This window comes from Tubulanus polymorphus, chromosome 2 (genome assembly GCF_964204645.1).
Source record: "Tubulanus polymorphus chromosome 2, tnTubPoly1.2, whole genome shotgun sequence".
In the NCBI taxonomy this organism is placed as follows: domain Eukaryota; kingdom Metazoa; phylum Nemertea; class Palaeonemertea; order Tubulaniformes; family Tubulanidae; genus Tubulanus; species Tubulanus polymorphus.
Window position 1 is genome coordinate 21,875,689 of NC_134026.1, and position 285,729 is coordinate 22,161,417.

General features: G+C 38.9%; 12 protein-coding genes across 29 annotated transcripts; 8 read left to right on the plus strand and 4 right to left on the minus strand.

The window, feature by feature from the left end:
• Nucleotides 1-19,025: 19,025 nt before the first annotated feature.
• Nucleotides 19,026-181,333, minus strand: LOC141900544 (3',5'-cyclic-AMP phosphodiesterase 4C-like). Of its 14 annotated transcripts, none has more exons than XM_074787488.1 (16): nt 181,295-181,333; nt 168,929-169,152; nt 48,935-49,117; nt 28,315-28,416; nt 27,930-28,018; nt 26,690-26,802; nt 26,235-26,328; nt 25,890-26,113; nt 24,941-25,039; nt 24,219-24,383; nt 23,954-24,053; nt 23,664-23,818; nt 23,237-23,359; nt 22,703-22,825; nt 20,678-20,860; nt 19,026-20,264 (listed from the first exon to the last, which is right to left on the minus strand). In XM_074787488.1, the coding sequence occupies exons 2-16, from the start codon at nt 169,075-169,077 to the stop codon at nt 19,857-19,859; spliced, it is 2,310 nt and encodes a 769-aa protein (XP_074643589.1). In that variant the 5' UTR covers nt 169,078-169,152; nt 181,295-181,333; the 3' UTR covers nt 19,026-19,856. The 14 variants fall into 14 exon arrangements, with proteins under 14 accessions (XP_074643589.1, XP_074643588.1, XP_074643592.1 ...); XM_074787487.1 differs by lacking the exon at nt 181,295-181,333 and adding an exon at nt 176,134-176,193; XM_074787491.1 differs by lacking the exons at nt 168,929-169,152; nt 181,295-181,333 and adding an exon at nt 126,911-127,219.
• A 614-nt stretch (nt 181,334-181,947) lies between these two features.
• LOC141899036 (uncharacterized) lies at nt 181,948-187,272 on the plus strand. Its single transcript, XM_074785188.1, has one exon. It carries the CDS (start codon nt 181,948-181,950, stop codon nt 187,270-187,272), a length of 5,325 nt encoding a protein of 1,774 aa, XP_074641289.1.
• A 15,755-nt stretch (nt 187,273-203,027) lies between these two features.
• Nucleotides 203,028-231,072, plus strand: LOC141899037 (regulator of G-protein signaling 17-like). Its single transcript, XM_074785189.1, has 6 exons — nt 203,028-203,150; nt 225,658-225,872; nt 228,731-228,814; nt 229,842-229,903; nt 230,463-230,629; nt 230,818-231,072. Exons 2-6 carry the CDS (start codon nt 225,658-225,660, stop codon nt 231,070-231,072), a joined length of 783 nt encoding a protein of 260 aa, XP_074641290.1. The 5' UTR covers nt 203,028-203,150.
• Nucleotides 231,073-235,920: 4,848 nt separating this feature from the next.
• LOC141900890 (intraflagellar transport protein 52 homolog) lies at nt 235,921-243,094 on the plus strand. 3 transcript variants are annotated; one of them, XM_074787946.1, is made up of 13 exons: nt 235,921-235,951; nt 238,220-238,344; nt 238,729-238,816; nt 239,368-239,497; nt 239,690-239,765; nt 240,056-240,121; nt 240,767-240,893; nt 240,974-241,060; nt 241,251-241,474; nt 241,556-241,643; nt 241,797-241,905; nt 242,002-242,147; nt 242,279-243,094. In XM_074787946.1, the coding sequence occupies exons 1-13, from the start codon at nt 235,934-235,936 to the stop codon at nt 242,312-242,314; spliced, it is 1,320 nt and encodes a 439-aa protein (XP_074644047.1). In that variant the 5' UTR covers nt 235,921-235,933; the 3' UTR covers nt 242,315-243,094. The 3 variants fall into 3 exon arrangements, with proteins under 3 accessions (XP_074644047.1, XP_074644050.1, XP_074644049.1); XM_074787949.1 differs by lacking the exon at nt 235,921-235,951 and adding an exon at nt 236,962-237,106; XM_074787948.1 differs by lacking the exon at nt 235,921-235,951 and adding an exon at nt 237,480-237,690.
• A 429-nt stretch (nt 243,095-243,523) lies between these two features.
• LOC141900889 (FAS-associated factor 1-like) lies at nt 243,524-252,545 on the minus strand. The gene is made up of 17 exons (XM_074787945.1): nt 252,502-252,545; nt 252,145-252,213; nt 251,791-252,058; nt 251,144-251,235; nt 250,974-251,062; nt 250,494-250,692; nt 249,842-249,931; nt 249,621-249,741; nt 249,246-249,309; nt 249,062-249,143; nt 248,655-248,809; nt 246,635-246,771; nt 245,986-246,074; nt 245,799-245,879; nt 245,349-245,459; nt 245,052-245,267; nt 243,524-244,938 (listed from the first exon to the last, which is right to left on the minus strand). Exons 1-17 carry the CDS (start codon nt 252,541-252,543, stop codon nt 244,858-244,860), a joined length of 1,986 nt encoding a protein of 661 aa, XP_074644046.1. The 5' UTR covers nt 252,544-252,545; the 3' UTR covers nt 243,524-244,857.
• A 468-nt stretch (nt 252,546-253,013) lies between these two features.
• LOC141898676 (uncharacterized) lies at nt 253,014-262,978 on the plus strand. The gene is made up of 17 exons (XM_074784711.1): nt 253,014-253,212; nt 253,575-253,774; nt 254,086-254,178; nt 254,278-254,448; nt 254,920-255,019; nt 255,288-257,203; nt 257,526-257,741; nt 257,827-257,905; nt 258,279-258,446; nt 258,651-258,786; nt 259,181-259,249; nt 259,347-260,134; nt 260,582-260,764; nt 260,917-261,038; nt 261,132-261,257; nt 261,398-261,655; nt 261,810-262,978. Exons 1-17 carry the CDS (start codon nt 253,161-253,163, stop codon nt 261,981-261,983), a joined length of 4,851 nt encoding a protein of 1,616 aa, XP_074640812.1. The 5' UTR covers nt 253,014-253,160; the 3' UTR covers nt 261,984-262,978.
• A 168-nt stretch (nt 262,979-263,146) lies between these two features.
• LOC141899038 (3-oxoacyl-[acyl-carrier-protein] synthase, mitochondrial-like) lies at nt 263,147-265,664 on the minus strand. The gene is made up of 5 exons (XM_074785190.1): nt 265,586-265,664; nt 265,107-265,332; nt 264,830-265,030; nt 264,195-264,352; nt 263,147-263,938 (listed from the first exon to the last, which is right to left on the minus strand). Exons 1-5 carry the CDS (start codon nt 265,625-265,627, stop codon nt 263,147-263,149), a joined length of 1,419 nt encoding a protein of 472 aa, XP_074641291.1. The 5' UTR covers nt 265,628-265,664.
• Nucleotides 265,665-265,853: 189 nt separating this feature from the next.
• LOC141899039 (putative ATP-dependent DNA helicase HFM1) lies at nt 265,854-273,619 on the plus strand. The gene is made up of 30 exons (XM_074785191.1): nt 265,854-265,948; nt 266,370-266,653; nt 266,736-266,786; nt 266,930-266,997; nt 267,152-267,284; nt 267,465-267,616; nt 267,765-267,845; nt 267,919-268,083; nt 268,164-268,210; nt 268,306-268,459; nt 268,764-268,896; nt 268,986-269,087; nt 269,282-269,475; nt 269,748-269,794; nt 269,878-270,011; nt 270,218-270,265; nt 270,367-270,450; nt 270,536-270,627; nt 270,697-270,803; nt 270,881-270,928; nt 271,007-271,104; nt 271,206-271,334; nt 271,408-271,497; nt 271,881-271,960; nt 272,058-272,215; nt 272,323-272,426; nt 272,508-272,596; nt 272,740-273,033; nt 273,176-273,401; nt 273,543-273,619. The coding sequence occupies exons 1-30, from the start codon at nt 265,854-265,856 to the stop codon at nt 273,617-273,619; spliced, it is 3,564 nt and encodes a 1,187-aa protein (XP_074641292.1).
• Nucleotides 273,620-273,716: 97 nt separating this feature from the next.
• On the plus strand, nt 273,717-274,508 carry LOC141898677 (uncharacterized). Its single transcript, XM_074784712.1, has 3 exons — nt 273,717-273,808; nt 274,048-274,310; nt 274,403-274,508. The coding sequence occupies exons 1-3, from the start codon at nt 273,779-273,781 to the stop codon at nt 274,470-274,472; spliced, it is 363 nt and encodes a 120-aa protein (XP_074640813.1). The 5' UTR covers nt 273,717-273,778; the 3' UTR covers nt 274,473-274,508.
• A 354-nt stretch (nt 274,509-274,862) lies between these two features.
• On the plus strand, nt 274,863-276,303 carry LOC141900060 (adrenodoxin-like protein 1, mitochondrial). Its single transcript, XM_074786769.1, has 6 exons — nt 274,863-275,013; nt 275,128-275,182; nt 275,283-275,389; nt 275,476-275,563; nt 275,742-275,794; nt 275,878-276,303. Exons 1-6 carry the CDS (start codon nt 274,872-274,874, stop codon nt 275,979-275,981), a joined length of 549 nt encoding a protein of 182 aa, XP_074642870.1. The 5' UTR covers nt 274,863-274,871; the 3' UTR covers nt 275,982-276,303.
• Nucleotides 276,304-276,462: 159 nt separating this feature from the next.
• Nucleotides 276,463-278,789, minus strand: LOC141899927 (ubiquitin-conjugating enzyme E2 U-like). Of its 2 annotated transcripts, XM_074786553.1 has the most exons (10): nt 278,759-278,789; nt 278,600-278,672; nt 278,343-278,427; nt 278,118-278,210; nt 277,941-278,038; nt 277,625-277,751; nt 277,138-277,329; nt 276,947-277,043; nt 276,740-276,861; nt 276,463-276,660 (listed from the first exon to the last, which is right to left on the minus strand). In XM_074786553.1, exons 2-10 carry the CDS (start codon nt 278,663-278,665, stop codon nt 276,542-276,544), a joined length of 999 nt encoding a protein of 332 aa, XP_074642654.1. In that variant the 5' UTR covers nt 278,666-278,672; nt 278,759-278,789; the 3' UTR covers nt 276,463-276,541. The 2 variants fall into 2 exon arrangements, with proteins under 2 accessions (XP_074642654.1, XP_074642652.1); XM_074786551.1 differs by having other exon boundaries at nt 278,567-278,768.
• A 1,065-nt stretch (nt 278,790-279,854) lies between these two features.
• On the plus strand, nt 279,855-283,994 carry LOC141900081 (uncharacterized). Of its 2 annotated transcripts, none has more exons than XM_074786811.1 (3): nt 279,855-280,602; nt 281,231-281,569; nt 283,635-283,994. In XM_074786811.1, the coding sequence occupies exons 2-3, from the start codon at nt 281,303-281,305 to the stop codon at nt 283,953-283,955; spliced, it is 588 nt and encodes a 195-aa protein (XP_074642912.1). In that variant the 5' UTR covers nt 279,855-280,602; nt 281,231-281,302; the 3' UTR covers nt 283,956-283,994. The 2 variants fall into 2 exon arrangements, with proteins under 2 accessions (XP_074642912.1, XP_074642911.1); XM_074786810.1 differs by lacking the exon at nt 279,855-280,602 and adding an exon at nt 280,612-280,756.
• Nucleotides 283,995-285,729: the final 1,735 nt, after the last annotated feature.

Below are 285,729 nucleotides of genomic sequence, written 5' to 3' on the forward strand. Positions count from 1 at the left end.
GATAAAATTCCCAAATTCAATAAATACAAATTTTAAAATAAATTAATACAACATACATTACACACGGGTAATTCATACAGAACAACATAAGCATGTTATTTTAAATGACAATGTCTAATTCAACCCACCCAGACTCAAGACTCTAGGATATCGAGTGACAGCCAAACCCGTGGCCCGGGCCGGCTGGCAAGGCCACACGATATGCTCGAAGTCATGATGAAGCAGACATCAGAAGAGCACGTTTTTCAACCATGGAGGCAATGAAGTTGCAGACCAGCTTAGAGGCATAAGTAAATGAAGTCGGTCGCAAGTTCGCGATCAATTATTGAGAATTTTCAATAAAAAAATTTAAACCACTACTAGAGTCGAAGACCCGCTGTATCATCTACCCAATCGCCAAATCTCATCATTCCCCAAATTTCTTAAAACTTCGATTTCAAATTTGCAATTCCACATTAGCTTAGCCAAGAAATTATACATTTTTTTCGCAGGCGTCAAATAATTTTCTAAAATTAATTTTCTTGTTTATCACAAGAGCGACACGGTGATTTTTTCTTCACACCATCTTCCACCATCTTGTTTGCAGTGCGCATGCTCCGCATTGTGTTGTGTCGATACATCACTGAATCGAGCCTGTCAACCTACAAATAAAAAATCGTTAAATGCCCGGGCACAATTTACGATATACATGTACATCTTTACATGATATACATCTGACTTCGATTGTGACAATCAATATCTGACACAGCTAATTATCGTATCTTTTATTTGTGCACGCGGGTACTATTCCAAATCAAAAATACATTCAATCTCATAATTCGTATCAGCACCTCGGACGTAATTAGGCATTATACGGATTATACGTAATTTGTGTTTCTATGAAATATGTATATTTCGTTGGATTAACGATTTATGTAATTATTCGTATAAACCTACGAATAAAAACTCACAAAAAATTGTTTCCACTGGCCATTGGAATAAACGCCGCTCGCGTGCCATTGCCTTTCTTTGTAGACTCAACGGCAGGACGTCGCGTGGCAATGACTGAGTAAAGCTTGCCAATCACCGAGATTCAGAGGTGCTCTGCAGCACCCAACTTACCTTTCGCGATTCATTGTATGATCATATGCGATCAGGCGTAAAGGTATGCGCCCAGCTTTAAGAGTCATCATTTTTTTCCGGGAACAACATTTTCCTGCATCTGACGCCCACCGCACACCATTGCGATTCATCGTAGTATGATCCCTCATCGATCTGATACTAAATGCAGGTTTGAATGCTGTGCCATCTGAGCCAATTTCATCGCATTAAATCAAATATGTTTGATATTTTTGTATGCGATTTTCCTGGGCGAAAATAATTGCGTCAATGCGCGCGGGCTACGCCTTTATGGATGTTTTGAACGAAAATGCAGCCAATCAGAATTCTATGGTGGCTGATAAGGGCCATAGCGTAAAATTCCTGGTATGTAAATGAGGGCGCCAGAACGCAAGAACGCCAAAACGAAAAAAAACGTCCAATTTTCTCTAAAAGTTCGTTTTGGCGCGCCAAAACAAAGAAAATTCCATTTTGGCGCCCCCGCCAAAAGAACGAAATACGTCGAAATTTCTCTAAAAGTTCGTTTTGGCGCGGTTATTTCCGTTTTGGCGCCCCCGCCAAAACAAGCATTCAACCACAGTAAAATTATTTTTCAATTTGGCGCGTTGATCTTGTGTGTAATTTGCAAAAATTTGCATACATGAAATATTTTACGTATATATAGAATTATTTTACGTGGTTTAAAGTTCGTTTTGGCGGGGGCGCCAAAACGGAATATTCTTTGTTTTGGCGCGCCAAAGAACTCAGAGAAAATTGGACGTTTTTCGTTGTTTTGGCGGGGGCGCCAAAATGAAAGTTCCGAAGTTCCAAAGAAAATTCCGTTTTGGCGCCCCCGCCAAAACGGAATTTTCTTTGTTTTGGCGCCCAAAACGAACTTTTAGAGAAAATTGGACGTTTTTTTTCGTTTTGGCGTTCTGGCGTTCTGGCGCCCTCATTTACATACCAGGAATTTTACGCTATGGCCCTTATCAGCCACCATAGAATTCAGGACGAAACAGTCATTTGGGATCATAGGGGACCCCATAAATGGTTCGTGTCTTGTCGTGTCTTGTCATTTGAGGTGCAATGATTCCAGCCAGGCGGCCAGGGGCCTCGTGTTGCCAAACGATCCTCGGCCGGTGCCGTCGCTCTCTGCAAATTAGTCGTGCCCATTTTTATTTTCTCACGCTGTCGCATGCTTTACATACGAGTTATTCATTTCAAAAACTGGTTTATGCTGTGATACGACGACCTGGGCCATATGACCGCCCGATACAGTACGGCGAATGTACGGGGCGGGTGCAATTCATTCAATATTTGATTATATTTGAAATCAGCCAGGGCTGACAAGGCTCCACTAACTGGGAGAGCCACCGATTATTCATAATATCGACGAGAAATCCTTTCGCGCTTCGAATTTTAACTATGTATTATTGACATCTGTCGGGGTAGCATTCGAGGAACCACATCAAACAAGGAACCGCTAGAGGGTGTCATTTTCAACCTTCACGGCGGCGGCCGCGCACCTAGAGCGGCGCTGCGCTGCGCTACGCTGTCACTTCCTGGTTCCGCTGCGGAATTTAAACATTTAACTAAAAGATCCACAGGGACTTGAAAAAAGGATTTTGACCCCAGTATCCTAGGTACTATATATAAAAAGACAGTACCTAGGATACTGAGGTCAAAATCGTTTTGTGTCAAGTCCGTGTTAAGATCTGCTCTGTCATGTTTTTCACGTCACTTGTCTTATTCAACAAAACTGGCTAATTTTTTGCATGTCCTAATTTACTGCATGTTTAGGTCCTATCATTCAAAATCATCGATATCATCTCCAAAACCAAAGGGACGTTGAACCAGTCCAACGTCTTTGAGAAATAGACACTGGCCCAATGGCAATGCCAATGGTTTTGGTAACTTTTGGAGCCTACCAACTTGCCCCGGTATGGTATGTAGAGTAAATTACTGGGAGTTTTTCGGACGGGATTGTCTAACTTGTTTTGAGGGATGCTCAGATCCAGGGTTTCAACCCCTTTTCTGACCAGCCCTCTTGAAAATCTCACTACAAAAGATTCCACCCTACAAATGATCTCAGCATATGACAAAAGTCTGCAGCTTAGTGGTGTGTCGCGCCTGCCCCACTCAATGTGATTGGACACTTTTCACAACGATAAAATGCCCTTGTCATATAAAGTGAACCCCCACCCCATTTTTTCCAGCCTGGATCTGCCCCTGGGATGCTTATATAGTCACATGTCACATTGCTTGGTTTTCACAAGCATTTCTTACTTACTTGCTGGACAGATAGGAGACCAGGGACCCCCCTAACAGGTAAATGGACTCCTGGTGGCTTTACCTGTGGTCCGATTAGTGCTAAATTTAACAAGCACCTGCAGGGTGTACCCCTTAACGATTAACCAAACCCTCATCACATTTGCCCGATGAGCCTTGGCCCCGGTTCAAGGGACCCCCCTAACAGGTAAATGGACTCCTGGTGGCTTTACCTGTGGTCCGATTAGTGCTAAATTTAACAAGCACCTGCAGGGTGTATCCCTTAACAATTAACCAAACCCTCATCACATTTGCCCGATGAGCCTTGGCCCCGGGCCAAGGGACCCCCCTAACAGGTAAATGGACTCCTGGTGGCTTTACCTGTGGTCTGATTGGTGCTAAATTTAACAAGCACCTGCAGGGTGTACCCCTTAACGATTAACCAAACCCTCATCACATTTGCCCGATGAATGTGTAATGTCTACCAATTAGATGGATTGGCAAAAAGACTCCTTAAGTCCAGTTGAATGAGAGAGAAAATCCACCATTTTGTGAAATTTCTTGAATTTTTACATTGTCACCATGCCTACGAAATGAAGTTATTTTTCTTGTGGGGTCTCAACAACTAAATCAGGGTGGCGTAGGCATGGTAACAATGTTCAAATCCAAGAAATTTCACAAAATGGAGGATTTTCTCTCTCATTCAACTGGACTTAAGGAGTCTTTTTGCCAATCCATCTAATTGGTACAGAACTGGAAATATATCGGATATTCAGTTTTTGTCCGCGATTTTTGGCATTCTGTTAAGACATAAATGAGGTATGTACCCCAAAAAGTAAGCAAAATATCCCAGAAAAACAGGTCTCATCCATTAATAAATAGACATTAGTACATTCAATTCATGCAGCAAAGATTTCCGCATGATTTTGCGCGTTGTTACACAACCTCATTCGTCACGGAACTTTGATCCAGGTAAAACCTCCCTTCTGGATCCCCTAAATTCGAGCACGATGGAAGCATAAAAATCTAGCTTGAAATTAAGGCCTAAGCTCATCCTATCATCATTTTTTGAGTGCATTTTTCGATATTTACAGTTCGATTGGCAGCCATTGCTCCTACTGATGAAAGGAACGCCATCTATTGAATGAGCGATTGACCCGCCATCTACCGGTTCCTCGATTCAAGCGGTTCCCTGAATACTACTCCAACATCCATCGGAGCCCATCGATCTGCTGTATCATTTCCCGGCGTCTCCTCCGCTCGGTTTTCCTGCCGAAATCTCAGAGGAAATCTGAAAACCGTATCTCGGGAGCCGAAATTTAAACAAGAAAACTAACTTGAAAGTTAATTGACGCCTTGAAAAACATCACACATATCGCTTAAATATTGTCGGCAATACAAAAAGAAGGATCAATAAAGTTATTTTAGATTTGAATATATTGACTGGCATCCAGTCTAACCCGCGAATTTCTTTTTCACAATAGAATGGTTGCCGGTCTCTACCTAACTGCGAATGCAGGTGGCGCAGAATTGGACAGGCGACCAGTCTAGCGGCGCTCCAGCCCACGTAATTATTTTAGTTCATAGAAATTCCGCTAGGGTACCGTACGGTGCTGCCACCAAGTCATGTTTTTTTTCGCATGCTCACGTGAGAATCCCCCGATTGCCACAGTTGAGCCAACCGACGTCTTTTGTTATGGAATTGTTGTCATACATCATGAATAATATATTAATAAATGACGATTTTATTAAGAAACCAATCTGTCGGAATAAAACAAAAGACATTTTTACATCGACGAACACGCGGCAGCCCAGCCCGCGTTATCATTTTAGTTTACAGAAATTCCGCTAGGGATGCCATAGAACAAGAGACCGCCGCATGCGTAGACCATATCTTTCGCTAGATTGAATTGCTAGACGTAAACAATAACAACAATAAACCCACGTGGTCTAGCATGGAATGAAAAGAAACGCTACTTGAGAGAAAAAACACATTATTACTTCTCAAATGGCCTTGAATTTTGGTGGGCCTTGAGACTATGAACGGTTAGTCAGTGGTGTACCAGAACACCGTTTCAAGATGGCGGCTATGTAGAGGGCGCCATGGGACAATACAGTGAGAACAGGACATTACCACCGCATACAACACGGGCCGAAAGCATCCGTAGCAATACTGGTATCAGTGGTATCGGGGTATCAGTAGTATCACCGGTCTCGGAGAGGATCGGACAGTATCGCTGGTATCAGTGGTATCGTGGAATCACTAGTATCACCGGTCTCGGAGAGGATCGGACAGTATCACTGGTAACAGTGGTATCGGGGTAGCAGTAGTATCACCGGTCTCCGAGAGGATCGGGCAGTATCACTGGTATCAGTGGTATCGGGGTAGCAGTAGTATCACCGGTCTCGGAGAGGATCGGACAGTATCACTGGTAACAGTGGTATCGGGGTAGCAGTAGTATCACCGGTCTCCAGAAGGATCGGGCAGTATCACTGGTAACAGTGGTATCGGGGTAGCAGTAGTATCACCGGTCTCCGAGAGGATCGGGCAGTATCACTGGTATCAGTGGTATCGGGGTAGCAGTAGTATCACCGGTCTCGGAGAGGATCGGACAGTATCACTGGTAACAGTGGTATCGGGGTAGCAGTAGTATCACCGGTCTCCAGAAGGATCGGGCAGTATCACTGGTAACAGTGGTATCGGGGTAGCAGTAGTATCACCGGTCTCCAGAAGGATCGGGCAGTATCACTGGTATCAGTGGTATCGGGGTAGCAGTAGTATCACCGGTCTCCAGAAGGATCGGGCAGTATCACTGGTATCAGTGGTATCGGGGTAGCAGTAGTATCACCGGTCTCGGAGAGGATCGGGCAGTATCACTGGTAACAGTGGTATCGGGGTAGCAGTAGTATCACCGGTCTCCAGAAGGATCGGGCAGTATCACTGGTATCAGTGGTATCGGGGTAGCAGTAGTATCACCGGTCTCCAGAAGGATCGGGCAGTATCACTGGTATCAGTGGTATCGGGGTAGCAGTAGTATCACCGGTCTCGGAGAGGATCGGGCAGTATCACTGGTAACAGTGGTATCGGGGTAGCAGTAGTATCACCGGTCTCCGAGAGGATCGGACAGTATCACTGGTAACAGTGGTATCGGGGTATCAATAGTATCACCGGTCTCCAGAAGGATCGGGCAGTATCACTGGTAACAGTGGTATCGGGGTAGCAGTAGTATCACCGGTCTCGGAGAGGATCGGGCAGTATCACTGGTAACAGTGGTATCGGGGTAGCAGTAGTATCACCGGTCTCCGAGAGGATCGGGCAGTATCACTGGTATCAGTGGTATCGGGGTAGCAGTAGTATCACCGGTCTCGGAGAGGATCGGACAGTATCACTGGTAACAGTGGTATCGGGGTAGCAGTAGTATCACCGGTCTCCAGAAGGATCGGGCAGTATCACTGGTAACAGTGGTATCGGGGTAGCAGTAGTATCACCGGTCTCCAGAAGGATCGGACAGTATCACTGGTATCAGTGGTATCGGGGTAGCAGTAGTATCACCGGTCTCCGAGAGGATCGGACAGTATCACTGGTAACAGTGGTATCGGGGTATCAATAGTACCACCGGTCTCCAGAAGGATCGAGCAGTAACACTGGTAACAGTGGTATCGGGGTAGCAGTAGTATCACCGGTCTCCAGAAGGATCGGGCAGTATCACTGGTATCAGTGCTATCGGGGTAGCAGTAGTATCACCGGTCTCCAGAAGGATCGGACAGTATCACTGGTAACAGTGGTATCGGGGTAGCAGTAGTATCACCGGTCTCCTGAAGGATCGGACAGTATCACTGGTATCAGTGGTATCGGGGTAGCAGTAGTATCACCGGTCTCGGAGAGGATCGGACAGTATCACTGGTAACAGTGGTATCGGGGTAGCAGTAGTATCATCGGTCTCCTGAAGGATCGGGCAGTATCACTGGTATCAGTGGTATCGGGGTAGCAGTAGTATCACCGGTCTCCAGAAGGATCGGACAGTATCACTGGTAACAGTGGTATCGGGGTAGCAGTAGTATCACCGGTCTCCTGAAGGATCGGGCAGTATCACCGGTATCAGCGGTATTGGGGTAGCAGTAGTATCACCGGTCTCCAGAAGGATCGGGCAGTATCACTGGTAACAGTGGTATCGGGGTAGCAGTAGTATCACCGGTCTCCTGAAGGATCGGACAGTATCACTGGTAACAGTGGTATCGGGGTAGCAGTAGTATCACCGGTCTCGGAGAGGATCGGGCAGTATCACTGGTGTCAGTGGTATCGGGGTAGCAGTAGTATCACCGGTCTCCTGAAGGATCGGACAGTATCACTGGTAACAGTGGTATCGGGGTAGCAGTAGTATCACTGGTCTCCAGAAGGATCGGACAGTATCACTGGTAACAGTGGTATCGGGGTAGCAGTAGTATCACCGGTCTCCTGAAGGATCGGGCAGTATCACTGGTATCAGTGGTATCGGGGTAGCAGTAGTATCACCGGTCTCCAGAAGGATCGGGCAGTATCACTGGTATCAGTGGTATCGGGGTAGCAGTAGTATCACCGGTCTCCAGAAGGATCGGGCAGTATCACTGGTATCAGTGGTATCGGGGTAGCAGTAGTATCACCGGTCTCGGAGAGGATCGGGCAGTATCACTGGTAACAGTGGTATCGGGGTAGCAGTAGTATCACCGGTCTCCAGAAGGATCGGACAGTATCACTGGTAACAGTGGTATCGGGGTAGCAGTAGTATCACCGGTCTCCTGAAGGATCGGGCAGTATCACTGGTATCAGTGGTATCGGGGTAGCAGTAGTATCACCGGTCTCCGAGAGGAACGGACAGTATCACTGGTAACAGTGGTATCGGGGTATCAGTAGTATCACCGGTCTCCAGAAGGATCGAGCAGTAACACTGGTAACAGTGGTATCGGGGTAGCAGTAGTATCACCGGTCTCCAGAAGGATCGGACAGTATCACTGGTAACAGTGGTATCGGGGTAGCCAGCAGTAGTATCACCGGTCTCCGAGAGGATCGGACAGTATCACTGGTAACAGTGGTATCGGGGTAGCAGTAGTATCACCGGTCTCCTGAAGGATCGGACAGTATCACTGGTATCAGTGGTATTGGGGTAGCAGTAGGATCACCGGTCTGGGAGAGGATCGGGCAGTATGCCATGAAGTTATAAGCAATAGTGAACTTTTAATTCTAGATATTTAAGATTCAAGCTAGTGTAGTATATTTGAAATGTGCGATGAACTGTGTTAATTTGTAGTAATGTTTTAATTCAAAGTTTGTATGATCATGATATCCTTAAGATGTTCCACAATAATAAATTAGATATATGTATCATAAATATGAATTAATTGACCTTAAGATTGTATCTACTTACACTACATTCAGAAGGAGGGCGATTTTTACCTACTTTGAGGAATTTGGATTTTAGGGGAATTTAACCCTGAGGATTTTTACCACTAGCCGCTTTATATACCATCGTCGAACTGTCTATTTTACAGATGCACAGCCACTATTTAACCATAAGTGGCAAGAAAATTATAAGTAGAGGGAACTGTCCCAGATTACCGCGAACAGCAGAATTAACAGAACGTTTCTTTACCCTGAGCAGATATTTGCGAAATTTGATGAAAAATTTAAATTGTGGGCAATGTACATCTCTTAACAAATACATAGTAAAATACCCACGATATATACCGTCATACTCTCTATACCGTCAAAATTTTCTTCACCGATGTGGATGGTATATCGGGGGTTGACTGTATTACAAAACAAAATAATTAATTCAAGTGATGAAAATATAATAGTAATAAAACTTGACGAGGACGTATCCAGGAAAATGCAAAATGTGATTTACTTCTTTAAAATGAAATATTACACGCTTCCGCAAATTGTTCGCAAATGTTCTACATTTGAATTATCGATCCTGTAATGGGCTCAAGTAAAATTAAACCACCTGCATATTTTAACGCTCCAAGATCTGGCTATGTGACTACCAAAACTATGTAAGCTATCGATGCAAGCGGTGAAAAACAAAGAAGAAATAAGCCCCGGCCCTTGTTTTAATCCAATGAAAAATTCCGGTTTCATGTAACCGGCATATTTCCATATGAAATAAAAATCAATTAAAATATTCTTCGTTTCAGTAATGATTTGAAAAGTAATGAGTAATGAATACGGTCGAAAGGGGGGTCATCCCTAGATTCCCCAGGTTCTATGTTCCCCGGGCCCTATATTCCCCGGGTTCCATGTTCCCCGGGTCCTATATTCCCCGGGTTCTATATTCTCCCAAAGGAAATAATACAACGAGGGTTCCATATATTCTCCAAATAATAAAAACGTTGACCGGTGTCCATACCTATGCTTTTTAATAATAGTCCATCAATCATGTCATGTATTTGCTAGATACTATAAATTTGATACAGACAAGGTGCTTTTATTTTTTGCAAACGCCAGAACTTAACGAGAGAAATTCGAGATGACAATTAATCGATCGATCAGGTAATTTATTCAGTAGTTACGTCACACTGTAAAAAGGCTTTGAAACTTGCCCGGGAGATTTTTAATTGTGATTCATGTCGTTAATTTTCATTTAATAGAATAAAGATAAAGATAAAGATAAAGATACATGTAGTGCCGATTTTCAACATCAACTAATTGGCAGCCTGACGCGTTATCATGCTCTGAATTCCCGGCGCCGAAATTGAGTGTATGTGGCCATGGGAACAAAGGACCTTTTTATACATTTTCCATAATCTTCCAGGAATATCGGATCCGGGGAATATAGAACCCCTTTTATGTTTAATCTCCCTTGGGGGAACATAGGACCCGAGGAACATAGGTATGGACCCGTCGAAAGCACGACTTGCGTCCAGTCTTGGAATAATAATAAGTATAGCCGCGAGTACTCCAAGTCCAGTAGAACAGCATACAATCATGTGTACACTATGGTAAAAAACTTCTAGGTAGAAATCCCCAAATATTCAAAGTAGGTAAAAATCCCCACTTGGTGATTTTCAAGACCATTTCAAAGCAAAATGATACTCCAATTTTATTAATTTGCGATGAGACTGAAATATGTTTGGACTGTGCAATGAAATCTTTCGTTGTGATAAATTCTTAAGTAAACTCTTAGATTTCAATAAATTGTTAGAATTAATAAGAATAATACACTTTTATTTGTAATACCTTTAAATTCGAACCGGAATATCTTTGACCTGTGAACTCTTGTTAACTTGTGGTATATTTGAGCTGCGCGATGCAATGAATTATGAGCAATAACGAACTTTTAATTCTAGATATTTTAGTTTCAAACTAGTGTAATATATTTGACAAGTGCTAAGAACCCTTTCATTAAGCTGTGTGATAACTTTTGAGTACTAATTTAGTATTAATGAATTTTTGATTTGTAGTATGTTTGAATTCAAGTAGTATATGCAATAGTTTGTATACTCATGATATCCTTATGATGTTCCACAATAATAAATAGGATATGTGTATCATAAATATGAAATACCGGTAAATATGAATTAATTGACCTTAAGATTGTATCTACTTAAACTACATTCAGAAGGAGGGGGATTTTTACCTACTTTGAAGAATTGGGGATTTTTACCAAGGGGATTTTTACTGCACGGTAAAAGACACAGATTATCCGAGGTGATTGTGAAAAACACCAGGGAAAATTGGAAATTTTTGCAAAACTATTAAAGTTTTTCAACTAAAGAATATTACAGTATTTCATTGACTTTTGCTGTGAAATCAAATTTGGGGGGATTTTGGGTTTTTTTTACCTAGGAGGGATTTTTACCTGTTACCAAATTATACTCTTCATCCATATGTGTACAGTTGCGTCCGCCTTACTCAGTGCTGGTCAACTTAGTATGACACTTAAGTTGTTGAATTTTACAAATAGGTATTTTGATGGACCTTCTATTTACACGGGATACGCCCATAATACCTCCGCCCAAAATGCCTCCGTCCAAAATCCCACACCCAGAATCCCTCCACCCAGAATACCCTCATATGTGTCCAAAATACCTCCACCCAGAATTTAAAAAAAAATACTATAATTATATTATTTAGATGTTTAAAGTACCACCAATATTGACTATTATTCATGTATAGGATCATATATAATGTATTACGGTATATATAAACCTACTGAATAATAATTGAATAACAATTAATGACAATGTTCACTTGCAATTAGTTTTGGCTGGGAATATTAATTAGTTTATCTCATGTCTTTAATCTTATGCTAGATTTCTCTGGAAACTATTCAATATTTAGATTATAGAATATTAATTAGTCCTATAATCTAAGAAAACAATGTACTACATTTCGCTTTACACACTGAATTCAGTTCATTTCCATTTAAGTGCAACTATGATCACTGAAATTAACATTATACTTTGTTTTGCTCAATTAACTACTTTTAAACTATAGAACTTTGGTTTATTTGAGTATTGCCTGTAAATTAAAACTTGGGGGGGGGGGACAAAATATTCATTCTAAAAAATTATATTTCTAATAGGTTCAAATTTTTGTCCTTCGGGCATAAACCCATTAGATCTAGGGCCTGGAGGTATTTTGGACACATATGAGGGTATTCTGGGTGGAGGGATTCTGGGTGTGGGATATTTGGGTGGAGGTATTTTGGGCGGAGGTATTATGACCCGGATTCATTTACACAGCCGATAGTCAATTGGTGAAATATTTTCAATACCAATGCTACTAAAGCTGAGTTGTGGTCAATGGTAGTTCATTCAATGTTATAAAAACTGTGATGATCTGATACATTACTGCGTTGTATGCTTTTGATATTTTTGTGTTGTATGACTTCATTGGTGATTATATTTCTCAGGTATCATTTACATTTTACTTTACATTTTATTGTATCATATATTGTACATAATAGCAATGATTTATTCTCCATAGTCTTAATCTGCAATCTTGATATTGGTGCATATGTTTGTTTACAATATACTTAATTAGGCTGTTTAAAATTGAGAAACACTAATTAGTGAGTGACTTGTGACTTAACTAATTTTTTTTAAATAAAGAAGTTTCCAGTTTCTAGGCGCCATTTTGTGGCGGTCCCTCGAGGTCCCCATTGTTGCGATAATTTGCACTCATTTTTAAAACATAAGTTTAGATTGAATATCATATAGTTCTGCAGTCCCTTGCTCGACGAAATTAATTTATACACCATTTTTAAGGAAACGAAATGCAGATATTTGCTGGCGTTTCTTGGAATTTTTGAACGCAACAATTGAGAACACTGACGATGTGACCCCAAGGACCGCATATCTTAACCGCGCGTAAAAGAAATCGCAACATTCATTAATTTCAAAATATCTAAGTATCTCTTAAAGCTATATTTCCAATTTTTACAGAGTTTAAAGAGGGTTATTTGCAGTTTAAGCCTGCGTTGAATATTTTTTTGAATATCTTTCCTGACGACTGATCTGTACCCGCTTGAGTTTGAGATTACCCGATAAAGTTAGATAATTTGATACGCCTTCAACAAATCTTCCAGGGGCCAGTTGCATAGTTATGGCTTAGACTTAAGACCAGTCTAAGACCAACTTAGTTCTATAGCCAATCTAACAACTTGAGACCAGTCTTAAGATTTAAGACCACTTTTGGACTTAAGTCACAAACTGTGCAACTGGCCCCCGATCCTTAGCTGCTATGTACTATTCAAAATCAAAAAACTTAGTACGGAGAGTATTACCAGGCAGTGGATACGGCGCACCAAAAAATGAAACCAAATTTTGCAACTCTGGAAAATAAATACATGTACCACCGATAAAAATTCCACTGTAATACTAGTCAAACCTCGCTACAACGAGATCTTTTATAACGAAATATCGGTTTAATCAAACGTGTCCGGCGCAAAAAAGTCTACTGCTACCCCGATACCACTGTTACCAGTGATACTGCCCGATCCTCTCCCAGACCGGTGATACTACTGCTACCCCAATACCACTGATACCAGTGATACTGCCCGATCCTTCAGGAGACCGGTGATACTACTGCTACCCCGATACCACTGATACCAGTGATACTGTCCGATCCTCTCAGAGACCGATGATACTACTGCTACCCCGATACCACTGATACCAGTGATACTGCCCGATCCTCTCGGAGACCGGTGATACTACTGATACCCCGATACCACTGTTACCAATGATACTGCCCGATCCTCTCCGAGACCGGTGATACTACAGCTACCCCGATACCACTGATACCAGTGATACTGCCCGATCCTTCTGGAGACCGGTGATACTACTGCTACCCCGATACCACTGATACCAGTGATACTGTCCGATCCTCTCAGAGACCGATGATACTACTGCTACCCCGATACCACTGTTACCAGTGATACTGCCCGATCCTCTCCGAGACCGGTGATACTACTGCTACCCCGATACCACTGTTACCAGTGATACTGTCCGATCCTTCAGGAGACCGGTGATACTACTGCTACCCCGATACCACTGTTACCAGTGATACAGCCCGATCCTCTCAGAGACCGATGATACTACTGCTACCCCGATACCACTGTTACCAGTGATACAGCCCGATCCTCTCAGAGACCGATGATACTACTGCTACCCCGATACCACTGTTACCAGTGATACTGTCCGATCCTCTCAGAGACCGATGATACTACTGCTACCCCGATACCACTGTTACCAGTGATACTGTCCGATCCTCTCCGAGACCGGTGATACTACTGCTACCCCGATACCACTGTTACCAGTGTTACTGCCCGATCCTTCTGGAGACCGGTGATACTACTGCTACCCCGATAGCACTGTTACCAGTGTTACTGCTCGATCCTTCTGGAGACCGGTGATACTACTGATACCCCGATACCACTGTTACCAGTGATACTGTCCGATCCTCTCGGAGACCGGTGATACTACTGCTACCCCGATACCACTGTTACCAGTGATACTGTCCGATCCTCTCGGAGACCGGTGATACTACTGCTACCCCGATACCACTGATACCAGTGATACTGCCCGATCCTTCAGGAGACCGGTGATACTACTGCTACCCCGATACCACTGATACCAGTGATACTGTCCGATCCTCTCAGAGACCGATGATACTACTGCTACCCCGATACCACTGTTACCAGTGATACTGCCCGATCCTCTCCGAGACCGGTGATACTACTGATACCCCGATACCACTGATACCAGTGATACTGCCCGATCCTCTCGGAGACCGGTGATACTACTGATACCCCGATACCACTGTTACCAGTGATACTGCCCGATCCTCTCCAAGACCGGTGATACTACTGATACCCCGATACCACTGTTACCAGTGATACTGCCCGATCCTTCCAGAGACCGGTGATACAACTGATACCCCGATACCACTGTTACCAGTGATACTGCCCGATCCTCTCCAAGACCGGTGATACTACTGATACCCCGATACCACTGTTACCAGTGATATTGTCCGATCCTTCTGGAGACCGGTGATACTACTGATACCCCGATACCACTGTTACCAGTGATACTGCCCGATCCTCTCCAAGACCGGTGATACTACTGATACCCCGATACCACTGTTACCAGTGATACTGTCCGATCCTCTCAGAGACCGATGATACTACTGATACCAGTGTTGCTACGGATGCTTTCGGCCCGTGTTGTATGCGGTGGTCCTGTTCTCACTGTATTGTCCCATGGCGCCCTCTACATAGCCGCCATCTTGAAACGGTGTTCTGGTACACCACCGAACAACCCTATGAACCCTGTATTGGATGGCCCAGTAATTGTATACACTTGCGCCTGATGGATGAGATATCAGTAAATTTCACAGTCAACAAGACCGGTAAATAATAGGAATTTTCTGAACAATATGTTAATAGGAATTTTCTGAACAATGTGTAAGTGTTGCATTGCAACAATTATTGTACACGATTAGGTGCTCAATCAGATCCTCTGCTCGCCCCTTAAGGCCTACTGCAGTCTAGATCCTGCATGTCTCGAACATCCTACTACCTTAACCCACACACAATCTATAGCTCGGAGTGCACAGGCCATCATCTGCTCAGCATCCAGGCCCTGAATATTAGTATGTCATGTGAACGTGTAAAAATGGTAGAAGACGAAGAGAGTTCAATCCAGGCTCCTGCTCTATACATGTAGGTCCACTGAGAGAAATGTACATTATGGGTCCATGGCTTACAAAACTGGTGATTCCTCTTTGGGGAAACATTCTTGAAGGTCCTCTTGATGCTGAACATAACATTGGCGAATGAGACCTGGTAATTAAATACTCCTTCCATCCTTGCAACAACCAAGAGAAAAAACTTGAAAACAAATTTAATATCATTATAATGTATTTTTTATAATATGGTCGTCTGATACAACACTGTCGAACCAGTCTCTGAGGTTTGTACACTTGTACACAAGAACAGTAGCGCCACACAATGACCGTGCGGTAACTATAACTATTTCTTAAATTTACAGATTTAAACTAATTCTGTTTTGGTATATCGTTGTGATCATTCACATCAAGTGTCATGTAAGTAGTAAAAATAGGGTAGAAATCTTGCTGAGGGGAAATTAATAGAATTCATTTCGAAAGACATGTACAATTTTGTCATTCAAACATTCATCAAGTAGTCAAGTCGAATCACATAATGATCAATTTCCCCTCGAAGAAGGTTTCTGTCTGAATGGGTAGTATTTCGAGGGCAACTCGGCGTAATAATTCTTAATTTTATCACAATTGCTCGTAGCATTATGGTTTAGAGAGGCAGGGAGATATCCAGGTGAGAAGTCCACCACGGCCCGATTCACAGGAAATATAAAATCATCTGTCTTCGTATTTTCATATCTACAAGAACGCAAACACATGTATGTACCCTATTCAATACAATATATACATGTACATAATAATATTTATAATACCACACTATTGAAATATTTGAACTTAATAATGATAATTATAGTACCTATCACAAGAATTTAGACTTAATGTATTTTGATAATAATAACAATAACTTAAAATCTCGTCAACAATGTACAATTTTAAACGCTATTTAGATACAAATATTATATCTTTGTTCCACTGTGGAGTGTTTGAAATAATATCCCTAAATTGCACGTATCTAAATGAGCTAAGTATTTTACTGCGTTTACAATTTGAAACCTGGAACAAAAATATGACTGATCATACAGTGATCGAGTGCGCTTGTCAGTTTCATTACCAACATCTTTCCTCCTTGTTTCGAGGCAATCACTAGGCACAGCTTGAACGTGATGATACAGTACACCCTCAAATGCAAACAAAAAAGTAACTGATTTTCAACATCATTAACGCCCAGGGGTGGATCCAATGGGAGGATGCACACCCCTCCGCTAAAGATGTCACGTTACCCCGAAATTTCACGGGAAAATGAAAAATATTAAATTAAGGCTAAAAAAAATTGATACCTTGTTTCTCCACTCTGCTGAGCTGAGCTTAAATGTTGACCCGGCCGGCCGCCTATCTACCCTATACATTACTTTTTTTAAAATCGTGATCAATTTTACCATAACAGACCCGGCCGCTATAGAAATGAACTGTTTATAAATTGTATCATATTTTACAAAAATGACCCGGCCGCTGCGGAGAAACAAGGTATCATTTTTGTTTAGCCTAATACCTAAAACAGGGCTGCCAACAAGCTGCTGCAAAGTGCTAACAGTAACAAGGTGAATTTTTTCGGTAACATTTCATTGAGATAAGAAAATGCTCAAATCATCAGTAATCTAAGTTATGAACCTCAGTAAAATCTTTCACATTTCTGTATGGATCAAACAAATCACATCAGCATTTTTTCGGACAAAATATTAACAAAGTACTGAAAATCTGGAACAGTTGGCAGCTCTGCTAAAATGTATTAAATTCATAAGCTTGTTCTCTGTATTTCCAAAAATGATGTTTTCCGATGAACTCTTTTTCGGGGTGCCCTTTCAATTATATGATATGCCCTTTTTAGGGGTGCGCCCCTCCCTGAATCAGACCTTAGATCTGCCCCTGGTGCCTTTCAAATATATTCTGGAGACCTTTCCATGGACTGAAATACTGGTAAGCGACATTACAAAAATAGGTAACAAAAATATATACCGGTACTGAGGCGAGTCAGATAATGCAAACCTGTCTCCATGGTGTGACATTTCAATGCCCAGATTGTGCAAGTAAGCTAATTTTTTTGGCAGAAATTAGATAATCATCTAAAAATACTATTCACAATGATGATAACAATAATGTCGAAAGGGTAATAAAATGTCATGGCTCCCTGGCTTCGTTCAATACTAGCTGCCTTTTCTATGATATACTTGAATACGTTGATATACAATGATTCTTTATCAAAAATTCAGAAGCTTCATCAAATGAATTTTAGATATAATGTAATCAATTATGAAAGTTGAATATTTTTTATATCAGAGTAAAGCTTCAGAAAAGAGTCTATTGAACCTACTTCAGCAAGTCAGTTCCTGAAAGGCAATGCAAATAACATTAATTCAAGCAACTAAATTGAAAAGAAAAATTGGAAAGATTTTGGTTTCGATGAAAATATGCTTTCTTTTATATTATTCCTACTTCCCAGTTTTGGCCGGAAAAAATAATCAGTTATTTAAAGTTTTCACTAAAAGCCTTGTCATAAGATAAACAACTTAAAACATTGATCCAAATTAAACAATCACCTTTCGTTTTGAAAGCAAATTCGATAAAATAGTAACTGACAAACCTGGTATTTGCAACGTAGCAATGCCATCACCGGACAAAAATGGTTGAAGTAATGATTGAAAAACTATTTCAATTTCTCTTTAAAACTTATAAAAGTTTAGGATAGGTCATATTATCACACTATATATTCACTATGAATCAGTGAACGGACAGACTTGTCAAAATCAAAATTGCCACAAAAACTTACTATAAAGACCTGCAGTTATGAGCTTATGAAAATCGCAAAATACTTTCCCAATATCATTGAACATTTCCAAGCAACCAAAAGTATAAACCTCGAATCAATTCTGACTGGGACATATTTCTGCGTATTTTTCTTATCATTGGCCATTTTGATTAGAAGATTGCTAGTTCTTTACCACGAAAAATTTGTTAACTCATGAAATCAATGGAACAAGTAAGTAGATATTGATGTATTAGCAGCATGGCTGGTCTTCATCAGTTCAACAAATGAGGCTTCACATACAAACAAGTGGCAAATGACATATTTAAGAACAAGGCAAACTTGCTGATATAAACAAACAATGCGCATCTAATATACAGAATCAACAGAATTACCGGTATATAGAAGTGAATAAGACATTATTTTACATTCGCTCTGAATAAAATCAACGAAGTCATGAAACACTTTCTGTCATCGATGGTGTATGATAGCCTGTCATGAAAAACCTTATATATTCTATCAATTCGAGCCTACCCATAAAACAATAACCAGCCAACAATTCACAGAACAAAAATTCATATGATGAAATATATATATATATATATATATATATATATATATATATATATATATATATATATATATATATATATATATATATATATATATATATATATATATATATATATATATATATATATATCATAGATGAAGTGTCAGTTGTCATTTATCACAATGATTACTTGATATAATATACAAAGTAAGTATTGCCACTGTAGTATTACTTTATTATCGTATCAGTAGAACAAATTTCGCACAAAAATCACAGAAATAATTTCGTTCCGATGATCGGCCGCGCGAAATCATTTATTACAAAAGCCATGTTTTTTCCATACACACACGTCAGTTTCCCTTTTCAACAGAGAACTAAAACTTATCACCCAGCAGATCACATATAATAATAGTCGTTTCACACTGCGTTCGCGTTATGCCATCCGTTCGTTTTATATTCAAATATTTGATTCACGCTGCGGGCACCATTCGCCCGGTAGAAGTCGAGAGACGGTGACGTCTGAGATCGTACGAGGAATACACATACACGCATCCGAACTCGCGTGCGCACACTAACACACATGATTATTTCATCTTTGGCATTATTGTTGTTGTTGTAGTTATAATCAAACATGTAGAACTATTCCAGACAACTTCGTCAACGCCAATAAATGAGCATTTCAAATTACCGTTCTTTCATGCCATTACACATAAATATTATGCCGATTATGCCAATATCGTGAGCGCGTCTATGCTGCTAAAGATAGACTAATTGTTGCACTTCTTAATGATAAAATTATAGTATCAATAACAATAGGTGATATGGTAACCCGATGTGGATTACGTCATTGACCCAAACTGGCCTGAAGTTCATCCGTTCTACGTATGTGCGTCACGTAAAATTCCGTGTACAAAACATATCTGATATTTTAGACAATCACAATTGGTTTGGGAATCATTTATCATCATTCGCGTACAAATATAGATTTTGAAACGGAATCACTCTTGAGGCTCGACCTCTTCGCGTATTTGAGGGTTCATCAAACGTATTGAATGATGCGATTGGTGACGCATGTCATGTCCAGGACTCGCTAATGAATCCTTGTTGCTGTCGCGTTCTTGTTCTAAAGTTAATTCGAACTCGATTTTCGGGTTTTCCGTGGCATTGACAGGATTCGTTGAGGATGGTTGTTGATTACTGATTAATTCACCTGCCGGCGATTCGCACTCGGGTGTTTTTGCCTCCTGCTCTTCATTTGTAAAACTGTTCGAAGGACTTAATGGAATCATACTCTGATACCAATCACGATTGTCCTCTAATGTGTCCAGAATTTCCTGAGCATCCGGATGCACCAGATCGGCCCACGTTTCCCACAGCGGATGAATTACATAGTCAATAAAACCGACCTGCAACACATAAATCAATAGAAATCATCTTTGAATTGAGAAAAGTTTTCATCCAAACAATTGTTCAGACTATCTCTAGAGTCCAAATCAAATTTCATTAGACCATAGAAAGATATTTTCAAAAATGTGAAAATTCAGCCAAATTAAGAACCTTTATTGACCATTGCAAATATGAGCAAAAGCAGGACAACAATGAACTGATAAAATATTTCATTGCTATAAACCTTCAGGGTTTCATGCTCAGTAATTAAGTTGTAAGGATGGAAAATGGTTTCCATTACTTAATTGTGTTCTCATTATTGTCGGTTAAATATCTGAACATGGGAGTTTTATCCCGAGTGAGGCTACCAGAGATATCGAATAAAACTCAATAAAATGACAGGGCTCTATTTCATATCTATTACTTATATTACCTGAGACTTTTCGACTGTAGCCGTATGCCTATCGCACATTGGGCTGATATCCAGTCCGCGCTCCCGTTCCATGTCACCCTGGCGAAAGAACTCGCTCATGATTCGATCCACCCATTTTCGATACAGGTCTAGTGGTTTTGTTGGATTGCTCAAGTCGGAACAATGTACCATATTTTGCAAGACCTACATCCGTTCGAAAAAATCAAAAAAGTAATCGTCAACATAACATTCAATATTCAAGTAATTTCAGGAATGGACATCAAGATATCTTAAATTCTTTTTCAGTATTGGTAACTGCGTTCTTAAAAATCAAGGTATTATGGCGAGTTGAAAGGAAACAAATATAAAGGCCTTTTGATGATCAATTTTCTATAAGCTATCTTCAATTTGATTGATTTCAATCTTAATATCGACAAATTATTACACAGGCATTGGGCACAGATTGGAGGTATAAGACAGGTGATGCGATGAAAAAACAAGTGAAGTAGGATAAGGTTTATTCTTTTAAATGGAAAACTCGCGTGACGGTTAAGGTTTCATTCCCAAATACAATGTACACAAGAATTGAAGTTCTTTTAAAATCCACTTATTTTGTCAAGAAGATAATGCACAAACACATGACACATTAAATAAATACACTTGATGGCATTGAAACATATGACTACATTTATGAATACATGAAAAATAGCTTTACACTGACACACAAAAGTCTGTCGTTGAAGCACGTGACAAAATGAAGTGCGACCACTTAAAACCAACATTTGTGAAAGATACAAAAATAGAAACTAGAATAAAAAGCATACGTCATAGCCATAGATATCTTTACTGTGGAGTGTTAGGTAGAAACATAGAAAAATGCTGTGGTAAGCAAAAAATAAACATTCAATGATATGTACCAATAAAGAACAAGAGGTCCAGGGACACCATGCCCAGTGGAAAGTAGTCAGAAATCCTCGAAAACCTGACAAATTCGAAATTCAAATCCCCTGGTGAACGTATACAGAAACCAATGACCTCAAAAGTCACCACAATCATGGAACATGTCATGCGCAGAAACCTTGCAATGAAATGTGGTTAACAGAATATAAAACAAGACGAAAAGAGAATTTAATAGTCTGCTGGGGCGTTACCCTAAGTGGGCAAAAAATGATAATATGATTGTTGTCAAAAGCTAATTGTGTTAAATAGCCTTTGTACCCTGAATATCTGTAAGACCTATGCCATCATGTACCATTGAATGAAATGTTATCAGCTATATTATGAGGGTCCTTAAAAGATTTACATCTGAGCTGCATCAATCATAATTCGGGTTGATTTAAAAGAATTGATAAAATTTAGTGGTAGTAATTGTAAATAAAAGTGTTGTAGCCTTTTGAAGACAATTCGCCTATGGTGAGCGCTCCACAAAGTTTAAAAAAATATTTTTTGCAGAAGTTTTTAAAAAGATGAAATAAAAATCCAAATTGGCTCTTAAAGGGTAGAAAAGCCCCTCTTTGTCCTAAATATTCTGCTGGAGGTCCACCAGAACAGCCATCTATGTTTCGGCCCTCTTTCAGCCCTCGCATTGAATCTGCCCTTTTCAAATTAAGCGCCAATTCCAGTTTTCAGGTCCACCCCCTTCAAAGAATCCTAGCTGCGCCCTTGCCTGCCTCCTTCATGACTATCACCTAGCAACCCTGATTTGCAGCTGATTGAATAAGTTACTAATCTGCATAAAATTGATATAATGGCAATCACACCGAATTGATGGTGAAATGTACACTTCGAAAAAGTTGTCGTACTCGCGATAATCAATTTTCGTTAAAAAAAGTGAAGAAATTAACAGTTAAAGCCACGATTGGATGTAAAATATAGCAAGCCACACACTGAATCAATGTAGATATATTTACACATTACGTTAAGCATGTTACATATATTTTGGTTTACACGAAAGTTACGATTTGATTCGATAGCAGACGAGGTTATATTGTAACTTCCACCGTGCAACGAGCCACCATGCGATTTCGACGAATTTGCGGTGAATACCTGTATACGGTCATTATATGTGTCCAATGTAAGTATACCATTGCCCGACACTTTCTTTGTTTCTACCATAGTCTTGAGGTCGGCTAAATGTGTCATATGTTTGGACATATCAGTGGCTAGTACCTATAACCGGTCACACGCGAGAAAACAATAATAATGAGGTTAAGACACATCAGTGTGAGAGAAGACAACAACTCTACAAATACTAGAGACACAAACCAATTTTTCACCAAACAGCCATAAACGTGGACAAAAACAGCATTTAGTTTGATATCGCATCTGAATATTGACTGGTTTGATGATGCATTGGTTTGGTCTTCGCACACCGCACAAAGAATGAAAACCAGTTTTGCGCAATATCTGTGAACAAAAATTGAGTGCTGCCCAATCGGAACATTTTCATCAGATTGCTTTGCCGCGCAAGAGGTTTTCACTCTGATCGACCTGTATCAAAGAGGGGGTGAGTTGAGGTTAGTAGGTCCTTGATACAGGCACAGCAATCACCAATATGATGATCACCCAGCAATACCCCACCTGTATACGGTCCGTGTAATTATCTAATAGAAGAACGCCGGAGCCGGCCACTTTTTTGGTTTCAACCATGGTCTTCAGGTCGGCCAAAAGGGACATATGCTTGGACATATCTGTTGCTAGAACCTATAGTTGTACATACATGGCATACATGATTAAGAATAAGAAAAACAGAAAATACTTCCAAGGAATGGAACAGTTCACAATATTTCAGACATTCAGACATAGAAATTTGATGTCGAACCAAATGATGAATTAAATAAATGATATATTTCCTGGCACAACTGCAAAATAGCAAGGCCATACATAAGTCTTCATTTCTGCAGGGATAACGTAGGATATCATCAATGTAGTACACTATATATCAATTAATTGATCAATTTTCATTCAATTTCAGTTGCAATATCTGTAGCAGCAGCATGAAACTCACCATATCAATGACCATTTTTCTAAGCGTCTGCCTCTGTTTCCGACTTAGATTCAAGAATAAATCGCAGTTGTCTTCAGTCAGCAGTTTGAAAGCCACAGCCAAATGATGATTTTCAAGTACAGATTCATCATTGTACATCAAAGCCAGCTCAGAACCTGCAAAGTAAAATATAATTTATAGAAATAACTGAGAGGGTTAAGCTTTGCCTGAGACTATTTAGGTGCCAACCTAATAATGAAATTTCGAAAGAAAGGTTTGACTTATTTCATCAAGCCAGGATCATTACTTACTTGTGTTTATCAGATACTGATTGGTAACACCTGGATGGTCAACATCATGAATAGCACATGCATATATGGCAGCTAGGATCTCCAGATCCGTAAATACATTCTATTAAAAGAAAACGGAAATACTTCACAACACTGACAAGAGGATGTCTACTGATCTGAAGCCATTTTAGACGACATCAGCGTCTTCAAATGTCAACTAATTCGAGACATTTTTTTCAAATCACGATCTGAAGCAGAATGGAATAAACCTTTTGCAACGACTTACTTCTAAAGCTGGCGAATAAAGTAGTACGTGCGTTGACTGTGTGACGTCTGCAGCGTGGACATTGTTGTGATATGGTACTTCCCTACGGTAATGGTCTTCTAAGTGCATAAGATAAGTGACTAGAGTATTCGCTGGTATCTGGAACGCTTTCATTAAATCCCGTTCCTATGGAGAACAAGCACGAATTAATTCGATTTATGCATCCTCTAGAATTCAAATGATCATGTAGCATTTACCGGCACATAAACACGTACAATGTGTCATTTCTTGGATTTAAAAGTCAATTTCTAGGTATTGTCAGGTGAGATAAAAACATGGTTAAATATTTACATGTAAAGGCATCATCATTAACTATAGCCGCGATCACATGGAGCCGATTTGGCCCAGGTCAAATTGGAACAGATGAGACCCCAGTCAAATATGGCCAGTGCCTAATCAAAGAACGCATTCACGTGTAAATCACTCACTCGATAATAAACAATGCTTAATGTGAAGTGACTTGCAATTCACACACAATGATTTGACCTATGCTGAAATTAGGCTCGGGCCTCGCCCGTTGTTTTTGGTAGCGCAAAAATGTTCGTGTGATCACAGCTATTATATAGCTTCTATCAATATTTCTAACTGATCATCAGTACAATGCCTATTTAGAAATCTGTTATGTTTCATTCAACTCAGGTAATATAATGAAAGCAGATGACGTGCGATGGATATGAATTTACCTGGAAGATTTGATAAGTAATTGCCGTCAAAGGTCGATTGTTCGTCAGCTGCGCAATTTTGAATATATCAACGCCCCAACGGTCTATATCATTAAGCAGCTGAAAAACAAAAGCAATCTGTATGCCAAGTTATTATCACTTCAGTTGATCATTTACTTGATGAAACTAGTTCCAAGGACACCATGCAAACTTAAGAGAAATGCTAAAATGCTAGACAATCTGACAATTTCAACACCCCTCGGTGAGCACATACAGAAACCAGTGAAACTCGCCATAGCATGTCAGGAACTACAAATTTTCAATTGATTGTGGTTACAAAATATGCAGAATAGGTACCGATGTAAATGGGAAACAAAAAACAAAAATTCAACAAAAAACTGGATAACTCCAATTCTCTGTAAAAAGACTCTTTTTACACAGCATTGGGTGATCAGATATCAAGACAATAAGTTTTAACCTGTTTATTGTTTTCTCATAAAACGTTTTATACATCTGCGCATGCAGACTGATGAGACTTCGATGGCCACCAATGTGCAAAAATTGACTGATCAAAAAACCCATCTGATATGTTAAACATCCCATCCAAAAGTATACGTACCACGAATTTCAAAAACATCCAATACCAAAGTATACCCACCACGAATTTCAATGAAAAATGGCGAACCATTGAGAGATATAGAGTTTTGAACTTTCACTTAAATTTGCCTATTGAAACGTCATAGTTATTTATGTTCTTTAAAAGTGGAGGGGGCATTCATTTCATTGGTAACCATGGTATCTACCTAATCCTGCGGGATGCTGTTCATTTTCTAACCTCTCAGCTCATAATCATTTACATGAACTCATTCAAACAGAACTATCTTTGGCCAAAATAATTCTAGGTCCATTTTATCAAAAATCCATGATCAAACTTGTCCTAGGGAATCGATCTAACATTTCGTGCTCTTACCTCAGACAGTTCCTGCTCATGTAACGTATCTACACCGTATTTTGGCACGGCACTACCCGCCAAACTATTTGTATGATGCAACTTGCGTATGCCGGATATTTGGGACATTGGGGTTTTCTTTTCCTTCCTTAGAAGAGGTGGTTTCATCGTGTGACCGTGATCATCAATTGAATCTTCAACCCGTACTGTTGGTAATGTTGGTACATCGACCTCTTGTTGTTTGTCTAAAGAACAAAGGTGTCAAATTCCTCAAGTAATGAAAAGGTCTTGATAGAAGGAACTACAATTTTGCGACCAGTGACAATTTTGCAAAATCTGAGTAGACAGCCTTCATCGAGAACTTACCTAAGAATGTGTTACAGATGTATTCCGATATTTGGTTTCCTGATTTGCTCGATTCGGCAAAATGGCTCAGTTCCCGATTCAACATTCGTTTGAACTAAAAAGAAAATTTCATTTTATCTAGATATACATACAGCAGACTCAGATATTTTTCTATCTTCTTTCGTGACACTATATATGAAATACATGACATCCAACTCGGATATCACTCTCAAGTCTGACACATAATTACGGTCCCAAAAGATCTGACTTGAGCAAAGTCTATCGTCTTAGTTAACATATCATAAGCAAGGTAGGGTTGAACCCTTCCTGTCGCAATTGACATGAGTAATAATGACAAGTACCTGGTAGTAGGAAATTTACTGTCAAATAAATTACAAATTCTAATAATTTGGAAATAAACAAGAAAGGTTTATCATATCATTCAAAGCCGAACAATTTCCCAACACGAACATTACCTTACTAGATGCCATATCACTAACTGAGCGATGCGTCTGTATCGTCTCCAGTTGGTCCAAACACCACTCCAATTCCTCTAATGTCTCATTTGCCAGCTTTCCAAAGCTCTCATCTTTGAGGAAAGGAATAAATACGTCAGTAATTAACAAAATCAAAACTCTGCTTGGAGACCCCAACGGAGATCTATCAGCAAGTGTTAATTGTTATAATTAGGGGACCAGTGTTTGTTCATATTCAAGTTCACTTCATAAACAAGAGTCCCACGGGCACTATGGCCAGCCGTCACATTTGCTTTTCATAAATGATGCAATCTGTGATGATATACGATTTATTTTCTCCACAAAAATTTGTTTATAATTAACAAAATATATGAAATAGTTGATTGACAATCTGTGGGTTATATTTTTCAAACTACACTCCCTGCTCAATAAATTGACACAATAACCATCAGGATCCAGTTCCACAGTTGTGAGTTAGAGTTAAATCTGAGTTAAAGTTAGTTCATTTTCAATGTTTTTAACTCAGGGTCAAATCTTAACTCAGAACTGCGGAACTGGACCCTGGGTTTTTATGAATAGCACAGACGGCACAAAGATGTAGCACAGATGCAATATTTCAATTTTCTATGATAATAGGACACCCACATACCCAAGGTGCTACTATGGCAATTGAGGATTCCACATATGGCAGGCAAGGATCCGCCATGTTCGCTAGTAGATAGTTGGTCGTCCGCATTCAATTCTTCTACATTTCAATTAAAACTGAATGAACTTTTCTCTTAATCAATTTTTTATCAAAACTACCGATACGCAAGTAAAAGAATGAAAGTATTGTGTTGGGTGCTGTGATCAGATATGGATTCGGGAGTAAATAAATCCAGCTTACTGAAAATGAATTTACGCAGTAGAATTATGCAATGAATCGCGAGAGACAAGTAAAACATAAATCCCACAATCACGAGATCGAAAAAGTTTTTAAAATATCGAAACTATGAAAATTTGTTAAGAACCCGAATTTTCAGTTTTACACTCATTCCTTGAAAATGGTTTTTAGGGTAAAACCGAAAATTCCGGTTCTTAATGAATTTCAACAGTTTCGATATTTGAAAATTAACTAATTTTGACAACGGACGACCTACAGCTTGTCACGCCATACCCCATTCCCTTCAAAATGCATAGCACAGAAACCCGTTATCTGCTTTGCGGCTAAATTTCTAATTCCTTATCATTTGTGACATACCTGATAATTTGGTATTAAGGTTTTGTTGGTTGCAGGTTGGACTGTGGTTACTGGCATTTTGACCTGAGACAGTAGACCCTCTACGAGATCTGGAAAGATATTTTTCGATTGAGTTCACTAAGTTATTGAGATGACATCAGCTGAATGTTATTGGTAGGAACACTGGCTTTGAAAGCAGACACCAGCCAATAATGCAAAATATGTATATGTATACTTAAATTATGATTTCTGATTATGAAAAACCTTTCATTTCCTATGGCAGACATTCTCTGCATGAGTGCTAAGTAACTTACATGGGCTTCAATAACATCCAGTTGAGATCATTTACATTTCTAAGCAATCGATTAGTTTGCTGCAATGTCAGTTTATTACTGGTAACACTTACCGACTAGTTGAGACGTTGGTTAGTAAGATATAGTTATTTCGCACACTGCGCAGACTTGCCAATATTTGCGCAAATGGAGTGACTATCAAGTCTTCGGCATGTCTGCAATGAATAAGGGATATGTCATATTCAATTCATATTTCTGGCAAAATTGGGCGAGGTGGGGGAGTGGTGGTGCAGAGAAAAAAGTGTTCATAAAATTAAAAACCATAACCATAGCTAAGTATAGACAGAGAAAACATACTTTGACATAAATGGTTCTAGAAATTCTTCTCACTGAAAATGAATTAGGTTAACATAGCATATGTAAAAAAATTGTTAAAATCCACAAGTCCTAACTGCCAATGTTCAACTCCATAACCGATACATCCCAAACAGCTGGAAAAAGGGAAAAGAATCTTAAAGACTTCGAATTAGATTAGTTAAGCTAATAAAGCTTTGCGTACGTGTGTCCCATCTATTGACTTCCATCCAACAATGGGTTCGCAAAACGTATAAATGCGAAACTCAGTCTAAAATAGGCAGAACAGTGCAACTTACAAAACGCGAAATGCATTGGAATGATTACGACTAGGCACTGCACGATAATACATCATGACAATTTGTACATGGGAATATCAACAAATGTTTCGCTCGGGAATATTTGCTTTTCACCAGACATGTTTTTCGAGGTAATGAAAATCGTCGTCGGTTCAGTATGCAAATCCGTACAAAATGCAAATTCGTGGATCTATCCATGTTCTGAGTACACCTGCCTTACCATGATGCATTAATGGTAACATATATCTTTATATACCTGTCGTGCGAGTGGTGTGGCGTAAACAAGCCAAAGCCGCTTTCGTCGGAATGGGCCAATTTCGACGATATCGATCCGACAATCATGTTTGGCGATGTCGGACTGCGTTGAAATTTCGTCGTCGTCGGCGCCGCCGGTCGATTGATCGATTTCGGCAACGTCGGACGCCTCGTCAAATGCCCGCAATCGGGAGATAACCGCGTCCGAGGACTCCATGCGACTTTGATCCGAGGTTTTTCCAAATCCATATTATCCATGTTGTTTACGGACGGTGGTAAATCTTCTTCGGTGTGATCTCGTTTCTAAATACACTGAGCTCGATTTATAATCCATTCAAACGCTTCACTGATTAATCCTACGCCGAAACCCGTCAACAAATTTATGCCTCAACGCCGAAACTACGTGAAAAATCCATCAAGTCTCTTATCCTTATCAGTAACAGTGTACCTTTCTCGGAATTCTGTTTCCGAAGATGAACGCACGACAACTCGCCGATACCAATTTGCCGATGGCCACGCAAACAAACCATTACCCTCGACCCAACTGTTGCCATCAATGTTGGCACAACAACGCAATTAAGTCAACATAAACAATCGTCTTACAAGTACTGGGTTCGGCAGACGCAAAGGTTCCGATAAGCACGGCAAATACGAGACCCCGAACCACAGTAATCAATTTATTATGCACCGATAAACTGCGATGATGCAATCAATAGACAGCTATGTGTCAGGCCTCATTAGCACATTTCTACGCATCAACTTAATTCGGCGGTATTCGGCAGAAATTTGACGAATTCCCGAGTCGATCAAATACAGCGAAAGCGCCACAAGTATATGAAAATTGGAATCGATGAATTGGTGATAGGCTACTCAGTCAACTGATGTTTCAGTCGTAATCGACTGAGGATTTAACGAAAATTCGACGACGCACTTACATCAATAATCAATTCAATTTCCCTAGGCAAACAATGGCTATACATAAGGTTCCTCAACAGGTTGCTAACCTGTCGTGAAAGCTTCTAAAATAACTCATGGCCATGATTCACACGTAGCTGGTTTGGCCCGGATCAGGCCCGAAAAGGCCCGAGTCAAATTTGGCCCGTGCCTAATAAGAGAGCGTGTTCACACGCAAACAACTCACTCAATACTAAACCATGCTAAAACATGGAACTGAAGTGATTCAGTTTCGGAACCAGCGATGATTTGACCCATGCTAAAATTCAGCTCGGGCCAAAAACACTTGAACAGACTTTTTAACGTTTTAGTTTAACTATGAACGCGGATATCTGGAGTCAGTCATTCTGATATGTAAAGGGCTAAAACCCAGTTTGGGCTGTGAGATCTATATTATTCAGGTAGATATGGTACAATCTCAGTAAGCACGACGATTTATGTGAAAGCACCCATAGCATCCAAAGGAAAAGAGATTAAGAAATTAGAGACATGTAGTCATTTATTTTCTTTTAACAGGAAATTTTACAGGATATATTCAATAAAATGTACATTTATCCGAATGATCTAGGCAAGCGGTACAAAAAAAAACTGTTCCACAAATTGAATACGGATACTTACTTGTGCCAAAATGAATACTTTTGTCGGCCAGATTTGATATCTCTGAGAGCGCTAGTGCTCATCGTTCGCGGCAATACAGGGGGCATGTTATTCATTTTGCTGTCGTTTCCAGCCACATTTAAGCCTGCAAAGATAGAATTATGATACGGATAATTGAGCTGAGCCGATATACTTCTTTGATACGTTTACCCAGAATTATTTCAAACAGTTAACTAATTTCGAAGCACCGCGTTTGACCGATATTCGTTGTTAAATCACGATTGATAGAACACTATATCCATGTTGACGCGATGTAGAGAGAATCCCACAATTATAACGAAAAAGTCTGAAAATGAAACTTCGAGATAATTACCATTCCTGAAGATGACTATTAGTATATAGTCGAAACATTGAAATAAACTACTATCTCGAAGTTTCATTTTCGGACTTTTTCGTTATAATTGTGGGATTCTCTCTACATTCGTTGTTAAAACACGAAGGTTTTGAAGACTGTAAGAGGAAGGAGGCTGACTTTTACGGTTGTAACTTCAAATACATTTCGTACAACTATATACCCTGTTGAAACCAATCTGTCATACAGTTATCTTCATAAGCGGTGTTCACGCGAGGATTTCAGTTTCCTGTTTTTCACCTATAAGGAGCCACTAAAATGTTGCAGTCGCATGATTTGATGCTCACTTTTTACAATATACGGCGATGAACTTAGTTCGCTCACATTTATAGTTGTAACACCAAATTGGCAGTTCAAATTGCAATGGATTTTTCGATGTACTGGTATAGAAGAAAACAATGTTAGCATAGAAATCATCATCTTGAAATTGTGCTCAATATCGGCCTTACTAAAGCGGGCGTACTAAGTGCTGAATCACGTGTGAACGCACCAAACAAGAGTACAGTACTTCAGAAGCCCAGAAGCCCGTGAGATCGTCGCTATATTCATTAGCAAAACCTAAGAGAGCTCTTCATAAAATGTTGATGCCGAAATCTACAGTAACAAAAGATTATCGTAGAGATAGTACGTGTAATCCGGATTACTCTTTGATTGAAGTGAATCCAACGGGAAGAAGAATTCGGGTGCCATAACTTCGCTTCTATATGGCACGCAAAGTATACTTAGGGAATCCGTGTGGTTGATATAAGAAATCAATCAACTTAATTATTGCGAAGTGGGAATGTAGGTTAAGCAGTACGGATGAATACCGAGTGTACACGGCGTACCGCGCATTTAATGTACTGATCGATCTGATCGATTAGTTGGCGGGATACGATGGGTTTGGCAGCAGCACCCGGCAGTAACGGCATCAGACGGAGAGATTTCGACGTACTTTCGCCTCGTCATCATCCTAATTGACTGATACCATGGTAACACGATATAATTCCCCGACATAGGGTATGCGCGATCGGTAAATCGCGGGTCAGAAGAATTCCGAGTCCCGATGACGCGGGACGCATTTCTGAAATTCTGCGATCAACGCGATGGTTCTGAGCTAAACTATGTGGGGACATAATTCATATGAATCTGATCGAAATAGAAGATGTTTCTAGCTTTTTATACAACATCTTTCAAGATTCTGTATGATATTTTCTTTTGCTCGATTGTGCCTCACTTTTCTTCTACACTATGGCCACTTTTTTACCAATGGAATGGCAATACCGATCAGAGATAGGTTCCTTTAGATTTATCTACAGCCATGATGCAGACAGTTCTTTCTCGTCCCCAATATTCATACGACCACCATCATCTTAGAATAATTAGCTACCCGGGATTGAGACGAGCTGTGCTGTTCATCGAGCTAATTGCTCAGGCTATATTGGAAACCAGCGCTGAGCGCAACCGGTAATCGAAATGAGATTTCCTATCTCTTCTAACAAACTCTAATAACAGCGTCGAGGTAAAAATAACCACAAAGAAAATATTCGCCGCATCAAAATAGCCATATCTACCATATGCCTGTCTTATTTAGATATTCGGTTCGACTGCTTCGGGCGATGTGCGGCGTGGTTCTACCCACACCGCGTCGAACTCTTGCCCGGCAACGTTTCTGGTTGACGGTGGTAATGTTCACTGGCGCATGCGAAATGAGATACGTCGTTCATCACGCACGGTGACTTGGCGATCGCCGTCATGGGGGTGTCTCCATGTCTGGCGCGTAGCTATATAATGAACCATAAACCATACCGATGTGCATTAGAGAACCTGCGAAAATTACCTACTCGAAACTGTACTCGCGAAACCCAACTAGGGGCAATTTTTTAAGATCAGAAAGGTAGGGCACACTGCTACAGAACTGTTATGGGACATCAACCCAGAGTCAATTTTGGAAAATCATCGCATATGCCCTCTTAAATGCCTTAAATGCCTCAGGTATAAAAAAATGCTTTTAATCCTCAAAGAATCAGATAATATCTATAAGATTTCATCAGACGAATCTATATTCGGCAAATTCTGGTGTCTTAAAAATGGCAGTTAAAAATTATCACAATCGAGCGAAGTTTCCAATCAGTGAATGTATTTTGTACGTATATATTATTCAAGTTCAGGCGTCATTGCGAAACTGAATATTGATACAGTAGAATCTATAAAAACGTGGTCATGACATTTGCTGAGGTAGCAGTACTTAAATGAATCAATACGATATACGATTGGGTGTATATTAACTATATCCATCTCTATTGTCTATTGTATGTGTCAGTGTATGCGTTACGTTCTACAAATTGTATATCGATAAGGATAGAAAATAAACTACATATATTTTCACCTGATAATAAATATTCGATATATGTATACATGAGCGTATAGAAGTATTTATGTTTCAAAATCCTGATTTTGATTTGAAGAAAACGATTTCAGAAATAGATAATTAGCCGAGGCCTGCCTTCGGAATTCAGACTTCAGTCCGAAACGGAATTGAAATCATCATATAAGATCAATGATATTCAGAAACGAAAATGCAGGCAGGTATGACCAATTGTGGCATCTTTAGTCCGTTTTTTTGCGAGTCATAATTACTTAAATTGGTTGCAGAACACGAATAAGTTACTTTTGAACTAGACTTAATCTACGTATTATGCTGGGGATAGTTCCAGAGCCATTATCTAAGGAAAGGTCATGCATCTAGTCTCAAAAGAACAGGCTCTGAGAATATAAGTAACACTTCCAATCAAACAATTAGATAACTTTTCCGATTGATAATTTTACTTAACCTAATCCCTGCAACTAATTTTCTTACTAGAGCTAGAAACGACTTACTTAACTAAAGAATGAAATAAGTGACCTACCTTTAAACACCAACATTTATGAACTGAACGAAGCGGTCGTTTTGAAATGTGTTCAAAAACGATTGATATCTGTACTTTTCGAATTGTCTATGATAATTATCCTAACTCACTTCATGTATACAGAACATGGAAAAATATTCATAAACGATCGCTACAACGAATGTCATGGCTCGGTGTAAACTGTTATCTGTGACAGCAGCGCGTATCCGGAATCAGCTACACTACACCTGACACAAGACTCAGCGGGAATAAACCGAAGCCTTAGAATTCCTAAAGAGCAGCATCCACTTATTGGGTAATTGCATCGCGTATATGTACGCCCGGTGCAAAATCGTACCTGCTATGTTAACCTCGCATAGGCAGAGGAAAAAATTGAATTTTCGTCGCGAATATGACGAATCGAATCCGATCGCGCCCGTCAATTCAATAAATCATAAATCCAATGAACTTTGGCGTATCTCAAGAAGAGCGGTGAAAGCTAACGCCACCGACGCCACTACGAGAGAAAGAGCCTGACTGTATTTGGTACGTCGTGGCTGTATTTCGACGTATTCTTTTATACTCACTCAGTGAGAGTGAGAGGGATGAGATGAGAAGAGATGCAAGCAGCTGTATCTCTTCTCTTCATCAGATTTATTGCTGCTTCCAACGGAATTCGTTCTCAACACTGCTCATACGACAGACTCATACAACAGACTCAGACAACAGACTCGGGCGCGTATGACAGCAATTTCACAAACATCCACTATATGATGAACATACAGCTATATACGGAAAGCGATAGGAGCCATTAACATCTCATATATTCTGAATATGTATCAAGTGTTCTTTTATCAGCGCTTACGATCGACGTGAGTGCTGCAATAAAATGTCCGGGCTAACTTCAGCACGGCACTCACTGACGCAATTCTCTTCGGATGGCATCTGTCAATAGTTTATGTTGATAATAATTACTGTGCGCGGACGGTGCAGAATGTCTCAACACCGATACTGGCCAATGCTATCTATTCATTTCTAACTTTTTGTCCATCATAAATCAAGACAGCCTTCCGGATATACTGTAAGATAATAACGATGTTTCCGTATCATGGAGTGAACTATTATTGAAACCGCACTATTGTTAAGAATAAAGCAAAAGTCTTCATGGATATTTTTCACGTTAAGTAGACTAAAAAGGAGAATCTCGTAAAGTTCTAAACTAACGTACAAAATTAATCGATCAATTCAGAAAGTTGAGTGCATTCCTTATTTCTAACAGATGTATGAATGTCATTGGCATAAGATCTGAACATGTCTAGACCTATGGTTGCCATAGACGAGCGACTGTCTGATAATGATGAAGTAAAAACCCAAAATACGACGAAAAAACTGATTGAGAATTTGACGTTTCAACCCAATTCGAATTTTTTAGTTTTTAAAATGGCCCATAGAATTAGGTTGAAATATGAAATTCTCCGTTAGTTTTTTCATTATATTGTAGGTGTTTACTTCACTGTCTAGACCTTACTATACCCTAACTTCCCCCGCTCCCCCCCCCCCCCCGATTCGTTGAGATGAAGTTCAAGCCAAATAGCTCAAAGAAATTATTTTTGTGAAATTGGCACATTCCATGACGCACATTTAACAATGTTACATATTTGCCATTACATTGCAGTGAGTCGATGGCGACAATGGTCGATGAAGCGTACTGCGGCAACAACCCTTAGTCCATCTGAAGCCTCATCGCAGCATGATCCAATCATCAGCTGGAGAGGAAGGCTATTTATCCACCTGATGACGCTTCGGAGATCAACATTAATTCCACCATTCTCTCTTTCAGTTGTACTAACTCTAGATGGCAATCCCTAGTAAAGCCAGCCGCATGCTAGGCGATTTCCCGGCGATTTTCAATTTCTTTTTACTCAGGGCTCAATGCTGCATAAGGTCAGAGTTTCAAAATTTCTTACTCTTAAGGGTTTACTCTTACCATGGATCAGTGTCAAGACTCACAAGTAAACAGCATATCTCAAGGGGCCGAAACAACCGAGTAGATGATGACACATCCCCACTTGTTGTTTATCGGTTAGTCGAGAACCTCAAATCAGCCGAGACGTGAATTAAGTGCAATTGAGATTCGGGATGGCATCCAAAGATATTCGTGGCGACGAGGTCATTGCCTGTGTTTTTATACTAATGATATCTGTGATGATTGCGAGGAATAACTGCTAAAGCCGGCTCCTCCATTTTCACGAAGGCGGAGACTTGATTAGCTGGCGGAAATAAGATTAGGAATTAGGGAACATCAATAGACATACGTACGTACATAATTCTCCCCTCACTCTTGTGATAAAACTGATTAATTCATACAGCTTATGCTGAAGAACAGACACTTTCGGTGAGACAGAATTGAACAAGAAATAATTCTCAATAACAAAATTCGATTTTCAGTAAAGGCCGTTTCATAATTCCTGGTAAAAATCAGATAGCAGATGAGTCGAAGAAACTCAAGTGATAATTGTGCCCATGGATATGTGACCATTAAATGACTGATCAATTTGACATGCTTTTCCCCTGATTTTTACCCGAATATTCCCTGACATGCATGGTGATTTCCCTGACTTGATCTGCTAAGAACTCAATCAATTAAGCAAATACATAAGACATAGACAGAAACTGTTTGATTTTATGCGTGATCTTGCAATTTCAATAGATTTCCCTGACTTTTAGCATTTCTATAAAATTCCCTGACTTTTTCAAAGAAATGAATGTTCCTTAAATATTCCCTGATTTCCAGGTAAGTGGCCAGCCTAATAAAAAGTGACTCCATTTTCGAACATTTCACCTGTAAAATAACTATCTAGAAAATACTCAAAACCTTCTTGGCACGCGCCAATAGCAGTTGACAAGTTGATTAATACATCATATATATGTACCTGTACTTCTGATTTTCGAAAAAAATAACGTATAATCCTAAAAGCAATATAGCACCTTTTCCATAGAACTCAGATAATATTTATGTATATATCTCCAAAGAGCTGTCACAGACGAACGGGAAATAACAAATCGCGGCGCGATAAATGAAAACACAAAACCATTTGTTCCGCAAAGGTAACCAATCGAAACCAGATTCTATCGCTGTTAAAACTTCGAAATAAATGAAAAAGAATGTTCTACATGATGGCTTCGGACTTCGTCAGCATCAAAGAGAACGCATTCCACGCCGCGTCAACTTCTAAGAAACCACCCTAAACAAACATATACGAATCACACAGCGGTTTAAATATTACAAGCATTTAATAGGTTTGGGGAGATTAAGCTGTCATAATTCAACGTCTTAATATATCGTAAATATGTTTTAATATCTATACTTATGTTCTTACCAATTAGCACAGCGCCTTACCCCCCCCCCCCCCTCCGAAGAACAGACAAAAATTATCGAAACTTTTAGATTAGGTTTGAATTAACAAAATGGAATTCGCCCAGATTTTTATCGAGACCAATTTAATTAATGATTTTGATCCCCCGCCTGGCGCAATTATGCACTTGAGAAAGTTGTCCTCCAAACTCGTGCCAAAGTCATTTCCGTACGTGAGATTTTATGTCTTATACTTGATTAGGCACTGACGTCACCGAGGGACTTTGTTTTTTTATCAATAAGATAAATATCTAGAGCAGAATTCAAGGACGCGGCTAAAATCAGAGCTGAAGGTGGTACAAATGTGTAAGTTAAGCAATGGTGGAGTTTCCAACAAAAATATTCCGTAGAACAGCAAATAACCTGAATTTTCAGATTTTCTATACTCAATCCATGAAATATATGATATAAACATAAGGAATGTATCTATTTGTATTGTACCTTGCACATAATGCACGTGGGCACAGTGCCTTATAAGTACAGCCCTAGGCTTGCACTGTGTCCCTCATCTTATGCATGTAAAAGAACTATGTGTGTTCCTATATTACATAATAATCTTGTATGACATAATGATGAAATAGATTATATGAATATGAGAATTCTACCAACCGAATAATTCAAATACACTCAGAACAACAAGATACATTCTTATCCCATTTCAAGTAAAATCAGATTCCCAACTCAAGTTATCAATTTCAATTCTGTCAAACTATCGTAATCAAAACATCTAAAACTTAATTTTCGCTTTCAACCTCTTGACTTTCTCAATGCTGAGTAAAACATTTCGTTCGTCATCAAAAAACAGATTCCAATTCAGTAAGTAAAACCTGATTGTAGTAACAAAGGGGTTAAGCGCAATTGCCGATTTGTCCTATCCAAGATTATCTAATTGATTCCTAAGTGATTTTATTATTAACGGACGCAAGCATCAGCCATTATTAATGTCCGATAATTCCGGTGAGTCTGGTTTTAATGCAACTACCGAACTAACTTACCGGTGGTTGGTAACGCAATTATGGGAACGGTTTTCATACGTTTCAATTTCTGCGAAATAGGAATAGGCTTCACGACGGCGGACGGATTCGGATCCATGTTCGTTGAGCGGAGTTCTTCGACGAGCATAATATCCGAACTATATAATTGTACGCGTTTAAATCCGGTTTCGAATTACGAAAACTGCATTGAATTCCTTCGTCAGATAATGATGAAGACGCGGCGCCGAAGCCGATTCCGTACGGTTTTTCAGATGATTTTTAAAGCCGCGTCGTGTCGTTGAATTGATTACCTTTTTCTCGAAACCCGCTCACGTATATCTCGACTAGCCACGTCGAAACGAACGGGGCCCAACAGCCAACCAGCAAACGATCTGTCATTTACTTCATTGAAATGGCCGATATTAATACAGTGTCGTCAATATGAAATAAGATCTATATGTGCATGCAAGAATGCAATTCAATGTTTGTAAGATAGCACTGAACTGTACCGAGCATTCAGTCCATTATGGGTTTGTTATAACATTGTATAATGTGTATATTATCTCATGTCTCAAGTGCTAGAAACCTAGCACCAACTATCCCAGTAATAAAGTAGCGCAATTGCGTCATTGGTCAATGTGGGAGAGCATTGTCAACGTGCTAATTGTATTACATATTTCTGTACATAATAAAATGTTGACTCTTGGCATCCTGTTCTTAGTGTTATCATTCCGAAACTGCTAAAAACTTTGCATTGACTATTAACCCGCTCCCACCCCCCCCCCCCATATGAAAATAGAACAATTGCATAATCAGTCCATGCGGGATAGTATTTACACCATTATTGATATGAAGCTACTAATCGTATTACGTATTTCTGTTCACAGTTTAAGCATTAATTCTTGATACTCTTGTCTCTATTTTAATTTCGAATACATGTGAAAACATCTAGCTTTCTTCGGGTTAAACGTCACACAAAAGATTAAGCGGCTAAACCCCACAAATGCTCAGAATGACAGATATTCTCGCGCAAGTTATGACATCCCTATTACATCTTGGATTTCACTAGGTATAACCTTTCGGTTGTTGAATTTCAATTTCGACTACCGTACATCGACAAGTGAGTATCTGCCAAATGAAACTACATGTACATGTATATATACATATGTACCTGGTTCGGATGTGCATCGTACGATATCCAAATTCTTTCGAATGAGATGTTTAATGTAGCGTCGTGGATCGTGGTCCCAGTCATCGGAGGCCATCGTCGCCGTAGTTATGACCGAGATTACTATGTCGTAGTTCGACACGATTTCGCGTGATCATAATGACGAAAAAACCTGTAAAGCCTTCACTTTCTCTCTCTCTCTCGCCCTCGTGAAGCTACTTTCTGTGTCAACGCACGCATAAACCGGCTCGAGGACTGATAGTACAGTAGGCCAGCGCTACATTATCAAGTACATTGTTAATAAATACGTCATAGTGCTAGTTTTTCATAGATCAATATTATACCAGCTATAGAATCTGTCCTGATAAAGTGAAGTATAGAGCGACCGATATTTATTTCAGCTGACGTCTCTCATTCATTACCAGTAGAACACATGATGATTGGGCGAGACAATCAGCTTAACTGTGTTGTTGTCAGCCCCCACGCAGATATATAAAAAACCAGGGTAGAGGCTTTTCAGTAATGCGAATAATATAATGATGAACGCAATTATGTAGAGTTAAATGATATGAAGTTGAACGATCAGAACATAACTATATGTCGGGCTCTATAGAACATCCTCTGAATTAGTAAAACCTACATAAGGGTTGGAGAATTGGCAATGAAGTTGTGGTCACGAATTCGAACTATTTTCTAGTAAAATGTTTCATACCGAGATGATCTAGAACAATAATGTCTATGCCTTGAAGAATTCTTGCTTCAATCGCGATAAAAGATCAAAATTCACGGCTCGATTAAGCGCCTTATCAGTTTTCCCGAATTAAAAATTAAAGAAGATCAAATAGCGCAAATGCAGCAATTTTTCACGCATGCCTCGCTTCGGCCACATTAACGCTTACAAATTCTCATTACGGCATCATGTCATTCAATCGCGTCTATTCCTCCGATGCCAATTTCGTCAATTATATTTTCAGCTCTAGCTGATGATGAGAACCTTATGGCAGCTCGACGACGACGACAACGGAGGAAAATCTGAGAACGACGACGATGATGACGAAAATGATCAGGCCGACGGCATAGCTGCTGATAAACGCACGCTTATGACGAATCTTTGACTTCAAAGAACGCAGTATTTAACATCTCAGCGTAGCAGATTAATATCAAAACTGTTTTTCGCTGTTGACATTCTGACTCGCACTTCATCACACCATCCCTCCAACATCCCCTCATCGTACTCGATACAATCGCAATGACAATAGTATATATAGAAATGAATATCGAGGAACTCTCTCTACGGGTAGATTTAAAAAAAAAATAACTACAATAAATTGGGAATCCCACACTAATATAACGAGAAAGATGAAATCCAAAAAGTTTCTTTAAAGCTAATGATTTATTGGTTTTGACGTTTTGACAATAAAATAAGAGTAACAATACTGAGCTTACTGAGATGACTAGTTTATAGACAAAATGTCGAATTAATAAATCATAAGCTTAAAGGAAACTTTTCGGACATCATCTTTCTCGTTACATTAGAGCGGGATTCTCAATTTATTGCCAAAACACGGACATACTGTTTCATCAATGGTTATATCTACAAGTTCTTACTAATTAGATATAGCTCAGACCATAATACATTTTTCAGGCAACTTTCAGGCAAACTCCATCTTCTATAGGAAGATTTCCATAGCACAAAAATCTACTTTCTTTCCAACTTAGCTTCTATTGATTATCTTAAAACTTCTTAAATTTGAAGCGAGATCATTAACTTCTTAAAAATGATAGCTGATTCATGGCCGTTCTGCTGGGTTTTTTAGACAGTAATTGCTCGATAGGTGAGCAACCTGAAACTTTTAAACTGAATGCCAGAAACGCTCTTCAGCAAGAAAGGTCGATTGGGAGAATTTTCTGAGAAAGAAGTTGCATGCGCATACTGCTCTCAGGTGGAATCGACACCGGTACAAAGATTAAGAGTAAATCGCAGGGCAGCTATGAAAAACCATTACATAGCAGAAGTAAGCTATTTCCAGCGCGAAACAAAGTTTCAGGGATATAAATGTCACGTTTAAATGAATGGTTGGCAATGCCGCTTCATAATATGTCAATAGTCAGCAAACCGTAACTTGGCCTACTCATTCATCTTCACAACAAATCAAAAGACGTTCATAGAAAAATGAACAGGTATCGGGAACAGTCAGCGGCAACATCAGGTCTGATGCACGAGACTGTTAATTTGAAAACGAAGTCAACTGATATTGAGGACCACCGTGCGTGTATCACACTAACAGGAAGGGAATCATCAACGCGGCAGTTTTCTATTCTCGTTTAGCAGCAGCAGTAGCGAGATATCGATCAGTCAATAAAGTGACTTTCCTGACGATTATAGGCTCGATGAAAGGAACGCAATAAAGAATCAATTTCTGCGGCCGACCAGCGCTCGCGCTCTCGCTCGAGCCCCGATACTCTCGTGGGCGATCTTAATTCAATTGCGTCGACAGTAATGACATCGTAAACATACGAATCACGTTTATGACCGGTGCCACAGTGGATGAAGATGAAAACGCAGCTCGTGCAAGATGCGCCACTAAAGGATCCATTGATAAACAAAGTTATGCAAAATATATTCATTCATCCATCTTCCATCCTATACGCGTTTTCTACTTCTTATATGCGTTTTCTACTTTTTATGTATACAAAACTACCACAAAACTACCTAATGAATGTATCTAGGTTTTATGTACATTACACATCATAAAACCCCTTTTGCCGATTCTCTCCATTTCCAAGCTTTATAGCCCTGGCATCGAAAATCATCACGCGGGCCTGTAACTGATATGCAAGTTATACGCTTTTTAAATGCGGATCTGTTTTCCCATGAAAGGTTGGTGCAGGCTTTACGCCGAAATATGTTCAGCCTCTTTGAACAAAAACAAACATGGACCCGTCTATGGCAGCTGAAATATCAAAGCCAAATAGACACTAATTGGACCATGAAAAAAACAGCCTGAAAAATATCAAAAGTTTGGACAATCAGCGTAATCCGTCTCTTCAGGTATCTATCTTAGTTCAAAGGGCTGTTGCCCATAGATGTTGGTTTGACACTGCCAGAAGATAGTTATATACAGAATCATGAGACAGTGTCAATTTCTATCCTTCATTGAATAATGTCATGAATATTTTGCTGAGATGAAAAACTAGATTCCGTTCAGATGACCTACACAGAGTTCATTCTTATATAACTCAACTATTTGGTAATTTTGATATGATACGTAGTTACATATACCAAATTGCCTAAAATATCTGAAAATGACCTTACTTAAACTTTTCTTTTTAGTGGAACATTTCATTTCAATTTTGTAGAAAGTTCAAACAATTTATGGAAGGTGCTTCAGAGGCGCTCTTTGCAAATAATCAATAGTCTAAGCATGTCATCGACTTTGTAAAAAGCCATTAGAAACCCTCACTCGGCAGAATCCTTGCAAGTTTAACAGGCTTTAACAATTAATGCTCTCTCTAAAGCATGCCATTGTTAAGGGCTATGCGATAATCAATCCCCCTCCGCACTGTGTTACCACAACTCAATATTTTGTGAAAAAGATTGTCTCAAGCACTGATTTGGTTTTTTGAATCGCAACGCGGCCCAGTAAGCGAGGTGAGGGGATTCTACTTATCAGTATGCAAGAAAATCTATAGCGAATAAATATACTAGCGACTTGGAGGAAAAGATTTTTTATAGAATCAACGATATCAAATGTTTCTCGCAAGCGCTGGACAGTTTTGCTTCGATCCCCAGATCTCTGTGCAATGTTCATTCTTTTGTTTTTCGAAGCCCCCTCCTAATCTATTTCTAAAACATCAGAGGTCTGTTCTATCTTTCTGAGTGGAAATTTAACATTTCAAAACACATAATCGAACGTGCTTCGGATTCAACTCGAAGCGAATGCATTTCAACTGGCAGACGGCCAACCACAAACAATTTTCGTTCGTCATATTTCAACTGCATTTTCATCTCTTCCAACAAATTGCGAATTGCGCTTTCTGGCAATTTATACAATACATCATATGACAATACGTCAATTGTGTCATGTATATATATATATATATATATATATATATATATATATATATATATATATATATATATATATATATATATATATATATATATATATATATATATATATATATATACATATATATTTATATATATATAAATAATCAATTGAATCGATAGTTTTTGACAATAGCAGAAACCATCGTTTTGTACGTGCAATAGATGTTTTCTGGGAAAAAATATGTTTCAGACGTGCTTCGAAGAAATGATTACCACCAGATGATATATCGTTGCCTACACTGGCAATATTGGAAAATTCGCTCTACATTTCATCGGCGAAGCCAATGAATTCCCCCCCCCCCCCAAGAATAGAAAGCATTTTGGAGTAATTCGACACCGAGGGTTACCGGGAAAAGGGAAAAGAACGTATGATATGAAAAGCCGATTATTTCCCAGGATCAGAATAAGGATAAAAAAAGTCATTGAACTACCAACAATAATCTAAATAAACCTGATAATATTTCACTGCTTCAGTTTCTCGGGGCTTAAATTTGTGGCTAATGAAGAAACGTGATATATTGACTGGAACGAATTGCTTTCCTTTTTTTTATCAATTTCTGCAGCTTATGACGTCATTAGCAACGTTTTCTCTTAAAACCTAGTCCTTCCTCTTACATCACGATGGATTAAGGCTATCTTAGTAAGTAAAAAAACTTTTCGAGCAGTCGACATCAAAACGTATTAATTATATCTCGTTGATGTACGCGCTGAAGTAGAGTCCCCTACTATTAATTTGATTACGTACATTAATAGCCACTTCGTTAATGCAATTGGCTGCAGACTTGAAAACCCTTCCTCATTCGCAAGGCTCACGTTCAAAGAAACCTTTCGCCCATATTCTATTATTAGTATTCGAATATGATTTCAAAATATGATTCTCGTTTCTTTGAAATACTGCGAAGCAAAATGGACGAGTAGCCTAAAAACGCTTATTTTCTTCGTTATCAAACATCGGGCATCGCCACACACGGTTCGTTGATCTCTCCGCTGATTCTTTCATAAAACATGAATCAGACTGCCGAAACAACCCACGAAAAAAAAAAAAACAAGACAAAAACGAGATGAAAGAAAAACACTTACCTGACATGTGAGACCTCCAGAGAGGACTGAGCTTGTTGCCGCGCGTGATGTCCATCGGGAAGTAGTCATCATCCGTCGTTAATCCGCAATCGTGCACAAAAATACGATCATGACCGCGTGCGTTGTCCACCATCGACGACGACGATCCGTGCATCGTGGCGCAACTACCGACTACACTTCAACAACTCGAATGCAAACTACATTTATACGCTTCGCTTTCAAAGGCGAGCTCTCATCAAAAGTGTGAAAGCACAACACAGCGTGCCAACTACGCCACGCGGTTTGTTCAATCGTTCGTTCGTTCGTTCGTTCGTTCGGGATAGAAACCGCCAGCAACTGCGTAGTCCTCCTCCTCTTCCTCCTCTCTGTAGCATCTATAGCAACGGTAACTACTGATTTGTTTGTATATCGCCAACTACGGCTGGCTTCATGCACACACGTGTTCAAAAATGTGAATGTATTTTGTTTTGAGTGTTAACACGTACTGCCTTTTTCATTTTTGACCTATGATATTTGCCTCCTTCTTCGTACAGTACAGTTAGTACACATTTTTGACATTTCGACAAATGAAAGCGCTTGCTCCGGGCACACAATAAAGAAATACGATCGGATGGTATAACTTTTCTCTAAAACCTTGACGTAGAGTCAATATGTTTTTACTTTGAATTTTCACGAGTAGTGAAAATTCTCCATTGGATATGTTACGATTATACAAGATTTCGGTGAACCCAAACTTTCAGGACTAAAGGTCTTTTATGAATATTCGTTCAATTTGACAAAACAAATAGCATGGTGCATTTTGGATTTTAGATGAAGAACGATGCATCGGTAACTTTCTTATGTCGATCCGGAAAGTTGTAGAATTAACGCTTGGGTGACTAATATAAAGCATGCCAGACGAACGTCGAGTTCATTTTGAGGATGGCCATCACTGCCGACGCCGCCACCATATCCGCAGCGATAATCAACACTCATAAAAGCAGGAGATTATTACCCGTGGAGGGTCTTCATGGCGGTCACAAATTGACAAGTTTCTTCCGCTGGAATAATGACAGCCGGATCGGCTGGAGAAGTATTCGCAAGGCGGCTATTCATGATGAAAGTTGATCGAGTTTTTCGCTCAATTTTTACAGCTTCATTCATATTCATATATTACTCGGGAGGATGGTTCAATCTACATGCAGACATCGCAGGTTTTTTCCCCCAATCAAAAACTGCTTCGTTCGGACTCGCGATTCTTTAGATTTGCGTTACCGTGGGATGATCGTGTGCCTGTGAATGCCGAATTGATCCAAGTCATTAGCGACTATTGTTTAGAGATGAGCTCGTATGTCGAGCGCGCACGAATTCAAGCAATTACGTGTTCTTTTAAAAGACTAGACGAAGACGTCATCATCGCCAGCTATAGCAGCATCATCGACAAGACAGCCACGTTCTTGTTATTTGGGAGTGTGAAGCGTTTCAACTGCTGCATAAATAATTCCGAACATCTCTTCCGAGATGGCTCGTTTTTCCGACTTTCCTCTGTCGCAGCGTCGAAGGCAATCGATTGGCGACTGAGCGCCATCACGTCGTGTATACGCTGTCCCGTTCATATATGATCCCGTTTTCACGCTGTTAAGCCTTTGATGTCAACAGGTTTTGGATTATGCATCTTACGAAGAAACTCACTTCCCTTCCTTGAAAATATACACCGCCAACGTTGCATATTTGCATACCGGTGCAAAAACAATTCCATCAATTATGCAAGTACAAACATCTTTCGAGCGAGAATGTGCCGACAAAAATTCCGTTTACCATTTTAATCTTCCACTTGAGGGAATGCGCTTCCGTGAATTGTTTTTCAAGTCGACACTCCTGACTCCAGTTTTAATCACTTTCCAGCTTTAATCGCTTTTGCAATGCACGAAACTTAATTTGTTAAGCATCGTAAAAATGACTCGACTAAGTGGATTTCATTTTGATTTATGAATTGGTGGCTTGTGGCTGATGTTAGTGACAGAGGCATGGCGAGATCATTTTTTTTTCCATTTTTCAAGAGCAAATCACTTGTTGAATCAAATCCAAATGAAATGAAATGAAGAATCTCTTGGACCAGAAGTAAGAACCTCAATTATAGGGTTAGGTGTTTGAGGGTTAGGATTAGCCCCCCATTGGCTCATATATGACGTATGAGATAAAGATGACCAATGAGAACAAGCAATTTCAAAATCCATCTGACCATTCCCTTACTTTCCAGTCCAAAAAATATATTCTAATAATTGATTGAATGTTGAATGACTGAAAATTATGATAAGTCACAGGAGAGGAGCGGAGCATCCATTCATCATAAAAGCACTATACGGTGGAAATTGGGTCTAGAATAAATATGCTTTTTGTTTTCATGTACATAAACAATGCTAATATGGAATGTTATGAGTGTAGAGAAATGGATGACTCCCCAAAATGATCATCAATCATCGCTATTTGAAGCCCCTCGTGGGACGAAGCGAGCCCCGGCGAAACGTCAAATAACGATTATACTAAATTCTCAAGGGTAAAATCGAAATTTCGTGACCTACAGAAACAAATAACATGCAGTGGTGGATCCTGAGTGTTCGTTCTGCCATATACGGCACATTCAAGAATTCAAGCGACTTAATCATCGTACGTGGCTACCCCTGAAAAAAAACCTGCTTTTATGACAGCGAGGCACTCGGATGTTGGCACTCGGATCCATCCCTGATATACGATGAAAGTAGTTTTATCAGCGTAACAGAAACTCATTACAGACGCGCTCACGTAGTTCAATGAATAGACTGAAGATGGCAGCAGTGAATGAGTAAGCCGCGAGTGATGGATCAATTTAGCCGACACGTTTCCAACGATCGTGATAAAACTTCTCACATCGAGACGCGGACAGTTTCGCGTCGGAATGAGTAAAAAGGCATAAAGCACCATGCATGAAGCAATGTAAAAATTCAAATGAGCGCGAAGTAAGAAATTGCAAGCTTTTTTCCTCCGGATAACGGTCGATGACAAATTCTAATCGTTTAATTCGAACTTCTCATCAGCACCGGTCACATGAATTTGCCCACCGGTAAACCAGATTGCCCAAGCGCTCAAGATGACCGTGTAATATTCAGATTTGCACGGTTGTAGGTGGCATCTCAATTCAACTAATTGACGTGCTGTTCGGGGAGCGGATTCTTATGCGTCAATTAACGATATCTTCATTTCTTTTTTTACGGACGCCCCGTTCTCTCTGGCCAAACGTCTCACGTAAACGTGGCGTTTAGTCATCGCAGAGTTCAAGCAGACCAGTAAACATATTCATTGACGTCAAGACGGATGACCTGACAATTGACGTCATGCGTTTATTTTCGACAAACAGAGCGAAGAAGTCAATAATACACGGAACATGCATATATGTATAAGTTCATTAGGAAGACAGATCTATTTGAATGATTTCAGTAATTTAGCTTCACTAATTATTCCTACCGGTAAATTTGCCAATGGAATATTCTAGAGCGAATGAAACACAGAATGCCGCGACTTTGATATATATCAAGGATGGTAAATCAAGAAGGAGCGAAATACGAACTGGAAATTTCTTATTCTGGTTGACTTATATACATTGCTTCATGATGTGTACTTTTGCAGATTATAAATCAATACTGACGAATTAAACAAGTTTTCAAAAACTCCAAAATTCGAAACGTTTCAAGCGTTTTGAGATCATTTGTCAGCACAGGGGCGGATCTAGGGTTAGATTTAGGGAGGGGTACACACTCAAAATAGGGGCATATCATAAATAATCAAAAGAGCAGTGCGAAAGAAAGCTCATTGGTAAACATCGACGCATCTTTTGGACGGAGAAGAAACTTTTTTCGGTATCAATTTAATAACCATTGGTGAAACATTATTCAGTGTTGTAATGATATATAGAACAAACCCATACTAATTACGTAATTATCCTAATGACTTAAATTGTCTCTTTGTTCTCAATGGCATAAATGTTGAATGAATAAGTAAACCTTTCGGACTAAATCTTCCATGATATTAGAGTGGGTTTTTCTATATATCAATTTAATGTTTTTTCATTTTCCCGTAAAATTTCAGGGCAACTAGATATTTTCTAGGACGGGGTATGCACCCCTGCACCCTACTGTTTGATCTGCCCCTGGGACAACTTATTGCAGGAATCTCGCATCATTTTCAAGCCACTAAAAACTACTGTATCATCACGATAATCATATACTCACAGTTCACTGGTAATGGAGGAGTTTCTGGACATCGACTTCGGAGACAAATCAAAATCGCTGTCGGATCGGTATATGAAAGACTCTCGTCGCTGGGGGAAGTTCTGCGACAGTACAAGTCCCGACGACGGACTCGCGCCATCCAGTGGGCTGCGATGTGGGGACGTTCCATTTTCAACGTCAAAGCTGCAAAAAGAGAATAAATAGATCGGTTCAGATTCATTTTCACATTTCTAGTCGACTGACATTTGTCTCCAATTTTGCTCTAGATGTCTAGATCCGTCTACCCAGACGTAATCAGGCGGATGACGACTGGAACAGACTCCGAGTGAAGAAAAACCTAAGGGCGCCGGCTTTCTCGGAATAACGCACGTCAACAAACCAATCCGTGATCGTCACTGACAGAAATTCATCGGATAGAAAAACGCAGTAGAAATCCCGCGTCGGAATTGAAATTGAAATTTCACGTATTCATGACAGAGAATCCAATCTACTCACCGCGGTCCCGGAATTCGTAATCGCAGTCGCGGCCGAGGCGACCGCGGAGTACGCGACGGCGACTTTATAGTCGGAGACAAAGTTTCGGAATCTCGAAACGATCGTTCGGCGGCCATCGTGCGTGCACGGAGAACAGTCCCGAATCGTGTGCAAATTTGTCAAGCGCACAACAAGAACACGATAATCGAGAGAATTGACACAACTCTTCAAAACTCAGTTAATGTATGACAAAATCAGTCAACTTAGCTCGTACACAACTCAAGACTGGTGTGAAAACAACCTTCCGTACATCGAAATCCACTCGGGAAAAATCAACTTTTAACTTTTATCCTTAGCTTTCAAATAAGGCTACATACTCTGACCTCGAGAGTATATACATACATATCGCAACAACAACGACTTTATCAGCGCTGGTCTTTTGTCATTGGAACTAATTCAAATAGACTTCACCAGTAATAAATAGCTGGGAGATTGTCGTGTCCTATATAGTCGGAGATCCCAGGCAAACTAATTTAGCATGACTGACTAGCTACACTACACCCGACATCATCTGTAGCCAGTTTATTATGCAGCCAGGGGTATATAGCATATTGATTCTGGGGTGTGGGACTCGTGTGTGGTTGGCTCGCCGAACAACAGCGGCTGCCGTGGAAAAAATTATGCACGTTGTGTTGAATATTTTATTGACAACTCGACGTAAAACAATACTTGACACACTCATGAAACATGCGTCGTCCACTTAATAACGTTAACCCTCTTCAAGCTATCATTTGCTCATTTTCAGACAAATGGCTTGTAGACCTTTGCGGACCCATAAGACATATTTAAATTCTAAATTACCTGTTAAGATCAAAGATGAAAATGCATTTAATTTGTGAAGTTGCATTACTAAAATGCTTACCCCCCCCCCAAAAAATGAATGGAAGGAATGGACCCACGACATTTTGATGTGCACCTTTTTGCTGATATTGCATGTTGTCCATACTGCCATTGGCAAAGACAAATAGATATTTCAGAAATAAAAAAAATCTGAGTGATGACAATTTTCTAAGTCAATGGTACTCAAATCTACTAATTATTTTCATATAAACATGATATAAGTTCTACATAATAAGACCTCTTCAACCTCTGGGAGTGTTATTTCATATCGCTGTACGATTAATAATCATAACGCGCAACCCTGAGGTGTCTGACTGTCTGTAAAATGTTCCAATTAATCAATAGAAAAAAAGTTGGGCGTCTTTCGGTACAAAAAAAAGAAAAGAAAAAAAAAACGGTTTGCAAATATCAAGAATAAACCAAAGAGCAGAAAACAAAGATGAGAGAACCTAGTCGGTTGAGTATTGGAAGTTAGAGAGTGAAGATCGCATTCTCCTGTTGCACTTGAGATCTGGAGGCGAAGAGGGAAGGCTAGTCTTTAATCAGTCGAGATCTCAGTTGACATGTCAATAACAGGTTTCCATCGATTTCCTTTAAATGTGAGATAGTCACGCACTCAGAATGAGATAATTGCAAACGGCATCTATAGTGATGACGAAGAATAATGATTCATAAAAATACTACCAGGCACTCAGTAACATGGGTGGGGCAAGTCTATTGCATAGTAGTCATCGACTCAGCAGTTAGTCAGATATCATTTGCACTAATTAATTCCCCGAACCGTAATCCACCTGAGCCTGTGGAGCCCAGTTGCATGCTTCTGACTTAAGTCCAAAAGTGGTCTTGAATCTTAAGACTGGTCTTAAGTTGTTAGATTGGCTTAAGCACTAAGATGGTCTTATACTGGTCTTCAATCTAAATCATGACCGTGCCCCAGTTGCACAGTCATGACTTACGTTCATAAGTGGTCTCAAATATTAAGACGGGTCTGAAGTTGTTAGATAACCTATAAAACTAAGATGGTCTTAGACCCGTCTTAAAATCCAAGTTATGACTGCGCAACTAGTCAAGACTTAAATTCAAAAGCAGTCTCAAATCTTAAGGCTGTCATCTTAGGTTGTCAGTTACTGGTTTCCCTTAGGTAGGAGTCAGTTTTCCTTACGTAGGAGTCGGTGTGAAAGGGTTAAGATTTGCCGGAGACCTTAAAATTTGATATATCATCTGTAACGCTGTTCTAGAGAAGAAACAAATCGATATTCGCTTTCAAAGCTTCCAAGAAAATCAATTACTTCGCCGCTCACGGTGTGCGCTCGAACCAAACTTAATTTTGATTTGTATCTATTTGATTACCTTTCGAATTCCGTCATGAAGATGATGTCAAAGTTTTCATCAAAATACGGATACATCAGACTCGGTCGCGATCAAAACATTGCGTGGGGTAACAGCGGTTCGATTTAGATACACTCAACGACGATTGAGAACGTTTTCAGAAAAGCATCAGACAAACGATAGATATCCAGTTTTAATTCCGGTTGCGAATAAAAATCATTCAAACAAACATTCTATTCCGTGAAAATAACAAAACCGATTTTCGTAGGATCCGATTTTCTGGGCAGAGGTATAAACTTCGCAGTAGATATTCTTAAGCCGTGCTCGGTAGGAATTTCCGTTCGTTTAGTTAAGAATTAACGTCGGATTAACGATATTCTATGAATCAGTCTATAGGCGTGTGTATTAAAAGTTAAACACGCATTACGAAGCTAAGGCGAATATTGTTCGAAATGATTTTACTTGGAATATCATGCTACCGTGACCGGAACGTCCGAACCATGACAGGTACAGTACCTTTAACCGCAGCACTGTTGACACCCGTCATTGAAATACGAAATGAGTGCCCTCTGGAGAAGACCGATATAGATTCCCGAGACTTTCGAATCATGCTCGGAAATGAATTTCGCCGCAAAAGTCAACATCGAATTTCTCAGTACCCATTATCACAAAAATTGAGAGGGGATCGAATTCCATTTTTGAAATACTTCAATTCGAAATTTCTATTTGTTGAAAGTACTTAAATGTGCATTTCCACCACGCGGTGTAGCTAATACAAATACTTCTACATCAGTCGACAAAGAAAGAATTAGAAAAACCGCAGCGCCGAGACTCAGATGTTTTCTGGTATGTAAAAAGACTTTCGACGACATTAAGAGGCACTAAATCATATCGAGTATACAAAGATTCTTCGCCAAAAAGAAAAACAATTGGTATGAAGTAGTGCCGCGTTGAATTTTTCATACTGACTTCACAATGAAGTTGCTTTGATGCTGAGGGAACTTGGCAGTTGGAGTAAACTTGCGATGATAAGAGCTAGAAGGTTGTGTCAGGGTAAACTCAACAACGCTTCCATATTATTTAAGAAAATTTGAGTCAGTCGCCAGTCATTGCAAAGAAATGATAAGCAAACCATCGAAGAGTTAACTGAAGTTTACACTTCTATGGCCAAACAAAACCGATCGAAATGGATTATTGCATTTTGGAGTTAGGGTGTGATGGTTGCCCCTGGTTCTGCATACTTACCTCTCGATTAAACCATCAACTAGGTTCAAATATAGCGTTGATATATATCGCACCATTCTCTAACGGAATATTCAAGTTTACGAGCGCCGTGAGCAAGGTGGTTGCAGACCATTTTAATATTATCACAGCAAGGAGCCTACTGCTTTTTTAGAAAATGTTAGAAAATACCTATTCCTGCCAATACGAAACCTAAGCATTTGATACAAAGCAGAATGGTTTGGCTGCAGTTTTTCTAGTCAGTTTGCACCAGTAACCTTTACAATCAATCTATAAACAGCGGTAGCCGAACAGAAGCATATAACATACGTATACATATACATAACGATGATAAATGCTTTAAGATTTGCAGTAAAAAATAGAGCACGCATTACATAACGCAGCCTGAAGTATACAATGAAATAGGATATAGTAGCAAAGATCAATGGTAGCTGTTTTGATGGCCCTGTAACGAACGAACGGAACGTCTATTTTATCGCATGAAAAAAAGTTCTATCACCAGAACATCGAGAACGCATCATTAAATTCTTGTATACACGATCTAAATACAGTAGAATAGGTAAAATTTGATATAAATAAACACATTCCTGCCGACTGAACTCTGCAAATGGAAGCTAATTAAGTAAAAATGTCTGGAATTATGTTTTCGACCGACCGGTGGGTTAAGAAAGGGGTCATTTACCTCGAAGGTAGATTATCAGACATCAGCAACGGTAAACCTCACAATAAGATTGCCTCATTAGTAGCTACTCTCCGTTGCCTTTCATCAAGTAGCCGGCAATTTGGCACGTAGTAATTTCGTGCGATTTGGATCAGCTGCGGCAACACATACTCTGATGTGAAGCCGCCCTAATCCTGTGACATTTAAGGTCACTTAATGCCTTTATTCGTAACATCATCATTTTCGTAACATCGTTTCCCCGAAAATGTACCTACATACGCGCGTATCCATAAAAACAAGAAAATTACGCATAATTGCCCTATCATTTCAAAATAGACTGATATATGTTTATCGAGGACGCATCGAACCCTCCAGCTCGTAACAAGGTGACATTCCGAAGATTAGCGTCACCCACGAAGCAACGGGTAATACCATCAGTCATACGCAAAATTCGATATTTCTCATAATTATTGTCAACTGACAAATCGAATGAATGATGGATAGCTCGATGTATAATATGCTGGTATAATACAGTTTGTATTTGCACACAGGAGGTAAAGCACGAGATGACTATAATTGGACGCAACATAACCCGCAATTGGGTATATATACCAAAAAGGTATTATTAGAATAAGTAGAATTACCTCTGTAACCTCAGATCCAAGCGCATACTGCCCGTATGCGGGTACCTCTTATGATGCGCCGATAACCAGGAGAATCCCGTCGCCCCGCCGTGGCACCCGAGTTTTTGGGCCGATCCGAGCTCGTGATGAAATCGACCCGATCGCTCGTACGTCGACGACGAGAACGACGGTGCCGACCGCGCGTGGTTCAGATGGCTGTCGACGTCCTCTCGAACCCATTGATGAATCGGTACCGGGTGCATACTGCTATCCGCGATGCCCGTCGTCTGACCGCAGCTTACGGAACGGTGGTAATACACTTTTCCCGGTTGATTCTGCATTATGGCGTCCGCTGCCGCTACGTGACCCGCGTTACCCGGTAAGGCAGTGCCAATTTTGTTGATCGACCTCGATGATTCGAAAACCTCGCTATTATCGTCGGTCCAACTCAATCCCGAGTCGCCGCTTCCCGATGAGATGCGAAACACTACCCGCTCCGACGGCTGTTGTTGAGACGGATTCTCACTCGCGTTGACTTTTGACGAGATCTCTTGTACCGGTCTAGCAGTTCCACTTGGCTGCGATTTCGTCATCGGTTGCGCCGTCTCTGGTTTAGCGGGAACTTGACCTCTCTGCGGATTTCTCGTCGACACTAGTTTTCGCTGAACGCTCGAGTCCATCCGATGACTAGGTTTCGTACCGGGCTGTGTATTCGCAGATTTTTGCGACGTTTCCACGAAGGATCTCGGTTGACTGCTCTGGGGAGTCGTAACCGTCGAAGGTTTTAGCGATAAATCCATCTGACGAAGCCCCGAACCTGGCGCCGTTCCAGCGGATTGCGGTTTCATCTGAATTCTTTTATTAGCCGAATCCAATCCAGTTTTATTAGGTTGATGATACGGTTGTTGCGGTGTAGCCGGCGAATGTTGTCTCATAGCAGCAGTCGCTTCCGAAATTTCAGCCCCCTGACGATTGATGCGTCTGTCATTCTTCTGTAGACATGAAACGGATGGCGGCGGATTCGTCGCCATTCTCACAGCTACAGGCCGCACGGTTTTTCCTCTCCGCTCTAGCGCACTACGCGTATCTTGGCGAATCGAGGAGGAAATGTCGGTTCGCTTTCGGCAAAAATCGACACCATCAACACCTGCCGAACCAGACGACGAAATATGCGTTGTAGTTGTAGTTGTTGCTGCCGCTTTTCTCGAAGTTGAGGATGAACTGATATGCACGGTAGTCGTATGCTGTGAATACTTGTATTTCGACGAACGATGCGTTGATTGTGTGAATCTCGGTAGACCCGACATTATTATTATTACCCAGAGTTATGACCTAGTATCCTGGTTTTTTTCCCGCTGGCAAATAAAAAACATTCAACAGCGATGGGACGATGCCAACAAAACGCGTGGCGTTGACTTCCCGTCAAACGAAGTCACAATCGGTCAAACAATGAACTAAAACAAAGCCGAACCGTAAAAACGTGCCGATCGTGTTTATTCGGCGGTTTCTATCTAAGCAATATTCCGCGCATGCATCGACGGCGTGGATACAAATCGCAACCAAAGCTCGCAAATCCAGCCGGTCGATCGGTTGGTAGTAAACGGTGGCGGCGACGACGACGAGTCGGACGGCAAATAATTCCCGATTCGATTTACGAGATTCATCGGTATACGCCGAACGAGCAATCAACGATTGGTAGATTTTCGCGAACGCGCGATAATGAAACCGCAGACCGACCGCGAGAACATGGTCAGCTAATGACCGAACGATCTCACGTAATGTTGTTAAGCTTCGTCTGCATATTCGAGCCTGTATTCATAGAAATGAATTCGTCTGAACCGGAGAGTGGCAATGGGAATAGAAACTCTCACCGGTATGATATCCTATGCCAACTGAACCTTTCCAGCAAAGTGATGAATTATGCTAATGCATAGAATATATATAAACTGCTTCGACTTTAATTGCGGCTGTATACCATATTGTGGTGTTTACCTTCAATAAAATATGCGCAAACTAGTCTTACCGCCGCACCTATCAGCATTAATATATTCCATATTTGAAATTAATATATTTGATGTTGAAATTAATTTCCAGTACGAAAAGTCTTCAATAAATTCATATCAAGCAAAGTAAATGTTCAAAATAATAATAACAAAATCTAATTGAGGCAAAATCTCACCTTTCTTTTCTTTTGAATTTAAGGTACACCGATTCATATAATGACCTAATCTTTCCTTCAATTTTGATCGCCTTTTTTCCAACTATACACTTTTCTAATCCGTCGCATGGATTAAAAAATCAATTCTTTCGAGCTACCTTCCACGTATACAACAAATGGATAATATAAGGTATGGTACTATAAAAACAAATCGCTATGTTTACCATCAATACCATTTTCTTAATAAAATATACCAGGGAGGGATGATGGTGGCACTTCCACCGGTACTAAGTAAGAAAATTCAAAGGTCAGATATTTCAGGCTGGTACCTAGGAGGATGGTGTGGATGCAAGCACACCTCCCTGCGAGATCCCGAGTTCTGCTTATTTTTGTCAAAGAAAATTATTAGATTACATAAATGTTTCAGTGACTCTGTTATAAGAAATACTATCTTACATTGGCCGGAAATGCATCTAAAATGCTTCAAATTTTCAAAATTGTCTTTCCATACCCCTCGCCCGCTACTATGTCAAATAAGTTTTGTTAAATTCACACCCACCCACAACAAGTTTCAAATAAGGGATATTACCATAAACAGCATAAATGCTGCACAACAGCGAAACCGCTTGTGAATCTTTCGTAGAACCACTCCATAGGCGAGGTGACCAACGTGCCGAGTAACCATCCTAACTGCAATATCATCAGTAGCAACACATTTAGCGTCTAAGCCATAATTTCACAATTGAAAAAATGATTTCATCAAGAATCATCGTTGCCAGTCTTTACATATTGAGCGGCAGAACTGCCTTTCAAACGTTCAATTCACAGACCATTATTCTAATATTCTTACATTTCAAGAACATATGCATGCATATATATAGATATTCAAGCCACAGCCACAAAGGCTTGGAATTGAGAAAATAATTCATTGTAGGCGCAGACGTCAAATTTGAAAGAACGCTAGCTCGTCAAATAATAAAAGTCATTGAAATATTTTCGACGTACTATTTGCGCTAACGCAAGGATTTAATTACCCCATATATCGACAAGTGCCTTTCTTTGAACGTAACAAGTTTATATGCGGGGAAAAAAAAGAAAGCCATGTAAAAACCAAAGGTCATTTAAGGTATATGGAACTGGTTATTATGAACCAGATTGACGAATGTTGGTCGGCGCCAGATCTATGAAAGGACACATACCATCTGAACCCGAACCTTGCAAAACAAACTTTCTCAGGTCATTTCACAATACAATAAAACCCACTATAACAGAATATACCCACTATTTCCTTGAAATGGAAATAGGCCTACTTCCGAAAACTGACTAAAATGGAGAAAAAGATTTCTTCACATAAACTCGCTTTAAAAGTTTCACAATCCTTTGTTAGCTACATCTAAAATTAAACTGCTAAATATCAAAGTTATAAATTGAATCACATTGATGTAAAATGTAAATTGTTTTAAAAACTGGCTTATTCTTACATATTTTTTTCATGTCAACCTGACTATCGATTTTAAAAAAAAGTTCATCTAAACAAACAATTAAGAATGAAATGCTCACCTCACCTGCTCCCCGCCCACCCTCCGAAAGATTAACTTAAACTATAAATTGGCTAATTTTTTATCGATTTTCTTTTTTTGCGACGACAACCACCTCGCTCACCTGTGAGTCGTACGGACGGACGGATGGATGGATCGTAGATGCCGACACAGACGAGTTCGGAAAAACGAAACAAAAAATTCATTTTCGATCGCATTTATACAGCGTATAGAAACCGAAAGCAAGGTGCTGAGGAAAGATAGCGCCGATTAATCGATTTGGAATAAATAAATCCCTTCGGAATTATAGAAAATGTCATTGCGCTAAAAATCCAATATATTCAATGCGGGACAGAAAATCCGCGCTGATATCTAAAAGGTTTATTTGCATTGTACGAAGTCGCCACTTTTATTGACTTTCTTTTACCCTGACGTGCAAGTTGTTTTCCCTAACTTGAATGCGCTAAGAATCCAATCCATTAACACACAGCCAAATACATAAGACAGACGGAAACAGTTTGATTATCTAGCAATCTCAACAAATTTCCCCGACTTTTCCCTAAATCTTGAACTGTTTAACAAAATTTCCAGACCATTCCCTGACTTTCTTTAAGAAAAGAAATTTCCCTGACTTATTGCTATTTTCCCCCCAAAATTTCCTGACTTTCATAAAGAAAAAAATTTCCCTGCCGTTTCCCTGATTTCCAGGTAAGTGGGCACCCTGTTGTACAGTTTAATTACTTAGTTTTTTTGTGAACTAATTTTCAATATTTGAGTGCTTATTGATTTTTCTACGCTTCTCTCCACAGCAACAACAACAACAACAACAACGGAAGATCTGCAGCGGTGGCGGCGATGTCGTCGATAATATATTAACGTTAGACGATGATGATTACGCCGATTTCCGGCGCTGCTTCGCGCCAGATAAGAGCTCCATTAACGCGTAATCGCGCCGTACCACGCGACTGATAATACGTCTATATCGAGACTGATTAATATAAAAAGACTTAGCCCGCCGGGTAATTGTTTCGAAATAAGAGAACGTAAACAAAACCATCGACTTACAATATAAAATCTATTATTGCTTATGATGACGATGATAATGATGATGAACGCTCATCATACATCGACGGTGATTAATCGGGAATGAACGGTCCCTTCGTATTTCTGATGCATCAGGCGAAGTAATATTCGATAACTAATTGCATCGGTAAATATATCGACTGACGAATTTTCGCGTCTGGCAACTCATCCGTTCTCGTAACTCAGCATCGTCGTAAAGAGTTACGCGCGCAGCGTCGCAAACGCGAATATTGGATGCTGTTTACCGCGCTCAATATCTTTCGTTTAATTGCGGCTGCAAATATACCGGCTGGAGAAAATTTAATGTTTGGCAACTCGTCACTGCTCTTATTACCGGCGACACCGTAAAATGTTACACGCACTCCTATAATCTGGAAAATTGGATGGCTCGATGCTCGGTAATAAAGCTCTCGAATTAGGTTGGTTCCTGGTAAGAATACTAGATGGCGACAGTGACCAATACGTTAATTTCATACTCCCTGAATTAGTGTTCCAACACTAGATGGCGAACGTGAGAAAAGTGCATATCTTGAAAATACCTAAGCACAGATTTTAAGTTGATTTTCAAAACGTTTCCACGATCAGAAGAAATTTGATCTTTTCACCTAAATACTAAAATGCCAATTAATTCTATATTCTTCTGATCTGTATTGTTGACTACCTATCTATCTAACTACATTGTATTTATCTATCTAAATAAGAACTAATAAATTAACGACGTCAAAAAGAGCAAAAAATAAAACACATTCTCCTCATTACATGATGTGTTGCGTGTGTTTGTGACTAGTAGTTAGCCAACAAAGTCACTTTTACCGACTGTCAACGATGTTGTCTTTAATGCATCAGTCATTGATTGTCAGGCGAAGTACATTACATGACAAATTGCAGACTCCGTCGGGCAAAAACACGAACCCAACTGCAATACGCGAAATGGGATGGACGTGGATGGGAGTTCATCAATTACGCATAAAAATACTACAGAGAAATACATGCGAGGATCGAGTATCGTCACGTATGTGGCCGACCATCACATCGAAAAAACCATAGATTCGACTTACAGTTTATTACCACTGGTTGCACAGTTCGGACTTCATTACTTACCTAAAAGATAAGAATAAGAACATAGCAATAAGTCACCGGGTTCGACTAGGAAAAAAAGTATTCAACATACGAAGCCATCGCTTGAATACGCAAAATATACAAGGGAATTAGCAGGCGAAACCAAGTCGCGAAGTTGTACAGATACAGAGTTCGCCGCGGCGTCCATCCGTATTAAACAGGGATTCCGAAAATGGAGTTGCTCCCAAATCCAATAAAGCCATACATGACATGCATATACCAAACATGTAATCTCTTCAATTCGAACTTACGGAAATTACTAATAAGGTTAGACTGGCACAGAACGGGGTTTGTCGTAATGCTTAGCCGCATTCATACAACTTCTCAAGAAAATCGAATTACTCTCAAGGCTTATTCCAATATGAAGGGGTATAATCAAACGCGACCAAATATATGATAGGTTGAATTTGAATTGAAATAATTCTCTACATCAAATAATCTAGATTTTGGGAGAAATCAAGATGCTAATGGTCCTCCCCCTGTATCAATATAAAGACTATCCATTGTATTTTGATGGGTTTATTCATCTTATTCAGTTCTTGATTCACTTCATTCCTACTCATTAAAAACTTTGAGGTTCAGGTATTTTTTTGCAGAACAAAAAACATCGAAGGATCTGACAGAGTAATGGTGTCAAGGTCGACGTGAACCTAGATGTCACTGAACTTGATTCTAAGATGCTTCATGGCACGCAGCAGCCGTACATGTCAGGTAGATCAAGTGATCTACACCGGAATGCAAACTGCATATTATTCAGATCATTAGTGACATCACTCAGGTAACACCACTGAGCTATGATACGATATCAAACTTTCACGAAGATGCATCATGAGCTGTGCATGGCTACGTAACAGGAACAAGTTTGCGAGAAATATCTTGCAGATCGCATTGTTGGACTTTCGTCAAATCTGACAGCAGCATTTAAGCTCATCTGCCCTTTTTATTTAAACAATGGGATGGTGTCACTTGATCTACGACCCTGCCAAGATTATCCAAGCTAGACATTACATTGATTTACAGATAAAAATATGAAAGACACACAAAATCATTTATCGAATTTTTCGATGACTAATCAGTCCATGATTCACAAACCAATTTCCGTGATTTTTGTAGATGAATCAATTGATTGGGCAGGACTGATTAACCGCTCAATTATGCAACTGTGATGTTATTGCATAACGTCTATTTTTCTTCGCATAGGAGGAAAAAAATGTTTTGCGTGCAACTTTTGTAGACAAACAAAAAAAAGAATCAATACGAGTCAGAGCAATTATGTATACTGCTTCAGCGCGTCCACTTCTATTTCCCAGGTTACCAATATATATATATATATATATATATATATATATATATATATATATATATATATATATATATATATATGTATACACCACGTACTGTAATCCATTGAATAAACTATAAGATAATGTATGCACTAAGCCTAAGTAATCATTTTAGTCTACCGTAAAGGAAGGAGACGATCTTTATCCGAGCTAAAGAAAGTTAATCCCTGTGAGAGAGACATCGACTAATAGCATCTCGAGTTACAAAACAATATTATCTTCTGAAGCATCCATATCAGTCGTTATTACGGCCAAGTCTCCAGACGATAAACGTTCGTTCGGCGAGGAAGTATTAAAAACCGGTTTCATCATGAGAAATTGATGTTTGACTCAATAAAATGTATATTACACATCACGCATTACACTAAGCTCTATAAATCCGGTGTCGGGGAAATGGCGGTAGACTTTTTTCGTCTTCGCCAACGCAGTAGCCAAACCGTCGGAAATTTTCTCTAAAGGCTCGTTGAAACAAGTCTAGACCAATATCCGATATCGTTATCGCCGGACGGTCGCGGCGAGAGCTAGGTAGATCTTCGGAGTTCGTCGCAAATTACAGCTCTTCCGCTCATTAAGCTTCAAGGCCTCGTTGGACATTTCTTTATGGGAATTTGGCTGATATGCACTGGAAAAAGGAAATTCCGCATCGGAGCATTCAGCCGCGAATGAACTTTCCGTCCTATCGATATCAATCAATATGCACTCAAGATCGTATCCCGTTGTCGATCATGGTCACAGGGTCTTAATGGGATTGATTTGTTATCGGTTGGAAGGGAATTGTACTTTGACCTACGAGATATAAACAGGTGATAATCGATATGCCTTGGCACTGTCATGTTCAATAATCCATTTCAGATCTTTATCCGAGCTAAAGAAAGTTAATCCCTGTGAGAGAGACATCGACTAATAGCATCTCGAGTTACAAAACAATATTATCTTCTGAAGCATCCATATCAGTCGTTATTACGGCCAAGTCTCCAGACGATAAACGTTCGTTCGGCGAGGAAGTATTAAAAACCGGTTTCATCATGAGAAATTGATGTTTGACTCAATAAAATGTATATTACACATCACGCATTACACTAAGCTCTATAAATCCGGTGTCGGGGAAATGGCGGTAGACTTTTTTCGTCTTCGCCAACGCAGTAGCCAAACCGTCGGAAATTTTCTCTAAAGGCTCGTTGAAACAAGTCTAGACCAATATCCGATATCGTTATCGCCGGACGGTCGCGGCGAGAGCTAGGTAGATCTTCGGAGTTCGTCGCAAATTACAGCTCTTCCGCTCATTAAGCTTCAAGGCCTCGGACATTTCTTTATGGGAATTTGGCTGATATGCACTGGAAAAAGGAAATTCCGCATCGGAGCATTCAGCCGCGAATGAACTTTCCGTCCTATCGATATCAATCAATATGCACTCAAGATCGTATCCCGTTGTCGATCATGGTCACAGGGTCTTAATGGGATTGATTTGTTATCGGTTGGAAGGGAATTGTACTTTGACCTACGAGATATAAACAGGTGATAATCGATATGCCTTGGCACTGTCATGTTCAATAATCCATTTCAGACTTGAACTGACGCTGAACTTTCGCCCAACTAATATCTGACTTAAAGGATCAGTAAGAGATATCCCTCTTGGATGCATAGGTTTAGATGGGCTCGCTTATGCTGGATTTCCATTGCCCAGTTTGTCTGTCATCTGGGTAACAACGTATTAACCCTGCCTTATCTCTAGCTTGATGGTGCAGTCGACAGTTTGTAAACTTGTTAGCATAGGCAGCAGTTCTCAAAATCATTACACACAAGGTTTCATGTGTAACAACTTCAGCCATTTAAAATTCTACAAGCAAACAAAGTGGCTTTTGGTATATCGACCACGAACCCTCGAAGAGCATGCAGCGGCCAACATTACTCGGGGTGCTTATTGTTTGCTCTTGATTAACTTCTGTTGGATTAAATGTTGTTACAAGGTTAACGTCAGTAATGGTTGGATCTCTAATCGAAGTTGTTGATAATCACCCAAAGGTAGATGATTAGGGGATTCAAAGAAAAATATTGATACATGAAGTTGTTCGCCCTTTCTCGGCCTGGGTTTATGCCAAATAAGATGGAAAGCATAATTTCTCTTTATGATGTTTAGGTTGAAGAAACGAAGAAAAAAGCAGGTGCTTTGGGGATTGGTTTCTCAGTGACAAACCAGGGTGGCCACTTTTATTTGACTCGCTTTTACCCCGACTATTCCCTGAAATGCGCGTTGTTTTTCCCTGACTCGATCCGCTAAGAATCCACACAATTATCACAGTCTAAGACAGAAACTGATTGATTTTACACGCGATCTAACAATGTCATTAAATTTCCCTGATTTTTTTTTTTCAAAGACGAGAAATTTCCCCGATTTCCAGGCAAGTGGCCGCCCTGCCGTCAATTTGGGTTGGGAGAAGGTTGAAAATAGCAACGAACGAAAAATAGAATTCGATTCCAATCAAGAAGATGTTTCCAGCTATCATACACAGCGCTCGGGGATAGAAACACAAGCGCGTCGCTATTAAAAACCGCAACTTCAAAGACGCGCCATATAATCGAGAGAATCGGATTGATTGTGTGACCACGAAGTTAATATGTTCGTTTTCGTGACGTTTTCTTTCGAACAACCGAAGCGAACCGATCCTCGATCAGAGATCTATGCATACAAATGTGATCTTAATGGATTCTTCGCTTAGTTAGTCACGTGATAATTAACAAGACAAGAGATCCACGCGCGCAACTAGAAGCAAACTGACAAGACAAATTCATTAGATGAAAATGCACGACATTCAAACGATATTGCCTGGAAACATCCGTAACAATGTCAAGTCAAGCATCCGTAACAATATGAAGTCAAGCTAGATGTTCAGTTTGAATCTATGTATATTGAGAATGATCTTATAATTGGATCTACTTGAGACGGTACCTCACTGGCAGCAGCATTGTAGAGATGTTAGTTAAAACCAGGCTAAGCTTAGAACAACGAGATTTTTCAATCCAGAGCTACTAGATTGAACCCTGGTGCCGAGGGGTGACTGTTGATCGCCGGTTGATAGCAACTTGCAATAGGGAAGCGATTTACAGACCAGAATTAACAAAATCAAACAATACCGTTCTAAGGTTAGGACTACTTTCACGAAGGACAGCCATATGGTCTGAACTAGAGCGCGCCGAAAGAATACTTTGATCTATCAGCGCAATTTTGTTGGTCGAAAAAAATTTTTCTATCACCATTGATGGGAGCAACTTCACTGTGAACGAAATGTTTGATATTGTCCCTTGCAATCTAAGGCTGGCGAAGGTTGACTCACAACTGCTGTGATTGTCCATAACCGTGTGCGACAGAGTATGTCACTTGTGAGGGGAGATGGTCAAGGCAAATGGCAGAAAGTAGCTCATTGTGACCATCCTCGCTTGCCAGGGTTTGATTATCATCTGCCGAAGCTCATATCAACACAAACCCTGCTGCAAACCCTTCATTGGTCTATTACATTGCCCAAGATTTCATGGCCGAACTGGTTGCAGCTGAGCAGCCCACCAGTCTACGTATTAAGCCAATCAGATGCGTAGCGATTCTGCCCGAGAAAAACAACGCATCTGATTGGCTTAATACTGGCAAGTGAGGATGCATTGTGACAGGCAGTCCCCAGGTGAATCAGTTCCCTGGTCTTTGTGACGCGAGTGTCAGTATGGTCGCAGAAAATCTTGTTGCAACGAGTCGCTGGGCCGACTCACATCCGCCTAAAAACTATGATCAGTTGCAGTTGCTTGAGCCTACAGATGAAAATTTAGGGGAAACCCATGTTTCTTTCAAAATGTGGAAAATGGATCGAAGAATGGATGATGCTTTAATTAATGATTTGTAAATAATGATTTTTTCATATTGGAAACATTAGCACTTAAATTCGCTTCATTTGTATATGAATAGGCTCAGCGTATGGCTGTGGGCCTAAAAATCAAAAAAGGCTTAAAAGGTGTTGTGCTGTGGCCAAGGGCTTGTACTCAGAAATACATTAGTTTTGTCAGAAATGTACAATATCACCCGAGGCAAAACAGAGATCAGTATACATGTATAAATAAACATTGTTTCATGCTATCAGACTTTCCTATTACAGATAAAATTGAACTCTGCATTCGATATTTAAAAAGGTCTATTTACGTAAGTAATTCAAATTGTACCTTCAGCTTCGCAACATGCCTTGAAAATAGCCCGCAGTAAATACGTGATCAGCGCATCTAACGCATGATAACTGGTGTCATTAGTGTGTTGCGTTATGAAATGACGTCAATTGTTGGCAGAGACGAAGGAAGTCGATGCTGATGAAAACAGGACATGATGTATCAGCAGCCATTGTAGAAGATGGGAGACAATTACGAATTAGCGCCTAATCACCTAAACAATGTTCCAGGCATCGTACCTCCTATTTTGTATGTTGGTTTTACTATCATTATCAGTCACGTATCTCCTAGGGAACATATTTTGCTCCATGGAGTGATTATTTTTCAATTTGTTACACCTTCGTAGTTAGGCGAAAAAGTTCGATACGACATGGATCCGGAGCAATGAAGAAGTAATTTTCATAATGAATTGACTAATTCATCAGTTTATGTACACTTTTTGCAAATAGCTTCCATCTTAGGTCTTGTTTTTGGGCATGTCAAATTACCCCATATCTGCTTGTTATGCGGACCCTTATGTATAGCATATTCCAAGAACTGAGATATTACTATAAGGTTGCCCTCATATATAATATATATATATATATATATATATATATATATATATATATATATATATATATATATATATATATATATATATATATATATATATATATATATATATATATATATATATATATATATATATATATATATATATATTATATATAAGCGAAAGCACATTGATATATATATATTGATCTAAATTTAAAAAATAAATGATAATGATAATAAGGGTTGCCCATTGAGCGATGAAAAATGAAGCTCTTTAAAGCTTATGTGGGGGATATGCGCGAAGAAACTTAATCAGCTATTCCATGTTTTCATATTATAACAAGAGATTAAAATCATGTTTCCTAAATGCCTTCTTACATCGAAAAATACTGAAATCTCGCGCGACATTCTACATTCAACCATAGAGCTGAAACAAACTTTCGCGATAAAACAAAACCCCAAAGCATTGCACATTCTTAAAAACCAGATATGAAAACCTTGATACTTTCTAATATCTTTAACTGGTTTCAAACGCAGCGGAGAAACTTTGTTCTCTAATCTATCAAACCCACGTTATTTCCGGTGCATTCCGTGGGTTGAATGAACATCAATCTCAATCCAAGACCGACACAGTCGAAACCATGCTCTGAATATTAATGATTTTTGTCAATTTACAGCATTATCAGGAACGGGTTTTTCACCAATGATTCAAATGTCATTGTCTTACTAACATTTCGAAATACTTTTTGATAGATTATTACGTGCCAAATTTGGTACGACCAAAAACGTCTGAACAGGCGCGAGCCAAATCTTGCGTTAGAATTGCAACTGGTTCCGGAATTGACTCACTTCGCTTTGATTAAGCATTGTTTAGTATCAAGTGAGTGGTGTATGTGTGAACCCGATCTCTAATTAGGAACAGGCCAAATTTCGCTCGAGCCTGATCCGTGCCAATTTAGCCCAGGCCACATCACCTCTGCGTGATCGCGGCTTCCAACCGTTGTCAAAAGGAAACCTGCCCTATTCAAATAACATTTATCATCCATCATAATGGCTGGTCAAAGAGGATGAGTTGTAAGTGATCGAAATTTCATAAACGATATAACTAATTGACAATCATGTCCAGCTCTGATGAAACCTTTGCCTCTTAAAAAGCCATTGCCCCAAAGACACCATTCCTTCATTCAGCTTATTATCCCCACCCGGCGCACAAGTAAAAGGAACTTCCATTTATAACATTATTGATCCGTACATTCCCACTACAGGATGTTTTGGTTGCTGGGAGAGCGCTGTAGAAAAAGCCGGTATCGATTGTGCGTCTGTCAGTTTGAATACGGATTGATTATGACGAAATGAGTCGACTTTCCTGTCGCGGCAAGTGCGCAGCGGAATGACCGCGCTTATATTCACCCGCCAGTGATTGTAACAAGCAATTTACGATAGTTGTGACGCACCGATGACGCCATTTTCATGTCCCGCGGCGTACGGACGATTCCGGGGCTTAGGTCCGATCTTTTAATAAACTTCATCGCCTAATGATGCTACTTATATTTCTCGATGTTTGCGTATCTGTTTACGTTATTTCCGCGGATTATTTCACCGCACGCGAACATGACACTGACGCCGAATATCCGACGATTTCAAATGACAACCGGGCGACGTAAATACTGCAAATTTAATTAGCAAACCGGAGAAGTAACAGGAAATATGAATACAACATCAATATTTCCACATTCTGTGCAAGGAGCAGCCTTTCATATCACTTCGAAAGATCGTATTTATGAATATACATGTATACTCGAACGTCTCAGGTTTTTGAAGAAAAATCAATGTACAGTTGTCAGATGATTTAATCCGCGTTCGAATCATAGGAAGCCGTATTTGATAAACCAACGAGAATCCGAAATGATCTTGTCAGAAAAATCATCTTCTATGTAATCTGACCATGTCATTTTATCCGTGTTACATGAAAACCTCTTTTGAGAATTGGATGACGCACGAGTCCCTAGAAATAAGTTGGCGATCAAATTGTCTAAGCGGTGTTAGATTAAAAAATTACTTTCAGAATATCATGGCTGGAAAAATAAACCACTAGTCCCTAGGAATAAGACTAGACCCTCACATCCCTGGGAAAATTAATGTTTAAGATACATCAAGTTTTTTTTTGGTAGCATTCGAATATGTTTTCTCCACTTTCGAGAACATCTTACTAAAGTATGTAATGATGTAAAGCGAAGTCATGTTTAGGTTATACAAAATGTAAATTGTTGGAAAATTTTTTTTCTCAAAACAACGCAAAAATCTTTCATCCGCTAGTCATACCTGAGAATATGAAGCGATTTTCACAAAAATTTGTTTATCTCCTTCGAAGAATTTGTTTATTGTTTAATTCTGACAATAACTTGCATGCTTAACTCAATGAAAATGAACATTCTTCATTTGTGTTGTGCCAAAACTGCTGCGTGGAATTCTGCATTGAATGAAGTTCACGAATGGCTGGGTATGAAAGCAATAATTAAAAGCTATGTTCACACAAATTTCATGGGGCACTAAACCAGCATTCACACGAGGATTTCACTATGGTACTGAAATACAGGTCTTAGCAAGCATCCTTATCCGCACCAAAACCAGATCCAGGTATTGAGATGGCCTTGTAGGCCTATATTCTTAAGTGTAGACACAGATGAGGTGCTTAGCGCACAGCATTTTTCAGTTTGCTACACTCGACCATTAGACCACTAGTTTAATCACGCATTTTAAATCACGCAAGTAAATTCAGCAAAAATTTACCAAAATGGCTTCAACCTTGGACTCCTGAATTCAATTTCAAGTGCATTATACAGCAAATGATGAAGAGATTCACCTAACAGTCTGTTACAAGCTTTAGCAAGGAACTTAATAGCAGTTGTAAAACCAAATTGGCGATTCAAACTACCATTAATGAAAGGACAGGAGAGCAGGGCAAGAATGTATTGAAAATACAAGAAAATGAAGGTAGAACAGAAACACCGTCTCGACCCCAGCATCGTATGCAGGCAATTTCTGCACCCTGTAAATGTGTTATTTCCGGAATCTTGTGTGAACACAGTTATTGCTACAGTGGATGATAAACAATGGACGTTCATTTAGAGTGGAAACTTAATAAATACGGTGTTCTTTGAACTGATATTCAAGAGGGTGAAATTCTTCCAACGCAGATTGGAAAGCTGACTGATGACGTCGAAGACAAATTCCATCAGCATAAAGGTGTCCGAAAATGCTAATCCATTTATTCACCATCAGAAGATTTGTCACCTAGGCAAATAAGCAGGAACAGTCGGCTGTGTGTTATTAATACGACACCGGCTTGTCGATTTGTGGACTGATCGTCAAGTGAATTAACTCCGCTACAGAACATGCCACATAACTGAATTACGGCGACGCTCTCGACGTGTTTGTTTTGAAGCGACTGACGAAGTGTTTAAATTGTTTACAAGCCATCACCGATGTTTCGATAACCATTCCGAACGAGATACCCGTGAAATTAGCATCATGCGAAAAAGTAACGTTATTTACCGAACCTTTGAGGTTTCCGTTGCCCCGTCGTTGAAGATTTGCGTTCCCGATTATCAGAAGCCGCCATTTCTATATCCTAACAGCTTCCTTTAAATCGAGCTCATGTGCATGTGCGAATAGTGATATGTCTTTCGAAGATAAAACAAAACAGAAGTTGAGAATGATATCTCAAACACTCTACTGACAGCTCGGAATTTTCGACTATAACATGAAAAGTATCGGAATCAAATTTCTTATGGTATTCAAATACTTCAAGTTTAGCATGCCCTAGGAATGTATGCGGCCAATCGACAAAGAAATCCTGAAACATCAAATTCTTTTTATCGGCTGAATAAGCTATTTAAACAAGTGAAAAGCAACTTAAAAAATGCCAGCAACTTAAAGTTTGAAACTGACCAACCTTATTTCTTTCAGGGTTGGACAGAAGAGATTGATGATGACTCAATAAGCCTTGCCAAATCCTATGAATGAAATATCCGTTACTATAATAAGAGCAAAGGATAATGAAGATGAATGGCCTAGAAATGATTAATTAAAGTAAAATGTCACGACTTGAGCAGATACCTTTAATTTAACATGATCGAGAAGTAACTCATCAGGTTCGTTGTCTACTAGGGCTGACAAACAGCCACTGAACTGTGATGGATGGACTGCAACATTCAAAAATAGATACTATACTGAATGAAGCTACATAATGGCTGTTGACTATCGATATTGGCAATTGTCATCTTCCCAGCCAACCATTCAAAATTGAAAAGTAGGCAAATGAATTATGCGATAAAACTATCTTAGGCTTTGCACAAATGATATTATTTCTATCTGTCATTTTCTTGTTTTTGCATTTTTGCTACTCCTTCGCAATGGGGGACATCTTCGCTTTGACAATATTAACATGCCCGGAGTTGCTTAAATTCAATCAATTAAGATAAATGACACATCTGCAATTCAAATCATGACTGGCAATGGAATAGCAACCTTTTGTCATGCTACACTAGATAATTCAGTTCGAATTGCAATAGCGGGAATATTGCTGCAATAGCACGCGTGAATTTGATTGATTTCTACAAAGAATATCGACGTCTTTTGTCACGTAATCCCATCAAGGTTTCGCACAGGTATATCGTACTGAGCCTTACGCTCCCAGTTCGTCTACAAAAAGCTTACTAGTTATTAGCATCGTCCGTATTGACAGGTCAACAACCGAGCTACATCCTAAAAAGTACAATCTTCATGAAGTTTTGCTGGTTTTCCATGATACGGGTGTCAATGCAAAGGCTGTGGTTGGTGCGAATACGGGTACAGGTATTTTGACTCTACGAAATTGGCATAAACACGGTTATCATCACATGGGTTTGGTTCTCCGCTGCAGCGCAACCGGTTCCCAGTTCCAACATTTTGTTAAATGTCTGTCCTCTCCACGCTGCACCGATATGTATCCACTCTTGACTAGGATATCCTAGTCCTTGCACCGTACAATACTAGGCTGCAAAGGTGGATGTGCACAAAATCGCTGCATGAGCTAGTGGTGAAAATGCAGCCGCACCTGTCCACAAGTTGCGCAGCCGCGTTGTCGGAGCAGATAATGGGAAATACAGTGATCGATTCTGCACCCATCCTACCTCTTATGTCTGCGCCTATCTTGCGGAAAAACGGCTTTAGCTTTTATTTCATGGCGCTCAATAACGTTAACAAGACCTTTTAGTTAGAAACTATGCAATCTTAGGCAAATACGAGATTGATCATCAAAGCAGCCTTGAACGATGATATGATAGCTATTAAATCTCTAAACACCTGCTCACCATATTTATAAGCAGTGCCTTTCCATCAAAGCATCCCTCGTACAAGATTAAGGAGTACAAGATTAAGGAGTTCACAAACGCGACAATCATGCGCAAAATGTTCTCTTAAGATGGACGTGCGAATAAAAACCATCTGTTATATGGCCGCTTAGGCTCATCAGTGTCGCAGGGCTAATATTTCTCGATTTATATTCGCGTTAATACACATTTCTGTCGACTTCCGCCGACGTACTGTAATTCGCGACACCGTCTCATAATGGTTATCGGTGTCTTTGACAATAACGGAAATTGGTGAGCGTCCATCTTCGCGGCAGCTCGATGAACAAGATCAGGTGGAATGCTTCTCCGGTCATTCATCATTCATACGCATACACGCGCCGTCGACATTGATGGTAAAAGCTTACATACAGCTTATGTTGATGTTCAACGTATGTAATCTACAGATGTCAAAGCAGCAAATACGCCGAATAAATAGAAAGGGACATTATTTTCAAGAAAGATGAAGAAGATCACGAAGTCGATGAACGCGTCCAGAAACATTGCATACATGAATGAATACAAGCACTATTTTTGTCATTCTAATCATTGAATGAACTAATATGCTATATATTAATGTAACAAAGTTTCCTTCAATATGACCTTCACCTTATAACTGCATTACTAGTATCCACCAAGGATTCTAGTTTCCATCAGGATATGCTGTGGGTCTCGAATAACAATTCAATGAAAATTTCAAGACTTAATCTTGACTTCATCCTTTCAAATGAATATCATTCCTCAATGTACAAGAACGACATGTTCAGTATCTATTTGAATTGTGACATCTTCTACCGATGCCTGCCCTATAGCCTGTGATAGCCACCATCAAAAGAAATTAAACACAACATCCGAAAAACAACTTCTCACAGACGTCAGCGAAACATTACCATCGGACTTGTTAACTGAATTTGTCCGATTGAACTTTTGTCGATTGCCGAGATCAAAACGACGCTTAACCGACGACAGAAATAGCATTGAAAGATCGAATGACGTATGAAGCTGATTGCCTTCAGAAATATGAGCTTCACAACTGCGATTTTGAACAATTCATACACATTAACTACAATGTTGAACTCCTGACTTAATAAGATAAAACAGAATGTATTCAACAGTTATATAAACTGTTGATTCAATTCGTCGTAGCGATTTCCAGATGATGATGATGATATAAACCTATTTCATAACATGTTTTCAAAGCAAAATAGAAATATCATCTTTTGTTTCATTTGTCATATTGATCAAAATGCTCTACGGAGATAAGCCGACAATACCAAAAATCTTAATCGTAAATCGTTGGGCACGACCAACGGATATTAAAAGATAAGCAGCAGTTGTAAAAGGACAGAGAACCAGCCCCTGGGATGCCCTTAATACCTCACGACCTGTGATATGAATGCATCACCGGTGAAAGGCATAACTCCAAAAAAGCAGCTAATCATCCAACCAAAACCGACAATTCAGATTACGATAAGTCAATAGCAATAAACTGTGCAGCCATTGTGCGTTGACTTGGAAGAAGATTGAGCACCTGTCATTTCAAAGCTCAGGAGATCAAACTTCGATTGTGCCTAATGTGCAGTTGGCAGCATTTCAGCATTTCACTGTTTGATTGTGACATTTGATTGTGAAAACATCGACTTAATCGGCCATATTGGATGTATGTGGACAAAGCGATGAATGCCGAGTTATAAGAAACAGCTATCAAATGCTGCAGCACTTACATGATAATCATTGGATAACCGAGTTACGTCATGTTTGACGACGAGCTAAAAGCATCTAAATTGAATACGGCCACGCCCTTGTAGGGTTTCATTCCGATGAATTCATACAAACAGGGGCAATAATCACCAGGGTCGATCGAAATGACCACACCTGAGGCATCATAGAATAACTAATAAACATTGCGTTTAGATTTGTAAAATAAACATCAACCGATAATAGGGTTATAATGATTCTAGGACCTCCCATCCGCACCACATTTATCCCCATAACTGCACCATTAGATGTTGACATTGCGACGACCTACAGAACCTAGAGGCGCATGATCTTATAGTACACCAATGGCAGTTGCTTATAATATTCTTGTTTTCTCGGTGAAAGGTGTATTCATGTAGAACCTCCGAGGTAGAGCACAGCAGAAAAGAGTGATCTTAGAAATCATGATGAATAAATGCGTCCAAATTATGATATCCTGCTTTATGCCGTGTGAGGAATTACCTGTCTTACCAATGTCTAAACTTTGATTTCCTGAGTCGGGAAAGAGAATTATTACATGAACAATACAGTCTAGATGGACACTTCCTCGGACTTTTGGGGTGAAATTCGAGGTTATCCTAGGATGAAGCTAACAAAATTTCGCTATTCATTCCTACATATTATGCACTGAGTGACTCCATGATTTTTTTCTAAAGACTTTTTCTCTGGCTTCGACGACAACGACGACCACGACGACGATCATTCATCAATATAGATTTCATTACTTCATCTCTGTAACGAGCAGTGGTCTAACTGTTATATTGACTTTTACTGGGAATGCCATTATTTACATCGGCAATGGTTTCAATTCACAAATGAATTCCCACAACAACTCGTGAAAACATTGTTCTACTCCTAACACCGGCATACTGATCTGTGTGGTTCATTGAGTGACACTTTTTGTTGCGGTTGGCAGACATGAGACGTGTTTAGGTGTATTGAATTATGAATGCAAACGGGCCCATTTACAGCATGATTTAAGATTTCCCATCTATAAAAGAAATGCGATCTTAGTCAGGTCATATAGGGTAACAACTAAAATTTGTCAGCAGATTTGATAATGAAAATGAAATTTACATGGAGTGGGGAGAAGTTTGAATTAACTGATCAAGTCAGTGAAACACAGATCAAAAACCTGGATCATTAGCCGCGATTAAACAAGCGATTATAGCCCATCTGTAAACATCTGTTCACAAGGGGGCAAGGCTCGACCAAAAACGTCGGACCAGGTCCAAGCCAAATCATTGTGTGTCAATCGCTAAAAGTGAATCACACACAATGACAGAAGATACCAACCTGGAAATCATGCTACAACAACAGAAATGTCATAAGGAACTGAATTATATTCAAAATGGTCACTCATTAATGAATTCCATATTTCTGTGAACACAAAATCAAATGAGCATTTATCAGACCAGGGAGGTCCACTGGAGGGGGATAATTGTTAAACAATTACTTAGTACCCCCCCCCCTTTCTGGGTCATATTTAGTAATAGATATGTACATAAAAGGGAGAGGATAAGTCTTGGAGGCATTTTCAAGTGAAATGGATTAAAAGCAGAGAGATACCTATCACACAGCATGTCTCGTCACATCGGAGTAACAAATATCCGAGTAAAGAAGACCGTCCCTCGGGATATCGCCTGATGATATATAGACAATCAATTCACAAAGGGCGATACTTCAACTACTCCGAAATTGCAGCATTTGATGATGGCGGTTTTTCACGACAAATTACGATTAGATGAAAATCCCGATAAACGACATCATACTTCATCTTCTGTGACAACGAATCAAAACGTTCTCACGACATTTAAAAATCCCTTGCATGAAATTTCTACAATTTCCTGTTTTGTTGTAGGTTTGCCATCGATACAGCACAATCAACAGTTCAAAACTGGGCAAAATTTCAAAATTGGGCAGACCAGCTCCGCATGAAATTTAAACTTCAATATATATTCAATGAAATCAACACTTCACCTTTGATACCGGACATCATTGCCACGGTAGCCATAGTTTCAGATGCTATGCTGGGTCCGGTTCCACAGTCGTGAGTAACAGTTAACTCCGAGTTAAACTCAGTTCATTTTCAATGAGTTAACTGAGTCAAATCTTAACTCACAGTGGAACTGGATCCTGATGTCTAGCATTTTGGGGCATCTTCACATTTTTTGTTAATTCGCAGAAATAACCGTGCTGTGCATTGCAATTTTGCCCATGGTATATACAGAACTTTGTTCTTTTTTTTATAAAATTGTGAGACAATATATTCAATTCAAGTTCTAAAGTCAAAATATGCAGAGATGGCGAAGTTATATTCCACGAAGTGTAAATTAAGTAATTCAAAATTTGAACAGCAACAGGCGCATATCTCTTGAAATATTGTATCAGGCAATACATTCACTAAAATTTTTGTTCAATACGCATATTCTATATGGATTAACATTTACAGGTCAAAAAGTCAGCGAGAATGAGATTTTCAGCATCTGTTACAAGTGCAATGGGAAACCAAAAGGCCAGTTGATGATTCACCCCCACTACCAGTGTTGATGCACCACCAGGTGGTTCTATTGGCTGTAGCCAATTTAATCGAAATCAATTATGTTTAATTAATAAGTACACCTATCAAATGAATGAATTTTCAACTTTTGGACTCTTTGGATTGAAGGAGGTTGATATTTCATAAAACAATTCTTCAATGTTCTAGATTCCACATCTAGAAGTTAAGTAAAGGTAGTCCAAATACCAGGGAACTACCATCGTTCCAATTTTGGATATGCGAAAATCTGCAGCCGTCGCAATATTTCATCCTGCGATGATGCATCATCCTACGATGATGATGATGATAAGACAAGTAATTAGTAGTTAATCCTTTGATAAAGTACAGATTTTAAATTTTCTGCGCTGCGCAGACGTTTCTTTATAGATGCATAACATCAATGAAAGAAAGCGCGATCGTAAAATGAATTCGCTCAGCGGATAATTACGTGGAAAACGCAAAACTGTTAATAAGCTTGATCTAGATACAAATACTTCAGCAGTAAAAGCCGATAAAGAATGGCGACGCGTCAATCCCGCTCGCCGCAACCTGCCATCATTCCTACTCTGAAGTGCCAGTCTAAAGCCGGGCGTAGGTCGGCCTTGCGACGCGACGCGATCGTCGCGTTGCGTCACAAGTGGCCGCGCAAGTCGGTTGCGACGCGATTGTCAGCGACTGTGTGCGACTAGTTGCTCCCAGTCGCAAGCACGCGTAGATCGGTTGCGACGGTCGCGTCGCATCGCAGAAAGTAGAACATGTGCGACTCATTGCGACTGGCGTCGCTGGCAGTCGCAACCCGTCGCTGGCAGTCGCAAGGTAGCGTAGGTCGGTTGGTCGTTGCGACGCGATCGTCGCTGGCGGTCGCAGTGAGTCGCAAGCCGTCGCAAGGCCGACCTACGCCCGCCTTAAGGAAACTGAATTCGAGTTTCTATACCAAACCTGGAAGATTCGAAAGTGGCTAAAGAAAGGGGTAGTTTAGATTTAATCTCAGAAAGAAGGCGCCAGTTACTATGGCAGAATATAGCTGACAGGTATACATAATCATAAAACCTCCAGATTTATTAAGAGCTTCATTCAATCCACAGGTCGGATCTATTCTAATGCACAGCAACCCCGGAATTGGCTCTCGATGAGTTTTTATATTGTATGCTAAACATCAAGTTCATAATCCAGACAAGGCGAGATTTTCAATCCCGATTTATCCAAATCTTAATCAATAATTTACTTTTCACCGAATGAAGAAATCACTTTTTGAGTATTCAATGTAAATTCAACTAAGTACGATTTCAAAATCATTGATGAAATTTTTTGAATGAAATTCTATGAACTGCATCAATTCCGACATAAATTGTACTTCGGCATTTTTTCGCATTTATCATTTTCTTGAAGAGCCACTTCAGAACCTCGCGATGGCCATCCATCACAATCGACTTCGCTTCAAATTAAACATTTCAGTCGAAATTTCTTTTAGAAAAAAGGTATTGAATTTCAACGTTTGATCGCAACATCGAAAATGTCCTTACACGCGCCGATACGCCGGCATTGCATCGTTACGAAAAGACATCTCGTTTTGATGGATGAGAACCGCAAGTTAAATGAATTATTCGAAGCACATAGGCTGTTGACAATGTCGCTACCTGATGAAGAAGGAGGATCGATAGCGATAAAAAATTAATGCGGACATCCGACTAAACCCGCCGACTGTTCAGCGTCGCAGCAACTCAATCATAAGTCAACTCTGAATTAATCAACACCCCGGCTGCTAGTGGTTCGCTCTAAAATGGATCCTAGTGGCGCAAAGTGCGCGATAAAACCACAAATCTTAATATACTACCGTTGTTACCTGTGCGATCATTTATCGTAACAAAACAGCTTCGTGGGGGTATTTTCTTGATTAGCAACCGCGAATAAACAAGTCAATGCAAATAGGGTACTGTCACAACTGGATTTCTTTGCATATTGCCTGTTCAACAATGGTATGAAAATAGATACAACAAAGTCTTCGTTATCAAAATCTGAATGGTGTAAATGATGGACACATTTCCGCATTCAAATTTTCCCGTGTTACAAGTGACACATAATATATGATCAACCATTGTAGTAATATGATTATTTAATACGATCATTTTCAATCAAATCATTTGGCTTCATGCTTGCACTGTATAGCTATGATTAACAACTGAAAGTCACGGCAATGCCATATGCTAATGCATAGTATCGTTATCATATTCTATAACGCGATTTTCTGAATAGTGGTCAAAATCACCTCTACTAGTGAGCGCCAACTATCGATGTACTTTAGTTTCAAATATCGTAATGCCGGTAATGCCGAAATATATCGCGAATGTATATCGAAAAATGACTTTCTTCAATCTGAGATGTGACCTGTCAACCATTAGTTAACATGAATTATAGAGTTTAGCGAGTACATAGTCTACATAGAAACATTGTAGCAACATTTTAGCCTCAGGCGTCTTAATGATTTATTTTCGAGTCTAAGAAACACAGCGAATTGAATTTATTTGACGGTAAATAATGTCTGATGTAAATAGCTACAATTGCCTTAAGTGGGTTCCGCACGAACGAACATAGCGCCATAATAAGATTTTTCTTGAATAGTCAGTCTCAATTATGGCCACTTCAACCATTCCGTTCTAGGGCGAAAGTGCTGGATAAAACGTCAACCGTGAAAAAGCACAAGATTATCTAACTATACAGACACAAAGAAACCCCGGCTGGAGTCCCTTAAACGCTGGTTTGAAAGTGAAAGTTTATGATAGCTGACCTGTCGAGACAGAGAAAAATAAATGAAAATTCTATAGTTTTTGAGTATACGCATTCAAAAAAGACATGGAGAGGTCAAAAAGTTGTTCTTAAATGGCTTTTTTTATATATATTCACTTACCCACAAATCCAGGAGTGCCGACGTCTGGCCGCACCATCGACGTTGGAGGGAACTGACAGAAAGGACATCATCTCTATACGTTGGTGGTTTACAATAATCTAACGTTCACTATTAGCATGCTAGTCTCTGCAACAACATGTTGCCGATGACCACATTTTCGAACGGATTGAAAACCTACGACGCCAACTGTCACCGAAACTTGCGCATATGGTCAGTGCGGGTCTTTGGGCTGGACAGATTTTGAAAACTATCCTGACATTCGTCCCGAACTTAATCCGTCGTTTCGATTTCCGATGATATTCCGAACATCAATAATGACAACAATCTATGAGTTCACGAATCTCAAAGTAACTCAGCTCTTTGCATTGACACGTATTTACCGTCGACAAATAAAGGCATGTGCGTTTACGTGTATGTGTCGAGCTATTGACCGCTCGCTCTCTAGTCCGGTTGCCTCTCGAAGCACACACACACACACTGCGCGCTCTGCTCACGGTCTATCACTGCGATTGATTTCAACTGCTTCAAAACGTTGCCGGCTGTAACCGTATCGACTAGAAATGCGTTCAATCACAGCCGATCAATCAAACGTAGCGATTGCAGCTCCAAACGCACGCATGCATGCGCGATGCTTATTTCGATGTAAACGCGCGATCCGCCGTCGAAATCAAACTGAAAGTCCATACGTGATTTGTCTACTACGTCATTTGTCTACTATACGTCGTGACTGTGTACTTAACCATAAATAATGATCCTCCTCTTAAAAACTATACACATATACATACGCGAGCATTGCACAAACTTTCTCCCGTTTGCTGTCGCGTGCGCTGGCAAAATATTGATATTACACGAGACGCATGACGCTTCACCGTTTGATCCAATCGAGAAGTCGCTTTAAATGCCACAAAAGAATCGCATTCAAAAGAATCGCATATTTATGGTCTTGAAAGCCTTAAGCCATTTAAAGCTAATTAAAACTCATCGACAATGAATTAGCATTTCGTATTAATCCGTGTAAGTACCGTTCTCAAAATGCTCTGCTAAGCTTCAGGCGAGATCACCTTGGATAGTATTCCTCCTTAGAACCCTGCTACGTAAGCACGATGCATAATTAACACTTGGAAGTAAAGTTATTTTGAGCAATCGCTAATTGAAAACCTCAAATATAACAAATTAACAAATGATAATATTACATTTACAGAGCGGAGAAAATCAGCCAGGCACGGCTAGTTGAGACTGAGTTCAAGAGAATCTGGAATTTACATAACTAAGTAAGTCTAGTTCGAATATCAGCCTCCTCTAATTAGACAGAAGCGCAAATGTATCAATTAACTATGCAAAAATATGCAAATCACTGATGTTCAGTAGTTCATTAGTAGTGCACTAACCCTTGTAACTGAAGATCAGAGCGATTCTGTAAAAATCAAAGCACCAGAAACATTCCCCGTGACCTTATGACTGGATAATCATCAGTCAATAAACATTCAATCGAATTCGAAGAGATATATATTCTACTCGTTGCCGGTAATCGTTTTTGCTTAGATACTCCCATAGGTTTCGCGATTCGCTTTGTTTAGGAGTTGGTTTCATTTTGCAGAATATTTTCTACAAATATGCTGAATCCATTTGTGCAGTAAATTATCATCTTCAAGCACAGACAAATGACCGAGAACCACGACTAGCAACTTGCAATGAATTTGAATGCCGAAATACTCAATATCTAGACCAGTAAATTCCCACAGCGAAATCAAATAAAGTCCCACTCAATAAATCCTATGGGTATATTGGATTTCTCCAGCTCAAATACGCTAAGTAAAACTTGAAGTATTAGACCAATCCATTTCAAATACGCTACAGTAGGTTAGGGCTTTCTAACCATACATATACACATTGTATATAATGCGTTGTCTCAAGTTGTTCACAACAAAGTTGCCCAGGACTTTCACCAATACATTAAATGTGTAAAGCATCAGTATGTAGAGCTGGGTGTGGACTAGTGTGATAGAGAAATCATTTAAACATCACAGTCCGAGTATCAACTATCATAGAGTAAATACTAAATGCTGTTTCTGTCCATAGCAAAGAAAGTGAAAATCAACTGTGTTTGATCATGGTGGAGAATGTCGATTCAAACAAAAATGCCTATTTCACTTTCCTATCAGCTAAATTCTTAAAAAATCCTTTAGTACATTAAAATGCATTGTATTCCAAACATCAAAATCATTATTTGATGTAGTCAGTGGGATCACTGTTTATCATGATATCAAGCATGGTTTCACAAACTTCTTTTCTTGTATGATATTCCAAATTTCACCACACGAATGGCAAAAATCTTCTTTTGGGAAAAAAAGTATCCAGAGCCGAGCTACCGCAGCCATCCGAGACATACAGTTCGAAATCCTCCAGGCGAAATCCATCCCAACCTACAGCACGTACATTATCACGAGAAATGCCAAAAATTCAATTTTCCGTCGCTGAAATGAAATCAATCCATCCGCACAACGTAGCCCCACATTCGCAGTACAGGTTAAGAACTAGGTCAAACAAATCATCGTTATTAATAACTGCTTTGAAATTAAAGCTGGTGACAGACTAGGCCAATTTCCTCGGGGTATCATTCTCTGAATAATTCACCAGGTTGGCACATAAGGGAGATTTCGGTGCACCGAATAGATTCCCTCATCAAATGATCACACGATTCAGTATTTACTTCTTAACCATGTTTTTTTCAGTGGAGGCGATACGCTAGGCGAATTTGGCAATCGCTGAAAAAAAGATTTGGCGATATAATACCTAGTATGCTCAAGTGGATTTGTTTTTTTAGAAAATACGCATCGCATCCCTCGACACACTATGCGAAATTTGGCAAGTCCATTTGCCGATGAAATTTGCCTTGTCTGTCAAGGGGGTTAACTCCGAGTTCCAGCTATTCAATTATTATCATCTGATAATTAAGAATGCCATACCGAAATCGCTGGCATGATTAAAGCTGCAACAGTTCTATGGATGCCGTTAGTTATACTGCTGTTATTTTCTTATACCAATATTACCTTAGCTCAAGCCTGATATTTGACTACGGTGTTTCAAGTAAACTGGGTCTAATGTGTCCTTTAGTCAAAACGATTGTATGATTACATTTAGCTAACAGTTTCCGCCCCCCTGTAAATATTTAGTTAGCCGTACCGATAGAAATCATTAATCGTTACATTATTGACATGCTAAAAATGGACGGAATGGACAGAAATGTCATTTCTATGTAGATGTTGAAGGTCAAATCAAACTGTCATCCGAACAGGGGCAATGCTTCTAGTCAAATTTTACTTTCTTCGTAATGTCTATGAGGCCATAAATGTAAGCAGGAGTGAACTGTTGGTGACCACAAGAATGATATAATGAGTTTATCACCTTCTTCAGATGTATGAACAACTGAATAAATCATGCGGAGGGAGATTGTTGCATCAACTTGACAGCAATAAAGTACATTTGCTTATAGCAGATTATTCCCCACTTGGCCCATTAGGACTTTCTCTAACCAAAATAATATGAATGTATAATTTTTTGCAATACTTAACCCTTCCAGAGCCACACCCGATATTTGCCGGCCAGTCAAACTATCGCCACTCACTCTCATTAGGGAGGTGGGAGTAAACCCAACTCCTTACTCTCATCAAATTGCAGGTTGGAGCCATGACGAAATTCGCTTCACTACACTCCATGAGAAATCTATTGACCGCAGTTTATGGCCACCGTCACACTATCGCTAGTTAGTCTCATTTGGCAGGCTCGAACTGGGAATGGACCTATATTTAGAAAAGATCAAATCAAAGCTGTGTGCGTTCACTCATGTTTCCAAATCAGCTGTAATCACTGGTCCAGCTAGATGACGCAAAACAGTGATTACATAATCTAAGAAAAGGGCCTACTTATACAGAGAAATGTCTGCTCTAAAATTTAGAAAAAAATGTCTCATTCTCTCTATTGATGGCGGGGATTGAATGTTTGTGGAGTCCACTCCAGTTTCGGCCAAGCCTCAATCTTTGTCAACATGATTTTTTCTCAAATCTAATCCATACCACCATACCACAGTTCATCAGGGGAAAAAGTACTCCGGCAAAATATGTGATGCGCTTATACCAGACCGTGACACCGACAGATAAAAACCATGCTCATCCGAGTAGCGATTCATTTTCATAAAAGAAATGACAGCCTCATTAGCGGCGTCGAATCTATGAGAAAGACGGCCTTAATTGTAAATGACTGCTTATAAATCAAACACCATCAGACATCACACAATCTAAAGAAGACTACGCACATATTCCAAAAGCACGAGTACAACAGAACACCTAATCCGTAATCCAATGCCACCAAATTTCTACCTTCTATGAACCAGAATTAATGTTATGCATAACGATTTAATATGATTTATCGAGAAAATAAGCGAAGCCGACATCTCCAACAAATGAACCAATACTAATCACATAAACCTCAGCAGTAAATGTCTTAATCTGTTTCCGATAGTTCGAAAGGTTCCACGGCACGAAAATAAAATGATTCATCCGCAGCGGTTTCTGAAGAAGTAGCCAAATGAGTAATTGTTTGGCATTAAATGATGCTAATAATCCGAAGACGTGGCTGAAAGTGACCATAATTGTTCGGCACAAACGACATTGGGATTCAAAGGGTACGCGCATAGCTCGTAGACACTGTTTGCTGAAATAAAGGGCAAAGGTTCATCGACAATCCGGGCAATTACACGCAACATAGAACATACGGCATTGAGATGAAATAAATGTAGATATGATGAATTATGAGAATTTGCAGTCCATAAAAGACCTAACAAAGAGAGAGAATGAGACACATTTATCAGTCTTTTTGGGGATATCTGTATCTCGGCATGACAGAATTCATCAAAAATGCTGTCGATCAATTCACAAAATTGGCCATATCTTCAGAAACATTGTTGCGCAGAAAAATGATCCAACAAACAGTAGCTGTTTTATGTATATCGAGGCTAATAAAATGAGCGAAGTATAAGCATTTTGCCTGCTGTAATCCTCAAGAGGTTCACAGGGATTATGTAAAATCGGGTTTCCCTGTATTATATGACACCTAGAACTGGAAAGTTAAGCGGTTTAAACGTCTTTCCCATAAGGTGGATGTGACTGTGGTTACTTATTAAGTTATTTTTTGCGATCATGTCTTAACAGTCTAGTAGCACAGCTTTCAAATCAAATCAATCCAAGTTTTGTACTTGTTTTCTACATCTTTACATCGTACCATCACGACTTGACATTTCTACCAACGGTGTATGAAAAAAAGAAAGGTTTCCAGCTAAATGCTCCCACCCCCCCCCCCCCCCCAGGACAATACCAATTCAACTTCCATGTCGCTATCAGGGCTGAAAACCTGCCGTTATAGCTCAAGTCTATAGCAAGGATGGTAGTTAGTAGCTGGAGAAGAGCTCCTCTTGAAATGTCAAGTTTGACAGCCCACTCTAAAGGATGCCAAAGGGTGGACCTCAGCCAATGTGGCTGGTAATGAATTCATAAGTGATATACATGGGTTTCATTGTGTTTTCATGTAAACTTATCGTTTTCAGGTCTAAAAAAGAGAAATCTAAGAGGATAATAGGGAATCTAAGCTATACTGCCAAGGTTGACCTGGGTCTCCTTATCAGCGAACTTACGGTTGCATTTACACTGTTACACTGAAGTGATTTACTGTCACAGAGAAACAACTACCGAGCATTTCAACGATGCTAACGTGGAAGTTGTGGAGAGCATGAGTGAATAATGTCGAGAGCGCCTCCAGAGTCATCGGTTCCAGACAGACGTTCCTGACAGCTACTCTCGCCGATCTATGACATTTACATCTCAAAAACAAAGAACAAGGTATTGGTAAAAAAAAAACAAACCAGCAGACATCAATTTTGCAGCGGTGGTTGGTGCAGAAGATAATTTCAATGTATGGAAACTAATCATTTGGTTGACACCCAATCAGCGAAACAGCTAATATAAACGAAAAAGTACGTTGACATAAAAAAAACGATGCTAGAAATCATGTCGTGATTCAGGAAGGGTGCGCCGTCGTTGCTTCCTGTTTATCAATGAGTCGTATAATCGGCCACGCTGATCAGTAAAGTACGACCGTGCTCTTTCGCGACTTTCATTTCGAAAGCTAACAGAGGCCCCGCGCGTTTAGGGCACTGATTTTTATGTTACCATGGTAATGTCTTTTATCTGCCTGTTTGACCAAATAAACGATCACCTCGACAACGTCGATAATGTGCCGAGATCATTCTTCTCATGGACTCAATTTCCTGAATATAAACCACTTTGTAAGACTCGATAAAAGTGGCGTGGCCAAGATTGTCATGTCATTAAACATCCACATGAGTTCAGGTATTATAACTCTATAACGGAGACTGGCTCAAATACTAGAAATGCTACAAAAATTAACCATAAGATCCATATCAAACTGCAATTACTCCTTGCGGCCTAACCCTCACGCAAATCACTTTCCCCTGGACGGCATGGACCACAAATGTGCAACACATCATTATGAAAATCTGTTTCATTCAGAAGTTGATAAAAAGTTACAAGAAAAGATCCATTAGTCTAGGAGATCTAGTAAAAGATTTTGTCCACAGACGTCAATGGACGACCCTCCCTAAACTTCGTGTGGGAGCAGCGCATAGAAAGACATAGATGTATTCAGATTGATTAATTAAAAACGATTAATTATTTTCAAGAACATCCGCAAAATGTTTAATGAGAATCTGAAGACAATCTAAAAACAATCTTTGCCATCGTGCTGAGCTCATAATTGATCAAACTCAACAAGGGAACCATTAAATTCACACACAAGATGGGGGTGTTCATCACATTAATTATCTATTCATTACTTTCATTGAAGCGCTAGTATCGGCGTATATCTGCTTCATTTAGTCTGTAGTTTTGTGGTTCTTAATGCGCATCCGCAGCCTCTAATTATTTTTCCCAGTGGCGGTGCAAACGTTGCAAACCGAGCCATAGTAGCTGAAACAGTCATTAGCGTACTAACAACACAGTAGCTGGATATTGTGTAGTCCATAATAACACTGCTGGCATCACTAAATGGTACATCCAAGATATACTCTTAACATTCATCCATGTTGCCTAATTACAAATCTTGTCTAATTACAATTAATCACTGCATAAATAAATTCATGCCTTATCTGCTAGATTGATAAGTACAAGGATTGATAAGTACATTCATTTGAGCCTCCTCACCACAAGTCCAAAAAACTTGCCGCTGGCAAATTGGCAAAGTGGTGTACTAATCAGAAGTACAGTAGATTATGCATGTTTTAGCTACTTAGCAACCTGTCTGTGCTTCTCTGTAAAGATCAATTATTGATAAATTAGTTGATGAGTACTAATCCCACATCACAAAAACACAGCGTTACCACTTCTCAATTACAGAGCTTTTTACCAATGAAATGTGAGCAGCTGTTAGTTCTAAATTTTCCTCTCCTTTTGGCAAAACATTCACCCTCTCTCAAGGAGGAGGTTTGAAAGCTGAAACAGCTCAGCTGTAATGAACACAACTAGATTAACGAAAATATAGATGCCACCTAAGAAAATCAACACTACGAAAATAGTTTTTCAAAAAGTTCTCTTTGAAAATTAAGCAATCTAGTAATTCCACATTTGCATGCAAGGAGGTGGTCATATATCACACCAATTTAACTGGGAACAAATTCAACTGCCCAGTAGAAGTATGCCTTGATTTATGGCAGATGGCCAAGATGTAAGTGATCACAAGTGTAAACCAAAAGCTGAGAACAAAATCATAGCCATATTGTGAAATCAAACCCAATTTTTAGAAAATAAAAACTTTCCACGATTTTCTCAAGACTAAATTCAAGACTAATCTCCTCCAGCAATGAGACTGGTTGAACTGAAATAAGACAGAGACTGGTTGAACTGAAATAAGACATCCATAATATGACAATGCAAGATTATCTAAACATGAACAAAAAGTATGAATTTGTTAATATGCATAATGTAGATAAACGAAAATAAAAAAATGCGCAGACAATGTACAATCGAGATGCCATGGGCTGAAATCGGTCTAATAAATTATGCTCGGTAATCAGAGCCTCAAGGTACGGTATATTTTATACTCGTATTTCTAATGATGAAGAATCTCACCAGGGCATAAATCATAATTTAACGAAAATATACTGGGGTAGAAAAAGAAAATTGTGAAACAACACCACACACACGCTTACCGTAATAACGAGTGCGGAAATGTAGACATTGAAGCTGCTAATGATCAGATAAAACTTCACAAGGCGGTGGTATATGATATAAATGAATGACAATATCTCCATTCTTAGAGATAGATTTCATTAGTTATATTAATTTCATAAAAACCATACGAACAGATTCAACCTAATAATTACTAACTTCAAAGGCAGCTGGGAAGAATCCAGACCAATTTTGAAGGACTTGTCACATCCCAAAAGGCAATATTAGGTGCACACCCTCACAAAAATGCTAAAATGCACCAATTATCTTTGTTGACAAAATGAAAAAGGACACTCTCACAAGGCCCCTTGAGCAGATTAAAATGTTCATCTAAAAAGTGCAATCAATATGAATTCAAGGTTGAATCTGACAAATATAGATATTGCAACGGATGCAACGTTCAACCTATTAACATGAATAAGGTAGAGCAGCCAGGATGTTAGGCCAAGTTCTAGAGAAAAGCTCTCCTAGAGGATGCTAAGATGGATATATTCAGCGAAGAAGGATGAATTAGACAGATAAAGACGACTACATTTCCAACAAAAAGAATTTGATATGATTACGCAATGGAATGCTACGTGAAGATATCATGTTCAGATGTGAATAATCAGGCTTTTGAAGCATCCAGTGACAATCACAGCGTATGGTGATGCTGTATGCTCCGCTGGTTTTTAGGTAGGAAATTGCGTCGGGTTTAATCGGTCGAAAATTGGACAAGATCAAGAACTAGACATTTATGGACACATCGGGGCGCCGCATGGAAAATTCAATATCGCTTTCAGTTGGAAAATGTGAATGAATCTAATAAAAACGGTCAGGAATCGGGGAAGAAGGAATTTTCATGTCGGTTTTAGTTCTGAATCAATTTCTTTTTCTGGTGATTTTCTCAGGAGCATGGCAATATGAATATTTGCTCCGTCGAAGCAGGTACAATGACACAGTATAAATGAAAACCAAATTTTGATGCTATAATATCAGCCCCTGAATAAAAACCAGGTTTTGACTTTAACTTGATGGTTATATTATTCCATCGTTTGATTTACACGATAGATTTGAGTTTTTATCATAATACATTACAATATACATGTCCCTTTGCATGTTAAACGATATCAGGAATGTTGAGTTTTTTCATCAGTTGCCAGAAGTTGACTTTCGGATGCGGTCAAGTACATAAAAATTTGGTAACTAATATGTTTCGCTGATAACTTCGAATGATAAGTGCCATTAAAAATCCGTATGAATTTCAGGAATTTTCGATGAATATTCCTCGAACACGATGAACGTAAACACCGCGTACTAATGAATGGATACAAACGCTCAGTTATGATCCTCTTTCATCAGATCGAGAATAGCAGATGATTGGAATTCTTCGAAATAGGTTTTCTATACAAAATAAAGCTAAATGCACGCGCAGCCCTAATTTGGTATAGCTCGCTTATAGAATGATATTTTTTAGGGCACATGTACAAGGTAAAATAATCTCAGCATGTCTTAATTCTACCCAAAATCATGAAACCTTACAAAAATCTGCTCATGGAAACAATTAAACATATGTTAAAAATGTCTCACGAGACTTGAGGCAGAGGGAGAGGCAGAGGGAGAGGGAGAGGGAAAGGGAAAGGGAGAGGGAGAGGGAGAAGGAGAGAGAGTTAATGTTCAAGTCCGAGAAGCTCCCTGGATGTTTATTGTATTATAATGCTCGGAGGGGATGAGGAAATCTGAGACGGGCTTAATCATCGGAATATATCGTATATTCACAATTCATCATCGGAAATGGATACATATCATGTGACATATATCCCCGACGACGACGACGACATCGATACCCGCATTCAGTTGGTTTAGTTCGGTACAGATACGACAGTACGCGTAGCGACGGAAAAGAGTATGCGCACTAACCACTAACCACTAACTGCTCGGCAACATTTGATACATCGCCGAATATATCATCCAAATTCGCACAATGCAATCAGCATATCGCATTTCTACGGTTTCATGCAAAGGAAATGACGCGAATGGAATCGCCGAATCCCGCACGCATACGACTGTAACATTATTTCGAAAACGTATCGAGTTGCCCGTGGTTTGAAACCGCACTGGCCGATGATCCTGGTGACGCTAAAGCAGAACGGATTCAGATAACAACCTATACACTACCGGGTGTATTATAAACGCTTTTACAATATAACCCGCGATTCTCGAGATTGCCACGGAATATAATACGGCATAAATCAGAATTTGTCGTAGATGATCCGGCGATGGCGTTAAGTCAAAATATTGCCTTACATCATGTAATGATGGCGGTCGTTAGCCCGATATCGCCGTGAAAGCCGTCGCATCCCCAGTGGACAGTCGGATCTCCATTTACTAGTCAGCTCATTAATTATCGAAGTCGAGATTATCTTTTTCTCGTACTACTCGAGGCGCATTATTCGCGGGGCGCGCGCACACGCGGAAAGAGAAAATGCGACTACCGGAAGAGATGAGACGAAGACGACACCCGCCGGGATGGATATATTCGATACCCCTGTATTTAAATCCATAATCTCCAGCATCGCGTCAGTTATTGATGGCAACGAAAGCTCATTTTAGAAATATGTGAAATGTAAGCGCATCCATTTTTTCTTTTCATCCAGGGTTACATATTTTTTTCTTTCAAATTTCTGAAACATCGTAATATGAATACCCAGGCCCTTCACCTTTAAACCCTTTCATTGTGTCTACACTGCAGCGCGGTGTATAATTTGCTGATGTAGTTACATCAGCACACCACAATGCGGTGTATTGATTTTATAAGTAGTTTATATCTCTATTGAAAGATGGCAGCACCTCAATTACCAGCATATGTATATGTATTACCAGTGTATATGCACTGAAGTGGTATGCCCATTATTCAACAGAATGGGGTGGAATTTTCAAATTAACTCCAGCACTTTCAGGTATTGATAAGTCAGCAATGAAAGAGTTTTCAGTCCAGATTTCAGTTAAGTTTTTCAACTAAAAGGTGAAATAAACACTTAACACTATCAAGTCGGTCAATACGCCTGACTAACTCAGCGACAAAAAATATGTCTCGAAAATCTGATCAGGAATTCATCACAATGCAGAAAAGTCAATCAGATCGTTTGATTCGTCGAGCTGATCGGAATTGCGGCGTTCACGCCGAGCGAAAATAGGATTCGCGCCGAGCAATAATGGAGCGCTATTATCCGAGCAGATAGAAATAGGAAGTCGACGGTGATAGAATCGCTTCGGGGACCGAATGAATTTTTCGTCTCGATAAATGACGAAAACTGTATTAACCGCGTAAATACATGAACATTTCCGGCCGAGGCAGATGTGACCAGTCGCCAGATATACACGATCAGGTAAAAAGTGCTCCGCGAAATCCTCGGATGTTATGCGAGTGTTTTTAGTCTCTGATGCGCCTCGTCGAACGGTAAATTGCTATATTGTTCTCAAGAGCAGTTGAACGCAGATTCTATTCACCGGCGAATGCAACATGAAGCTTAAGAGACTGCGAAGATGATATAACTAGGAGCCGGGGACATGAAAAAACATCTCTTTGATAAGTTCAAGTTCACGATGACAACGTAAAACAACATGAAAAGAACGAAATGGTAGATGGTTTATAGAAAGTGGCCTGGATCTAGGCCATTTCACAAATCCACAATATGTTCCTATTTACAAGGGTCCAGAAAATCTGCTGTTGTTTCAGTGAGTTTGTTTAATCAGTCAGAATAACATTCATCAACTCTCCAGATTCAGTGGTAAAAAATATTTCATTTTGATTTGTTCTATCCAACTTTATTAAAGCAAGCGGCCTTTATAGCTGGCCTCAATAGCCGTGAGCACACGGACACGATTTGGCCCGGACTAAATTGGCACAGATCAGGTTGGGCCAAATTTGGCCCATTACCATTCATTCACCTGATACTAAACAATGCTCAAACAAAGCGAAGTGGATCATTTCCGGTGCCAGTTGCAGTTCAAACGCAATCATTTGTCTGGTGCTAAAATTTGGCTCGGACCCGGTCCGACGTTTTCGGTCGGGCCAAACAGGCTCGGGCCCATTTGGCACCCATGTGAACAGTTGTTCCCGGCCAAATTTGGCGTGGGCCAAAAATGCTTGTGTGATCGCGGCTAATGATTACGCTGAAATTCGTGCCTTTTTGAACTTTCTCAATGATCGATGATGTTGAGAATTAAGTATATAACCATTCATCACTACTTGTATAAATGAATACGTGAATTATGTATCATGGCCACAGTATGAATTGTGAAGTTGTTATGCCGTGTTTTCAATAATGCATAGTACACTGTCGATAACTTTAAATACTGATTGTTATATGACGATAACAAACATCAACAGTACCTTAGGATGAGGTTGTATTTCTCCTCCAACGGGCCAGAAAAAATACTTAGAACGGGCAATGAAAATGGATAAAAAGTTAGGTTTTTATTACAATTTACAATCGGTTGTTTTTTCTGTTTATCCCCGATTACCGTTGACTAATCCCTGAAAATCTGCCACCCATCAGAATCAGACCCATGAACATTAATAGACACTGACATTGTGTATTAAGTCTTAATTCAAGCAAAAACATTATTGAATTAGGATTGAATTAGGTTTATTTGTGACAGGTTCTAGCGAGATAAGTTAACTAAAATGTTCACGGGAAATTTCATTTATACGAGTACCGCAAAAAAATGCGACCATTATCAATGTCTACTGGGGTTAGTCGATGGCAGAATTGACGGAATCAAACTGTCACTTTTCTGAGCGAGTTACTGAAGCACGCGACTGAATCCAAACAATTTGAAATGATACGGAAAAACCTGCGAAATTACGCGCATATTTTTATCTAGAAAAATCTTAATTTCCTCGAGCGAGTTTTACCTCGAGAAATTTACCGAGAAATTCGTCGATATTACGTCGCAGGGCGAATTCTCATTTCGAGATAATCAGAGCTACTGAGACCGACGTAATCCCCAAAGCGCACCCGTGCAGTTACATCTCATGAACGACTGTAAAAATGGATTAGCTTTTTTAAAAGACAAGGAAGCCAACGAGAAAAAGGTTCTCACGACCAAATGATCGATGGATTTTGATAAGCAATCGATCACCTACGGAGTTATTCATCTTATGCGAATTCACGTGTTGTTTTTTTTTTTGGTTGAAATTATACGTTTCCGATGGTAGAATAAATTCCGATAATCATTAGTAACGGCAAAGAAATATAAGTAGTACTTTGAGGGCGAAAGTAGATATTATAGCTACGCATATCTCTCCAACAAAATTGAGTAAACCATGAACTATTAAATGGTATCTAGGTAGTAATCCCAATCATTAATATCATTTAATGTATCTTATCATTAAGTCCTGGAATGTTTAAATAAGTTTCAGGAATGAAATGTAATCATTGTTGGCCCCGATCTTCTGAAAAAGGAGTTTCAGACTCGTTTTGTCATGTGCAGCACTAAATTCAAAGCGTAATCTGTTTTGATGAACGAGCTGAGAAGTTAAGTTTGTTAGTTTTTCAACTTGGAACAACAGATGGCACGACTGTTCAACACATCAATACTAGAACGGATGTTGATAACCCAACACGGATACGCCATCTATCTGATTCACATTGCATTACACTGTATCCCGTATTTCAGTATCTGCATATTCACACCACTTAAGTTAGACCCTTCCAAATGGGTCCGTACTTGATATGGGACAATTTTGGAACGGACCAAATCAGTGTGCCTGTTCATACTCATGTTGCCGAATTGGCTACTGGTAGTTATCACTGGCCCAGCCAGATTTTAACCCGAAATTTACATCTCAATGATAAATTCATGAATCTATAATGATATATTTATGAATATTTTCTTCCCATTGAAATCAAGCCACAGAGAACGATTTAGAGCGGACTTGGAACCTGTCCTCACACACAGATATAGTCCGTTCCAAAATTTAGAATGGACCTGGATCAATCTTTTATGTCTGCCCAAATTGCAACTGTCTAAAATGGAATGGATTGTGAATGTTTGGTCCATTCCAAATTGGAACAGGCCAAATTTAGACCATTTTGAATAATGTAGTGTGAACGCGCCTTGAAAAAATTGTTCATATAGAAATCTTTCAAGAGAAAAAAGATTTCGTGGGACTTGTGAAGGCAAAGTGATAAGATATATATGACGTAGAAATATATGGATCATGACTAACAATGATCATTTGATAATAAATATCACTAACCTGATTGTGGTGGAAGAAAATTTCATTCCATCAGTGAATGACAACATGAAAGATAAAATCATAAAAAGACATAAGTTTGAGTAAAAATTGCAGAAGCATATAGTGTTATAACATGTATTTGCTCAAAATAATCAGAAGTCAGAGGTACTGTCATCTCAAAATTGGTGATTGATTGCTTCGCCATCTATTGGATTTAACACACATTATAAGGCATCGGAGAAACGAGCAGATAAATCAAAAGCGATCTTTCCTAGGTGCGAAAACAAAAATGTCTTTTCTTTTAGCTTAAGTCAAAGGGTTATCTATTTAAGGAATATTGGAGTACATATTTGTTTGGGTTTAACGAGACTAATATCCATTAATAAAAACTATGATTGATCAATTTATCAGTTTATTCGATAGAAATGTTTACGCTATGAAATTCTATGAATTTATCATTCTCGTTAATCGACGATTTAATGCTACATTGTTAACGAAGAAACGTTCGTCGTCTCGGCATAAACTGGTTCATAAACTATCGGTCATACGGAATCGGCGCTCATCGAATTGCGATGAATCTATCGTCGCCGCTATCCATCCGTGGTTTTCGAATCGAGTGATAATTTCTTCGTCGAATAAACATGTTCGTAAAATGATCATTTCACGCGAGCCTTTTGCACTAATTAATCTGAATCCATAGTTAATTTGAACCCAACTAACTGGAAAAAATCGAATTTCTCGCAAGATTTCGACAATTTATGAAGCTAGCTTGTCAAATTTCACACGGAAATGAATGACATCGGTTTGATATATAATTGCAGTTCGTGAGAGTGAACTGTCACCTTTTATTCCGTCAACTCCATAGATTAGTCAAATGACATCGGTTGTGACTGTACAGAAAAATACAGTAAATTATCCCTCATCTTAGAAAATGAACAATACAAAATTGCCATGATTGGAATCAGAATAAGTTTCCCCGGAGAAATGGATTAAAAGCTTCTATTCTAGCTCTGCATTCGTGAAGATATTTTGGTTTTTTTTTTTCAAATTGCCTTTACACTTAAGAATATGATGTGGTATCGCGTAAATGTGGAAAAGAATTATTACCTATTATCTATAATTAGCGCATTTTCGTAGCTAATTCTTATATTCCATTTTGTATTATTCTTGGTAGCAAATTTAACTGTTTACTTATAATGTCTTAAGCCTACTTATATATTGTGAAATTGTTCTTCTGTTAATAAGGCTACTTATAACAAATAAAAAATGAGGAAAAGTTCAGGACCAGCATAAAAAAACCATTTGACACTACTAGTCTTCTGGAAATATTCAAGGCAACCGAGTGGTTGTAGATAACGAGCATTATCATTCAAAGAGAGCTATCATAAGCCGCGATCACAATGATTCACTAATATTTGGCCCGGACCAGGCCCAAGTTACATTTGGTCTGTGCTTAATGAGAGCTTTGTAATTATGAAGCCAACCCCGATAATTTCGGATTTAGCTGCTTGGAAAGAAGCATCCCAAGCTAGTAATGGCCCTCCAGCACGCTTATCAACTACTTCACCATAAAACAATCATCAAACTCAACATATGACCTACTACTGATCTTAACACCGGCGAAAAATGTGTTTAAATGGGAAAAAAAATTTAAGATATCAATTTCAAGAAATTTGTTTCAATAAAAAAAATCTGAAAAAAAAGAAAATCCAGTCGTTGCAAAGAGTCAATCAATAAGGGAATTCTAGAAAAATTTTCAGCCGACAGATAAGCTATCAATATCAATAAATACGAGCTTTGATAAATTGTCAGCGGTGCTAACAAGACAAACAAAAACTGGTGGATATTTTTGGCAGCTGCTTCATAGAATACATGAAATAAAGCACGCACAAAATACTTATTCATAATGTGGAGAAAATCCCAAAATAATAACGAAAAACAGTCAGAAAAATTTCACTGGAGCTGGTAGTTAATTAAACGAGCAGGACAGTATTCCTGACGATGACTAGAATATGCCGGTAGTCAAAACGTTGAATAAATTACCAGCTCCAGTAAAATTTTCAGGCTGTTTTTCATTATCATTGTGGGATTCTCTCTACATCATCGTCGTAACACGGATATAAGCCGCGATCACACGGAGACGATTTGGTTCGGGCCAAATTGGCACGGATCAGGCTCGGGCCAAATTTGGCCCGGGCCTAATTAGAGAGCGCGTTCACACCCAAACCATTCACTCGATACTACGCAATGCTCAAACAAAGCGAAGTGGATCATTTCCGGTGCCCGTTGCAATTCAAACGCAATCATTTGTCTGGCGCTAAAATTTGTCCCTGGCCTGGTCCGACGTTTTTGGTCAGACCAAATTTGGCCCAGGCCAAAAAAATACTCGTGTGATCACGGCTAGTGTTTCATCAATCGTGATGTTCGTATCATATTTTGCTCGACACGTCAAATACACCCCCGAATGCGATTCATTCATTTATCCGGGAATTAACATTTCAATTCAATCATCAACAATGTTTCGTTTGAATGTTGAATCAGGGAATGTCATCGAATATCAATGTCAGATTTCATTCGAAATGCGCTTCAACAGCGACGATCGCGTCGATGTCATTTTCTTTTCAAAGCAATCGAGTTCATAACGGAGCATCATCCTCCGTTTTAACGTCGCGTAAATTATTTCATTCCGCCGGTACATCCAATTCTAATTTGTACCCCGTTCGAAAAGAATTGTGTCGTTCGTTAAAAGTTTATCGATTTTGTGTCGTCTAGTATTCACCGGCTGTGATTAATATTGTGTAATCCGACGTGAAACATTTTACCGGCGAGAGGAGTCAATCACCGGAGTACGGCGGAAGGCGAGGTCCTCATTCGATAATTGACGATAATTATCAGTTTTAAGTTAAGCGAAACTAAACCCGTGAAAGTACGCAGCATCTATAGAGGGTAATGGTAATTCTCTATTGCAGTAATTGTGTTTTCCCTTGCAGGGCTCAGCATCTTTACTGCAGCACTGTCTAACTTCAGGATTTAGATTTCATGCTTCCATCGCAGGTTTAAGCCGCGATCACCAGTGCATTTTTGGCCCGTGCCAAAAATGCCCGTAACAACTGTTCACACAGGTGCCAAATGGGCCCGAGTCTGTTTGGCTAAATTTGGCCCGACCAAAAAACGTCGGACCAGGCCCGAGCCTAATTTTAGCACCAGACAAATGATTGTGTTTGAATTGTAACTAGCACCGGAAATGATCCACTTCACTTTGTTTGAGCATTGTTGCCCGGGCCAAATCGTCTCCGTGTGATCGCAGCTTTAGACAACAATTGCAAGAATCCAAGAATGGTCTGGAACCACCAAACGAATCTGCTTCAACTTTGGGAGTAATCCACATATCATCAAGACGTCGAAATTTCCTAAGATTCAAACTTTGCAGTTAATTTTACGAAACTTTCTCCACGAGTGTTGCTTTTACGGGTACATCATATTCACTTTTTTTTAGCATTACAAGTTTTTCATCTTTCAGGAAAGAGAGTCGAACAAGACCATCAGTGAACTAATTACTTCGCTGTTGTGGCCCCCAAGGGCAGATTCTACAGTTATAACAAAACTTGTAATGCACAGGATTAACATAGATAGGAAAAAGTATCTATGAAGTCTTACGTAATATGCTTTATTGGCGCTGGGTTTTAAGGCTGGCTTATGTCGACAAGCAACGCTACGCCTACCGACTCCTACCGACGCAACTGAGAGCAACCGCGATCGCAGCCCAGCTTATGTCGACTGCGCTCTGATTCGCAGCAACTGAGGCCGACTGTAGGGATACGAGATCCTCCCAGTTGCTAATTTGATTTATTTTGAATTATTGGGAAACATATTTCTATTAGAAAAGCTATTTCTTTAAGATCTTTATCTTTCTGATTATGTTTTGAATACAATGTGCCAGCGACATCATTAAAAGATGGCCGCTCACACCATAATTCTACCAATTTCGCTTCTAGATCTACGGTCCAGTCATCTGCCGTGCTGAAGGTTTGGTTAACATTTCGAAATACTTGAATTTGAAAGTTTATGACTAATTACGAATGACAATAACTAGCGGTCATAATTTGTACTATGTATATGCGGTCTCTTATTGGCTGGAACCCTTGCGCTCAGTTCCGTCGCGTCGCAGATGAGCTTAAGTCGGTTGCGATCGAAACCAACTGTCTGCCTACCGTAGGGTGGAGTAGAACATGGGAAACTAGCCGGATACGGCTTGCGACGAGTCGGTAGGTGTCGGGTTGCCGTCGCAAGCTGGCTTATGTTGAACCGATAGAGCAGCAACTGGCGGCCTCTCGTAGGCCGCTAGTCAGTGATAAATCCAGTTGCGTCGGTAGGCGTTGCGTTGCTTGTCAACATAAGCCAGCCTTTAGAGTTCCAGAACAATCTTAATGGTTATCTTTGCATTTTTATCATTACATTCGATGTGATTATTTCCCCCAAAGAATCTATCATAGAAACTGCAATAAGATAGTTTTTGCATCCTATGCCTGGAAATCAGATAATTTTATATTTTGAGTATTACTGGGATCAGTCAGAAAAAATACTTGTCTCAGACTTAATTCACAGAAAATAAACTAATTTTAACTGAAGACTAACTGTAACTCACAACTGTTGGACTAGGCCATGAAGTTGACGCGAGCTGCTATCAGCTTACTCGAATATAATACACAAATTTCCACCCTGGCTTAGTTACGGCTAGCATGTAGGGATGTGAAAGATAGTTGAACCTAATTGTCTTTTTATATGCAAGTCATTCATATCGTGACTTACGCATTAGAGCATTAATGTTTGGTAGAAAGGTGATGGAAAGTCAATCGGACAATCGTGTTATGATATGTATGTCTGAGCCAGCACGCAGGATATGAAGCCCACAACACGAGAAAATCATTGTCACAATCACATCTTAAAAAATACAATATAATGGCGGAAACACTCATACAGAAATGGGACACTTTTTGTTATTTTTGAAAGAAAAAGAAAGACATAGATTCTACAAACCTATTTCACTAATCTAAGTATATTCTGTGATAAATCAGAATAATCCTTTCAATTCTCCAGTCATTGTACTGTATTCATACTTTTCGCATTGTCTCTCTCTCTCTTATTTATTTGAAATGATTTTGATTTGATTTGGTGTCCCTTACAAACGCACCTCACCTGCTGGGAACGACATAGGGAGTTTGATTTTTGATACTGGAAATCGAAGTACAGAAATAGTTGGGTGAATTTACAGAATATGTTGGTTAAATTGAAGTACATTATTGGAAATCATTGTTCTGGTTCATGTAAACAAGAAAGAATTCTCTCAATGTAGCCGAAAAGCAGTGATAACAGGTTTTCTGCACACATTGGAAATGATGGGAATCAGAAAAATACATCAAATATGACAAGCTGCCACTACATCAATCTTACTTGACCATGAAATACCAAACTGATTCACAGGGTTTGAACAAGCACTTAAGAATTCTCAATAAAAATTCAATCAAAATTGACTTGGTGACCAGCTTGTTGGAAATAAAACCTATTTTACCTAATTTGTTACTTACTACAGCTAGATTTGAAATAACGATAAAACATCTCAGATCATATATTATCCCTTATATATTTCTTTGGTCATTTTCCATGTGTAGAAAATACTACAAAATCTTTAAGTTTTTTCTTGAGTAGGTATTAATGTGAAAGTCCTTTATATTGTTAGTCCCGCGTGTTGACTAGATTTCCGTATTAACTCCTATTGATATCTATATCCATCAAGATGATGTTATGTGCAAACTGAAGATTTGTCGTCTAATAGTTCAATGCTGAACATAGCGCAGTGCCCTGTCCGGAAACTGTTATGATTAATAAGGACAAGATGATAATGATTAAACATCAGCAATGACTACCACTGCTATAGGTTTGTATGTAATGTAATTATACCGACATTCTTGTCAATGACAGACGCAACCGTTTTATGAGACAGGGAAAGACATAGCCCTAAATGCACGATATAGATATGATATATGATAGGTCTCTACATTCTCACAATGTGGTTTATATTCGGTTGATAGCTATGCAAATTCGTTCTAAAATAAATTTGATGAAAGCTTATTGCAGACCTGGCAACCCATCAATCATGACATCAGGGACAAAAAACGTAAATTTCCAGACACAATTAGGAAAAATGAAGAATAATATAGAAACAATTTTATAAAGGAGCAGTAAAATTGTTTCAGGGACAGCAATAGATTTTCAATAGCATCAAACAAGCACCACCAGGGACAGCGAGGCATTTTCAGGGACTGTGCCTGACAATCAGGGACAGTTGGCATCTCTGTTATTGTAGACAGGGTTTTTTGTATGATCAAACTATAAAAAAGTTCCTTCCATTAGAATTTTTGCCACAAATTGTTTTGTAGATATGTATTGGGACATTCACTTGCAAATTTTCAGACGTATTCCATTTCAACTTACAACCACAACCCATACTGCTTTCAACATTTGTGAATGGCTTTTTTCTATTTCGCTACATTATGGACTGGAGATGATCATCCCTGGACGTGGTAAGATTTGCTTCATTAGACGAGAGCTCATCCCTCGTCAGACATGGGTAAATGCTTTGTGGCCAACTGCGATTAATCATGTAAAATGTATTTAGGATGGACATCAAATCTGCAAAGTGCCTAATCCATATAATTTCCACAACTGGTCTGAAAAGTGGGAGCATTTATGATGTCTGGTACGTAGGAGCCCCCAGAGACCATTGTCTTCAGTAAATAGCCAGATCGTACAGCACGAATATTAGCAACATGGCGCAGGCAGTCGGTTGGTATGCATTCTGGATAATTACTTGTTCAGACATCCCGAATTAACTGTGGGGTTTCGATTATTACAGATGCGTGACAAAGCATCATAAAGCCAAATCACTAAATGAGTGCGTTAAGGTTAGGCATTATATGCAAATGTGAATAAATATCTCATCTGTCCAAAAAACCCTATCACTTTCACCATTAACCTACGAGCAATTTTGATTAAGATTCTTGCCCAATATTTGTCTTAAAACAGGTTTGATGCCACCTGTCCTCATCCGTCTAAGAATTTGCTGCATCTATCCATTGAAATGTGACCACCCATACCAATGGGTTAGCCATTTTTTGTTGGCAGCTATGTTGTCCCCAGTGGTAATTAATGAAGCCTATAAAAACCATTAATCTACTCAACTCTTCCACTCGGTTCGAAAGTCATCGCGATTAATATATCAGCGTGAACCGTAATTGCTACCAGGACAACCGAGAAACAAGACATCCGGCTACGGCGGCGTGCCGACTAACCAGACAACAATGAAATGAAAGGTCAGATATTCACGATTCCATCACACGGCATCACAATGAACATCGCCAACGCCAGATCGAAGAAACTGATCAAATCCCCATCTCATACAACGTGCGGCGCATTTAGCCGGAACATGTCAGATTCACATCATTGGCTCAAGTTACGGAAACCTATGGCTTTACGTTGTTGCCTGTCATGCATTAACATCTATCGAGAATCCAAATTTTTCAACAACACGCGATCGAACATCAAAGCGTTGAATATTCCGTTTTTCTGTTTCGAAAAGATACTGTTTCCTCAGCGAAGAGAGAAACAAACTCGAGTGCATTATCTGTTTTACTGCAGAATGAACATAAAAATGTTACAACCGCAAAATACATGCGTTGCCATCATGGATAATGCCGCATAACATAAAAACTATTGAATGTCGATTTTCATATTGATACGCAGTGTATGAAGCAGTAGTAACTTCAATAGTTGAGCATTGATAATTCAAAGACTGATCAAATACAATTCATTCGAGTCCAATCTATTCCCATGTAGTAAATGCATTTCAATCACTAAATTGATATTTAGAAAAATCTGTGATATTTTTATGAGCGCTTCTGTACAATTTTCAAGCACACTTCTGATGTTCATACTCCGTTCATACTCACAGGCGCCCATGCGTGTGTGTGTTAATAACGCAATAAATTCAATGAGTAGTTAAATATTTTCAGTCAACAAAAACCTCTTCATAAATTTGACCTCTCGCAGGAATTCGCGAAAATTGATTTCCAATTTTTTCAATGAAAAATTTCGGTATCGGCAGCGCATACCAACGAATCTACGTCGATTCGACGATAATTTGATTTGCCACGATCACAAAAGAACCAAAACAGCCACGGCGGTTCGTCCGTGGAGATTTCCGCATAAACTGCTCAAATAAAACCTAATTCTTTATTAGGTTTTCTGCTCATCGGCTTTGAATATCGATCGGCGCTCGCGATGATGTTAACACTCTTCCGCGCGCGTCTCGAAGGTGTCAATTTCAGAGACGACTCTAGCTGCAGCTGCAAAAACTGTTGAAGTCATTAAAAGCCGTGTCGGCACTTATTACTAGTTAGACCGGTCCCAATGGGTCCGTATGGACCAATTTTGGAACAGACCGAATCAACATGTGCTTTCACACACACATTGCTGAATTTGCTACAGATAGTTATGACTGAAGAACAAACGGTTTCATTTTCCATATATATAAATCATGTTGAATAAGTCGAACGTTTTCGGGTTAACATAAACCCCTTCTCAAGACAAGTAACAAATGATGCAAAACTACAGTATGTTAAGATATAAGTTTACAGGAACAGGTCAACAGTGGTGCTGTTCCTGTAAACTTATATCTTAACATACTGTAGTTTTGCATCATTTGTTACTTGTCTCGAGAAGGGGTATATGTTAACCCGAAAACGTTCGACTTATTCAACATGATTTATACATATGGAAAATGAAACTGTTTGTTCTTTTATGGATTTTTATGTATTCAAATCAGAAATTTATATCTAAACGATAGATTTGTGAATCCCTGTCCGTTACTTATTTTCAAAATGTTGTAGGAAATTTTCAAAACAATAAAAAAAATGATTATTCCTCGAGCAACACACGCAATATACAGATATTAAGATAAATAATATTCTGTTAGCCTGTACCTTATAAATCATATGATATCTGAAAACTATATCAATCTGCTTGATGACATATGGTGATGCGCATATCAAAATTGAATTCATACTGCAAACAATTTAGAACGGACCTGCAACCAGTTTCTGTCCACACTAACAGACCAATTTGGAACAGAATTAATGCAAGCATGAACACTTGGTCTGGTCTAAATTGGAACGGGCCAAATTTAGACCGATCTAAATAATGTAGTGTGAAATAAATGCATAAACCTTGCAAATCCATAACGGAATAGAATTAAGTGGAAGCATGAATGTATCAAAATTGCATTCCCAAGTGATTTCCAGTTATTATACTTGCATGTACGAATCGTATCCCCTAAAGATCAGAAACTAATTTACCCCGAAAAGCCACATGCACCTCAATGAAATTATTTTGCGCAGTATGATAGATGATATACAAGCGCGCACAATTAAATGAAATGCCAAGTTTATCGACTACTACAACGTCATTATTCATTTCCAATATGGCCACCGTCGTCGATCGCCGTATTTCTGTTTTTATTGGACTGACACACGCAGGGTTTCAACCGGCTTCTTCGACATTATCGAAAACGCAGATTTTGTGGCGCTTCGAAAACGATATCGCGTTGCACGATACACTGGGTCAAATTCGTATTAATCATTGACGATTTCTCAGAATTCAGGTCACGGGGCTGCCTCGAATTTCGTTTTCTCGTTATCGATTACCGGTATGCAAATTTGACCTTTTCGATCCAACCTGCCTGCGGACAACAGGTACCGGTGATATATTTTACAGATCTAAATCGCGGACATTCTATTCCTAAATAATCGGAATAAGGACTTTGACCGACTGCTATTTATTTCATTCCTATGATGAATAATGATTAACGACTTCATATATCATTTTTTTCGAAAACAACATGAAACAATTTATCAGTAGATAAATCCAATATCATAGGCTCAGAGCGAACGAACGCAGGGAGCTGTTATCTGATGGAAATTGAAAAACACCTGGCCTGAAGTTCATCGTTAATGAGATTGAGATGATGTTATGCCAGCATTGATGCATATGGCATAGTAAAAGTAGAAAACTTAACTGAATCCCTAAAATATTTATCGGTGTATATTGGCTTGCAGTAGGGACAGTTTTCATACTTCATATAATCACTGATTAAAAAATTCTTCTCATGGTCAGACTGTTTATAACATTTCAATTTCAAATGAATGTGTGTATATACATAGAGTATAGGCCCCCCAAGTTGACAGATGACAGATACGCAATATTGAGGACTGCAGCGCTAATTAGCATAAATTAGTGTATTTCCGGTGTTACTACTCAGCCATTTCTATGAAACCTAGAATCTTAAGTCAGTAGCCAGGAACAAACAGGGGTTTTGACCCGGACACAACGGTTCACACTGGTATCAAGTGGGTCAGCGCCCCTTTCAAACAAACCAGGCCCGAGATCAATTTTAGCACGGATCAGATCATTCCATGTGGATGTGAATCACCTCGTTTTCCACAGAATCACTTTCATAGGATAATTAGCCGCGATCACACGGAGACGATTTGGCCCGGGCCAAATTGGCACCGATCAGGCTCGGGCCAAATTTGGCCTGTGCCTAATTAGAGAGCGCATTCACACACAAACCATTCACTCGATAGTCAACAATACTCAGCAAGTGGATCATTTCCGGCGCTAGTTGCAATTCAAATGCAATCATTTGTCTGGTGCTAAAATTAAGCTCGGGCCTGGTCTGACGTTTTTGGTCAGGGCCAAACAGGCTTGGGCCCATTTGGCACCCCTGTGAACAGTTGTTCCGGGCCAAATTTGGCACGGGCCAAATTTGGCCCGGGCCAAAAATGCACGTGTGATCGCGGCTATAGTAACAAGTGAGTGAGTGATTAATACATGAATGCGCTCGGTAATTAAGCACGGGTCAGATTTGGCTTGGGTTTGGTCCGGGCTCGACCAGCGTATTTCTATGGAAAGAAGTGGATAACTATAACAATGATTCAGTTCGTTCAATCAATTTACCGATAGATCTGATAGTCTAGAAAATGGGTCCTTTTGGAGTTGTTTAAAAAATTTTATTAAGTTGTACATTTTAGATTTATAATTTTCAGTGATGTCTGAGTATGTTATCTTCCATTCCAATTTTTGTTCACCAATATTTCAATATCATGACTGAGTTTGTAGAAGTGCTAAACTATACAATTAGGTTAGAAAACCGATGTCATTATTATTAAGATTATAAAAAGATAATACACTCCACTATTTCATATGCTGCATAAAACCACCTGCAATATGAAAAAGATAAATGGGTCTTCATCGGTTTAACCAGTCATTCAGATATCGCCTTATTAGATACTCATCTACAATGTTTAATATTTACTCAATATGAATGAGTTGGAGTTGAACACCACAAACATCATTATATCATTAGGCATTTGTGTAAAAATCATTTGTCAAATTTGTCAAACAACATTAAGCCATCGAATGACGTCGTCTAAACGAAGTATCTCACGGTGTACGCGGACTGGGCTGTTTCGCGATAAACCATTACTTTCATATTCCTGCTTTCAATTTCATCAATTTTCTTCAATGTTTGATTTTCAAGGTTTCATTTCGAGTTTAATCTCCGATGCAGTTTAATCGTTTCGCGTTATGACAACTAATGTACATCAGCGTTCTGACGATAATAACGTGCGAATACAATTTTGAGACAATTAAATTTTGAAACGATTATCGCAAAGAGTGTGCGGCAGGATTAAGCCGTTCCGTGAAATGGTCCAATCAGGCCTACATCATATTTGATACCAATTTTGGGTATTACGACAGGCCAACCAATAACCACTTGTCTCAATTTCAATTTTTTTCCATTTTCATTTCACTCTTTAACCCAAGCTACAATTTATGTGAACCTGACAACTAGTAACAACGTCAAAAAAATATCCTTGACAGGTTTGCAGTTCTTTAATTAACCTTATCTCGCTACTTTATGAGACGCGTAACAATGAGCAAGTCGCCGAAAAAAAATTCATAAGCAAAGTTGAACAATGGCAAAAATAAATGAATGTCCCGAATTAAGATCGGTTTTAATACACCTCTTTTTGAAAACTGTCTGCGTGCGTCAAGATCTGAAAGAGTTGTACTGCAATTTCATTCTTCACAATGTATAGACATATTTATATTCGAATACCATATTATTGCATGCTATTTATACATAATATCAAGTAACGGGTCGACCACTCCAAGCAATAAATTTCACAAGCAATACGTTCTATATTTATAGCACTTTTTTACAAAGAGAGCTCAATTAATCTGATTTTTTTCCACACGTTTACTGTCTACATTATACACCTACCAGACAATATCGTTCATAGTTCGTAAGCCATAAACAGATCTTCGCAATCATCGCGACTAACTTATTGTTGGAAAAGACGTAAGACAGAACATTCTCTAAGTTCTCATTAACGAACTGACAGGACTAAGACATGACATGGCATAAAATAAAGAATATCAGAAGATGCAATTTGTACAGCTCTAATCAAGCGTTAAGGCTCAAATAGTCTTCAAAGTCTTTGTACAGAGCTTTCCCACTGTACGGCAAATATAACATTTGAACTTTGCGAATAAGCCTCTTTTTATGGTCGACGATGACAAGTCTATTGATTTCACCAGTTCTTTATTAGTTATTTACTGGAATGTCCTAAAGCTATGTCGCTCGCGTTGATAATCCAAAGCACTGGATACCATGCTAAAATACCTCAACCAATATGTCCATTAGCCGAATTCTAGGGGGAAAAGCATTTATATGGAAATGGCTATTTCCAGAAATGAGCTATAATTCAACGTTCCAATTCATACATAATATTTGAAATTAATTTGAAATTAGGCCAGCGGAAGACTCAATATGCCAAATGTTGGAAATTGCTCCTTGCATGACCTCAAGATTACTCAATAAAAAATGTTTGAATCACTACAAATAAGCTGAGGATTCAAAACCTATGACGACTAAAAGAGGTCATTCCAAAACATAATGGTGATAAGCTAAAACATCAGTAGACAGACATTATCAAAGCTCATAAAGACCAAGTTTTATTGAATGAAGCTATGAAAATAATTACATTTGATTCGGAAGATATCAACTGAAATCAACAACAAGCGAAGAATTCAATTGCAGTCCCGATGGTATATGATATAACGTCATTCTGTAAATTCAACTAGTAATCATTTGGGATGCCTAATTATTATCAGCAAACTGATCCAAGGCAACAACTACTAGGCATTAAATACTCCTGCTGCGGGTGTATGCTAGAGAAGTACAAGGAAATTACTCTGCGCTGTCTTTGCCATCAACCATATATGTTTTTCGGAGCGAAATTAATTACGAATTCTGCCAGTCTCGGTGGGTATCGGTGCTGCTTAATTATGTAATAAATGGTTTGTGACGGGACTCGCCGAGAAGAATCTGAAGTAATTAGATCGGCTGGCGTGCTGGCGAATTACATCACCCAAGACACAAGTTCCAGAGCAGTAGCAATAAGCGATAAACAATGAACAATCATTCTCAATATAAAGCAGATTATAGAATACTATATGATATGATATACAAGGAAAACGAGTCCAATAGGTTTCCTTAAGTTATTTTTTATTTCGACTATATCCTAATAGTCACTTTCAGGGATCTTTTTTGTATATTATTATTGCACTACGAACAAAAGGTTTCATCAATATTTTCTAATTGATTCCATGTATGAGCAGTATATGCAGACTTAAGAAGTTTTTCCATTGAAAGAAGGAGCCAATCAGTGAGCAGTTTCTGTTGTCAATTTCTTCAACAAACTGAATTCAGTCAGTAAGTGAATCCTTTGATTTTGGCCTCGACATTTTCAGATCTGTTTGTGAATAACATTAATTAACTCGACTGAATTTTGTCCAGCAGTATTAGGTCAAGGTCAATGTAAAACATCAAATTCTCTATTCCAGCAATTAACTTACAAGCAACTGAAAAGAATTTGCAATGACCTAATTATACCACAAGAATCTGATGAAAAAATGAATTAAATTTCATCATTCAGTTTTTTTACAAAGTGCCAAAAAAGATAATCTCTTTGTTATGAATCTCGATAACTGTCATCATCACAAAGAGAAAGTCGTCTCATGAAACAATTACGAGCAATTTGACGGCGTAACAAGAATTCGAAATTGAAAAAGTATCTCAACGTGCGAATAAATCAACGTTTGTCGGCAATAAATTTCTGAGGAAATTACAATCAGATGTACAGCGAATGCTCTTAGTGGGAACGCACCACCTTCCATGGAAACTCAGCGGAAGCCGGAATGAACGGGTACGAGATAATATGTGGCGTTGGAGATCGAGAAATCTATACTGAAAATCACATTATGCTGGACATACATGCTGTCATCATGGGCGACGCACCGGATAGATAGCGGATGAACGATCTTATTGTTTGGCATCTGTCCGATCTACCAGCCTGTCTGAGAGGTGATAATTAAAAATCGATATTACTTTCACATAGGTATATCAATCGAAGTCAGTGAATGAGTTTATTTTTAGTTTTTACCAGTAGCTGAACATAATCATAGATGTCCCCGTTTGGATCATCAATATTGCCTTCACTGATGCGTGGATCATTTCAATCCCTCGATCCAGTACATATTAGACCACTTGAAATAATGCAAAGCAACAAATTGTGATTGACAAGTCAGAAAAAAACAGACTTTTTCCAGGAACCCAAATGGCAAAACAAATGCCAATAAGATGATCAAGACTAATTTAACTTTTTCATATCTAACAACGTATCTAATCTAGCAATGTATATTGAAGATCTTCATTATATATGATTTTACCTTCATGAAACGCGAGATGATAATGTGTGTATCAGTGTGTGTTTTACAACTGAAATGCTACAAAAATGAGGACTATCCACAGAATACAGAAAATCGGATGAGCACCTTAGTGCCCGAGATGATATCGACACTCCACCGGCTGTACATGATAGTTTAATCTTATTTGATCTGAAATTGAATGAAGACTGGCACAATATTTCAGACAGTCTGACAACAGATTTCTTGCATCATAACCAGGCCTGCTATAGTACTGATATATGGCATCAATGAACACAAAATGATAAGAAGCTGCGATCACAGACGGATGATTTGGGCAACCGTGGCTAAAATGAAAAGATGAAGCACGCATGCCCGATAAAGAAGCACTTGAGAGCAGAGCTACATTGGAGATCATTGAAGAAAAATGTAAATTTCAACGATGTTGATCATTTATCAGATGAGCCTTGATTGAGTCTTAATTTGGGGTTGGTAGAAGTTATCTATGAACGACGTCCCCGGTGCTAGGAACAATAAAAAGTGATTTTAAAAAATACAATAGACATCCCGCAAAGCAGACTCAGGTATTCATGAAAGATGTATGGCGAGACCAATGGAATAAATACTGAGCTTAACCGTTGGCCTATGGCAGTGTAAGCTGAAATCAGTGAATAAAATCAGTAGGTTAATATATCTTTCATTCAGTCACCCACTTTTTGGTGATCATTTCACTTCGTCAATTTGCAGGAAATCAATACAAGATTCAGAGGACAGGTCAGATGATATGTGCAAGGGAAACTAATGACTTTCTCAAAGTAATGATTCCCAATGGGCATACATAACGAACACATATACAAAATACATAGCAGGCATAATAGTTGGAGGCATAATACTTTCTATATTGTCTTCAACAGTAGATAGCAAAAATCTAATAGAGCAGATGTGGAAAATTCTGAGGATGATAGAAATTTAATCTGAGCTCAACAACAGTTGACTTCGGCAAGATGTTTATTGAAAGGGAAATTGACTTAAATTCATTTCCATTTCCAGCATTCCCACCAGCATGAGATCCAAACCTGTACAGTGTCAGATCTCCACCATTTATCAATTTCGACTCCACTTAATTTTTGACAATTTCACTCACAAATATAATCACAATCATATCCAATCTTTTCCATTACCCAATTACTCAATTTTACTGCTTCTACCATAACTTGCATGAATAACTTATAGTTCCGATGAAACCATCTCAGACCGACGTCTCAAAACAAAATAGCATGATAATAGGTTCTATTGCAGCAAACCAATAATGTACGCTAATACATCGATGCTTATGATGCATGCAAAGATAAAGAAAAATAGACAACTTTCATGTTTCATTTTTCTGATTTCCCAATACGTGACGAAATGATTGCAACGATATTATAGATCAGCTGCACGTTCCCGAATGATTTGTTGATGAAATTGGATATATTGTAATGCCATGGTGATGGTGGTGGTAAGCGACGTGGACATCACAGCAACGGCGTCGGGCGAAGAAAAAAATGTTGGTTACAAAGCCAACAATTCAATCAGGCATCGCGACATGAAATGCAATTATGCCAAACAATTTCCAAGTTACCATTATCACATAGTACCTTGTCGGTGGCGGGTCACAGTCGTAAATGGACTGATATATCAGTGCCACACTTTCGGTATCTCAATAGTATAATGGGCATGAAGATTTAGTGCCTGGAATTGTTTCCCCTGTGGTCTAAATGACAACTGACAATAGGTCGCCATTTGATATTTGGAACCGTAACCCCAGCAAGAACAGCAGAGAAAAATGCACTTCATCAATCAGGAGAGGCGTTAAAGTTCCAAGGTACCGTCCCATTTGCCAACCACAATTCAGTCATCATCCACTATTGGCAATCAAGATCCATTCCATCAATCCCATTCCATCAAACTTTCATTCTGTCAACTTTCACTCCACCAACCTCAATTCTATCACGTTCGATCTTAAGATTTCCACTTAACCAACCTCCATCACTTTAAAGTTTTATTCTTTCAACCCTCGCTTTTTCCAAAACAATCTATTCTAATGGTGTCTACGATAACAATACTTCCTACATGACAAAAATTTCTATTCTACTCAGCAATGGCATCTTCATTGTGATCAAATTGGTTTCAATTGAGAAAGAAGTTGAGAGATTGAAAAGGAGTTGAGAGATATGGAAGTTGACATTAATGACAGAACTGATAATTGAGGACCTTGTCATTTGATTACGGAGTTGAGATATACATCATCATTACTGTTCATTTAATGGCAATTTCTGTGTATTTGCTAAGAATAAAGAGAAATTACCAATCAGCACGGGGTCAAATCAGTACAAGTTAAAATCATCCTCACAAGAGACGAAATCATTACATGGAGAAAAAATGGTAAAATCTAATGGACAGATTAGCCTCATTGCTCTACCTTAGCAGTAGTGGAAATCACTGATAGACTGACTTCTTTGCAGGAAGAAAACATGTTAAAAGCTTTGTAAAGATGTATAAAGGTTAATTGAGATGTGTAAAGTCGGGCCCGGCAATATTGTCGATTCTCACGCACAAGAGTCTCCGGAACACTTTGCCAGACAATTAGCGACGTTTTCTGTGACTCGAGAACATCCAATCATTGCACGTTTTCCGTGCTCTTTTTATCGCCGCCGCGGCAACTAGAACATAATCTAAGTTTCATCTGTGTCGCTGAACCGTTCGTTTCATTCGGATATAAAATGCCAGTAATATGCGCAGACAAATTACAGGTGCAATAAAAGATTGGTATATGGCAGAAAAATCATTAATCCCATGACATCTCATATAAGTCAACTGTCTCAGCCTAAGTTCCCGAGATGAACCTCGAAACCATCTTCTAAATTGAAGATGTCCCACATTAAGAATTGCTATATTATGGCTCATTTATCAACAACAGTTTTTAGAATCTATGATCATCTTTCCCTATCTCGGCATTTTGTTATCATCTATAAAAACGAAAACGATTAGGAAATCGATCCATGCTACAGAAATAAATTACTAGCTTTCATCGTGGAATTTTGTGTCCGTCGGCTTGAAATTGAAATTTTTTTTCTAAATTCAAATTATCCTATACTTATGCGACGATTTTTCCGCATTTGAAAGAAATAAATCATGTGCGATGACAACATGTATGTTCAGTAATGGTTCATAACCACAGTTGTGACATTCATTTTTAGAAATACACGACACATGTATACACCACTAGGTAATGGCAAAAAGTTATTTACCGACGACCTGACGAGGGATTAGTTTCAAGACCGAGGGTAATCACCGAAGTTGATTTGAAATTCAATGTGGCTTAAGGTTTGTAGACATCAACAAAAGTCAGTTCTTGGTCGTGAGGGTAACTGTAAATTATTGATAAAAACTCTCAAAATGCATTATGGAGCAAACGATGTATGGCAGAGAAAATTAATCCAGATATCTGCTCCATTCAGCATTTGCAGAAAGTCTGCAAAATCCTTTAATTTCAAATCAGAACAACACTTGAATAACAGATCGGAAAATGGTAGTATAGAAGTCTTGATGGTAACATGGCCAGTGCTGTGGAGTACTGAGATAAAATTCTTTGCTTATTTCTACCTTTTCCAATGTCCACAAGGCGCACTGTAACTGTAACTATAAATCAAACAAGACTTGAAACATAACTCAACAACAGATGATGCTGAGATGATATAAATTTCATGATTGTTCTTCCCATGTAGTGGATTGAATTCATGCAAAGAAAAATTCAAAAATCAAATTCGAAACCAGAATCATTGAAATCATGCCTCGAAGCGTGGAAGCAACAAGTTACACCGTATAATCTGGGACAAGCAGAACCTGACGAAGACACAGGGAAAGAGAAGGCTGCACATCCTTCCAGAAGGATGTGTCCGTTTACCTCCTTATGATGATGAAAACAAATGAAAGGAAGAAGTTGACTGATGATTGATAGGGAACTTTTGATAAGAATGCAGTATAATCCCTGACGATCAGAGCTCATCTCCAACAAGATGAATTATACTTATAACAAAAGGTGCTAGCAGATAACTGGCAACGTATAATGATCCGCTATAGATTCGACACCCGATACTGGATTTAGGAGAATGGCAGACAACCGGAATGGCGATAATTTCCTCTGGGATCGGTAAAGAATCCGTCTTTCCGACTAGTCGTATGTATTTTTTTCAGTCTGTCTCGATGTATCTACAAATGAACGACGAAGCAATCGATCTTATATCTTCATACGTGAGACGTACCGAGAGCCGTGTAGAAAATCATCAATCGCGCGCGGGAGTCCATGGCAGCGAAAAACGAATAAATCATTTCCAGTATACACAGTTAAGGTGAAGTTTCCGCGAGAGTAAGATACTTCAGTTCTATCTCCGTAAACACGTTTACCTCGGCGGTGTACTAGCAAAATCTTGTTAATCGCCGCGTTGTATGATGAAATGAATGGAACCATCTTCCGTGGAATGAAAAAGCTTGTCTGTCGCCTCCGCAAAAATGACGTTCTTCTTATTGACTTACATCACGAAGCACGAAACAGTCGGGCTGAACTCCCGAGGAACTTCTTTAGCATCACTTTGTTTCTTGAAGACAATCAGATTGCTATTATGCATCCCTTCAGACGACTGGGCTGATTACCAAACACCAGACTAACCGTTCCGCTGTGGTTTGTTACAACTGCAGAAACTTGAGATATTTCGAACATGATAAAATACCCAACAGACTTCCCCGTTACCCTTTTGCATGATGAAAATAACCGTACCCAAAACTACCAAGATTCATCTTGCAAACATTCGGGCATAATTTCAAAACTTAAGCCTTGTTCGATATTCGTTGACTTATTTCAATGGCTAATCCCATCCCTGCAATAAAGTCTTCTCGAACGTCTTCAGCAGCGGACCGAATAATCAATACCATTTCCGCTTGCAGCCTAAATCAATACGAGTCTATCGTTCTGAAATGGACGGGTGAATTGTGATCGAAATTTACAACATTCGTTATTACGCTTAAACCCCGAGTACACAGCCCTGACACATACAGCTGCCAATAGAAAAAACTCAGATCCATGGTGCCCAGTTGTACTGACAGTTTAAGTGACATAATGGCAAGGAAGATTTTTATATTTTCAGTTGTTTCCATTATTGCTTTTTCAGCTACTTTGGATTTAACCCTAGCTCTATGGACTGATTATCTGTACCGGAAACATATAGTCTAGAAGCACACTCTACCACTAACCGAGGAAACAATCAAAAAGGCCCTTTAATGGATGTTCAGTTAGCATGTGTTAGGGCCCTAGGTATAAAACTTGTCAGAGCTTTCAAATACATTTGTAGTAATGAGAAATGGTGCTCTCTAAAAACTGAGGCCTATTTCACAGAAGTATTTCAGTCATCATAACGCAATGCTAATGACATTTCAAGGAAGTGTTTAGTCGTTTGTGAAAGGGTCCCCGTTCCGCAATCTAGAAAAACCAGTCCCACGTACAACGGTACGGAATAGAGATATTTCCTTTGATATACCGAGTGGTATTTTTTCCATCCTGCACATGAGAAGATAAAAGCGTTTTTCGCTATGAAAATCTAAGTTTCCGTTGAGACTATTGGTACGCACGGCACGTAGCGAATCGTTTCAAATTTCAGCGTCATTACATAGGAGTGTGTCAACAAATGAACGAGACCGAATTAATCTCGGAATATCGAGGCTGTTTTATGTGCGCCGTTAGAGTTCACCGCGGTCATTCAGTCGAGAAAAAATCGGAATCATGATGCCATAAATTGACAGTCCGAAAATAATGTAAAATCAAATTCGTCAAAACTTTCCGTAATTTCAGAGCATCCTTCAAGACTTGTAAAACCTTATGCTAATAACGTAGCTATCTATGAAACATGGAAGTTCAAATTAGTTATTCAAATATTTCTGTATCATATTATTCTGTTCCTTGGAAAGTTGCGATATTTTCACATGAGTATCTAGATTAGACCACTGGGGTCTCATGTGGGTTTAGTACATTTTAGGCCAAAAAAATATATATTCTGTTTCTGGTCAGGCCCATCTGCACAAAATGATGTGGTGATGGGTTTTTTTTTTAAATTGTTCCTACATTTGACTATCGAGTTTGATGGATTAGTCGACAGGAACAAGTCCGAACGGACGTATAGTAGCCGGCCCTTTTAAAATTGACATCGATATCAACATGCTTTTGGATTTTTACCGCTAACCTAATCAGACAATAGCAATGGACTAAACTTCCGCGTTTGACCACATCGGCAACTAGTTGGCGCTAGCGCACGGTGCGCGAATTTCGGAGCCGATTTTTGTTTACGAAAAAAAATTTTGACGCGGGGTTCTAGATCGACACGCGTGCTGACCAGAAACAGAATACATTTCTTGTTTGGCCTTGTTCTCTCATTTTATTCATTTTGATATATCTGTTTAGTGAAGTTCATCTTTTAGCCAGAATTTTATGTCACAGCACTTCGGTTAATTCTTTCGCCGGTACATGCAATCGTTTTAGCATTCTTTAGCAAGCTTGACTAACAAATTGACGTTCACAATTACGGAAAATCCCATGTATCTATATATTGTAAACACACACGATGAATGTATCTCCGACTTTGATTGGTGAATCTCCACAGTGGCTGTATGGTGCAACCTTGGAAAAATTGATACCGAATTGGTTGTTGTTGTAAACGAGTAGCAAAAAATTCCCACTTCCTGAGGACGATAAAACCTGCAGTTTCCCCAATCTACCAAATATGTGACAGGCTTGCTGATGACATTGATTATAAATTGTCCAACTTTTTTCGTGACAATTACCTTTAAAATACTGTTGGTATTGTTTTTTGTCACAGCATTATCCGAATGATAGAGCGATCGTAAATGGCAACGACGTGTGCGGTTAGTTATACTTTTCTTAAAGGCATCTGCACGATTGATTAAGCTGGAGTGACGTATGACAATTTCTTTCGGTTCTGGCTTCAATACAACGACGCCGGCATGACAAGTCTTCTCCCTAGTTGTATCCGGTTTGTCTTAAGCATGTTAAATATTGCCCTTTAATGGAAGCCGCGCTAATGAACTGGTCGCTGCGAAAACGCCGTCAGAGACTGGCAATTTAAGAGGAAACTGTCGCATTGCGTGCTTGCAGACGATTTAAAACTTGCTGGTTAGGAGCAGTGGCAGACTGAGACAACTATACTTACCGTCTGGCGTATAACCCTGTTATAATGAACTTATGGCTGAAAAAGAAACTTGTGGCTTTTATCGGATAAAGCGAAGCAAGGATTTTTAGAAAATCAGATATAACAATCAGGGGCCATTGCTCTAAAGTTGGTGAGAGCATGGACGTCCATGGTTTGAGCTAGCCGGTGGTTAAATTCCATGGTGATAATCGAAATTGCATTGTTAATGTGGTGTTTGTCCACCAGTTAACTCTTACCGACTTTTGAGCAACCTGCCTTGGATTTTTTTTCTCCTTCGAACTTCTTTGTAACGAGGTACCACTTTACTACGGAATGTACAAAAAACCTGCACGAAATTGATGTTAACACACCAGAGAAAAGTTGAATATCTTCGGATAATCTTCTATTCAATCCATCGGTAGGTTGGCGCTATGTTCGAAAAATCGTAAATCAAAAAGATGCTGCTATAGAACGCTAGCTGAAGCCATTAGCATTCCTTCTTGACAGACAAAGAAAGCCGCCTTCGGCAGCGCCGGCGAAGAGCAACAGACACGGTAACCAATAACTTCGACAAGTTGATGGAATAAGAAAACCGCGTTGATGAAAACAAGCCGAAAGTCATGAGTAGGTTAAATAAATGACGCCAGCTCATTGAAATATGACTAGCCTCGATGACAAGACTCATTGCGGTAAACAGATACCACAGATTACAGGATTACGGCGATAGACATGGAATCTTGTTACTAATCAACTGTGACTCTTGCTGACCCAATTAAGAGTTTTTACCTGATCACGGACGGACGAGTTGCGTAATCGTTTTTCGGTCAGCTTGTTTGAGGAAAGAACAGCTGAGTCCAACCAGCGTGATGAGGTAAAATGTCGAACACGGGTAAATCTGATTTTCATGTAACGAATGAGGCCCAATTTTCTATTATATGCTATGTAGACGGGACATCGAAGAGTGCTCCGACAAGCGACATAAACTAATCAAGAGTTATGATTTGACCTGGTCTCCGCTAATATGATATTCACAGCATTACCATGACATTGGTGAGATTGACGTAACCATCTCTGATCCTTTCATCTTCTGATTTTATTCCAATCATTGGCTTGATTTAAGTTGGCTTTATGTCAATGGCTAAATTTTGGTCATAAATGCGTTTGTTCTGCACTATAGCCGCGAGCCATTTTGGCCCCTGCCAAATTGGACCCAGCAACCGTTCACACACACACACAGGTAACAAAGGGGCCAGTACCAAATTTGGCTTGACCAAAAATGTCGGACCAGGTCCCGAACTAAATTTAAGCATGGTCAAATTATTGCATTTGAAATGCGACTTGTTCAGGAAATGACTCTCTTCACTTTGTTTAAGCATTGTTTAGTATCGAGTGAATGATTTATGCGTGAACACCCTCTCTCCAATTAGGCACGGGCCAAATTTGACCCGGTCCTGATCTGTACCAATGTGACCCGGACCAAATCGTCTCCGTGTGATCGCGCTATTGTCTGTAAGTATTAGAGCCTGAAGCACCGATACTTCACTATCAATTCCCCTGATCGATCATCGAAAGCATTATTCAATGATCATCCTGCTGACATTCTACCTCTGAATGACGACCTTTTCGTCTGCGTTAAGGGCAAGATGACAAAATATACCAGATATGCTGTACTTGAAATATGTAGTATATACATATCATAAGGCAGCAATATTTATTCAATAGTCTGGATTAAATATCGATGAATTTTCTTCTACTCATATGTATTTATACGTAAATTCAATTACGCGTAGTTGTATGATGTAACGTAGCCGATATTCGAACCAGTGGCATTTACAGAATTATGACTGGTACGGAACGTTACTAAGATGACAATGACAAATGGCAATGTAGGTTTCGAGAATATTGCTCGGCAAAAATATCCAACAATCGATTTTCACACAATTAATCACGAGTAGAACTGACGAAAAACGATCTTAAATACGGGTTCAGCAACTCGACGGTCACAAGTTTATGAATTAAGCGTAATGTATATCAAAGTAGGACACTACACGATATCATTCTGTATCGATGAAATCTTGGAAGTAAACAGAACATACAGAAATTCCCAACATTTGGTGAAAGATCGATGAGTTTCTTACGCATTCAAGTTAAATCTCAAGAATTCAAAAGTGAAGACAGCTTTCATAGTGGGGAACAGTATAGAATGACAAATGCTGAATTAAACTCCCCCAATCCCCCACGCACCACATTGTTGACGGCCTTCTTATTAACAACATACTCTGGACACAGATGTTTCATTAATATATTTCGATTATTATGACGGATATTCTAAGCAAGAAATTTGCATAATACATCTGTTCTCTTCATCACAACTCTACTGGAAATACCATCCTCAGGGTAATAGAGCATTTTGTGGCTCGGCGGAGCATGCCAGACATGTCGTCACTTAACAAGGGCAGACATAAATTCAACGGCTATCTCGGGCAATGCTGGGGGTTGCTATGTTTAAATTATAACATTCAGTTGTCACAAATTTCAACTGCATAGGCTTGCTTCGCTACATATTGGCGACCAGAATATTTCTGATAGGGTAGCAATACTCCACTTCAATAAGTGAATTCCCTAACTCAGTTATCCAAATTCTGCATTTCCAATTTTTAATCAAAACTATACAAAATTCAATTTTATACATCTTAATGCCTCATATCATAAAAATTGGACCCAGGAGCTTTTAACCGTGAGTTCACAGTTCATTGAAAATGAACGAATCTTTGTTTTCATAAAACTGACTGTTATTGATGCCACCTTGTGGGCGTCCAGTGCCTCATCGCACAGCCATGTTTAATCAGAGTCAACTGTCCATATATGTAGATACATCGCTCAACCTTAGAAACCATTCATCTGCGCGAAGATACTGCCCTGATAAGGCGGAGAACAGTTCGTTTGCACAACGGACCTAATTTACCATTGTCATCGATGTCATCGGAGAATTACCATGTACGCAATTTCAGCGAACAACCAATGCCCGAGCGCGTTCATTCCAAGCGAGTAGAGCTCTGTCTGAACTCGGTTCGGAATTATCTCAGTCCCCCTGCGCCTGATCGATCGTGTACTGGATGAAAACAAGGCTGGATGAATTGAAGACCGAGAACCCGAGAACGAGGACAATGACATGTGATGTGAGAAATGACCAGATAACAAGAGGCATGAAATAGCAGATCAGTGACGTATCATAAGCCACAAGTGGATAACTGGATTCTGAACGGCTCACCGAGCCATTTTCCTTATCATTCGGTAGTGGCCAGTTTTGATAGCAAATGATGAGCAAAAGTATTAAGAATGTAATCTCAGCGTCTACTGCAATAATGACCTGACAATCACGATGCCAACCTCCCTAAGTCCAACTCGTAACCTTCACTGATACCTCACCAACGATATCGGTCACAGTATCATCAATTCTTGGGATTTGAGGGATATTTAATCGGAATTGGTTAAGAGTATACACTCCATTAGTCGTCCACGTGAGTGTAGGCAATTAGCTGGGCAAAGACATTGCTGATTTAGCTAATCATAAGCTGCCGAACTACTAACCTAATAACACTAATGGTTGTGTCGCATCTTACAGTAGGAAATGCAGATAACATAGCAGGTAAGACGTTGATGGGCTATTCCACATGTTTTTTTCTCAATTGCCAATTAACCTTATAATCCCCCGACGTAACCTCAACATAAGTTCTTTCTACCTGAATGCAGACAGGGTCAACAACCAAAACGTACCCATACTAAATAGAAATAATGATAGTAATGAACTTTACAAAAAACTATATAGATGAAAGATAAAGCCATAATTTGCTTCTGTATTATCTCCATTTTTTGCTAACTACTGCAGCCAGACAAGTACTGATTAACTTTATATTAGCTACAAAGCTCCCTCCGCCATCGTACTACGCCACAACCAATTGAATATTTACTTTTCAATCAGTTCGTCTACATCACCCGTGTTCTATTTTTTTAGCGCCAGAAATATGATCGTCAGGAAATAATTGTCACGACCGTGGATACGTTGTTAGGCACGTCACCTCGGGTTATATCAACAGAGCCAGCTATCGCGAATTGGAACATATTGCGCATCGCTGCTACACGCGCCGCCGTTGATATTCTCCACTCGACGACCTTGGAATTAGCGGATACGAAAATCAAAATCCATCGAGACAAACAATCAGTCAATTCGTAGATCACGATCCGACTCTCGTAGCTACACCTTAGGTGTCGTAAACGAAACTATCTAAAACCTCTATTGACCAAACGATCCGATCTATAGCGATGTCAATATTTTCAACAAGAGAATAGCACCAGTACATAGCCGCTGCATAAGACGATAAACAATTCAGTGCTTCTCATAGGGCGCATGCACTCAAAATCTAATAAATCTTCATCCGTTTATTTGCTAATATCATTCATTTATCATCTGATAATTTGCTCATTATCTAATAAGCGAATCTGCAGCTAATCATAGCGGCCCCTTCGACTGATCTCAGTTTAGCAGCAACTTTCTATACGCATTTTATAAGTTGGCTCCAATATAATGAACATCATCCGTGTATTCAGCAAATAAACGCTGTTTAATTTGCCAAGAAAAAAATCTAAAATCTACGATGAAATCGATATTGTTTTTCGGGTATCTTATTTCCAACTGCTTCGTCGTTAATATCAGCGCGCGAGATGGAGCATATACGTTTGATTTATTGGAGAAATCAACCATCTGCTCCGGGAGATAATCTCTCAATAAAGAAAGCGCTACTATCTACAGGAAAATTTATGCGGAACATTTCTGGATAAAAAGGTCAAAGACGGGACCATCTAACATTGATTCTGCTTCTGTTATCTTATTTTTATATATCATGACACAAAGAAACAATAGAACTTGAGATACTAATTTCTGTTCATTTATCACATCTTTCCTATGTTTCATATTTCTCACGTTATCCCCCTAAGTCGAGAAATTTTGGCCTCTTGGCGGACCTGACACCGGACACGATGCCAGTGTTTTACCCGGCACGATTGCATTTAAATTTAAAAGTGCCATTGTAAGTCATTATCTTAAAGACAAGCTGACACCATCGCGTCTATTTTTGTTATCGAGAAACTGTTACACAGTACGGCGTATACGAATAGAACAAAACAAACTATGACGCTCTTGATTGTAAAATGATGAAATCATCCTTCAAATTGACGTAATATCAAAGGCATCATCCGCCCACTGCGGAACACACCTTCAGCCAATCAGTTAATCAAAAATATCATTCTAAGGCTTAAAAAAAGTTGATACCTAGTTTCTCATTTTCTGCTGAGCTTAAAAGTTGACCCCGCTAGCCGCCAATCTACCCTATACATTTCTTTTTTTTAAATCATGATCAAACTAACAATAACAGACCCAGCAGTTATAGAAAAGAACTGATTACAAATCTCATCGCAGTTTACATAAGTGGCCCTGACGTTTAGGAGAAACAAGGTATCATTTTATCAGAGCCTAAGTTTATCTTTAAATCAGACATTAAAATGATACAGACAAGAAAAGTTAACATTAACATTATTAGCATAATGATCGGTTTTATACCTGTTCACAGGAAACCAAAGAGGGAAACACCTAGTAATTATTGCCTTCGGTTAACATACAAATTATGTAGTTCTATAATGCATTAATGAACGTGATAAATGTTCAGGGGAAAATCAAACTAGATTCCTTTATCTTGGAGGTAAAATGATTCACGATAACGGACACCGCCCTGTTTTATATCAAATTCAGGAATTTTCAATATTGAATAGGAATAGCCAAAGGACTGTCTTCAATATGAACAACCCATATCCGAAGATTCAGATCATTTTGCAACTGTGACAACAAGAATGCTTTCACGCTATGTTAGAAATGCGAACATTAGAAAATCGATAAGCTGATCAACACTTTGAAATCGAAAATTTGAAGTGTGTTTTCCCAAACCTTATCTATAAAGGAAGTCATTCAGTTATTTACAATCTACCCTTCATCTCAATCAAAGTCAATAACGAAGTTCAAAATTTATGCATACAAGCAAATTGAGCAATATCAGACTAGAATATGCAATTTCAGAGATCTGAAGTTCGCGATATATAGAATACTTCATAGAATATGTCAATAAAAGTAGGTTTTTGGAATGATAGCTAAACAAGAGCGTCATAAAAATTGGTGGGCTAATCGCCACTGTAAAACGAATGGGCCATCTCTTGCGTGAAGGCTTATTTTTGGCGAAATTTTCATACATATTTTTAAGTCATATGAACTAAAGACCCCTGCCGAGAAAAATCCACAGTCCGCGATCTACGTCTATTTTAGCTCGCAGTGACAGCGTTTAGAAACCCGCCGAGCAGGAAATATCTCTTTCTAGTCGCACAACAAAAATTTCCCATTCGAATTGAAAGAATACTGAGACGACGTGTACTGTGCGCGAGCAAAACCAGGTTGAAGACGTTACTAAAGCATAGGGGGGGTAATTTTTTTAATTTTTTTCTATGTAACGTAACGTATACATAAGAGATACTACTGTTATTGCGGATCAAGTAACATACTTATGAAATCTTTAAAAAACAAATATAAAAGAATCGTGATATAAGATCGGATTACTTAATGTGTGGCATTTATAGTTTTTTCAGGAGTTACGCCTTACGATATTAGAAACTACAATAATTTCTAACTGCTAGTATTCATTCGATACAAGGAGAAAAAGCATGGTGCGTTGTCCTGTGCTTGTAAAACAAAGTGTACGGTAACCCAACCCATGTTCTGACCATTCTAAAGCTAGGGACACACGAGCGTATTTTTTCGCCTGATCGCGACGATTAAATTCGCCAGCGAATTCGCTGACGAAATTATACGCCCGATACGAGCGGGCACACATAGCGACTGGCACTTAGTGAGAGAGGGTTAACAAATCACATGATATCAACAATGCATCCTATTGGTTGATAAAGATGGATCGCTCGATCCGATCGCCAGCGTAAATAATCGGCCAAAAATATCAAACATGTTTGATACGGGCGATTCGCCGGGCGATCGAGTCGGCCGACGAAATCGTCGTCGCCGTGAGTGGCCACACGAGCGAATTTTTCGGGCGATTTATAAATTCGCCGCGATCGGGCAAAAAAATCAATCGTGTGCCCCTACCTTAAGCTACAGTGCCATCCAATGCCATCACCATGCAGTCATAGTCATAGTCAGAATGTCGCAATATTATAATTTTTGCTAAATTTCAAATATTACTTAATTTGGTTCAAAATTTAAAAGTTTTCAAGACCTAGCATCATAGGCTATATAACATAACAGGGCAGACCTAGCATCACAAGGCTGTGTAACATAACAGGACAGACCTGGCATCATAAGGTTGTATAACATAACAAGACAGACCTGGCATCATAAGGTTGTATAACATAACAGGACGGACCTGGCATCATAAGGTTGTATAACATAACAGGACAGACCTGGCATCATAAGGCTGTATAACATAACTGGACAGACCTAGCATCATAAGGCTGTATAACATAACCGGACAGACCTAGCATCATAAGGCTGTGTAACATAACAGCACAGACCTAGCTAGCATCATAAGGCTGTGTAACATAACAGGACAGACCTAGCATCATAAGGCTGTGTAACATAACAGGACAGACATAGCATCATAAGACTGTGTAACATAACCGGACAGACCTAGCATCATAAGGCTGTGTAACATAACAGGAAAGACCTAGCATCATAAGGCTGTATAACATAACAGGAAAGACCTAGCATCATAAGGCTGTATAACATAACAGGACAGACCTAGCATCATAAGGCTGTGTAACATAACAGGAAAGACCTAGCATCATAAGGCTGTGTAACATAACAGGACAGACCTAGCATCATAAGGCTGTATAACTTAACAGGAAAGACCTAGCATCATAAGGCTATGTAACATAAAACAGGACAGACCTAGCATCGTAAGGCTGTATAACATAACAGGACAGACCTAGCATCATAAGGCTGTATAACATAACAGGAAAGACCTAGCATCGTAAGGCTATGTAACATAAAACAGGACAGACCTAGCATCATAAGGCTGTGTAACTTAACAGGACAGCTTATTTTTTGCAGCACTCAAAACCAATTCAGGCCTACTGTTCTTTTTTCAGAGGATTTCGCAAAATTCTTAAATCCTTTATCGATGTTTTGATCAGGATTGCAACAATCAAGAAATAAGATCGCCAGCTGTATATGAACCTTTGAACCGATGACAAAAAATGGCATTTTGCCGCACTGTGGTACTTGGCATAAGCAGGATTGAAGCTTCGGGGCTTCAGTTATCCATCAGCAACATCATAACCGGCATCAGGACACGAGATTAAATCATAGCAGCTATAACAGACCGGATAATCCAATTTGCCAGAAGGGCCATTTATGAACACAGAAACATGAAGTATACCATACCATAGAAAAAATGAGCTCCATACTCTACCATAAGCCAGGGGCAAGGAGATAAGACTCTGAGAGTGGAGTCTTATCGTTTGCTATAATTCAACGGAATCCACAGCCCCGGTTACAGAGTAGGATCGGCCAGGGTTTATCATATTAAAAATGATCGACAAAACACATTCAACTTAGCAGAAGTTTTCATCAAGTCATCAAACTTGAAAATAGCAAAAAAAGCAATACAATAAAAATCAAACCAACACCATATCTATTCATTTGGTTTTCCCTCCATAAGAAAGCATCATTAAGCTGTGAGGTTTTAAGCTTAAAACCCAGTACATACAGAATTTTAAAAATTTCATTAAAAAGAAAATTAGAATCGAAAGACACGACATTTCAAACTCTTGCTAAAGATCATCGTCAGGTGTTGGATGATGGAAACAAGTGTGAAAGCGAAAAGAATTGTCATCTCAATCTAACGCACAACTTTTGAGCTGTTCATATGTTTCTAATTTTCATTTCTAGATCCGTATGGTTTTACGCAGAAAATGCATTGCTGACCATAAGTTGGCAAGAAATGCGCTTGAAAAGCGATTAGTAATGCTCGTATCACTAACGTAACACGGATAATTTGAACTCTTGATTAATTGCGTATTCCACATACTTAATAATAATGGAATTTGAAAGTCGTGCACACAAGTAAACATTGTCACCGATCAGAGATATTCAACTGTAACTGGTGTCTAATCAGCTTAGTATATCAACATAGCTATCTATATCATTAGTTATCTATACGTTATCCGGATTTTCGTCGTCATTTTGTCGATGGTCCATGTAATCTGTATGAATTAATATATCGCGGTTAATATCATATCTCTCTTATCAGACAGGAATACCTACTTTCTCCACGCCCAACAAGATAATGACCGGTTTGGTTATGTCGTAATATACTTTATATACTTTAATATGATCTTTAAACGTCCGATTCATGACGTTACATTTATGATATCTATCTCCAATATGCAACAATAACATATTTTCAAATAATTGAACACAACGCAATGATAACTTTTCAAATCAAAACAAAAAAAAAAAGACAGTATCCAAATTTCAAAAGATCTTGACCTGGATCTGTTAAAAGTAGATGGTCATTGCTCTTTCATGAATTAATTGTTCCAGGTTTCATGGGTCATGAATTCTAGCCGATACAGAATTTCTTGGTTGAAAGTTTTTTTTCTGACCTCTCATCCACAGGTCACAGATATAGAAACATGCTAATATCAAATCCTGAACAGATGCCAAATGGCTTTATAAATGAAAACATTGTCCATTGATTTCCTAATATGGTAATCTAGTCCTGGCAAGATCAATCGCACCATCTACGATATCTCATTTCTCATTGAATCGCGACGAAGGTAATTTATTACGTTTCCGATTCATATTTTGTTTTTCTTTCTAAACTGCTTGGTTATTTTCCGCGTTATTAACCAAATCAGTGGAACAAAAGAAACGAGGGTCTTAAAAAGACATTTCAATGTCATAACCAGTCATGGAAGTTTTGAACAGCCAATTAAGGATAAGTCGAAACCAGCTCAGTTGTATACAGATTAACATAAGGTTCAATTTAAGACAATTGATTTTGTCGGTGACCGCAAGTGTTCGCCACTTCGGGATGCGAGCCTAAAGAGCTCTACAAGACATTCATAAAGAACTAAAGAACCTGTTATTAGCGCTGAATTCCAGACATCCATTGGGAACGAAGGGTAATGTCACCACTAGTAAACAGTGAAATAAGATATATATATATATATATATATATATATATATATATATATATATATATATATATATATATATATATATATATATATATATATATATATATATATATGGCACATAAATATAATGATATAATGCGCTAGCAAAACATGATGATCAGATCGTCAAATTACTAAGCGGTAAATAATAAAGTCCAGAGCGATATTAACCTTTCTATCTATATGAACTAGATAGTATTGATCTGTTGACTTTGATTTAAAGCGATCCCAATTGAATATAACCCGTTTGTGGATTTCATTATTAGCACACCCGCAGCAAACGCAATCAAGTCTGCACTTTGCAACCGGGTGAAAACCTATTACAGTGAATTGAATTGGAATTCATATTGGTTAGAAATGAGAGAGGGTACTTTCTATATATAGTTCACTAAGTTTGGTTGCGAGTTCAATTCGACGTTCAATTTCTGATACAATAGATCCCCTGGTGGACCCAATAATCACTCAAAGACTTTCCAGTTTCCCTGATTATCGACTGACGTATACCACCCAGTAAAACATAGACATTAAGTTCCAAGTAAGTTGAAGACAAATACAGAAACTAACAACGGGGAAACCACGTCAAAACCAAAACTATCACCGATGCAAGATTAGTTTATTTTTCCAAGCACTTAGCCAAAGATCTGCTTTTGTTGACGAGATGCCATTAATTTTCTGTCCCCTAAAGCATGTGATGAATATCCCACCCATCCTAAGGCGAATTTCAGAATATAAGCCTACTTAATATTTGATATTTCATGTCACATTCAATTGGACGATTCTCAATTAATAATGATATTCTCGCGACTTTCAATCATTGAAGTCTGCAAGGTAATATTTTGATGCAAGGGTTTTTGAACCAAGCCAAATTTTTGCCCGGATAATGTACGGCCAACCGTTGACACTGGTGCCAAAATGAGTCCAAGCCTGTTTGACACGCCGGACCAGCCCCTATCAAAATCTAGAGGTGACTCATTACATCACACTTGCCACAGCATCAATTCAGTAGCATTTTAAGTAATGGATTGAGTGAATTACGTGTGAACTGATTAGGCACTGGTCGAATTTGAGTCCGATCGCAGCTAAAATCTAAGCTACCGCACTCAGATGGGGGGGGATGGATATCTACTATTAGACGCTTGTCCAAGTGTAACGCTATTGAAAAAAATAACTAATTACAAGATGCGAAATTCAAACTCAGCTCTCGCACAACTTCAACTTCACACGTATCTATCTATCAGCTTACCGTAAGTTCGCTAAAGTATGTCTACGACTTTGAATACTTCGACTGTGCTGCGCTTTCAAATCGCGAATATCTCCGAATTCGGCCTGCATCTTGAACAAAACCTCACTCCGCTCGACTGCGTCGTTAACAATTTCATTAAACGAATAAAAAAATCCACGAAATCTGATCCGTTCACTCGATCTGCGCTCTCCGTCAAACCGAACGTGACGATTTATCAATACGATGATATGTCGACCGATCGATCGTTATCTAATAAAACTGATAACGGCCATAAATAGATCCGTTCGTTCGATTTTCTAGGGAAACCCGATATTAGCGAGAGTGTCAACAAATCGGGACTTGTGTTTTTTAGCGGTAGGAAGATCTGATAGTTTAGTCCGTTATAGAAATCCGCCTGCCTGGCAGTACGTAGACAAACCGCGACGAATCGACATAACAATAATCCAAATTCGAATCGCGTCGTTCGTGTTAACTTTAGTCGGCGAAAACCTGTTTTTTTTTTTCAGTCCAGTCACTGGGACGACATGGTCAAAAACAAAATCGCGTATTCAATTGCGCGAGAACGTGTGTGCAATCGTACAAATGCAGCTGATCGACACCATACATATACACTGCTAGAAATGTGAGTGTGCTCGAGTTGTGCATGTGTTTATAGCCGTCATTTATTTTCTGCCAGCACTAGTGACATCTGGATGCACATTGAAATACTGACTGTAACAGCCGCAAAATCTAAGTGCGGACAGAATTATCTTGTCTCAACATTTCTTCGTTTGATTCCGTCAGAACACGCGCTGATTAGTCCGAATTTTGAATCAACAGCTCCATTTTTTCAAAGTAGAAAAATTAGCGTGAAAAGGAGCGTAAAAATTCAATAACCTTTCCAACCAGGCGGTTCTAGAAAATATATATATCCGAACTTTTGCTCGGAGCCAGATTCGTTATCAAAATTGTCAAAGGTTTCCATATATACTTTTACTTATTAAAAACATTGAGTATCATAAAAGAAGTGAACTAGAAGTCACAAATCTGAGATTGATTTTTTTCATCGTACCCAGCTATGAATTGCCGACGGCAGATAAATTTCTAACGAAAGCCTATCGATAAAAGTGATGCATATCTATAACGGACTAGGCTAAATAGACATACGGCGTCAAGTCTATTCAGAGGATATTCTCAGCCAGACTTACTTGAAACCCTGACTAGATGGTTCATGGAGCGAGCCTGTTTACTGATACAGCACTACGAGCTTGACAATCATGTAAATGCGTAAATTATATCATACTCGAAGGAAACATCAATTACTAATTAATCATATTAACAAGGCAGTTAACCATTTCATCTCCATTTCTCTCTGATCATAACAACGTAATTCTCATTTATTCATTATCTTTCAATCTCCCGCCCCTACGCACTCCCTACACATGCTCCATCGTGAAAGAAAAAAGAAACAAGTGGAAGTTGGCCTCTCGATGACACTGGTAGCATCTGTTCCTTCTACAAAATATCGGTAACAAACTATCATAGTAACTATACGCTGTTAATTAAGCGGGTGTTTCCTCAAAATAATGAAAATATATATATATATATATATATATTATACATATACATTATACATATATTTTGGCGCAAACAAAAGCCCTAAAGAGCAGGCAAGGCAGAAATTGATTGGCACTTTTATTAATTTATATGCTTCCTTAAACACATCATCCGTCATAATCGGAAATTTCCACCCTAAGGCCATATGTCATCCGTCTAACGTCTGCTGCCTGGGAAGAACACCACAGAAAAATAGTTGTTGTCGTTATCAGGGAGGAAGTAGTCATTGGTGAGGAAGCAGTGAACCGGGAAGGTTGGGCGAAGTAAGTGAGTAAGAGCGGGAACAGTCATCAGGATCAGGGAGAATGGGGGCAGTCATCAAGGAGAATGGGGGCAGTCATCAAGGAGAGTGGGGGGCATTCATCAAGGAGAGTGGGGGCAGTCGTCAAGGAGAAAGGAGTTGTCGAGGAAAGGCAGGCGCTGTCATCACGCCATAATTGGCACAGTGTCGAAACAGCATTTTAGGTCTTCGTCTTTACAGGGATTGCGCCGCTTATATGTGTATATTTTGTCCTAAGATAGGTTTTGTGTCCATAACTAGCGTATTTACACCAAAAAGTTTTATTCACGCATTGATTAAACAAGTTGAAAATAGCTAAGATTTTCTATGTATTTTCGACACCAACAAGAGTCACTCAGATTTCATACATATTACACATAATTATAGAATGGATTAAAAAGTTCTGAAGTTCTCGCTAGAAAAAAACCTCTATGGTTTCCACTGGGTTTTTGTTAGCAAATAGAAAGGGAGCGGTCATCGATTGATAGGGAGGTGGTTGTCAAGGAGCAAAGAGGAGTCAGGAGAGGGGAACAACGATCAAGCAAGAGGGAGCGCATTGGAGCGAGTAGGGAGGTGTGACGCAGTTGTCATTGTCGCGTATTCGGAAAGGGGGAACGAACGGAAACCCATCGGGAAGGCGGTTCTCGCATCTGCAGTAAGAACGATAATGAATACACGCGTTACGGCATTCATCATCGTTAAACGTACGACGCTAATTCGTGATAAATCATTCGAAAACATGAATATTTGATAAATATTCGATATACGAAATAGATATATTACATGGAGTCGCGGTGACAGAATGCTATGATTTATTAGAATAAGATCGCTACTTGTCCCCGCTAGCAATTTCTTCCATTTTTCTAATCTGTCTTATCGGTAATAAATGAACAGAACTGACGTTGACAGCATTTTCATGGCACATATTCCGGACGTGATACACAGTTGAGGTTTCGGGTGAATGTTTTTTTTCAATCCCAACCGACCGATATACAAGACACGATCATACAGAGACGATTTGGCCCGGGATAACTTGGCACGGATCAGGCCCAACCAAATTTGGCCCGTGCCTAATAAGTGAGAGCATCAACAAGCAAACCACTCAATTGATACTAAACAATGCTTAACCCTTTCAGTGCTGACTTATTAATACCCTATAGGGCTGGAGATAATTTGTAAAATTATGTATTATTCCACCCTAGTATGTTGAACGAGGAATACCACTATAGTACGTCTACACCATAGCGCGTTACTGATATTTCACTATGTTTGACAGGTACTGCCATATTTCAAGAGAGATAATTACTAATGACATCAATACACTGCAGTGCAGTGTACTAGCAAAATCCATCACTGATTTATACACCGCACTGCGGTGTAGATGCACTGAAAGCGTTAACTAACGTCTCATGAATAGACTGCTGAATTGAATCAATAATATCACAGTCTTGTAGCTCTAGTGACGTGTTCCTATCCAAAATCTGTCAAATAATAGCTATTTACCACCTGTTCCGATTTCTGAAAACGTCCTACCTGTCATTTTAATGAGCACGCAATGTAAGAAATAGATCATTTTCATTATTATTTATACACATTTCAATGAACGCTTACAACTATTATGAGATAATGAGTGAACTGATCGCTATTTGTCTGTCCACTTAGTAATTAGATGTGTTCTCGGCTACACGATAATTTCCTCCTGATTCCACGTTGTAATTTGAATTGAAGTGAAAATATATTAATTATTAACAATGGAATATTAACTATAAGCTAATATAATGAACATCCTTTATTACTGCGATCACGATCGCCTTTTTCTGGTACAACTGTCCATATGGGTGCCAAATGGGCCCGTGCCTGTTTGGCCCAACCAAAAACGTTGGACCAGGACCAAGGAAAATTTTAGCACCGGACAAACGATTGCGTTTGAATTTGTAACAGGTTCTGGATATGACACATTTCGCTTTGTTTAAATGAAAACTACCTACAATCCAAGTTGCATCCCAAGATTAAGTGAAGTTTGCTGCCTCCCCGTAAACGATGAACCTGTGCACAACGAATAGAACGAGCAGGCTATCATCATAAATCCGCTAGTTCATATCATCGTGAGCTGTTCCATTACGAAATCATTCGTCGTTTCGTGATAGATTTTCCACAAGTGTCAAATACTGATAAAATGCTTGACGCCTAAAATGACAGTGTAATGATGTGTCGACAGCGAAGTCGGGCGGTAAGGCTATTAGGGTGTAGTTGGATGATATGTTAATACTTTCCATACTCGCGTAACAGTAACAACAGACAACACCAGCATCAGTGAGCCTTAGAAATGAAGCATCGTGATCACACGACAATTTTTGACCCGCGCCAAATTTGGTTTAAAAAAAACCTCAGCCTAGGCCCACACCATATTTTAGCCCGGGTACAGTATATTGCGTGTATAGCTGTGATCACACAAGCGTTTTTGGCCCGTGCCTTGTTTGTTCCCACCAAAAACGTTGGACCAGGCCCGAGCCAAATTTTAGCACTAGACAAATGATTGCGTTTGAATTGCAACTGGTACCGGAAATGACCTACTTCGCTTTGTTTGAGCATTGTTTAATATCGAGTGAATGGTTTGTGTGTGAACGCGCTCTCTAATTAGGCATGGGCCAAATTTTGGCTCGGGCCTGATCCATTCCAATTTGGCCCGCGCCAAATCATCTCCGCGTGATCGCGGCTTTAATTGCAACTGGTACTGGAAGTGACTCACTTCGCTTTGTTTAGTATCGAGTGAGTGATTTACATTTGAACTCGTTCTCTTATATGGCCTAATTTGACTGGGGCCTGATCCGGACTAATTTCCCCGGGCTAAATTGTCACCGTTTTATCGCAGCTGACATGAAGGAATCTGAAATCTAGTGAAATTGAGATTTAATCTTCTTGGCTCAAACCACAACCCCATCTTCTGACGTGTCATTTTTAATAGTGCTTACAGCTTAGTGGCCATCATGAAGGTTTAAAGCCGGTATTAATGGGCCATTACCTCCGACAGATTGGATATATACTATGTCATATTGTAGACCACTGTTATTTCACGAATTTTCTTGAATTGATTATTCTTCTTTTTTCGAGCAAGGAATCATCGATCAAGAGTCTCGCTGCAGATATGATTTAAACCGATGATCTCTCTAGACCAAAGAAACTATGACACAGATGCAAATCTGGATCAAATTTGATTACGAGAGTTGAACATTGAAGAATAAACTACGTGGCCTAAAATGCATAACTGTGTAGAAGCACAGGAATCAAATCTTGGAACCTGGAATCAAATCCTCAACTAAATCAGTGGAACTGGATTCTGCAGGTGAAAGCTAAGGCTTAAACTGCATAACCACTGATGATATAGGTACTGGTAATATTCACACTTACCTGCGTATTCAATGAAACGATCATGTAGTTCATATATGAAAAGAGAAAGAAAATAATAAGTTATCAACAAATCAATCAATCAATCAATAAGTCTGAAAGTGATTTGTTTTTCATCGTATTGGACTAAAATGGTTCATTACAAGGCAAATCGAAATGGTTATTATATATGGCAAACAATTTCCGATGAATTCTATGAATTCTCTGCAGTCTGGAATGTCGAGATGTAGGTACGATTCTTCTTCGATACGTGATTAGAAAACTCGCGACGAATTCCATTCCAATTTCATTCGGCGACCGTCAGCGCCGCGGGGCCGTTCGAATCCGTGCTTGATGAGGACGATAAACTACCTTGACAACACTGCGCTCCGTCGTCTTATAACTTAAAGCTCAGTTCGATTTCGCCTGTTGTCGACGGCGCCGAGCATTGATTGCAATTTCACTGCGAAATCTACCACGCGCACACGCAACTGTAACGATCTGGATGGATGGATGGATATCCATTTTGATTTTAGGCGGTTTCTATAGATTCGTACGCGTATTCGTGAATCGCGTGCATGATGATTTGTATTTCGCACTTGGGTTTATATACGGCAGTAATAAATTGAAATCTAATTCAGGTTGAACCTTACACGAATGTAACACACGCAAAACACAGATATTCCTCGACCCCCTCCCACCGCCCCCCGGGTATTTCTTATGCCTTTGAAATCTGAATCACGAGATGACATTCTTCTGAACTATAGCACGCAATATTCATCAAATTTTAATCACGTAGCTTCGATGGCTTGAAACAGTTGCAGATATGATATGTATATGAACCTCGATCACATGAAGACGATTTGGTCCAGATCAGACCTGAGTCAAGTCTGGCCCATGCCTAATTAGAGAGCGCGTTCACTCGTAAACCATTTACTATAATAAACAATGCTCGACAAATGTTCGAATCTTTTGGTTCAGCCAAATTTGGCCCGAGTTAAACAGGCACAGGCCCATTTGGCACCTGTGCGAATGGTATGAGCCTAATCCCCGCATAGGCCATATTTGGCCAAAAATGCTCATGCAAATATTTACAACTGAAACTGTAGGCAGAGTTTTGGTACAGCTTTGTTTGTCAGTCTAAGTAAGTTGTTTACGAAAAAATTTGCATCCTTAATTGGATTTCCAGCTTTTCTGTCAGGACAGCTTATCTGATAAAGATTCAGATGTATATATATATATATAAATGTATATATATCTCAACAATTAAGATTGACAAAGATGAAGGCATCCATCAGCATAAAAAACGTGATCAGTACACTTAAAGGTTAATACTATTTGGAAGGTTGATGCTATTTGGATCGCCGCGCATTTTCGCCTGATCCTCAATACATTTTTTCGTAGAAGCCACACATCCTGTTGAATTTCCGTCGATTGCTTAAAGACTCGGCCATAAACATTAAACACCGCAGCTTCATCGTCGCGCGTTGTTTTTCGACATTTTCCGCACTCGAAAAATCGGCGTAAACATCCCTGACGTCAATCATTACATCACCGCTCCGCGGTATTCTTGAAGACTAAAAGCAAACACAGATGACGGTGAACATAAGAATCTCTCGACTCGGTTTTTTTTACGATTACGATACCAATGGTGCATCGCGACAGTCGCATGTAGCAACGAAACCATCTACTACACACATCATCGTTCGGTAATGAATGTCCGAAAAAGCAGGACACACAGATGACTGTTTTCCCAAAGAAGCAGTACGCACTCGTATGAACCATCATCTCCAAGAGTGTGGCGATGGGAAAATACCGTAGTCGTCTTGACGATTCGAGAAATTATGCCACCGTTCCTATTTCAGCTTCGATGAAGTGTTCAGCAAGCATGGCAAAGCGTAGTTGTTTTTCCATCAGCAGCAAAAAATTTCGAAACCCAAGAACGATTTCAACATGAAGGTTTATGCGATTACTACGAAGGCAATTAGACCACGAAACACAATTTCCTGTCATGGCACGAGTTATTGCTAGAGCATAGCACAAATGTGCGGAAGCCGAGCGACTTAAACTGAGCGACGGGTTTGAAAGGGAAAAGAAGAAGTTTTTTGATTGCTTTTATCATTGCATAAGAAACTTATGGGGGAAAAATTCAGAAATTCTAGTGAAGAAATGGTCAACTAAGGAAGTAGGAATATTTCTAGTAGATTGATCAAAATTGTACATTGCCACAGACAATCTAAAGCTACGCTAGCAATACCTCTCAGCCGAAATATGGAGGCTCTACAAATATGGCAATGGCAGCCAACTTGGATGACCTACATCGGCCAAACACCATATTATATAGGGCTCATCTTCCCTCCATCTATAATCAATATACCAATCTATGAGAAAATGGAAGAACATTGAGACTATATACGGACGGAAACAAAGGTCCATTTTCACACAAAAATATCGCTGTGGCAGCCATCTTGGATGATCATCATAGGTCAAAACCAATATTGCTTATCTTCCTCCCGCTGCAAAGCCCAAATACAAAGTTAAAAGAAGATCAGTTATCAAAACTGAAGACTGTAGGGCGGTAACAAGGTCCATGCATATTTCACGAACTCCGTTCTGGTGGCCACCTTGGATAACCTACATATATAAGTCTACAGCAATACAGTACGTCCTCCTCACATCCATCAAACCTACCAAGTGATAAGAAAACTGAAAGCTGTAGACAGTAGAACAGGCTCTTACTGGACCCCCAGAGGGATGGCCAAAGGTGACGAAAATACCCCGCAAGGCCTATCAGCCTAAGGGTAAAAATGAATTTTTGACATTAGTTTCATAACAATAAAAAAAGGTGACAAATAATACTTCCAGCGCAGAGAAACAAAAAAATGAGTGCATCTTCAATGAGTCAGTCTATCAGCAACGCATAAGGTATAAAGTGGCGAAAATCATCGAAGCCTAGAGTTCAGGCATCTCGATTGCTGTAAAATAACACTAAAACACTTGAACGGGAACCTCCCAACGGAATGTGTATGACAATAATTACGAAGACGCGACCATATTTCATTTATCGTCTAGCGATATCGGTTGTCAACATCGGCCACATCGGAAGCAGTTTCTTGTTGATTTATCATAACAAGGCTGTAATGACTTCTAAGTGCAGTCGGCGAGGCAAGCATCCATTACGAACAGCAATTTGCTCTTAGGACAATAATTCAAGACTGGAGTGGCAAAATCTACAACCACCTGCTTCAGTAAACGGATGAATAGACCCGCTCCGGCTTTCACCTGTAGCTGTACAATAGTTCTAATAAACCTCGTCTACACTAGCGCGTTGTACCCAGGTTTCAACGTACCCGGGTTCAATGAAAACCCGAGTTCGGGGTGAGTAGCGTCTACACTTAACACAGTTACGATTTTAAGAATCAACATCTGTAGTGCAAGTTCAATGTCAATTATGGCACCCGAACCCTGCACTGTATGAACGCGGGTTCACTCTCTACACTAGTAAAAAACGCGGAGTTTTAGGCGAACGCAGGTTCAATGAGTGTACCCTTCTTTTTCAAGAAGATTTTCTAAAACCCGGGTTTTGCGGAAAACCCTGCATTGAACCTGTAGTTCGAGCGTAGTGGAGACGCATAACCCGGGTACAAAATGCTAGTGTAGACGTATCTAAAGTTCGCACAAGTCTCTGCCAACTATCGATTGGAAGAAGCCCCCGATGATACCAGTGGATTTATCCGGCGAGCTCAATACAGACTGTATCACGGTGTCAGCTGAATCTACAAGGTTACACCGGATAAAATACCAGTTGTCGCATAGTTCGACGAGAGATTCATACCGGTCGCGAATACCAACTAGGGTTACGTTAATCGGGGTTTCTTTTTTCAAGCGCATGCCGATGATTCCGTCGCTGTAATTGACGAAAAACGACATAACACGGCACTATTCATCGAAATTCGTGAATAGGGACGATATTCGAAACAACACGCCAGTCTGCAATGCCCAGCGGCAATGTCAGTGACTCTCTCGTCTAATAAGCCGGCAAATATGTATAGATCCTCGCGCAAGGATTCGTCGGCGAGAAATTCACGACCGGCGACTATTTGATCGCACCTGGTCGACAATCACATCAAAGAGCGCGGAGGAAAAAATGACCACAGTCAAAGCAACACATTCGCATATCGAGATGAATAGATCGAATGACCAATTTGATCATCAAGACAAGTAATAAAAGTATGAAATATATTCTTTTATCTCTCGATGATCAAATTCGATACTCATTTTTCTATATCATTATAGATATCTAGGCCTATAGTGATTAAAAATGAGTTGGTAATCTTGGTTTATCTTCATTTTCAATAGGCAATTGGCAGTATATATGCCTATAAGTCGAGTAATGACCCTCACTTGGTTTAAACATATCGTGCCCATTCATATATTCATATGCTCAGATACATATTCACAGTGTCTCTACTTTGCCATTGTTTTGTTCTGCCAGCGATGGAGGGAAATGTCGCTGATTGTTGATATGCCAGCGACATCGGACCCTTCGCCGTCGGTATTCAGGCCCGTTGATTGACGTATCAATACGTGGCCATCAAATTCGACATGTAAGCGAAACCTCAGGAAGCATTCGGACACCGGGGCATATTCATAGCGCTTCTATTTCGCTAGCTCTTTGCAATTGACAAGGGAGTAATGGCCGCACGTGATCAGGGTTTAACATCAGGCAAACATCAATTAGGGCAGTTTTAACATATATAGCGCCGACAATCCGGCTGGCAGCATTTAGGGTTTAACATTCGTATTATCATCGATAACACCAGTAATCTTTTTCTATAGACAAAAAACCTGCTCGTTCATTCGGGAAATGGAGTTTCTGCCGAGAATAATGCATTATCCACAACCACCAGTGACAGACACTACAATTATGACGACGACGACGACGACTACAACATCAGATTCCAGGGTTGCTTCGCTCAGAGGTTCGAAGTTAATCCTCTATATACGGAGAAACTCGCTGCCAATAGCCGAAGGTGCAACATTCATTGACGTATGAAATTCACTGAAGACATCTATACCAAAACAAAAATGAGTTGGTTATCTGGGTTTAGCAACAAATTACAATCAGCAATCGGCGAAATATCAGATCGAGCTATTAGATCGAGCGATGACCCTCTCTCAGCTTTCATTTGAACATGAGAAGTCATGATCGCACCATAGTACCCTGTAGCCGAAATTACAATTCTTAGAATCGAAATCTGAATCAGACAAGACCGTGGCTATCTGTAGGGGATATACTATCAGCGCCAAGTTTCAGAGAAATGGAAATGTGACAATCTGCGATATCAACAAATCAACATGACTGCCAGCCATTCTTGGAATGCAAATGACTTTTGTCTAATCAAGAGGTGACTTGACAGCAATGCCTAATTAGCAGCATCTGACCTGAGGAGATAAAACGGCCAGGGAACGGAGACAACAATTCCAGCTGGATACACATTCAAACGCCTCCCCCAAGTGTCGTTGGAATTCGATACTGTCGATTTCAGTGGCATCAATTCCGAAAATCGATGGCGACAGAAACTACAGATAATGATGTTATCGCAAAAATGTAAAAAATAACTACATTTTCTCAGGACTTACTGAGAAAAATAAAAGACTAATTGTGCCCTAATTTTAAGGTGACAAGCCGTAGGCGACAACGGTTCTCGGGCTCACACTCAAACTCGAACTCAAACTCTGCAATTACCATGCATTAGTTTCCATTACTTTATGAACATGTTGTACCTTGGGCCAAGAGCTAAATTTTGTTCAGACAAATTTTAGAATTTCGACCCCATTTTTGAGTTATGATGTCATTTCTTAGATCATGTTTCAAAAAACAGATTTTAGTGCCTAGTTCTGCCACTGGGCCCATTCGAAGCCCTGCATAACTTGATCCCGACACCAACATGGTACCCAAGCTTCATCAAGATGGGCCCACTTTTAACGAAGCTAAGTAGCCGTAAGACAGACAGAGACAAACAGACAGACAGGCAGTATAAAAATAAGAGTCTCACGGAAGCCCTGGAACCAAACATATTGTCTCATCAAAGTTCACATTTCTATGGAGCATAGCAGTAATGCCTTTCGAGGCTATTTACGATGAGACAACCTTGTTATTCCTTGTTATGATTTCATAATTCATCATAACACTAATTACCTACTATGAAGCCGACTTTATTATGCATCCCTATCACCTATCACGCATAGGCTCTCAAAATGCTGACACTGTAAACAAACTTGGTATTACCTAAAGGAAGGCCCATTTCCTGAAAATATGTCGCTTAATTGAAACTGCATGTGTGTTCGCATCTCCTGGCCCATGAATGAAGTGGTTTTAGCCTTCATTCATCCTACACTTATAGTTCAGCACACTCAAATTTACGACAAAATTCGAGTAAACAATTTTTCATAGTACATGTACTTTTTTCTGCATTATGAACAAAAAATCTTTCACCTTAAAACAATGAAAATTTTTTTTGTGGACCATTTTTGTGAAAGCAACCCAACCAAAATATCAGAGGTTTCATCATAATTTGGTACAATTTATGGTATCCAACTGACTGGATGATACCTGACTGACCACAGATAAGCCCGAGCGATAAGCCTGATGGATAATCATATCGATCCATATAAATCGGAGAGCTATCAGAAATGATGTAATAAAACATTGATCTTGCCCGTATCCGGCTATTGACATTTAGACAATTGTCGTAACGCACCATTAATCAATGAGCCCCATGGGAAACTTTCTAGTTGTTTCTCGGAATAACATCATTCATTACACGCTACTCTCTCCCTCTCCCTCTCCCTCGCTCTCCTGCAGTTAATGATGTCATAAATTTAATAAAAGAACTACAATCGAAATATATTATCAACTTCATATAGGAGATATAAATCAGCGGTGCAATACACGCAAAGCCTCACTCGTTGTAATAGATCGAAAGGTACTGAAATGAACAGCATTTACGAGCAAAATGAACTGATCACTGATCATAGGCAGGCTTATAGTATATATCAAATTTCGCAAAAGCACCAGAGTTACTCGCAGCTGCAAGGGCTTTCCTTATGCAATAAAATCAAAGATCATTTTAACGGTTAGCTGGAGCAGTGCATGTTAAACGACAACTTATGAGGTAAAAGTTAGAAAATTCATCAAATTTCTTGAATTTTTTGGTCCATTTTTGCAACAGATTCAATGACAAGAAAAGGTACTTTCTGACTTTCAGAAGTACACAAACTTCTAACAGCTGGTGGAGCTAAATAAATACAGTAGACTACCCTAGCCCGTTCAACTTGGAAATATTTTTGTGAGAATATTTATGAAATACATAAGATCCAACTCAGATATAAAGTCAGACACAATGTTACACTCTCAAAGGGTCCAACTTGAGCGGAGTCAACTGTATATACATTCTACTCTGGATCATCTGCAGACAGGTCGGCCTGACATCTATCAGGAAATTGAAGAGTGATTCCACCAGGAATGGTGCTGCTCTCTTTCCGAGTAGTTTCAATAATTCATTCGCAGATATGACACAGTTGTCTCGTACCTGTACCAACAGATGTCTCTGCAGTACAAAAAGAAACGGAAAGACGTCTGGCGGCAATCCAAGCACCATGATTTGGTCATAAGAAACAGAAATTCAATCATTTGCAAATAGTAGATTAATAATAAGGCATTCATCTTTTGCAATATATATGTTTGCGTGGTCATAAATGAGTTACTATTTCAATTCCATAAAAAAGGTGTCTTTGAATGGGAAATACGAATTTATCATGTCTATGCAACATAGAAATCTCGCAAAAACCACAAACCTCGCAATGGCAGATCCAGAAGGGGCACACCCGACGTGCGCCCCCTCTTTGTTTTCGGCCGACCAAAGATTTCAAAAACATATCTATTTTCTAAATGAGAATCGTTATGATTTAGACACGAAATTATCTTTTGAAATTTTTAGCAAAAAGGTTGGATGCTTCACCATCCTGTACTGCGTATCCGACTATCACAGTTCTTAATTGGTCCATTTGCGCACCCCCCCCCCCCCATTCTCAAAATCCAGGATCCGTCCCTGATGAACTCGGATACAATTCATCAGATATAACAGTAACAGCGGAATAATAAGTAAGACAATTAAATAAATCTTATACTGGATATAACGAAAGCATATATCCTGTTCTTGTTACTAGTTTACTATAGCTGGATGTAAGTAACTTTATTTCAAATCTCATAGTCAGCATATTAAAATTGTGACAAAAATGAGTCCCGATACTAAAGGCATACCACAAGGACTGGCATAACTGATAACGAATTGGTGATGAATCAATCAAAATAAAAGCATCGTTAGCGTAATTGCCCACCTCGCCAATAGAAATTATGATCGCAGGGCAATGCTTTTAATCAAGATATATCGAAAATGTAACCAAACAATATGGTAAAACAATATGGAGACAATGTTTTAATGCTTAATTCCGGGATGCATTAATTTATGATAGTTTAGGTGCGGGGTATATGTCAGCTGTATTACATCAAATATACAAGATAATCATGTCAACAATGATTCTACAATTTTGAAATCGAACATGAGTATTTTCATTGAGAATTGCACATGTTTGTTTGACTAAATAAACATTCTGAAACACAAATCTTTAATGGGTGGACCAAATAAGAATAACATAGGTCCTTCACAGTTCTGGCAAGGGGTAAGCCATGATCGTAAGAGCATTTCCTAACAAATAAGGCATGTGCCAGATAAGGCCTGGACCAAATTTTAAGTATGGGTCAAATTAGTCCATGAAAATGCTATTATATTTACCGGGGGATTTTTACCTGTTACCGGCAAAATCAAGTCTAGTCTGACCCGGTCCAAATCGTTTGAGTTTGATTGCGGCTGTAGTAGTAAGAAGCAAGCAACGGCCACCATCGCCTGTGTGTACATATTATAATTCAATCAGTACGATGGGTAATATCTCGCTTGATTTAATTTACAGCGGATACCTTAAGCTAGATGTTAGTCGGAGTCAATTCGAACTTCGTGTAACGAACAGAACCGAACTGAGGATGATGCACGAATGATCGGAGACAAGAGCTTACATACATACGCGCGATTAGATTAGACGTAGGCTTTACACAGTTATGAATACAACATCATCGAGGAAGACTAATAGTATGAAAAATTGCTAAAAAAATCATATCGATCAAACCAGCTTACGCATTTACTCCAGGTAGTGTAGTGTAGAAAAACCTACAACATTAAATTAAGGACAGAGATAAAAGCGGCGATCACAAGAGGATTTTTACCATGGGGATTTTTACCTAAGGGATTTTCACCCAGGGGATTTTTACCACTAACCGATTTCAGTACGGTACTAAGAGTTCACACGGTTAATATTATCAAAAACCGCACCAAAAACCCGATCTCAGTACGGTATTGAGCTGACCGCGTATTGTATCGGGGGGGGGGGGGGGGTGGATGAGTGCCATTTATTCATGCACGTGTCAGGTTTTACCCATTTCTAACCTAAGAAGCCACTAAAAAGAAAGAAGATATATAGACCATTTTGGCCAGGTTCTTACATCATAAGCATTAGTTTATCAATGATTTCACATAAGAACTGTCGAAAGAAAAGAACTGTTTTTACAGCATTAATGGTAGCCGAGCTATTGTCCTACATAAACAATTTCAGCTCGAAGCTGTTCCTTTAAAAAGAAGAAGAAAGACGATCGTCGACTACTTTTTCCCTCGCGGGGAACAACAGCCACGTCGCCAAAGATTGGGACACATTAGGGCCTAATCTTATTACGTAGTACCTTGATCACGTTTTCCTGAATGCACACTACCGAGTTCAATTCAATTACGTTTACATTTTGTATACGAAATGAACCGAAAACATTGTAGATTAAGTAGCCACCTAAAACATACCCATGAATGGATCTGTTTAGATAAGAGAGATGACTGCATGAACATCTTAAATGACTTTTGTCAGGGGTATAAACAACATTCTGACATTAGCCTCTCATTCATCTTCATCCCGAAATAAAAGCTTCCGCGGAGATCTGGAGACCAACCAACGAACGTCATTAGCCAAAACAATCGAAACAACAGGCTGTGTCAGTAAATTAGATTTGCCCGTAGTTTGGCGGCGCGACAAAGGAAGACACCCAGAATGACCACACCGATTGAGCCAATTATCTTATATGTCTGATAGTGCTGAAGTCGATAACCAATGCCATATAAAGAGTTTACAAAAACAAATTGCACCGACACAGACCAGCAGGAAGCCTACTGGCTAAGCTAACCTTAGACCTGGGTTAACGCAGTATGGAACCTATGTCTAGACTAAAATGCTGAAGCGGGCGATATTTTTGATAGCTGCGTTCACACTACAAAATCTCCTACAGGTCACAGAGAATCGGATATCTATTGTTTTGAAAACGTCCTAAAATTTACCATTGATTGTTGAGTTATCATTAAGATATGTCATTACTATCATTACTATGTCATCTTCAGGAATGAAGATCTTTAAGATATAAGTTTAGAATGGACTAATTAGTGGTAGTCAACGTGGCTTTACTTGGAAGGTGAAAGTCATGCAGCGCCCATTACAAGATTTCTTTCAGGTGGTAAGAGCTATGGTAAACCGTGGACTCTAAAACGATTTAGAGTCCATGGGTACACTAGCCGGAAAAGCACACTGTCTTAGACTTAACCTGAGCCAGAATCATTTATCACGCACAATGCCGTGAAATCTACACCCACCAGAAGACACCAAAAACGCATCAAATGTCGACAATAAATGAACTTGATTGATTCCGTACGCAATAATTTAGTGACACAGATAGGTGGTAGGCGTTTGGGTCGTAAACCTTCCTTCGAAGCTCTCACATGAGATGAAGCAGGCTACCGGCGAAGCCTTTTGCATCAGATACTAAGCAGGTTTACAAAACTGTGATATATATTTTTGTATTAATCAAAACTGTTGCGGCGTGAAGGTGATTATCTGCGATTATCTACGAGAGCGAAGTTCCGCTGCGTACGAGTCGATGGCAGAATTTACAGCGACCATGATGCAGGTCGTTCATCTGTGTACGAGATACAAAATACATATTATCATCACATATCATATATTTAGCAGGACTTGGACCACAACCTAAAACTAGAGCTGCATTAACAATACCACTCGGCCGATGAATTTTTTTTTTCACATAAAATGGTTAAGGCTGCTTCAGAAACTGTACCCTGCAGAACAGGGACAGGGTATTATTTGACCCTATAAGACTTCTAGACAGACGTCCGTTCGTATGGCCCCTTATCATCATTCCATACATGTTACATGCAAATATGAAGGCCGTCTACTACACAAACTGCATTATGTATGACAGGAACAATGTATTTTGATAATTCAATACGGCCACCAGGCAGCCATCTTGTACGTGGATTTAACTGGAATTGATAAAGATCGTCACTTTCGAGCCACATACCCATTTTGTAGCGAAGGATGTGAAGAACAGTACTCTCCAGGATGGGTAAGTGGTTTTTGAAAATCCAATATGTCTGCCAGTCAGCCATCCTGAATGCACTTATAACCGAAATTGTCAGTGATTTTTTATCTGCATACCAACATCTTTCATGTTACAACGAACGATCTACTTTGGATACTGAACCAGGGAACAGTATGAGAATCTAAACCGCCATCTTGAAGAAAACTATGACCAAAATTATAAGACATCTTTAGCTGCATAGCATGCTCCTTTGATATTAATATTAAGGCATTACTTCAAAAACTGCATTCCATATGCTATGAACTAGAACAAAACTTTAACCCTTCAGATTCCATGTATCATATGGGGACGTTCTTAGAATGCCTATTAAGCGCAACACCTGTGGATGGACACGTAAGTGTTTCAATCATTCCAATTATTATCTGTCGGAATGTGAGCAATCGGCGGCACATACGAGATTTCAGAATGAGGCTTATCAGACCACGACTGGGATACCTGTGGATCTGATGGTTAATTAAGTAAGTGTCTCGCCCCCTAAAATGACAAACAAATCTAGTCAAGTTTTTGCTATGACACCCGTTTACAAGGTGGCTCTGCTTTTTACGCAATGAATTGAAACTTGACAACCGTCGTCTATAAATAATGAACACCAAACAATGTATACAAGCTCTCTGCACCCCATTTTCCATTACCTCTGTACGTTATTGTACTAACTGTCCCCATTACCCACCACCCTACTGGCTCAAGCTCCACCACTGCCTTAACTTTCTCATCCAGAACTCTAAATCAATCTTCATCCTTGAAATTCCATCCCACTGCCAACTTAAAAGTTCACTCCCTCTCTGCTCATTCCCTCGCCATGTTTTGTCACAATCATTTTCTATCATGTTATTGGTAAAACAATTACTTTTATAATATCAACAAATCATATTTCAAGTATGCTTTATTGGCTACAAATGAAATATTATCAAAATTACAATGAGAGTAACGGAATTTCCAGTAAAACCCTTCATAATACATCGTATAACCACTTACTGAAATAGTCAAACATATGATAAACTACCAGTTTCCTCTTATAGCAAACATTTCATACCCTGCAATGGAATTTCGGGATGAAAAGTGATACCATTCATTCCTAATCGTCAATTGCTAGAAATTGCCTGCTCACACATCAGTTTCGTTCCTCAAAGGATGTCATTTATATCTCAACCCAGTCAACATAAATCACCATGTGATGTCGATGTGACATGTGCCAAATAGTGAATATCAGTTACCAAACGAATGATTTATATCTACAAGACAATGTTTAAACTCGTACAGTCTTCTACATCTGGGAAAATGCACTAGTTCATGCTCCCGATCAAGCTTTGAAATAGTTGCAGTGTATTGTACAATAGGTTGATACATAATATGAACGAAAAAATAAATGAGCATTCTTTGAGATTTACGCAGCGCATCTTCACACAGGTAGTAGAGACCCGTTAATATGGCTAAGTATTGCAGGAAATTCAATTAGAAAATCGTTTTGGGAAATCATTAGAAAGCGTCCAGATTGAACCATATGGCCGATGTTCATGTCTTGATTAGATTTCAATCGGCCGATCGATGAAATAGATTTTCGATTTTCTAAGATCTATAGCGCGTCGGCTGTTGACAAGCTGTTCACGATGAGGTAGATATTGATTCCGTAGTCAATGATTATGTTCAAAAGGTTGTCAACTTTCTAGTGAACCGGTGAATGCAGCGATTCTTCCATCCGTTTCCCAAAGATTCGTCAACATCGATCTCGGTAGCGATCATCTTCGCGACGTTTATCTTGTAGTGAGTTCACTAAGGCCAAGGTCCTCTATTGATCTCAAATAGAGTATCATAAAAAACCTACTTCAACTCTGATGTGACTCGACAAACACTAACTCCGTGTTTGCTTGGTAAAAATATGTCGCCAGTCTATAAGAAGTTCAAGCCTGTCAATATGCTTATCACATCTATGCTAGACAATGCACCAATAGCATTCCATTATTTGAAAACTGGATGTTTTAAAAACAACTAAGCTGCCTTTCTGTTGAAATCAAACCCTGAACTTAGTGGCAATTGCATGAGCGTATTAATTGGCCTGTGCGAAATAAAGCACAGAACAACCATTCACACAGGTGCCAAATGGGCCCAAGCCTGTTTGGCCCAGGCAAGAGCCAAATTTCAGCACAGGTCAAATTATTCCATGTGTATTGCTACTAGTTCCAGAAGTCTCACTTTGCTTTGTTTAATTAAGAATTGTTTAGTATCTAGCGGATGGTTTGCATGTGAACACGCTCCCTAATTAGGCCAAATTTGACGGCTTTTACTAGGGGCGGAATACAGCACTAGGCCGTTCGTTTAACCTACGAGCAATGAGCAATCATTTCTCGTAGGTTTAACTAAGCGGTCAATGGCATCATAAGTACATGCAACAGATTATGAAAATGACGTTAGGGATTTGAGATACATGTAGCGAATTATGAACAAAAATCCTATTCAATTACGAATTCAAAAACGCATCAGTAGTTGCAAATCCCAGTCAGGTCACCATAAAGTGCGTAGTTGCAAAATCTCAGCAAGATTCAATCAGACATTAGTTTTTTTTTCTCGAATATACAACTCCTCGGGTAAAAGAATTAAGCACTGAATGCCACCTTCTGGTGTTATTGTGGCAATTATGATAAGCCAGTGGTGACTTTGATGAGCACATAAACACACCAGTCGCATATACAATAGCTTCAAAATTGTCCGACAAGTTAACTGCAAGATTACCGGCGCGACACCAGTCAGATGTTATTTTGTCATAAAATACACTTGGCACGATGAAATATGCATAGAGGGGTTGTTCCTCTATTTGCCTTTGATTATTAACCCTAACACACAATAGACATCTCCTCTGCGAAAAGCGATGCAAAGATAAAAGGTAACCATAATGACTCGAATGCAGCCTATGATAATGCCAATAAACCTGGTAGGCTAAGCAATGAAACTCATCCCCTCTGCAGAAAGCAAACAATGATTTCATAAAAAAACGATGAGCGGCTGATATCACTTCGTAATTCTACGAGCCAAAAAGCCTTGGGGCGTTAAGACATGACAAGGACTGCATCATCATTTCGCCCACCACAAAATCCGATTGATCAATTTGAACCCGGGGATATTGACAATGAATAATATGGAATTCAATCATTGATGGGTATACCGCGCAATGAATTCAATTACAAAAAAAGCAGCTCACATGGAAATGACGATCGCTGGCCGTAATTTTTTACGACGCTCCAGAGAGTTTTCAGTAGGTAGCTCGATGGGTAAGGAAGAAAATGAAAACTTTGCGAGGTTATGAGCCCGAGGTTGATTTCACTATCAAAACGTAGAAGACTGTTAGAATTGTTTTTGCGGCGATACTGATCATGCTTTAATCAGGACAAATAAGGGTACACAGGTACTCCCTGACACAGATTCCTTCATAATTCATATCATATCATCATCTTTATTTTCCTTTACAATTTCGGTTACATATAATGTAAAATCATTGTTACTTGTAATACACTAATAGGCCTATACATCAATACATCTTTTTCAGTATAAGTAAATAAATAAATAAATAAATAAGTGGATTCATTTCACATTATATGTAACAGAAATAGATAGGAGGGAACAGTAAAAAGCCAACGCTTGTAAGAAACTGGCCCCCCAAACCCGTCCAAGTAGACCGAATTAGTGGATGTCATGACCACTATTAGGCGGTAGTATTGCTGGTGAATCGTAATTGTATGCAAGATGACTGAACGATATACATTAAGATGCCACAAGCTGCAGAAACCAATTATGGCTGCTTCGAAACTAAATCTTTTTTGGAATTCCTTCATGCTCAAATCGAAATATAAATAAGATATGAGATACGTCAGCGGCCTAAATGAATTATCAGTTGTCAGCAAATTCCTTCAAGAAAATGATTTTTTGGAAATCAGACGCCCGATGATTTCTACTAAAGACGCAACTGTTTACTGAAGAACCCACACGGAATCAGTAACGATTCAAAAAAGAAAATACAAGAGTCAATCGAAACGATCATTTAATTCTATTGAATCGGCTATGTTTAATCAACTAACAACTTTCGCAGGTCCTCCTATTTCGGTATCGCAATGATGAGACATTCTGAAACTGACGCGTCGAAGATGCAGTCGACACAATGTTAACAATGCATAAACCGGATAAATCTGTGTCAGGGCGAACGACGCTTACAGCAAATGAGCAGCACGATTCGAATTCGAGATTCTGAAATATTCATCAGATCACAACTGTTGGCGATGCAAACAGGCGTTAAATCATCAGGTGCAATTATTAGATATGCGCAGGGGGCCGTGACGAGTGTCTTTTCTAGTAATTGCATTGTCAAATCTTGGGACCAAGCATTGATTTAAATATAAGATGAACTATTCACGACACTGCATTAATGTGGAAGTGTATTTCAAAGTGAAATCTTGTCAATCCTGGGTACACTTTTGTGTGATTTTACTTCGCATTTCAATATCCTGTGGCAGAGTATAGGCATAGATCCAAGACATGCAGGACATCTGCCGTAACTATTTATTGGATAAGTTGGCAAAACGATCTAATTGCGACAATTATTTTTCTGATCAAAATGACAGGAACTTCAAAGAACTTTGAAGAAGCCGTATCCAGTTTCAACGGGAGTCGACCAAAGGCCATTCCAGAACTCTACGATAAGCATATTCAAACATTATCGCGTTTCAAACATTTCCCAGTAGAATCCCCTTCGAAGCAACTCACCAGCAAGTAATGAAACCGTATGTGGAATTCCCATAAGGTCGTAACCAAATGCAAAAACATTTCTACCACCACGGCATAGTTAGGATTGACTTTTCCTTAGATATTCATCTCTCTTTCTCTTCCTAGCGCGCATGCTGGAATACAGCAATACATCATTAACACGACCAATGACATTGTTGTCTTCGTCGCCCCGACATTGAACCTTTAAGACGAATGAAGATACGCCTGAAACCAAATATAAGTATCGCTATCGTGACAAAGTTCACAGAATATCATTAATGAGAAGATATCAACAAAAACCCTGAATCCAGGTATGTGCCCTGTACCGGTGAAGTCAATATGCTCGCCAGATCAGAAGTCACAAATGTGCCATCGTAATGAAATCAACTTCGATCCAATTGACGAATAGATATCGAGCACAAGCTACTACAATTTGCTTCAGTGACCAAAAAGACGCATGACTGCAAGCTTATGAATTATAGATTCTTGAGGCTGGAACTGGGTCCTTAACTCTTTCAGTGCTGACTTATCAATACCCTATAGTGCTGGAGATAATTTGAAAGTTTTGGAAGATTCAACCCTATGTTGAATAACGGCAATACCACTATAGTGCGTCTACACCACAGTACAGTGTAACATTAGTTTCTGATATTTCACTATGTTTGACAGGTGCTGCTATCTTTCAATAGAGATAAAAACTAATTACTACTTACACCAATACACCGCAGTGCGGTGTACTAGCAAAATCCATCACCGATTCATACACCGCACTGCGGTTTAGACGCACTGAAAGGGTTAAAAAACATTTTGTCAATACCAAATCAGATGAAATAATCGCCAAAACAATTTCAGCATTAAATAATCATTACTAATTAATTGTGGTGCCAAAGACCGATTACGTTTTATCCTAGACCTACAACAAGACCTATAAGCTTCAGGGATGCAAGTTTCTGAGCAAAGTTAAGTATGCATTTTTCACTTTACCCCGAAAAGGGATGGACAAATATGATAACGACTACAGATATTAATTAGTTAATGTCATTCCAGAAAGCCGGATGGCTCAAATGGACATGGTTCTCAGGGAAGAGAGCTTTCGTGAGAACGAAACTTAGAAGGCGGCTACTACGTTCATCGCGTGCTTTCGTTCGATTTCTAAATTGCTGCGTATACGTTGAAGATTGAAATCCATTAGAAATGATTCAATTTGCGACGAGAATTAACTCTTACAGAAAACGCACAGGCTACATACATGCGTCAACCTACAAAAACATTTCTACTCATCAAAATAGTCATTCGAATTGTAACCACCACGACAGCAGTAGGAGAGGTATGTAACAGTATTCCGTATATTAGCCATCACCAAGAGAGGCTCCACGGAAACATTCTTCACGAAACCACTGACCGAGGAAATTAGGAATCACGGTCATTTGAAACATGTTCGGAATGTCTTGCTGCTTTTGGACACAATAATGAACGATGGCATCTATAGCCACAATCGCACGGAGACGATTCGGCCCGAAGTAAATTTGTCCCATGCCTGATAAGAGAGCACATTCTAACATAAACAACTCACTCGATACTAAACAATGCTCAAACAAAGCGAAGTGCGTCATTTCCGGAACAGTTGCGATGCGCACACAATTTGACCTGCACTAAAACTTGGCTCGGGTCTGGTACGACGTTTTTGGTCGGGCCAGACAGGCACGGGCCCATTGGCAACCATATGAATGGCTGTTCCAAGCTGAATAAAGCATGGGCCATATTTGGCCTGGGTCAAAATGCTTGCGGCTTATGCCGAACATTGTTGAATAGCTGAAGAAGAAATGGATTGAAAAATGAATAGAATATTTGTAGCAGAATTTCTGCACCCAGTACTACAGTTAATGCGGGGATTAAGTTATAATATCTAATTTCAACCCGAAATCAACTGATCTGGTCCCTTTTTCTCAATTGATCTCTTCGCATGATAATAGGGAAGGCTCAAACTCAAGCGATACACAACAATTAACTATCAGTCTCAGTACATGAAAAAAACTCATTTAGGAGCGCAGTTGCAGACTTTTTACCACTCACGCAAACCACCTGCAAGGCGCTAATCCGACCATAGCAGGTGCATAAAAGATAACTCAATCACCTAGTCGACTTAGTATCAAAAATGACTTAATATTTCTAACAATAAGGAAGCGCAATTTTCACACTATTGAAAAACGAACGTATTCCCATTCCTCGAGTGTACGCATTCATAACTCTAATCTAACTGCAGATACAAGTGCGCCTTGAAGCGAAACTAACAAGCGAAATAATTTCCACAAGGCATCGTTAACATTCTCGGAAAAACGGTTATTAACGACGAAATCAGGTTGAGAAATGCCTTTAATTGCGTATGAATAGAAAAGTATCATTCGGAGCTGTTGGCGTTCAGTCCAATTATCTCGCCGATGCTAAATGAAATCTATGGGCACGTATATGTCAATTTAATGCAGCAAAAAACTTGCGCATTAGCCGCTCAAAATAAACACGGTTTCATCTTTTATATGACACTTGATGCTAGTAATTGATGCACTAATGGCATATGTGTCCATTTGTATTATACGCGTTGCCAACAGAAACTTAATTGTACTTTACCCTTGTTGACGGATGATGTTAACCTTTATCAGCAGACCAAGCTTACGTTTACCGAATATACAAGACACTTCGAACGAAAAAACTAAGAGAAACAGTTTAGGCTAATCGTGAAAACAAAAATTCATTCAAATGTCAACCATCGTATTTACGGCGAATTTCATCGTTAAAAGTTTAACACTTTCAGTGCATCTACACCGCAGTGCATCGGTGATGGATTTTGCTAGTACACCGCACTGCGGTGTATTGATGTAATTAGTAATTAGTTTTAGTCTCTATTGAAAGATGGCAGCACCTGTCAAACATAGTGAAATATTAGTAACTAATGATACACTGCGCCGCGGTGTAGACGCACTTTGGTGGTATTCCCGTTATTCAATACACTAGGGAGAATTTTTCAAAATTTTCAAAATATCTCCAGCACTATAGGGTATTGATCAGTCAGCACTGAAAGGGTTAACCACCTTTCGCTAAAGGGGTTTAACGATGATGAATTACCATATTCGTAGTAGTCTTATATACATTCTTTTCAATGGTTGAAGAATCAACTGAGCGAGTGAAACAATTGTTACATATACACAGCCCCACCCAGTTCTTCACTGTAATAGTAACTTCCTCTCTTTTTTTCTCCTCGAATGAAGAAAATCTATTGCTTCGACAGGAAAACACACAATAAAGCGCGCCAACCAATTACAAGTGACGAAACAAGCAAATTCATCATTATTTCTAGCATTATTCATTAATCGCACTATAATGGGTAGGCTACATCAGTATAACATCACCTACATGGCTTGACATTGCATCTGATTTAATTGTCAGGTATTTTGATCCAACAGGTGAACCTTAAGCCTAACTCAGGTCATATAAGGTCCGACCCTGATCTCCGGAGCTTCAGAAATCGACACGTGGGAGATCAAAGTTACTTGAAAATGAACTAAGTTCATCTGATATCTCTGTGGCACCATCTGACAGGATAGTGTGTCTCGGTGCCCCATTGACCCGACAATCTGATATGAATGCTCATGAGAGCGAAATGCAGATGATCAGATCGGTATTACCTGAGTTATTATCTGAGTGTTTGGCTTAGCGCTGTTGTCAGGTACATTGGTAAGACAGGTGCAATTGTATCAATCGCGTCCTTATCAGGTGCATTGTATAATGCAGGTAGATCTTCTGCCATCATCAAGAACATTGTTCAATAACGTACCATGCATTGTATAGCACCTTTGTCAGGTAAATTATACAATTAAAAGAATGATAATTTTGGTCACCTTTGGTCACCAACTGTTATAGCTTTGATGGAAACAGCATTTAATTTACAGCCGTCTACCGCGGCCTGAAGCGGTTGCATGTGATACGCTATGTATAGGCGGTATAACGGTGTGACATGAAATGTTCTCAACCGATGATAAATCTAGCCATTAATATCTTCAATTGACGAGCGTATCACCGTCGAACTACCAGAAATAAATGGGCGCCGATGATGTAATGGGCTGGAATCCGCGAAAAGATGAATCGTTATTATGTACTAAATGTTGATAATGATTCACGACAACTTTGCGCATAATACGGAAATATGTCAATTATCGGATCATGGAGAAATAACCAATCGCTTTACATCGTTGATCGAGGTTTCATCAAGTTTAAACTAAGTGTAACACGTTACAATCAATAAAGCAAAGCAACAAACCTCATCAAATTTGTATCAGTATATTGATATGTTTACTTCTGAAAAGTGTGAAAACGTCTCAATATGGCATGTTACGGATGTCGAAATTTCACTAAGTTGAATGTACTTTCGTAGTCCATGGAATTTAGTTTTTATATTTCCCCTTAAGTTTTATGCCAGATGAGAACATCGAATAAATTTTCAAATCACGAGAAGGCAGCTTCAATTTGTTTTCAGATTTTTATCACCAATTATAAAAAAGGCAATTTGGAAATTTCAATGATATTTCGTCCGGATACCTGAAACTCCTCTCTAAATCAACCCGTGATTAGCAGCATACAGTAGATAACTTATCAGAAGAAAATTTTCAAACTGGAGAAAATGACATTCGATAAATATTTCATTTCTTGATGGGAAAATTACTCTTGGTTTTAAGAGTACATTTACGTCAATCGGTGTACTTTAAGAACAAAAAACCGACAGCTGCAGACCGGTGAAATAGAGAGAAATAAAAGCAGACAGTCGTATTTGGACATTTTATGCAAATAATCATACTGCTGAGAAGGAGGAAATTTTGCACTGAAATTCATCATAAACTAGACAGCTGCACAGACGAACATAGCAAGCTGAATCTGCGAGTGGTTTCAGATATTATATATTCCAAGATCAAAAGTGCCGCAAGATGAACGGAAGCCAAACTATATATCTGTCATTGTTGACAGATTTTCAATCATATACGACTGGTCTGTATTGATTCAGATGGATCCCGCTAATATCGGCATCAAAATTTTCCATTTAGAGAGTTAATTAACCGAGATATACACAACTGCAAATCTTCCAATCAAATATCACATATATATATATATCCTAATTCAGATTGAAGTGTATTTGGCACCACATTTTCCATATGAAAATGTCAATCCAACTCATATTCTAAGAATCCAAAATTAAGTACTTTTATGTGAAGACTTAAAAAAGGGGCTTCAATACAATAATGCATTTTGATAAAAAAAGAATATCAAATAACACTCCATTATACTCTTATACTCGGCGATGCTTATTAAACTTACTTAAGTAGATGTACTTTTAAATATCTTAAAAATTTATTCATCTTCGTCAATCAAGCAAAGAAAGTAGATAATTTTGTATGGATGGTTCCTCCAGAATTAGGACAGATGCTATGTCCTAAACTATTCGTTATATATGTCTGGACTCAACTATTCGTTTTATGTGTTGGTTGAACAGACATTGTTCTGGCCAACGCAATTGAATTATCCGTAATCCATATTCGGATATTGCGTGTTCATTTTTCTTACAGACAGGGAAGGGCATGTGACCACGAAACAGTAACACGGAATCTCACAGCAAAATAAGAGATAAGATCATATTCAGTATTTATTATGTTTTAGACTTGTCATCACCCGAAGTATCAATTATCTATGGTTTCATAACAGATGCAACATAAATCTGCCCTTTACCTATAAATCAAATTCATGGAACTATTTGCCTTATCAATGGGCTTATATCTAATGCAAGTCGAACTGAGCTCTGAGTGAAATTAACTCATAGAATCATGATTTAATGATCAGTATAACGCACTGTTTAGAATGTTTCATCGGGACAAAATGCAATTTCATAAACTCAAGCCTGTACGTTCCTCATTCAATAACATTGTATTTATGGATTTGAAATATTTCATAATCTAATCGGTATGATAAACCTGTTCAAAACATGTATGCAGCGCAAAACTTCACTTTGCATATTTCTAAACCTATATCAATTTACATACTATTTGGTTTTTGAAAATTGTACGTTTAGAATAGACTCCTCTGTACCGAAGCATGATTTCTCCCTACCAAAGCATACTTCTTAAAGCACTTTCAATATTTTCATAAATTCAGTTGATGAAAAACGAGTTATAGAAGCAGCGAAAGCACCACCCCATTACCACCATTAGCTCGGAGCGGGACTGCCAATTCAGCCTGATTATGTCTTCTAGTGGTGACAAAGACATGGTTTTTTTCCAGCTTAAGTAGAAACCTAATAACACTTATACCCACTGGACTACTTGTGCAGACATTTTATCAGAAATACCACACGTCCTGGGATATCATAAATGTTGCAAATGCAACACTGCTGTCAGGAGTCTAGAACAAGTATATACATCTTAAATCACGAAGATTTGTGCACGCGACACGTATATAACAAACTTTGTTGTGTCTTTAATAGCGAACTGATATGTACTTGCGGCCTAAAAAAAACTGAGATTTCAGAGTAAACCTTAAAATCGATTTCTTGACCAGCAACAACAACAATTGAATTAAACGCTTCGGGGCATTACACAAGAGAATATTTGATGAACATAGAAATTGTTAAAGAATTAAAACGTAGGAAACGTAAGACAAAACATTGCTGCGTGACAAGGCTTCACGCTGTTTTGTGGCATTAAGTCCCAAGGGAAGAACATATTCTTGGGGAACTTCATTACAAATCAGCAAAACTACCACACAATTATTCATCTAGCCAATGTACATAGTGCCATTCTACATACAGAATAACTTGTTTTTTCTATTAAAAAAAAAATAGTGGATTTGATTACGCTCGAAACTGCAATCAGCGAGACAATTGACAAACCATGTAATTTACGAACTGCAATGGAAAATGCTGTAAACCCATATAGCAGCATAAGAGACGAGACTTGCCGCTTATGCTTGGATACAAATGATCATAATCTATCGCGCAAATTAATATCTAAAAAACCACGTGCTCTCCAAACATTTCCTGTACATTAAAACAAAACTACTATAATTGGCCATAAATATGATGGATCAAAATGGAGTTGGTACTTCGATGTTATTCTGTCAACCTGACTTATTGACAGGCATGAGCTGCATCACAAGCTCGAGGCATACACAGCCTACGTTAAATCTTAAAATCAGTTTTATACATACTTAAGGTTATTCCATTACATTTGACTTCATAAAGAACGTATGTATCAGAAGCGACATTTCAAATATTTCATATCAAGCGTTATTGGCTCTTGAAGAGAAACACTACAGAATATGACTTACAAGCATCATTGCATATATTGAAAACCATTCTAACATGTCTGGCTACGGAAAAACCGCAATTCCAGATGTCAGCTTCAAATTGTGTGTTATTGCATTAATGTATACCTACAGCTATAGGAAAACTGATAAAACAGTAATATAATGGTTTTTCTTTGGATTATGATCGATAAACATCAAGATGTGTAGATCTAATCAATGGTAGAATGATCCAAGCGAATTTAATCCAATACAAGGTGCTGATTAAACTTCCACTCTATGATGATAAAAGTGAAGTGGATCATTTCCGGTGCCAGTTGCAATTCAAACGCAATCTTTGTCTGGTGCTAAAATTAGGCTCGGGCCTGCTCAAGTTTTCAAGATATTCTTTTTTTATCAAAATGCATTATTGTTGTTTTTGGTCGGGCCAAACAGACTCGGGCCCATTTGGCACCCGTGTGAACAGTTGTTCCGGGCCAAATTTGCTCGTGTGATCGCGGCTATAATCTGGGAAGATATAGCATGTTTTCTAATTAATCACAACTCCATCATAAGGTCCGAAATCAAGCATAGTTCTCGGCACACACTGGCATCGACTCAAGTGATTCGGCCCTACGTAATAGCCGCGTCACATGGAGACGATTTGGCCGAGGCCAAATTGGCACGGATCAGACCCGAGTCAAATTTGGCCTGTGCCTAATTGGAGAATGGTTTTCATATGTAAACCACTCAATCTATACTAGACAATGTTTAAACAATGCAAAGTGAGTCACTTCTGGAACCTTGGCAATTCACATGCAATGATTTGTCCTGTGCTAAAATTTGGCTCTTCTAATGTTTCTATTCAAGAGCCAATTGGCCCAGCCTAAACAGGCGCAGGCCCATTTGGCACCCATGTGAACAGTTTTTCTGGAATAAATTTGGCAGCTTATGGAATGAGTTTGCACAGGTCTTATAGTATCAACAAGTGGCTGTTGGTCATCAATGATCATAAAATTTGTTAGCGGAAAAAAACATTGGATAAATTGTTGTATTTTTATCCGTTTACCTGGCATCAGAAAAGCAATCATATACCACAAGCAACATTTTCATCAAATACTAACCGTCTCTGTAAATAAGCCCCTGAAGATGGCCACGAGCGATGAGTGACTTTCAGCACTAAACGTCTCCGCAGAGTCGACTTGTCGCACGAATCGTTCGACATCGGGCGCATCATTTTGCGCGAGCCGTGCGACCACAGATGCCCGTTGAATTCGGTACCACCGCCGTCATGGTGCTTTTTGGACTCCATTACGGCGGCGCCAACATTAACCATTAATACCTTCGTCCGGCTTGTTGAACGCGTGGTAGCAGCAGCAGCAGCAGCAGCAGTAGCAGCAGCAAACACAACAATAACGGTGACAATGACGCGAGAACTTTCAACGAACTAAAGAACGGTATTAACGAAATATACACTTTAATCCACGCAAGCGTTACAGTTCACAGTTAATCGTAGTTCCACAGTTCGATGATCGCAGCTACCGAGATCCGTTCCGGTCGTACGTAACGGATGATGACAACATTTGAATCGCAGTTCGTCGGAGCACACGTAGTTGACAGCGTCAACGCAGCGTGCAGTTCCACGGCGGCGCGATAGCAAACGAGCGAGCGATGATATCAAACAATATTAACGATAAAGAGCCCCTACAACGGCTATGATGTACATATTGTAAACAAACCGTGCAACGAGTTAATATAGCGCGTCAATCACCGTTTTCATCATCGGTTCATCATCATCGCTGAACTGACTAGAATATTCATCATTCTTTACCCGGATAGACATATCTACAGCCGATTCTATAAGTGACCACTACCGTAGACTATGACAGTGTTTGGCAATTAATACAACAACCGAGTCCTCTACACTGTTATAGGTTTAAGTCAATTTTTCAGTGATATGAATCAATGTAACTTGCTAAGCCAATTTAAATCGATGTGACCAGTTGACGAAGCCAACCAGTGTTGCTCTGATCAGTTAGATGGTCTCCCTTTACTCCAATGGTATCGTCGTCCGTACTTTTTATTTATCTAGTTGACTATAGCACGTAAATACAAGCGCCGTTATCGATCCGCGCGCGATTCCGTGAATGTTCTCGAGTAAAAAAATTTGCAAGCCAGTTAGGAAACGATAGGTCCTAATGAGCAGCAATTCATGCTTTGATCCAGCGATGTGGCGCGTAAAGTGTACGACTGATACACTGTGTTGTAGTGTTGTGGTCTGAACGCTGTTGCAGACGGAATTTATCGAATAGCTGAACAACTCCTCACAACTCTGACTGACAACTCTGTGACTGCTGCGATTAAGTCTACGCGGCAGCTCCTAGCAGATATACTAACATTGTCACGTAGAATTCGCGCGATGTCTTTAAATCGACTAGAAATGATTAGTTCGCCGGATTTGGCAAAGTTTCATAAAAAAAACAAAAATCGGAGATTATTCTCCTTCGCATTCATGGCTGTGAGGCCTAGTTCGGTATACTCTCCAACGTTGATCGATGGCCTTCCGCATCGCGAATGTTTTCAGCCCGACGGAATTGATGCTCGAGATTATGAATGTATAAATCAGGTCGCAGTCGACAATTGGCCGCTTCACACATGTCTTACAAATGAATTGTATGTAAATTAAGCACATGTTACATCTGGGCGACATGTGCTCCGTCATCGAAACCTGATGACAACTTCGATGACAACCGATCCACAACATCTGCTGTCGATGATGACAATCAGAAATAGTTCAATCGGTTTCGATCGATAGAGAATTGAGGAGATAAATCTCAAAATATTGATGAATTTGATTTCACAGTCAGTGGCCGTACTTTGAGTATGCGCACTTTTTGAACATCCTCGCAGAGTGTAGCAGTCGATAAGAATATCGACCTCATTAATTCAGAAGCCTGACCGATGCTGAAAAGAGGAATGACCGCTACCGACACCACCACTTACACTCTTACATCACTCCATGATATCCTCTAAGCTTTTCAGGAATGCAATCATAGGGTAATTTATGATATACACTAGATCAAAACAGATGACTTAAGTTCATTTCAAAAAGCAGATCACTTTCACAAAAATCAAAGGGCCTGATAATAAGTTATTCAATTAATTGCTGCATACCCTACAATTTTGGCCTAATTCAATAGGTTGTCAAACCTTTAAGCCACGGTGGGAATATGTGAAAGCTGAGTTCGGCAAATCCACTAGAAAAAGCATAATAGGAACATAAGCTTCAGATAATAATTAGACTTGTTCGCCTCATCAGCAAAACTACATGGTAAGCAGATCAAGCAAATGCGAGCCAGCATTGCTACGGATGTCGCGTCGATATTATACACGGAACCGAATTAAGGGGTCGGGGGGGGGGCAAGTCTCAGCTGCCTGTTTAAGGAAAATTCCAAACAGATACAATCAGGATAACGCCGAGCATATATACATATATACACACATGTACGTAATATAGACGATGCGAGCTAGTCATTCATAATTGAGTTACATTCGTACGAGATAAATCTTCACTAAGCTACAAGCTCTTCTGGTTAATCTACTTCTGCGTTGGCGATACATTCGCTCAACTGTGTACTCGACGTTAAATCAGAACCACCGGTGACAGGAGCGCGCCGCAGCCCCAAGGCCATCCGTCACAGCCATCTACGGGAAACCGCGCCGTCAATTATCATTTCGGCGTGAAATTTTTCACCGATTACACTTTTTTAAGACGCGGAATTACTAGCAAGGGATCAGGGCAGTTTTTCCCTGCTGTATGACTGCAGTAAATCTCTGATAGGTCGAGACGATACACGAGCAAGAAATCCGACAATAATTTATCAGGCGACCGATGATGGCTATCAATCTAAGCTGAAACGTTGCTCAAAATATGCCCTCATTTATTTTCAAGGACTCTCCAACTTTTGCTATAATCATTGTGCAATTTCTCACATATTAATCTCTTATTCTTTAGATACCGCAGAAGAATCCACTAAATAATTCGACCCACTCGGATGACCATCCAATTCAAGTATTTGATAAAATATTTCTTTCAAGCCATATCTGAACGAAGTATATGTATACCATACCATCCAATTTGGATAAGACAGAAAAGTTTCCACTGACTCAAAAAAGGTTAAGATCACTCTGTAAACAGCGATCAAAGCAATCAGCATTATGTGATCAGAATACAAATGCTATGAAAGAATCTTGTTGTTACATATAAACCTGGATCAAATGAGCGTAGAAAATTGGGGCTATTGCACCACCCCCCCCCCCCCCCCCCACTTACTAAAGCCTAGCACACAGCAAGATATGAAAACAAAACAAAAGCTGTTTCCCTCCCTCCTCTCCCCCTCTCCCTCCCTCCCACTTTATCTCTCTCTCTTCCTCTCTCTTCCTCCCTCCCTCTCCCCCTCATGACATATTTCTTGAAAAAAGTCTGAAAATAATTTCAGTTTGTGTTTCGGGTTTTCATGTCCTGCGCTAGTCCCAAGATGTCAGATGGTTTGACAAAGGATTTTACCCACTACCTATCTACTAAAATCGACAAACTATGCTCGGACAAGTAAGAAACCTTGAAACCGTTTTTTGAACATTCAAGCATGATCAATAACATCCTAGCAATAACGTGGCAGTAACCCGATCGGTCTACCCGTATACCACATGAATCTAATCGTAGTTTTATCGAGACAATTTTCACCGTTTATTAACGATCGAACATCAAAGATAATCACAATTAGACCCGAACAGCCCGAAGACAAAACTACACAGACAAACAGAATCAATTCAACGCACTAATCAATTCGATTCCTTTTATCCCGCATAAGATTCTACAATAAAACGGTACTCCGACATAGACAATATACAAGTGCATTTCAGGAATCAATCCCAATATTCAGGGTGATTATGAATATCATGTATGTATCTTGAAGTATGACGTTGAAACTGAATAACTGCAGAATGGCACTTACGTCAGACGTGTGATCAGAATAGCTCATGTTCGTCTTAAGAAACTAAAAGGATTCAATTAGGTTCTACCCGGAAAAGAAAAAGATGCAACACCGATTCGGAACTATGATGTAAGGAGCATTGCTGATCTAATGGATGATGAGGATGATAAAGTGAAAAAAATTGAGAAGCGAGTAGAAAAACATTTCCATGTATTATCTGTATTATAAGTAATCTGTGAAACGTAGATGAACAGCTGCATATTTCCTAAATTCATCTAAGGATATCTCATTAATCTTCAATTTCATCAAACTTTCAGGGGATCATACCCCCTTTCACAGGAGACTTGAATTTCCTTTTGAAAACACTCACAAATTTCATATTCCAAAATTCAATAATGTATGTTAGTTAGGCTGAAAGGCTGTGTTTCTAATAAATAAGCCTTCATAGCATAAATCCATGCCATAACTGACTAAAACATTGCTAGAAATGTGCGGACCCAATCAAATTTGTTCCAGTGTAAGAATTAATCACAAATGAATTACAATTTCTAATTGGCTAATGCTGGATATTGTAAACCGGGTTTAAGCGGGTTAGCCAGGTTTTCTAGCGCAGCAGTCCCGTCAATGCCATTAGTTAAAATTGATGAGCTCTCGGCTAGAATTCAGCGCCAAAATAGATATCCATCTTTCAGCGCTCAACCGGGTTCAAGGGATATATGTAAGTTCATAGACGAGACACCTAATCGAACTGTATTATATCGACACCGCGATCCAATTACCGAAGTCACGTCTCGTTCTCAAATCTCTAATCCATATCATCGATCGACTGAATTTTAAGACCCGGCGCGATCCCTCTCGAGCGCCGGAGACGTCACTCAATCTCAACCACCCAGCGCGTTCTCAATCCACGGAAAAACCTCCCAGCGCGCGCAGCCGCCCGAATTTCAATCCGCTTTAGAAACCGGAAAATAATCCGCACTTGTTATTATAGTGAGATGACAGGATAAGCACAAGTGTACACTTTTCAGAAACACTGAGAGTTTCTCTCTTCCGCTGAAAGCTTATTGCAATGAAGCCAATTTCATTTTTTTCTGTATCGATTATTTTCCTTTTGGCCATATTTTTTATTAGTAGATGAAAAATTTGACTTTTTATTTTTTTTCCACCGCAACCCTTATTTCTAAGCATAGATATAGATATGATAAATAAAAATAAACATTTCTGATCTTTTCCACAGCTACATCATCTTTTGACATCATACACAAAAAAATCACAGTGGACAATCATGGGCTGTGGCACATTGTGTTCTCTACATGGGCAGTCAAAGGCCAGTCCTTCGGCTACCTTTTTTTACAATGGCACCAGTGTTCTGGACTGGCCTCTTAGATATTGATTGATTTCCTATTCAATAGCCATACCATCATAACCAAATAGAAAATGGGTTTCAAAAATTGACAATTCCAAGATTATATTGAATGGTGACTAGCTGCCAAAATTTTGTTGATATGGCAAAAAAATTAAGTTTTGAATATTTCTTAAATATCTTCTTTGATAAAGACACTTGAAAAAATACATTACACTTTTGACGCACCGCATAGGCAATGAGTTGAATTTGCTTATACATCATAAATGCGTACATCATTAAATTGATTTGCTATCAATGCTGTCATCCTTCCCGTAATCTGAACTGCGAACCACTGAATCTCCATCTATCCGACATCAGTGACAGCAGTGATCACCGGTGAACTCTTCATCACACGCATTTATCAAATAAATATGAAATGAGACAACGTCCCAGCTGACACTCAGACTCAAGTGTAGGCGTTTTCAACGATCAATGAACCGATTCATTAAATTAACAACTGCCATGAATCGATGAACAACCAACTGAACATGATTGCGAACTCCTAAATCTGAGAGAAACTGAAAAATCTATAAACACCAGATTCCTCGTTACTCGTAGTGTTGTGTAATCTAATCATTTGACAGTTGACAGTATAATGAGTTGAGAATCAGAGAAGTCTCACAAGAAATATTCTTAGAGAACTTCATATAGTGTAAAATTCATCGACTTCCCCAGTGTTCCAAGCAAGGAGAGGAGACTGCAATTTTCAATCACGTAGACAACGACTGTAAGCAGATTTTCAGCAGGGACATCTTTCCACAACCGATGAAAGTAAATGCACCACACCATTCAAGCTCTTCATTCCCTTTATCGTTATCATCATAGACAATTCACTTTTTCCGATTTTAGTGTCAGCATTTCTGCATTTAATTTCAGATTGGGGTGTTTCGACTGAATGGCTAAATATCTTTTTGTCAACAAATATCCAAATATCAGTATGCTATTCGTTCGGTGGATTTTTTATATGAAGACTTGTAGCTCTTTTGAACGATCAGAGATCTTAAATCATCACATATAACTAGCTAAACGGCTGACACCGGGAACAGATATAAAGACGAATTGAGAGATTGAACTGGATAGATCTTTTACAAGGAATATATGCGAACAATTCGCGATGTCAAAAACAGTAGAAAATCAAGTGATTAATTGCACTATGGGTTGATCATTCTCGTAAGGGATCGATTCGCATTGAGCAAGCATCAGTAATTTCCAGATCGAAGCAATATGCTAGGCAGCCAGTAAGTCAGCCAAGCCAGTGAAGAAGAAAAACAGCAAAGACAAACCCAAGAGATAAATTATGGCACCAAAGGGTTCCATTCGATTTATTGATATATTCAGCAATGAACATCAAAAGGCTACGGCGTAATCATTTGACAATCAAAGCTTTCAGCTGAAACGAAAAAAATATCTGGCATCGTGTCAACATATTGTTGAATGGTGTCTCGTTACAAAAAACAAATCAGTAATGATGACATGGCATATCGCCTCAAACAACCTGCCAGAACAACAGCCAATATTCATAACTCTATAACCCAATAATCAATCATTTCATAAAGGCGGGCGTAGGTCGGCCTTGCGATTCACTGCGACTAGCAGTGACAATCGTACTAGCAATGCCAGTCGCAATACTACCAACAACGTTAGTCATAATACTACTAGCAATGCCAGTAACAATATTACCAATAATGTCAGTCACGTAAGTAATGCCAGTCACAAAACTACTAGCAATGCCAGTTGCAAACTACTAGCATTGCCAGTCATAATGAGTGGCACATGTTCTACTTTCTGCAACGTCTCTCTCGATCGTAACCAACCTACGTCTGACACTAGCAACGTGATGATCGGGTATATCAAGGCTGACCTATGCCCAACTTAAGGAATTTAAATATTCGCAAACCCTACAACAATCAAACCCTTGAACTTTTAAGAATAACTCTAAGAAAAGATCACAGAATCCCGGGTGCAGGTTCACTGTATGAACTGAATGAGAGGCAAAATTCTCCAAAATCATGACACGTGTATATCATGATTATTGGCTTTGCCACAGAACTTCCATATACAAGCTTTTCCAAGATCACCGCTGGCCAGATGAATACTAGTTGCCTCGGGCACGTGCCATATCAGTAGCAAACAATCTTGTACATCAGTATCTCAAGGATAAAAACACTGGATGCCAAAAGAGCAGCGCTAAGCCTCCACAAGGAAAATGATGACATTAGCTGGGCAGATGGGTTAAACAAAGCTTTACCAATAATGTAATCAGGACCGTAAATAATTAGTCATTTCTGATGGTTACCTCAGCCCCAATCTTTACGAGTTACCACAAACAGTTCATCATTCACATCAACACTAACTACCAGGGGATGGTCCATATCGAAGACATCTGACTTTAATCTCTACGAATCTAGCGGATAGACAATAATGGCGCTGGTTTAATGATTTTGCGATCTGAGAGCTAGTGACTGCACTCGTTGTACTGGTGGCATCAATTCTTTCTTTAAACCGCTTATGGCAGCAATGGTGATGATGGCGGTATCGATAACCAATGCCGTATATGCGTGTGTGAACTCATTCACCACCTACACCGCGTCCACGACAAATGTTATTTTTTGCAGTCGTCTCTTTTAAGAACACTGCTACGCGCAACAGGAAATTAAACCATTGAAAGGCGAGTACTTTACATTAGCTACGTCGGCGGCCTCTGCCAGCACGCCGTAGTTAACACGCCTTGATGTCACGCGTAGCAATTGCTGATAATCATAACTACAGGTCATAAGCCACGATCACCCAGGTCAAGTTTACCCAGCTTGGACTTGAGTAAGATCTGAACTTCAAATTTACTTCATTTCGCTCCGCCTGATGTAGTAGAGTTCGCTGACTGTAACCTTTCCACTTGTTAAAAATTGCCAAGTCAAAAAAGAACAGGGGACAACTTCAAGCGATTGGTGGTTTTGGTCGGTGATGATCGCGAGATATGCTCAGATCAAGGCAGATCAAGGCAACTGGCTCCAAGTCGTCGTCAAGTCCAAGTATGACCGAGCTAGCTTTAGACATTTGCTTCGATTATCGTAGCTAAAGAAAATGTAAAACTGTATTACTATGACGTACGTATGACTGTGCACCGATAATCCATACTGTAAACATCAGTTACATTTTCTTCACCAGAGATGAAATGCATTTCGAACTGGAAGATGAGCTTCATTATGGATTAATCAATGCCACTGACATTACACTTTAATACATGAAGTGACCTTTTATGGTTGGAAGTGAAAAAGCTGGGAAAAAGGAACATATATTAGGCATATACACAGCAAAATCTAAGATGTGAAATCTATATTCAACCATTCAGACCTTGGAGGCGAAGAGAGGCGATTTAATCGCAGAGCACTATTGGCACATGCCAAATGCACTGCAAACCATCGGTAAATCTAATATCCGCGCACGCTAAGAATATCGAACACGACATACACGTGACGCATGTAAGTCTACACTCATTGTTGCATAATTACTGTCATTTGAAAAATCATACGGACAGAAAAACTATACCCTTAACGAAACTCTGGCAGTGACAAGCACCTCGCTCGCGGGCAAACTGAAGCCCGCCGTAATTCGAAGTCAAAATCTCATTCGCAACTCGAGGCGAAAGTATTATTTTCCAAGAATTTATGCCGATCCTCACTGGTAAATTCTAAACTGCCACTGACGGGAGAAACCGAGGCAGTATATCAGTAAAATGGAATCGACAAAAAAAAAATCGAAACTTCCATTTTATCGCCTGATTTTCCTTGCAATCAGCCGCATAGATTAATAGCATGGAAAGAACCCGTGTGCTCACCATCACAGAATTCAATTACATCAAAGGCTGAGATAACCCGCAGACGATTGGGCCAAATTTGTACAGTCAAATTTTGCCTAATTAGAGAATTCGTTCACATGCAAACCACTCACTAGATGCTATACAATGCTTTAACGAAGCGAGGTGAATCTATTCAGGAACCTGTAGCAATTCACACACAATGATTTGACCCTGTGCTAAAATTTAACTCGGGGCTGGTCATACCTTTTTGGTCGGGCCAAACAGGCACGGGCCCAATCATTCCCAGCTAAATTTGCAGCTAGAGATTGTCTTAAATTAAACTCGACGGTACATTTTCCTCAAGACAATTCACTTTAAAAGCAATACGCATAAGCCAATCTAACAGGTACGTATACTAATTAAGATGCTGATTTCAACCATTCACAAAATTTTCACTAAGAAAACTGATATTAGCTAATAACAAAGCCCATTACCAATACATAAACCCACAGACCAGGATCACAAACCTCAGAAAGCCCACAGCAATAATTCTAGTCAGAAAACTAAGAAAGAGTTTCTCCAGGGGGTGAAATATCTGTACGACAAAAATATAAAGGAATAATTATAGGATTTACAAGATTGAAACCCCGGAGCCCATTTCACAATTCTGGGCCCGAATTTTTCAATCTTGGCTTCGTCATTGTGGGATTTCTCTCATCATCATCATACACGGATATTGTGTATCTTCTCGTCTAAACATTCAGAAATGATTAAGCAGAAAGCCAGGTTGCCATAGAGCATTTATCCACCACATTATTATCATCATTTTCATCATAACACTGAACTAATAATGCGTTTTACCTTTCGGAAAAAGACCGAATGAATCGGAATCGACGGACTCGCGTGGACATGTCGTTATTCCCGTAGACTGGTATTGTACATATATAATTGTATGATATCTGGTATATCATATGTAATGTAAAATTTTAATCCAGTCACCGTAGTAGATCTTTACACAGCTGTTGCAATGTCGCGGCCTAATTAAACGACATTTTAATATATTTCAGTGTATCGAATGTAAAAATGTACACGATTGCTATCTTAACACTCGAAACTGATGAAAAATGGATTTAAGTACAAGAGAACTACGCGATTAACGGAGATACCACGTCCAACAAACTGCAATAGACCTCAGTCTTACTCAGTTAATTGGGATTGTAAATTGATCACCGAATTGAGAATCGCATGAATTGTGTTCACCAAAATAATTACGGTATAAAAATTCACCTCCACTTTAAAGATTTTTCTGATTTGACCACTTCATAGAAAAAGAGGTGTTATCTCCATGAAGCTATGAACCAATACACTTATTAATCCAGGCTTCCTACCAATTCAACCTCTTAAGATCATCCTCAACATTGAATTACTAACAATGCTTCTAGGAAAGCAGAATGCCTCATCACATAATACTTCAACATGGAAATGAAACTGCTCTCTTTCAAACTGTTCTAATCTACTTCTATAGCTGCACTAATTATTCACCGGGGGGGGGGGGGTGGCTTGGAAAGCCATCGACGGCGACATTCGAAGTAATTTTTCCAGGTGATAATTTCTCTCGCCCGTAAAATTGAACGAATTAATCAACTAGAAGTAGAGATCATCATTCATCGTTAGCCGCGCCGTATAGAAGAAGACAACAGCCTTGATCTACACTGGTTTCTCCATGACTCCCAATGAAATGACGAAATGAAAGCGAGTTAAATAGCCGTGATATTTCTCGACGCAACGTTCTCTTACGGTCTTAGTCCCGAGATGAGTGCACGAGTATAAATTTGAAAATCCCCCAACTGTTTAATTGGATTTGGCAGTTGAAAATGCACTGAAATAATGGCCTTACCGTTCTTGAGAATTACTACACCAAACACTGAAGTTGTATAATCTATGGGACTCCTTTGTCGTTATCAATTCTAGGGATCTATGAAACATAAGGCATGATGTTCAAATCTCAGTTTCAAGATTTGTTACCCAACAAATCATTCGTTAAACCAATATCCCAGTTGATCAGATGCAACTTTGAGCGGATACTACACTTTATAACTGTGTGAGTATACAGGGTTCATAATAACAAGGCTGAAGCAAAAGTAAGCATTTCTTATCACTTTTTTATAGTAAAGGTAAGCACATTTTTAAGGCAAAAACACTTTTCTTATCATTTAAGACTTAAAAACTGCATTCCCTAGTCCGAATCCACAATATAAATTGTTGCATTGTCAAAAGAATAATTTGAGATACTAAATGCCAAAAGTAAATGCTTTGTAAGCATTTTTTGATCGAAGTTTTGTAATAAATACCTAATCATGAGTAAGCACTTTGGAGACTCGCTATCAATACTGATACTTACAGATATATGCTTTATAATATATTGATATTCATATTCATATATTCTAAAGCATCTATTTGTATTGCACCTTGCACATAATGCACGTGGGCACAGTGCCTTAGTAATTTCAAGTACAGCCCTAGGCTTGCACTGTGTCCCTCATCGTATGTATGTAAAAACTATGTAAACTCCTACATCTTAAAATAATCTTGCATGATATAATGATGAAAAATAAATCATATATCAATATATCATATAATCTTAAATTACAATTTCCACTCAAAGAAAAAACTACAGCTGCCAACCTCTAAAAGGTGTTATCAAGAACTAACTGAATTCAGTAAAATTTCATCGAAATATGAAAGAAAATGTTCAAATTAATCATTAATCAACAGTATTTCAGTAACATATTTCATATTTTAGTTCGCTTCAAACAAATCAAATCACTATTTCTCGTAATAAGATAGTAACGAATACTGAATATGATGAACAGTTGGCATCTTTGAACTTACCAAAATCTGCTGGACCGACTGCTCGGACGACTCGGAGAACGGCACGGCGATCGCGGCGACGGTGAATCGGAAGTGATCTCGATGCGCGGACCAATTTTCAGGTGTGTCGGACGGCATTCGGTCGGAATTGGAATTCCCTCGCGTTCCATGTAGCTGTGCAAACGATGGTGAGGAAGCGTTGAGTAATGTTGTAGGTGAGGATGGCGACTTTCAATCACAGGATCCTGAAATGAAATCAGATGGCAATTTCAGAAACATTTCCACAAGTTCTTAACCTGCCAATGTTGACACTGAAAATAACCTCTATCATGGCTATGTTGTGAAGAGTTTTGGGTAAGAAAAATAGATTTTTTGCAACGCACTTTACACACCAGTCATTTTCCTACATTCTATTCAGTGATCCGGTTAAAACATGTTATGTATTTCATTATCATATTCCCCTTTTCAGTTACGGAAAAGCATCCATGTAGGCGAATAGAATTGAACTGTATAAATCGTCCAATTTTTACTGCCGTTTGTTTCTTAATAGATTCTGTTTGATTATCTAGACAATTTTTGCCCTAACTAAATTACCATATTTTAGCATTTTAGCATTCTCATTTCCATCCTCCGTCTTCGACAATACCCAAGACAGGCGAGTATGATTCCTATTTTACTCACCTGCCTTGTTTATGAGTGAAGGCAACAATATTTCGTTATTTCCCGCAGATGAAACAAATACCGCAAACAGGTCAAAATGGTCGATTGCTTAAGAGCAGAGATTCAAACCGAAGTTTGACCGCGTACATAGAAGAAAATGGCCTGAAAGTTCTCCACGGAAAAAAAGCAATGTGATACGCAGCGACAACATTTTATGCAATCCAATAAACGGTGAATCATCTCTCTTGACAGCGACATCAAAGAAAAAGAGAACATTTAAGGTGGAACTAGCCTCCTCCGGATCCACACGTATGATCGATAGATAACGAGAATAGTTGTTATTAGAAGCTCGGACGGCAATTATCATAAGATGTCACCAATTTTATGAAGTTTTCTTATTAGACACACAACGCCGGCGATGACGATATCACAGAAAAGGGAAAGTAGGTCGGTGTGCAGAAAGGGGATGGTAGGTAGGTTAGGGAGTGAGCGATGGCAGAGGTGCGGGCCGATGCGAAAAAATGATGGGACAATGATGAAAGGGAAAAGAGCAGAGATGAGAGGGAAAGCTAGAGAAAAGTAGAGCAGCAAGAAGATGGATAGAACAAGAGAAGAAGAGAACGAAGAGTGCGCAATTGGAAAAGGGAGATAAGAACTCAGACGGAAGATATATCAGGTGACTACAAATACCTAGAGAAGAGACATCAAATAAATGAATAAGCTTATGACATTAATCACACATAGTAAAGATACATACTCAGAAGCGGTCTCGTATCATAACCACGTAGTAAATTCTGTACCTCAATGATCTCAATAATAAAGTCTCGTGTCGGGCGACAATCTCCCTAACACGCAATTCCACGTTAGCCGGTCATTTATTATTTATCAATGTCTACTACAATATCGATTAGAAGGTTATTTCTCTTTCAACTCCGATACGTATCTGATAAGTGCTAATAGAAAACGTGTCAAATTTCATCTTAACAATGAATTTCATTGGAGCTCGTATCCGATGACTGTTGACTAGAAAAAAATACAGTTCAGACAATTATTCCCACGCACAAAACGAAAAAATTTTTAATTTCTCTTAAAGCAAAATTTTGATTAAGAGTATATAAAGATTACATGTTAAACGATCAAATTAATAAATAACAATTCTGTTGAATAACAACAAAACATTTTCCCTTAAAAACTCTTAATAAACTTTGAAACCCTTTCGGTGCGGCATATAAATCGGTGATGGACTTTGCTAATCTACAGCACCACAGTGTATCTATGTTTTTAGTTTCGATGCGGTGTACCATAAGATACTATCATTGCACTATGATTGACAGGTGTTGCCATGTTTGATTAGAGGTAAAAACTAGTAACATCGATACACTGTGGTGCGGTGTATTAGCAAAGTCCATGCCATTATTCAACACAGGAGAGTGGAACTTTTTCAAATTTTCAAATTATCTCCAGCGCTGTCGGGAATTAATCAGTCAGCTGAGTTAAGCTGTAATTAATTTCAATAAAAGCGACCAAATTCTATAATAAAAAGTAGAGACAGTCAGCTCTACTAGCTCTAAATCCTTCCTGCTAACACCAGACAAATGGTTCAAGTTATGTCTGATTCAAAAAGTCAGATCTTAACATTGAAAAAATTCTACCCGATCTAAACTAAACTAACTCTATCAGTTGAAAGAACGTGCTGACACTTTTTACCAGTAATACCGAAATAATTGAATTCAACACGTTAAAAAAGACGTCCTCGTGGCAGTTTGCAAAAAATTCATACGATCCCCAATTACCTCGGCAGCCATCGCGTCGTTAGTATCCGCTTTGGTTGGTCGTTTGGCATCCATAACGGTTGCAGAAAAAATGACGGGTATTCCCGTGTCGCGACAGACAATTTCGTGCGTTTGCACCTTTCCGAAGCTCGGCGAAGAATAGAAAAGAGTTCACCGCGTATCGATGATTCGCGAGATGAAGCCTCCAGAGAAATACGTGTTTATATATATTTATAGAGACATGATATACGAAATGATGCCATGGCAAATCAATTGATTTTTTTTTTTTCATAGTGACGCCACCGCGCACGCATAAAACGTTGGGAGACACCACACGGCTAAACAATCTTAAAGTAACATCGAAAAGCGACACGACCAAACGGAAATTCTATTGATTATCGGCTTGGAAATGACATGATTGCAGCGATAGTGGCTTAATATTTGATTACTAGAATCGAATTAGAGTAAACGCCCAAATGTATTCCAGTTTGTTTGGTCAGGATTAGCATAGAACGACAGATGATTATAACGATAACTGATTACGTTTAATCCGAACCGGTTCATGATCCAATGAGATAATTCATCGACCAATTTAAAACGATACTTGCTTTTCCAAAAAGCTTTCTTGAACTGGACTCTGTTGGGGATACCTGCACTATATAAATGACATTTTTATCATTTACAGTCCACTGGCAATGGAGCATTACGCGGAAGTTAAATTTTAATCAATATTTTTCATGAACCCGATGAACTTAAATTGGTCCTAAGGTGGCAATTACTGAAGTTCACAGCAAATGCAGACAAAATACAGAACAAGAACCCAAGACTAGTTAATCTATAGCCGCGATCACACGTGCATTTTTGGCCAGGGCCAAATTTGGCCCGTGTCACACCGGAAATGATCCACTTCGCTTTTTTTTAGCATTGTTGAGTATCGAGTGAATGGTTTGCGTGTGAACACGCTCTCTAATTAGGCACGGGCCAAATGTGGCGCGAGCCTGATCGGTGCCAATTTGGTCCGGGCCAAATCGTCTCCGTGTGATCGCGGCTTATAACAAGACTTACTCTCAATTGTATTTAATCCTTCTTTTGCGATGACGAATGAAAAACCAAAGTACAAAATCACAAAATCCTAACTGCACGGACTAAAACCAACACCATGCACTACTCCGCATCCAGTAAGGATATACAGTGACAGTGTAGTTGATCAAGTCAACCAAGGCTCATAGAAGATGAACAAGACAAGATTGCGAATACCACCCCGCATACTCCCGTCATTCATCATGTGTGCATTAATTGAAATGCTCATTTTCAGGCAAAATGACCCCCAGCGTTGGGAGACTTTCAATTAATAACTAATTAATCCATCAACATCAGCCGCAACAACGTTGTGGCATCTAATCGCCATTTTCAGATACGTTTACAGACGCTCTAGTCGCAATCTTATCAGTTACAAACAACACGACGACGGCAATTGGAATCTTTTTCTTCCGATTCTCACTTCGTACTTTGTCATCCGCTATCCACTTTACAGACGCAAGTTCCGAGGAATTAATACACGTTAAGCCCCGGAGACCCCGCAATCGGCAATACGGTCATTAGAAAGTTCCTCGCCGATTACAAGAATCGCGATCGATCGTAACGGAATTACAGCAATAACATTAAACACAAGACGAAAAGGACTGAGAGTAAATCCGTTTATTTCAAACGATCGACGCCAAGTCGCGAATTTCTGGCTTGTAAAAAAATTCTGATTCTTGATTCTCGAATCGGTTGGCCCCCGAATGAAATATTCGATGTTACACTCCTGCTCCAGCTAGATTATTCGAAGCTGTAACGCTTTGCGGTCCCACGAAGGGGACTTATTCGCGAAATCAATTTCCCTCGATGACAGACAATTCAAACTCGAGTGAAGATCCTACACTACTAAATCTTAACATGCATCCGTTATCAGAAAACTATGCACGAAAAATATTATGAATTTTGAGAATTCACTTGAACATTTTCGAACCAATTTGTCAGTAAGTCGTCGATGGTTTTGTGCATTATTTCTTAGAATTGTTACCAGCGTATATATTCTCAATGCTATTCAGTGGCATGGTCCATTTACAACAGTTTTATTAATATTGAGGCATCGAAAGCAATATTTATAAGAAACGTATGTTTGCAGTCTAAACCCTGTCAGACATCCGGACACATTCTCGTCGGTTATTCCATTTTGGCGCATGAGCTTATTGCAGTCATAGCTTATACCGAGGATTAGGGAGCTTAGGTCAGCAGACATTCATCTTGATACAGGATCATAATCATGCGCAATTGATTGAAAGCATCCAAACCCGAAAACCAATTTCGTTCCTTGTGTCGGTCACAATTACATATTATTGAGCGACACACTGGATAATTCTTAACTACATTGTCATAGCAATAGCCAAGACCACTTGACAAGAATTTAGGATTAGAGCCTTAGAACTTAACAAATTATTGTCAGTTCTAGATTATCTAGCCTTCTTTTAGAAAGTGGAGCATTACCATATGCTGATAGCATTTCATCTACAACCAGTCAAATTCTGACTAAAAGCCTACATAAATGGAATCTTGTAAAAATATGTGAGAAATGTCATTGAGCCCTAAACACGAAAACAAACTTGAAAGTTTATTATGGCGTTAAAAAATACACAGCCTATATTGCTTTACATTGTCAATATCAAGGATCAATACGTTATTTTAGATTTGATCAATAATTGAACTGACCGACCAGCAACCAGCATCCACTAGGCCTAACCCCTATACATAGATGACTTAAAAATGATTATCAAAATTAATCAAAAATAAAATAAGAGTTAGGGCTATGAAATATTTCAAACTATGAAATAGACACCAAAATTCACATTTTTGAAATGCCAATATTGTACTGCACATCGACTCCCACAGAACCCCTTAGGCCCTCTATACTAGGAAGGTACCAATACATGTGTATAAATACCATTGTAACAGTTTTTACGCCTTCAAAAGATATTTTCATCTTTCATTGAAATAGGCCTAAACAAAAATGCATGTTATTACATAATGTATCATTCTTTCTGTCCGTACTCCTCTGAATATGACTGACACAATATCCAATACGGAGTCGAAGGAACACATATCTCATTTCAAACATGATGAGGGCACTATCGGACAACAGAAACTGTCTAGACCTTCCGCAGTCAGTCTGTTTCAATCAAGCATATTGTCAGATACAGTTACCGATAATTGCGTAAGTGTGCTTCTGTCACCCAGTACAATGAAGTTATTAATGACCCCCCTTAATCTAAATTCATCCAAGCGACTCCGGAGTAACATCCACATCGGCGGGTAAACAGATTTCTACCGATACATATGGCACGACGAACGTCACGAAATAATTTCTTTCTAAAATTCAAAAGATTAAATCAAGGATATCGAAAAAATCACTGACCTACATATCCGCAGCTCATCTCATCGCCGCTATAGTCTACCAGCAGAGCTAAAATATCGACGAAATGATAATTTTCATACCAGTATAGACGGTCTTTAAATAGGCATGAAAGAAAATGCCTAAAAGCATGTACGTGTTGATCAATATATCGACGCAGTTGTTTTATATTTGTGACATCCCCGCTCGATGTAACCAACCAATGTTCAGACGGCAATAAAAATGTCAGTGGTTAAAGGTTTAGTTAATAGATGAGGTATAGGTCGGTGAGCAAAGCTCCAATTGAGGTCTAGAATTTATAAAAAAATACAAAGATATACAAAAAGAACGAGAAAGTGGATCCAGGGAAAGGTCTTGAAAGAAAGCTCTACCGCTACTTATTGGATCCATATTTTCCACAAATTTTTTGTAGCGGGTGATGGGGTTTGGAAGGGGTGATGAATATCTAAGACCGGGTCAGTTGGCCTAACTGACAAGTGACTGCTGATAGCAGTGTACCCCGGTATCTTGATATCAACTTAACCGAAAAATAAGGTTATTTTAGGGCTTCAAATGAGAACACCCAATTTTCTCAAGATTTTATCGCAGCAATCATTCAGCCAACAACTCTAATTTGCTTTGTTTATCCGTATAGAAGAACTTAAGACCCACCCATTGTTTGAAATGTCAATTCTAATCAGTTCAAATCAATCTTTGTCTTAAAACCTTTTTCATCATGGATGGGTTAAACCACTCGATTAGGCTACCCAGGGGCGGATCCAAGCTATATTCCACTGTAGGCCTATTGCAGAAAATAGTCCGAAAAATGTGGAAAACATATTTTCTAGAAGTACCTAATCTAACAGGTCCAGAATGGAACAAGGGAAAAGAGTCATTTTAAAATTTTTCTTGGCGAGAAACCACCCTTTAATGAGCTTCGCCGCTGGCATCTTTGAGCAATACTTATTATATAGTCAAATTCACCGGCTGGATCCGCCACAGCTACCAGTTATTGGACAGGCAACCAGGTTGCCAGGAATCTACTATCATACAAAATGCACTAGGCCTATTTCTGGTCAGAAAAAAGTAAGCCTATACATTTCGATAGCCTTTTAGTTTCCTGGCGCCATGTTTTTAGTTACAGGTACCCATAGTCTAAACAATTAGTACCTAGCCGTTGTTCAAACCCGTAACAATGACTGGTATTCAGACTAAGGTACCCAATGCCTCTGCTGCGTGCTGGGTGGGGGCTGTTGTTGGTCCACTTTTATTTCGTCCACATCTCTCTGGAATGCATAAGTGATGAGATAGAAACGAAGCAAAAATCATGAAAAATGTAAGTCAAGCCGCCTGGATAAGCTTACATCAAATTCGATCGTATCTTCATCTCATATCCGATGTGTTCTTTTAAATCTTTTTGTCGCGTGCTGTTGTTGATGTCGACTCATACAAGCGCCTTTGCAGCATGATCATTGAATTGTTTAGCGAGAAACGTAATAAAAAACGATGCCAGCAATGCGCGCGTGCCACAGCAGATTCCACGAGCGGAGTATGTAGAAATCGGAATCCATCCACTCCCGTGTAGACTACCGGTCTCTATCTTCATATTGAATGGGACACGCAACCAGTCTACTCCCGTGAAGCCCGTAGCCTAAACTAAAAGTCTCTAGTCTTTGGTTATTTGACTATGCCATTCAAACTGCTGTTCCAATGTAAGATGACAAACAGAAGGCGTTAGCCTCAGTCTAGAAGCCTTAATTAAAAAATCGCCGCTTCTGGAAATTATTTTTCCAGGCGCATTTATATGAGACAGTGCAAGCATTTCAACGTGATTTGCAGGAAAGAAACTATTTTGAGAAACGTCCATCCGATTATATCGACCGATAGTTTTCGTAGAGTAAATAAAGGCTTACATCAATGACCGTGGGCAAATTTTATTTGATAGCATTAGTAAAGAGTTGCACGAAACGCGCTTACCTATTTTCAAAACACGAACCAAGGTCCAAATTTGATTCGGGTCTAGATCGTTTCCGGTGTGATCGCGACTTAAAATCAGCCAGTAAAGTTAACATTACAAAGTTGTCAGTAATTTCTTTTTAAAAAAGGCTCAATATTGACAACGATATAGAGTTAAATGGATCTAGCGGGCTTTTAAAAAAATCTTCCCAGGCGCTCTTTGTTGTCCTATGATTGCGGGTCCTACTTCATTGAAAATTATCCAAATTTCGAAAAATCCTGATCCAAATTTTTTGGGCACCTGAAAATTTTAGGGGGTTGGCGATCGCTGCCCCCAAACCCCCACTCGGCACGGGCCGGTGGATTCGGTTCCCGCGTGCGCTCGGCTGAGCGATCGTTTTACGTAGATGCCGCGATGCAGCTGCTGAAGTGGGAACTGCTCAGCGCGCAGGAAAATCGCTGACGCCATCTCGTGTAAATTTTCGATTCTACGAATTATCTTATTAGCGCGCTTGTGGAACGTTTCGTTATACGTGACCTTCTCTCTAAAATACCAGTAAATCAAAATAACGCCTAACGAAATGGCATTTGTGCGTTCGTAAAATCGATGACGCTTGCACATTCGCTGTAGGGCAGCCACCAATTCTGATGTCGCTACTTAGTGATTATCATCGTAATTTGTCACAAAATGCGCGTCGTTGGTAACGTGCTTAGAAAAGGATTTTCTTGCCCCTCCGAAGGCAACTCAGGAGAAAGTAGCCATTGACCCAAACTGTCGTCACTCATTTGACAGTTCGTTTGACTCATATCATCCTAACTCCCACCTGTCTACAAGACAATAAGTGTGTCCTTCGGTTTCCACCGACGCAAAGCCACTTAATAGCGGTAACTGAACTCAACTCTGACATTTTCCAGCGAAATTAGTTGTTGTTTTTTGTTTCGGATTCTTGAAATCTCGACACCAACGTGTTACATAATGTAATTTTCTTTGACGTGTCAAGTCGCCTGTCATATCATATTCCTAATTGTCATACGAACGATCAAACCAAACTTTGGCGCGCACTGTGGTGACTGCGCGTCAACGTTTGTTTCATCGCGGGGCGCTTTTCAAAAAGAAAATTAGCATCTTTCTACGATTGAACCTTCGGGCCATGTTTAAGAAGATTTTTCAATCAAATTCTTTATCCGATATAAACATCAGGCGAACGCATAAAAGGCGACAATACGCCCAGAACTGGCATTTGCTTCCTGTCTCGTCGTGAACATTAAGTGCGTATATTTTCTCAATAAATGGTAGTCATGATTGATTTATCATTCAGCTTTTATGAAGAAACGAAACTAAATCAGGCGAAACATTCGCTTACAAGCAAACTGAATTATCGAGCTGGTTGTTGGCGCTCGTGAAAAAAGCTCGTCAAGATTATCGGGCGACCAGTGGAATAAGTGGTAGTTGGCACTATGCTAACCATTTGCAGAAACAAAATATCTTGATCCAATGTATTAGTAAATATACCTATACACTGCACCTATGCCTATGCCAACGGATGATAATTATGCATTGAAATAAGCTTATATGAATTTTATAAATGCCCAAAGTACTGGTCATCCCCCTTGAGACTCAACTGGCCCAGCGAAGCGATTTGTGTTTTGACTATACGTTTTTTACTATATGTATACTATTACATTTATTTCAGGACAAATCAAGATTAGATATTACACAATACTTAAGAACGATGAAATGACCGCAAGGATACTTCCGAAAAGCTTGGGAAATGAGATGCACCTTAAAACCTCAAAAAGGGGGAACAAAGAAAATAAATAACTCTTCAATGAGAAAAAAAACTCATCCATGTCCTAGGTTAGAGTTTTTGCGGAAAAATTGAGACATAAACTGACCGATTAAAAAAATGATTTATATGTTTCTCGATGATTTTGGTTCGCGCGCAATCGTACATAGCCAATTTTTAAAATTGTGTTTCGTGTTTCAAAACAGCGCACACAGTCACGAAACAAGCCATAAACTTGTTTCTGTTTCGCGATTTTGTCTTGCTATGTGCGGATAAGTGGTTGTTTGTAGAACCACGGACTGAAACGGTCTCATTTTGCCGCGCACTTGATACACTAAGCGATAGCGTGTAATTTTATTTCATCGGTAAATTAAGTCTCAAGCCTGATAAAGCTATTTCCGGATGTCTTTGATGGCTGGTGGCGGACTCGTACATGAATCGATACAGGAGTGCATTAAAACACGTCACGATTCATAAAGGAGGGATATGTATACGGCTCTAAAAATGCCGGGCGGTACTGTCCGCGCGTGATATGATATTCAAAATAACGTGTGAAAATCGATTCTCGGACATTCTGGTTAAAACATGCGTCTATATATAGTAAAGACTTTGGTTCGAGGAAAACAAAGCCGACAAGCCGGTGATCTGGCAACTGGTGATTCTGTCTTATATACGCGGAGGAACTAATTTATCAATTGGAATTGACACTGATCGATGGCTAGTGACGTTATGCATCTATTTCGCTCAGTCCAGTACGAACCATCGCTCTAGTCGATTGGCGTGTATTTGCAGAATTACCATATTTTCGTTCCCACTGGGAAAACATGCTGTTCTCGCAATAACCAAATGAACCTACTTCTTTTTGCAAATGGCACACTTCCTTCGACGCGACTCTCATACCTAAATATTCGTCGCCAGTCCGATGATTGATTTAGCGAGCTGCTTTCATGAAGAAACGAAGGCAAATCGACGCGGGGTATGATTCGTCGTCAATAAAAACGAATTATCGCTCTAAGTCTAGCCTACGAAGACTCATGAAAAACAACATGTTTCTAATACATAAAATGATACGTTATTCGACGAAATGGATGAAATCGAAAAAAAGTCGGTGTTAATCGTGTAACGCTTTGATCCAAGGAAGTGAAAACCCGGCCATCGGATTTATAACTTCGCTGTAATTTGCTATTTCGAAAAGGTCAGTGCAGTTGTTGTCGGCATGGTGCGTTCTGCATAAATGGCCTGCGGAGTTAAATCGCGTCTCGAACGCCACCGGAATGCCAAACGAACTTCTCATGAGGGAATTGTTAAACGAAGCGGCAACTTGTACGACGACATAGCCATCTGACCGTGTGTAAGAGCCGCGTAATGAAAAATGACAGCGGAATTATTGGGATGCGCTTGTCAAAGTAAAAATCCAAATCCTTTTAGCTCTCTCGCCAGCGTCTGATACTCGCTCAAGAGACTCGTCACGACCCAGATGCAGAGGAAATAAATAGGGAATTTTTGTTTGTTCGATCTATATCATCAGTTCAGCAAAAAATTTGATTATTATTGAATGACCAACTCGTCGGAGAAATGATAGATTCGCGAGCAAAAGTTGATTTCTTATCAAATTACATCGTGACAACCTTGAATAGGAAGCGTAGTGGGTTGTTTTATACAGCGGAAAATATCGAAAAGCGATCGACGGCTTCTACGCACTGACTGATGCGTCATCTGCTATGCGACAAAATTCAGAAAATCTATATGTACGCGTAAAGCGATTTGATTTATCGGGTGAATTCGATGATCGATTGACCGCGCGAGGCAATCGATTTTAAACATTTACCACACTGGGGAACCTAATCACCGACGGAAGAGTGTATTGCAGTTTTGAACTACTTCGATTAACTCATCATTCCAATTTGTCAAGGTCTATAATCTAAGACGTCGGTGGCGGCGGTGGCGCACACCAGGAATATGCGCGTCGGACGAACGATCTTAACATTCCAATCCTCAAGTGCAACCTCGCAAAACTAGAATAATCCTGCCGCCACCGTGTTCGTTTCTTTCACGATATCATCATTTTCACTATACTTTTACTTCACGTGCGAGTGCTTTGTACGGTTTCCACACGCTACACTTCATTAGAACGATTAGATAAACGTAAATCTTTTGACGAAATAGCGATCGGAAAATCTCGGTTCTGTGTAGTTTCGAAATTCCCTCGACGTAGTGGCTATCGCATTCCGTAATGTCGTTTTGATGAAGTAACTATACATATATGTGCCACTTTTATCATCGGTCTCTATGTCGCACCCGGATATTAACGAACTACGAAAATCCCAAGCGCATATTTATCTCCGCACAACACACCTTACCACCATTTATCATTCGCGCTATTATGATAATTAAATTCGTGCAAAGTATTTCGTAGAATATGGCCGGAAAGGTCAATGGTCGGGAGAATATGATATTCATGTATATGCATTCAAAGAAGCCCGTATGAGATGTATATAGTTTCAACCTCATACAGGCTCATTGAATAATGTCCTTAAAGCTTCAAATGTTTTGATTTTCAACAAAAGACAGAAGTTTGCTTACGAGAAATACGAATCTGTACGTTTTAAGAATAATAGATTCCGAATCTCGGCGGCCCTTTTCTCAGATCGTATTCGGCTCTGTAACAAACCGAAGAAAGATGTTCTTGAGCATTGAAAGCTTGTGCGAGACAGGCTGCTGCTTGTTGGCATCTAAAACGCTTTTAAGATTAAAGGTAACGCCAAGATTACTCGATTCTCACCTTGAGCTATATACGAGTTGATATCCATTTTCTACTGACATCGTATTTGGACACCTACATTCAACTGTATGTACAGCAGAAAAAAGCTGCATTATAAATGAAAATACAAAATGAGCCCGTATATTTTCATCGATTGGTTTAGTTTTTAAATTTCAAAATAACTATTGAGCTTGCCGGATGCTAGCTCATCCATCATGGGATGAAATGGATGATGAATAACTACGCATCGATGCCCTGCAATAGTAGAGACGAAGCCTTTTAGCGCCTGAACTAAACAGCGTACGTATCAAAATGATTTCAGCGAAGATGGCAAGATTTCGGTTTTGTTTATTTGACAGTCTTTCGGGCTTTCGGGACAAAACCTGAAGTGTAATTGAAAGGAAGGTGTCGAGAACAGGATGTTTATGTAAATATGTCAGTAACCATATAGTGTTCTCTCCCCCTTAGCCTATGTAGCGAATCATCATATATATTAGCATGCGCATGTGCAGTCGGGACAGGTGGTTAGCCTGTGTGTGACCGAAATAAACGAGTATCTTATGATCTGTAGACTGAACCCGTCGTGTTTTTAGTCTTTCTCTTCTTTTATCTCCGAACCTGGTCTTCTTTGTGACTCGCAACGCCACATTGGTGCCGTGACCAGGATCAGCCGAATGGAGGATACTCAACTGAACCGGTCGACAATCACACGAACTGCAATCAGGCAGAAAGTTGATGATCTCGTCGTGAAATCGTCAACAATCGTCGAAGATTTTCGAACGACCGAAGACGATGTAGATTTACTAAATATCTACATCGAGCAGATCACAGAAAAGTTAAGTCGACTAGAGAAGCTAGACTCGACGATCGAGGACCTAACTCCTTTAACGCATCTTTCAGACACGATTCAAGAAGCAGAGGACTTCAGATCTAGCGTCATCGAAAAACGCGGCCGAATAATCCGATTTGTAGAAAAGGCGAAGCACACAACGCAACCTCATAATTCTTCGATGAACAATTCCGGTGCTTCTGTGACGCCATTTCGCCCGAACAAGGTAAATCTACCTAAACTTACGCTCGCCAAATTCGACGGCGATTTACTCAAATGGCAGGAATTCATAGACGGATTCAATTCAGCGGTCAACGACGACCCGAATCTCGACGACGTCGTTAAGTTCCAATACTTACGCGCACAACTTAACGGCGAAGCTTACAGAACGATCGAGGGTCTGGCCCTCACCGCGTCGAATTATGCGAACGCACTTCAAGTACTGATAAAAAGGTATGGGCAACCGCAAATCATTATCAGTGCATATATGCGAGCGTTATGGGAACTTTCGCGACCGACAGAAGACATGCAGAGTCTGATGGAATTTTCGGACAAACTGGAAACATATATCCGAGGACTAAGTGCGCTCGGAAAAAACGAAGATAGCTACGGAGATTTGTTGACTCCGATTATCTTAGATAAACTGCCTGGGATGATACGACGACAGATAACGAGGGATAATAACGGCGCGAATTGGAGTCTCCAGTCGTTGCGAGATGCCCTTTCGAGAGAGATAACAGCGTTCCAGGCAGGAGTTTCAGTGTACCCAGAAACTGCTCACCTGGGTACCACGTCAGCGTTCCACGTGGGCAATGCGATCAAGAGAAAACCATTAAAATGTACATTTTGTAAAGGGACACATTTCGCGTCAGATTGTGTTCTTGTAACCGAACCAGAGAAACGCCTGGATATCGTTAAACGAGATAAACTTTGTTATAATTGCATGGGCACTCATCGTTCTCGGGACTGTAAATCCAAGAACACATGTAAAAAGTGCAGAGGGAAACATCACACGTTACTATGTGGTTCCTCCCTTACAGAAACGCGCGAGATTTCTACGAAAGATCGACCACAAAACGGAAGCAGAAGCGATTCTCACGATATAAAAACTGTTCATCAAACGTATGCCGGCGCCCAACAACCACGACCAGATGGGCCCATACTTCTTAAAACAGCTGTGGCGGAGATTTTTTCGCCATCAACTTCCGCTAATAACCGCTCGAATGGTCGTAAGATAAACATTTTACTGGACGAAGGCAGCCATAGATCGTTTATCACGACGCGAATTTCTGTCAGCTTAAATCTCCCACATCTGGGCCAAGAGGAAATCAATCTAGCGACGTTCGGAGAACAACTGGCCGGTCGGCGATTACTTCAAAGAACGAACTTTAACATCGCGTCATCAGAGGGTTCACCGATACTAATTGAAGCCCTCGTGATACCGACCATCTCCACGCCAATCAGCAATCTTGTAAACAATAAAGTTTTGGATCTTCCGCATCTGCGAAACCTAACTCTAGCGGAACAGCCATCATCAATAACCGGCGACTTTGATATCGATGTATTAATTGGCGCCGATTACTACTGGTCTATAGTCGGCGATAATACCGTGAAGGGCTACGGCCCGACTGCCGTTTCATCACGTATAGGGTATCTCTTATCAGGGCCCATACCGAGCCACACCTTACTCACCGGAGTAAGGAATTCAACCGTTCTCAACGTATCTTGTGTGAGAAATATGGATCTCAATTCGCACCGCGGAGAGGAAGTCTCATTACAATCGTTTTGGGACTTAGAAACGATCGGCATCAAAGATGACGCTTCTTTGATAAAAAACCGTGGACTTGCTTATTCGGACTATATTAAAACCCATCTAACTGTTGATAGCGATGGACGCTATACTGCGAAACTACCTTGGAAAGAAAGCCACGCCCCCTTGCCGGACAACAGACACGTGGCCGAAGCACGGACTCGCAGTATGATACGCCGTTTATCCGCAGAAATGAGAACCGTATACGATGCAATAATTGAAGAACAACTGTCGCGTGATTTCATAGAGGATGTAACACATGACATCTCTAGTATCGGACACTATTTACCCCACCGAGGAGTAAAAAAGGACTCTACTACCACGCCCCTCAGAATCGTTTTCGACTGCAGTTGTAGAGTCGGAAGCGAACCGTCGTTGAATGATTGCTTGGAAACTGGACCCCCGCTCCTAAACGATTTGGTATCTATATTGTTGCGATTTCGATTGTACTCTACGGGAATATCCACCGATATCGAAAAGGCATTTTTACAAATAAGACTCCACGAACACGATCGGAAGTATACCAAATTCTTGTGGTTAACCGACCCGAATGATCCAGAAAGCGATTTCAAAGTACTTCAGTTTAAAAGTATCCTGTTCGGAGCGGTCTCGAGCCCGTTTGTTCTTAACGCCACTGTCAAATCCCACTTAGCCAATTACGATTGCGAAACCGCGGGGAAATTGGCCGAAAACATATACGTGGATAATATCGTCACTGGAGTAACATCTGAGGACAAAGCGATAAACTTTTATGCACAATCAAACGAAATAATGAATTCTGCAGGCTTGGCCCTCAGAGCGTGGGCAACTAATTGCCAGAGACTGCGTAATTTGGCGAGCTCGGATGGAGTAGCCGAGTCGAAACCCATCGCGAACGTCCTCGGGATCCGATGGGACACTCATAACGACACCCTTAGCATCAAGGTAGATGACGGAACGTCCGATCTGGTGACAAAACGTGAGGTAGTTAGCGCGGCGTCGAAGTTATATGATCCGCTTGGTTTTCTGGCCCCCGTACAGGTCAGGGCTAAGATGTACATCCAGGAACTCTGGAAACTTAATCTAGGCTGGGACGACCCAGTACAGGACGAATCAATGCGAGAAAAATGGTTCTCGATTCGGAATGATTTGTCACGTGCGTCAGAAATTGTGTTATCAAGGAAATACTTAAGTCAACCGCAAACCCAGAATTATGAAATACACGTGTTTGCTGATAGTAGCAAAGCAGCATTTGGAGCTGTGGTTTATTTACGAAACCAGCATGATACATCGTTTGTTATGTCTAAGACACGTGTCGCACCAGTAAAGGAATTAACTATTCCACGACTGGAATTACTTGCTGCTTTGACCGGTTCGAAGCTTATCGATTATGTAACTGAATCGCTCGGTTCCGAAATCGCTATAACCAAAAAAGTGCTTTGGAGCGATAGTCAGATTGTGCTTTGTTGGTTGAACTCCGATCGAAAGTTACCAGTATTCGTCAGCAACCGCGTGAAACAGATTAAATCTATCAAAATTGACGAGTACCGCTACTGCCCGACGTCTGATAATCCGGCAGACATACTATCGCGTGGAATCGACTCCGAGAAACTACGGCATTCTAATTTGTGGTGGTTTGGCCCCGAATGGCTGAAACATGGCGACTGGCCCGTGGATAAATTATACGCTGACACTAGCACAGTTAATATCCTCCACATCAACGATCCTCAACCCGGGCAGGTTGAAGACGCGGAGGACGAACGGATTGGTTTGGTAGAATTAATCGACATTGAACGATTCATAGAGTTGGGATCATTATTACGTGTCACCGCTTACGTTTTCTTGTTTGTCGCGAAACTTCAACGCCAGACAGATCGGTCCGCCGCGGATCTGACGCCGAATGATATAGCCCGAGCTAGAACGGCGTGGATTAAAGCTGTGCAAAATGCTAATTATTCGAATGAAATTTTCGTGCTGCAGGGTAATCATGCAAAATCGCGAGCGCCCCTGACAAAACAGCTACGGTTGTTTATTGGCGATGATAGCTTGTTGAGAGTTGGAGGGAGACTCCATAACGCCCCGATTGATTATGGCGCGAAATTCCCAATATTACTTCCCCCGAAAGGGCGATTTACCGAGTTAACTGTGATTGATGCTCACGCGAGAGCACTTCATTTGGGTACAGAATCAACGATTAACCGTATTCGACAAACGTATTGGATTCAAAGTATCAGGAAAATCGTTAAATCTCTGTTGCGAAAATGTTACAATTGCAAAATCATTAGTGGTCAGCCATACCCACTACCGGACCCTGCACCGTTGCAGAAGAGCAGGCTGACAGATGCCCCTCCCTTTACCGTAACGGGAGTGGATTTCACCGGACATTTGTTCGTGAGAGATAACAACAGAGAAGCGAAAGCGTATATTATCTTGTTTACATGTGCGAACACACGTGCCGTTCATCTCGAGGTTGTTTCTGATATGTCGTGTGCCACATTTCTTCTCGCCTTCCGACGTTTCGCCGCACGTCGATCCTTACCCCAAAAGTTGATAAGTGATAATGGATCGGCATTCGTGGCCGCGGCGGGAGAAATAAAGAAGCTTCTCGATATTCATTCGGTTCGAAAATACATGCTCGAGAAAAATGTTGAATGGGTATTTATACCAAAGGCCGCCCCATGGCATGGTGGCTTTTGGGAACGTTTAGTTGGACTTACGAAACAAGTTCTGAAACGTGTTTTAGTCCGCGCATACATATCGATGTCTGAACTTATTACGCTCGTCGCGGAAATCGAAATGGTGATCAACAACCGCCCGCTTACGTATTTGTCCGATGACGTAACTGATCCAGAACCGCTAACACCATCGCACCTCCTTCACGGACGAGTTATGTCGAATCTACCGCACCTATCTGATACCGATGCTATCAGTGATCCGGAGTATGGTGTTTCGATAAACACACAAAACCTCCAGAAACGCGCACAAAGAGTGATGGAACTCTTCGAACATTTTCGGTCTCGTTGGACCAACGAATACGTTATTGCGCTACGTGAACGACATCTGTCCATGCGAAATAATGGCAGAACAAGCGAGATTCGATCAGGAGACGTTGTACTCGTACACGACGACCAAAAACGTAGAATTAACTGGAAGCTTGCGATCGTAACGAATCTGAACTACGGGAACGACGGCGCAGTTCGTTCAGCAGAAATTAGAATGGGCACTACAAATACTAGCCGACCTATAAATAAACTGTTCCCGCTTGAAATTAACACCGATATGGACTTTAAAGAGCCTGGCCCCGTTATAGCCTCCGATCCGCGACCCGTGCGAAACGCAGCGCGAAAGGCTCGTGCAAAAATCGTTGAATGTTTGAAATAGTTGCATAATAGTTACTATCAATGCCTGAATTTACTATTTAATCGTATTTTGAATTAACGTTTAGTTGTTTATTGATTTCCATAAGCTTTATTTACTTAATCCATTGTAATGATTAGTCATATATCTCTCCGTTCTTACTCTTTATTTGTTTACCTTTGTCGCCCCGGAGAAATGTCGAGAACAGGATGTTTATGTAAATATGTCAGTAACCATATAGTGTTCTCTCCCCCTTAGCCTATGTAGCGAATCATCATATATATTAGCATGCGCATGTGCAGTCGGGACAGGTGGTTAGCCTGTGTGTGACCGAAATAAACGAGTATCGTATGATCTGTAGACTGAACCCGTCGTGTTTTTAGTCTTTCTCTTCTTTTATCTCCGAACCTGGTCTTCTTTGTGACTCGCAACGCCACAGAAGGTGTCGGATTAATAAACGACCACGGTTGAATGTGACGAACGAACGTTTTCGTCTGTAACCGGAAAAGTTGTACTTCCGTCGTTTGCGGTCACCATGTTCACCATAAACAGACATCAAGAGCGGCCAATAATCTATAAACTCGTGCTATATTAATTTCAATATCGCTGCATCATTTGTCAACAAAATGACAGCTGAAAACTGCAATTACAGCGCCCACAAAACATGCCGTAGGTAGAAGAAAAATTGCGTCAGAGCTATATCCGTACATTACACACAGACATTGCCACATCTCTATAATCCTGAATTAGAATTCAATACATTCTTAGAACAAATGGGTTCTTTGGGGTTCTTCGAAGAACCTTGAGGTATTTCAGCACCTAAAAGTGATATTAATGGTATAGAGGGGTTCTTTGTGAAATGAAAGGGTCTTCAAAGAATCCATGACTTCCATTCTATATATCATGTTGGTTCTAGGTAAACCTACGCATCGTAATTCCCACATATAAAATTCTGAAGATTTGAAAAATTGAATAATCCTGACATAATGACGTATGAATAGTTTCTATAGGTTTATTGGTATCACTATGAGATTGGTTCACACATTAAAAATTCCTAAAATGATGAAATGAGGTTAAAATTTTAAAAAAAACAATAAACGACTTGCTATGGTATACGGGATTTATCTGTCGCGTATGTGCCGTAAGCGCACTCGCTGCAGACGAGGTTCTTCCTTCTTTTTTCATCCAAATCAAACGTGGATTCCCGCGACGTAAAACTTCCGCAAATACAAATATTCCCAATCGCGCAGAGAGTCATTTTGTGCCATCATCGGCGAGAAATTGCTATCAACCGATGGGACTGCTTTTACTAACATGTCAGAGTAAATTAATGTCGGAGAAAAAACAAAAAGAACCGAACGCCAATATAATCCATCACCGACAAACTACCGGCTACAAATAATAACACTGAAGTGGAGAATCTTGGAGATCTCGAGACCGGAATACATCGATTTACTATTCTATCGAATCTGTAAGTTGAATAAGCTCGATGCAGTGATTTTCCAAGAAGCAACGAAAAAGCATGTTTGAAACGTGAACTTGGGTTTACATTTCGTAAAGTAAAGATGACATTGGAAATGGTGCAAAAAATTATGGTAAGCGAATACGGCTAAAGCTGCCATTTGAAATATTCAACAGTAGCTTGCGTGTCATCTTCGTTCGCAAATCGTCTCAAAAGTGTGCTCTATTTATAGCGACACTCGTCCTTGTCGCCCTGCATGCTAATGAGCATCAGCAGTCACCGAAACAAGATCTCGCCGCAGCCAGTCGAGGAAAAATCAGACGGCGAGAAAATACGTGACCAGTTAAAAACCTTGGAGTAATCATTCAGGCGGTTCAGTTGCTCAAAAGTTGGTTAGACTAAGCAGTGGATAGTTGACATAGTGACAATCAAAACTTCATTGGTTATCTTTAACCAATCTTTGAGCAACTCACCCCTTAATGATTAAGTATATCTGTATCTGAGATCTCCATCCATAGCGCCATGTGTAGCTTTTGCCCGATATTACATGGATGTTTCTATATACGTATTTCCCGAATAAAGACACTAATGTCTATCGCCAATATAAAATTATCATTTCAGTAGTTCGTGCTTTGTATCGGCACCATCTGATTTCCCGGGAAGTCTGAAGAACCATGCAACTGTCTTAAAGGAAATCCGACGATTACAACAAAATCAATCTCTGACATTTAAGCTTCAGGGGCTGATGGAACGAAGATTTTCCATTAATGCGAGCGCTTTATCGATACAAGCCGGTTTCATTGACCAAGTTAACGACCAACAGCTTTCTCAAATTCAAAATTACCTGGACGGACTAAAAGAAGTAGTGTTCATTTTTTCAAGCATGTTATATAACGCTAAAGCACGACCATTGGGAGTCAGAGTTGCTAGCGCAATAAGAAACCGGAAAAATCAGGATGAAAGGATTCGTACTACGAGGCGACGATATTAAATGGGCAAATCGGAAACCGTAAGGGCTCTCAGCGGCTTTCCAGTACTTCCATGAACATGCCGCCGGAAGTAGTGAAAATCCATCACCAGGTTCAAAGACGGCTGCTTTCGCGTATTAAATGCAATGTCTTTGAACTCCCCGCGAAATCATCGAATTTCCTGTTCGAACACTCAGCGTAAACAGCGCGTCTATGAATCAAACTAATTCAACGATTGAAACGGATTACGAATATTCAAATTCACCCAATTCACCGCGATTCCGTCGCCCTTGAGTTTCACTCGTCATGTTGGTCTCCTATGGTACTAGGATGGCTGCTCGCATGGTAATATTGCGGAGTCTCATCACCACCAGGCTTGAATTCCAGCCTAGAAAGCGCAAGACAAATCATGATGCGCATTGCTAGACACGTGCTCATTCTCCAGCATGTTTTCAGAAACTACGTTTTCTCATAGCGGCGAGAGAACATCGATGAACTAACTTGCGAGTTATCAGAAATGGAATTAGCGTCAAGACCCAGCACGATGTAGATTACTGCCAACAGATACACTGATCATGATACGATAACAACTTAATGCAAAGATGCTTATGTCACGTATACACATATAAGTGTGTTTCTGTCACAAATGATATCCGTTTCTATCTTGAAGCGGAAAAAGATTTGAAGGACAATATTCAATATTTCGAAAAATGATTCTAAGACCGTGCAAAAAATATGCGGTGTTCCCAATATGTCCCACATTTTACTCCACCAAGAGTACGACGAGTAAGTAGCACATTAGCTTGTGGTCCTAGATCAGCTGGACGTTTGTCGGCTTCTGAAGTTAGGTCAGGTTAGGTTAAGTTTCGAATACCTGCTTCCTGGGTTCCACACACGTGGATGATTTTTCTTTTGATTTTATTTTCTTTATATTTCATTTTATTTCTCTTAGTTATTCAAGGTGTTCCCTCGACAAATATCATTTAATCCTTTTCATTTTTTGCCAACCCGTCGCCCGAAAGACTCAAACGGGAATTTCCTAATTCAATTCTATGATTTTCAATTAAGGCATGCGCAATTTCGAAATCTCATTCATGTTCAGTCAAAATATCCTTTGGTTGCATAGACGAATCAGCGAAAATAAAACTGTCACTGCTACGAAATCTCACATGGCAATCAGCATCGTTTGTGATGAGGCATTCGATCCGTCTGGGATTAATTCCAGCTGGGTACTGGTGTAAAAACAAAACGTGTCAGCGCAAAGAAATAACAAGGCTGCGGATTTCAGAAAGCCGGAGAGAGAGAGAATGTGTGCGTGTGCAACATTGGTGTGTATGTGAGTGCCCGGGAAAAAAAATACTGCCAACAATGTCTTACGTTTGTTCTGTAAATTAGACTCGTAATTGTCACAGACGATGATACAACTACGTTAATGAGAAGGCCCCAGTGTCGCTTACGAACAAGAAGCTAACGGCGAATATTTCGTAACTTCTCGCCGTGTCATTTCTTGAGTAAATATACACGAGGTACTTAGGCATAGCCAAATATGACGTCAACGAATATCATCTCATTTCTATGGACGGGGCCCATGAAGATATAAATTTGGTGGGCTAACTCTTTAAGTTGGTAAGCGCATTTTACCCAAAGCTGGCCACTTTTCGAGATTTCTTTTCCTACTAAGATACTATTGGTGCATGGTTTCTTTTCTATTTTTCAAGAACAATTCCATTCATAGCTTTCCCTAAAATGGATAAACCGAGAAAAAAGCTGGACGTATTGATCCAAGAAAATGTGGTTTCATCACAGAATACATTGAATAGGTTGATAGTCAATAAATAGGTTATCTATTTTGAATTACACTGGTATTTCATACAAGATTAAAAGTAAGTCTACACATACAATTTCACAATATTGTCGATATGAACACAGTTTCGTAACTACGGGAGAGTAGATGGTTACCCGCGGAAGCTTTTCAATAACTAGGTTTCCATTTCCGTAGCATTAGTAATTTAGTGAGACCTTCCTGCGACTCGTGTGTGTGGTTGAAGATGAGACTGATTGATTTATGAACATGGAGACGGGACAACGTTGGTAATTATCACGACCGCAGTGTCCAAGGGGAGAAAGCATGTCTCTTCCTACCAGACATAGGCTTAGTGCTAATACATGTTAATAGTCGCGATTGATTCCTAAACCAAAGGTCAAATGATCGCCTGTTTTGTATTGTAGGATACGACGGTCAGTCGTAAATGATTGTAATGCGTGGCTAAGACTGTCGCATCCCGATAATTGCTTGGTCGAATCCTTACCAGAGATCGAAACCACTTAGTAAAGATCGACCGGTTTACCGCAATTACTCGCGACACTCGGCAGAACAAGCGAAACGAAAAACTGACAATTTATACACGAAATCGAGCTTTTCATCGTTGCATCCACAAAGAAGCTTTCAATCATCGTTGCTATCAAAAGGAGATGGACGTTATTCCATCACGGAACGAGCTTATTCATTTGATAGTTGTATGATATATAAGAATTACTCTTGACAGTTTGCAAGATCTAGAACCCTGGCCTTGGGGTCAATTCTTAAATCATGCTTATATAAAAACGCGAACGGCTATGATGTTGATGTACAACTGCCGATTAACCTAAACAAATTCTATTTTCTTTTTGGTCTTTTCGAAGTGGGCTGAATCCAAATCTTAAGTATCCACAACTAAAATGAAGTGACCTCTTTCGCAATCTTGAGTAGTTTAATTTGTTATCATTCAGTATTTAACTTATGCATCATCATGTTATGACATTAGCAAGGAAATTATTCATCTACTATCATACGTAGTACACAAAACGATCGAAGACATCGTCGAATGATCGATTGATATGAAAGGCTGATTTGATCGATGGGCAGATGATAGTATAGTCAATCGAATAGTTTTACGCAATACTCGAAAATCGTGCTCAAGTCCCATGGCCGTGCTTTGGTGCATCCTTACCATTCATGGATTCAAATCTGGGCTTCGTTGTCGCGGTGTCGTAAGTTCAAGTTTCGATATTGTTTAGGCGTTTAATAACATTTTAATGGGAAACCTACGACCTCCTGTGGCATTCGAGGATTCCACTTATGGTAAGCGAGGAGCCACCAGGATCGCTAGTAGTTATCCGCTTGTTCCGCTTTCGATTTCTTCTACATTTCAACCAAAACTGGATGAATTTTTCCTTAAATTAATCAATTATCTATTGATTAATTTCTAATTATTAGAAAACTATATCGATATCCAAGTAGATAAATAGATTTATTGTATCATTAGGCCTATTGGGTAGGTGCTGTGATAATGTATGGATTCGGGAGCCTAAAAATTCAGTTCAAAGTTAATTGAAAATGAATTAATCCAACGTAAGACTGAGTTAAGTGCTCGTCCTACCATCTGGTGGGATAACTGGTGTTGTGGGTCCCCATTCAAATCTACAAAATGTTGCGTCAGATATTCGATAATTGTTAATAGGGTATTTTCACATCGGTGTTATGCTTCGAACGAATCCCTATAAATTTCGACTCCTGGGTTTAGGAACAGCTTTCAGTTTGGCGAAGGATTCTTCAAAGACAAGCCTCTCTCGTGGTGGACAATGGCCTTGATTATATGAATGCAACATTTCCCGTCACATGAACGTGATCTTGAATCATTCGTAATGACACGGTTACATTGCATCTGTAGGCATCATCTCTCATCAAAACCTTGAACAGCAATCGCGGCAGTCCAGTTACATTTCCGTCACTCCTGTGACCTTCTCTTTTTTTCTGGTTGGTAATGCAGAAACGTGTATAGCAATTTCCTGCGCGCTGCCAGTCACATGTATATTATCATGTGATCGAAGTTCAAACTTCTGTTACACAAGTAATTCGAAACACGGATACGGCTTAATATAAATTATAGAGTAAATATATGCTTGAAACATTTGTTTCTGAAAAAGCTGTGAATTAAAGCGCGCATAAAGTTCTGCTTTCTTAGATGAATAGATAAAAAGTCCAGTAATTTGAAAACTCGTTACAGCAATGTTTATGTCGCGTATCTACGATCTCGACTTTCGTATAAAATCATCGATTCAGAGCAGTATCGGGCCAGAAAATTACATATCAATTATTAATGAAAGCACAACGCAACAACGTACACTGTGGAAGTCACTAGTTGGTCGGGGACAAAGGTACTAATAATTTATTCAGCATCCCGTCAGCGTTAACTTAATGTGCATTGATATAAAGAGACCTCGAGTACGTTTCTGCATTAGTTTAGTTTATCAATCAACCACCTTTCCTAACATCTCACGTTGCAACTTTTTAAAATGTGCACTGACTTCATAAACTTCTAAAAGAAATATGTCTTGGTTAGTTCAGCAATCAATTTTGATTTCGTCTGACTAATAAGTCAATGACTAGCTTCTAAACTAATTGCATAGTGTCTAAGTTCAGGTTATTTCCAAAAACACTAATCAACGTATGCCTGTTATCCGGAAAAAAGTTTATGAAAATCCGTTTAGGTTCGTCATAACCGTTATTTTCCGATCTGTCTCGAGATCAGATGATATGCCCTCATTGCAACGCAGTACGGGACGGATTTCAGATTCTTTTACAATGCCCCATTTTGTACCACAAGAGAAGGATACACCCCGAGATGTTATTGACAACACACGAATCAATTCAAACTTAAGATTTCTTCATCCTTGACGTCTCGAACTAGGTTTTTCGTGAATTCATGGTAACTCGCAATCTTTTTCAAGATTATTTTTCGCGATCAGAGCTTATAGACTATGCTTATAGGTAAAATGTCATAATACCATTCGCATTTCTGTGGATTCCTATTTAGTTCGAAAAAAGAGGTCGAGGTCATTCAAGAAGCATTTTTATTCAAAATAAATTCATCATCATTTACATGTAGTATTAGTGCGGTACTTTTTGATTGATACTGGGTTTATAATTTATGATACTAGAAATAAAAGTACATGTTTTGTGGTCGACATGACGTCATATTAAACGAGAAGGCGCAGGACTGGCGTTTAACCCATCGCTCTGCTTCAACGTCAAGGTCGTTTATAATATATAACGATAAATTATCCTTCACTGTTACTGGTGAATTTAATTACAACTGAAGAAAAAAACCAACGATTGTTTGCAGCGATTATTTACGATAATAATGAAATTGGCAGAGACGAAGAATACGTTATGTATATAACGTAAATTGATGAGACGGACATTAGATCTAACACGTGCGGGGGATATTGGTGATTCCGGGGCGGACGATCATCTGACACAAACATGATAAACGATGCCGCTTTCACTAAATAAGCGTTGATGAATTGGAGGCGCGAAATTATTATCGGCGAAAAGCAATTTCTTTTCAGGAAACAAAATGAAAATCGAAACGAACGAAGCGATATATCTTCACTCGCGATATATGCTACCAGTCTACGAGGATTACCGAGGTAAAAAGAATTAAATAAATCGGTTAGGCTAAAATGATAGTGTGTTTCTCCTAAATCGCCCGGGTCACTTTTGTAAACCGCGATGATATCTGTAATCAGTTCATTTCTACAGCTACCGGGTGTGCTTTGGTTAGCTTGATCGTGATCTAAAAAAAACTAATGCACAGGGTAGATAGCCGACTTTTGGACGGGTCAACATTTAAGCTCAGTAAAAGTGAGAAAAATCGTTTTGAAAAAAATGAAGTCAAAAAGAAATTGTTGAAAAAAAATAAAGTCGCAGCAAAATTGTTCTGACAAAAACAAAGTCGCAAAAAAAGCGAGACGCTTCTGTAGCCTACACATCGGCAGTACATATCCGTATATTGGCATAGCGTATATAATGATTCGCTATAGTTTTTAACGTTTTATCGTCTATTTTTCTAGTCGAGTGTCTGACGTCACTGAGACGCCAATGAAGATCGATGCGCAATGGATGTAATTCGTTAGAAAATATATCGAAGTTCATTAACGTCAATCCAGCCCGTACACGTCAGTAACATACACGACTCGGCAGCTCATCCTGGATCGTTTAGTACCGAGGAAACTCCCAGATCACGAACTGGTTCTTTAAAACGTGCTTAAATTTAGATTCGCTGACGTGTATCGAGTGGGTGACGTCTGTATCTCTTCTTTTCGTTCTCTCTTCGGAGGTAGCATGAAACATCATATAGTTTGCGAGCAGGTGGAAATCGTCGATATCGCCTTCGTAACGAGTAACGAATAGTAAAGTAGGCCGAGAATGGCTGGCGAAAGGTAATTGCTAATCGAAAATGTTCTTGCTAATGATCGAATGCGGTAAACTTTCAAAGCAGACGCGCATAAACCTCTACCAATCAGAAAGCTTGATATGCTTCATTTGATGCCTCGTTTTAGATTCGTATAATAGACATTGATTGCAACACTTAATAAGAAAGTCGTAAAAAGCAATGAAAGTCGGAGTTGATTTACTTGTATAGCGTACGTGAACGTTGCTTTATTTCTACTCATATAAGATTCATTTTCACATATGATTCTATTTCGTCTGCCCTGTTTAAAAATTGCAAATGCTAGAGACCTTTTAATGAAAATGAAGATGCCAGTGAGGGAAGCACAAAGTTGATTCGTCGAAGTACTGATCCGAAGAACTAAAAAAAACTCGGCACCGGTAGAAAATGTAATCTACTATCGTAGATAGACTGACGGCCTAAAAAACACGCTTAGTCAGCTCGAGTACAAGATGTTGAAGTGAAATCGAGAAATAATCGTACCATGTTTCAGCACGAAGACGATATTCACTTAAAATTGAGCCATCGTACGAAAAAAAAGTAAGTATGCAAATCTGAAACGGAACGATGATGCTCCTACAATGAGCGTCCAAACGATTTTAGCCGTCCTTGAACTTTCAGTTCGGACTATGCCAGGTTGTCTTTGATTTGTTGCTTAAAGATGTCTTTCGTAGGTACGTTAGTAGTTCGTACTGGTGACAAAGCCGTTAGACGCCGACTAGAACTGTCACGACAGCTGCCAAGTGCAGAGAAAATTGCTTCATGAATGTTCATTACAAATACAGTTTGCATATACATTGCAGACACCTGTTGGCCCGAGTATCTAAACTAATAGCAGCATAATAGCTGACACATGGAATTGTAATATCGCTGCCCCCACATCGAAAACTATAACCAAATATAGTATACGTATAAACAAACAAAAAGACAAACAGATAGATACAACGAACGTCGGATCCCCAGAAATGTCTAATTTACAGAAATGTAATTCAGAAAAGATATAGAACCCATGTGGTCCCGCAGGAATTTGAACCAATATCTCGAGATATCCAGGGCCGATCGAATATTGAATCATCATGCATGAATAATCAGTGTACACATGTACAGCATCGACATAATTGTTTACTATCACATATGGGATCGAATACAACTATTGTTTATATTACTTACCTTATTTCGTTTTTTAATCCCTAATACACTTAAACCCGGCTTTGATTTATCCCCTTTCTTGAAAAAGCTTTGCTTTTTTCGCCTGCCGGACGTGATGAAAACTCTATCAGCATGACACGACCCGTTCAGGCCCAGTTTCTGTTGTCGGTGGCCAAAATCATCCAGCAGATTTTCTGAATCTACATCCCCAAATCCTCCAGGACGTATCCGATTATGATTATTCAATCGAATATCTAGCGGTGTATTGTCGTGTTTATCCAACATTGTGAATGTATAATTTTCGACGGGTTCAGGTCTGGTCAAACAAAACCACTGTCGGAGTGACCTGGACACATCCGAGAACCATTGCCTTACCGTTGCCCCCATGGATCCTGATATATTTCCATTAAAACGTAGTAGAATGAAACTTGACGCTGATGAAATCTACATTCCATCACTACTTCTTATAGATTCCGTCGGGAGCAACCTCCTCTGAGAGAATCGACACAAGTCGGCAAGCTAGAAACGTCCATTCAGACGAATGATCATCAATTTCGAACAAAAACGCACCGACATGTGTCATGAGAGAGCGAGATTCGTTTGGCGAGAGACGGTAAAAATACTGATGCTCGTACGTTAGTCGCCAGTGATTTTGTTTCCTGCTAATTCCTTGTTGAATGCAATTCGGATATAGGAACAGCAAGATCCACTAACAGCGATCTGCGTGTCTTTGATCGACAAGTTATCTAAATGATTCTAGGCTTCATAATCAATTTGTGTTTATATGCCACATCGTTGATCCAGCGTTACGACAGTCATGTGTGTGCCGGCAAATACAGTCGTCCCGTATACTGCAGAATAGGCGATGTCACACATTTGAAAGACTGTTGCAAAATATACTGCGGCAATGCGTACGACTTAATATCGAGAGCGAAATCAACTCAGCTAAATCATCGGATTTATTGTGTCACAAGTCGAAAGACGTTAAGGTCTTTATGAGCCCGATACGAATCACTTGCTGTTGAAAAACAGACCTTCTTAAAACAGACGATACTGTCTTGTTTGTGTGTAATACGGGTATTCCTCCTCTCTAATCCGTTACCAGTGATTGCTGGAAATAAGGACTATTCGCGTAATATATACAGATTCTCTTTCCAGACAGAGATGGCATCCGTCCATTCTATATCTATCGTCCAGCCAGCCAGCAGATGAGAACAGAGCATGAAAGCTTCTGGTTCGAACGCGTGTGCAGTTAGTTTGAGGGAGTAAAATTAGAAAACTCGACGATATTTGTTCGACTAGCACAAATTAAACACCCCGTCGATCCTCTGCCGTGTTCAGCTTGGTACTTACGCACGTCAGAGCACAAGACTCCGGTTTCAAAATCTCCGCTATTTCTTAATAATGTTTTCGTCTTGTAAGGATTTCCGTGACGAGAATTAGTATATAATTCGCTCGCTTTTTCTCGGTAAAGAATATTCGATCAATTTTGCGGCCAATTATGGTGATGATAAGAAAATCTGATCCTTCTCTTGTTCGGTTGTTTCAGCGGCACAGTTCATGCGACAAGTAACATCAAATCATGTATCATGTTTATTAGAAAGATATTTCACCCTCAAATTATCTAGGAATTTGTTATAGTCTAATTAGCTCACGTACGACGAATACAGATAGATATTCAAACACATTAACATTTGATGATATAGATAAGCGTGGTTTCAAAATCATCGATATTTTGCTGTACAAAGACATGTCATTTGTCGGCATTTTCTAAGGTCGCGCGTGGAATATCGACTGAATAACACAACAATGTATGTATGTACGTATGGTATCAGTGAAAGGAATTCAATATTAAGAGACTGGTGACTGGTGGGCTTTAATACACTGCCTCTGACATCAGATTTGATGTTACTATCCACAACACGGTGGTGGGTTCTACCTCCGGGAATTATTGAGATTCAAAACTGATTCGTTCTTATATTCGCGTTAATACGATGCAAAGAATTTGCGGAATCCTTATGCTAGACCTGGTGATACTTTCTTGAAAGGTATCGCTTCTGGGTGGTATGATGCACGTGTTGATCCTTTCAAACAATTCCTGGCGAAATAGAATTCGGTACTTTCGGTGATGGACGGGGGCAGCGGGTAGCCAGTCCCAGGCACACGATCGAGTGTCATACCCGGTCGTGTAAGACGGAAGTGTACACACTACATTCGAGACTGAAATCACTGGCAGGGTGAAATAACTTTCAGCCATCTCTGCAATTACACTACCAACCGACATTATCATAAATGGAACCTTGAGTATTAACGATACCTCATTCAGCGGAACAAACGGGATTCGACCCTCTTGGTGGGTCATCAAAGGTTCAGTATATAGTCTCTGGTCACAGTCGCAATTTGCTCAATTCCACCGAGCACATGTATATCGGGAATTGCTAAATTACTGTTGATTCTGTTCACTCATTGGTCACGATTTGCTTGATGCCGGAAATTAGCCGATCAATGGCGGTACACTTTAGTAGATCTTAGTATTCCGACTGCTACCCGTGCCTCATTCATCTTTGAAGATAGAAAATCCACCACCAGAGACCCGTCGAGATACAAACTAAATTGTACCGACGGCAATGTATTTTTCGATTGATCGAAAATTGTGGCAACATCGATTTTATGAGTAAACAATAGAACAAAATCACTGAGACATGCAAACTCCCTCAAAGTGCATTTTCTTCGAGTAGAACTTTTAAAATATCTCTATCAACCACGTCATGAGTTTTAAGAAAACGAGCATCACATTCATACATGGTTTCCGCTGAGCATTCATTTATTTCCTGGTAGATCTAAGTATAAGAAACATTAAACGGATCTGTCTGATTATGTGGGATGGAAAAACCACCGATCCCCATGGTGATCACATCATGTCTCAATGTCGCAACAATATATCTCTCCGCAGTAGAAGATGAAGACGAATACGGAATATCTATAATTGAAAGCTACTTCAATTTGATTAGCAATGAGAATGATCCCAAGGTCTCGTTGCACACTAAACCAAAAAATTAGCTCGAGACTGATAATTAGGACTCGTTCTTTTTAACAATAAAATTAAAATGAATTTCGACCAAATAGATTTATATGGTCACAGATGTAAGGTAATGGCTGCGTTACTATCAGCAGCTGGGCCGAAGGACCTTAAATTTGTTTTAGGCTTTGTTTGATCTCATCATTATAGATTCTGCAGTTCCTTTAGTTGTTTTATGGATTTGAAAGCAGCTATGAGTCGGTTTCTGTATCTGGAACCGGAGATGAAGCGATATACGGACACGTCTTTGGTACTATTCTCAGAAAGAAATTCGAGTTGTGAAACACTAGTTCCTTCCAGGATTTTTGCGTAGGATTTTCATATATGAAAAATATCCAAGGGGGTATTCCAATGAATCTCAAAATAAGCAGGCGCTACATTCATGATATATAATTTCATCAAGGAAACTACAATCAACCTTGCGGATCTTTTGGGACCAAGAAAACCCTCCAACTTAGAAAAAGTCCGATTTTGTAAGAGTCGGATTACCAGCTTTTTCCGAAAACTACGATTTGAGAAATTACATCAACATCTACAAGAAAAGATTTGAAAACACTGACATATTTCGGATTTAAGTTTCTATTCTAATAAACTAACCACAACTGAAATAACGACTGTTGACATGCATTGTCGATTTCAAACCAGGAACCGGGGTTGGAGCAGCGAGGAAATCCAACTGCAATGGGAAGAAAATAGCTCTCCGACTTTCTGCAAGTGATTTCTGGACCGAGAAAAGTAGAACGTGATAGGCGAGTTTCTGACTTGGCCGTCGAAATTTGGCTGATTTCTCTGAACAACGCTTTGCTCAATCTATTGCCACATCAGCTTACCCTAAATTCCAAGTACTCAAAAATAGAATATATTCTCAACGAACTCACAATTCTAAAAGCAACCAATTAATCATTTAATGAGGTAATCAAGAACTAAAAATCTTCTAAAACATCTCAATCCTGATTCGATGAGATTTCTTCCGTTCTATTTGCAAATGGTTGATCAATCATTTTAAAAGACGGACGTAAGAAGTTTAAGTCTTAATGTTTACAACAACCAAAAAATGTGACTGCATATCCTCTCCTCTATCGTTACCCCTCGAAACGTCATTAACCATCGTAGGTGAACGTGGGACATGAAGGTTCAGCTGATTGATATGTCAGTTACTGAACTGCATTTGCAATAGCGTATAGGCCTATGTTTACTTGGCATACTCTCGTCATCAATATACAATACTATAGAGTATACTAGTAATTTATATGGTTTAACAGTCTGTAGTTGGAATAGGATTTTGCTCGATAGTCGATTTATTCAATATAAAGATTAATGGTGGTGTCATATGCAGTTAATATTCAACACTGAAGTCGACACTTAAAACCTCGTGCACGCAGCAAGAATTAAACACGAAACAAATTCCTGTTTATATGTTTCGGTGATTTTGGCTAGCTCCGGCTATCAGTCAACGTTTTGCGTTTCGGGTATATTCACGAAACAAGCCAGAAAAGTGTAGCTGTTTCCTTCTTCGGGTTTATCTTGCTATTTATGCTAGACTTTTGTCAAAATAATACAATATAATATGATATAATCTTATTTTCATCTTATGTCATGCAAGATTATTTATTTACATTCAGTCATCGTTTGTTTGATTCATCGCGTGAATTTTCAGTACAACTTGCCTTTTGCAACCGTTCATTTGTTCGGGATCAGATATTATGTATGGCATATTTTTCATAATTTCATAGCGGCGTACAATTTTCATCGATGAATTTTCTACATCGGCAATTTTGACATACAATAAACGAATAATCATCGCAGATTATCCTCTAGTACATTGCCATCTAGCGGATTAGAATCTCGATATTCAGGATTCATTCCACACATACGATGTACGCATTACGTATTTATCATTCGCTGGAAACATATTACTGCTAAGTAATTACCTTATGAAAAAGACAATTCTGAATCCATGCGCAAACATAATTTTCTTGATACACGCGTATTTTATTTATGAAGTGTATAGCAAAATACATGATACTAAATATCAACGATATTGTCATCAAGATAGAATATATATTTGCAGCTTTCATTTCAATAAAAAAGACCATCAGGAACAAGCTATCATTATTAGCAATGCGCATTTAAGGAAGCGATAAAGTCGTTTTGGTGGAGACATAGATAATCGTATAACATTAGTTCAAGGAAACACAACTGTAAGACCTATTACTTGTACATCGCCGGGTAGTTCTAATTCTATGGAAAGCTTCTAATGGTCATAAAGAATAAGAATTCTGTACTTGGAAAATCTAGAAAAAAATGAATCTATTTCTGGACGGAGATTTCGTTAATATATCTATTTATTAGAAAATTCTGGTTGTTACATTTGATTTTTCCATTATTTACTTAATTGAGCATGTTAAATAATATTCCCGTGTATGAAGCCTCTTCGAATTATACTTTTCAAAAGACGAACTGCGGTTCTATTGCAATAATGGTTATGTTCACCCATTATATCGTTACTGAATGAAGAACTTAAATCAAATATAAATACATGCATATATACACGCATCTGCGTCAAGCAAACATGTGGATAATAAAAGGAATCGATATATAACGATTTGAATTTGCAGTCCTGCGAGCGAGTAAACGCGTCGTAATGAAATTTCAGAATAGCACAAGTGTGCATGACCGTGAATCGCATGGGGAGGCGGCGCTCTGGTTTTGGGAACTAAACAATCTACGAAAAAGATGCGTATGATGGAGAAACAGCGAGCCTCACTTTGAATCGCTGTGTAAGATAGCTTCCCGTGACGTCACTCCGTTCAGCAGTGCTGCAGCAGTTACACCATTCCAGATCCTTGTTTGTAATACACCTACCTCTCACAAAACAATGATAGGTACAATGCATCTTCGATAGTAACCGTCCGGATTCGGAAATTAAAATTCGTTCAAATACAGTGGATAATGCACACCGTCTGAAGGTAAGTGGACGTTTCGTTTGATAGTTTCAGTTTGAAACAGTGCAGTTGTTGAGAATGCTCTGTCGTTCACAGCTGATTGACTCCATTTATAAGCAGGTATTGATCGTGTAAGCTGCATGGTACATCATCTGTACGATATATTGCAGAAACGCGAAATGCCATTTATATTCCTTTATATGTAAAGGTGAGACCTCTATATATATACACACAACAGTTAGGTGATGGAGAAACTCAATCTGGCTTCATAATGAGCAGAGCTTGAAACCGGAAACCGAATACCGTGAAAACCACTTCCGGTCGACAATGGCCAAAATATCTACGAAATGTGTCTTTGGGTTTCTTTTCTTATTGCCGAGTAAAATTATGCAAACAATTCATAGAAGTTTACGATTATTCAGTTTTCGTTATGCATTATTCGTAATTCAGTTGTGTAAATTCAATGTATGTTCCTGAAGGCTGGCTGAAAAGTAACAGCTTACACGGTGAGCGATCACGGATAGGCCTGTGGCATTTTCTTAAAGATACATTAATGCATAGGTAGAAACATACGTTGCATATAAAAGTGTGAAAATTGAGAAATAGCCAGAGCAGATGGCCGATGGGTGGAAAAGTCGGTGTGTGGATGTTCTGTTATTGTAAAAATGATGAAGCCTGAAATGAGACGCGTCGTGACGGAGTCAGTGTGACTACCAGATAGATTAACGGATTATCGCCCACTGGTGAAGATCGATATCTTGTTAATCTGCTTCGATATGCGAAAATGGCTTGAACCCTATCATGGAACACGAATAGGGCAAACCGCACATCACATAACCGCTGATTTTGAAGGCCTCCACACTATATGACTGCAGAGGGTCCGCCATTTGAATCCGGTACAGAATAATGAATCCGGTGAACCCTCGTTGTTTCAAAGGAATGCCGATTTCCTAGTATAGTATTATTGCTGCATCTTTAGTAGCATCTGTGGCCGTCTTTTGTAGTTTTCCAAATGTCATGGGTTCTGCCGCATGTCCATCAAATAACACGGATCACCGAGCACATTATTGATCATAGACCATTATATGCATCATAAATGCATCAAAAGAGTCCGCCGCAAAGAGCTGGATTCGCGGTTCGCTCTGACGAGACGTAAGATTTCGATCCGAAAAAATACCGATAATATGGATTGTGTGCGTCATTATTCGTGATAAATCAATTGCTAATATCTTGACTTTAAAAATGCTTAATATTGCAGACGAGACAATCGATAGTTTTTCGTACACTGATGCGCGATACCGACTAGATTACGTTCAATGAAATAGCCAGTATTTGAAATTCTCCAGCCATTTCAAAAAGCAAATCGATGAATAAACACCCATCGCTATTTATTTTGCCTTATATAGAGATCATGCCGATGATAGTAAACGCATGGATAGACACCAATTACTTGGAAATTAACTGCGTTCTTATCATCTAGTTCGCACCCTGTAACCAATTATCGCAAGGGAATAATCTCCCCAAGGTCCATGCCACCAGCGTCCAGAGGATTATTACTTTTAGTTCCCGCACAAACAGATTTCATACCCGGCCTCCAGACATTCCATCCCTTTAACATCTGCTTCATGGAATACGGAATAAATTTCCAGGTTAATATGTATCAACGTTTGAAGAATTTACTATATATATATATATAATATATATATATATATATATATATATATATACATATATATATATATATATATATATATATATATATATATATATATATATATATATATATATATATATATATATATATATATATATATATATATATATATATATATATATATATATATATATATATATATATATATATATATATATATATATATATATATATATTAAATATATGTATATATAAACGTGGTTAATACTTAATACTAAGTTACGTTAAGAATACATCCACACACGAAGTTATCATATCATTTTCAACGGGAAATCCAAATTCAAACGGGTTTTTGAAATTCCGACCTCCGTAAGCACCGAAAATTGCAGTTCAAACTACTTTTCTCAGTTTCATGTTGTTCAAACTGTCAATCAATACGTGGTGAGAACGTTCGAAATGTACATCATTTATCGTGTATAGCTTCGGTAGCTGGGATGATAAGCGTTTTTAATGTATCAAAAACAACAAGGGAACTAGTGCAAAACAGGCGTAGTCTGCAATATGTTGGACTTATTGAGCATATTGGATGTAATTTTTGTAGCATTTGTTCGTTAGCAGCGTATATCGACTTTTTTCGATATACCAGGTGCAGACATAAGTCCGATATACTGAACGGGAGACATCTTGAGCTCGCTTCTATTCATTAACCTCAATTAAGACCCAGGTGAAAATCAATTGGATTGATGCTCTCAGTTACCATGGCAACGTGTGATGACAGAATTACATCGTGCCACTTCATCTTAGGAATCCTGATTTATAAACGACAACTCGACAAGCATTTTGATGGTGCCATCTCTCCTGCGTATACAGCACCAGACGAAAATATATTTGTACGGAACAAACACCTTGAATTCGGTGTGTAAAGTACCAATTTCGTACTCTATCAGCGTCCATTACCTTGTGGAAATATCGAACGGTCGAGAGAGAGAGAGTGTAAGGGGATAGGAGGATGGATCTGACTGATATCGAACAATCGCTGTCTATGTTATACAGCATGTGCCATTAATATCAATTAAGTTTGTTCAACTCGAACACATGAACCAAGGGTAACGGTGATATCGGCCAGGGATACATGGCGATTTATTCAACAACAGAATATCCAACGTTAATTTCTAGTTTCAGTCGTTATCTAACGGCTAATTTGTCACGAAACAAACTTCTCAAGGAATTATTTTTTTTAGATTATGTCGACCCGAAAAAAGCTATCGTTCTCGGATGCGTTGTGGATTTCCATGCGTCATATTTTGAAAGAATGTATGCATTTTTCTACCCATACGCGCGTATAACAGTTGTAAACTGTGGCAGGATTGAACAAATATTTTTCTCAAATTCGATAAGGGTTTGCAGGTTGTCTGCGGAACAACTTCAAACCATCCGATTTCTAATAAAAAAGTTTTCCTACGATCGAAATGTTTTTAAATTTTCGTTACATGTATCATAATAGGTTTCTTATTTGCGATCTCATCAAATATACCGAATACCTCGTAGTGGTGTTTAAGCATGCAGCCCTAAATCGTATTTTAGCTGAAGATGATTTACACATTAATCAACGAAGATTCTGCGAATCACGCCTAATTGGCGTGCCAATTATTTCCTAGACTTTCCTGTCGCCCAAGAATCTACTTAAACCGTCATGCTTGTTGCTAAAGCGGTCCATTCAGTGAGGATGACTTCAATTTTGATCGCCCCCGGGCGATCCTCTGTGAGCGTTGTCGCTTTTGTATGATTGGACAATTTCATTAGGTTTACAACATTCTCTCGTCGTCGAATTAGGCACGAAAAGATTTCTCTTGCTTATCTATTTTTCTGTTTCTTTCCAAATGCTGTCTGGAATCGCCTCACAACCAAACATAGATGATCCATTTATCGAAAATCTCGTTTCGTTTTTGATATTTCTTTCCGAGTTAGTATTCCGTTGTATGAATGATTTAACAAAGTTTTACGTATCGAAATTGTAATGAACGTCCTTTGCCTTTTCTAGTTGGTGAATTATTTTTTGTTATGATTAAGAGTATATGTATATTGTGTCATGTTAATGGTAATTTGAAGTGTCCGAATGCAAAATGTATATATTCATAGAAACAGTCACGTTCTGTGGCAAGTTTCTCATTTCAAAAACAATATGCGAGTCAGTGATATCGTTGTATACCGAGTGCAGATGTGTATGCACCGGATCAAATTATGACAAGTGACATTTATCCATCCGACACGGATTAGACACCAATCAAGTCCCAATAACCGGCGTATTAGGTAAACCGAACTCCGACGAGTCAGCTTCAAAGCCTAACATAAATGATCTATATGGCCAGGCCAAATTGCTGAAAACAACGCGTTACCGACATATCGTATACATCCGAACACAATATCATATACAATTTGTATATTCATATCAAATGGAGAACACACAGGTCGAAAAAGCACCACGAAACCATAGATACTGACGAAACTGACGAAACGATACGTCTATGTCTAAATGTCCAGTGTATGCAAATGATTTGTTTAAACACGTGACCATATGTAGACTTAAATATTAAATGTCCAGTGTATGCAAATGAATTGTTTAAACACGTGACCATATGTAGACTTAAATATTAAAAACATTATTTCGTAAGAAATAGAATTTTCTAACGTACAGACGGACATACGTATATATACTGTTTAACGTTTTGAAATCGTTTCTTATGTAGATTTTCTTCCTTAATCGTAAAGGCAATTATTTAGAACCAAAAGTATATAGCCTAGCCAATGCAGTGCTACACGGAATATGAAACTGCGTTAATTTTTTTATAACCTACTCATAAGCTCCTCAACGACATACCGATTGGATACATCGTTCTTGTTCAAATAAGTATTTTAATTATTTCCTGCTCCTGTCTTTGCATATAACTCGCTAGACAAGCTCCGCACAAAAGCCTACCATCGCTTGAATTCCGCAGCGACCAGATTGTCAGCCCGGGGAAAAATGAATTAGCCCTTCGAAGGCTAGGAAAATATGGCTTTTCAAGATCAATTGCAACGGGGAGCTGGCGGGAGGTATCTGATATTTTGTGTGTTGATAAGCGTCTTAAAGGATACAGTGGCGTTAATCTCCCTTTGATTTATATAAAAATAATCGAACCGTACAGAAATTGTACGCAGAAATAAGCTCTGTACGAGTGTAAAATCGTGTTAATTAGAAAGCAACGTCTAATTAATGAATGAATTCGCTATTGCAGAAGATATTGCATTGTATAGAGTACATATGTTTCCGACTTATTCGCAACAGCTGGTAAGAGCAAGACCCAGCAGTAGCAAGCCAACAGCTAATTATTGTGAAAGCTCGCTGGAAAAGAAATGTGATTTGGACAATATTCGATTAAAATTTGAATTTCTGGAAGAAGTGTGCTGAAAAGTCAAAAAGACAACGCCGACGGAGAAAATCCTCGAACAGTTTTATTTTCAATCTCTGGAAACAAGTCCAAATGCGTGTGAAATGAAAATATGTTAGTTTCCTTCGACCAATGGAAACTGCAAATACGATTAGCATAGCACGATTATATGCGGATAGTGAAATTATGTGATAAAACTTGCTGACGTAGCGGCACGTTTGTCAACTGAGTTTTAACGAGAGAGTAATCCAAAAGCCATGTCAATGTGAAAATCTACATATTGTAATGGTTGTAATGAGATTAGTCAACATTTAAATCGTTGATTACGACAACATAAATTAGGTGCATTTATGGGAAATCCTCTTCTGTAGAGCTGCTATTTCTGTTCGCTTCGTCGCGGCTGTGCACATCACCTGAACTTCGAAATGTTTCAAGGCCGTTTCAACGTATCGCCATAATTCAATTTCGTTCAGATTTAATTTGAAATAGTTTACAAAAAGGATTCGCATCTCTCAAATTTCAACTTAATATTCTTTCTCCGAGTGTTTCAAATAACTATTTTATCAGCTCATGTTTATTTTATACCACGTTAAGGCACTGATTAAACAATTTGTAGGAGTGTGCTATATGATAAGATAAATCATTTTATTTATTAGTTACGATTTCCCTTTTCGGAAGCCTCGTCGACTCACATACATGCAGCATGTCTATATTCTGTCCCGTTAATCATAAACACAACATGTATATACATATATAATACATATATATATATATATATATATATACATATATATATATATATATATACATATATATATATATATATATATATATATATATATATATATATATATATATATATATATATATATATATATATATATATATATATATATATATATATATATATATATATATATATATATATATATATATATATATATATATATATATATATGTATTATATATGTATATACATGTTGTGTTTATGATTAAATTATGGATTTGTCATATATATATATATATATATATATATATATATATATATATATATATATATATATATATATATATCTTTATATACATATATACATATATCTTTATATACATATATATATATATATATATATATATATATATATATATATATATATATATATATATATATATATATATATATATATATATATATATATATATATATATATATATATATATATATATATATATATATATATATATATATATATATATATATATATATATATATATATATATATGTATATAAAGATATATAATAGCAAATGATTTGTCATCTACTCTATCATAATTAAGGTCAAAATTGTTGTAAGTTACAATATAACATATGGAAGCCGTATCGATTGGAAACATCTTTGTGCCTTTGGAGGATTGATTATTTTTTCTATTGAATGAAAATATTCTCGCGTAACTATCAATTATCGAAATAATATGATTTATTTCGTTGGTAAGATCGAATTGATACGATGGTGTTAATCGGTACGCGTGCGGGCGCGCGCGTTTCTGTGATCAACTTTGCTTTGTACCAAGGTAGCTTGCATTCTGCCATCCGTCGTTCCTCGGCTGTCAACAACGTTTCTATGGCAACTGTCAAAGCACAGATTACAGTGGAATATCCCTGTCAACGGTGCGCTTAACGCGTATCAGATTTTTCTTGTAATCTTAGTTGTTTAGTATGAAATGTTGAGATTTACTTATCATAAGAAATTCGCTATATAAAACGAGGGTTCAACAAATTCGATACGGGCGATTTAATAAAAGTTATCTTATACAACATCTCGTGTTTTTACGCGGTTTCTAATGTCAAACGTAAAAGGTCGACGTTTGTCGAATTTCTAAGAAGGGAAGGGTCATACATCGGTATCGTCAACTCCTAGAAATTGCGAAATAATGACCCACAATTAATGGCGATCTTTGATGAGTCACCAAAAACTCTCCGCGTCTGTCTATCGTCGAACCCTTTCCAATCGCCTGCTTATCATTCAAAAATAGTTTACCATCTAGATTTAGGTCTACTTTTATTTACGCGTAAAGATTTTTCAGAAGTCGTTATTCAATCAGCACGGGAAATTTTTCGTCTGTGATACAATTTGTCGCATCAGGCGCACCTAGCTTTATTCGATTGAATGATAGTGACATTTAAAACATGTCGGTTTTTAAGATCTTAGCATAATATGCACAAGTAACGCTCCATACTTATACGATCCATTGTTGGTTAGTGATATAAATTTAGCGACGTCTGCCCCCGGGCGAAAGACCGTCGACATTACCGATCGGTTTTGCGTTGAAAAATTTACTTATATATCAATGACATTTCAACGGTGTCGTGCGGACCTGGACATTTTTAATAACAGTTACATATTCAAAAAATCATCGTATTGAACGATCGAGCGATGGGAAAGTAATAACCTGGCACTTATCCAATAACTTATCGGGCGTGAAAGCCGCATGAAACGTCCCCTGAACATCCGATGGACAGGAACGGTATATTCCTAATCAACTTATGGACATTACATTGTGCTTGACTATATATTTTATGCGACGAGTTGGAAATGCACGTGTTTATATTTGTACCAAACATTCAAAACAAAAATCATAGATTAAGGATCAAAAGAATAATATCGTTCATTTTCCCCGATAAATCGATAAGTGTGTTCGTTATTGAATTTGTACATATCAGCTCCGGGTGTAAACAAAATTCGATTTTGCAAACTATATCACAATAACACCAGCAATGGGATGAACCTTTTCTATTAAAATGCTTGCCTTCCTTTGTTAGGCTTGTATTCCCTAGTGTTCGGTGAAATTCGATAAATAAGCGGTGGCCACGCAGACTAAGCTTTTGTTCTTTTTAGATAAACAGATCGATTGGAAATCTTTGAAGTCGTCTGACGTTGAGCTCTTACACGAAAGCCAAAATGCATCATTTACTACTTCAAAACGACGTCTTAATCATCAGATCCAATCTTGGCTACTCGCGTCTCGAATATTTTCATTATGGCATTGCTTTTTTGATGTTTGTAGAAAAAAATAAGTACAAATAGGATAAACGAAACGACTTTCGAAATTGTATACAAGCCCACACGTTTATTCTTAAACCCCGATCGTGATCACCGAGTGAATAGTTCTTCTGGCTCAATGTTTTCTGGATTTTGAATGATTTGCAATCTACACTTCACAGTGAAGGGTTGTGATAAGTTAGACGTGAGTCCAAATTCATGAATCTGTAATATAATACGGATTCAGAGTAAGAAGAACAATTCACTCAATGCGATTTCCTGCCTATTCGAGTTCGGGTTCTAAGCATTACTTGCCTGACGAAAAGATTAAATCATCGGTTGCCTTTCAGTACGCCGCATCCATTTTCTCTAGTTTCAAACTGAGATACTATGCCAAATATTTCGTTACTCGCAACAAATTTGAATAGTCTTTTTACGGTCGATTCAAATAAACAGACGATTTATCGCAAATCATTTCTCTCAAATATGCATGAAGAAGTGCATTCAACTCAGGAATTTCTTTATTAATGAGGCGATTATATCCTCGGACAGGAACACGCGCGTATGTCGAAAGTGACGATAGTAAATGATACGAATTGAGTAAATAGTACGAAGCAACTTTTCGACAACACCAGAAACAGAAAACAAACAGAGCTCTATTGAATTCGAGCTATTAACGCGGCAGTACGTGCAGAATACAAGCCACATAATCGCATTACTTTAATGAAACTAATCAACGACGATGCCATCTGATAAAATCCTTGAGTCAAGTCAGCTATTGCTTTTAACGATTGTCATTTATTACATAATTCTATTCGCAGAGAGAATTCTGAGCGCAATAAGCCCAGTGATGAAATTTTTGTTTTAAACGTATGACTGTGTAAATTGGAATAGAAAAAGGACATGTGGGGAAAATTTATTCAGAAGAGATTATTGTTTTATCATGCATATGCACTATATACTAGAGAACACCGAAAATGATTTAAAAGTTGAATTAAAGAAGATATTTGAAAATTGAAATGATGATTGAAATTGATGAATTTGATTACTGAAAATCAAGACGGACATAAGCTTTGTTTATTTTATTGAAATTTGTGATGAAAACACGAAAAACTAAAAAAATAGTTTCTTGATTTGACAATTTTTTTCAAAATTCTGGGAGGCGGATCCGTACTCCAAGTAATTTCAAACAAAAAACTACGTTTATCGATGCCTTCTGCTTAGTACTGTCGACAACGAATAGGATAATATAGATCATATAATATCAACGATCAATAAAGTTATTTCGGATTGGAATATACCGATAATTGAATTGAATTGACCGGCAACCGGTCTAGACCCGATATATTGGTGACATAGAGCACATCCATCCTCTTAAAAAAGATTATTAGAATTTATTAAAAATGAAATAAGAGTTATATGTTTGATTACCAAATAAACGCCAGAATTCACAACTTTAATTGTTATTTTCAAACGCCAAAATCGACTCACACAGAAACCCTTAGATAACGCATACTTAGATAACGCATACTAGCACAAAAATACGTAAATGCATTTACGTGGTTTGATACTGTGTATCAGCGTATACAAACGTTATCATAACGGTTTTTACGGCGTCAAAAATAGCCTAAGTAGGGTGTCAGTTAGTCGGGGAATTGTTAAGCGATTGCCATCATAAAGAAGCAAAAACTGAACGAACGTCAATATTATACAAATCGCTTAGAGAAAAAATGCTTAACCGGATATTGATCGACATCGCTTTATTCTTTATTCGACTCATACTTGAAGGTTGCATTTTTAACGAAAGAAATGAAAAGCCACGAGAAAACATCAATTAAATCGGGAGTTGGTACATTACAGGTACAATGAACGACAACAGCGCCTAGTCTGTTGAATGCTATATATTCTACTAGATTGGCGAGCGCCTTTTCGATGTGTCGTCGGTGTGGTGATAAATTCCCGATACGAATTACGTTCAACACAAGACGAAAGTCATTAAACGACAATAGGTTTAGTTTATCTGTTAAAACCAGTTACATCGTTCGGAAATTAACACATCCCTGTTGAGCGAACTTATACAAATACACATCGAGTTTCAGATGCACGAATGACACTTAGTTCGATAAAGCATAGCACGGCCCAAACGTTTTAATGTTTTTTCTTCGGAACCGTAAGAAGAAATAGGTAAACAATTCCCTGTTTAGGTTTTGCCTATACTTATTCCTACATTCCTCTATTTTCTTTGATGCATTTCAAGATGCACGGAAGACACTAGTTCGATAAAACATAGAATATTCAAATTCATGTTTCTTCGAAGAAATTATGTATTAAGAAATAGGTAAACAATTCTCTGTTTAGATTTTCCCCAAATTTATTTCTATATTCCTCTACTTCCTTAAATTTGATATATTTCATAATTTGATTCGATTACCTGATATGGTTTATTGTATTATTAATTATTTTTTAATCATTAATTTGTCATATCACACGGAAGACCATTGCACGATAAAATAATTTCAAAATTATTTCGTAATCAAAAAGACTTAGATAATTACATAAAAATACATAATCAACTTGGAAGAACCATGTTCTGTCGATAGTATTATCTCCTCTCTTATAAGAGAAGCGCTTGCTCGGCCTTTGTACAAGTACAGTGATATAGTTCGCTAGAAAATCAATCTGCAAAGACCCGCTTATCTAATTTGAGCTTAATGCAGAATACGAAGTACATTCGAACAAGTAATGGGAGGTTTTAAAATCGTTTTTCATATGATTGATACTACATCGCATTAACCGATTTCATTTTAACCACTTCAACATATTCCAATTAGGCATTTGTTGACGTTTCCAACCATTTAGAATCGTATTAAAAGCATTTTGAAAGCTCGTAAGTGCAATTGGTAATTTTCGATTCGGATTTGATATGTCAAATGTATTGACGTGAAAAATCATTTAAACACGTTAATGACTTGTCGTCGGCGATGAAGTATCTGAATAGATATGGAAAATGTGGCAACGAATCGCGGTCTGATTAATAGATTCAATAGATTCATATTGCAAAAAGGATTTTATTCCGCGTCGAAATGAATAAAGGGGTTTTTGATTTCTGTATTTGTCTGTTACGTTAGACGTTGATGTAGTTAACGAACTGAAAATAGTAAATCTAAAATATGTCTAAATTGTATCGTTTTCTTGGTTTTCGAAAACGATTGCTTTAAAAACCCTCCGAGCAAATAGATACTAACCTGTTATGCTTATTCATAAATCTTTTACGCACATATATGTATATATGGTGGTGACTTTGCGTGCGAACGATGACAAACATCGATACCACCGTGTGATTATTATACATGCCCGTAAACCACTTGGATCTGAGGCCCATTATCCCCGTTCACAGTTTGAACATTTTCTGTCCGTTCTTTGACCCGAAACCACCAATCCTTTATCGAAGAGTTGACGTCGAAATTGATAAGCGCGTTGCAATTGATCATTAGCAGTCGCCATTTTCTTCTAAATATACCGGTACATAATCTCAGCAAGCCACAAAATTATATATGCTTTATCAAATACTGAGTGTATTGCGATTTTCTTATATACTCTACGCTAATTCGAGTTGCAAACGTTCGTATATTCACTTAAATCCATTTGATTTTGTTAAGCAGGAAAATCTTCATCATTCATTGAAAAGAAATCCGCGTATTACTTAAAACGACTAAGTTTCGCCTTCATCGGTGGTGGTGATCTTCTCTATTTTGCAGTTTCTATTTGCAGGTACTTGTATCTTGTGCCGATGATATTTTGGTTTATGCATTTAATGATATTGTTTGTTATTTGGATACGTGCGTAGAAATGTGTGTCTTCTTTTTCTTAGATGAATTTATGCGAATATGATTCTATTTAGTTTTAACATCATTTGATTTTATTTGATTTTTTTTTCGTGCGGCGTGTGGACGTTTTTTTTCTGATTTTGTATATATACATTTCATTTTATTTCCAGCGGTGCATAATTTTCTGAATGATAGCCATGTATCAGCGTATACATACAGTAAGTGCACTTTCAGTTTCTGCACAACCCTCTGATTTGTACAATGCCGAAGACACTATACGATATACCGCATCAAATCCTCATTTTACAGCGGTTTTTGCAAGATAGCACTCTGCGCAACCTGCGCTTCGCTTCGTTGATCGTGGGCCGGGTGTTTCAGTGGTGTGCAGTGCACGTTACGCTATCCCGGCTAACTGTGTTGAAATCTTGAAGATGACTCATTATGATGAACACAATTTTCATCTGAAATAATATTTTCGATCAAGAATCTTTACGCGGCAATTCGAATCATATGCCCACCGAATGTAGAATCTCTGGAATCAAATTTATAGACCTAGCTATCGTCATCTGGACCCAGTTCGATAAGTCATGGTAGCTTGGGGCCGATCCAAGGGGAGGGTGCAGGGGGCGCGCACCCCCTAAAATGTCAAGTTGCCCTGAAATTTTATGGGAAAGACAAAAATTGATAAACGGATACTTTCAAAGTTAAATTCATAAGCTCGTTCTCTGTATTTCCAAAAATGAGTCAATGTTTTCCGATGAGTTTTTTTTTCGGGGTGCCAATTTGATTATGCCCTATTTTGGGGTTGTACACCTCCCTGATTCAGACCGTAGATCCGCCCCCGAACTGCATTCGAATTCGGTTTCAAATAAAATTGATTTTTTGATGATTCAACTTCACCACTACTCTAGGACTGGTTCGTGGTATGATCAGTCGATCGTGTGGAAAGAGGTTTCGTGTCTTCGGTATATATAAACATGTTCATTACTATGTACTGTATACTAACCCATACCGCCTTTGTTAGATTAGCGAAAACGTGTTTTGCTTTATTTGTTAGTTTCAGGTTCCACAGATAGGATCTTATTCACTGTGCATATTTTCAGTTTTATCACGATACTGACATCCGGAAATGTAAATTATAGCTATTATATTTATTTCGATGATATCTTGCATTATCTTTAGTTCCTCCATCTCGTGCATGATTATTTTCAGAACATTTTATGATTAAAATGTGCATGTTTCTATCTTTATCGAAATGAATATAACCAAAGTCTGTGAGAGAGGAACGCATGCGCTCAGAGAATGAAATCTGAATTTCAGTGTTACGTATTTAATCTATTTTTCCAATTTCCTGTCAATCAGGTACGAGCAACGTGGTCGCAAATGTAAAACGGCAATTTATCGTGTGGGAAATTATCATTTTCACCGATTGTTTCCATCGCTTCCGTACATGGATGATGTCGTATTCTGCAATACAGCGTCGTGATCAATAGGCCAGCAAGCTTCATAATCAAGTTGTCAACACGCCGTGATAGCGCAATAAATCCCCAGCCTCGGGTCCGCCGTGTATAGCACCAGAGAATCAGCGCACACAGCGCGCGAGAAATTCCGCGACACTTTTCCTCGACATAAAATAACCATAATATAACATCGGTTATGCCATTTTCATAAAGACGCCGACTGCAACATTCATCTTAGAAGGCGCTGCAAGCACGTAATGCTTTATTCGGCGATTACAGATTACTGTATTTAACGTGTTTATCAAGGAGCGATTATTTTGTCTTATTTCCAAGAACTGCGCGGCAATCTGGATTTAATGAACCGAGTACGCCGGTGTCGGCCCGTTTCGCCTCGGTTGAACCGCGCGGGTACCGACACAGAAACCGCCGACACTGCCGGGCCAACCGGTGCAATCGCTTGATGCTATATTTGCTATTTTACTGCCGAATGATTGCAAATAAACGACTCGTTTGCCTTGTCACGTCGCAGGAAATATCGGTCGTCTGGTGTCTCCGTATACTAATGTCCATCCTTTAACTTTCGATTTTCAACCCGCTTCAAACGAAATGTCGTTCTATTGCGGCGTTTTTGTAGACGTTGTTGTTACAGGAATCGATGACCCAATGCTGACCGATGCGTGGCCGATTGTCCTCGAATCCCATAAGATGATTTATCAAATGACGTGTACATAAGCTCTCAGCTATTCCCCCTAATCCGGAGACTTTTGACTAAAAGCAAACCAGAAATATCAGCCGAGTAAATCCTCAGAGGGATTATATACAGGCTACAGCCTTCACCTCGACGCTGAAACAAAGGCACGGCATATTGATAAAATATGAAAATTGAACATTTGATTCGAATTGGTTAGATTGCTTTATCAAGCGGAACAACATCATTTCCCATCACTGCGGCGGTATACATCGGAAAATGAAAGCAGCCCCACGGTGCTAGTTTCCATCGAGACAATGTATTATCGGTATATATTGATGCGCGCAATGGCGCCTCGTACTGAAAGCGCCATTCTACTTATAAATCATCCAAAGCAATTTAGATAGTTGAGCCGGTCACCTGTCAGTTGCAGATCCATCGAAGCACCAACATCAGCGCGACTATGCCGGAATACCCTCTAACCGTCCGATGTTTCATAATAAGGCCTACGGACACCTCCGAAAAATAGCAGTTGCAAAACTATAAGCGACGATACACTTTCGATGATCGATCAGGATATGGAGATTCGTATCGTGATTATGCTAGGAACTAGTCTATGTAATTCTATCCTGTTTCAAGGTTATCTATTTAGTTGCGATCGATAACGCGGACCCGTTCCACCGCAGGAAGTTACAGCTTTTATGTTCGTGACAAAATAGCAATTGGTAATAAACTTTTAAAAAGCTATTGAATGAATGAGCTAATGCTTTATTTTCAAAAATATAATTGATTCGTTGTTTATCTTTTTGCAAACGTATTTTTCCATCAAGCGATTCACATTCAAATTCAGGAAAATTTCCAAGATCCGTTTGTCATCATTTCTAATAACGAATAATATATTATCCCCTATATTATGTCGATATGTATAAATGAAGCGTTTTTATGAACATTAGCCATGTATTACTGGTTTACGTAGAAATCTAGTGATACGAAAACACCTGTTTGATTGATGAGCACTTGAAAACACCAGCGTGAAAATGAAAAATAATTCTCACAGCTGGCCGGTCGTATGCTCGAATGAAAATCGATGATCGCACACAGTGGCGTGATTTCCTCCATCAAGAATTTTATAATCTCGGTACAACTACGGCGAGTGAGTGATTTTAATTAGATTTTTATGCAAACAAACCCGTTACGAAGTTGCGCGTACGACGAGCGAGCGAGTTGTACAATATTTGCTGCTGCTGCATTTGCTGCATATTCAGTTCGAATGTATAATGTGAAATTCACCTATACAGACAACTCGATAATCATACGGCACCGCATAATTTAAACGGATTCAATTCGTATTCGTCGATCTGGAGTATTATGGAACGATAATCGAAAACGAAGGGTTTTATTGAGTGCGGAGTCCAACGGATATCCCGAACGGAAATGACGATAAGGGCTCCGTTCATCAGAATTAAACCGACTCTATGTTCGCAACTCTTCACTCTGCAGATGTTCAGTTTCATATTTACAGTCCTGTAATTATTGGCCGCACATGTTATTAGACATATGCATATATATATGTATACGCATGAACCGTCGTAGTTTAGATTTCACGTTGATTTCGCTGGAAACTCGATGAGAAATATCGACAAGCATTTGATAATGCGCGTTAGTTGTGAAAACGGCGTAAACAGGTTTTCAACACACGCGAAATAGCAAATTTTGACAAAATCGCATTTTATGCACATTATATTGATTGATTGTTATTACATTTCATTCATATTTACGTATCTAGATTGACAAATTTTTCAAAATAGCAGTGTGTGAGCTGACAAGAGATCCGTTGCCGGAAAGAAGGTGTTGAGAAATGCGGTATTTGAGTCTACAATGGTCACCAGACGTCGTGCGCGTTAATTGATTCATGAAGCCCGAAATACTTCATAGAGGAAATAATAATCGTTCATCAAGACGCGCTAATAGATACACCACATCAAATATGCAACATCCCATTCAGATCTCGAGGCAGATATTATATTCGCCAACCAACAACTAGCTGGTAACACCGTATCAATGGACCCGCAGGACGCACATGCGCACTAACGGGACGCGATGACGTGCTGCTACGTCGCAGACGATGCACTGAGATTGTCTGGATTCTTTTGGTGGATGCGGTGAAGGTGGGCGACATTAAGTGTTTCGACGTGTATTTAACTTGTTTGTGAATAGTTAATGGAATATCGGATTCGTTTTGTGCAGGATATGTGGATTATGCCACGAAGTGACAGTCCGTGAGGAATTTTAAGAAACGGGAAACTACAAACAGGCGAGCCGGGTTGCTTTCGTTTCCATGGCATCCTGTTCCATCCATGAGTTGTCGCCTGCCTACGACGACACTAGAGAGCTGCTGCAGTGTATGGCGGTGTTACACTCGTGGTGTACTGGTCACAACAACTGTGGCAACTCCGTGTGAAGTTTACGGCAGCTGAGCCTTCCGAGGGCGTTCGTCCTATAACGACAGAATTTTAAATGCGCACGGAATTGGATTAGTATACAGTATGCGAACCCATTAACCATCCCACTGATTAAATTTCGGCAGATATTCAAATTACCCTTACACGAGAGGGTTTGACGACTTAGCATATCTTCCATACATTTATACATATAGTACATTTAGCGGATTTGTTATGACTGGCGGAACTACCAATAGATTCGTTAAGAGAGTAACCTGAACTTGTGGAATATGAATTACATCTGGATATAGATCTAACTCAGTGTTTCGTTGTCTCATTTGGGAATTAATGACGCCATCCACTTAACAATTGACTAACTAAACGGATTACAGTTCATCTGTTTTATTTTCCTGAATGATTCACATGTCCACATTTATTAGTTTCCCCGGTCAAGAGTTAGACTACCTCAGGTCTACTGGCTTCGCTTATAACGTATTGCATTGTGCCTTCATAATTTCCTGCCTCAATATACCACATTCCAGATTATCGAGCAAGGTGAGCGTTTTTATCGGCCGTCGCTTCTTTTTCTTGATTTCTCGACGGTTTATGTTACAGGATTTAATGGTCGAAAATTTTCTCGTTCAGACCTGAAGATTCATGATTTATCGTATTCTATTCAGCCGGAACAAAGACCTCTCTATCGGTTAGAATGATCTTTTTGTAGCTGATATATAAACTTATAACTTAAACGCTGTGCAAGCTACGATATTTTGCTTGAGTGTGTAAAATATGATAAAGGGGGACTTTTCGCGAAATTATGCAATCATGATGAAAATGTCCTCAATCTGGTAAGTTCATTAATTGAAGAAGTCGTTTGATTTTCGACCCCGTTATTTATACAAAATTAATGGATGATAAGTCGAGAAGAGTCACAATATCCGACCGAGAGACGCCTGATGATGGCTAAACTCTTTAGCCAAAACGTTGGTCGAAATATATACAGTTATTCACTTGTATTCTACACTTCTAAGAATTTTTCATCTTTGACTGAATTTATTGTGGGATTTCTCTCCTATGATAAATGACGCCTTAGACTGAACTAGTCAGAAATCAGATATTTCAATCACGAGTGACAACAGTCTCTATGCCCCGATCACCTGTCTTTACCACTGACCTACTCTAGTCGGAAGTGCTCTCCGCTAGATCGTTGGCATTGTTCAAGAAATTTGCCCGAGAAGCGAGTATTTATTGATTGATTGATTGGCTCCCTAATTGATCGATCTAGTATCGATATACCAATTGAGCGTCGTCAATAATCCGCATTCAAGATCGCTGGGCATCGTTAAATAGCCAGTTTCCGAATTTAGACAACGAACTAAAACCTTGAGGCGGCAACCAGATAAACATTATCCATCGATCATTGTGTCTCCGTTGTGTGATGCCACCGAATCTAAGATCAATTCGATATTCCATATCAGAATCAACGATATTATATGTTAAACGGAACTGGGACCTACTGGTTTAAAGTATACACATGTGTAAGTCTAAAAAAATTGATACATTGTTTCTCATTTCTCTGAGCTTAAAAAGTTGACCCGGCCATCAGCCTCTATACCCTGTACATCACTTCTTTTTAGAAATCATGATCAAGCTTAACATAACAGACCCGGCAGCTTTAGAAATGAACTGATTACACATTTTATTGTACTTTCAATATGATACGGCCAATTAGGAGAAACAAGGTATTTAAGTATACTCAGTATTTAAGAATTGAACCGATACCATGATGGCATAAACACCATATAACAAACTTAAAATATGGCATTTAAACGACGGCTAACATGAAATAACTCGGCGCTGAAAGTTGACCAAGGCATGTTGATCAATCACTGTGTAACACTTAAAACATCAGTATTGTAACCGGAACCGGACGACGTGTGATGTGCTGCTAACCATTCATCGTAAGGGTGTGTCCGTCACTCTTTGGTTGTGAGTTGCTCCGATGACCTTTTCACGTAGATATTTATACCACAGCAATTTTGGGACATTTTGGGAATTTTCAAATCATCCATGGAAGTAATTGGCGTTTTAAAGATGCAATTTCAATGGATTCTATCTTGGAGCCCGAGGAATTAAACTTATATATAGTTCTTACGGCCTTGACCGGTTCTCACCAAAGTCGCAGTCAACCATTCAGATTTGCAAAATCCGGCAATTCAGACAAAATCCCGAAGATACGTTTTCGTAAATGTCAAGTGACCGTCGTTATCCTCTTATCTCGTAGTAATTCTCGATCATCGGCCGCAGATCTCATCGGTTACGATTCCCGAAAGTCCTGATTTAGATTTGTGCACGAGCTTATCACCGGTTACGCCGAACTGAATCCCTGCCCTGACGTCATTACATTCAGATCGACATATACACGAGTCGAGAGAATAATATATGGTTGCAAGGCATATTAGGTGGTTAGGTGAGGTTATAGTCGTTCATGATTGGATATCGAATATATTCATTGATTTTGAATAATTCCGCTAATATCATTGTTTCTGCTTTGGTATCCGCGGGCTTTCAAATCGGTCCATTGTCTGATGCACAGACTGTTATTGCCTGAAATTAGCATGTTCAGCAACAGTGCGCGTAGGCTATCGTTTCACTGTTTGAACGATTTCGTACTGACCACTGATGTTGGTAAATAGCTGTATGTAGTGGTGTTCTATAAAGTCCGGGTATCATGGCTGTGAGTATGTGTGTATATTTAACTCATTTCCGAAACAGCGTTTATTAAGCGTTCCGATAAACACTTCTAGCAAATACGAGTAAATATCCAAAATTCACGCCCGTTGGAAAGATATTCATGTGGATGAATTCAAAATGGAAAATTGGTATCAGCGTCTGGTAGACCAAATTGGCTGGGGCCGATCTAGAAAATTTGACAATGCAGCTCTCTGGGTACCAGAAAATTTTGAAAAATCGATACTTTTAGATAGTATTTCCTGCATTTAGAATCATTTTCGAAAAGTGAATACTGACATTATTCAGTATATTTTATACACCACGAAATTATAATTCTAAATCAAATGTCGAATAAATCATTTTTGAATATTTTCATGGGCACCTAAGATAGGAGACCTCTGCATATAGTAAAAACTAAGAATTATTGCTTTTTTCCCTTTTCCCCGAAAGACTGTTAAAGATATTCTAAATATATCTAAAAAATATACACCATTAGGCTATATATAAACATTTTCCGATCCCAGAATATTTGATTGAATTACATGTATTAGCCTACAGGTGATATTTTCCCACAAAACATGCCTTGCCATTCGCAGCATATGTCAAGTTTATGGCATGAATTTGCGGATGTACGTGTGTATGTGTTCGTTCTGATGGATATCTATTTGCCTTGGTCAGTAGTTATGTATACATTGAACTCGTCTGCATGATAATTTTATTGTTTTCGAAATACTGATGTAAATACGGCGATTGTTAATTGCCGATCGCGTGATATTGCTGGTCAAACTGTTGCAATTAACTACCTTTGTTCCTATGACCCTTGGCGTTGTGGTTGCGTTACTTTCCGTGAGATGTAACGACCAAGCTCGTCTCGTCTGTTCTGCTACTTGCACAAATTTTCCTTGTGTTCCCGTCACTATGGTAACAGCAGTCAGGGTAAAATAGCTAAGTGTCTTCTATCTCTTGCTTGTATGATGTCTTGACACAAGACATACGCAAACGTACGTCTGTGTGTATGTACGTATAAGTATCACTCAAAGTCGAAGTGAATATCATATATTTCCAATTTGAATACCAGTTTAAGATGATTTGGTGGATATTTTGCTTATTCGCTGCAAAATGGATCTCACTCATATACATTGGTCCGATACATGTTGTGATATATACTTCGAAAATTACGAGGTTACTGGGCTCCGTCCGATTTCATCCTTATGAATTATGTTGTTGTACCTGTACATATCAAATATGAAAAAACGCATTATATTCACCTTAACGTATTTATGATGAAAATGTATGAACCCACGGTTCGTATTAAACGATTCGTTGAATTTTACAGAAGGTATTTTTCGTTTTTTTAAAGATCCGTTTTAGTGATATAGGATGTGATGCTGTGATTTAGCGCTATTTCCTTTGAAAACGCGGATTAAGTGAACGAATTTTGAGGTCGAAACGTTTATCTACTTAAATTCGTATACATTTCCATATAAATCGATACGAATGATTTGCAGTTTTACTGGAACACTTTGACAGAACTATTATCTCGTCATTACGAGCTTCTGGCTAAATATGGTTCGACAGAAAGTTGTGCCGAATTAAAAGCTGTTCAGTCGAAGCTTCCGTACTGAGCCCTCTGGTGAAACCGCGAAGGCATCTATAACACCAATTCGCCGGTATTCGTTGATGTCACGTGATCATTCATATGATAGTCCGTATATCACTCTTATGTCGCATTGTTGCAACTTCATGAAATGTATTTTACATCTCTGGAATTAGACAATCACAAGGTTAGAATGTTGCTTAAAATGTCAGAATCCATATCAAGGACTGGTGAAATACGATAAAACACACACATCGCAAATAATGTGTTTATGAAAGAGAAAAGACGACCTAACAATGCAGGATAAATGTTCCCTGACAAAATGGAGGGTAGCAACTGTAAAATGGTTTATTCCATTCATTTTAACATTTTCTGACTGATATTTCAACCGATATGACAACCTTTAGAACGAATTAGGAGTTCGCTTCCAAGTTGACATATGTCCAAAGGCACTCCTATCACCGTACGCCCTCGTCATCGATATGAATATCATTTTGCAAAAAAGTCGTCGTCTGTCTCGTAGGTGCATGTCATAATCGTGCCCACATCTACAATCAGTATTCATAAAAGATCCATCCTATAAACATGATAGTTTGGATGTTTTGAGATCTTATTTCATTTTCCTCTACTCAAATACTCGAAGCCAAGTAACTGAATGCGTTCGTGTCGAATTGAATTACCTCATACCAGGCTCGCGTCTTTCAAGGTTACAAATTGTCAAAAAACAAAAACAATCTAATATCGAGGGAACATCTTTATTAACTGGGAAAAATAAATTTTGAAATCCTCTGAATATTGCAGTTTGTTGTTTGATAGTTGTATGGGTGTGTGTGTGCGCGCCCGGGAAGCCGGGATTCGAGCCAACTCTAGCTAACCTAACTGAAGAAACCGAAGACCCTAGCCGTTCGGCCAAACGCTGAACTGATTTACGATCAAGCATAACGACCTAATCTGACTAGCTACTCGTGACGCCATACCGAACCGTGGCAAGTGTAGAGATGAATATTGTAAATACTACGTATTTTCGACACGGTTAAAATGTTTTTTCAAATAATTGTATATATGATCTGCATTCACCTGTTGTTGAGCGAATTTTTGCTGATAAGGACTTCGCCCGGCGCATTTTGTGTGCACAATTTTTCGCCCGTGTACTGCCGCGAAACAGTGTGAAATAATTCGTTTTTTTTTTTAAAGTTTTTATTTCTCGCTTAATTCACGTTAATCGGAGGCTTTTTATCCTCTCCGTTGCGAATAGAACGAAGCATCCCATTTCTTCATATGATCCGCACGGGCATGGCTTTTTGCGAATCCATTAATCGGCTTGGCTTTGTGACGTGCGTGTCCATCGAACTGGAACAGACTGGCATTGGATTATGTATAATTCATCATAACTGACTTGGCGTAGACGATCCCTCCTAGCAGGACCTGATACTTCACAGAGCTAATCTTCGTAATTCCGCATTTTTATTCGAAAATTCGATTTAGCCAACTTGTTAGTCATTCATTTTCGTAACATCGTTCAGAATCTTTAAAAAAATGGAATATACATTTCGCAAATATATATTAGAATCTCATTTTAAACATTCAGCTCTGTGTAGACACTCTTTTCTCTTGTCGGTCCAATTAGCTACGACAACTTACGGGAGATTCTCATTATTTTTTCAGATGAGTGGCAATGCATCGCCACGGGGCTCGACAACAACTTCGGTGGCTGTAGAAAATGACAATCGAGCCGCAAAGAACAATCGGCGCACAAGTAATCTCAGCCAACAAGACCAGTTGAACAACGACAGTCCGCCCCCTTCGCCGGTCGGATCGGGCGCTGATAGAAATAATAAAGCTTGTTGCTTTTGCTGGTGTTGTTGCTGCAGCTGTTCGTGGTAAGTACGCGCACTGGCTACGAATGAATATATAAATAAATAAATATCGAAGTAGATGATTGGAAACGTACAGAACTTTTCCTGTTACATCTTTCCCTCACTTTTGAAAATTAACGTTTAATAATGCTAAAAGTTAGTTCTAAGTTCCTTCGATGCGTAGTGTTCAATCGGGGAACAGAAATTAACGACAAGTGTACTGCTATTTCAATTGTGATTGTTAGGAAGGGGGTGTGATGATGTGCATTTACTGTTATTTATTTCGTAAAAGTTTGTTTTTACAACCGCGAAAGTGCGCTTCAGTGTAAAAGATTGCCCAGCGCCATATTGCATGCAAACGCCCAAGTCCGTTCAACGAAAACGAACGTATAATTCATAGTTCATTTGTTATTTCACGAATCATGAATATGAAATATATTGAAAAAGGTTGATTTTGCCTGATCAGGGTTGGGGGATTTTTAGAAATCGGAATAAAAATTGAACGTAACAGCACACTTTCAGCGTTTCGGAAACAAAGTAAAAAAGGCGTGTGTGTGCGAACGAATGAGAGTGATTGTGTTGTTATTTCGAATATCGAGGTTTTCATGTATATCTCCGTCTTAAATCATTACAGAGAAAAAAACACCCTGAAATCTTCATTCAATCTAATGTAGAAACGTTGTATATAACTGGGAGACAGTTCAAAATTCGCACGAACAAAAGGAATCAATTTATTATTACGGCGTATATATGAACCAAGTGCATTGTACATGTTACAACTATCACAAAAAGGGAAACACGCATCTGAACCCCAACCCAGATCGAGTAAAATCGACAACCTTGAATGCTAAATAGAAACTCGCCTTCCATTTCAGCGAAAGTCACTACTGACAATTATATTCACTTGTTCGTATATTATATAGATTAGAGCACTCGTTTTAGATTAGAAAATTATATATAGGATATCTCTGTATTTCTTCTCACTGTTAGTACCGAACACGGATGATCATTTCATCTTTCACTCTCCCTGCTCTCTTTTCTCTTTCTCTAAAAATGATATATTATTCTCATTATTTTCGATAATCCAATTCCGTGCGCGCAACTATTGTTCGTGTTTGCTCGCTATAACGGCGAAATATGGTTATTCGAAGCATAGCGCAATAAGTTAGATCGGCATATATTGGAAAATGCTAGCGTTACAGGCGATGCGGAGCAGCCCGTTGCGGCAGATTCACAACGCATAATGGGGCTCCGGCAGCGGACCTCGAGTAGGTCGACACTTCGCTTAGAGATTATGCCTTTGAACGTCCGCGCAACCGCATCGATTATCGAACGCGTTTCGTCTTACACAAAAAAGCAGCCGAATGTGTCACGGGGGAAGGGAAAGCGAACGAAATTGTTATCGTGTTACCGTCTTAAGCAAACGCTTAAGGAAAACTAAATAGCCACGTGACGATCTGAAGGAAAAATAGAGAAATATAGAACCGATACTTTCTATCTTCCGCGTGCCCGAGATCGGCGTGAAGAAAACTCACGAAAAGGCTAAGTTCATTCAGTGTTTAGTTTAGACGAGACGGAATTAGTTTTCTTTACGGGGATTTCTTTTTTCGAAGCTTAAAAATTAACCATCGCTGACCAATAACTCGTTCATATCTAAAGACGAAGGTATATTTGCATTTAACGGATATTTAAGTCCTCACAATTCTATATCGATTTGAAAATTTAAGAAGCATGTTTCCCTTTGATAGGTTGTCGTGTCCAATGACGCAATACCAGAGTGCCAACCAAACGGACAATACAAACAAGTGAGGCATTTTTATAGAGGCATAAATAGCTAATTTTTTTTAGAGAAAAAAAAAACGTCCGTACATGTTTTTCTTTTGTTCGTCTGCCTTGCCGGAGATATTTCAATATTTGATCATTTGAACGTCATTTACTTGATGACAATAATTTCAACTGTTATGAATTACCAAAGATTCAAAATTGTCTATCTTTATCGAGTCGAACACACAAGAAATGTACGGATGGATTTTTAAGTGCGTATTAGTAGTTAACAAATGTATCTAACCGTTTTGCAGTCGCGAAAAAAACCGTGGCCATATATATTATTGTATCTTATTGGTGACGTCCAAAGTGATTTATCTCGGCGAGATAATCAGGCCGAATTCAGGGTATTCGTATTTTGTGACGATAGATATATCAGCACAGGCAGTAAGCCTGGTGTCAGTTGCTCAAAAGTTGGTTAGAGATGAAAGAGTGGATAAATGAGATCGTGACAATTGAATTTAATACCATCATATTTTTCCACTGGTTAACTCTAACGAACTTTTGAGCAACCGGCCGAACTGAACTATAGTAAAAAAAAACCCATTAGAAATCCGAATCGATCTGACGTTCTAACTGATGATTATAAAAAGGGATGCGTTCGTCTCCGCAATACACGTAGACGACTATGCCGAGACTCCTCGTCGGAGGTTCTCCAGACAAGTTTTCACGTTGTTTGCTTAGCTGATGATAAACTACTTTGGACGTGGTTTTGTTTCGTTTATATCACTGTATATTCATAATTGCGTGAATCGGAGAATGTTGACCATTTGGTATTTCTGTATATGTGTGTGTGTCGTTTTGTTTTGTTTTTCAAATCTGTAACAAACGGCTTGAACGAATGCGTTCCGTATATGTAGAGAATAACCAGAGGATGTTTCTCAGTTTTGTTAGCCTATTGATTTTCATCATTATTTTTTTCGGGGATCTCTAGTGGTCATCTGGTAGTCACGTTTGGTTTTGTCGAATGTGTTTAGTTGTTTCAAAAGATGAAATAATGTCATATTTAAAAAAAGAATGGATCACATTAACGCGATCTCGAACGGTTTCTTTTACAGTCTTACTTTAAAAAACAGAGAACCAAATAAAAACCAAAATAAGGAGGCTACAAAATTAGAAAAGCTACAAGAAAGTAATGAACCGTAAGTAATTTGAATATCAAAATTTTGCCTATTTTATCTATCTAACTATGAGAAGATAACTATAACAGTAGATAACTATATAAGTGATTTCAAGGATAAGATCTATAGGAGGTGAATGACTCCTCCCTATAGACAGAGCCAGCCTGAACGGAGTATTTATCGGTGGGAATCGCAAGTAATTCGTTCTTATTGATTTCAATTAGCCTTAAGCGTACATGGCTTCATGAAATATTCAATCTTTATTTAATGAAGTCTTTGATGTTGCCATAATACAAGAGACAAGATGATATCCATGTTTAGATCGTGTAAGTCAGCGTATACGTATTCGTATGTACATGTGAATCGGCGTTATCGAACGCCTCAACGTAGTAATCAAACGGCCAAAAGCGAAGTCTCCATCTAAGATTCAGACTGAGGTTTGCAATTCATTTATTATTCGTTTATCAACCTAGAATATGAGTCGCTGTTGAATCAGTGATCTGATGTACGCGCACACAGACTCACTGTTCGGTTGTCGCCATCACAACTAGCAAAACCTCGTCGAAGTGACAGTACCAAATAAATAATGTTCGCGCAATCGATTTCTGTCCCCATATTGAATCATCGTTTGTCTCCGTTGGCTCTTCATCACATTTTGAACTAAATCAGGATTTATTCCTATAGTGCCAATGGGTACATGGCACAGGTATACAAACGCATAAACAGTCTCGTGACGTTTTGATGGCCTGACTAGATCAGCCTATATTTTTGTCATCTATGACAGTCTCATAGATATATTATATGACATGTTTGTACTTTCCTCGAATAAGATGAATTTCCCCGAAGGTTATTCCGACAGTCGAATCCTAGGACGTCCGGCATGGAAACCCAATACCCAAAATACCCAATACCTGAAATACCCAATTCGATGTTTTTCGGAATATCGTGTAAAATCCATTTTGCTCTCAGGAATTGGCGGCAAGAGAATCCTAATTTTTGCAAGTTCTAACATCTTATGATAGTTAATGATAATTAACATATTTTTCAGCCCTACAGCAGAAGAAATCATATTATGGTCACAATCTTTTGACAAATTAATGGGTAATTTGTGTAAGTATGATGAAGGCAATCATTTCGTTGGGCATGGGTAATGGATTATTATGAACTTGATCACGATCAACTGGTTCTTTTCTTTTCGATTATCAAAAGTGAACTGCGCGTGCTTAAGCGTACACCATATTCTCTTCGTATCACAATTAAACGGTATTACTTTCGAGTATCGGCTAACTGGAAGGAGTGGCATTAACCACACATGTAAAAATCGTGCTTCTGGTGACTGGGTTAACAACTAGTAACCCGTGTTCATCAGATTCCAGCGCATACCGCTGATATCAACAGAATCAAAAGTACCAGTTTCCATAGCAACCGAAACACAGGTATTATTAGGCCTGAAAATATAAGCGATCCGCGAAGCATCCTCCGTCACCAATACCCTTCAACACAGTGCCGTCTTCTCACTAAGCCGCAAGATGTTCTCTCCCATATTTTTCAAACGAATCCTCTTCGTAACACAAAGTCGCCGTCATTGTAAATGTGAAGACGGAACATTCCTTTTGGGCTGGAGATTTTGTTTGATATTTTGAATCCACGGGTGGTTTTGTCGTTGTAGGTGGCAGGCGGACGTTTAGGGAATTCCTTCGGTCGGAATACAGCGAGGAGAACATGCTGTTTTGGATGGCTTGCGAAGACCTGAAAAACGAAAATAACGCCGAACTGGTGGAAGAAAAAGCGAGATTAATATATGAAGATTATATATCAATATTATCTCCCAAAGAGGTAATAGAAAAGTTCCTTGAAAACACAGATTTTAACAAAACATTTGGCCAAGCCATGCAAAAATTCGAAAACATCGTGAAATACTCATTTGCGAGGCTTAGTTCATCTTTATTCGATATAAAAACGAGGATTAAGCAGAATTAGAAACAGATTTTGAAATGAAAATACGATTGATTGTTTTTTTTCAGGTTAGTCTAGATTCGAGAGTAAGGGAAGTAATCAACCGGAACATGGTGGACCCGACGCCGCATACGTTCGACGAGGCACAATTACAAATATACACGCTCATGCATAGAGATTCCTATCCTAGGTTTTTAAATTCCCAAATTTACAAAAGACTTGTTCAGCAGACACAAACTACTGGGAGTCAATCTTCCCAATTACTTCTTCTACAACAACAACAACAACAAAAACAACAGTGTTCACAATCTACATCATCTTGAAGGATGTTATTCCGTTATGATAGTTAAAAGATTATTCCCAGAGGAGTGTCGCCGATGCACGATACACAACAGTCGAATGTGTGGTGAATTGTTTTATTCAGCTGATAGTTCCATTTTTCTAAATCGTTGGAAAAAGGAGCCCGATCGTTATATCTCATCTACGCACTAGCAGATGTTTACGCCGAAAAAAACAACAAGCGCCATGTCAATTCGCGTGGAAAATGGCTTGCAGGAAATGACGCCTCGAGCGCGTCATGAAAGTCCGTTTGTTGGATACATTCTAAAAATGGGACCAGCAATAAAAATGGCAACTGAAAACACGTTTGGCAATGCGTTCACTGCCAAAACTAGCACGTAGTTCTCTTCGTAGTCGAATGTGATGTCCAATACTATAATTTTCTCATCTAAGAGCATAAACACGGGTAAAATACTCTTCGTCGCTAGAAACCTAGAGGTTTCGGTGCAGGATTATTAACACAACAATTGTTCAATGTCATACGTACACTGAACAGCTCTTTGATACAGATGGACGATAACTCATTAAGGTAATAGTAGGGGAATAATATCATATCATTCTTCCATATCACTGCCTGTCGTGATCTCTGTATCTGAAACTTCCATGATATGTGTATATACGCTAATGTTGATATTGGTCGGTCAGTGAACAGGATCACAAGGCATCGCTGTAAATTAATCATACGTCATAACCATCATCCCGTGAGTGTTTACGGATCATATTGTTGCCTAGAATTTTACCTTATCTTGTACGTACAGCCGCGTCAACCAACGGCTGTCACCTAGGTCGTACGGTTCGTCTGTTCATTGAAAGATTTTCTCTGTATTTACTAGTACTATTTGAAGAAAAGTGTGTGTCGTTCATATATGAGACCTAGGTTGGATTATTTTTCATTGAAAACAAGTTTCCATGTTGTCGCGTGATGCTTGTGTAGTGATGCGTTTGCAGATTACCGTGCACTATGCAAATGAGTGATTGCTTTAGCATGTGCATTTAAACCGTAACATTTTTCGTAAACCAGCTCAGCTTGTGCGCACTGATGATTTTGTGTTACTCTTCGCCGAAGCTATTCACAAGAAAAAAAAGAAAACCGATTCTGGTATTATTTAGTCCGTTGCGGTGTATGTATAATATCTTACAGCTTCGAGAAACAACAGCTCCAGAAGATTCGTCCAAATAGACGGATTTTTTCCAAGATTCTCATGACTATCACACAATATGCTGATAATCTCATGTTATGTTTAATGATTCGTTGCAAACTATTCTAAAACTCGAGAAAGATCTGAAACCATTTTGCAGTAAGAAAAACGTGTTGTGGTGAATCTTTTTCGCGCTGATTGGATCGATAATATACGGTGACAAATCCCAATGAGAAATACTTTCTCAGCCAAAATCTTCCTAACGATTAGAACAATTTCACTTTTTACACTATAGGAAACGATAAATGTACACGATAACTTATAACACATATCATGGTGATTTTGATCTGTATCAGTTTTGCCCCTTACTGTATCATCTCGGTCCTTCGAAACAAGAATTCATTCTGCTTATTTTTCCACGTGTATGACGTATCTCTCTCTGTCCTTATCTAGTCATGCACATATTGTGTACATATATACACATATATATATGTTCAAAAAAGCAATAAACGAACCTAAATTAGATTTCTTTTCCATAACGCTGAATGAACTGAATATATGGCTTCATGTATACATGATGTATATTGTACGTATAGAAACATTAGATTTATTCAAACGCAATCGGGAAGGCGCCGACAAAAACAGATAGCATCTGTTCGTTTTTTTTTATTATTCAACATCCAGCGTTCTTTAAATTTTGTCATTTACGTAATAACATATCGAATCGACTTCTTTTTATGCCGCACGGTGGCGTAAAAATGTATTATCTAGTCATAATAAAAAATGATAGTAATATTGATGATGATAATAATGATAATAATAATAATAGTAAATGATGATGGTAATAATAATGATATTCAATAATCGGTTCTAGTCAGCGCTGTTTGATATGAATAAAAGGTGAGGATTGTGTGAATGTTTGTTATAAATCCGTGATTTTAACCATCATTAGCATTTGTTGGGCTTCCTTCAACTGCGGCATTGCGAAGTCGTGCTATATTGCTTATACACACGATGACGTTCGGTACCATTTCATAAATAAAAAAAGGTGAATCGAATCGCTTTCGATTATCGAACCAAGCCTTTACGAGGTTGAATATGAATGTTCGAGCACATTGTAGTCGAAAAAATGCAGGTGTCATTTTGAACTATTATCACCTTTCGATATCAATTTATGAATGTAGTACGACCGGTAATTTTTTTGTAAAATACTGGAAATTATTTTGAAGATGAATTCACTAATATTGTTAAAATCATCGTTAAATAGAATATTTTGTGAATCTATAAATTCATGATATCGACAAGAAAAGAATATTTTCTGGGTAGACCATAAATAGAAGTGCTGTATTGAATGTAACTTTCTACTTGCTTGTTAATGGGCTAATAATAGTAAATGCTTCAGATTCATCATATACTCTTTCCTCAGCATGAGTACAAAACGAGACCTGTGTTTTAGATCTAAAGGACTGGGTCCACAGTCTACCTATCAGATACAAGTGAGTGATTTTGTCTTGGTAAAGCGGAACCGGAATATGGGGAGTGGTTGTTTTATGAAAATATAGTAATTCTCGGAGAAATGTTGTTAATGTCTATATTTTAACGTTAAGGTTCTTACAGATATCTTACAGAAACGTTTAATGTTACCTATTAATTACAAGATTGGTCTTTAGAAGTATGTCCGTTACTAATATGATAAATATATACTCAGACATAAAGATTCTATCTTAGAATCACGTTCGCTTTTCTCCCTCACGAAGCGAAAGCTTTTTAGACTCTAGTGTAGAATTATGTAGTAGTCATTAAACTGTTTTCGCTTGGATCTATTTATTTTGTTATCTATTGAGTGAAAACCTAGTCTCGCCACTGTTATACAAAGTTATTCAGGGATTCTTATAAATACAGAAAACGAATACGTTATTCAATTAGGTTTCTTTTTTTATCGATGAAAGTTTTGTTAGGTTTTTTCAGCGCCAGTCGCTTCTCGAAGCATCCAAGATGGCGCGTATCTTGCGTAGTAGTTGGTGCTTTTTCTGTTGATTATGTAAAATGTATCTATATAGATATAGAAAGGTGATGTGTTCATGCGATATTTTATAGAGTTGCAATATAGAGTTGCTTTAAGTGTACATAAAATACAGGGTTGTACGAGATTAGGGGACAATCGTAGCGGTTCCTGAAGTGTGCGTACCTATGATTACGACCTACAGCAAGAGCGCGCGTGACATCCCCAATGAAATTAGACATCGGTTTTTGTTACTTGCACCAACTTAGTGATGATTACATTTTCATCATCCTTTCACGTCGACAATAAATCTGTTAGTGAATTAATCGTCATACTCGTCTCATTTCTTCGTCGGGAAGAGGAAACCTATTTTTTACAATCGGAATATATTTGCATCTCATGCTCTTTCTCTTCTCTCTGAGGTCAATCAAGATGAGTCCATTTTATTAAAGAAAAGATATTTCACTCGAATTAATCATAATTGTATCAACACGGTAAACGTTATATATAGTTTATCGCACTAATATCTTCATAAAAAAATGCGCTTATAATTCCGTTTATTTCACCATAGATTTATTAGACGATGATAATGATTTAACTGCCGATACGAATGATAAAATGGTACAAATTATTAAATGGAATGCAAACAATATTGAATTGACGTACAATTTGGCCGATTCCAATTATACGTATGTAAGTATTCGACAAACGAAAAAAAAATCGTCTACGCTCGTCTTTAATACGCAACAACGAAAGTTCACCGTCGAATATGTTTTATTTTTGTTTTGAGTATCTAGTTGAGATGCGCTCTTAAATACTATAAATCTGTATACGAAGGACCTCGCGACTGAGGGGTTTCTGTCTGATATTAAATTCTCTTCACAAGAGAAACGTATGTAGATTTTACACTAGAATTATTTTCTATGTCTGTATGGTTTGATGTATAAATTAAAAGTTTATCATGAATATTTATATTTATAATTTTGTTCCTGTGTCAGTTGTGTTGACTAGAAATGAACTTTACATATTACCATAATGTAAATTAATGTGAAATAAATACCGACTGAAAATAATTCTGAAAGTGTCTGTATTGTTTTTTCTTCTTATATTGTGGCTTTTTGCATAAAAAGACCGGCCCAGGTTTACTTTTACTGCAAGTATGCTAGGCTAGTTCGATCACTGGAAGTCCTGTCCTGGCCTTCGCTGTCTCGGCCGCCAGAAAACTTCAAAATTATTGGTACGTATTCTAATCTATCACACTTATCACAATTTTCACTCTTTTTATCTTTTTCTGCAGTTCTGCGGAGATTTCATACTCGATTAATATAAGAATTTTATTTCTATTTTTCCGGTCCTTCCAGTGAAACGCCTGTTATAAGAATTTCTTGAATATATTTTCCTTCTCCCTCCCATTCTTTTCTTTAAAAAATCCGTACCCAAAGTAATTAACAAAAAAGCCTTGACTTCCCCATTGAGCTTATGGGTAGGCTACACACTGCCCTTTCGTTCGGGTGGTGTATCCGTTTATTTTTGTATGTGGCTTTCTCAGATTTCCCAATGATCTGTAGAAGCCCAACTCTGCACGAATGCCGGTCCAGGTCTTGATTGAACGGGTTCTGTTGGTAAATAGTATAAAGGTGGTATTATTCGGTAAATAGTTTGTCCGTATCTCAGGACACCTTGCGGCGGAATTCCATAAACAATATGGCGCCCACTGTCGAGGTAAGGTTTTTCATTTTTTGGCCGGTTTTTCAGGTTTAAATGGATTTTCCTACTATAATCGTCGTCGTATTTACTCATGGGAACTAATAGAATATGATCTTCGGTCTAACTGCAGTTAAGATGTACACTACTTAGAGCCTAGAGGCCTAACGGGTTGTAGGCTTTTAAAACGCTATCCAACTGTCACCCACGTCCACGTCCACCACTAGTCAGTAACCTGACTGTGGTTTAGTTTCACGATCGGATATTTTCACAAACCACAGTCAGGAATGGGAAGGTCATTTTTGTATGAAATCTTCGTCAGCCAATTTGACTGACGAGTAATTTGCCTGGCATTTCATTGTCTCTTAAGATATCTGTCTCATTTTTGTTGTAATCGACGCACAACAGATTCGTAGTTTGTCTGATACCTATAACACCTCACCTGACGATCTTAATCCATGTGCAAATCGGCCGTAAAGTGAGAGTAAATTTCCGTCCAGTCAACAGCTGCCATTTTGAAAATTACTGGAGGTGCTGGCACCTTAGTTAGTTACCTAATCGTTGGTGGTAAGCTTTTTATAATCGGATGGGCTTATACCAACGTTAGGGATGACAAGGACCAAAACACGGTTGAAAAAAGTAACACTTCAAAAATATACTTTCTATTCACTTCAGTCCACAATTAATGGCTTAATTCACAAACTAACACAGGTACCTTTCGAAATAATCCAATTTTATGTATGTTTCGAGTGATTAATCAACATTATTTTGAGAAATTAATTAATTTCTCCACAAATTTCGCCATTGGCCGCCATTTCTCTGTATTGCACATGTGGCATGATAAGACAAGGGGACCTACAAGGATTTATATAAAACTTCCAAGACGAAACGACAATTTTTATTTTTGATGGTTTTCCAACTTTTATTTCAAGTCTTCGTGTTTTCCATAATAAATAATGAAATAATAAATTTCTGGTAAAAGAAAAATGTGAATAAAAATTGATTTTTTAATTTTTTTAAATTTCGTCGTTTCGCTTTGTTAGTTTGTGCTGTTGTCCTGGCCTCAGTCCACAGGTGCCAGCACCTCCAGTAATTTTCAAAATGGCAGCTGTTGACTGGACGGAAATTTACTCTCACTTTACGGCCGATTTGCACATGGATTAAGATCGTCAGGTGAGGTGTTATAGGTATCAGACAAACTACGAATCTGTTGTGCGTCGATTACAACAAAAATGAGACAGATATCTTAAGAGACAATGAAATGCTAGGCAAATTACTCGTCAGTCAAATTGGCTGACGAAGATTTCATACAAAAATGACCTTCCCATTCCTGACTGTGGTTTGTGAAAATATCCGATCGTGAAACTAAACCACAGTCAGGTTACTGACTACTGGCACCTGTGGACTGAGGCCAGGACAACAGCACAAACTAACAAAGCGAAACGACGAAATTTAAAAAAATTAAAAAATCAACACTTATTCACATTTTTCTTTTACCAGAAATTTATTATTTCATTATTTATTATGGAAAACACGAAGACTTGAAATAAAAGTTGGAAAACCATCAAAAATAAAAATTGTCGTTTCGTCTTGGAAGTTTTATATAAATCCTTGTAGGTCCCCTTGTCTTATCATGCCACATGTGCAATACAGAGAAATGGCGGCCAATGGCGAAATTTGTGGAGAAATTAATTAATTTCTCAAAATAATGTTGATTAATCACTCGAAACATACATAAAATTGGATTATTTCGAAAGGTACCTGTGTTAGTTTGTGAATTAAGCCATTAATTGTGGACTGAAGTGAATAGAAAGTATATTTTTGAAGTGTTACTTTTTTCAACCGTGTTTTGGTCCTTGTCATCCCTAACGTTGGTATAAGCCCATCCGATTATAAAAAGCTTACCACCAACGATTAGGTAACTAACTAGTCCACCACCACACCGTCGTCACCACACACACTACACATCACTGACACTGACAGTGACAGTTGACACTACTGACGACACACTTGATCCAACAAACAAGACACCCCCGAACCGAACCATTTATATTGCTGTGAATCGCATTTTGGGACACCCGTCTCCACCATCCCTTGTGACAATTTGATCTGTCATTTGATATAGTTATCACAACAGTTTTTAGGTGTCCCAATGGTAATGTACATTATTGTATATCTAACGCCAACCCGGTTATAACACTATTATTCAATAACACTAGCGCCCCTCAGTCGAGAGATGACCTAAACTGCAGTTAAATATTCATTTGTTATTCTTGTGTTATATAGGGCATGGAAGAAAAAGGACCGAGAAACACGGTGCTGTTCAACGCATCAAAACGAGAACTATTCAGTACGACAAGTGGCTTCAAAACCCTTAACAGAAAACTACGAACTAGCTGGAAAGTCTCGAGGTATTTACGCCAATTTCTGAATAATCAGTCAAGGGCATTGACATAAAGGGGGCCAATGCCCCTCGAATATATCTACTCTTCAAAAGATATTTCTGCGACCGACCTTCGCGGTTACCGTTCATAAAGTCAAAATATGATCTTATGGGCATTCGTTTCACTCGAATAGCGTCTCAGCCGTCCATGTTCAGAAGATTTAAATGCATTCTGTTTAAAGTACTTAATCCCTTCAATAATTAATTACTGGCAGCACCTACAACAACTTGCTTACAACTAGGCCACAAAATTTGAGGTCAAAGGTATTTCAAAATTTGTGTTAAACGCTGGACAAATTGGTGACCCTGCTCAGGAAAAAAATGTAAAAATGTTGATTTTGTATTTTTGCAGCAACAAAGATGAGATAACTGAGGAACTGTTGTCAACAGTGAGAGTTTTCATTCTCGGTGGACCAAGAGAAAAATTCACCGCAGCTGAGGTACCACAAAAATTGAAATTATTCCCTCCACGCGAAAGATATTATTTGCGGTTCAAAAGTTTGTAAAATTTAATGAAATGAACATAAAGATGTGAGGGTATTGTCATTACCTATGTCTGTCTTATCATAGAACTATAAGCAGAAGGGAAGGCCAACTCCGTGACGTCACTATACATTTGCCTTTGCTATCTTCGAAATTGATCAGCGCCCTCACCCGTGGCGATAAACAATAGGTTCTCGGAAATATTTTCAATTATATGAATCACTGCGAGGATTGAACATTACCGTTTCTCAAGATTTGGTATTAAGAATTAAACAAATCAATAAAAAACGCTAAATTAAGAAAAGAGACCAGCAACCAGTCTACAACATCTATTGTTTATCGCCACCGGTGAGGGCGCTGAACTAAACACAAGATTACTAGCGGATTTTTTTAGCAGTTGGCCTTCCCATTTGATTATAGTTCTATGGTCTTATGGTCTATCCCCTATAATTCTTTTATTAGTTAGTATATATTCCATCAATTTCAAGGAAGGGCTTTTTCTATCTAGTTCGATGCTATCAAGAAATACGTAGCTAGCGGTGGCAGTCTCATGGTGTTGATGGGTGAAGGTGGAGAGTCAAAATTTGATACGAACATCAACTTTCTACTGGAAGAATACGGCGTTTTTGTTAACAATGGTATTATAGATTCCTTTTTTCCATGGACCATGCTTTTTACAAATGATATCATTCCTTATTTGTCATTTTAGTTCATGTCAAATCGATTAAGGTGAAGCTGAACCGGTATTAATGCTTACATAGATCTATAAGGCTTACTGGTGTATAACAAATTGATATGAATAACTTACTGAAAAGTGTTTGTTATTACAGATACTGTGGTGCGGACTTCATATTATAAATATTTCCACCCGAAAGAAGCTTTAGTGTCAAATGGTGTGTTAAACAGGTGAGGCACAGAGTGCTAATACTCCCCTTGCCTACACTAAGCATTTTATGCGAGTGTTTCCAAATAATAGAGTCGATAATAGCCTTAAACTTTACTGACTAACGTGCTATGAACATGAGCCACTTCTGCAATAGAATACTGGAATCAGTCAAATCTTCAATGTCTAACTTGAATTATCACCTAATAAAAAAACAAAGACAAAAATTGCTGAGCCTAATTTACTCAGTAGTCAAATTGATTGAATGATCAAGTTTTACAGCCTCGGACTGAATTCTTTCTGTCAATTTCAGAGCCATCAGTAAAGCAGCTGGTAAAGTTATCCCCGGGGTTGGTGAAGAGGACGCGAACAACACACAGTAAGTATACACGTGAAAGTTTAAAATCAAGGCTTACTATTACCGGTTAATATTATACCGGTTATTATTATTTTACCGGTTATTATATGAATAAGAATCCAATTCATCGTACTTTCAAAGAAAGATAATGATAATCATTTTGGCATCTTTACTCGAATGCTGTACAGTTTCTAGTATATTCAATTGTATATTTTCAATTCCCCTCGAAATAATTGAAGGAATATGACAGCGTAAGTAGTAGGATCAATTATGTTTTGTCTTGTCAGTCGCTTAGTTATCTACGATCCGATGACCATTTCGCTACACATAACTGTTTGTAGTATACATCAGTAATCGTCACATATATTAGCTTTTTAGCATTATCCATTGTTTTACCGTACATATTGTAGTGTAGCTTCTGCGCGAAAATTTCCCTTGAATTTTCGAGCCAACATATCTAAAATGAGATGCTGTAAACATTTCCTAACTGGCTTAAGACATTAAATGTGCTCAAGTTTCCCCGTGGCTAGAATGCTAAACTTATCTTACAGACTCAGACATAACACAGAACTCAATCATCTCAGTTACCCAAGACATTGCCATTCTACCTATGGTAATTTCATTTTAATCCTTCGGTTGTGTTTTATAAATGTATATATTTTTCAGGGCATTAACCTTTATCTATCCATTCGGTGCAACCCTGAATGTCATAAAACCATCCATAGCAGTCTTGTCATCAGGCAGTGTAGCATTTCCTCTTAATCGACCTGTATGCGCTTTGTACACGTCAAAGGTATGTTTTAAAGTTCGATGTATGTCCACAGTCGGGTTCTTTCGACATTGAAGTGTTTTCTATCGTGATTTGTATTGTAGCAGAGCGGAGGCAAGATTACCGTAATCGGATCGGCCCACATGTTCAATGACCAATACATTGACAAGGAAGAAAACAGCAAAATCATGGTAATGTAGAAATAGTTGTGGTTCGATCATTGAAAAGAACAATGTTTCCACACTTGACAATCAATGTCAGGGGCTGGGAAATTCTATCCTTGATGGAGAGCCTACAAGAAAAATAGAGGAATTCGAATACTATCATTATTTCATTGTAAAAGGTTTAAGGATAACATGACGAATTGTGTTGTGTTTTCAGGATGTTATATTTCAATGTTTAACTACGAACGATGTCCAACTGAATGCGATCGACGCCGATGACCCGGAGGTTTCCGACTACAACATGCTCCCCGAAGTGGGCAAATTAGCCGACCAGCTTAAAACCTGTCTGCAAGAAAGTGAGGACATTCCCCGAGATTTCACCTCATTGTTCGACAATTCTTTATTCAAATTAGACACGTCGTCGGTCACAAAATCGATAAAGTAAGTTCTACATTTCTAGATACCAGTGCAAATATATCTGACCCTTACTCTAGTGTAGCTTTGTATTGTGTTCTTTTCTAGAGCTTACGAAACCCTGAAAACAAAACACGATACGTTGACTTTAATAACACCGCAATTTGAAACGCCACTGCCTCCACTACAACCTGCTGTAAGTAGATACCTAGGCAAAAAAAGATAAATGCCATTACTGTATCATGACAAAAACATGAATTGATTTCACATTTACCAGCCGTAGATGATATTGCGAATTTGTATTCCGAAGGATTAAACTATTATCTCTTTCGAATCATTACCATTGCAGGTATTCCCTCCTCAGTTCAGGGAATTACCCGCTCCATCGCTGGATTTGTTCGATTTGGATGAACAGTTCTCGTCGGAGAAAGTGCGACTCGCTCAGATAACCAATAAATGTAAGTACTGCTAGAACGAAAAATATTTCCGCGTTATGCAGTCTGATTGGGGAGTGTTTTGAATGAAGTTTTATTTCGTTTTATTATATTTTGTAGGTACGGATGATGATCTTGAATATTACGTACGAGAATGTGGAGATATTCTCGGCGTGACGATGAAACTACCGCAGTCTGGTCGAGACGCTAAACACATCATAGATTATATATTTGCCCACGTTGTTGAATTCAAGAAATTGAATCAGGTATGTTAGTCGAGAATTAGTCGTTGAGAATTGTTCGATTGTGAAAAAAATGCCCAAATTTTGCAGCTGATGATGAATTTCCTATAAGACACATCGGGTGTCATTGATAAAAAATTTATTTCGTTTCACAGGAACAAGACACCGATATGGGATTACAATATGGCTAACAGTGAAATTAATGTCTCCTAAGTGAAAGTTCACAAAAAAAGTTTAGCGGAGAATTATCAACGAACTCGAATGGCAGCCAGCGTAGCAGTCGTTATCTTCTGGAGAGAACTGCTTTTAAAATTACAGTCAAAGTCCGTAATTAAGCCATCCTTACAAATGCAATCGCTCTCTTAACGCCAACATTTTTCAGAGGACAAATTTGCCCGATTGATCTCGAATTCTTACCCTTCTTTATAACGCCAAATTCGTTACTTATACCATGCTTCCCATTGGTCCCAGTAGTGGCATTATCACGGACTTTGACTGTATGTACTTCAGGATGAAATAAAAGCCATGTTTTTAAACTTAAAACCATATTGTCTATCCTAGAGTGGGACTAAAAATGTAAAGACAGATACCGTACCTCACATTCACAATGTCAGGGAATACACTGCTTTTATTCCAAATGATCAAATAAAAAATTGATACCCCCGGTAGTTACTGATAGAAACTAAGAGGTCTAGTTTTAAGAATTGTACATTTTAAGCATTATACCAGTAGCCAATGTTAATTGTGTGTACAATGTATAATAAGAATGTCTTTAAGCTTCAAAATTGAATTCCTTCCACGTTTTTTCCTCAAAGCACCATCTTTTAGTGCATGATTTTCATCTGTGCTTTCTCCGTCCTGATGTTTTTCAATTGTTTGGAGATTGTTTGCCACTTATGAGATGTATAATACACCACCGTTAGATCGAATAGTAAACTGTACGTTAATTTAGTACATGTACGTGTATATCATTATCTTTTGTAATAAATTATAATTTATCGTTGTCAAAAGTCGAGTTGGATTGGCTTCTTGGTCAACGAGAGCATGCAAATGTTTTGGCACGAGCTTCTCCATCCGTTAGAAGTCTATAGCATCTGACCACCAGAAACTCCAAAAGAACGACTATCGTAACAATTGCAATTGGGACTCCTCGGATGTAAGACCACAGTTAGTCATGGCTTAGATTTGAGACCAACAATAGTTCTATAGTCAATCTAGCAACTTGAGACTACGTCACAACTAGGCCCAGGTTCATTGTGCATGATAGAGTAACATCTCAACACATGGGCAAAATGAAATGATTTTTGTCAGCAGGAATAATAAATCCCTTAGAAATTGCAGTCAACAGACCATATCATAAAAGCTAGCGCACATGACAAAATTTTTTCATAGAAAGATTTATTACAGCTTGCCAACAAGTAAATGATAATAATCCAGTCAATCACACAAAATATACACCACATGGATTGATTCTTAGAATGGTTAAATACACATGCCTTGAAAACTAAAACCTAATGAACAATTTTTTAGACTTATTCATTGGAAAAAGCCGTGCTACTCATTCAAGAATACGGTGAAGGCCTAAACTATGAAATTAATTTGCATTTACAGAGCATAAGCCAAGAAATGAGTAGATGTATCCTTTTTCTCAAGTGTTCAGCAGAGGTGAAGTGGCATAGCTTACAGCTTCAAACCCGGTGTCATCGAGACTCCTCCGTGTAGTACGAAACCCTCTAGTTATAGACTGGCCAGAACATCTCTGGCATCGTACAATAAATAATTTCTGCGGTCGAGCAAACTGCAACAGTAAAATCCGGTTGGTATATTTGATCCGTTTGGTTAATAGCAGCAGGGTTTCTTGCCACACCAGAATCCTAATTACATCAGGATTTGAATCACTGCAAGTGAAGACACAGGACAATGTAATTTAGCTTCTGATGGCGATCTCACAACAATGGTCATATATATCAAAAATATGACAGAATTTGGAAGAAAAGCCATCGGCCAAATCAAAAGTGCCTCAGGTAAGGATGAGGTTTCTCATGGAATATTCAGCTACTGGCCTACAATTTGTAAAAACTTAACACAATATCCACACAAGTCTATTCTTTAGTGTCTCATATCAACATTAGCCCGATATATTCTGTACACATGACATTTTTAAATCATTAAAAAATCAGACCGCTAATGAACCATTTTCACAGTAGTAGGCACTCAATAAATTCCCATTCAAAATACAGCACCATTCATGAACAAAAAATAAACTGATATACTGTACAAAAAGCCATATCGAAACTCCTTACTGTGGTTTATAAAATGAAATGATTTTTTATTATTGCCTCAATGGAGGCCATCATTAGAAAATTTTTATCAGCTAGAATGTGCTATTCTTGAATAAGAAAATAATCAAATACGTCGATAAAACCGGCCATGCCAATAAAGCCTACTCATCATTATTTCAGGTTTGCCAACACTGGATTGCTAATTATATCGAACGCAATGTTCTTCAAGCTTTGTTGTTAGAACATGAAAATACAACATTTGAATATGAGATTTTCTATCTTAATTTTTTTTTTGGTTTATCATTCAACAAGAGCTCCATCCAAGTGTGTATTAGCAGTCTACTATGGACAACAGCGTACAGACAGCCGGCCTTCTCAGAAGACAGGACTTCTCACCATCTTACATACAATAAAGTACACACAACAAATTCTCAAATAGGTTTCTTAGATTATCATCGTTCCTCTAATATGACAGTTTCTTGTGGATACAGTTTCAGTTCTTTAAATGACTGATTTTCGTCTAGCGTCGTTAACTGAAAAACAAAATGACAAACGAATCATCGAGAAAATCTATTTCGGCATTTAGAATTCAATTTGACTTGAGCTATCCGATCATAGCAGAGGTGTAGTAATTCAGTCTACTCACATCGCGTCTAGGATACGTCGTTAGTATCTTATAATCTTCTAAATGGAATCCTTTAGAAACTATATAATGAATGAGGTGTCTGAGTGGTGATGCGACGAGAAATCGTCGAGTAATCGGAGATCCGTTCGGAACACGAACTCGGATCATCGTCACTGGCTCTTCGCTGTCAGCGCATGGTTCTGGTGGTAACAGGTCGGCAACTGACTGCCGTCGTGCCTGTCAAAACAGGATCAAAACCAATCTTACTCAGCAACAAAAAATCAAATACATTTTTCTGGATATACACGATTTACGAACCTCTTTAAGCATATCTTCTTCTTGTTGTTTCATTTGTTCAGCATGTTTCCGCGCTTCCTCTTCCATCTCTTCCTGTAGTATTCTCTCTTCTTCTTTTTTCTTGATTTCCGCCTATAATAAGATTTATAACGACATTCATTTTCGTGACGACCTCGCTTCCTTGGGTAAGTTTTAACAGTCCTTAACTCAAATGTTTGTTCATTACTTAATTGGTTGCTGCTCAGAAGCGAAGGATTTCTGGATTTAAATTCTGAAGGACAGTGACAATAAGTCACAATTTCAGCTACTGCTGTCGTAGTCATCCATTATTGAGGAACACATTGTTCGCAATATTGGGGGAAACCACAGTGCAGAAGTTTATTGCTCTATATGTGAGCAAAGGGGTCAAGAAAAGAACAGTTGTGCCCCCTGCTTTTCTACTGCACTCCATATTATATAATATGTACCTACCTTTTCTCTGTCAGCTTTTAGTGATTCTTCATAAGCTTGATCTTGTTCTTGTTTTACTTGTTCACGCATTTCTCGTTCATTCTGTTTATCAAAAAAATATTAAGTGTTAAAATTCTATATTCGTAAACAGGTAGATCATGTTTGTGATGCTATTATGAGGTTCAGTTGCGCTACATGGTATACACACCTCCTCTTTAATTTCAGCACTTTGTTGTGCTTGGAACACATCTACAGCTTGTATTAGACTTGACATCAACTCTTCTATAGTAACATTACCTAAATGAAATACATATCACAGCTTCAATCGACTTATATATAACCTGGTTAGATAAATCTACATAATTCCATATTAAATGCAGCTATAAAACGATTAATTTTTTTTCATTCATAAGTATTTAAGAACAGCTCCAAATAATTATCTTGGTCCAGGGCTACTGGTAGTTTCCATAACTACTGTTTTTGTCTGAACTGAATTAAAACTGAGCTTCAGAGTTAAAAATTTGATCTTCACTTAAGGTATGGAACTATGGGTTCCATATGATTATTCTCTAAAAATGTTTATTTTTTGCCTTATCACTTCATCAATTAACTATGTAACTTAAATCTCTATACATCAAATCAGAAAATACTGAAATATGACACTATGAGTAGAACCTCGCTACAACGAACTTCAGGGCACCAGGAACCTGTTCATTATAACTGATAGTTCGTTATATTCGGTATGAAATGTTTAAAATTGTCCAATTCAGGATTAGATTCTAGGTTTGTAATAACCGATAAACCGTATTATCAGAGGCCGCCATAATGAGGTTGTAGATAGAATGAGCTTATAGTACCTTGTATAACTGTGAACACCTCATTCGTTGCTCTAGTGCGCGTTATCACCAAAATTAATGGCATTTGCTGAGCTTTAAAATTTCGTACCGTAGTCGTTGCCATACTGCCGAATTGCTGTGTGCAACTTTGTAAAAACCTTAAAAAGATTTCCAACAAAAAATAATCAGTGTGAATATCTAATAACATTTATTTTGGAAGCCATAATAGTGGAAAATTGAAGAAATCTTTCAAGTTTTCTTCAAACAAAAGGTAAATTTAGATTTATCGCTAGTGCAATTTCCTAGAGTTGAAGCTGTCAAATGAACAAGAGTAAATGTTCAGAACCGATCTCACGGCACTGTGAACCACCACACAATAACAAAACAGCAAGAACTAATCCGGATAACAAATATTATCATCCAACGGAGATTATTATTAATCTATATAGCCACTGGACAATGGTTAATCACTATTGGACAGTGGGCATCCCACAAGGCCAATACATATGGCTTGAATTATGAGCAGATTTATAATCTTGTTATTGTTTATTGCATAGTGGGAGAGTATAATAGGCAACACTGTGTCGATAAGAGAAAACACATTCGTGTAAAACGGTCCTACTTAGGGGGCCATTCACAATCCGTATGGTCGGCTAAGAACTTTCTGGTGTCACAACGAGGCTGCGCTAGAATCAGACACGGAAGGAATGAGTGCGGACAATTCCAGCATATTGCGCAATCAACCCGCTTTCATGCATCGTGCGTTGGGAACTATGAATTCATTCACGGTCGCATTCTTCTTCATTGGCCAAGCGTTGGTTATCATCAGTGGGAACAGCATGCTTTTACTGTGTCTGATCCGAAACAAAAACCTACGCATTCATTTTGGCGCGATATTAGCCAGTTTAGCGCTGAATGATCTGTTGATAGGAATTCATCTGCTCGCGTTCATTTATCTGATGTTTATCGGCTATTCGAGCAACGTGGCTTGTTTGATGATAAACTTTTCCACCACAGTGATGCTCACTTCATCGTTGTTTCACGTGACCGCAATCTCGATCCACCGATTCCTGGCCGTACGTCTGCCGGCGCGATTCCGAACTAAAGGACGCAATTGGACGATTATTTTCATCGTCGTTTCGTGGTGTTTGGGTCTGATGTTTGGCATCAATCGCGTGATTTTAATAAAACATGGAAGAATTCTTTGCGTCAATGTCATCGAGAAACCGATCATTTTACATATAGCGCAAACAGCCGGCTTGGTGTCTTTATTGATCACGTCGATCGGTTTTTATTTGAAAACGTTGCATTTGCTACGAAAACGAATCGAGCCATCGCCGGTGTCTGCGAACGGTGTCACCGAGCAAACATATACGAATGCGACGATACCCGCGTTCCAACGTATTCCGATGATGAACACGTTGAAGACAGCTGTCGGTATATTCATCGCGTATTTCATTAGTTGGATACCGCACCTGGCACTCAGTTGGTACACGAGAAGAGAGACGTGGTCCCTGGAAATGAATAGTCACGAAACGCACCTTTTGATAGCTAGTGTTGTATCACATTTCGTACTCTATTCGAATTCGGCTTGCAATCCTTTTATTTATACATTTTTCAATTCGAAACATAGAATGGCTCTTCGAAACCTATTTTGCTGCCGAAACCCGACTGCACCAGTGCCACCACTTAATACTATCACTAATCAGGGAATGAACGAGCCAGTTGAGTAATCATTGCTAACATACTTATGTGATGGGATTTATCAATAGCCAGGAGTTGCATTATCGGTGAATCTGAACAAAACGTAACTCGAAATCGAGTACACGTTACTAAGAGGACCACATAGACTGGTGGAAAGGTAATTGGTCGGTTATATATATATATATATATATATATATATATATATATATATATATATATATATATATATATATCCTACAAACCTACAATTTTGAGAGTGGAATTGACTTCTCAAAATCAATTATACAACAACACATTTTTGTTGTTTGATGAAAAATGTGTATAATATTCAACGTACCTGTTTTTGTTTGATTCAAGCGTCATATCCCAAGGCCACATCACAAAGTTTTGACTAAGATAACTGCATATCGTTTCCTTACAGAGAATCTGTGAGCAAAATATGTTGGCTAAAATGCTGGTATCATTGTGAAGGTAAACTGCTAATAGGCGTTTCTGAAAAAAATAAAACACACACTGGTTACACAAATGAGATCTTTGATGAAGCTACAATTCAAATTTTCTATAATTAAACTACAGTGGAACCTCATTATAATGAACTCGGATAAAACGACAAGCATTTTGTCCCAAATAAGCCAATTTGATTAATTTCATACTAGATATAACAAACTATCCATTATAATGGTTTTCTGGTCATGTGAAGTTTGCTGCAACTAGGTTCCACTGTATAATCAAGTCTCAACATACCTCTTTCGCTCGGACTAATAAAGCATCCTTGATGGCATCATCCAATTTTCCGATATAAAAATCTGGGTGACATTCTCCATACCTAAACGAATAGATAATGAAGATATTTGATTAATGATATAGGCCCTATGTAATGTTCTGGCTTTTTAAGCTATCAACTATTGATTTAAATTGAAATCAATACCTCTCACGAAAAACGGCAGTGAAATTTTCTACTGCGATTGTTTCATCAGTTATGCCATCTGGAACTGGAAGAAAATTCTATCAGTGCGCTTACCAAGAGAAGAGATTATCAGGCCCGATTACGACAGGGATTTCCCCTGGAGAGACAACTGTTATGGACACCACAAAGAAAATGACTACACAAACACACTATAAAATCTAAAATGTTGAAGCCAAGGTCAATACATAGCAAAGGCTAGTGAAAGGAAACCACTACGGTCAAGGCCTTAAGCTAAACTCCCTTCGGACTAGCAACTACCGGTAATCAAATCATGAGTGAGTGAGGCGAGTACCCTGCAGACATTAGTTTACGCAAGTGTATTCTTCCCAAACTTACTGAGTGATTTTACTCTCAGTGTACTCGGTTCGGCTTCGAAATCAATTTCCTCATCCATTGAAAAATGTTCAGCTGCATCTTCAAACTCGTCATCACTTTGCTCTAGTTCCATAGCTGCAGCCTGAAATGTTATCCCAAAGAAGCAATAGTTTAATTAAAAAGTTTTATACTGGGTAATGGTGATCTTAACTGTTAACAACTGATCCATATGGATTGGCTACCTCAGCAGTGTATGTCCTCCGGTTATCTCGGGTTTGACTGAGTTCAAGTTTGTGACAGGGAAAACCAATACCAGCACCAGCTAATGTCATCTGAAAATAGCAAATCATGATCATCATACTACCACCAATTTTTATAGAAAAGTTATCAACTTGGTTCAGAATAATGTCATAAAAAAAGCTACGAAGTCGAAATTAATCTGAGTGTACATCCCGAACCTACTATCTAAATTCAACGATGGATTCAAAGTTACCTTCCAAGCTGACAAAAAATATGCTGCCATGTAGGCCTATAGTAATAGTAATAACAATTTAATTTATATAGCACCCTTTTCACTGTGATACAATGTGCAATGGCGCTTTCTACCATTAAATTGGTATTTTTACCCCCAACCTATACCTCAAACCATTTATCAGTCATCTCTCCCTGGGGAGCATTAACATCCGAGCAGCTACTAGGCACTCAGGAGTCATCTATGAGACCAGGAACCCATCTACTCCTAGGTGATGAGCGGCAATGAGGATAAGTGTCTTGCCCAGGGGCACAACAGTAATACAGGTTTTCAAATCCACAACCTGGCTTCCAAGAGTCCAATGCTCTTACCACACGCCCATGCCACTTGCTCGCTCATATTAAATATTTTGTTATACTGACCTGTTCATCATCAGCACCGCTCGGCCAACCTTTCCACGATTGGGATCGGACAGGAATATCGGTAACGTGGTATACATCGCTTTTCACTTCCTGAACTGTTTTTGTACCCGGAAAATTGAGCGAATACTCGCGGTTATGTTGCGGCACGTTGATCAGTAACGTGAAATTCTGAGTTAACCGCTCTTCGAGAATGTTCGAACTGAAATGTAACAAAAGATTGAACAATTGATAAAGTCATTAGAAAAGATAAACCTCAAATATGTTAAGGTAAAAACAAGGCAAAAGCAACCAAAGGAAAACGCTACATGGTAATTCCGATAAGCAAAACATAAAATATAATATTAATCAATCATTTATGTGGCCCTACATGGGCACAGCCAACTTGGCCTTCTCTACTAATATTATTGCAAAATTATTGCGAAATCTTGTAACTGTTCTTAATAGCGAAAATGAAGTTTTGAATAAGAAACCTAAACTTACTCTTCCATTGAAGACTCAGAGACACAGGTGGCTGGTGTTAACAGAAATAATCTCACCTCTTTTGGTAGGTGTAAACTCTTTAAAACATCCTAGAAATAATCAAAATATTCTTTCGAACTTATCATCAGAGCAAGCAGAAATTTAAGCGCTGATAATAATCAATAAACTACCTTATCTTCAGCTTGTCGGCTATTCCATCCGCGTAAAACCTGCTTATCAGCAGATATTCCGATATCTTCTGCGAGTACTTCCTTAATCCGACCTAGATCAGAAAAAGATGATAAATTCTTGTTCGAATTTCTACTCTTAAAAATATTTCGAATCGCACGATCACTATATGGGAGTTGTGATGTCACATTATGTTATAAGCAGTGATTTCCAATGACGACCTGTGCTACTGGCTATTCCACCAGATGACTTTTGGTAGTGAGTGGAATGATCAACAAAGCCACAACGGAATCACAACTATAACAAAATTCACCAAATAGTATAATTACAGTACGATTGATTATGCCGAGTCACTTCAGCCTCATCAGGTATGATGTATTTCTAAAAAAAATGCTTTACTGTCACACCTACTGATCTGAGTTAATCTTATATTCATATCCTAAATAGTATGTTTATTACTGCAGTGGGCTTATATACCCTACGGTAAGTTTCTTTCATGTATTAATACCTTATTAGGCTGAAATGACTCAGCGAAATCGAACGTGCTGTCATAACACTATTTTCAAGGATTAATTTTGTGTTAAGTCATGATTCTGTTGTGGCCCTATCCCACCAGATGGCACGCACCACAATAGGACAATGAACTCACCGACGGTTTCCGTGTCTTTGAGTACGACTGGGATATCGCGACCTCTATACTCGATCGTGAAGTTTATGAATCGCGGCGGTATACCGTACGACGACGAGGGTAAAGGTTCGTACGGTATATCAATCAGTGACGACGCCACATGCCACGAAGGACTAGACGACGGCTGCACCTGATGGCCTTGAACTTGTATATTCGGCTCTGGAGGAATATCTAACGGATGGTCAGATGAATCAGTTTCTAGATGAGCGACTGTACTGCTCAACGCTTCCTTTAACAAACAACCAAAATAAATTTTAAGACTTAGTAGGTTATAACTCATATTGAAGTTTTTCGAGCTATCTTCAAAAATTTTACCGTCAAATTCCAGTCATGTCTCTCCAATACTGCAATACATTCCTCAATATTTTCCAGCTGGGTACAGGCCTGTTTTAAATAGAATCAACCATTGTGATTAGTACATTCGGTGGCAGCTGAAAGAAGACCTGGAGGTTGGGTAAAATCAGCTGATTCATTGACATCATTGGACTGGTGGACCAGCACAGAGACAGAATCGAACCGAATGAGACAGTCTTTAATTCAAGCTTGTGCATCGAAAAGTCAATAAAAACAATGGCTACAACAAAATGTGAACCGTGTCGCGTATGTTTTACCAAAACCGGGCGATAATCGTTAAACGAACGAACAATGACAACGAAACGCGACAAAATATACCTGAAAATTCACGAGAATTTCATTTCTGTCAGGATCAGCCATGATTCTTTGAAGCTAGCAAACGATTCGTTCGCATCCGACAGAGATACAATTCATCGCACCGTGACATGAAAAAATTATGACAAAAATATTTATTAGGCTACTTGTAGATAGATATTTTAGTTTTTACAAAAGTGGTTTGACAAAAGAAATCATTTGATTACAATGAGTTAAAACCCACTCTTTCCAGATATGAGAAGATATAACGTTAAATCAGGATCCTATTATTTATTTTGCAAGAGGAGATACAAAGAAGCTATATGCGGTTTAGGGCCACAGTGGATTATTTTGATTAACTGCATACGACCGATACTGAAATGGATAAATTTTACAGAAATTAAAGTCGATCAGTCAAGCGTGACTCGGACATTAAGTCCGGTTCTGCGTCCGTAGAAATTCCGTTTCCGTGTGTTGTACGCGTTGAATTGTGGGTAGTAGATTGTTGTATAGCGCAGTGTTGTAAGAAGAGGGAAACCCGACAGAAATTCGCTTCACTTAATCATCTTTACTGGTGCGATGAAGAGGTACATCGGCAGATTTCTGACCTGATGGCGGCCTCCACATAGCGCAGATAGACTTGGTACCGGTTTGGTGGCGAATATTCGACCGCAACGACGAAAATGGACGGTCATTCGACGAGCAGTAGAAAGCACTCATTCTCTGAGTATTCCAGTGAGTGTATTCATCAATTTCAATCAGAATTTATTTCGCGTATTTTCATCGCTCTACTTTCAGTTAGGTTGCCGAATCGTATAGGAAACATTGTGACGCTTCGAAGGAAATATTTTCGTGACTTTTTCGCTGATTCTAGAATTTTCAATTGATTTTTGATTTGAAAGATGAAGTTAAACTTGAAAATCGGTCTAACTTTCACTCTGAAAATCTTATTTTTGCAGTCGATGAAACTGGGTTTGAACTTTGCTAAATATGATATATCACATTCGTTCGAAATTGATTTAGGCTACTTAAAAGTTTTGACTTCTTTCTATAGCTGGCTAAAAAATTGACAGATTGATCTATTCTCTTTTTTACAGGTTTGAATGGAATGTCGAGAGACCACCACGATCGCAGCTCCTACCACCACCACTCCCACCACGGCTCGGGACACGATGACAGAAGAAACCGCCAGGGACACGATCGCGACAAGATGAAAAATTATAAGATTCTCGTCGACCCTGCTCTCGAAAAAGGCCAGCATCAGAAGGTTTATCGCTTCGACGGATGCATGCCCGGGGTAGGTTCAAGTCTTACGTCTATTTTTTGTGTTAGATTGATATTCTGATTACCCATTCTAAAGAATTTTAGGAATGGGAGAAGTGGGTGCTTCAGGTCAATCAAAAATCACATCAATAAAATGTTCTGAGACATATTGTGTTTCCTATATTAGATACACATCTGTGGTCTAGGAGGTAAAAAATCAGCCACTCCATGCTTTTGATTGCATGCATTTGGGGAAGGTTGAAAGTGAGCAAAATTTGGAGTATTATATTTCCCCTTAGGCAAAAAATGTAGATTCATAGAAATATTGTGATTTTGTTTTCACAGGGTGTTCCTATCGAAACAAGAGATCCGCGTTTAAGATGGAACAAGATGTGGATGAAGAAACAATGCGCAGATTTACCGGTTCCACGATTTAAGGTAGGATCCTTCGAGGGATCACATCTAATGTTTTATGATATAATCGGAAATGAAAGCAACGCGATCAGTAAAAATCGACCGTTTTCGTTTTGTTAACAGTACGATCAAAACTACGTCGGCGATCCGTTGCCGAAAGAAGTGACGTTCACAAATCTCAATGACAATATACACAGAAACTTCCTGGAAGACATGTGTAAAGTATTCGGTAAAATCGACGAAGTAAAAGTGTTTTATCATCCTCGAACGAAGAAGCATATCGGTGTCGGCCAGGTCAGTCGTCTTTCTGTGTGAAGTAATTGTGTCTTATCTGTTTATGAAGGGGTAATTAGGACATCAGGGTAGTGTATAGACAGGGTTCCTATGGCGCCTTGATTCCTTTAAAACGGAAAATGCTTTAAAGGTGCTCGAATTAAGCAAAATACCCGAAACTCCTTTTTGAGAAATAGGCAATTGAAAAGTTTTGTCTAGTTTGTAGGTGTAGAGAAGATTTCACCTAGAAATCAATAGAATTGGGACCACAAATTTTTTTTTAACCTGCCTTAAAATTTGAAATTCTTTTACTCTAAGACTCCTTATATCCAAGAATAACTGATCAGTAAGAAACCTGTGTGTGTCATTTCGTACGGTTTATGTCATAAATATGATGTACAGAATATTTGCAATCCAATCATTAGTAGATAAGAATGATCATACAACATATTTATTGGCGATTGATTGAAATATTGTTTGTTTTATTTCCAGGTGGTTTTCTGTTCGACTCGAGCTGCCAGAACGTGCGTAGAAAGATTGAATAATACAGCAAAAATGGGGAATGTAATGACTGTATTCGTCGATGTTATGGGTGAGTATCACAAAGTTCTTCGGATCACGGTTTATTTCTTTGTCATTTTCTATATCAAATCTCGTACTCAATCTAAGACATGACGATTGATTACAAAGCGATTGATTTGTGTGAATTTTCTCAACATGAGAAAACTTAACCGGGTTTTTCAGCAAAAAAAGAAAATCTGAAATTACGCTTTTTGTCTTGACATAGATTTTTAGAAAATTTATTTCCAATATTACGGAAACAGTACGTAAGCTACAAAGATGTTTGCGATTTGTTTCAGGTAAAATCCGAGATACGGTTGTAAATGAATTAATAGCTCAACAAGATCGACCTCGATCCGATGAAAAGTCTGCCGAAAAACAGAAAAATGTTAAACCCGCATTTGTAAAGAAAGATCGCGAACGGCCCCGTACGCCGACCTTCTCCGATTATGGTATGGCCACGGTGCATCGCTTCAAAGACCCGGAGGAGGAACGTTTAGAACTCGAAAAGGAGAAAGAAAAGGAAAAACTCGAAAAACAGGAGAGCAAAAAGTCGGACCCGAGGGAACGGGATCCGCGGGAACGAGTGAATTCGCGCGACGGTCGCGATCGCGGCAGCCGCGATCACGACAGCCGCGAACGCGAAAGCAAAGAACGCGACGCCGACTCTAGTTCCGGATACGGCAGCGGACTCCCGGAGACGCCGTCGTCGCATCGCACGAACACTCCGCAGCGATTCGCCGACACGCCGTCGTCGCATAGGAGTAACAACTTCTCGGAAAATACGCCGACACCCGGATACCCGGACACGCCGACGCAATATCAAACGCCGCCGGTCATGCCGTTTACGGCAGGTATGAATCCTCCGCCGTTCGTTCAGCCGGTCACGCAACAAAACTATGGATTAATGCAAAATCCGCAGATGAACTACGGCGCGGCGAATATGTCTCGGCAATTGCCGCCGAATGTGAATTTCAACGCGCCGCCGCCGCAGACGAATTTCGCGCAGCAACCGCAAAACAGTTTCGCCGCGCAGCAGCAGAATTTCTCGCGGCCACAAAATAATTACGGCATGCCGCCGAATTACGGCGTGCCAGGAGCGCCGAATTTCCGACCGGGTCAACCGATGTTCTCTCCGCAGACGAACATGCCGTTTAGTTTTAATCAGCCGATGAATAATATGCGTTTGCCCGTGATGAACAATTCCGTACAGCCGCCGCCGCAGATGGTTCCCGCAATGAATCAAAACTTTGCGCCGTTCGGCGTACAGCCGATTGTGAATCCTCAGAATGCTCTCGGAATGTGCGCGCCGTTTCAGTCGCCACCCCCGGTAACGACATGCGCCACAGATAATGGACAAATGAAAACGAACGACGATGGTTCGCGTATCGAGAGTTTAGAATCGCGTATCGAATCTCTTCTGCGTTCGAAGGGCATCGGCGATTCGTTCAACAGTCCACCGGGTGGCGATCCGGAACCGATTCCCCCGCCTCCGGAACAGACACTGCCTGCGCCGCCGCCCGGTAACGGTTACGAGATGATGCCGCCTCTACCGCCGGAGTCGGACGCGAATAACGCGGCGTGTGACAGACCACGAACTCCCGAGTGGGAGCCGCCGTCTCCCCCGACGCCACAACGGCAATCGCCGTTCATGTGGACGGATAGTAACAGTAACCTCGGCATGGAAACGAGTATTAGTACTGCTGAATACGGATATAACGAACAGTATCACGAGGACGATATTATGATTCCTCAAGTCGGCGAAGAGAAGGACATTTCGACCGAAATGGAAGACGGAGCCGACATCGGCGACGACAACGCCAGCAACGAAGACGATCGCATGAGTTTGTCGTCGTTGAGCAGCGGCGAACAAAAACTGGAAGTGCACACCGAGGAAGTGAACAGTAGCGATCTATTCCAATCGAATCAACAGCTCGGCCAAACGAACGTCAATCCGTTGATACCGCCGAGCTATCAAATGACGAATCAGTGGGCGGCGAATCACGCGTTCGGTTCATACGCGCAGAACTATATGAATAATAGTCTGAGTCAGACGACGTTGGATAAAGACCCGACGGATGACACGTTCTCCGGCGTGTTGGATAAGGTCATCACCGAACTCAAACAGATAATGAAACGCGATTTGTGTAAGAAGATGGTGGAAAACGCTGCTTTCAAGTCACTCGAAGACTGGTGGGACAAAGAAGAAACAAAGGTATGCGCTCACTTGAATTGGCAACATCTATTTTGCATCTCTTAATATTCAGTTTCACTCGAAGTTGATATCAAAAACCAAGTGGTACTTTGATAATATAAATTCTGATCAATCCTTGCTAACCTTATAATGATACGTCTTTTCTGGTTCTTTTATATTCTTTGAATTAGATAAGAAAAACTTTCAAATTGGCTCTTGAATATAAACTTAAGTACTTAATTTTCACTAAATATGTCCTTCTAAAGAATCTTTATTCTCTGCACTTTGCATCCACACCCTCATTGCCAGGATCATGCAATACCTTTAATCAAATTTTTTTAAGCTTCAAAAGCCGACGACAGTCGAAACAGTTGTGGATAAACCGTTGAAGTCTTCATCGGTCACCCAGGACACGACTGCATCCCTATCTGCGTTATTCGAAGTACAACATCCGTGGAAGGAAGGCGGCAGTTTCGCAGGTATTCGTGCAGGATGTGGAATCGGTGGCGGTGGACTGCTCGGTATTCGAGGTTCAGTGCCAAAGATTCCCAAGTTTCGTGTAAGTATTTACTTATGAAAGTCGATGGAAATGTTACTTGCTTGTCTCTACTTGTAAACTATTTTTGATTTGTGATGTTTTACAGAGAATGTTCCGTCCACCGTCGCCACCTGATGATATTGATGATGATGTTAAATCATCTGAGGGTAAAACGAATAGGAAAGGTAGGTTAATCTCTGCGGCTGGGCTGTCGATACCAATCAGTTGGAGCTGGGTCCTCAATACAACTGGGTAGTGGCCACTTACCTGGAAATCAGTGAAAATTAGGGGAATTTTCTGATCTTATAAAAGTCAGGGTGTTTAGTAGAAAAGCTAAAAGATCAGGGGGAAGGTCAGAAATCATTTGAGGTAGTAAAATGTAAATAGTTAACACCTATGTTTAACGTATTTGATTGTGTTGATTGATTGGATTCTTGGCAGGTAAATGCGAGGGAAAACAATTTACAGGGAATAGTCGGGGAAATATCAGATGTAAGTGGCCACCGCGTGACAAATATTTGAATATAAACGACGATATCGTTTATGGTCGATTTGTAGGTTACACGTCATCAAAGGCCAGAAAATCACCTAAGAAGCCACACGCTAGCAGTAAACCAACAGTGTCGATATACAGCAGTAGTAGTAGCAGCAGTAGCGAGAATGAATCCGATAGTGAAGAGGAAGAACATGCCGAGGATGTTGATGTGGAAGAAGAGGAATCGGAAAGTATGTAGTCATTTTGTTAATACAATGCTTGCATCTGTTGTCCCTGATCTTGAATTTTGAAAAAAATGTAGAAAACCTGTTTCTGATAATGGCTTGCTATTATATCCCCGTCTAATTAACTTTTGAAAATCTTCGATTTAGGAAATCTGTTGAATCTCAGTTCATTATTAATGGCATTGTATACTGAAGTTGAATTTATATCAGTTTCAGGAGCAAGTTCGAGCGAAGACGAAAGCAGTGAATCGTCGGACAGTGATGATAGTGACAGCAGCAGTGATTCATCCGACGAAAGCAGCAGTTCCGAAGAGGAGGAATCTATAGCACCTGAAAGCATTCAAAAGTATGCTGATTTTACATTTCATTTAACCCTTATTTCAGTGCTGAGTAATTAATACCCGAAAGTGCTGGAGATGATTTGAAAATCTTCTGAAGATTTTTGAAGCTCAAAAATTCCACCTAACTGCGTTGAATAGCAGGCATACCACTATAGTGTATCTACTCCGCGATGCAGTGTATCGTTAGATACTATTATTGCGCTATGTTTGACAGGTGCTGCTAATAGATATAAAAACTAATTACTATTAACATCAATACACCACGATGCGGTGTTCTAGCAAGTCTCTCACTGATTTATACACTGCACTACGGTGTATACACATTGAAAGGGTTGTTAATGGTGAAATCTCCCACAAGACTTAAAAGCAGCGTTTTAATCATTGATTCTTTCATTTCAGGGATGAAAGCAAGGCCGAAGTCAGCAATATAGAAATACCGAAACGACTGGCAGTTATTGAAGAAAACAGGTACCTTCCTTTTACCTTCAGATTGTTGATAATGTTATTGGAATGAGATATGCTGCTGCATGCTATGATGTGCGTTTCGAATTTCGATTTCCTTCAGAGAACTCGTAGAACCGGTAAACAAGGAAACTTCGAAAAAGCGCGGGCGACCGCCGAAGAAGTTGTCTCCTATAAAAGAATACAAAGAGGTAGAGCGCGGCGTAATCGGTAGCAACGCTGATCGACGTGTGGATGAATCGATGGAAACGTCGCTGTCCAATTTAGAGGATAGTTCTCCGCCGAGCGCTGCGTTCGTCGAGGAGGATGAATTGGTAACCGACGACGTCGAAATACCGGAAAAGAAAGACGATAGAAACATCGATATTCGCAGCGATATTACTAAGGAGCCGCAGTTCGTTTTGGAACATAATTATTTCGCGAGGCCCCCGGCCATTGTCGCGCGAGATGCATCATCGACGGCAAAGGCGTCCAGCGATACGGAGGACGCCGACGAAGAATTGGAAGTGGCCGTAATTCCGCAGTTCCTATTGGAGCATAGTTACTGCGCGGTTCCGATGGTGGCGGTGAAATCGAGCGCGCGCAACGACGCCGACACCGACGCCGTTTACGAGGAAATTCAATCGGAACTGAATAAAACGCGAGACAAATCGACGAGTTCCGACGTCGAGATGTCGCCGGTGAAAACGAAACGTTCGCCGAAGCCGAAAAAGGCCGATAAACTGAAAGACATTACGTCTCGCATTCAGTCGAAAAGTAATCGCGGCAGTCGCGAGCTGGCGAGTTTACTGGAGGACGTGAAGTCGACGCCAGAAAAAGCGCCGCCGAAAATATTCAGCATGCGCGATCTCAACGAAGAACGCAATATCTTATACGAAATGTTTACCAAAGGTGATTGTCATGTTCAATTATTTTCTGATATGCAAAATTTGTTTGATAGAATTGAGAGCATTTTTCTATACCTGAAAAACACAGTAGACTCTACTCAAGTAAGCCCTGTTCAAATCGGATAATCATATGACTTGGATTTTAGTGGAAATATCTTTCTGCTCTATGAGCTAAACCCGCTGTTGACGATTTATCAGTCAAAACTTGGAAACTGTTAGAATAAGATCTTTCTTTCAATCAAATGTGGGTCTTGCTCATTAACTGTGGAATACTGAGATAAATATCAGTTTATCAGTCATGTTTCTGTCCCTACATGTATGAATTATGCCATCACATATCCACACAAATTTATGACTTGAGCAGAGTCTCGGCAGTAACGCATTTTGCTGCTGAATTCTGTCCAGATCTGAAATGACAAAGACTTCAATCGTGAATGTTCCTTGTTTTTAGGTATCGATGCAGAGGATATTCAGTTCATGAAACGAAGCTACGAGGGTATGTTACAGGATGACAACTGTATGTACTATTGGTTGAATGATACGCATTGGGTGGACCATCCAGTAACCGACATTCCAGATCCACCGCGAAAACGCCGAAAGCTTGACGAACCAGAATTACGAAAACATACCTCAGGTAAAGTCATCTACCTCAGTTTTACCATGTAGTAAGTTTAAAAGTCTAAAAAACCCTTTTCATTCAACAGTTGTATTCAGCTAAGCTATAGGAGAACTGTAGGAAAGTGTGGATAAAAAGTTGAATGAATGAATTTGTGCTTTTTCTCTCAGGTTGCGCACGAACGGAAGGGTTCTATAAAATCAGCGTACAAGAAAAGGCCAAGTACATGTGGAATGCTAAGAAATTGCTCGACGTGCAGCAGTTGGGTGCTGGAAAGGATAAACCAGAGGCTGTAAGTTCTTTTACGAATGTTTTCCTCAAGCGTTCTGTTCGTTGATTACGTATATAATGAATTTAGCTACGTAACGATGACTTTGTTTTGCAGGACAATAAGAATGTGAAGACTCAGGTACAGAATTCACGTGAAGCTCGTTCCAACCAACGACGTCTGCTGTCGGCTTATGGCAACCTGGTTGATTACAGTGATCTCCTTAAATTCAATCAACTGAAGGTACGCAAAATATTTTTAATCAACGCCTAAACAAAAGAGGCTTAACTGGATCATTAAAATCCAAGATGTTGATCATTTAGAATAATTCCGTGAATGTACTTCAAATACTAATAGTTGATAGTTGCGTCATTGAATTTCAGTTCCGAAAGAAGCAGATAAGATTCGCGAAATCGCGAATTCACGACTGGGGATTGTTCGCGTTGGAGCCGATCGCCGCCGAAGAGATGGTCATCGAGTATGTCGGACAGACGATACGAAAAACGGTCGCTGATTTCAGAGAGAAGTGCTATGAAAGCGAAGGAATCGGTAGCAGTTATCTATTCCGCGTCGACAATGACGTGATCATTGATGCGACGAAATGCGGAAACCTGGCCAGATTCGTGAATCATTGCTGTAATGTAAGTTGCCTAGCGAAGGGGCCTAAAGATAACGTTGAACTGGGTCCTGGTTATTATTGTCATCCAACTTCAGTTACGATTACATTCAAATGGGGCTTATTTGAAATCCAGTGTTGAGTGAAGATTGGTCATCTGAAATTTTGTGTATTTTCAGCCGAACTGTTACGCGAAGGTAATCACTGTTGATTCAGCGAAGAAGATCGTCATTTATTCCAAAAGAGATATCGACGTCAACGAGGAGATCACCTACGATTACAAATTCCCGATCGAAGACGAAAAGATTCCGTGCCTGTGCGGAGCTCAAGGGTGTCGAGGCACATTGAATTGAGGGGATGATTCGTGCGACACGTAATTGGTGCTATAGATACCGGTCGATTGGAAGTCTTAACATACCAGGACCAGTGAGAGATAGCTTCACACGAGTGAAGAGTCGCTTGATAGCTACATCGATTAAAATGGATTAGGACCATAGACCAAAATGTACAAAATACCGAATATAGGGTATTACTGCCATAAATGTATATAATTAAGATTGTACATAATAAGCTCAGTCGTTGTAAAGAATGACGAATATAATTGATGTATCACAATGCGACAATGAAGATTCTGTACATAGAAATGGATGTATGTATGTTTGTAGTCGAGATACGCACTTTATTTGTGAACAGTATCCATATGCGCCGATGTTCGAATGTTTCAAATTGTTAAGGTTATATTGTTGGTGTTTATTAGAAGTCTGTGCTAAATTACGTTGATAATATTATGGTAACGAAGTGTCCCTTTGTCGATTTCGTAATGTATGTTTTTGAAATGAAATATTTTTCTCAAGCACGCGATTTATACTCGAGCAATGATGGCTTTTAAAGCAGTGACGACTTTTGTAAGATGTGTCTCGCGATTATTTGTCTTATGTACCCGTAGTCAGTATGTAATTAAGTTAATATCAAGTAGTTCATTAAAATGCACTAATCGCACTTGTGTGGAAATATATACATATTTCCAGTAAAACAGTACCAATCAGTAAATGGATTTTGATAAGCTCCGATGACCGTAACTTATATTTATGGAAAAATTGTGCAATATCCTCATTCAAAGGTCTAATCTTCAAAGGTTCATGCGATCAAGGGACACTTTAAACAATTGGCTTTTCAAGTTGTAAATTAAAAAAGACATTAGTTAATAACTATGTAATTACGTACATAGATGTTTTGTACATACCCGGTATATTAAATGGCATTTTCAATTGTAGCAGATGAGTTCGAATTTTGTATTTTGCTCTTAAACATTGACAAAAAAATGTGGTTTGTAAATAAATAGATATCTCAAGACGTACCGTTTTGATGAACTTTTTAAATAAATTATGTTGTAGCCTAAGTTGTTTTTAACCGAAGAGAGGGAGACACCGCAAAGATAATACAATGCAAAATAGAGTTGACAATTGAATATTCTATTTTTATTAAACGAAAAAAAAAATGAGGAACTTAATTAGATTCACTCGCAGAAGCGTCCGATGCATAGGGAGGCATTTGTACCACCAAAACCAAATGAATTTGTCAAAGCTTTCAAATTGCCGTCGGTATTCGTATAAGTTTCATTACCGGTAGTTCGTAAATAGTCTAATTCTACCGGACTGTCAACATCATTTAAGTTCAATGTATGCGGTAGTTTTCGTTGTTGACAGGCTAACGCTGTGAATACTGTCTCTATTGCTCCCGCTGCGCCTAATAAATGTCCTACAGCACCTTTCGTCGACGAGACTTTCATTTGCGAGCCGAACAAGCGCGAAATCGCGCTCGCTTCGGCTGAATCGCCCTGCGGGGTGGAAGTCGCGTGAGTGTTTATGTATCCGATATCTGAAGGGTCTAAACACGCATTTCTAAGCGCCGACTGCATACAGCGATAGGCACCTTGTCCATCGTTAGGCGGCGCTGTAATATGATGCGCGTCCCCGGATAAACCGTACCCGAGAACCTCGGCGATGATTTCGGCGCCTCTGTTTTTAGCGTGGTTGAGTTCCTCGAGTACGAGTATAGCGGAACCTTCCGACATGACGAAACCGTCTCGGTGTTTATCGTACGGACGAGATGCTTCCGACGGTGCGTCGTTGAATTTCGTGCTGAGCGCGCGTAAACGACAGAATCCGGCGAACGCGAATGGATTGATGGAAGCTTCCGTTCCACCGCAGATCATCACTTTGGCGTCGCCGCTCTGAATGAAACGAGTCGCGTCTCCGATGGCGTGGAGACCGGTCGTGCAAGCTGTCGACACTGCATGATTTGGCCCCTGGAAATAAAGAAATAATACATACTAAAAAATTGAAGTCATGTCCTTATTTCTGTTGAGGATAAAAGTTGACCCAGCCAACCATCTACCTACCATCTAATTTTTCGAAATCATGATCGAGCAAACAATAACAGACCCGGGAGCTATAGAAATGGGTTGATTACAACTTTTTTGCCGTTAACAAAATGACCTGGCCGAAGGGGGAAACATGGTATAATTTTATTTTATCCTTATGTATCATTGCACTATAATTCACCTGAAGTCCATATAGTTGACTGATGTAACCAGCGGGCATGTTGATTAGGATTCTCGGAATAAAGAACGGACTAACTTTGTTGTAACCTTTCTGACGTAGATTGTCACCAGTTGTAACTACGTCATCTAAGCCAACCATACCCATTCCTACAGCTACCCCTATGGAATGAAATGTTCAGTTCAGTGTAAACGGTAAATATGTCTTGATAGATTTTACTTGAAGTGCATGTTATGTGTCGTCTTAATTCTATTGAGGTTGCTAGGTCATTCCAGAGCATATTGAATAAGAGCTAGAAGTTAAAATCATAAATAATAATACATAGCCTATAGATTCAGCCTAAAATCTATTGGTTTTACATTACATATAAAAAGAAATGGAGAGAAATCTAAAAACGAGTTTGACTAATAGAACGATAACCACACTCAAACGTGGTGAACGGATAATAAGATAAAAGCCCACTATCTACAGATTAAAAGAATTTAAAAACAAGGATTTATTTATTCAATCTAAAATATATAGAATACACGACGTTTCGATCTCACCCTAGAGATCATCGTCAGGTGTTTGACTAAGTTTTTATGAACAAATGGGTTTTGAGATTAGATTTACGAAGATCAAGTCATATACTCACAGACCTGTACTGGCTTTCTCCTCCTCTGTAGTTGGACTCCACCGCGCGTGTGATAAAGCCTCGCCTGCTGCTACAACTGCGTAAGCCGACCCTAGACTCATTTCTTTCAGTTGGCGTTTGGAGAAATGTTCCTCCAAGTTCAACAATGATTCTCCTGTTCCTCTAGGTACGTAGCCAGCAACTTGACAAGGTATCTTCTCAAATCCTATAAAAGGATTAGAATAATTCAGCTGAATTCTTATTTTTCACGTGATACTAGACTCATAACAATACCAACGTACCTTCACCAATAACATTCCTGATTCCACATTTTCCTTCGAGCAGTCGCTCCCATACGTGGTTAGCACCAACACCCAGACATGAAACAACACCCATACCAGTGATAACAACTCTAGAACGAGGTGGCAGAGTAACCATTCTGGAATGCAGATGCCTGACTGAATGACAAGCATTCACGAATGCAGTCTCTAATGACCCTTTCCCTTTTATACCAGTGATCAACATCGTCTAGAAAAAAGGTAGCATTCAGTTAATTTTGCTGCAGGACAGCCATATATAGTGAAAGGTCAGTTTCCAGAGCAGTGGTTTAGTTTCACGACTTCAAATTTCTCAGAATCAAAATAGAGCCTTCCTTATTAATCAAACCAACAACAACAATGTCTCAAATGACAATAGGTTATTCAACTGTAGGGGTCCAGGGGAGAAAGAAAACAACACATCCTAGCAAGCCTGGGCATTCTTTGACTAACATTTGGCTTACATTAAAGGGGATTTCTAGATGAATTTTCCACAGAATCGTCATTAAATCATCTTAATTTGGTGAATATTTTTGAGCCTCATTGACAATAAGTAGGTCAATATTGTAGCTCCACAAAATAGGAACATTCGGAACTGAAAGGCTGACATTAGATTAGGATGTTTTCGGAGCCACCCGTTTTTCTTGACACTAGCAATTATTTCAAGGTCGTTGATCTATTCGTCTGTGGTGGCGAAATTGAAATGTCAAATTGATGCTGTCAAAAGTGGAGATGGATGAATTAAGTCCTTTGGGGTTTTTAGATGATGTATCTATATCGCAGCCACCTCTATCGCAATCCCAAAGACAGAACAATTGGAAGAAAAGGTAAAATTGTTAATATTTTTGTTACTTTTTACAGCTATTCGATCGCGACCTTGCTTCTATTCTTCCTTGTGACCAACAAATTTACCGAGATTAACTGATACCAAAAACATGGACGGTAAGACACCCGCTGTCTTCAGTAACCTATCTGTGGTTTAGTCTCACAATCGGATATTTTCACAAACTATAGTTAGTATAAGCCCTTCCGATTATAAAAGCTTAACCACCAAAAGATTAGGTAACTAAAACTAAGACTGCTGTTTAGTTTTTCCTTGCTTGATTAGTGTTGAAGCAGGTGATGTAAGGGATACCCATATGATGGTTCTAAACTGCAGTCACTCCAACTTGAAGCATTGTTTGCTGATCTCAAAAACCGTTTTAGAATTTTTTGAAAAGTTTTTTCTTTCTCTTCCAATTTTGAAAGGCCAACTCAAACGAATAGATTTATAGCTCCTCCATTGTCAATGACTGTTCGACCACCAGCAGTTGAGAAAAATGATGGTAATGACTACATTTCCAATGACGTTCCTGAGCCGTCATTCAAGCTCCCTTTACCACCACCTATACAAACACCGCAACGAATAATTAGAAATCATTCATCCTTGAATTCGACTCCACGAGGTTTACTGGTATTTGATGACGCTGCTAGCCAGCACCTTACCACACCCCTTGTGGCGCAGTCATCTAATGAATTTCCAGTTCAAGTTGGTAAGATCAACAATGAGATTGCAGTTCCATCTTTGAAACCGATACGTTTCATTCAATTTACTCGAGATCTAATACCTTTCAGAACCGACTCGGCGAGCTATGATAAGCAATCTACGATCAACCTCAGAAATATGTATCTTTTATTCTTTTGCAAAAATATTTGAACCACTAGTAATGGGTAAAAAGGCTGCAAAAGGAAAAGGCTGAAATTTTTCAATACATAGAATATGGTCGTTCTTTGGTAAACTAAATAACTTTAACTCGCTGGTTTGACAGGTGAACAGTTTCGTGGTATATTCAACTTTCCATATTTCAACATTGTCCAGTCAAAAGTTTTTGATGATGTAAGTGCATCCGAAATTCCCAGTACTTATTCTCCATCTAATCTGGTTTAATTCAACTCCAATTTGATTGTGAACTGAATGAATTTCGTTGATCCTAAATAGTCTGGATTTGGAATCTTGGTAAATGTCATAATTTGATACTTATGAGTAACAGGTGATGTACACTGATCGGTCATTGGTGGTTTGTGCTCCAACTGGATCTGGTAAAACTGCAGTGTTTGAGTTGGCTATTGTGCGTCTGATGGTGAAATTTCAACATGAAACAACACCGTTCAAAGTTGTTTATAGTTGAGTATGAGAAGTGTACATCGGTTACGAAATATCTAACAGTTTTGAAAATGAACTCAAAATTGATTGGATTTAGTCGATCATTGTTCATTTTAAGATATAAGAACAAAGACTATTTCCATATCAATCAAAATGTTCTTCATCATCGGAAGTTTAATCGAATTGTTTTCATTATTCAGTGGCACCCCTGAAAGCCCTGTGTAGTGAACGTTTCGAAGACTGGCGAATGAAATTTGGCACGCTCGGCCTGAAATGCATGGAACTCACTGGCGACACTCAACTAGACGACCTTTTCGAACTTCAATCAGTGAACATAATCCTAACCACACCTGTATGTTTTAAAGTGCTTCTCATTCAGTACTTTAAAACTCTCTGCTCTAGATAGACAGAACTTTTAAAGATTCACTGATTCTCTATTCAGTACATTTCCGGTAGTTTTGGCAATATGATGACGATTGCAATATTTTATTCATAAATAGGAGAAATGGGACAGCATGACAAGAAGATGGAAAGATAATCAGTCGTTATTGCAACAAGTGAAATTGTTTCTCGTCGATGAGGTACGGTGAACTACTTGGAATTGACTGGAATGAAATTTTTTAATTTTGGAACCTCACGTATTTTTCTATGCAGATACATACGTTGAATGATAATGCAAGAGGAGCGACAGTTGAAGCGGTCATCAGCCGGATGAAGACTGTCCAAACAGCAGTGAACCGATTGAATAATTCGAAACAGTCTCTGGACAGCACAATGAGATTTCTAGCTGTATCGGCGACAATACCTAATGTTGAGGATGTAAGTATTTTACCAAAATCTTCTATGGAGGCAAAAATTATTGAAAATTATCTCTAGTAAGCCCCCGACCTTATCTTCAGATATCAGCTTGGTTCGGATCAGAAAGTTCACCAGCCATCCATTATAGGTGAATAGTTTAAGAATGATTATCTTGAATCGCGGTCGTCTTAGATTTTTTTTTGAAAATCTGCATTTTGATTGTCTGTATTTTTTCTGACGCAGTCTCGATGACAGCTTTCGTCCGGTGAAACTGCGTAAAGTTGTACTCGGATACGAGTATTCACAGAATTCGTCTGAATTCAAGTTCGACTTGTTTCTCAGTTATAAACTAGCCGGCATCATCGAAACATACTCCGATAAGAAACCAACTTTGGTCGTAAGTCGATCGCATTCATAACTTATAATAAAACCTGCATCAACTAGACAATCTGGAGACGAAGAAATTCATCAAGTTTGATGAGAATGAACTACAAACTCTAAATGTCTGAATTGGATCAAATCAAAATCTGTATTCAATGGTCCCTTCCCTATACTTTCAAAAGATATACATGTAGTATCAAGATTAGTCGATCTTTAATAACTTTAACCTCTAAAAGATTCTAACTTAAAACTATAGCATCAGCCCCTGAATTGTTCATACGGTTTCGGATATCATCTTTAAAAATATTGCCCCGTCACAGTTTTGTAGTACACGGAAAGGGGTCCAACAATCGGCATCGATTCTAATTAAAGATGCTCGTTACGTCATAAATGCTCAGCATAAAGATGAACTCATCACTCAGTCCGGACGAATCTTAGAATCTAAATTACGAGGTACATTCGCTATGCTCCTCGAAAATCGATTTGAATTCTGAATGAATAGTTCTTGACTATTTTGATACAATGTGTGTTATTTTTCAAAGACGTGTTGGTTTTCGGCGTGGGATATCATCACGCCGGTCTGGATATGAACGATAGGAAAATAATTGAAGAAATGTTTCTCAATGGAAAGTTGCCTGTCTTGTGTAAGTCAATGATGACTCTGAAAGTCCATATTTTATTCCTCATTGCTACCAAATGTCCAGACCTTCTCCTTGTAAATAGGAAACGTAGTTTTAGCACTGGGTATCTGTACGACTGTACAATTTAAGTATTTATACCTAGATTTCATCCCTGTGACCCCATGGCAAAAAAATGGTATCATTCATTCTTTTTGTAGTTGCTACGAGTACGTTGGCAATGGGTATTAATCTACCGGCACATCTGGTTGTGATTAAGTCTACGATGTTCTATCAGTTGGGAATGTACCAGGAATACTCTGAGACTCAAATATTACAGATGATCGGACGAGCTGGTCGTCCACAATTCGACACTTCAGCGACCGCTGTGATCATGACGAAAACTGATATGAAGGTTTGAGCTTATTCTTTTCAATCTTGCATAATGAAATACAGTCAACCGCCGATTGACTGCTTCCCCGCCTAATGCCAGGTTTTTGAGGGAACAAAACATTGGTATTCTACCTTGGAACTAGTAGAAATTAACCCCCAATATACAGGCATTCTCTTTATATTGTCAACATCATAAATCACTGACATGGTATATTGGTCGACTGTAGATTCTTACTTAGTTTTGGTTGTATTTATATGTCAAACTCTATTCAGATTTTATTTCATTTGTTTCAGGCTCAGTATCAAATGCTCTTGAATGGCACTCAAGTTATTGAAAGCAGGTGTTGTGAAAGTTACATGTTCTACATATTATGATATTGATATCTTAAGAACTTCTGACTGAAGAATTTTTGTTCTTTTTTAGCTTACATCGAAATCTAATCGAGCATCTGAATGCTGAAATAGTTCTGCGTACAATTACTGATATAACTGTTGTTTTAGAATGGTTGAGGTCTACATTTCTGTACATACGAGCTTTGAAAAATCCTAGACACTATGGTAAGAAAAACTACCAATGAAATAGTTGTTCTTTTATAGGCCTAAAACCATCAATCTGAAACACTGCTTACTGGTAAGAACTGAATAAAGATTTATCATGTTCTACCATTTTCTGAAAGATCATTTACCTTGTGTAGGCCTAACTGCAAATACACTTCATGGAAAGCCTCATTGCTCTATGTTTTTCGTACATTTTGATTTTCTAGGTATTCCAGTAGGCTTGAACAAGGAGCAAATTGAGAAGAGGCTACAAGGTGAACATTTAACAATGAATGAATCCTTGGGTACATTCAGCATATATCCGTTTATCAGTAAAGATTCATTTTCATTTTCTTTTATTTTATTTTGGGAACAGATATCATTGTTAGTAATTTGAATATGCTCGCTAATGAAGAGTTGATACTGACAGATGAAGATCATTTTGATGTGAAACCATCGGGTAAACATATATTTGCTCATTCGCTGAAATTTCAAGATTCCTCACTCAATATGTGTAAGAACGTATCTCTTATTTCATTTTCTAGATACCGGACATCTGATGGCGAGGCATTGTGTTTTATTTGAAACTATGAAACTTTTTCGGACAGTGAAAGGCACAGAAACCATTCAAGAATTGGTAATATCATTCCCTGTATTTTATACCCAGTAAGAAAATGTACCCGTAAATACTATTGATGTATTTCAGGTTTCTCTGTTAGCCGGATGTAAGGAATTCTCGGACATCAAACTTCGAATGAACGAACGCCGATTATTGAATGTTCTCAATAAGGATAAGAATAGAGCAACAATAAGGTACACAAATTTTCAATTAGAACAATATATTCAGTAGCAGGATCTGATATAAGAGTTTATCTCCATTTCTATCATAGGTTTCCCATGGATGGAAAAATTAAAACAAACGATATGAAAGTTAATTGGTACGTTTATAAACCCATGTTAGATTCCATAAATGCAGTTAAAGGATGTACAATTGAATAAGGACATGTTTTTCACAGTTTGATGCAAGCCCAGTTTGGTTGTTTGTCATTGCAAGATTTTGGACTCAGTCAAGACACGGGAAGGATATTCCGAGTAGCATCCAGAGTGTCTAAGTGTGCGTTGATTTAAACTTTTTTGAATTGTTCATTTGTTAACAGACTTACGAGACATGAAACTTAATTTATATATGAGGGTACATTCTGTATAACTAAATAGGCCTGGCTGAGTTACTATGGCGTAAACCAGGTTATGTGGCTTTATTGAGTGCTGTGCAATTGATGAAATGTATTCACTGCAGACTGTGGGAAAATTCGGCATTTGTCTCGAAACAGTTAGAGGGAATCGGTGAGTGTATGATGGCTGTTTATCATGAAATGAACTTTGACAAAAATCTGTGTTTTTCGTGAATGGATTTCAGGTCCGACACTTTCGAGTGCTTTGAACAATGCTGGAATGAATTCTCTGAAGAAACTTGAAGAATCAAATCCACGTGAGATTGAAATGGTAGGTGTTATTGTGATATGAAACTTGGTTCTTAACCCTTGGGCTTTTTCACTTTTCGTCCATCTGTCTGTCCATCCAGATCTGTAGACAAAATCTAGTATCAATTTTCGTCCTAGCATCATAGTAGATCATGTTCTATAATTGCTAGTGATTAACCAGATCTTGGTTTCTGAATATATTTCCATTTGATATTGGGATCGACGAATATTTTGTTATCACATTCAATTGCAAAGTTGTAGCTTAGGCCTATGACATTTTCTATGATTGCGTGATGATCATTGGTTTCTGTATATGTTCTCCAGGGGCATTGTGTATTGAAATTGTCAGATAACTTCCCGAGTGGGTATGATGTCCCTGGACCCCTGGTTATTTTATTTTTCCAGGCAGTGAACCGAAATCCTCCATTCGGAAATCTGATTGTTGAACAGCTTAAAGGACTTCCTAAGTATCAGCTTTCAATTGAACAGGTTTCTTTCAGATTTCATTACTTTTTCGATCTTAATTGTTCGGTCTTAAATCTAAATAAAATAGGAAATTTCATATTAAGTTAGTACTATTTTCTAGGTCCCAAATTATGGCGAAATGAGGGCTGAACTATGTTTAGCAATAACTCTAACAAATATGACGCATTTGGAAAAGAAATTGACTGCTGGAATCGGCCACACCTGTGCTTTAATAGTCGGTGATTCAGACAATAATATCATTTATAAAACAAGAATCGGGTACAAACTTTTTCCCTGTCGGAAAAAAAATATGAAAGAACCTTCAAGTAATAATTCATGAAGAAATGGTGGTCAGCTTATGAAATTTTGAAATTTATTCAATACAGTGATTCCATATTGATGAAAACAGGCTGCTGGATGAAAAAAATTGATGTTACGAGGACACCGACTTCGGATGTATTGAATATAAATTTCATCAGTCAAACTTGGGGTAATTATACACACGATGTCCTGTCAATGATCAGGCGTTTTTATGACAATTCTTAAGACGTGTATTTATCACTCGTTTCAGCTGGTTTTGATATCCAGAATACATATACTCCATTTTATTCATCTAACCGTATTACAGATCATCAACTGACCGACATCAATTATCAGAAGGTAAGGGTGCATCTAAGATATTTCTAAAATATTTGTCTAAAGATACTTAAAAACTTCTCAAAATTCCATTAATTAGGACAGAAATTTATGAACCTTATGCCTGGTATAGTTTGCAGTACAGGATTAGTTATTTTTGCTTTTAGAATGAAAACACTATTATGCAACCTAACCCATCAGGAGGAGTTGATAAACCACAGAATGAGACCACAGTTCGATCATGTAGTCATCGCTGTTACAACAAACAGTACTGTGGCCACGAGTGCTGCAAAAATGGCATTGCAGTAAGAAAACAAAAAGAAGCGAAAACACCCAGTGAGCCAGCTGGCGCAGTCAGCGGTAAAAGGAGCTTAACAAACCAATCAGTTGCCAATTACGTCTCTGGACTGAAGCACAAAATCGACCAGATTCCACCAACTCCGAATTTGAAAAGACTCAAGGTAGTATATTAATCGAAACTCCCTTCTGGTCAGATAATAGGAAATCTTTGTTGAGGATTAAATCTTGATTAACTTGAGTATCCTGTCAATAAATTCAGTACCGGTACTAGATGTTATAACATGATTGATTGTTGTGTTTCAGTATGCTAGAAATTCTAATTCATCGGTAGATTTGAAACAGTATTCGTATAACCCACCGAAACCATATACATACAACAAAAATACTAGCAGGAACACTGCTGTAGCTTCACTTTCGAAGTCATCCTCAGAGGAAAGTGTATGTTTCACAGCTTCGAAAACACCCAAGCTTGCATTTACTCCTAAAGGTTGGGACGGATTGGACCTATATCAACAACGCAGAATCAGTGGTAAGTAATGAGTTTTTGTACTTCATTCGTGATATTGAAGTGTTTTTTTCTACCCCTTCAATTTACTTCTAGTATAGGTTATCTATCTATGAAAATGATTGATTGTAATAACAAGAATTGTTTGATTTCTCAATGCGCTAGGTTCTGGGAGTGTGCTGAAGATAAATGAGGTGCAAGATGCATTTACTGCTGAGAATAGGTATTTTTTGCTGAACTGAAATATTTGCTCAAACATTATGAATCTATGAATCTTAATTTGCCAAACTTAATGGTTTGATATAAATATTTGTAGTTGTTATTACGAGGACATAGATTTCGAGGAGCCATTCGTCGTGGAAGACTTTCAAGGAGGAAAACCCAAAGATAATCCAACAGAAATGATGCCACAAAAATTGTCAATGAATCAAGTAATGTGTTACAGATGGCGGGTCATTCAATCAGAAATCTCTCAAATCTATAAGTAGCATATTCACAAAAGGAAAATAATCTGTGATCCCTCAACTAGAGAAAATCATTAGGGGATATTCTTGGTCTGAGATATCGTGGTAAAATCTTTGGTTAAGATCTAAAAGAATCTCCATCAAAAGAAAGTCATGGTTTATATCATGCTTGACTTGTATTCGCTTGTCCATATTTTCAATTACAGTGTCTTGAAATTGAAGATGATGACGATGAATTTCCGAGTTACTTCGGTAACACCTCCTCTTTAACAACGTCTCGTTCGACACTGGATCAGCTTGGGGTGACAGCGAAGTCAACTGGGGATACCGCACCACCACCCAGACAGCCACTCGGTTTAGTTGCTAGAAACATATGTGGATTGTCTACTTCAACTACTAAAGTGCCTTATAGAAATTTCAAGTCATCAAATATGTATCAAAGCGATCCATCAGACAGATACGCGAACTGGTATCTATCATTAATTGCAAGACATTCTAAATATGTTTAATAGAAATGTTGAAAAGTTAGCATTTCATATCACTGATTATTTTGCATTTCAGTGCTAGCGTTATTGATGATGCTGATGAAGTTGAAGAAGTCTATAACAGTATTTTTGAAGGCATCTTTTGAATGGTGATCTTCGAAACTATGAAGTAAACCAGTGCTGGAACTACTAGTGATTCAGTAGATTTAAGATTTTGTTATAAGTTGACTTCTAAATTAATTAATTTATCATGTAAAAAGTATTTCTTTTGTTATTTTTATTCTAATGTTGACTTATAAATAAAAGGCATTAAATAATATTTTGTTGTGGCATTGTATTTCATGTGGCTCAGGATGGCCGGTTGGAATTGTATCTAGTTGAAATTTCATTTCAAACCAGGAGGTTTTTTAGGAATCATTTGAAGAATCTGACTATTGGTCAAACTCATTGATAAGATTGAGGAGATAATCGAGCCGGTACGTGCTGGGTCGAATTCTATCGTCGGAGCGCTCCGTTAGTCGACTGTGGCACCCGAGTAAAGCAAGATGGCGGCGCCCATGGTTTTCAGGTTTTGTATTCGAAAATCCTTCAAAGTGCTTCAAACGACGTGTACATTTCGAAATCATTTCAACAGAACGTGCGAACTATATTCAGAAGCTATTCGGCGTAAAATAAGCACAAGTTCAGGTATTTACGAGCTTTAACATTGGTACACAGCGGCCGCTTAAAATAATTCGGCATTCTTTAGTCTGTACATTTCCCCTTCGATGACAACATGTATGTACGAACCTGTATTTTTAGGACCAAAATTTCACGGCGAGTACGAGTGGCAAGATCCGAAATCAGAAGATGAAGTGTATGTAGGCTATGTTTGATTGATGCTTGTTTTTACCAGATAAATGACGATGATTCATATTGACAATTGATTTGAATAAATGTACTAATTTCAATTGTAGAGTGAACATAACCTTTATAGACCGTGAGAGTAAAGCTGTGCCTGTTAGAGGAAAGGTCGGGGATAGCTGTTTGTATTTAGCTCATAGATACGGCATTGAACTGGAGGGTATGTACTGATCCAGTCGTATAGCATCAAAGCTTACACTACTTAAGAACCTCAGTTCGTCTGTATCCCGTATATTTATATTTTAGGGGCTTGTGAAGCATCACTTGCTTGCTCTACTTGTCATGTATACGTCGATGAAGATTATGTAGACTGTATGCCAGAACCTGATGAGAAGTAAGTCTTTTTCATTATTAGTTACAAAGTAAAATACCTTTTAAAGACAGTGTCTAAATGATTTTCAAAGTACTGCAGGTCTATGAAAAGTGTACAGCTGTGCGTTTAGTCACAAGTGTTCTGACTTTATCAAGTCGTTTGTATTCTATTGTCAAATTACTCCATTTTTCCATTCCAGGGAAGATGACATGTTAGACATGGCGCCAGCTTTACAAGAAAATTCAAGATTAGGTCAGTAGAACTTTTCGTCCGGATCAGCGGAAACTGGATTAATTCAGGATTCATTGTGACACTTCCTTTAATGGCTATTTCAGGTTGTCAGATAATTCTCACGAAGGAAATGGAAGGATTAAAATTGACTTTGCCAAAAATTACGAGAAACTTTTATGTTGATGGTCACGTACCACAACCGCACTGATAGTTATCTGTACATGGATATACTGTAGAGATATGGTGTATTGTGATATTTCCTGTGCTTCAGAGTAGCGTTTTAAAACGAGTGAAGAAATGTGATCTGGTGCTTTGCCCATGACGAGTTTCAGTATTTAGTCAACAAAAAATACCCATGTTGTAGATCAAGCATATTGGACTCTTTATTGCTCTCCCAGGAAACAGAATCTAGGCTTCAGGAGCCTGTTGCTCAAACATTGTTTAATTCTAACCAGTCGTTAAGCTTAACGTTTGAGCAACTGGCCCCAGATTTTCTGAATAAGCGGTAGTATTGTTTTGTAAAAAATAAAAGGAATTGTAAATTTTTATTTAAACCTAGCTCTTTCATTCCATTTTCTGATAAGTATGTTTCCAAAGCAAGCTTACGTCGGAAAATCCTTAACCAGTACGAACAAGAAGCGAAATCATCCAAGAATCAGGTAAACAAGTAAGAATTATTTATTACATGGATGGAGAAAAAAATCACATATTCATACTAAATCCGGTAAAAATGAGTGTCGCTATTGATAATCCAAAAGATAGTCTTATTCAAAGTGCGTCGGCATTTAGATTAGCCGTCCACGCCACTAGGTCATCGACCTCTTTGTCCCACGGTTCTTCTTGTCCTAATTTGCGAGGTGTTGGTTCCGGGGCTACCGTTGGACCAGCTGAAATGATAACAATACTGGCTTACAATCTTTAGAACATATAGACTGGTAGTTAATTGTATGATTACATACTACGTACCGGCTTGTGTGCGTTTGGGCAGATATATCCTCCTCATTTGGTTCAATTTATTGATCTTTTCTAGTTTTGCTTGTTCGTCGTTTTTATTTGTCTTAAAATTACCATACATTAGAGTCTGATGCCTGTAAATTGATAGATAAGAACGTATTCCATCAGACATGAGGTATAGGTCGGATAACGAGATAATTTTAGTGACTGAAGTCTTACTGGTCTAATTGCTGAGCCATTTGCTCTTGGATCTCTTCAAATGGAATTCCGAGATGCACTTTTTGTAAATGAGGTTTGTAGTGAAGATCCTCTAACACTGGAGAAATGAAACTTTCAGACATAAAACATATGGATGGACAACAAACAAATAGTGAAAAGCGTTGACTGCAAAACATAATTTAAGCACTTACGGACGTTTTTGCTTGATTCAGCTGGTTTCGATGTTGCTATACCCGACCAAACGGTATGATAATCTTCGAATGACATTTTACTAACTTTCACAGGTACATGAACATTACTGTTCGATTTTATTGGTTCAGGCGTCGTCGGCGCTTGGAAAGGAACCGTAGAATATTCACGCTCTAGATGTGGGCTTAAACCAGCTGAAAAATCGACCAAAGTACATAACTTACTGAGAATTATGAAAAGCAAAGCAAATACATGTATGAGTTTTTAGTCGCGCAATATTGAACATTCCTCTGTTCATCTTTGAGATCTGTTATAAGTTACTGGTGATTAGATTAAATTACTGGTACAATGTTCAAACAAAACTGATGCTACTGCAGGTAAATGCATGTACCCTTAATTATTAAGACATCGACGTCAAGGTTTTTCAGATATAAATCAAATATTGTCTCTAGTAATGCTCCATAGCGAATCAGAAAGTAGTCGATCTACCTTCTACTCTACGACTGGCTGCAACGCAATCTAAAACCATTTGTTTATAAGCGTGTGGATTATTGAGTATCATATCGACGGCTTCCGTATTTACTGCGTTATCAAGAACTGGATTTGACAACAAAGTCTGAAATTACAAAAAACAGTTTAGACCCCAGTAAGGCTATAATACACAGACTCTGCGATAATGATTACATTATTTCTTAATTTTCATAGCCCCACAAACCAAATACTAACGTTTAATCATATTCACGCAAGCCACGTTAATTAGGTCACTAATTAGAAATGATATTTTCAGGGAAAGTCATATATTCACCTGCATAGCGACCAATATATAGTCAATCGTAAAATTAGACGACCACTTGTTCAAATCATCCAAAAACTCTACACAAGGTTTTCCTGTTATCATATCAACTGAAAAAGTCAGGCATATTTATTTGAAGTTCTTTCTAATGATACACACAAATCGGTAAGAGGGATCATTACTACTTACCATTCGGATGAAAAGGCACAGTGTGGAAGCAAACCATCGGTGGTTGAAGATTATAGTGCTCGTTATATTTCAAATATAAACGAAATATTCCACCTATAAAAAGATAATTACAATGATAGCAAAATTATGAATAATGGGGGCAGGATCATCTTGCAGGATGTCCCTGCTGCTGGAAAGCGCTAGAGGATTCATAGCATATTGGGACTAAGCTGAAAGTGTATATACCTTCCCATAGTGTGTGTGAAAGCCCGTGGATCTTCGCTGTCCATTCGAAAATGTTATCATCTGTGAGGGGATGGGCATCTATACCCTGAAATAATCATCAATTAATGGTTTACAGTGCTTTAGTGAAAGACTAGGTACAGAAGAATTAATTTTCAATGAAATTTCATTGAATTCACTTGTCAATTTCATGAAATTATAATATAAGAAGAAGAAAGTTAACTAACTGGATGGTGATGAGTGAACTGGAGGAGACATACCCATGGTTTATCCTTCTTGAACTTCTCGAAATCACGTTCAATGAGTAAATGCGCCCGGGAATACATCGTTTAACTGTTTATAAACAGAACATATTTTAACTTCTACAAAAAAACCATCAAGAGCAAGAAGAGTTGTCAAAAATTGTTGCAATAACAAACTGTATTTCAATTGTTGATCGCAGGAGTAATCATTTTTCCAGCATTAGATGAGACTCGCTTGCCAGGACCTCAAGTGGAGTGCTCCGCATTCACCTCTACCGGTGGCGGGTAGTAAACTTTTAAACGAATACTCCTTACTGTGCTTTTCCAGGTGATTTCAGCGTTTTTTTCGATATTACAAAAAGTGACGAGAAAACGCTTTTCCAGCGACTGAGATAGCGTTCATTCGAAGATCATCCTCGACTTTCGATATAGCGAAAACAAAGTTCGTATAATCATTGTTGCAATCGTCGACTTTGAAAAGATTACCAGCGCTAGCGTCAAAGTAAGTGGTGGTTTTAGGGCATCAGGTGGTGGGCTGGATTGGATCTTCGATCTTTTTATGCATCGTTGTTCCCATTTTGGGTTGGGCCTTTACTGGGTGAAGATAAGAAAATACTAGTGTTTTCTCTACCACTCGACAACTAATACATCAAAGTGAAAAATAACATTTCATTTCAATTAAAATCAACCGATCCATTTTCTTTTCAAATAAAAATTCAATATATTTTTAATGCATTAATTCTGAACGTTTTATTCTATTGAAGAAAAAATTCTTTGAAATTCACTCAAACGATTCATCATCGCAATTCAAAATATGCTTTAAAAACTAGATTATTTATATCAATTTACACCGGATTTTGCATTGATTTACGCTAGGTGCGTCTAGAATGGGGCCAACTTTGATCTTTCTTTTTTAACGAAAACTCAAAAAGTGTTTACCCTCGCATATTTATCGCTATTGTGAACACAAAAGGGGAGAGCTACCATGAATAGCGATTTTATGTACGAGTAAATACTCCGCAATGAAAAAACTCGTTCAAAAGCGTATTAATTTCATTATTTATAGGTAACTTACTAACTGTCGGGGTCAAAGCGGTTCGAAAAAATTAAGTCATATGCTATATATACGTTTTGAAGCATTCATATATAGTGAATAAAAAAGCCATCAAGGTGGTGTTGATTCAGAGATGGGCGTGCAGGTTTAAATCGTTGTTTATTACCCTGTTTATCGGGTGTTTATAACGCTTTTACGAAGCCTCATGGTGTGTGGAGAGAACCTATATATAACTGTTAATTCGTATACTGGAAAATTGACTTTGCGAGAAATATATAAAGGATCGGATCAGCACTTTCTTCACTGGTCTTTTTACGAAGAGTTGGAGTGAACTTTTCTTTCATTCGTAACAGCTGCGTGCGGTTTAGTGCTGCTGCGCGGATTCATTTTAACTCGTGTTTTTGGAATTATACATACTTCGAACGGAAAAGTTCTCCCTTTTGTAATCTGACATTTCTTAAATCGACTGCACAAAGTGCGAATTGTGCGGCTTCGGCGTGGCTTTCTAATTACTCAACGCAAGGTAAAAATCGACAATATATTCTTCTTGCGTCGTTTTGAATTCGCCAAAACGGTTTTTATCGAGTATACTCCCCGGAGGTTCGATTGTGCCAAGGAAAAAACGTGCTATAACGCAGCATGCTGTTCTTTGATGTTGAGGGCAGAAACTCGGGTAAATGGTGCTTACATGGTGAGATTCGTGTTAATTATTACTCTCGACAGTGAGGAATTCTATTATAGACGTATATTGGACCGCAATCTCTTGTTCGTCCGACCCGCGTTCATTGCGCCCACCCCGAAACAACTCCGAAATGTTCTCCGTATGCAGTACTTTGCATAATATATCAAAGAACCGCATGAATTTCATTGTCGTTCGATTTGTTGGAGAAATTCACAACTGCAGATAAGACAAGTGACAATTGTTTTTTGGTATCTGAGGAATCAACCACGTATTTTGTTAGCATTGGTACGTAAGAAAAATTTTTATTGGAAACTATACGAGACCGAAGCGACAGAAGAAATAAATTATTGATATTCTTTTCGACCCTCTAAGCATAAGAAGGAAGGATTTATAGATTTCTATACAGCATATATACAGTGTAATTGGGGGAGGAGAAGAGGTAAGGCAAGCGTATAATAAATCTCTAATCAGCACAAACAATGCTATACAAACGTTTGGCACGACTATAATCTAATCGCGGACCTGAATATTCACGTGTGTTGTGTTGCGATATAGAAGATTACATGTTTGCGACGGAAAATAAATTACCGCCAGTTCCCGGGTTTGTGTAATACAAACAACAAACGGAGTGGCTTTTCTTCTTCTTCTATACTATATATACGCGAACGTGCCAGCTTGTTTTTTGTTGTTGCAAAACCAGACGCTTTCTTATTCCAAACGTTTGTTTGTCCAAGACGTCAGTAGAAAAGGACAATCAGTTGAAGTTTGGATTATGCTTTGATCGGCCGTGTCAAATCATAACAGAAGTCAAATTAATATACAGACGAAGCGACGGCGTGCATGCGTGACGAATTAACACCTTAGCGGCAAAAAATAAATCAAAACCGTTTATTTATACTTCCTTACATTACAGGACTAGACGTTCGACTATTAACAGACGACTCCTATATTTCATCGGGGAAAATAAACGTTCGTTCGGCTTGAAATGAACAGACCGCAAACTTTAGGTGTCCTACCAAAGAACAATAGCGATACGGAACTGTTGAACCATAGTTTGGAGGTAAATGTCTTAGAGAAATTGCAGAATGGCACCGCAGCCGCATCAACAATAAAACCAGTTACTGATCGGGTGAATTTACCACGTCGCTATAACGAAATCCTCGCCGACGATCAGACTGCGACCGCCAATACCGATTTACCAGCAAGAAAAGATGATCTCAGCACCGCTATTTCCTGGCTTCGACAGGAACTCGTAAGTACAATCTTCATTCGCGTATGAATTTATTCTGTTCTTGTCTCATTAATTAGTCTATTTTCAAATAATATGTCATCTCCATTTTCGAACGAATATAATTCGCCATCGATATTATCATTTCAGCATTGAATTTTTTTCAATCAGTAAGATAACCCTCCAAATTTTATGGTATAAAAAGTAGGCGTTTCATATTTCGGTTTTTCACCACGGGATGAAAATATGTTATGTATTTTGAGCCAACAGCCTGCTTGTTCTTAAACCCTTTTCTAGGGTATAACAACAGGCATTGGTAAGGGAATTTCACATTCATAGCGAGCTCAGAATACGTTTATTCGTGAGTCACATATATATATTCGTTGTTTCGAGAAAACTTTTACTTTTTGTTGTGATTTATTTCTATATCCGCTTGGGAAAGAGACTTTTTATCGGCTGTATTTTTTCTTTAAAGCGCGAATACAATAATGAACATATTTAGTGGATATATTAGCTCATAATACGCGGCTTAAAAGTGTCCATAAAACCGGATCGGGTTTCGTTTTTGATAAATTACTATTTCATAATCTGAATGAGCCACCGAATTACTTTCACCGGTTCACCCAGGAAGATATGATAGCCTGAGGAAATCGTGCATTAAAACTCATTATTTTCTATAGACGAAAAAATCATAAGCTATAATGAGACATTAAGGCAGGCTTAAGGCATTAGCGTTCGTGGTGCGATGGGAAGAGTCAATTAAATATTGCCTCAAAATTCGATGTTGAACTCCAGCAATCCGAGGTTAATGGCTACTTAATACACCGTTAATGCTTTCAAATTTATTGAGATTTCGCGAAGCATGCCAAATACACTCTTGTTGTTAACTCATTAATCCGCGTGTATCGTAAATTGGTTGTGAATAGACGCATTAAATAAACAATATTGTTTGATCCGCTCAATGCAGAAATTCGGAAAAAATCACGCATTAGGCTACAAGAAAATGACTCGAATTGATACATGTAAATATACGCATGCTTGAACATGAAACCGGGATTTATATTAAAGATTCGGTTGGCATGCAAACCGGTAGTTCTCCAGCATATGCATACAAGATATCATCACGTAAAAGCATCTTCAGTGCGAAAATGATTATATGACGATTATTACGTTTAGCATATTTCTCTGAAAGACATTTTTCAAAGGATTTTGATGATCGGGGAAACATCGCGAATTCCTCCTATGGGAAATGGGAATGAAATGCTACGCGGGTTACATCACTACATTTACTAGTAGCAGTAAGCGAACTAATCAGAAATGATGAATTGCTATAGGGAAAAATTTCGATAAACTCATTTTCTCATTCAATCATGCCAGGTGAAAATTCTATCGGCCTGAATGAAACACGAAATCACTTTTATAAACGGCTCTCATAATCAAATCTTGTTTTAGATCGCGGCAGGGTACATTAGTTGCAGGCTGGATATTGCATTCATCGTTAATGTACTGACGACATGAAATCCAATATCAGACTATATTTTTCGTTAATTTTGAGCGAGCGACAAAACGATTGTGGGACCGCGTGATTTTGCCTGGGCCTGGAGCTTCAGAACCATAAAATAAATCATTATATTCTTCACCTATAATGCTATTAAAAGATGACGTCATGAAATTTGATACCGCGTGGCACGAAAGAAATTTATATCCTTTAATTATGGACGTATAAACTAATTTATGCCCATGCTTAAATGAAGGCTTTCAATGCACATGGCAGGCACATGGTCATAAATACTTCTGTAAGGGATTTACCGTTGAGTTCACAAAGAGTGTAATTTTTCTGGTGGGATATTTTTCGAGGATTTTCTTGATAGATGCGTAGGATAAATCGCGAAGCTCTTGAACTTTCTGAGACCTGTGTAAGGTGTAGAACTTCCAAGATTACCCCGGAGATTTGACACCCAGGGTACGCGAGCTTTGAATGAAAGCTAATTAAGTGGTACAAGGACATCGAATCTAATTTCAATCGAATGATTATTGATAGATAACTTTTTTACAGAGTATTCTAATTATTGTCTTGTTTATTTTTCAGCTTATGCTTAAACGACAAGACCAGCATTTAATTCATCAGTTCGCATTCGTGGGCTCAGCTATCAAAGACATTAAAGAAAACCCGGCCTGGACAAATGACCCGTTAGGAATGAGTTGTCAGTCGTTAGACTTTCTGTCCACGTCGAATGAGTGGTCCCCGGACAGCGAAATTTACATTACACCACCATCATCGTCACCAACTACACCGGTTAATGATAGAGACATTTTAGCTGATTTCCGAACTCACATTAAAAAGGAGTCAAATATACGTCGCACGCAGTCGGTATGGGTTAAACGAACTAACAAAGAGCAATATGTGTGACGACCCGGTTCTTGAGTGTGGTAATTTCTTATATCTGTCAATTTCATTGCAATAAATGTTGATTTTATGTTATTAATCTAAATTTCATCAGCCGTTAATTTTAATTCGGCCTTTTTCTTTGCTTTCTTTCGTCTGGAAATGAGGTCAAGGTCACGTGTCGGGTATTTAGAGATGGATTCGCCTTGCTTTTGAAGAAGCCATGATACATGCTTCCTTTACTCATATTCATCAGATATAAATGGAAGAGGAACTCGAGACTAAATAAAATAAAAATGTGCAACTTTATTATATAACATGATGTAAGTAGTAGATACTATCAAAAATACACGTATTTCTAATTGGTATGGAATTGATAAAAACATTCCATATTTTCATTTCATAAGGATTGACTAGTATCGACAATGATGAAATGATTTCGATGCGGAATGCGTCGTTGCGTATAGAATTTAAGTTTTATCAATTTTTCTGTTTAAAGAATACCATGATTTTGTTAATTCAATACACAATAGCGCGTGCACATCGTCAGATATTACATTTTAACGTAGACTTTGATTCCTGGGGAGAAGATAGTACAGGATAAATGATATCGTACGTGACAAACTTCGTGTTAATTATTGATTCTCGGTGCTAGACGGGTTTTTCTATGTTTCAAGATAACGCAACTTCCTGATAGAACGAGTTTTACCATCGAGAAGACAACAAGCTGTAGTTCAGTTTGTCGTAGACTTTTAATGATAGACATAGCTTACCGGGTGGGTTTGCGCGTCTTGATAGTTGACATCTAGAATTAAGAAAATGGTTACAGTAAATTGTGTTCGATTTTTGACATGATTAGCAAAGTTCTATATGATTTATCATAAGCACGATGGCTACTGTAGTAAAACAGCGAGCAGATTGCTAAGTCAATTAGTTTAAAACTGGATAGATATAAACATTGACTAGGGTTCAATTTTTAAATTGTTAATAAAAGTTAACAAAACAACTCGTCGAATTCGTTTGACCAACAGTGACTTCTTTTAAAAAAGAATCATTGGTAGTCAACCGGTTCAGCGCCTTCCAGAACGATTTCTTGATATGCGTTGGCAACTTGAGCAGCGGTTGGTCGCTTCTTCTGTTTAACTTTCAGGCATCGTTTCGTTTTTGCTAGGACTAAGCACAAATCTAATTCAACGCTAATCTCGGTGAGCATCATTCCCAGGGCGTACATGTCACTGGTGCGATCGGCCGTGCCACCGTTGTAGATTTCTGGCGCGCATTGCGGGTACTTTTCAGCGAATTCGTCGCGGTATTCTTCGGGAATTGGGTGATCGTAGATTCGCTGTCCTTCCGGGAACGACATGCCGAGGTCGACGATGCTAGGGATGAGCTGTCCTTCGACATCCTTGACCATGACGTTGTTCGCTTTGACGTCGTTGATCACGATTCCTTTCTGGTGGAAAGCATCGATGCAGATGCAGATTCTGTAGAACAATTCGGCGTAGCAGTTATTATCATATTTCATTTCTTCGCCACGGCTTTGTCTGAATCGCTCTTCGGTGACGATGACATCGAGACTGATACCGCAGTTGCCCATCACGATCGCCCATTCGAAGAAGCCGCCCGCGCGTTCATCCTTATCGACTGCTACCAGACCGTACATGCGAGGCGTAGCCGGAGAACTCCTCATCAGATTTAGCATCGACGCTTCCTCCAGTATCGACTTCATGTTGGCGGTCTTCTTATGGAAGAACTTCACGGCGACCGATTTATCTTCGTACGTACCGCTGATTACTGT

What these genes read in the sequence shown, in the direction of transcription:
- LOC141900544 (XM_074787483.1), bottom strand. Translation starts at nt 54,504, where the DNA reads ATGCAGAATCAACCGGGAAAAGTGTATTACCACCGTTCCGTAAGCTGC. An exon ending in TCAGTATCTGATAAACACAA is followed by an intron (nt 23,819 to 23,953) that starts GTAAGTAATGAT and finishes TTTACTTTGCAG; the next exon opens with GTTCTGAGCTGGCTTTGATG. An exon ending in CATATAATGACCGTATACAG is followed by an intron (nt 20,861 to 22,702) that starts GTATTCACCGCA and finishes GAACGGATGTAG; the next exon opens with GTCTTGCAAAATATGGTACA.
- LOC141899036 (XM_074785188.1), top strand. Translation starts at nt 181,948, where the DNA reads ATGGAGGATACTCAACTGAACCGGTCGACAATCACACGAACTGCAATC.
- LOC141899037 (XM_074785189.1), top strand. Translation starts at nt 225,658, where the DNA reads ATGAGTGGCAATGCATCGCCACGGGGCTCGACAACAACTTCGGTGGCT. An exon ending in TGTTGCTGCAGCTGTTCGTG is followed by an intron (nt 225,873 to 228,730) that starts GTAAGTACGCGC and finishes TTTCTTTTACAG; the next exon opens with TCTTACTTTAAAAAACAGAG. An exon ending in CAAATTAATGGGTAATTTGT is followed by an intron (nt 229,904 to 230,462) that starts GTAAGTATGATG and finishes TTGTCGTTGTAG; the next exon opens with GTGGCAGGCGGACGTTTAGG.
- LOC141900890 (XM_074787946.1), top strand. An exon ending in TCAAATGGTGTGTTAAACAG is followed by an intron (nt 239,766 to 240,055) that starts GTGAGGCACAGA and finishes TGTCAATTTCAG; the next exon opens with AGCCATCAGTAAAGCAGCTG. An exon ending in AAGAAAACAGCAAAATCATG is followed by an intron (nt 241,061 to 241,250) that starts GTAATGTAGAAA and finishes TTGTGTTTTCAG; the next exon opens with GATGTTATATTTCAATGTTT.
- LOC141900889 (XM_074787945.1), bottom strand. Translation starts at nt 252,543, where the DNA reads ATGGCTGATCCTGACAGAAATGAAATTCTCGTGAATTTTCAG. An exon ending in TAAAAGCTGACAGAGAAAAG is followed by an intron (nt 245,460 to 245,798) that starts GTAGGTACATAT and finishes ATCTTATTATAG; the next exon opens with GCGGAAATCAAGAAAAAAGA. An exon ending in CGACGTATCCTAGACGCGAT is followed by an intron (nt 244,939 to 245,051) that starts GTGAGTAGACTG and finishes TTTGTTTTTCAG; the next exon opens with TTAACGACGCTAGACGAAAA.
- LOC141898676 (XM_074784711.1), top strand. Translation starts at nt 253,161, where the DNA reads ATGGACGGTCATTCGACGAGCAGTAGAAAGCACTCATTCTCTGAGTAT. An exon ending in TACCGGTTCCACGATTTAAG is followed by an intron (nt 254,179 to 254,277) that starts GTAGGATCCTTC and finishes TTTTGTTAACAG; the next exon opens with TACGATCAAAACTACGTCGG. An exon ending in GAAAGGATAAACCAGAGGCT is followed by an intron (nt 261,039 to 261,131) that starts GTAAGTTCTTTT and finishes TTTGTTTTGCAG; the next exon opens with GACAATAAGAATGTGAAGAC.
- LOC141899038 (XM_074785190.1), bottom strand. Translation starts at nt 265,627, where the DNA reads ATGACGATTCTGTGGAAAATTCATCTAGAAATCCCCTTTAAT. An exon ending in CAGGAATGTTATTGGTGAAG is followed by an intron (nt 265,031 to 265,106) that starts GTACGTTGGTAT and finishes ATCCTTTTATAG; the next exon opens with GATTTGAGAAGATACCTTGT. An exon ending in GTCAACTATATGGACTTCAG is followed by an intron (nt 263,939 to 264,194) that starts GTGAATTATAGT and finishes CTTTATTTCCAG; the next exon opens with GGGCCAAATCATGCAGTGTC.
- LOC141899039 (XM_074785191.1), top strand. Translation starts at nt 265,854, where the DNA reads ATGGATGAATTAAGTCCTTTGGGGTTTTTAGATGATGTATCTATATCG. An exon ending in TCACCAGCCATCCATTATAG is followed by an intron (nt 268,211 to 268,305) that starts GTGAATAGTTTA and finishes TTTCTGACGCAG; the next exon opens with TCTCGATGACAGCTTTCGTC. An exon ending in ATAAGAAACCAACTTTGGTC is followed by an intron (nt 268,460 to 268,763) that starts GTAAGTCGATCG and finishes GCCCCGTCACAG; the next exon opens with TTTTGTAGTACACGGAAAGG.
- LOC141898677 (XM_074784712.1), top strand. Translation starts at nt 273,779, where the DNA reads ATGATGCCACAAAAATTGTCAATGAATCAA. An exon ending in AAAAATTGTCAATGAATCAA is followed by an intron (nt 273,809 to 274,047) that starts GTAATGTGTTAC and finishes TTTCAATTACAG; the next exon opens with TGTCTTGAAATTGAAGATGA. An exon ending in TCAGACAGATACGCGAACTG is followed by an intron (nt 274,311 to 274,402) that starts GTATCTATCATT and finishes TTTGCATTTCAG; the next exon opens with TGCTAGCGTTATTGATGATG.
- LOC141900060 (XM_074786769.1), top strand. Translation starts at nt 274,872, where the DNA reads ATGGCGGCGCCCATGGTTTTCAGGTTTTGTATTCGAAAATCCTTCAAA. An exon ending in TAAAATAAGCACAAGTTCAG is followed by an intron (nt 275,014 to 275,127) that starts GTATTTACGAGC and finishes CTGTATTTTTAG; the next exon opens with GACCAAAATTTCACGGCGAG. An exon ending in ATGCCAGAACCTGATGAGAA is followed by an intron (nt 275,564 to 275,741) that starts GTAAGTCTTTTT and finishes TTTCCATTCCAG; the next exon opens with GGAAGATGACATGTTAGACA.
- LOC141899927 (XM_074786551.1), bottom strand. Translation starts at nt 278,665, where the DNA reads ATGTATTCCCGGGCGCATTTACTCATTGAACGTGATTTCGAGAAGTTC. An exon ending in AGTTCACTCATCACCATCCA is followed by an intron (nt 278,428 to 278,566) that starts GTTAGTTAACTT and finishes TGATTATTTCAG; the next exon opens with GGTATAGATGCCCATCCCCT. An exon ending in ATATATTGGTCGCTATGCAG is followed by an intron (nt 277,752 to 277,940) that starts GTGAATATATGA and finishes TTGTAATTTCAG; the next exon opens with ACTTTGTTGTCAAATCCAGT.
- LOC141900081 (XM_074786811.1), top strand. Translation starts at nt 281,303, where the DNA reads ATGAACAGACCGCAAACTTTAGGTGTCCTACCAAAGAACAATAGCGAT. An exon ending in CCTGGCTTCGACAGGAACTC is followed by an intron (nt 281,570 to 283,634) that starts GTAAGTACAATC and finishes TTTATTTTTCAG; the next exon opens with CTTATGCTTAAACGACAAGA.